The sequence below is a fragment of the Cheilinus undulatus genome, linkage group 9 (genome assembly GCF_018320785.1).
Source record: "Cheilinus undulatus linkage group 9, ASM1832078v1, whole genome shotgun sequence".
Lineage (NCBI taxonomy): Eukaryota > Metazoa > Chordata > Actinopteri > Labriformes > Labridae > Cheilinus > Cheilinus undulatus.
The window spans coordinates 12,650,668-12,939,025 of NC_054873.1; the positions used below are offsets into that span (position 1 = coordinate 12,650,668).

General features: G+C 39.6%; 2 protein-coding genes and 3 non-coding genes across 5 annotated transcripts; 1 reads left to right on the top strand and 4 right to left on the bottom strand.

Annotated features, from left to right (window-relative positions):
• Positions 1-97,157: 97,157 nt before the first annotated feature.
• si:dkey-106n21.1 (solute carrier family 23 member 2) lies at positions 97,158-216,867 on the top strand. Its single transcript, XM_041796050.1, has 12 exons — positions 97,158-97,272; positions 114,393-114,545; positions 140,846-141,003; positions 147,000-147,183; positions 149,439-149,620; positions 156,689-156,806; positions 175,767-175,923; positions 186,945-187,198; positions 198,803-198,967; positions 205,950-206,058; positions 216,120-216,215; positions 216,297-216,867. Exons 1-12 carry the CDS (start codon positions 97,201-97,203, stop codon positions 216,476-216,478), a joined length of 1,830 nt encoding a protein of 609 aa, XP_041651984.1. The 5' UTR covers positions 97,158-97,200; the 3' UTR covers positions 216,479-216,867.
• On the bottom strand, positions 173,549-173,620 carry trnag-ucc. Its single transcript has one exon. It is a non-coding gene; the product is annotated as a tRNA-Gly (tRNA).
• Positions 173,961-174,461, bottom strand: LOC121514949 (nicotinamide riboside kinase 2-like). The gene has a single exon (XM_041795411.1). It carries the CDS (start codon positions 174,444-174,446, stop codon positions 173,961-173,963), a length of 486 nt encoding a protein of 161 aa, XP_041651345.1. The 5' UTR covers positions 174,447-174,461.
• trnas-aga lies at positions 174,686-174,767 on the bottom strand. The gene has a single exon. It is a non-coding gene; the product is annotated as a tRNA-Ser (tRNA).
• Positions 175,001-175,072, bottom strand: trnaa-ugc. Its single transcript has one exon. It is a non-coding gene; the product is annotated as a tRNA-Ala (tRNA).
• Positions 216,868-288,358: the final 71,491 nt, after the last annotated feature.

Sequence of the window (288,358 nt, forward strand, 5' to 3'; positions counted from 1 at the left end):
CCACCTTGAATCACATTTGTCCCTTCTTACCTTCTTTTTCCACTTTAAACCAGTTTTGGCACATTTCACCCCTTTCTGCCATTTTTAATCTGCTTTTAGCCCGTTTGTTGTTTTTACCCTGTGTTTTGCCATCGATACTGTTTTTACTGCTTTTTCCCCATTTTTGCAAATTTTATCCCAATGCTGCTCTGTTTTGTCCATTTTTTAACTATATTTGCCACTTTTCACTTGTCTTTCTGCTTTTCTACTCTGTTTTTCATTGCTTTTGTTCTAATTTTTGTCACTTTCTATCACTTTTGTTGCTTTTTACCCTATTTTGCCACCTATAGTCCAATTCTGCCCCACTTTTCTTGTTTGTACCCTACTTTTGCCACTTATAACCTTTTAATGTTTTTTCAGCCAAATTTTTGCCATTTCTAACCCATCTCTGATGGCCCTGGATGTGGGTGTTGCACCTGCACTATCACAGAAAAAGAGATGCATCCCCCTTACTTTCTTACCAGAGTTGTAGGCTTTTAGGCACCTGGGAAGGGGAGCACCGTGGGCAGCATGAGCCTGAACATTTTCAGTGAAGGCCCAAAATATGAACATATTACCAGATTGTCAACTTCCCCACTCCTCTCTCTGCTCTGCTTGGCTCAGACTCAATCTCTCTCTCTCTCTCTCTCTCTCTCTCTCTCTCTCTCTCTCTCTCTCTCTCTCTCTCGCCCGTGCACCTTGGTTCACTATGATGGTAAAAGAGCAGGAGAGAGATGACAGAATGGAAGAAAACTTAGCCACATCTGTAAGAAAGACAGAGCAGAGAAACTCGGAAAGAGTCCATTAACGATATTATGCAGGCAGTATTTCTTAATCATGATCATAGACGCTAATATTATTAGGTCTAAGTTCACACATTAAAGAGATGTTTTAAGTACTCTTTTTCTCTTTTGATTTATAAAATCAGTAAAATGGGTCAAACACCCAAGGGGGTGAATACGTTTTATAGTCAGACTCATGTTAGACATATCCAGTCCAAGTAGCCTGCATTCTAACTGGTTACATGCACAGCAGCATCATGTAAGAGCTGCATATTGTGTCTATTTTGGGAAATGTCAACAGTCCCATGAAGTATGCTGTTTGCCAGCCAATAGTTGGTGAAGTATGCTGGGATGCTGGAGTGATGATTTCCTCCCACTGCCTCCATTATTAGCTCTCTTTCCCCTGTTCTGCTGCTGAAGTGGCACAGTTGTGTCAGCAGGATTACTCATACCTGGGCTGGATACACTGGGCTTGGCTCTGCCTTAATCACCCACTTCCACTTCCTGCATCTCGACGTGCCAAAAACCTGCCGTGGGCGACGCTGATGACGGGAAACAATGCAGACGTACCAATGAGGAACAGGAGGAAGCGCTCGAGGAGGATATTATTATAGTTTCTCGAAATCAGGGTCAGGGAAGGAAAGTGCGGATGTCGTAGATCTGCATAAGGAAGAACGCACACATTAGGAGGAGTGAGGATGTATTGATTTACCTGAGCTCTTCTTCTGCATGCTGCTATCAACAATTAAGGTGCAAAGGGCAAACATTTCAAGGCATCTGGTACCTCAAGAATGTTAGATCACTGAGGTGGGTTAAGATAAAAAGTGATGTGAAAATTCATGCATGTCAAACTTTTAAAAGCGAAGTATGAACACGAGATGATGCTTTGATCAACCAGTGCAGTGCAATGCTGATGCAAACAGCTGTTCTTGTGACTGTAGTGAAGGAAGGAACATGCTGAACTCTACAACGCATACTGGTTCTGTTGCTGCATCCACCCATTGCACAATATGTCCTTATCAAGCTGAATTATTGACTCTTTTAACCGTCTAGAAAGGTGCAATGAAAATGAAAATTACAAGAAATCATACTCAAGCTACAACTTCTGTTATGAAAAATTGCAGTTCCTAAATTGTCCACTTGAGGCTGGGTGCAAAAAGCAAGGATTCCCCACAGCAGAAATAAACATGTTTACAGTCTAGTACAAAAAATTAATTTGGAATCAACTGCAGATTTCCTGATTGGAAGAAACTGTACAAAACTGTTTTAACTTTGACAATAAAGAGGTTTCAGTCAGCACCAGTTTGTATCAGCAGTTTTTAACTGGCATTTATTGCTGTTATTTATATTTGAAACAGTAAAAACCCTGGAGCAGAGCAGACATCAATGACAACAGAATGCCATTGATTAAGTCAGAAGCAGAGTGAAGGAGGAGCTGGGGTGGAGGAGAGTTGCAAGAGCAGCTTGCAGAGATCGGTAGGCAACACGAGAACCAATAGCATGCTTAGAGCAAATTAGCTGGCTGTCAGCCAATGAGGGCTTGCATGAGAACAGCTGATCTCAATTATGGCTGTGATCAATTTTTTGTAATTTTTTATGTCAAAAAGCCAAATTGTACTGACCATGATTGATGAATAAATCCAATAAGAGGATAACCACCCAAAAGGTTGAACACTTTTTTATAGGCTCTGTACCTGCAAGATGGCGGTTTTATGCCATTTCAACTTATTTTTTTGTTGTTGTAATTTAATGCAGCTATTATGCAAATGGTGTTCTAGCTAAGAAACTACAAATCCTTTCAGTGGGAAGAGTTGCCAGACTCACTTTTTCTTTCCAAGAAATCCATGTTAAGTCGGTGTTTTGCCTCTAAGAATGAGAATCTTTAGACAAGAGAAAACAAATAACACTATACTTTATATGGTAATATCATCCAGTGACAGTCTAATAGTCCGGTAGTCAACCCAAAGTCACGCTGCCCATGAGCCGCCATTGGAAGAAGTGAGGGGGTAGAAGTTAAACACATATACAAATGTATGAATGTAGTCCATGTGTTAGGTCATCAATATGGACACCGTTTTCCAGACATAAATAAAATTTAGTGTCTGTCCTACAGTAACAGAAATCCTCCTTTGACAAAGCTCAAACACTGAAGACAACCTACAAACATCATCTCAGTCTTTAGTTCTTTTGCTACCATTCACTCAAACACCTGTAGCCTGTTTTCCTTCCCATCCCGTCTCCCTTTAAAAGGCCCTGAGCATATAAAAGCAGCAGCCATCCCTCTGTTAGAGCAGAGGAGGAAGTCCATTAACAAACAGCGGGGGCCACACCGGATGGCAGAGCGCTGGCACATGATGAAGGCTGCTGGCTCAGGAGCCAACAGAGCCTTGTAAATATTTTAGTGTGTCTAATGCGATGTTTTCCCTGGCTGCTGCCCCCCCTCTGAGGCATTCAATGTTACTCTTAACCTCATTTCATCATGTCTGATTATTGATTCCTGACAAAGGCAGGTCAAAGGTCAGGGTCAGATACACAATAGGACCTCTGGAGCTGCTCAGAGGTTCAGTGTCAGCAGGGTGGATGTTAATCAACACAGGAGACTTTAAAGGAAAATTCCACCCTTTAAAAGATGTTCTTTTCTTGCCTTAGTTTCATCATTCTTCAACCTTTCTGATACAAATAAAGGCCAAATGAACGTGTCTCTGGACTTACTGTGATTTATGTGGCTGAGTTGCTGTTGTTCGTAAATGCTTCCACTTTCTAATAATATCATGTACAGGTGTGGCCAAACACTTTTGTCCATATAGTGTAACTCTATAGAAAGCTTAAAAGATTGTTTATGTTTGTGTCACAGCACAGATAGAGGGCTTTTAAAATCTAATATGAAATTATTTTTTCTAGAATGACTTCAAAATGTCCAAATAACTCCATGTTGTTTCGAAGCAAACTCCACAGAGCCCCTTTAAAGAACTCTTGTGCTGACTCTCCATCAACCAGACTTACTGGCTCCTGAGTTTCAGCAGAAAACAACCTCTGACCTGCAGTTTCTCTTCATAACTGCTGTGATGTCTTATGCAGAGCTGTGACACTGAGCCTGCGAGGCTACGTCTGTTTAACTGACACTTAGGTGTAAGGTAAGAAAAGGAAACGTCCTGAAATCAATATCCTCTTTGTGTTGACGGTTCGCCTCTTCCGCCGGAATCCAGCCATGTAAAACCTCGGAGCAAAGAGGGATTTAAGCAGATTTAGCAAACCGCTGCCACATTACGCTGACGGAAAGAAGCTTCCAGTAACACGAGTCTCGGAAAACAGCAAAAAATACTACGAGGGAAGACAGGACAGGAAATGAATGCACTGAATTTGGCTTCCCTGTGTCACAAGATAGCTCAGTTTGTATTGATGGTTCAGAGATAGTTCAACTTCATGAAGGGTTGCAGACAGAGAAGGAAGGAAAGAAGACTGCTGATTCTACACTTGTCTTATCTCAAATGGCTCTCTATAGTGGCTTGTTTCACTGAATAAGACATACTCACATACAGTCCCTAAAAGCCAAAATCACTCCTTCTGATGTTTAATCCTTTTATTGATTTTAGAAATTAACCATAATCAACATAATGTGGCGTTTTTACAAAAAGCCCTCTTTAATGTCTATGTGAAAACAGACAAAGTATGTTAATTAAATAAATATGTGAAATGAAATGGGGATCACCTGAGTGTAGTAAATGTGTCCCAAGTAGTATAAAGACACCTGTGTCTGAAAGGTCCAGTCACTGGTTATTAGTGTTCCTGGCTACCATTGCACCATGAAGACAAAAGGACACTCCAAGAAACTCAGAGAAACAGTTATTGAAAAGTTTAAGTCAGGGGATGGATACAAAAAAACCCCCAAGGCATTGAACATTCCATGGAGTTCAACGTAACACATCATCAAGAAATAGATGGAATATGGCAAGTGTGGAAATCTGCCTCGTTCAGGCCGTCCTTACGACCTGAGTGACCGTGCAAGAAGGATACAAGTGAGAGAGGGAGTTGCAAGCTTCGGCAGCTGAGATGGGAGAGACTGTAAACAACAACTGTTGCCTAGGTTCGTCACCAGTCAGAGCTTTATGGGAGAGTGGCAAAGAGAAGGCTTTTGTTCAAGGAAACTCAGATTGAATCTTAAACTAGAGTTCACCAAAAGTCATGTGGGAGACTCCATGGTCAATTAAAGGAAAATTCTTTGGTTTGATGAGACCAAAATGGTGCTTTTTGGCCATCAGACAAGGCGCTATGTTTGGCGGACACCAGACCCACACCATCCCCACTGTGAAGCACGGTGGTGGCAGCATCATGCTGTGGGGATGCTTCTTGGCAGTCGGCCCTGGAAGGCTTGCCAAGGTAGATGGTGAAATTATTGTGTTAAAATAATCTGGGAGGACAATCTTATTCAGTCTGCAAGAGAACTATGGCTTGGGAAAATATTTATTTTCCAGCAAGACAGTGACCTGAAGCATCCAGAAAATGCTACACAGCCTGATCACCGTGCAACCTGACAAAGCTAGAGCAGTTCTGCAAAGAAGAATGGGGTAAAATTGCAGTGTACAGATGTACAAGCCTGATTGAGACCTATCTACACAGATTCTGTGCTGTGATTGAAGGCAAAGGTGCATATTCTAAATACTGACTTTTATTGAATTGACAATATTTTCACCATGATTGATTTATAAAATCAATAAAAGGGTAAAACATCCGAGAGTTTAAATATTTTTATAGTCACTATAACACAGTATAAAGTGACAATATTCACTTTTCAGCACAGGAAGGTATGTGGACATTAACCTGTGGAGGGGATCAAAGACTTACAGTGCTAGCACTGCATTGATTTTCCAACTTTAAACCAATTTCCAACTGTTGCTGTCATCCTGTCTTAAATAAACTGTGGGATTTTGACTGTTTTCTTGGTATTTTCTTAACTTTAGACTAAGTTGAGTAAACAAATCAAAATTTGAGTTTAATTGGATGGGAAATGATTCACCTAGGAACATTGCTAGTCTGAGCCAATGCCATTTTTGCGTATGCGAAAGACAAAAATGCACAGCAAATCTCTTTTTCAAAATATTCTTGGTCTTAGTTTTTTTTTTTTTTTTAGGAACATTAATTTGCTCGGCATATCCTGACTTAAATGGGCCTGGTTTTAATCCCTTTGACACACAAAAAGTAAGGTATATCAAAGTGTCTTGGTCATCTTTACATTGTTTTTAGCCCTCACTGAAAAGTTCAGACACCCCAGTCCTACAGTATGAAAGCTCACATGCCAATGTTGTTATGGAAGAGATTTTAAACCATTGATAAAGTTCTAATCTAACATTTCCATGTCATCTGCAGTTTTTTGTATTTTAAATGGCCCTATCTATGCATCCATGTTTCTTATCAGTACATCTGTGTGACAAACATGTAGTTAATCAGTGATTGAGGATCCTGAGTCGGATGCAGTCTCAGGCACGTAGCAGCCATATGACAACATAATAAATATCCAGTAAAAGGGAAGTAAGTGGGCTGAGCCATCTGTTACAATCAGGAAGCGGCGCCAGCTCAGACATCATGTGATTGTCTGCAGCATTCACAGCCGCTGATCAAGTCTTGAACCCCCGCCCACGCCAACAGGTACATTTAGTCTGCAGTTTTCTCCACCAAGCACATCATCTGGTGACATCGTGGGAGGAAAATTGCAAACACAGGAGGTGAGCCAGCCAGCAATGAAATAAAACATAACCAAGTTTTCAAACCCTCCAAGGCTGGTGGTTGCATTACTTCCTCCCCTCTCTGCTGTTGAAGGCCAACACTAATGACTGACATTACTGGTTAAATTACAGACGCACTCTTAAACACACATGCAAACTGTGGATGTAACCAGATGCATGCACACACTGAAGCCCAGTGCACTTTTAAAACCTGCTGAGAGGATATGCAAAGAAAAGGAAAACATTACAACCTCTACCACAAATGTTACATGTTTTTGTTTGATGAAAAGGAAGTATATTTCATGTCAGTGGTCTCTCTCCCCGATCCCATTTAAAACCAAGCACCAAAGTTTAAAGCAAACATTGATGAATCTGAAAGCTTTATGGGCACTACATTAGACCAGTGGTTATCAAATGGCTTGCCTTGAGCCTAGTCTTGGTGTGCTGTGGGAATATGTACAACCAATAGTCATTACCACGATGATACAATAACTGAAGTTCAGTCAGGATCACTTTGTCAAGAAACACACATGATGCGCAGTTATGAATAGTTTTTCTTTATTAGCAGTTATGACACTGATAACATCAGAGGCAGAATAAAGGAGGAGCTGGGGTGGAGGAGGGCTGTAAAAAGAGGCTTGCAGAGGGAGCAGCAAAGCCTAGCTAGGCAAGAGATGTTTAACTTTGACAGCAGGAGTGGGATTTGCCAATAGCATGCTTAGAATGAATTAGTTCTCTATCAGCTGATGAGTGCTTGTGTGAGATCAGCTGATCTCAGTTATGTGGCAGTTATCTTGACTCTGTGGCCTGCCTGAACTAATGCTATACTCTTAATTTACTGTAACATGTAAGAGGCTATTTTGTACGGATATGGTTTTGGTGTGCCTTGATCCGAGGTGTGTCTCGGGCAAAAAATAATTTGAAAACCACTGCATTAGACTATAGAAAAATAAACTTTAAGGTCCATGTGCAGGGGGAAGATGTATGTTGGGGTTGTAAAATATTTTGGACAGAAATGGACCACTATGGCATCAGTAAAACATCCTTGTACCAAAATCATAGACATAACAGTAAACCATTGATCGTACTATGGCTCAGTAGGTAGAGTTGGTTGTCTTGCAGTCAAAAGATCATGGGTTCAGTCCCAAGCAGCCACAGTCACATGTCGTTGTGTCCTTGGGTGAGACACTTAACCCTCACTTCCTCGCACTGCTTCGTCTGTGGTGTGTATAGTTTGGATTTGCATGAATGGAATTAACTCATACTGATGAACAATTCTCCAAAAGCAATCTCTGCCATCAGTGTATGAATGTTGAATGAATGGGTCGGTGATCTGCAGTATGAAAATGCATTCAGATACCAAGTATGAATGTTCATACATTGTCAAGAGGAACCATGAGGCTTACTTAAGATGATTTTACATCTGACAGCTCAGGCCACATATGGTGGTGGTCTGGTCAAGATTGGACTGGTTGTGTTGATGCAAAATGTTCCGTCACACTTTAAAGACACCACCGTTAACTGACATGAGTATAGGAGGAACAGGGACTGCAAGCCAGGCCTTTGCCTTTCAGCACCAGTGCCTAACCTTATAAATGTTCCTCAGAATGAAACACTCTGAAATCTTGTGGAAAGTCTTCCAAGAAAAGTGGAGACTGTTATATTTGGAAAAGGGAGGCCAACTCCATGTTAAAGTACATGTATTTAAATACATTGTCATTACAGTCCCTCTTGGTGTAATGATTAGGTGACTGAACACCTTTGTGACCTGACATCCCTGATGGATTTGTTTCACACATCCATCTAGAAAACCTTCAATACTAAGCATTTGGGAAAGGACAGAGGATTTGAAAGAAACTAGTGTGATTGGACGAACGTTCTGTCTGTCACATCTTTACAGGCCAATCAGAGCGACAAAACACATGAAGCAGCCGCTATCGAGATGCGTGTGCGCAGCTACCGAGGAATAACACGAACCATGGCGACTGTAGACATGTCAGTACACGACTTTAGTGGTTTTTGAACAGAAAACAACACACTGCTGTCCTTTGTTCTTCTTTTATTGAAGAAATGTTGTCACGTTCTGATAAAACTGGTGCTTTAGCAGCATCCACGCTAAGCTCTTCCACCATGATTGCACCGGCTCTTGCTGCTGCTTGTTTACATCATGACTCTGCCACGCCTGAAAGTACTGCCCCTCGTCCTGTCACTTTCTAACCAGGCTAAACAGTTGAGATGGGAGCTTTGCAAGATGGATTTGCCAGTGAAAAACAAGGAAAAGGGCATATCCATCTGCTTTGCAAGGTTAATACTTTTGTCCATATGGTGTACATGTAGTGTCAGTACTGTGACCCACTGGTTTCTGAAGACATGTTATGAAGCCCATTTTGAAACTGCTGAATGAACCAAAAGACAAAGTGGTACAACTGGGGCAGGCATCAAGCCTGCGGGCAAAAAACAAAAATAAATAAACAAAATAGAAAATAGATAACCCATATAAAGTGTTTTTTTTTAACAATAAAGAGATCAATTTTAAAAATAATGTCCACAAACAAAGCTAGACATTCTAACATGGGACCTAATGGGGATTCCTTGGCTTTATAGCCAGCCCCAAGTGGACACTCAAGGAACTGCAGTTTTTTGCACTTCTTCATTCGCTTTATTTTTTTACACGAGAGATTGCCACTTGACTTAAATGAAGAAAAAAATCATTTAAAAATGACCCCATAGCCCTTGCCTAAGTTATTTAACTTAGTCATGTTGTTCATCACTGAGATGGTAAGTTGGCACAGAAACCTGCAGCTTTAATCATAATGGACTGATGAGTATTATGTTTATCATGCATCTTATTTACTATTTATAGCTGACAGGTGGATCTTTGTAAAAATGATCAAACATTAAGCCAATGCAGGAAAAAAAGTTTTAATTTCCCTTATTTTGGGGGTCTTTAACAGCTGTAGGGCTTTTTAAAAATGTAAAGATGCTTTGGAGCATTTGATTCGTATCATAACTGTAATAACAAGTGCCATAATAAAACATATTGCTCTATTGTGATTATTTGTCTTTTACAAGTCTTGTACTCAAACCAGCCTGTTGAACTGCAACCATGAAATCCCAACTGAACAATCCATCAGATGATACTCTTCATCCGTGGCAGAGTTTTGCTTCCTGTCAACCCTCCCTCCTCCAAAGCCCAACACAAACACTCACATACAAACACAAGCCTGCAAACAGCCATCACAAAGTTGACCACCACCTGCCTGGCCCTGACCCTTCCTCTCCTCTTTTACGATGCAGAGTGAGTGTTAAATTGCCTTGACCTCTCATTCAACTCCACCAAACTGATCCTGAGGAGTGAGATGGATAGGATGGCGGGCAAGCCAGCAGACTGACGGGCAAACAGAGATCAGTTAACATACTGGTTTCCTCCTGGTCAAGGTAAAATAGCTGGTTAGTGGAGTGTGTATCAGCCACGCTGACCTTCTGCCACTGACTTTCATTTTGGAACAAATTAAGAGGCGGAAGAATGAACTGCTTGTCAAGGTCACGCATTTCTTTCTGCCCAAAATTTAAATATTCAGTTTAAAATAAAACAACAACTGCCTGGAGAAAAGTTGGTGGTTTCTTTGTGCATGGCATAACCATATGCAGAGTGTCTGAGCTCTATGTAGTTCTACAAATGTGGACTCATCAACTCACAGCACACTTTCCCACTCGAGGTCAGTCCATCTGAGATGAGCTTGGGCCCAGAGGAGTTGGTGGTGCCTCTGGATGTTGTTTCTAATGCAGCACTGCCTTACGGGTCAGAGGTCACTGGTATCAAAAACTTTTAAAATGGATTTTGGAATGGGTCTTGTCTCAGTCTCGATCTTGACTCAGTGTCGACCCCCAAAAGTCTTGGCCTTGTCTTGGTCTCGGTGCACTCTGGTATTGGGCAAGTCTTGGTCTCGGATAGTGTGGTCTTGAGTACAACACTAGTTATCTGATTAGAGGCTGGATTTTGTTTGCACATATTTTACTGTGTCAAACAGGCAGAGGACCTAAATTGCTCATTAAATAAATCAAAAATAGTGGCTTTATCACTTATGTTTCAAATTTTCCTTAACAATGGAAACAGGAGCTCACAACCCTTTTTATTACAAGGACTGAACTGTCTTCCATATCAGCAATGGATCATCAAGGTTATCTGAAGTTTCATTCAGAAAATGCTCACCCTTAGTTTTTTTTTTTAAACATTGCAATTGTGCAGGAATTATTAAAAAAAAAAAAAAAACTAATGAAAAATGTTTGGGAAATTTTTAATGTATATTGTTTAGAGAGTATTGTATGTATGCAGCCATTTTTGGTTGCAAACACCATGGGTGTAAGAATTTAATTTTACACCATGTGAGGGTTGAACTACTTTTCTTGCCCTGGTTTTGGGTGTGCTGCAGGCATCAAATTCACAATGTTTGTGCATTTTCAAATAAACAAATAAAGATAATTAATTTCAACATTTAATATAAAGACTTTATGCTGTATTAAATTGAATAAAGGTTGAAAAAAGATCTGCAAATTTCTGTTTTTATACACTTGTTACACAATGTCCAATCTTATATGGAACTGAGATTGCATATAATTACACTGAATTGAAATTAAATGAAATTGCATCATCAGGTCTGCATTTGTTGCTCAAAATAAGCTAGGATACATAGCAGTGCCACTTTTTAACAGATTTTCTCCCTCATGAGGTCATAGTCATGCATTTTAGGAAAACAGTGGTGCTTTGATTGAAAAGACCCTTCAATTCAAAGGCTATTCTGATATAAAGTAATCACATGGCTTATTATAAACCATATAAAGTGTGTTTATAACACCAGGGTAAACTGTAAGGTCATCTGACACAACTGTATTCAACTCTGACGTTTGTTTTGTATCCGGCTGAATGGTGAGTTAACAAAGTATATTGAAAGTGCACAAACTGATACGTTATATGAGCTTACACAGGTCCTTGTCTCTTGTTTCTCCCACTGATTGCTTATAGGACTCAATTCTGGAATAATTATTATTGTTTTAAAGGAAGCGGAGGAGAGCAAGGAAGAAAGGAGGCTGGGATAACACCTGTTCAAGTAATCCTGGGCTGCACCCACGACTTCCCAGAAATGTTAAAATATCATCCCATACTTTACTTTCTTTTTTTTCCACTCCTGTCCTCCTCTGCGCCTCAGCCCCCAGGGTCAGATAATAGAGCCGAGAGCGACAGCTGCACTTTAACTGCCCCAGGAGGGGGCATCGAGGGGGCGGGACCGTTGGAAAGAGGGGGCAATGAAAAGGAAATAAGGAACTGAGAATAAATTCTTTCCAAATGAGAGGGAAGAGAGCGCCTGTGAGTCAAAAGGTCGCTGAGTTCACACTTCACCTGCGAAGTGGACCCCCACCCTGTGAGGAAGACGTGAGAAAAGCAGGATGACGTTAATTACATGGTGTGAGGATTGGCAGACACCTCAGTCCGCTCTGCCAAAATACTCTGCATTCATCTAAGCCAACAAAAATGCCTTAAAGATCTGTAAAAGAAGTTTTATGTGTGAAATAATGCAGATCCTTGCTTTGTATTTGTGTCAGCCAAGCCTTCTAGTTACATGCTCTTTTACTAAAACTGACATATTTTGTAAGATGAAACACCGAGCCTCTGTTTGCCTGTCAGTCTGTCATCAAATCTCATAAACCCGAAATATTATTAAGAAAGTAATACAATAATGTAAAGCCCCCAGTGAGGAGATTTACAACTGGTTATAAAACAGACTAAAAAACATGATTGTGTCAGACAAGACCATTTACAACAAACTTTTATTTTCCTTATTGATATTTGCAGCCATACATTTGGCTGTAAAAACACAAAAGAATGAGATTATTTTCTGAGAAACCACAACAAACAATGCAGGACAAAACCTTTACGTGAAAAGAAGTCCCACTTTGTCCTTGGGGGCCTTCAAACTATGGAAAAAATGCTCTGCTACTCTGATTGTCTAACTGTTGGCAATATGTCTACATTAATTTCAAGTGGGAGTGGTAGTCTAACAGGAGCGCTTACAGCCTGTGTGACATTACCAGTCTGCATTACGCTGTTCTCTTGGTAAGTGAAGCTTGATATAATGAGCTGAACTAAAATTCTGTAAAATAAGTTGTTTTTATGTTGGTCAAACTACAGTTTACCCATGAGGGCAGTAAAGGGTACTTTGTCAGCAGAAGAGATCCAATGAGTGCATGTTGTCATGAGTAAGGCACCCTAAAGAACACTTTGTCTTTAAAAGGGCAAGAAAAAATTCAAGATGGCGCTTTTTCAATGACAGTGCACTTTGTCAATGGAAGAGCACTCATGATGGCACGTGTGAGGTCACTTTGACACTGGAAGGGCACCCTGAAAGGCACAAAGGGCCCTCATGAGGACACTTTTTCACAGGAATGGCATTTTGTTACCAGAAGGGCAACCTGTAGGGTATTTTGCAGCTAGAATGGCATCCTTAGGGGCACTTTATCAAAGGAAGGGCACTCTCAAGGGCACAATGTCACTAGAGGGGCACCTGTGAGGGCACATTGTCTCTGGAAGGCCACTATGGATGGCATTTTGTCACAGGTAGGACAGCCTTAACTGCACGTTGTCACCAGAAGGCCACTGCAGATGGCATGTCATCACTGGAATGGCACCTTAAGGGGCACTTTATCACTAGAGGGGCACCCTTTAGGGCACAATGTCACTGGAAAGCCACTATAGTTGTCACATTGTCACCAGAAGGCCACCGAAGATGGCATGTCATCATTGGAAGGGCACCTCTGGGGGCACTTTATCACTAGAGGGGCACCCTTAAGGGCACATTGTCATTGGAGGTCTACTGTAGAGGGCATGTTTTCACTAGAAGGGGACCCTAAAAGGGATTTTTTTTTTCTGGAAGGTCCCTATAGATGGCATGTTGTCACAGGAAGGGCACCCATTTGGGAACTTGGAATGACCCAAAGAAGGGCAATTTTTTAAGTATTGCCCACTCCATGGCACCCTGGAGAGCACCTTACTAAATTTTGTCCGATAGAGGGACAGCCTCGACAACACTTTGTCACTAGAAGGCCACCCTTGGGGGCATTATGTACCATCCACTAGGAGGGCATCCTGGCACTTTATCATCAGATATTACAATCAATAGTACATATCTAATCATGTCTTATACTTCAAATTCTATTTATTCCTTATTTTAAAATCAGGATGTGTTATTCACGTGTGAATTGCTTTCTTTTTTGCATGGTTTAGTTTTGATTTCCCATTTTTTTGTACCAACTGTTAATTTACTAGTTCAAAATGGAAACCTAAAAAATATACCTAGTATTAATGCTTTTTCTGTTGAACCAAACCCATTACAAACTTACGAGACATGCACATTGAAGAAAACTGGTTCATCTTTATATTTCATTCTGTCTAGTTTTTAAATCAATGCTGGTTTTAGACATTCATGGTTGTGTGGGCTACTCTCTGCCAGAAGACTTGAAAATCCCCTTCATATAACCCTTGAAAATCCTGCATCAGTAAGTATGGTGCACTCTGTATAACCCTTCTTCCAGGCTAGCCACAGGCCATCGATCTCCACAAAGGCCTTCTGGGGCCCCTGAAGGAGGGTGGAGCCATGGAGAAAGGATGAAAGCGAGGAGGAAGGAGAAGCGGGGGAGCAAAAGACGAATAAACCTCCAATGAAGAGCAGATTTCATGCTGTCTGCCAAAAAGAGTGGACCAAATCTGCAAGCATGCGTGCCTCCATGTTGTGCGAGTTTGTGTAACCCCAAGTACGTGGGAGTGCCTGGAAGTGTTGGGCTGAGCCACTGAAAGGTGTCAAATGTTTTTGTGTGAGGTATAGAGGGGATTAGCAGCAGGACAATGCAGGGCAGTAATCCCTGTTTTTCCATTCCTTCCTCCTTCTCCGTCCATCTTCCCCTCCCTGCTCCTTTTACTCACGGCCGTTGTTTTTGCATTTACAACTGTGAGAGAAAGTTCAATCACAATGAAGGGGATCCTGATTCATAATGAGGGACGTTAGCAGAGAGTACAGGGAGCACGTTAGGTGGGGAGTTAACACAGGAGTGCTGATGAGAGGTCAAATGGTGTGGAAAGTGTAAAAAAAAACTTAAAGGGAGGTGTCGGGGTCTAAGGTCAGGGGCTTCCTCCAGGCTTTTAGGTGGCATTTTTCCTATCCTTCATTCAGCTGGCCACTGGTGGGGCGTCGGTGTGGGGTCAAGAGGTCGGCATTTGAAAAGAAAGAATGAGATATGGAGATGAGCAGATAAAGGTGGTGGCTGATCTGTTGAGGCTGAGAGCAGCTGAATAGAGTCTGGATGGTGACAGGACTATAAATGGCCTTGTTTCAGGAGGATTTTAGTAAATACTTTCTAATTGGCTCATGTGTGTGATGAAATATCAAAGGTCATTAGCTTATTCATTCAGAAATACCAATAAATAAACACAGAACACTTTTTTAAATTGTGGATGAGACAGTATGTCTTTATATTCAAAAGGTTATTTTTGTTCAGTGAGTGTTAAATTTACTCATTTCACCTTAAAACAAGCTGATAAATGTTACATCATTGGACTGTCTTTGCTTTTCAATTTTTTTGTGTGAATTGTGTGCAAACTTGTGTGTGTGATGAAGGAGGAATAAACTTTCACTTTTGGCACCAGCAAGCTGCTTATTCCAATAATCTGGTCTGTCAAAGTCTAGTCTGGGTAGAAAGGCATAGATTGTTAGGGCTGATGGCAGCAGCACCATCTCACCTCCTGAAGCTGGAAGTGCTCAGGGTGTCCTGGCTAATAAGCAGAAGCAGTCTGGGAGGAGTCATCGATTAGAGGACTGTACTAAACTATCCAGAGTGGATGCTTTTTTTTTTCTTTCTTTGGGGCTACGCCATAGAAACCAAGATGGTTCAATTTCACTATTTCAGCTGAGGTTACATTTGAGATCATCAGTTTATCAGGACTAATATGGGACAAATTTCAGTAAGACTCATTTTTATTTGTAATGAGGGGTTTTATTGTGGTGTAATTAACAGAGCACTGAAAAGTTATTTGTTAGACAATTTGTTGGTGTTGCCAGAGGAGCTTGTTATGTGGCTGTTGTAATCAGCTAAGTTATGGCAGCAGCTAATGTGCTAACAGGCTGCCTAATAGCTAATGATGCTAATGTGAAGCTAGGCGCTGCTGTATTCATTATATTTGTTTATATATCTTACACAAAAACAAAAAAATGTGGTTATTTCCAATGTCCAGTCATGTTTAATGTGTAAACAAGCAGAGTGTAATAACAGGGTAATGAATACGCTTGTTTACGACCAGTTCGGTTTCTATTGTCTTAGTCTCGGGTCAGGTTCAGAAAGGAAATGTGTCCCTCATTCTACTTGTCATCAAGCTGTATCACAGTGTTTCTGTTTTAAGATTTCTTATTGCTGTAAATACAGTTTATAAGTCACATATGGCTATCCAAAACAAATCTCTGCTAGTTGATCTAAATGGCCGGATTTATTGAGGACTGACCGGGACAAAAAAGTCTATCAGAAACTCTGGCCCAAATGGCTCCATTTTCATTTGAAACACTTGGTTATGATTGGAGATTTTCACAGATTTTGAACACTTTTGGCCAACAAAATGGTGGTGGGTCATGAGTTCTCATTAAGGAGAATGTGGTGGGCCCTGAGGCCAGACCAGCTGAATACCACCAGCCGATTCAGTCTGGTTCCCTCATTGGCAACAGAATTACTTCATGGAGGAAATAACTTGAATGATAACTTCTATCATGCACATTTTGTAGAGTAATAAAGAATTTAACTGTAACAGCAGCTAGCATGAAACAAGGTTAGATGTGCCCATACTTAGTAAATTAAATAAGAAGCTGTAAGTCAAGGCTGATGTTTGTTTTGTTCTGGAAAATGGTTACATGATTGGAGCGTCACAAATCAGTGAAGGACAAATAGAAGACCAAACTGAGTCAACATTTCCATGAACATGAGGAGTGGCAGATTTGTATTTATTCAGACATAGAACTGTTGTAAGCCTTCTTAAATGTTTAAAAGTGTAGATTCTAGGTGTAAAGCTTGAAAAAGTTCTTCAGTGCCAAACACAAAACTATAAGACTGGCTGTAGGCTTGCTGGTCTCTACATCTGAGGTTATTGAGTGAGTTCAGGGTGGCTTTTTCACTTATAACACAGTCTTTCAGGTTGAAAACACTGCAGAATTCTTAATCTGTTTGTCTGAACAGCATGTTCAACATGTGGATGGATCACCTATATGTACTCTCACTCAGTCCATTAGTCCTTAGATCCTTAGTTTCACTGATTCAGTTCAAGCACTAAAGCTGCAGGGAGTGAATGAACTCAGCAGAACCTCTGCTCATGTTGGTATATCATGACAGCCGGTACATTTTCTCCTGCTGTTAATACATCTGTCTGCATTCTTACACAGATTAGCCACAGGTCAGAGCCATTCCATTGTGTAACACATGGAGGAGGAAGATTAATGTTGTGAAAGTGTGCCAAAACAAAGTGAGGGCAGGTTGTACTCAATGTATGCATCATTATAAAACCAGGTTACGTTGGTTTTATTCACATAGAAAAAAATTAGAGGAGTGTAGATAAACCCACAGTGTCTATAAAAGTATTCAGCCACTTGGATGTTTTCACTTGTATCAACTTTATAAATCATTCATGGTCAATATGATTTCTCTTTTTGACAAAAAAAAAAAAAAAAAAAAAAAAAAAAAAAAATATATATATATATAAAAAGAAAAAAAAATACAAAATGCCTCTTTAATGTCAAGGTGAAAACAGATTTCTACAAAGAAAAGTCAATAGAATAAAAATCATTAAACTAGCTGACTTAATTCAACAAAAGTCCAGCCAGTTGGTGCTAGTAGTCTCACAATAAGTGAAATGGGGAAAGAGCCAAATTATGTTGACCATGATTGATGATTGAAAATCTATGAAAGGGTAAGGTTGAAAACTCCTTTATAGGCATTGTAATTGTGGAAACTATGAGCCCACATCCATAACAGATGCTGTCATGAGTGGGACTTAGTTAAAGCACTTTTTCATTTCTGATTGAGGATCGCAGCTGGTACATGCCTGCAGCCTGCATCACTCCCCGTACAGAGTTCCCTCCATTATGAATACCAGTGTTTTACCTGACCATCTACAACTTTCTGACCCGTGCTAAAAGAAATAAGTAGAAGTCTGTCATTCAAATAAGTTCATCACTGTAGCTTTATTCTTCTAATGGCTGATAATTAGAGAAGTTACAGCCAGAACGATATGTTCACCTGCTGAAGTGGAAAACTGAGTCGTCAAGACCCGAACGGCTGTTCAGATATGCTGAGGCGCAAGTGCATATAGCCAGTGGCTGAAGCTCACATTGCAAAGTAGTGCCAAAAACAGAGGCATTTTTTGGTGCATTTTTACCTTCAACTCTCTAAATGATGTGGATCAGGTGTATCTGTCTGCTTCACTGTATAGCCTAGCTTCCTCCTGTGCATCCTGTTTGCAGGGGCAATGCTTACTGGAATCATTAGTGGATAATGCCACTATTGCCAAGTACCTTATACCAGTGATTCTCAAACTTGGGGTCGGGACCCCCTTGAGACACTGAGAGGGGGTCACCAGTTGCCCTGAACAAAATTAAGAATATTTTTTTAAATTACACTGTTGCCACTTTACACCAATTTTGACACATTTTTTCCATTTAACACTTATTTGTGTCTGTTTTAAACTCTTTCCACTACTTTTTTTCTACCTGTTTTTGCCACATCTAAACCAATTCTTGCCACTTACCCTTAATGTTGCCTCTGTTGACCCATTATTAACCCATTTTAACCACTTTTCACAATCAAATTTTCCCATTTTAATGCCATTTCACCATTCATTATGCCCATTTTTTAACCTTGCAAAGCAGATGGATACACCCGTTTCCTTGTTTTTTACTGGCGAATACATCTTGCAAAGCTCCCATCTGAATTGTTTGGGCCGGTTAGAAAATGACAGGACCAATCAGCAATGAGGCGCAGTACTTTCAGGCGCGGCAGAGTCGTGACCTAAACAAGCAGCAGCAAAAGGCCGGTGCAATTATGGCAGAAGAGCTTAGTGTGGATGTTGCTAAAGCGCCAATTTTATCAGAACTTAACAACATTTCTTTTTATAAAAGAAGAACAAAGAACAGCAGTGAGTTGTTTTCTTTTCTAAAATGACAAAGTCGAGTACTGACATGTCTGTAGTCGCCATGTTTCGTGTTATTCCTCGGTAGCAGCGCATGCGCAGCTCGACAGCAGCTAGGTCATGTGTTTTTTTGCTCTGATTGGCCCATAGAGATGTGACAGACAGAACGTTCATCCAATTACACTCCGAGTTTTTTTTAAAGCCTCTGCCCTTTCTCAAACGTGTCAGGTTACCCATTTTCGCTAGTTCAACCAATTTCTTCCAATATCTGCCTGTTTTTTCTTTCTCAGTTAACCCTTTCTTGCCAGTTTATATCAATTTTTCATCCCATTTCACTAAATTTCTACCCATTTTTGCCAATTTAAAGCAATATCAGCCACATTTTTATGCCTTTTTACCACTATTAATGCCCATTTATGCCACTTTAACCAATTTTTGCCTTTTTTTGCCATTTTCATCTCATTTTTGCCACTTCAAACCCATTTCTGTTACTTTTGAAATCCAATTTTACCACCTTTTCCATCATTTTTTTGCCATTATTAACTCATTGTACCCATTTTTAAACTGTTTTAATTCTTTTTTTGTTTTTAACAGAGAGGTTTTAAATTTTAAGAAGATTATTTACTACACTAATGATTAAAAAAAGATATTTGTTTCTTTGATAGGAGTTGTTATTTTTTCAGGTTAAATATGAAATATGGGTATCACAGCTTAAATTTACAATGGACCATGGTTTTGCTGACCTTATTGGGCCCCCACTTGGGCTTGGTGCCAAAAAGCTCTCCCATTTATCCGCCTATATGAGCAGCCTTATCTGCACATGACTATTCCAAATTGTGCATGGCTGTGTTCAACCACCTTCAGGTACAGTGGGGGTCCCCGGCGTCTGCCACCTATTTTGGGGGGTCACGGGCTGAAAAGGTTGAGAACTTCTGCCTTATACAATCCAACTTGAAAAATACAGAAATATCCCTTTAAGTGTTTCAACTGGTAACTTTTTACAGCGCCAATAAATTGTCATAAGAATACTGCTGCTGGAAGCTGGTTTGCCACCAGCCCTGACAAAGTTCCCCTGTATAACACAGCAAAGCCTGCTGAAATATGATTGGTCAATACAGCTGGGACTGCAAATTTCATACAAACAGAAACCAGAAGACTTAAAAGGGCCCTAGTAGAATCTGTGGATTATAGGTGCACAAGCACTGAAATGTAACATGGACATGAGATTGCAAATTAATGCGTAGCTTGCCTAGAAATGTCCACAAATTCAGTAGTCCTGTTCTCTGTCCAAGCTTGGGCCTGGTTGGGACAGGAGCAATGTGACAGCAAGGCAGCAGGGTCCTGAGGTGGGAGGAAAATTGTGCTTCAGCATAGAAGGGAGTACCTGGTCTTGTGTGAGGTAGTCCAGGTGATAGCTGGGAAAGCTGGTGATGTTTACAGTCCATGATGAAGATCTTCAGTATGACTTCATTGTTCTTATACTTGAACAAACTTGTAGAGTGTAGACAAGGATGTTCTGGGTGAAGGAATGTGTGGAGTGCAGGTGGACAGGTGGGTGATGTGTTGTAGCCAGCTGCGGTATCTCAGCGATCAGGGGTTCACGGCTCGGGCAGAGAGGAGTGGTGGTAATGAGTGGATTCGCCTCTGCTGCTACTTCACATCCTCACTAAACCAGAAAGATCTGAACATTTTAGACCTCTTAAAAAAATGTGTAACATGGAACAAAGTGGATTCAGATTTTTCAACTTGTACATGTGGTGTAAGCCCTTCTAAGCGTTACTCCTCTCTCTCTCCCACACACAGATGTGAACACACAGGAGGCATGCTTTGTGCTCTATCACACCTCCTCTTCCTCTTCACAAACATGCGCATCCATTTTTCTTTTTGCAGAAATATCTACTTTTGCAAAAAAGAAAGAAAGAACGCCCACACTCTTCAAGGTGAAAGTTAAGTGGGCCTGTGCCGCAGCTCTTCACTGTGGCTCCGTCCACTCCAGCATGGCTCCCCACAGCCCACACGGTGAAACAAAGTGAAAACAATGCATGAATGCAGCACGCTCAGCTCCGAATCATAAAGACCGTTGCTTCTTTCTGGGCACACAGAAATAAAGGATACACACTCTGAAGGTCTCTGGATCTCTGCCACCGTCTGCACAGTTCCTGGCACTAAAGAGCACTTTTTCTGTGCACGTGTGAGTCGTCTCTTTATGCCTCCTCTGGTCTTTTCATGCATTATTCTGAACACTTTCGTCGCAAGGTCAAAATGAGAATTCATCTCTGGTGTCACTGAGTGTTTATATAGGGAAATTAGCTGACACTACAAAGAGAATATCTCCTTTATACAAAAGGCAAAATGAAGTTTTATTTAAAAAGACACCAGTGCACAGAGCAAAGCCCATTGGAACCAAACTCAACAAAAGCCTGGTACTTATCATTTTAGAATTATGTTTTTAATAGCAGAAATACAAGGTTTTAATCTTCAACGTTTCAGTCGTCAACTTAAATACAGTCCTTCAAATTTCTAACTTGACTAAATTTGGTCTGAATCGGGGTGGAGCTAGGTGTTGCCAACATTAAGAGTTTACCCCAAGACTAGGGGGGTCTGGGGGCATTCTCCCTGAGAGATTTTTCCTGCTTTACAGATGCTATTTTCATTGATTTCAAGCCGTTTGTATTCATGGAATGCACATATTTTATTTGGGAGAACTTAATGTGCCCGGTAAAAAAAATGTGTATGATTTAAAATTGTTGCGTATACACCTGTAAGTTCAAGACAGGGCTCTAGCTGGGCCCCTCTAGGACATTCACAGAGTTGTCCTTACGCCACTCCTGTGTTGTCTTGGCCGTGTGCTTAAGGTCACTGTCGTGCTGGAAAGTTAACCTTGGGCCCAGTGTGAGGCCTAGAATGCTGCAGAACAGGTTTTCATTGGGGATATAAAAGCATATGGTCAGCTTTCCTTGAACCCTGACCAGTCTCCCAGTCTCTGCTGCTGAAAAACACCCCCACAGCATGATGCTGCCACCACCATGCTTCACTGTTGGGATGATATTCGGCAGGCGATGAGCAGTGCTAGCCTTCAGTTATAACAGTTAGAATGATTGTTGTCCCTCTGGAACTTTGTCCCATCTCCACACAGGATCCAGCACCACATGACCCCAATGTGATTGAGATTTTATTCAGACAGAAGTAAAATTGATGCAAAATCTGATGTTATGGAAAGACGTCAGAGTTGACAGCAGGTGGCTGTTTTTGCTGTGTTTATGTACAGGAGAGCTGGCGATATAAGCTGGACTCTGCATTCCTGTTAGCTGATGTCAAACATGTTTGCCTGTGATTTAATCAAATTATGTAAGAGTGCGGTTATTATTCATACTCAGACTGATTAGAGTGAGAAAAATGCAACAGAGGACACTTGAATGTGTCTAAATGTGGATGTATGAAGAGTGCTTGACAAAGTTGAGTAGTTGAGCTCTGTGGTGATGATTCAGAGAGGTGGAGAGAGGTGTAAGGCAGCAGTGTCGTCTTTTCACGGTGACGACCAATGGGACAGTAAACTTTTGCCCTCCGTCTTTAGTGTTTCGTAAAATACCAAATAATCGCCGGGTCCCATTTATCCGCCGGGTGTGGCAGTACATTTTGACAAATAAACGCCTGTTCCAAATAAATGCCGGGTGTAATTTTTTTAAAGCTCCGATATGTGACTGAGATGAGATGAGAATCAAATAGAATCATCTCCCCCTCCCCTCCTGTTCTTCTCCCTGTTCGAGCTCCGTAGCTCCGCTCCTCTCTTTACGTACCTCCTCGTAGATGAGAATGTCCGCTGACGGTGGCAAAGTGCTCATGGGGTGATTTTGCTCTGCTTTTCCACTGAAATCAACGGCCGAATCACAGGCAAGAAAACACTTCATCTCATCATGAACAAATTCTACACAGAACAGAGCACCGCCGTAATTCCGCCATTGAATCAACTTCTCACTGAGCTGAGATACGGAAGCTACAGCAGCCAATAGGAACGGTCCCTCTGACCTGAGCCTGATTGGCTGCAAGTACTAGCCTCCTCATTGGCTGGGGCACCCCCGTCCCTTGCTGGTTTTCTCAAGTGAGATAGCAGCGCTATGCCCCGGTGCAGCCAAAAAATAAAAAGTACGAAATTAACTTTAAACTGTCTGTCATCAACTTTGTGTTTGTTTAGTTCCTTACCAGTATTTAAAGTGTTTAGAGAGTGTTGAGTTGACAGAAGAAGACAAAAGTATAACTATGGTACTGTAATCTTGTCTTAAAAATGTAAACATGATATTCATACTGATGTGAATAAATAGTTAGATCAAATTTACCATATTTTTCCAATTTTTGCTAAGCAATATTTTTGCGAGAAAGGAATTAAACACCTATTCCAAATAGCCGCCTGGTCCCAGATAAACACCTGGTCTGCTTAGGGATTGAGACAAATAAACGCCCCGGCTGTTATTTGGTATTTTATGGTACATCTGTGATGGGTCGACCCCTCCGTGACCCCAATGGAGAGGAAGTGGAGAGCGATGAACAGCATCATAAAAACACCCAACAAGCTCAGCAGTGAGGTGTGACGTGGCACACTTTGTTGACAGGTGAACGGCGTCCATCTGGTAGAAGAATGTCAGTGTGTTGAACACTTTTTACCTCCATTTTTAAAAAACAATATTTTTCTTTTTTATTCTACCCATTTAAAGTCATTAATTCCTGATTTAACCTCTTTTCAGATGATTTTGATTTCTTTTTGTTGTATATTTTTTAACCAACTGAGCCAGATAGACTGTTTCATACAATCACTGGATATATTTCACATCCTTCTGGAAAACGTCCCTGACAAAGTTTTTGGAAAGGTCAGGACTTTTCAGACAATTCTAGAATCTCTGCCAATGAAAGCTTTCAGTGTGATCCTTTAATCTTGTTTGAATAAAGAAACGGGGCCTAGTTTTGATAAAACTAATGCTATACTTTAGAAACATCCGAAGCTATTGCTTCTGCAGCGGCAGCCGCTACTACTCCTAATACAACTAAATCCCACCTTTTTTTCTTCAAATAATGCTGATTGGTCCACTCTGTTCTCAGAACTGGCACAATGGTTTTAGATTGGAGCTTTGCGAGGTGGTGCTGCCTGATTACAGACATGGAATCTGGACAGTCCACTTCCTTTTCAGGGTTAAAATTCTAGTAGGACAGCTGTGATTCTAATTATTTGTCAGAATTCTTTTAAAATATCCACCTACACATCGACTCAGGCCTCAGTGCCAAGCGGATTTGTGACTCAAGTTTAAATGTTTGATCAGTATTGGATCATTAGCTGTGATCTGATACAAGATCTTCTGTAAACTTTAACAGTAAAATTTTGGCCTAGCTGTCTCAGGCCTACCCACAGAATTGTCTGGGCCCCTGAAAAACCCAGAGAATGGGCCCTCCCTAGTTGTGATTTATTGATGATATCACTGTATGTGTATTGGATAAGATGTATAATGCTAGCGTGCACCCTAGTTAACACTAACCTTATTTTGGAGCTGAAAGGTGGCATGTTGGTTCTCTGAATCAGAATCAGCTTTATTGTCATTCTGATGTTCAAATTACTTATTTGTAACACTTTTAACCCACTTTTATCACTGTTTCCACCCATTTTGCAACTTTTACCTGATTTTTCCTACACTTAACCCAATTTTGATCCTTCAGTCACCTGGGATTTTTTTTTTTTTTTTTACCATTTTTGGCACCTCTAACCAATTTTCCCAACTTTTTAACAGCTTTTCACCATTTAAACCTTCTACTGCCTTCCTCTGTAACCATTTTTCATCACGTTATGTGCCAATTTTTGCCACTTTTAACCCATTATTGCTCCCTTTTTGCCTCTTTTTGCAACTATTCAACTATTTTTCCCTTGAGGTTATTTCAGTTTCTTCTACTTTATTCACTGGCATCCCGTTGTTTGTGCGAATCATGGCTTAGCTCTAAAGTCTGGCGATACTCTCCAAATGGTTTAGTCAGTGTGCACATCCACATTGTTAGCATTACAATAAAACAATATTAATTATGTTTTAAGAAAAGGGGCTTACATTTGAAAAAACTCAGTTTTACTAGTGCATAAATAAACACAATTTAGTATTTGTTTCTTTTATTAGCCTGGTTATTATTCAGCTTAAATATAGGCCTAAATATGATTATCATAGATGTACTTTAAACACTATAATTTTTTCTCACCTCCATGGGCCGCCCATTTGGCTGGGCCCCAGAAAGCTCTCCCCTTTACCCCCTCTATGGGCCTTCTTGGTTGTGCCCACCTCTACAGGTGAGGAGCTGAATTTCTCCTATTAAAGCTACTTTATATAGAAAACACATTATTGTTTATTTTATTGTGTTGCACTTTCATAAAGTTTCAAAAGCCACTGACTGATACAGATTTACTTTTTAGCCCTAATTCCCCTCTGCACAGCTCTGACCTCTCTGACATAAACTCTATCTGACGTCTCATTTTATAGCTTCATTAAGCTAAGTCTCAGCCCAGGCACTCCCATTGTTTCATGGTGTAAAACTTCTATACTTCTCAACCTTTGAAACCGACATCAAAGCGGCCCAGCATGCGATCTCCTTAATCAGCCGATATCTGTGTAAAATCTACATGAAGAGGTCTGCAGCAGCAGCACAGAGGGCACAAACTAACTCCACTCACGCTCAAACAACAACCTGGCTGACCTCAACTTGATCCTGCTGTCTGGAGCTACAACAAACCGGAGGAATAATGAGGAATAAAGCTCTTTTTACTGCCACGCTGAGAGGAAGTCACTAAATGAGGGAGAAGGGAGGGGAGCTGTAGAGCCAGAGGCAATCAGTGTGTTTACAGCCCCTCATATAAAAACAAGAAAGACAGGAAGAGTGGACTGGATGCTGCATAGCTGAGAGGTGGATTAATGCTGTTTGATTTAGAAACAGATGTACCTCCTGTGAAGAGAGCGCATTCCTGTTCTCTGCGCTTTAATGATGACTCCAGCTTCACTTTCTTTGGTCACATAAACACCTTTAAAAGTCAATACATTAATTTGACCAGAAAGGAAACAGAGATGTTAATGGAGGGCGGTTAAAATCACAATTTGTGTTGCATTGTATTTACACGATGACTGACAATGCGAAGTTCTGAAATCAGTTTCCAGAGCGCAAACTTTGCAGGAAAACTTGTTATATGAAGAGAAAACCATACTGGTGTTTGGCAGCATTGTCTTTAAACTGTATGACTTGGGTCAAACGTTTTGGGTATCCTTCCACCAGCTTCACAAGAGTTTGCTGGAACTTTGGCCCATTCCTCCTGACAGAACCGGTGTAACTGAGTCAGGTTTGCTCACACACGCCTCTTCAGCTCTGCCCACAAATTTTCCACAGGATGGCCATCAGGACTTTGTCATGACCATCCAAAACTTTGACTTTGTTTGACTGAGCCACTTTGTAACTAATTTGGCGGTATGCTTAGGGTCGTTGTTCATTTGGAAGACCCATTTGCACCCAAGCTTTTACTTCCTTGAGATGTTGCTTCAATATTTCTACTTAATCTTCCCTCATAATGCATCTACTATTTGAAGTGCACCAGTCCCTCCTGCAGCAAAACACCCTCACAACATGATGCTGCCCCCCCCGTACCTCAGAGTTGAGGTGGTGTTCTCAGCCTTGCTAGCTTCTCCCTTTTCCCTCCAAATTTTACAATGGTCCTTATGGCCTAACAGTTCAATTTGTTTCATCAGACTACAGAACATGTCTCCAGAAATTAAACTCTTTGTCCCTGTGTGCATTTACAAACTGTAATCTGGCTTTTTTTATGTTTCTTTTGGAGTAATGGCTTCTTCCTCTCTGTGTGGCCTTTCAGCCCATGTTAAAGGTCGTTTCACTGTGGATAATGACACTCTCTCACCAGCTTCAGCAGAATCTTCATAAGGTCTTTTGTTCAAGGGTTCATACGCACATTTCAGACCAAAGCAGGTTTATCTCTGGGACACAGAACCCGCCTCCTTCCTGAGTGCTGTTTATACTTATGATAGTTTAAACAGATGGATGTGGCACCTCTGGAAATGTACCCAAATATGAACCAGACCTGTGGGAGTCCACAGTTCTCTTCCTGATATCTTGGCTGATTTCTTTGGATTTTCCAATCACGTCAAGAAGGAAGCAGTTTATTTGAGGTGTGCCTTATCCTCCTAAGACCCGGCATGCACATATGGGGACATTACATTTTTGCTTTCAAACAATAATTTCTGCTATTAGAATTTTTGAGATTTTTTTTTTGTCTGGAATGTCCAATAAAGTTTAAGTAACTATCTTAAAGTGTTGGGAAACATTACTTTTTGGATATTTGGGGGAATTTTCTTGGAAATTAGCAAGTACTTTAATGGAAATTTAGGGGATGCTGGTAGATTTTGGAGAGTTTCATTTGAAGATTTGGAGAAAATTGCTTAAACTATGGCATTTTTGGGGGAGTTTGATTGGGAACTTTAGGCTTGAGGTTTTCATGGAAATGTCAGGGAATTTATTTGAATATTTCCATCATTTCATAGAATTTTGGAGTATGTAATTGTAATTTGTGTTTAGAATTTGCTAGGAAATTTACGGGGAATTTTCTTTGACATTTGGAGAATTTGCTTGACAATGTTTGGGAATTTGCTTGGAATTTGGGTGGGATTTTTTTTATTGGAATGCTTAAGCTCTATGACAAAACTTCACTGAAAGATTTGAGGATTATTTGAAACATTTTCTACCTACTTTTTATGGGATTTTTTTTTTTTTGGAAAGGATTTTTTTCTCTCAAATCCCTGCCTAAAGTTTTAACTTATCAGACCCTACTCATCCCAAATAATATGGAAAAAACAAAAATGCTCACCACACATGAGGTCAGGTCTTAGGAGGTTAAAATACATCCACAGGTGTGCCTCCTATTAACTCAGACATTGACCTATCAGAGTCTTCCAAAGCTGTGACATCATTATCTGGACTTTCCCAAATTGTTTAAAGGCATAGTAATCTTAGTAAACTTCTGTTTTCAACTATATGTATTTATAGATATTTTCCCCTGCTTTTACATTTACTTCCACACATAGAGTATAGATGTATTCTTTAAGGACTCTGTGCTTTGACTGTTCCTTTTCCAGTGCTTAATGAGCGAGCTGGGGGTGTGCAGGACTAAGGTATGGGGATGTTTGAGGTCAATAAAAGCCAACAGCTAATTAAAGAAGCAGGAATCGGAGAGGGGCTCGGTTCAGGAAGCACCACGGCCACGTTAGCCTGCTGTTCTCTTTCCGATTATGGCGGTGGCAGCGGCGGTCTGGTAATGAAGTAGCTCTGGCACAGCAGATGGGAGGCCGGTTAATGGTGGAGAGCTGCGGGGGACGACTTCAAAAGAGCTGCTGAGGAGTGAAGAGTAGTGCAGCGTGGAGGCTGAGCGGAGAGGAGGGGAAAGGCTCCGCTTTGGGCTTTTATGGCCAAACAAGAATGTTTGTGTAGTCTGGCTTGTTTAGTCTGGTCAGATAACAAGGAGCGTTTACAATGGGCCTGGTGGGACACGGTCTGTTTGATCAGTGCTCTGCTGTGAACACAGGTCATATTTTCAGAGTTATACAGCCATGTTGTTGGTTCAAGTGGTTCAGAAGTCAGTTCACTACAAAACTAGCTTCTCTGTAGCTCATATGACTACCAACAGCTTCTTTTACAAAAGCCCTTTGTTTTTTCAGGGATGAAAGGCGACATCAAGATCCCTCTTTTTCTTGTCTTGCATTTTTACAAAATTCAGGCTGTTAAAACTCAGCCTTTCACACAGAGCAGATGATGTGTCTCCTTGAAAAGAAGAGGCAGCTGAGAGAAAACCCCTAAAAAAAAGCCCTGTTCAGTCAGGGAAACTCTTCTCACATACTGAACCATTTTGTTGCTAAATAGATGAATACTTTTACATGGCAGAGAGGGCTCTGCTCAAAAGATGCTCCCTGGGTTTGTCAAGCAGCATGCTTTGACCTTCCAGCAAGCTAGAAACCCCATATAGATAAGATACATTTATGGTAATGAATATTGAATACAGTTATATTGAATCTGAATATTAGGGTGCAACAAACCTTATGCTATAAAGGAGGAGGCTGGGGTGGAGGACGTTAAGCTTTGCCAGCAGCATCAGCATGTTGCATCAGCATTAATCAAGCAGGGATCAGTGAGAAGTATGTCATATTTAAATACACCGCTGTGTTGAGAGAAAGAGCTGTGATTGGCTGTTGGAGCTGGGAGGTGATAATTATGCATTCATTTCAATGCATGCCAAATACAAAGAAATTTGGTTTGGTGAATCATGGGTGGGATTCTCTCTTTCTCAGTTACAATATGATCCATTAAATACAAAACAAAACCATCCGATCTATTTGATTTGGTTTGATTCAGTCTGATGAAAACTGATTATGGAATGCCAATAACTTTTTGCTTTATATAGATGGGGAAAAATAGGAAAACAATATAACTTTAAAATAGGAAAAAACCCCAAAGTGTCTTTGAGTTTGTCTATAAGAAACAAATCACAGACCCTCTGTGAGAACATTCTTCCATTATGTTTATTACTGAAGTCTTCATCACACACATAGTTAGTTGAGGGGACAAATATTCTTTTTTAGTGGTGCATAAATCTTTCCCCTTCTGTACCTGTAACCTCAATGGCTTTATTAATCCAGCTAACAGCAAGAAAAAAAATATTAAATTTGCCCAAGAAGCACAAATTAAAGCCAGTTCAACAATTAACGAAAGTTTGGCTAAACACAATAACATAGCTCTGTGAGCCTGAGGAGAGTAATAAGTCAAAATAATAGCCTATAGCTTATAGTAAAACAAAATCAGCTTTCTATAAATTACATTTTCTTTCCTACTACCTCCCTTTACAAGCCTTCCAGGGCTATCTGCCGAGAAGCATTCCCACAGCATGATGCTGCCACCACCATGCTTCACAGTGGTGGTGATGTTTAGCATCACATAGTATCTTGTAGAAGAACCTTCTTCTAGTTGACCATGGAGGCTCCCACATGCATTTTGGTGAACTCTAGTCAAAATTAAATGAGTTTTCTCCAACAGTGGATTTCTCTTTGCTACTCTACCATAAAGCTTTGACTGGTAAAGAACCAGGGCAACAGTTGTACGCAGAATCTCTCCCATCTCAGCTGCTGAAGGTTGTAACTCCTTCAGAGTAGTCATAGTCGTCTTGGTGGCCTCGCTCGCTAGTCTTCTTCTTGCACGGTCACTCAGTTTGTGAGCAATGCCTGATTAAAGCAGATTTACACATGTGATAAATTCCTTTCTTTTCTTGATTTTTTTTTTTTTGTGTCCATCTCCTGATTTATACTTCTCAGTAACTTCTTCTCTGAGTTGCTTGGAGTGTTCTTTTATCTTCATGGTGTAATGGTAGCCAGGGATATTGATTAACCAGTGACTGGACCTTCCAGACACAGATGTTTCTAAACTACAAGCACTTGAGACTCATTCAAAGTTGTTTACTATAAATGTTTTCACTGTGACTTTAAAAAGGTTTCTCTGTCTGATTCTTTGTCAAAAAAGCCTAATTATTTTGACCATGATTGATTTATAAAACCAGTAAGGGTTAAACATCCAAGGAAATGTAAGTTTGTTGTTTTATGTGGACAGAGATGTTTGTAAGAATTTAGAGTGTCTGGATGAGATTACTGTTGAAAGCTCTGTTTTCAATACTTGCCTACATTTGGACTAGGTGTCAACATGTTACTTATCTTAGCATGTAATGCAGTTACATAACATGTTATTTTTAAATGCCAGTAAACTTATAACTTACCCAGTTACTTTTAAAGTAGCACTGGCCTCCTAAAAAAATCTATTTATTCAGCTAAAACCTTCACTTAATACTGAACTGATCAGACCATAGGTTGATGCTATTTCCTTGGATAAACAGTGGACTTTGTTTAAATTCTTTCCTTTAGGCGTAATGTAGTCCACACTAGCCTGACTATGAGTGAACACACTTACAAAAACACACAAGCACACGCACTCTAATGCACCCACTTAACACAAAACAAATACTCGCCTTCCTCCTCTTCCTTCTCTCTCTTCCTGACACACTCACAAACCCACACTCGGCCCCCGGGCCAGCCTAAGCAGGACAGTTGCTGAGGTAATGGTCCTTGGGGAGAGGCAGCCGTCCTCCCCTGAGCTCCTCCTGCATTATTGAAAGGCCAGTTCATTCATGTCAACAGGAACTTCCTGCCTGCCTGAGCAAGTGTAAGGGATACACACAAGGACCTGTCCGCTTGCACACTCAGTAACACGAGAATGCCAAGGCCCGGCCAAGAGGAGCCGCCACATCCGCCGCAGCAGGGCCGACCAAGTCGGCTGTGTGTGGGGTTGCGTAACCCGTGGGGACCTGACACAGACGGCGGCAACAAAGGAGGGTTTGAAATTGTCTCTGCTGTGATTAGCGATCAGAAAGCTGAGAAAACTAGAAGGAGGGTTTAGTTCCCGGGTCTTTTCAGGCAGTTTGTGAATGGGTAGTCTGTGGTTCACCACTTAGTGAACAAAACTGTGAGGAGGGATTACATGCTTTCAGAAGCGGACAAAAGCTGGTGCCATCCAATCCTGGACCCTAAAACTAGGCTCAAAGCCCGCAACACCAATTAAAATTTAGAAAACTTTTTAATGACTGTTAAATCAAGTCCTGGTCTAAAATATGGATTGCTTTGCTCAGTTGTTCCATGCATTACAACATTCAGAAAACTTCTGTGAAGGACATCTGTGTGTCATGCTTTAAAACCATCCTAAGTCATGTTAATGTAAGAAACAGCCAGAAATTAAAACTTTCTCTTGAATAAGTATTCAAATGCTTTAATCGATGAGGAGTTTCTTTTTTAAGGCCAGGTCAGACTACACAGATTTACCCAGGATTTGATTTGATTTTGTTGTCGCCACCTATCACCATCTTCTGGTCCAAATATGATCAGCAGGAACTACGAACAATCATGTAGCATGACATCAACAGTGCATTCAGGACGCCACACAAATGGAGGGTGCAGCGTCAGTTCAGGCCGTCCACTGAGTCAAGCGCTGCCGTATAATTGAGATCAGCTGAACTCATGCATGCTCTTGGCTAACCACACTCATGCTGACTTATTTCAACTGCTCTTGCCTGGCTATACTTTGCCGCTCTCTTTGCAAGATGCTCTTGCAACCCTCCTCCACCCCAGCTCCTCATTCATTCTGCTTCTGACTTAATCAAAGTCATTCTGCTGTCATTGAGGCCTGCTCTGCTCAGTGATTTTATCAGCATAGGAAGAGCAGGAACATGTGCTGGACCTGCTCAATGTTTTATATGTAAAAATTAATAACTAATAATAAAGAAAAATATTTATAACTGCAAATCAAACATGTTTCTTGACCCACATCCCCAATGACCTATGAACTCACACAGTTAAGACAACAGATAATGTCTAAACTGACAAGCCATAGACAGTTTCCCATAACCACGGGACTATGTTTAACATCTATCTGGTAACAGCCCATACACAGTGTTTGGGAAGGACACAACCCTTCAATAAAAACTTGGAGGGTGACTTTCCAAATGCTCTGGCTGTCACGTTCAATACAGACCAAGCAAAGCAACAAAGCACATGACCTAGCAGGCATGAACTCAGCAGGCAATTGTTGTCATTGGTCAGTATCAGTGGATCCAGTTAGTAAATTCAGCTTTTGCCAAAGCCAATCAGGAGAGGAGCAAAGGCATATTTTCCACTGCCCACTTGTTTGGCGACTCTGGTTCAGGAGTGAATTTGCCATTCAAATCCCCAATAGACATTTTGCAAAATCATAATTACTCCCACTGCACCTGTCCTGTCTAGTACAAATGGTTACAAACATCCATCCTCTTCTTTTTGTTCATGTTTATGTTGGTCTGAAAAAGACCTTGAAATCCAGCTTACTGGATTAGTCTAGTCTTGCTCTTACAAACTGACCTGAAACAGCAGTGCCCCTAAGTCCTATTCTTCAGTTATAATCTAAGTTTGCATGTGCTACTCATCTTATGGACTTTCCTCTTCCTGCATCAGTCATGTGAGCAGCGTTCAGTAGCTGAGCGTTCATGTTGACTGAGCTCTTTGCATGTTGACTCAGATGTTAGTGAGCAGGCAGCCGTCACATCCTGACACCACGAGTGTCAGTATATGGATCCGGAGCCCCTCTCCGGATATTTGAGCCCTTCCTTTGCCAAGCACATATGAAGTGTTGCCGTGTCAGTTTGTCCTCGATGAGTATCATCTTTATATTTATCACTGAACTTGTTACTGCCATAGTTTCCTCCTCAGCCCCCTCCCAGCCTGGCTCCCTGCTCTCAGAGGATGTCATGAGACGCAGGGAGGAGGCCAAATTTAACCACTACAGTTCACATGACCGCTCAACAAACGCTGCATTCAGGGATGAGTATCTCTAAAGAAGAGTAAGTTTCACTGTTTGTACAGGCCTGCCTCTGTGCTGCTTTCTCAGAAACATAACAAGAATAACTCCACCAAGACGGGGATATTTCTAACCCAGTGGGAACCTGGAGTTCTCTGCTTCAAACCCCATTTCACCTGGAACAACGGGACCAAATTTGGTTGGATGCTACTGTTAAAAAAATGGCAGAAACTAGTACACAGGTAGAGAAACTCCTAACAATGAAATGCAAATCATCTAGAATTCAAACCCATATTAAACCCTGCATTAACATCCATTTTGGGCATTCGATGCCAAGTTGACTGCACTTGGCTCTTGGCTTACTTCTTCTGGTCACTTGTGTTGAACTGAGGTGTCATTTTCTTTCTAATCTGCGACCAGAAAGGTTTATTTGACCAGAACATACAATTTTATTGACTGTTTTCTTTAAAATAAAGTGAGCAAAATGGAAAACTGTTCTGTGGTTAAACATAAAGATAAACGGAAACACTAACATTGCATCAGGTCTTGAAGGTAAAGACATGCAAACTTTACATCAAGTCTTAAAGGGATTAAAAGCATGTTTATGACAAATGGAAGGAAAAGCTATTGAAGAGGCACCACAATCCTCCCACCATGATCCAGATTGCAGTATAAATGAAGGGGAGTGAATTAGGCCTGGTGCACAATAAGCCATTTTTAAAATCTTCACTAATCTTGAAATTGTTAGAGACCCCACAGATGAAAACAAGCAACTACTTAATGAACAGTTTTGTTCTTGCAGTGATGTTACAAAATATTCAAAGCATAAGCTGGGCTGTCCTCATTTCCTAATGATGATTGGCTACTAGCCACTCAGTGTTTCCACTAGCCACAGTTCTGTTGTTGGGAATGTATTTGCTATATATCATGTGTACCTCTGTTATAAGATGAAACACATGCTCTCTCTCTTTTTTTGTCAACATGATAAGTTTAAGCCCTCCTCTTAAAGCTCCTCTCTGTGTACATACAAAAATACTACAGAGACATGAGTCACACTTGACTGATAGAGATGAACACTGAGACACTGGAGATTAAATGTTCTTGTTATTTGTCAGATATATTTCTTCAATGTAGTAATTTTATACTAACACAAAAACACCAACTGTTAATGACATTTTTATTCTGAAATAAAATTAAAACTCAATGAGCATTTCTAATAGTCACTCAGATAGATCTTCAACAGAGTATGCTGAGTATTTCTCTATTCTCCTTAAGAAACTTCTGTCATCATTTATGGTGTAAATTTCTTTATATGGGTAAAATCAAGCTAAATTTGACTTTACTCAGCTGAAATATCCTGGACTCCTTAGTTGCTAATTTTTCTGTTACAGCCTCTCAACCATCTGTCTCTGAACCATATTTATAGTTTCAATGTTCCTAGCGTCTTTTATGTCCGTTCATTATCAGTAAGCGGCAATGAGAAGATTCTAACATTAATTTGTTCCCCTTAAACATATGATATTAAGGGATAATTAACCAAATAATATTTTAATATTGCGCGCAGCCATGGCTCATGTGGGTGACACAGAGACACACAGCTAGAGCGCACACACACACACCCAGCGCTGACGCTGATCCTCCATGGTCAGAGAGGAGCTTTAATGCAGGAGAAAAGAGTTGAGGTATTCTGAAACTTTTGCCATCAACAGACTGAAGTCTGAAGTCTGCAGTCTGCACTACCAACATTTTAGTGTGCGTTTCAGAGTAGGTGTGTGTGTGAGCATCGCGTTTGTGTGTTAGTGTTATGCAGCATGAATGAAGATGAGGAAGAGAGGAGATCGGCCGTTGGTGCTGCATAAAAGATGCACGAACCGTCAAACGAAAGCTGATGGAAAAATTAAAAACTGAAGATTGTGCACGAGTCCCAAATCACGAGTCTTTTGCGCACAAGTTCAAGTCTCAAGTCACTGATGTGTGCGACTTAAGTGCGAATCGAGTCCAAGCCGCAGACTTGAGTCCCCATCTTTTCCATAGGGTAAAAGTCTTTAAGAAAAATACTGAAGAGATGAATATTGACAATTTGACATGAAAATCACAATAAGTCCTCTTTACCTCAAGTTCAGCTGTGTACAACTCAAATCAAGGCACTGTGTCGCACATGTAGCATTAAAGCAATCCTAATAATAATTTGCTAATAGTTAAAGAAAGTCACAATAAATAGAAGAAAATTCTGAAGACAAATGATAGCTTTTCTTTAAATAAAGGAGTGTCTTTGCTTAGGTCCCTGGCAGTTTTCAAAAGCAATAACACCATCCAAAAAACAGTGCAAAGAAAATAATAAGAATATACTCTCTGATTTGCTCCTCGGATATTATCAATAAAAGCCCAAAAGATAAACTGCAGAGTAATCATTGCCTTTGCAGAAGTCTGCAGCCAAAGAGCAAAACAAACAAAACATAATAAGATGAAAGTCTATAAAGCCTGTCTGCACAACTATGAAGCACAAAGTGCTTTAAAAGCTGACATTCTTGTCTCTCACAGGCAGCCATAAAGCTTTATTTACTTGACCTCTGAGCTCAGGGTCTCGGACACATTAAGGCAGAGCAGCATTCATTTGAAGTGGACCACTTGTGGAATTCCCAGAGGACCTTGCATGTTGTAAAAATTCCTGTGTATCCTGGTAAACACCTCGTCTTAACAGGAAGTTCAAAAGGTCAGCGTGGATTTGGGGTTTGTGGGTGGTGGTGGTTTCCCTTGCACACACAAAGACACACACAAAAACACACACTTGATAAGGAGCAGGCTCATCCTCAAGCAGCAACCTCTGAAGCCACTGCTGAACTGGAAAAGGTGCAAAAAGCTGCAGTTCCTCAAGTGTCCACTTGTGGCTTGATGCAAAAGCGAGTCGATGTCTGTGAAGTTTCTGTACTGAAATGCCATGTTTTTTTTTTTGTTTTTTTTTCTTTAAGCATAAATAAGAATGTCTCCTGTCTAGGCCAGTTTTACATGGAAGACACTGAAGGGGTCGGACTTCCCAAATTGAAATAAAATTGTTTCTTTCTCTTTTTCCTTCAACAGTGTAAATATTTTTTTTTGCCTTTGGCAGTGAGATCAGTGCCAATGGCCTAAACTGTAGCTGCCACTAGGAGCTGATTTTAATATTTTGGCTCTTTATTCCTGGGCCTGGCATGTTGTTATTACTGGGTTGATGCTAAAATGCTGTGTCGTGATTGGTGGGGAAAATGGTAGAGAAACCAGTCTATTGTGTGGAAAACAGTCACATTAATCAAGAACAAATTCAAAAGTGTGCCTCTATCATTTATCATATTCACCACTTGTGACTGACAGGTGGATTTCTGTAAAATGGATCAAACATTGAGCCAACATTTAAAGCTTATTGGGATTTAAATATATATATATATCATACCCTTAATACCACAACATATTTTCCCTCTGCACATTTACTGATTAAAACACACATTAACCAAAATACATTAAGGTGTAGGGCAGGAGTGTCAAACTCAATCACAGCAGGGGCCGGATTCTTAACTTGGGTCTAACCTGAGGGCCTAACAGGGTCGATATTTAACCTTAAAAGGTCAACCTTATTTTCACCAGAAATGATATGGGGTAAAAAAAAAACTTGGCACTGATGATAAATGATTTTGCAATTCAAAGGTGAGCATGACAAGTTAAAAACTCAAAATCTGAGAAAAAAGTCAAAGGTATAAGTTTAAATGGTAAAAACATGACATTTAAAGTCAAAATAATGTTTTTAAAAGGCCAAATATGAGATAGAATACTGAATCCATGAATTTTAAAGGACAAAAACTGAGATCAAATTCAAAATCATGATTTTTATCAGTCAAAATATGAGATAAACATCAAAATCATGAGATTAAAATGTCAAAATAGGACTCAAATTAAAAATCACGAGTTTTAAAGGTAAAAAAAATGGAGATAAAAGTTTAAGTTAAATGAGAAATAAAAGTCAAAATCATGATTTAAAAAGGTAAAACAACTGAGATTATATTTAAAATCATGAGTTTTAAAGGTAAGAAAGATAAGATAAAAGTCAAAATTAGGAGTTGAAAAGGTCAAAACATGAGATAAAAGTCAAAATCATGACTTTAAAATAATGAATCTAAAAGGTAAAACATGAGATAAAAAGTCAAAGTTATAAGATATAAAGGTTAAGATATGAAATAAAAAGTCAAACCATAGCTTTTAGCCATAACTGTGAGATGCAAAATTGAAAATATTGAGGAAACACTAATTTCTTTCCCACATTCCTGACTTTTTATCGAGTTTTTTATTCTTTACTTTTTCTAATTTTTATGACTCAACAAAGACATTATAAATCATCAAGGTTAAGTTTACATTTTATACTGGAGGATATCTGCAGACCTCATACTGGTGAGCCAGTTCTAATAAAAATATCATGATCTGGTGGGCCGGGTATAACTGCACCAAAGGCCTGATTTGGCCCCCGGGCCTCGAGTTTGACACCCCTGGTCTAGGGCTTAGAATGAAATAACATTTCTAATGTGGCAACTAGCACTGTTGAGCTTCAAATTGATGCTTAAGAATCCACAGCGTTACATCACTGAACCTATGTCCATGTTTTATACACCCATGCTCATGCTCTAGGTTCATCTTGGTGACATTAAAAAAGTGCTACTTTGTGTTTTGAAGGCGTTTTTTGGCTCACAAGTCCATAATGAAATTCTGTCCTTGCATGTAAAACCATTTTCTATTCTGCCCTGCAGCTGACCAGTGACCATACAGCAACTGAAGAACGATAGTATGATGAAAATGCAAAATTATTCATGCGCACAAAGCAGTAATTTGTTCCCTGGCATTAATAATTGAAGTGATTCAATTACTCATATTAAGTAATTTGAGCACGTTTTATTAATTCATGCATACAGATGATCGAGACTTTCACCCTACCTGCTGGAGTATCACGTACCAGCAGAGAAAAAGCTCGGTCACCATCTGTGTCATATAAGTGTCTCACTTTTAACACCACAGGGATGAATCCTCACTTGACTGTAGAAAACTGCCCTTAAAAGCCATGATGGCAAACTTGCAGCCTTTAAATAGGCCTGTCATAAATCACAAGAGGCCTTTCTTTCACCCTGGTGTATGCGAAAAGGCTCTCTATTTCAACCCTCCATCCAAAAACCTTCTTAGTCACAACAACAAAGTGAGGACAAGAGCATAGAAGTGTGTTATTTTTCTCTGCTTCCTTCACCCACCTATTTTAACCCCTCTCTCAGCGCTGGCAAAATGATCTAAGACTGCAGAAGTCGAACATCTGACTCAACATGGCATCACTGCACGACGGAAGCAGAGGCTTGTGAGGGACTAAAATATTGATGCTGTGAAAAGAGGCGTGAGTTCCCAGATTTTCATGAGCTCAGATATAGACAGGGGAATGATGCACTTTCTACACTCCAGCTACGTAAAAGGCCCTGGTAAAAATATGTCGAACGTAATGTTAACGTAAGGTATTCTGTTGATGGAAGAAGTTCGTCAGTCACTTGGAGGGTTTCAGCGGTATTCATTCATTTCATTTAAAGAGTGCATTTTCTATAAATGTCTATAAATTTGACTAATCTCTCTTAATCATAAAGAAAACCCCTCAAATCTTATCACAGTATAACCAGTTTAATGCTTTCTTGTGTATTTATTCATTCAGTTTTATTTCCATATGCAAGGAAGAACTGCATGACCTGTAGTAATTTGCTGAATCTCTCAGAGCACTTGGGGTTGTAAACATTACACCAAAAGTTTAGCAACCATTTATTAGACCACCTGACCATTAAACCAACAGGGACTGTACTGACACTGCATTAAAACACATGTACTTTAATATGGAATCGGTGCCCCGTTTGCATCTGTAACAGCCTCGACTCTTCTTGGAAGGCTTTCCACAAGATTTGTGAAAGGTCTTGTTGGAATTTGTCCCCATTCATTCTGTAGGGCATTTATAATGCCAGGCACTGATATTTGACAAGAAGGCCTGGCTTGCATCTTCCTTCCAGTTCACCCCCAAGGTACTCGACAGGGTTGAGGTCAGGACTCTGTGTGGGCCGGGTCAAGTTCTTCCACACTCATCAAACCATGTCTTAAAGTCGTTGCTTTGTGCAGTGGGTGCAGTCATGCTGGAGCCTTCCCCAAACTGTTGCCAAAAATTTGGAAGCATAGCATTGTCCAAAATGTCTTGGCGTGCTGAATCATGAAGATCAGCCTTAACTGGAGTTAAGGGGGCAAACTCAAATCCTGAAAAACAGCCCCATACCATTATCCCTCCTCCACCAAACTTCACATGTGGCACAGTGCAGTCAGGCAGGTAATGTTCATCGCTCCACAGAACGTGTTTTCACTGCTCCACAGTCCAGTGTTGGTGTGCTTTACACCACTCCCTCCGACGCTTGGACACTGTGATTTTAAACGGTCTTCTTCTTCATGGCTGGGTTGCTTTTGTTCCTAAATGCTTCTGCTTTTATAGGCCTGATTCAAACATCTGAATTCAGTATAAACAGGTGTGCCTAAATATTTTTGTCCATATAGTGTACATGAGCTACAGATCATGAAGTAGTGGTTAGTTGCCTCACAGCAGGAATGTTCCTTGTTCAAACCCTGATCTAGGAGGGGTTTTTCTATAGGGAGGTTGCGTGTTCTCCCTTGGGCTCTCTGGCTTTCTATTAAAGACCAAAAAGATCCTTTTTAGGTTGATCAGTGACTCTAAAATGCCCATAGGTGTGAGTGTGGTGTGAAAGGGAATGTTTGTTTGGTTCGTCATGTCAGCCCATAGTGTACCCAACCTAAGAGTTGGTGCTGGTAAGTAGAGTCACTCATCTCAAGACCAGAAGGTACTGGGTTCGATCCCCAGCTCTTGTAATCATATATTTATGAGTTCCTTCCACTGATTTCTCTGACTGCTGCAAGTGTCTATGGATGTTTTTGATAGATTAGCTAATAATGATGGCCGCTCTTTCCACCATCAGTGAATGAGTGTGTAATAAATGGGTAGGTGTGACCTCAAGTCCATTTACTATTTAAACCTCAAACACCACAGATGGGATAAGCAGTGTGGATAATGGATGGATTTATAAACTATAGAGGGTCATAAAATAATACATTTAATGTACTAATTAAAAATACTCTCTGATTGAAGGGAATTTTTGCCTTTTTTTTTTCTTTGCAAATTCTTATGCTGTCAGAAAACAGCCAGGACTGGAGACACGTTTTTAGGGACGTCCATCTGTCCAAACATCTTGGCCATAATTGGGAACATGATATCTGATGTATACTATTAGGAATTATTCAGACTTTGCAAAAATATCCACTCTGACCTAAGCATGAACTACTTAGATTCTGAAGGTCACAGGTAGCAGATCAAGGTCAATAGGCCTTGTGTTCATCCTTTACTTATGAACACAAAATCTCAAGAATGCTTTGAAGGATTTTCTTCAAATTTTGCACAAACATCCACTCTGAGTCTTGGATGACCTGATTAGAATTTAGAGGTCAAATGTCTAGGTTATTGGGCATCATGTCCATTCCTCACTTATGACTGCAATACCTCAAAAATGTTTTGAGGGATTTTCTTCAAACTTTCAAAAAAACGTCCACTCTCAGTCAGGGATTAAGTCATTAGATTATGAAGCCACAAAGTCAAGGTGACCTAATTTTGTGAACACAGTATTTCACCAATGCATTGAGTGATTTTAGTTTTTTGCTACAGATCTGGGCTTGGTTTTGAGGGTGAAATGATCCAGTTTTGGAGGTCAAAGGTCACTATACAAATATGAGTTATAGCTTCTTCATCAATCACTTTTAACAATTACATACTCCATGGAGACATCTACTCACCAGGTAGTAGTTTTTGTATTGTTCTGTTCTTATGAAGCTCAGTGTTAGTGCATGAAGGACACAGTATCATACGCCCAGTCATGATGAGATGACGGCTAGCTGATCCAAACGATCACCTCCCAGCTCCCACAGCCAATCACAGCTGTTTCTCTCAACACAGCAGCCCATTTGAATATAATGGACTTCTCACTAATCCCTGCTTGCATTACTGCTGATGAACATGCTGCTGCTGCTGCTGGCAAAGCTTAACCTCCTCCACCCCAGCCTCCTCCTTTATAGCATAAAGCTTGTTGCACCCTCATACTGAGATTCATGCTACAATGGATCAATTGCTTTTGGACTAATTTATTGTATTCAATATGCATTGTCATTAATGTATCTTATCTATACGGGGAGTTTTAGCTCCCTGGAAAGTCAAAGCATGTTGCTTGATTTACCCAAGGAGCACCTTTTAAGCAGAACCTTCTCCACCAAGTTTAACTGTATATCTATTTTGCAATAAAATGGTAAAATACATTATGGAAGTGTTCCTGACTAAAATATAATTTTTTCTGTGAATTCAGGGTTCAATCCCAGTAGAGCTTAAAGCAGAGCCAACTGAATCTTTTCATTATAATGCATATCTAAAACCAGATGGTGGATTATTGCTTGCAAATCTTATTAAACACCAGCAACAAGGAAAACTTTTCTGACCGGCTGCTCACTGAAAATTACGAGTTATTAAGAGACAGACAGAGGTTGATGGAGTGAAAAACATTATTTGTATCCAAACCTGTAAAACAAAGGCCCTCTCACCTTATGTCTGACTTTAAAAGGCTGAGATGCCTGACTGAACAGTAGGTTGAGGCTGCAGAAACCAGAAACTCATCTCATGACACCATGTGGCTGCAGGATGCAACTGTTTCACAGGTGATTCTTATTCCGCTGAGCGTCCACAGCCACGCAGAGCGAGCCCATCGGCTCTGAAGTTTTCACTGAAGACTTTTTTGTGCTACAAATGATTTTTTTTAGTCTTTCTAGCAAGTACTCCATCAAAACAAATAGGTCCATTCACACAGGATTGGAATAAGATTATACTTAAGGCTTTCAAGGAGATCATGTGCTTATAGGAAGTTGCATAATACTCTGAATGAGTCAGAGTGGCTTCAGAGGAAGAGTTAATCAAAACAGTGCATGTTGGTTTTGTGTGTGCATGTGCAGAGTTATGTGGTGTCGAGAGAACGTGTTCATCTGTTTACTATAATTTCTGAAATCCTAATGCAGTTATGTTTTGTGTTAGTGCAGTGCGATAGAAACAGTTAGACCTGCATGGTTCATGAAAGTGTGTGGTTCTCATGTCTAGAGTCCCTGAAGAGCCTCACATGTCCCCCTCAAACAGTTACATCACGACTCATAAGTAATGCAAACGCCCCAGCGCCTTCAGCTGTCATACATGTTACTCCTGCCTATACGTGTTCCCCTGCACTGCAGCTACCTCTACACATTATGCAACAGGTAGCACGAAATGAAGAATCTGATTGGTCAGAGGGGTACACATGTGGGTTGCTTTTGAGTGCATGCAATCAGGCTTAAATTACATGCTAACTAAAAAAAAAGCCCAATGCATGGAGGAACACAACTGAATGTAAAGTTTACATTTAACATAGCTTAGTGCAATGCATTCAATCTAACTGTATGTAACAGTCAGTGAGCAGTTGCAGCTAATTTCCATTATCCAAGAGGCCATGCAGCTTAAGTTGGTTGGAGAAAGGTTAATCTCCACTCTTTAGAACTTACACGCCTGTTTGTGTCTGCCATAAAAGTTGAAAATAGTTCAATTTTTTAAAATAGGAATTGCATCCTTTGTGACTTGATGTTTCTGGATTGAAAGGATTATGATCCATTTTGATATAAAACCCTCATACAGTATTTTTACAGCCAAATTCAAAAAAGGAGATGGGAATGCAACAAAAAATTTGAATTTGTTTGCTGCAATGCATCTCAAAAAAGGAGGGACGGGGCAACAAAAGGCATTAAAAGTAAATGGCACAAATCAAAATCAGCTCTAGGAGTGCGTTGCAATTATTCAGTTATTTGGCAACAAATCAGAAACAAGACCGGGTATAAAAGAAGCATTTTAGAGAAAACAAGAACTGTGTATAAAAATAGGAGAGGGACCTTAATGCAGCCGAGGACCTCAACATCATCTGGGAATGATTCATTAAAGACTCTGTAGAGTGCCCAGCCCCTCTAACACTACAATATAAAATCACAGAGCAGTTCATCTCAGTACAGTCTGTTGTTAGCTGATGTCACTGCCTTTATTGAAAGTTAACAGTCAGTTAAATGCTGTTTTTCTGATCATTGTGAGGTAAATTTGCCACAGTCGTCTATGGATCATAACAAAGATTTGAGCCAGAAAATATGACTTTGTCTCTTCTCTGTCACAGAGCCAGGCAGCTTCACTCTGACCATAAGATCAACATTCAGACTGTAACATTTTTTTTTTTTTAAATCTAAGAGAATCATTTTTCTCCTGAGTGGGCATGGCTTCAGCTCATTCAGCAGACACGCCCACACAATCCTGGAGCAGATTTTACTGCCTCATTGTTCATGATTTTGAAGCTAAATGTTTTATTTGACTGAAATTTGATTTAGGGGTTCATAACAGTGACTTGTCATACAAAAAAACTAAATACAGATTCCTTTCCACTTTACAGGGTCTTTAAAATAAATTAATGTGATCATTTGAGCTTTTTACTCTAAAAACTTGCATATTTAGTGTCTTCTTGTATTGCATAATGCAGCAACCTGCCTCTGGTAACATGGTGGCGACGTCGATGTCCAGCCAGCCAGCCTTATTATGACTGTGCTTAGTGATACGTGAATTTGGATCATTAATTGATTAATTAAAATGAATGTAACGTTATTGCTGTGCTTGTTAGTCTGAAAACTCACATTTTTCAGCTAACTCCCCTTATGTGGTGGACCTGCCTCTATTAATATGGTGTGACGCACAAAGAAAACAAAGAAGAAGACGTTCAGTGTAAGTGACTTCTGTTATTAGAAGATATCCAACTTTTGGTATGAAGCTGAGGTCCTTGGCTACATCCAGATACTCTTGAAAAATTGTGGAACAATTTCAGAAAAATGTAAAATTGTGAAGGCTTTGAATATTGCTGAAACCGGGCCAAAACATTTTACCCAACCCATCACTTTGTAAGGAATGAAAAAAACAGCTGTATTCTTTAATTAAGTTTAACAGTGAATGGTCATAGTCAGCATTTCTTTGACACTTTGTGTTGGTTTAAAATCAGTAAAACCCACTTACAGATATAGAGTGACAAATAGCACTGATTTATGAACAAGAAAAAATAGTCCATAATATAATGAAAGATTCAGATAATTTGGAACATCTGTGCACAAGGGACAAGGCTGGAGGTCAGTGTTAGATGCTCATGATCTCCGGGCCCTCAGATGACACTGCATCAAAAACAGGCATGATACTTACTGGAAATCACTGCATGGGATCAGGAAAACTTCCAGTAGTCAGTTAACACAGTTACTGTCCACAAAAGGCAAGTTAAAGCTGTATTATGAAAAGAGGAAACCATATGTGAACATGATCGAGAAACACAAGCATCTTCTCTGGGCCAAAGCTCATTTAAATGGACTGAGGCAAAATGGAAAACTGCTCAATGGTCAAATGATTCAGAATTTGAAATTCTCTTTTGGAAATTACAGATGCTGTTTCCTGCAGACTAGAGATGAGAGGGACCACCCAGCTTGTTATCAGTGCACAGTTTAAAAGCCTGCATCTCTGATGGTATGGAGCTGGATTAGCACCATGGGGTGGGCAGATTACACATCTGAAAAGGCTCTATCAATTTCAGAGAAGGCCTTACATAAACCACATACCACATCCATCACAACAGCATGGCTTCACAGTAAAAGACACCAGGTCCTGAACTGGCCTACCTGCAGTCCAGACCTTCATCAATAGAAAACAATCGGGGTATTTTAAAATAAAAAAACAGCAAAGAATAGCCAGGACTGTTGAGCAGCTTGAATCCTACATCAGACAAGAATGGGACAACATTCCTCTACCAAAACTCCAGATAAATCGCTAATGACTGTTTCCTTTAAAAGCATTTCTATGACAAAATGAGGGAGAAAAGCTGCTAAAGATGTACTGCTACTTTATTAAGTACTTCAATGAGATTAGAATAATTAGTATGCAGATTGATGGTGAGCAAAACTCAAAATAAAAAACTCTAACCATGTTAGTGCAGAAGATTTGCAGGATCCATTTGGTGGTCCATCTTGTTTAGTTTGCGAGAATGGAATATGTTTTCAATAAAAAGAAATCATGCATCTGAAAGCTTCCATTTAAGTGTCTTCTGAAGAAATCCAGAATGTATTGTCTGGATGACAACCTGATCAAACACCTTGTTTAGCAGAAACAGAAGTGTCACAGAGCCACAAAAAACCCACCATCAGTCAGGCTGGTGTTGGTGTGAAGGCTTCATAACGGAGTCCACCCACTGTACCCAGCAGTCTTTGCACCCATCTAATTATAGTGCATATAAACGAGGATTTGGCCGTGATCTCAGCGGGCTTTGGAACAATGAATCACGTCGGATTTTGAAGGAGAAGCATAAAGAAAACAACAATTTAAAGATGGAAAGACTGAATCACTGCTCACACTGCTGCAAACATGTCAGGTGAGTCATTTCCTCTCCTAATCTGCCTCCAATCACCATCATTATAAAGTTATGTTGAGCAAACACCTTCAGCGACCTGCAGGTCCAAACATCGTCCAGTGAGGATGAGTCACAGTGGAGAAGTCACATCCTTCAACACCTTGAGAAAAAACTTTGTATTGTTAACTGTGCAATGTTATTATTACAATTTGTTCTCCTTTTAAAACACCAGCTCCTAACAGCAAGGAAAAATAAACAGACACACACTCATGTCAAGATGCTGACGCAGAAAACTAATCTTGTTTTATTTTTGAGTATGTTTGGCTGTTTTTCATACATTTATTAAGTTTTGTTACCTCTTAAATGTCGTCCATGGTTAAACACACAAGAGTAATCTGATCTCAAACCACATTATCTAGGTGTGACGTTAAGCCCTTAGATTAAGGCTTAGCGTGTTTTCAAATATATTAATGATTAAAACATGCCAGATTGCGATTGCTCCCCAGTACTGTTTTCCCATGCTGGTTTACTTTCACATCAGGGATATCACTCACTCACCAGGCACACTTGCATATATTCACAGTCAGTGGCAATATGAGTGTATGGTTTGCAAACCTGCCAATAAGAAATAAGAAATGGCAACCATGGCAACCTTTGGGCCCACATATATTCACACTCTGTACAGACAATGGAGTTCATCCTGCAATCTACTATGGATGTTTCTATCATTAAGATGCCAAAAACGACCTTCTTCCTAATTCCAGATCTACTGTGTGGCTCACAGAATGAAATGGGACCATGCTCCACTGATACTGTTGAAGTGAATCTACTGGGAGAAGTCCCAGGCTCAAATCCCGGACAAGCCCCCAATTAATGTTATACCCCCTTGTAGGGGTGGCCAGGAGGACACAACATAAAAAAGATCCATAACACTCAACTCTCAAGCAGCCACAGGATTAAGTTCAATGCTTTAACAAAAACAATTATTTATTTATCCATTCTTTTTTTAAATCTACAGGGAAAATGAGGTAGATACCTCGAGATGAATTTCAAGTCAGCAAACAAAAGTAGAAAAAGGGAAAGATAACCAATTTTAAATAGGCTTTATCTCCTCAGTTAACAGCTAAGCTGCAAGATGATAATAAACTAAGGATTCTCACCTACATTCCCAGAATACACAGTTAAACAAAGGTAAGGTCTACACAAAAGAACTGTGGCGTGGCCTGTTGGGATATGAATGTGATGGGATTTCCCCTGCTGCTCCCTCTGCGCTTAAAGTGCTGCACACCTCTGCTGCAACCTATTACCTTTTGACACAGGGAAAGGAGTAGCCAATCAGTAACAGGCGGTGACACACCAAATCAAGCACTAAAACAGAGTCACACTCACACAACAGCACACCCAACTTGGAACAAACAATAAAACAAAGCAAATAACAAAACACAAAGAGCTTCTCAACTTCTCTAGCTAAAATAGAGCTCAACAGTGCCGGCTCACTTTTTTCGGTTGCTCTGGTTCTGAAAGTAAAATCCACCATTCAAATCCCCAATACGCATTTTGTAAAATCCACTTTTAACACATGAACCAAATTAACCAGCTACCTGATACTCATGCCTATTTAACATTTGATTCGGCAACAAAAACGGCATACCAAAATGGAGAAATGTATCCCACAATACATTGCAATTCATTGAATTGTTAAAGATAGCTCCCCAAACCATATACACTACTTTTCAGAACTTTTAGGCATGCTTGTGCAAAAATTGAGGCTGAAATAAGGCGAGTAAGCCTGCCTGAGGGCACCATTGGAGGATTGACACGACTCTGGTCTTGCTCTGAATGTCTTTGCATATTACCAGGGTCATGGGAAAATAACCAGTAAAAAAATAAAAATGAACACAACTTAAGGGCAGTGTAAGGGGTGGATGTGTTGAGTAAGCACGGCCTAGGGCAGAGGTTCTCGACCTTTTTAGCCCGCGACCCCTAAAATAAAGGTGCCAGAAACCGGGGACCCCTACTGTACCTGAAGCTGGTTGAACAGAGCCATGAACGTTCTAGAATAGTCATGTGGAGATGCATGACTAGAAGGGGGGGATAAAGGGGAGAGCTTGCTTGGGCCCAGCCAAACTGGGGGCCAACTAGGTCAGCAAAATCATGGTTCATTCTACAGTTAAGTTGCAATAATCATATTTTATAGTAAACCTGAATAAAAACAATTCTTAACAAAGCAACGAATATATTTCAGTAGATAGTCTTCTTTGCGGCACATTGGGCCCTGTGGTGAATCCTTATCGCCCCACATACCAAAGAGTTATGCACACAACTGTGTGTAGCGTTTTTCTACTCTTATCTTTACTGTAGTATTTTCATTTGAAATTATAATGCTGTAGTTTGTATGTACATTGCTTCATATACAGAGGCATGTATTGTTGTAATCAACAGTCAGTAGCAATGTGACACTCTAGGATTGTGGGAAGTGAGGCACTTTTGGCAGAGATCACAATTTAGCCAAGTTTTTTTTAAAGGGAAATTGGTATCTAATAAAGTTTTGTCTTCTACAGGCACACACACCATCGTTTACACACAGGTAACTCGTGGTCAGTATGTTATGGATGTCATTGACTTAAAGTTATCCACTCTCCTTAATTGTGTAAGGTTGAAGAAATGAGCTATTCAGACGCAAACTGTATTTTGCAGTGAACATAAATATATTTGCTATAAAGACTGTTATTTTCTTAATGGGTGTTTATGTGACTTCGAGGACTTTGGCAGCCAGCCTCAGGTGGACACTCATGGAACTGCAGTTTTTCCACATTGGCTCCATTTCTCCCTTTGGAAGTTGCAGCTTGGTTTGAAATTGCTAAAACAACACATGCAGTAGTTAGAAAATTTAAGAAGAAATCTGAAGCAAGTAAATTAAAAGTAACCTGTCTGAGTTATTGGGTTGTAGCAACATTATTCCTACATGTACATGTTGGTGCTGTTTTGCCCTCCATTGTGTCATGAAAACACATCATTGTATTTAGCTGCTAACATGCATGATGTCATCTCAGTGTGCCCATCCATAATTCAGCTTCCTGTCTCAGTGAGATCATGGCTGCTGTGTCCTATTCTGACAATCATAGAAAGAAAAAATAAATAATAAACTCACTTATGGGTTTTTAATGATCTACTGTGGTGTTCAGATTCGGCATACTGTTACACTGCTGTCCTGCAGAGTGTGTGGGTGCGTGTTTATCTTTGGGTGTGTGTGAATGTTGTAAGAATTGCTGATAACCATGAAGCTGTTTTGACGGACCCAAAGTCAACAGTACGACTGAAAAATGAGCATGTTTCAGCCTCGGTGCAGTCTTACTAATCTCAGGTCAGACTTGTTAATCTTCTCGCTGTGTGTGCGTGTCTGAGTCAAACATTGGGTGTTTCCTGCTGTCATCTTGTGGTCTTTGAGGAGTCATTTAAGGGCAATTAGTGGCCTCAGACTTCCTGCTGTCTTCAGTCGTGAGATAATATGAGCACACACTACAGAGGAAGATATAATTATCTAAATGTGTCGCCTTTCACGTGTTTCCTTTGGTTTGTTTTATTCATAAAGTATGGAAACAAGACCTGCATCTGTGGTCTGTGTGTCTTAAGCCTGCATAAAGATCTTAAAATTGAAGGATGTGTATTAATGACTTTTATCATTCTGACTCTTTCTTGATCACTTAAATCCCCCAATGCTAACTCTGACTTTTAAGTTGTATAATACAAGACAAGGAGCACTGGGACTGCAAGCAGCACCGAGTGCATGTCAGGGTGTGTTTCAACTGCAGAAGTGAAGCCAACTGGGTTCTGCAGCACAGCAGGAAGGCCAGTAGGTGGTAGGTCAACAGTAGGTGGCAGTATGGCAAGGGGAGATGCTGATATTTAAAAGTGATCAGACTAGGACTGATATTTATCATGTAAAATTTAAAAAGATGAGACATTTTATGTTGGAAGAATTACAGGAGTGCAGTAGTTGGCACTACAGCAAACCCATGGAATTTACATTTAAATGTGTCGAAGAGTAGACCCTGATCTTACATAGGAGATGTGAAGAAAATCAGATACTTAGTATGAGAGTTACACCAACTTCCTGTGAAATGGCGAGGTTGGACCCCTCACCATCACCACAGAGATGTCTTTCACTGAACCCCGTCAGTGTAATGGACAGATACTACACTACTGAGGCCTTTCTCTCCAAATAAATTAGGGGTGGACCCTCATCAGGCATAACATGTGAGGTAAATCATGCTTAATATGAGTTACACCAACTTCTTGTGCAAAAGGCGAGGTATGGAAATATTGTCAGTGTTAAAGACAGATATTGCACTACTGAGGCCTTACTCTACAAATAGTTTAAAATGTTCAACAGAGTGAAAGAAGTGAAGAAACAACTCAATTATGTGACTTCCTGTTGTAGAGGGGCCTCCAGAAAAGGATGCATTTTGCCCCTGTGGGGCCGTTTTTTGATGCATGTACAGGAAACCACCAAAATACCTAATTTTTCACGAGGCATGATAGGTCTGCAAAGTTTGGTGAGATTTTGTGCATGCTAAGACCTCGCAATTAGCAATTTGTTTGAGAGAAAATAAGAATCCCTACAGTTTGATTAGCGATCGGGCCTACATATTAGCGGTTTTCCTCTTACTTTCACTTTTATTGAAACTTTTAAAATAGGTCAAAACATAGATCATGTAAGCAAAAGCTTGGCCTTTTCAAATTGAAAATTTGAATTCTTCAGTTGAGGTGAACAAAAAGATGACCTGTGAAGAGTAACTAAATCTCATAATGACTTTTTTCTGAATATTGGTATGTACCAAAGAAAAAACAGAGCCTCCCCAGGACCCAAGAGAGAAGAAAAAGTGATGCACTGTGATCAAAAATCAACATAGATTTTAACTGTTTCACTGATAAACCCCTTTAAGAGGCCTATCCATGCTTTTCTCATCAAAATACCTTTGTATAAACTACCTAATAACTGTGTTATCATGGTTTTAGTCAATATTTGCAAATCTAATTTTGGTAGCCTCAGAGTAGGCTGATCTGGTGGCAGGTCAAAATCACCAAATTCACTGGTACCAGCATTGTCAGGACTGTAGTTCTTCTAGTTCTTTCACCAGAGATTGCATGTAAGCCAACACTTGAAAATTACTAATCTGAATGTTTCAAAAAACTTGATGAAGCGCAGCTGTATGTGGCAATAAGAATGTCTTTTGGATTCATACATGGAATTTTTAGTTGGAATTTTTCTTTCCAACTAAACCCCCATGCAGACCAACAATGCTGGGCCTGGTGCAGTCCTTTATAGATGAATAAACTAAGAGTGACAAACAGTCTGATGCATCTGCAACTAAAGATGGCTCATGGACGGGAAACTCAAAGTAAAAGGGTGGTGGGAAAAGGAGGACAGGGGGACATGTGGGGATATTACAGCACATGAGAAAGAGCTGACTCAGCAGTGTGAGGGGGCTGTGAGTAATTCTTAAAAGATGAGATGAGTTTTTAGCACATGACAAAGTCTGGACAGACTGTCCAGTCCAAGAATAATGTGACTGCTTTGATCAAGGTAAGGAAAGACCTTCAGGAATAAAGTTAGTACCCTTTATCAGCTTTTTTCCCCAGCCCCAGGCCTTTAATATGGTTATATCATCATTTTTAAAAAGAAGCAGCCACTCTTTGAAACAGTTACTTAAACTTAGAGAGAATGGGGAAAATGTTCAGTCAGCAAAACGCAGACGCTCTGTTTCAGTTTCAAGCAAAGAAAAAAGAAGTATGAGATTAAAGATGCTCTCTTTGAAAGTTACAACTGTAACACGTAGAATGAGACTGTCACTGTTTAATGCTCCTACAAGTTAGAACAAAGTGCCAGAGGGCCTAAAGTCTTGTTTCAGTTAGCTCCATTTAGTTAGGACTATTATTTTAATGATTGTAAGTTCAAAAATCCCTTGCCTGTTTGAATGACATTTTAATTGAACTTTCAAATTTATGTTGTGATTGCAGGAGAATCCAAATGACAGCTGTTTTTACAGAGAAAAAAAGATTTAAATGTGTACAGTCTCTTGTTAGGTATTTCTTCTGGTTTATACAGTCTGTGTGTATTGCTTGCTATGGTTGCAAGATGTGCAGAGGTAGGATGCAAGAATGCCAACATGATCAGAAGTATGAAGGATGTAGGCAGATTTACACGGGGTAGATAAGATCATTTAAGATAGCTGATTAGTGCAAGTGTGCATATCAGTGAGTTTTTTTTAATCACTGAGAGCATTTCTTACAGTATTTGAGATACAGTCAAACAGTACTGAATATTTTACATGAAGCAGGGCTCAGGTGTTTGTTGAAAGAAGTTTTCTGGCTCTCTGTGACTGTTGAGTGGTCATCAGAGTAACTCTGTATCTCCCTGTTAGGTAAATCAACCAAAATAAGATATTTCATAAGTCATATTTCTTTTTTTTTACCTTTATTATTCAATTTTGTTCATTTAATATTATGGCTTGTTGTCACTATTATGCCTCTCTTATCCTAACCTCCCGAGACCAGAGATCTTCTTTGGAAAGGATTTTTAATTACTACCACTTTTGGAGAAGTAAGAGTAAAAACATCAGCCTAGTCTTTGAATGGGAATAACGGAGACATTTTCATGTTGAAAATTCAAATAAATTCCTAATCTTTCAAAGACAGTGGCTAAAATTTCTGTTGAAATCCTTGAACATTTTTCTAAAGCACCCTGTAAAAAGTACCTCAAAATATTTAAAGAGTCTCTCAGGAAATCTGTCTCATTAAACCTAAATATTCAAACAAAAATTTCCCCAAAAGTCCTTGCAAATCCCCCAAATATCAAAGCAACCCCTGCTAAAAAGTCTTTGTAAATTTCAAAATATTTACAGATAAATTCTCAAAAAATCCATAAAAATGAAGGAAGCGCCCAAACAAAGTTTTGAAATTTCAATAAAAATTCCTTAACATTTTAAATTCCCCAAAAATGACAAATTAATTTCTGAAATATTCATGGAAATGCAAAATATAATAAACTAAGCAATTTCCCCCCAATCATCCTCTTCATTTCTATGAAAATACTTGATATTGTCAAAGCAAATCCCCCAAAATATCCAAACAGCACATTCTCCCAACATTTCAAGAAAATCACGTCAATTGACATTATCGCAAAAACTCGACAAGCAGAAATGATTACTTTGTTGTAGGAAAGCCAAAATGTAACGTCCTCATATGTACATGCTGGGTCTCAGGAGGATAAATTTTATTATTTACTTTTGTTGCCTGTCGTATATATATATATATATATATATACATATAATTTTTGTTGAGTTTAGACATTACCTCAAATATTTCCAAAGGTTTCCAATGCCAGACAGATCCTTTACTCTTCTTATTGTGACTGGATGAGTCTTTCATGATAGCTATCCACCATGACAGACATGTGTTTATAAATGCAAAGATTAATTTGAGTGTTTTTGCTATTTTAAACATTAGAAATAAAAAACTAGAATGGCCGTCTGAGGCGGCAGACCCATGCCTAAGCAGCGCCACAGAAGAACTCATGCTCCCATTGTGATAACTATGGTGTTCAAAATTCAAAGTCAGAGAAAAACTGAACCGGTGCACGGATCATCACCAAAATGTAATGGATTTTTCCTTGTCACTATCCTAATATTCCCCGAAAGTTTGGTGAAGATCCAACTTTCCGTTCTCGAGTTATCTTTTACACATACAAACAAACAAACAAACAAAGATATGGAACCCTTTACATAACCCCCTGCTGATTTCAAAAACTGCCATTCTTGGTCGGATCTCACTTGAAAAATGATCTCACTGGAACTACCCTGGTCGAATAAAGGTTGAATAAAGATTTCCATGAAAACATCTGGTGTTACATCAAAGACTGATGTGTAAAGAAAGTGAACATTGACTGGAAGCTGCAGTTTTGAGGCTTGGTGGATTGCCATCTGCCCTCAATGCCATATTTTACCATTGTATGAATTAACAATCCCCTGGTGGTGCTTAAATCCAGTAATGTCTTTTCTTTGCCTGATGCCAAATTTATTTCTGTATAAAATCTCATATTTTAAAACATGACATAATTCAATGTCCCAGTTTTGCTTCTTTTTATATTCCTTCTGATGCCTTATTTAATCGTAATGTTTTGATTGGGTACATAACTTTGAGTCGCTCTATGACTGTTGCTTTAAAAATAAACTTGCTTTCTGATAAAGAAATTGCTCTAAAAAGTAATTTCAAAATGTAAAGTATTCAGAGAGAAGAAGTGCAAGTCGTTTGGATTTGTGGTTAAATAGATGGAACATTGGGGTTTGGACATTTGCGACTGTTTTGGGCTTTGTCTTGCAAACAGACATTGTATCTTCTCTTCTATCTGTGACTTGTGTTAATTTTGGTGACATGATGGGAAATTCCTAATAAAACCATAATAGATTTATGACCACAGGCAAACACAAAATAATCCTTTAAACAAACACTGAGTGCAAGGTGATAGTAGAGGTCAAACACTATGAATGTTAGAAATCTCCACAGATTCTGTGTATCTCTTCTTCTGTCTTGGCTTTGAGCTCCACCATGACATCACATCACACATTGTAGACAGTGTTTGCTGATGGGAAGCTGCTGCTCTTTGAGCCCCTCATTACACAGACACCAGATGTCCTCAGCCTTTGCTGTGGTTTTGGGACTTTATGTAGATGTGGGTGGAGGTGGGTTTTTTTTTGTGAAACGCCTTCTCTCCACCACATCAGAGTTTAAAGGCAAAGATGCTGCAGCCCGTGAGAAGACGCAGTCAAAGACGAACCCCTGCATAGGTCATCATTTTTTTAATACAGTGATGGAGGCTCAAAGCTTGTGTGGTTATGGTCGTGCAAACATTGTGGTTCAAGGTCTCATGGGAAAATATGACAAGCTTAATGCAGGGTAAATGTCTTCAAATAGAATATTACCCTTATAAATAACTTATTAGGGGGGTTAAGCTTATGTTTCTAGTTAACTAGAAGTACTGCCTGGTGGTTAGATGCATTTAAAAGTAAAGTGTTAACAGAGAAATGTAAAACCACATAAAGCTTTCATAGAACATGTTACCCCTAAGAAACTACAGTATAGTACAAGGTCACTGTGATCTCATACTAAGGGAGCTTGCAGTGACTTTTGACCTTCAAAATCTAATCAGTTTACCCTGATTTGTGCTAAATTTGACAAAAATTCCTTAAAGTGTTCTAGAGAAATCCCATTTACAAGAAAGGTGAAATTATGAAGCCCAGTGACCTTGATATCTGACTAATGAACTCCTAAATGTCATCCGTCAGTCAAAGTGGACATTCAGGTTTCCTGAAAACCCCCCAAAGGGTTCTTAAGATTTCACATTTACAATTAAAATGATGATTAGGAGGCCTTGAATTTCAAACCTTGAGAAAAAAAATTCATCCCTGGGTCAGAGAGAACATTTATGTAAAGTTTGAAGAAAATCATGGGACAGTGTTGATGGGGCTGAGGTCAGGGCTCTGCATGGGCCAGTCAAGTTCTTCCACACTGAACTCATGACTTTCTAGTTGTTGCTTTGTGCACTGGGGCACAGTCATGTTTGAATAGAAAAGGGCCTTCCCCAAAATGTTGTCACAAAGTTGGAATCATACTATTATCCCTCCTCTACCAAACTTCACATTTGGCACAATGCAGTGAGACAGGATACATTCTCCCGGGATCCACCTAACCCAAACTGGTCCATCTGACTGCCATACCACTCGGCCATGGAAACCCATTCCATTAAGCTCCTGCTGCACAGTTTTTGTGCTTAGTGGAAGTTCAGAACTTCAACTATGGGATCAGCAGAGCGTTCGCGACCTTTATGCGCCTTAGCTGTCTTATTGCAAAGGTTGCATCCATGCAGAACGACCCATTTTGTACCACAAATGTTTGCAAATAGAGACTGCATGACTAGGTGCTGGTGGCCGGTCTGACTGAAACATCATGAATGCAATAATCAACAGGTGCGGACAAATACTTTTCTCCATATACTGTCTCACATTCACAAACAACAGCCCTGCAGTAATCTTCAACTTTGACCTTACGGCCACCAAAATCTCAACCATGCATCCTAGAGTCAGGGTGGACTTTCTTGCAGATTTTGAAGAAAATCTCTCTAAATGCTATCCAGACACTGAGGTCACAGGAAGTGCCCATACAAACATAAGGATCGATAACCCCAGAACGTATGCCTCCGGCCCTGACTATTATTTATTAATATAATTCTGAAAGACTAGAGTTTTGGAGTTGCCAAGTCATACTTTTTCCCACTCTGGGCACCATAATCTGCATTAGATGTTCTGGCAATTCAACCAGTAACTCATCAAACATCAGATAACAGTAATGGTGATTTACTACAGCTGGATAGGCTGACTTTGACTTTTTCAGTTTTAAATGATGGTTGAACAAGTCTTGTTTACATTTTGTAGAGAAAATTTTGAAAATTGGTGGTTATTTCTCTTAAATGTGCACAAGAATTAATTTCAATGGATGCTAAACCCAACAAGATTCTATGATTACCATGCTAAAGACATTATTTTTTATCATGGTGACCCCATCTAAGAGATATTTCAGTGGTTGACATTTCTGAAGAACTTTTAAAGTAAAAATAAAGTCTGAGTTTCCTTAAACATGTGCTAAGGAGACAGAGATCCTTCTTTGTACTTTTAAAATGTTAAGCAGAAAGCATCACGTCACATTTGTTCCAAGACCGCTCATGAAGAATTCATACTTTTGTCGACTTTACGCCCCAAGCTGTGACTTGAGGATGCAGAAGCGTGTAATGACTCTAAATATGTATTCATGACTTCATAAAAATAGATGTAAGATTTCGGAATGAGCAAAAAGTACAGAATTATAGATGAGCTTGTGTTTGGCTGTGCTGAATTTTTTATGTCATTTCCTCGTAAATACTTAAAATGCTTCAGTTAGTTTGTGTGATGTGTTTGTATGAGGTAGTGTTTCCTCTCCCATGCTTGTTTTCACCATCCAGATTTCAAGCTAGCTCAGGATAAGATATGACAGAAGAACCTGAATTAAAAGTAATGGCTTTTAGACTAACAGGCCTGGACTCTTGCAGGCTTTATTTATGCTTGCATTGAAAGAGCCCTACCTTGAAGCATGAAATATGATAGTAGGCCTCTCTTGAATGAATGAATTGAATGGTTGTGCTTGTGCATGACGAGGCTTCTTATCTAAAGGACCCTGATCAACATGGTCTACCAGCTCATTTTAAAAGGGTCCTGCAGCACACATGTAGCCATAACAATAGAGGAAGGCTGAAAGGTTAAATGTTAAATGTAAAGGAATGAGTTGTCGGCTGCTATCTTTATCAGCACACAGAAAAAAGTAGCTTTGTCTGTCTGCATTTTAGCAAAGTATGTGTAAAAAAGTCAGTGGGGAGCAGAACATGAGCGTACATGCTCATCAGTGACCATTATTCCATGACAAAGATTAGAAAATGATGAGACAAAGATGTGAAAATCTGGAGAACCAGGAGAATTCCCGATGGGCCAAGATGGTTCTAGGGCCACAAGGGCCAGTGTAAAGTGACGGTATATAGATCATATAAGCTGCATTTGCAAGGTATAGGCATGAATGCTTATAATTATGACCTGGGTACCGACCAAGGGTCAGGTGAGAGCCCTGTTGTATCTGCTCATTTCAGCCATTCGTGGCGTGTTTTGGGGGCCTTAACATGCCCCAAAAATCACCAAACTTTCCCAAAAAATGGTCCCCCTTGAGAAATAGCCATCTTATGGTGGAATGGTGTAAGTTCATTGCCTCTAGGGGGGACCAAAAGTGAGATAGGGCACTTGGTAAGACCAATGTGCATGAAAATCAGTAAACATATGTATCACGATTAGACGAAAAAAAAATTACATCATGACCAACCTCTAGAACGTACAGAAACTGAACTACAAACAGCAGAAGGCCAAAATTTGGCGTTTTTTGGCCTTTTCTGCTGATGGACACTTTGCACATTTGAACAAACTTGTCCAAGGGATTTAATCTGATTGACGCCAGCGATTTTTTTTTTACTTAAACTAGACAGCCTTGAGACCCAAAGTTGTGCAAACAATGAGTTTTCACCATAGGGCAGTGCTGTTATCAGAGCCCAAACTTCACTTCATTTTTGTCTATTTTGTGCTGTGAAATTACACCAATATTGTCAGAAGATGTAGTCCTCGAAGCAGGATCGATCTCTGTAGCGCATAATGTAATAATGCAATACATTTTCCATCCATTATGTAATAACACCGCATTTTCTAAGCCACTAAGCAGTTAGGGTTAGGGCAAGGTAGTAGGGTAGGTGTTTAGTCTAGAGCCCTGAAGGGGAGTTAGGTTTGGGCATAAGTCACTAAGCGGTTAGAGTTAGGGCAAAGTAGTTGGGTAGGGCATACCTTGGAGCCCACACTAAGGCCTATGGTTAGGGTTATTACGTAATGCGGCGTTATTACATAATGTAGGTTTACAATCCCCAGTCTTGACGCTGTTTAATGCATGTCCTTCCCAGTCTCCCTCCCCATATTTCCTGTCTCTCTTCTTCTCCTGCTATCATATCCAAATAAAGCTGATGGATTGGAAACATTTTTGCAAATTCAACCAGTCATCTAACCAAGGCACTGTAAGCCACTGCTTCATTCCAGTCATGGCCAGACATGAGAGTTTTTTTTTGTTTTTTTTTTTTCATCTCGGGTGCTGTAGTAGCAGCTTTGTTGAGAGCACAGAATAAGAAATTTAGCACCATCTTTTTGTGTAAGTTGTAGAGTAAGTTGGAGGCCTCAGCTGCTGGTGAAATACCACAGGTCTTATCATCTTTTCACTTACCTGAGGAGGAGAGCCCTGAGTAGTCTTTTGGCTCTAGTACTCAGTCTGATACAGCAGGTGGCTGATTTACAAACCCAGCAAGAAGGTAAAAGAAGAAAAAGTTACCACAGCAACCACTTGGGTCATGGCATAAGTGAAGATCGCTTTTTTTTTTTTTTATTGACCTGGTAAAAAGTCCACCCTGCCACCATGGATGTTTTTAAAACCATTTTTAAGACGCCAGAAATGTGCCACCTCATATCTACACATCTATGTCCATGCAGCTCAGTAGGCTAAGGCTGCACAGATTTGATGGTTTTTGGGGTGACAGGAGACCATTTGTTGACTTGATTCTGATGATTTCCTTTTACCGAGATAGATTGTGAATAACCTACTGCACAGGTTAACAAGTTTAGGTTTTACGATGATCAAATGCATCTTTTTGTCCCATATTTGGGTGCGATTGCATTCCCATCTTGATCAAACTGTGCCAAAGTCCACTTGGGCACAGTTTGTTTGTATTCACACAGACCAAAACATACAAGACTTTGGGCTCAGGTGTATTCAGATCCAGAACCTGCCCCTAGTGCAAAAGCTACCTTAGACCACTGGTTCTCAGCTGGTCCGGCCTCAGGACCCACCAGTCTGTCTTACGACCAATCATGACTCAAGTTTCCAAAAATATTCAACAACGCATGTTTAGTTAATTGAGTATGTTGCCGTTTGGAGCACGATTGGACCAAAACACCTGGTATAAAAAATAAACGGGACAAAACTGACACAGTTTATACCCTATTTCAAGAAGAGGAGGCAACCTAGTTGAAATATTGACCAAACATTTAAATCTACCCAGTTTCACAGTAAAACAGGATAAAATAAAAGGTATCTATGCATGTCCAATAAGGACTTGTGGACTTCTGCCACCTTTTTATTCCATGAACCTAGTCGCGACCCACTGAAAACTGCTCCGCAACCCACTTTTGGGTCCTGGCCCACCAGTTGAGAACCACTGCCTTAGACTATAGACCAATGACTTGTTCTTGCCATCTTTGAAGTCTATAAACACTGCAACTTCCACTGCAACTTTTTTCTACAAGGCTGCAGAAACTTCTAGCATTTTAGGCTGCAACCAGTTCAACAAAACACCTGAAAACCCTGGAGGGTCTGAAGAAGAAGAGGATGACACTCAAAGGAGCCGATGGTGCTTCATATTGGTGCAACATAAAATTCCTCAGCCTTGTCATGCATTCAGCTGCAAAACAATTAGACAGGCAGCTTTTTTGAGCCTCTATCTGACTGCGATTTCACATTAGATCATACAAGATCACATCATGTACTACACTGCTCCTTCTGACGCACACAATAATCTTAATAATATCTTGTGGTGAATGACGCAGTTGTTTCATGTCTTGTTCAGTTCGCATGTTTGAGATTAGCGAAGCTATTATCTTTGACATTCGTTATATGTGAGTGATGCAACCAGATTTCAAACCTACTGAAGTATCAGCCTGACCAAAATGTAAATCAAAGTGATTCCATATTTATGGAGACAGTTTAAATGACGCGAGGGCCTGAGTGTCAGTTAGGGAGAGAGGTGATAAATGGTTCAGCTGTCCTCAGATGTGGCTTTAGCTGTCCCAGGAGGAGATCAAGCATTAGGATCATCCTGTCAGTTTGTGGTTACTCAAGATAATATCTACTTCTGGAACAGGGTCACATGTTAGATTTTAACAACAGGAATTAAAGTCAAAATGTGCCATGCAGCACATTAAAATCCAAACAACATGCTGGCCAAACATGCTGAGTGTACTGAGGAGAATTCCTCCCCCCGGCTGTCACTTCACTCTTATATGTGATTTCTCGTGAGAGGTCTTGAAATCGAGTAGGTAGATAATGTGTAAGCGCTGCACATTTTCTGTGTATGAATGTGTGCTACTGATGAGAACTGTAACATAAATGAGACGCTCGCTGAGTTCAGGACTTTACAATATGAAAAATGCTCAGGTGCTTTATGGGGCAACACATATTTAAGAAACATAAAACCATCTTTAATACTGCAGAAAAGATTAAAAAATATTCATAAAATTGTCTTTTTATTAGGGCAGGATTTTTAAAACTTGTAGTAGATTTGGTTGAGTTGTAGACATAGATATAGTTATTGTAAGTTGGGAGGACGTCTATTATTTTTTAAAGATTTATTTTTTTGGTCTTTTCATGTCTTTATTGACAGAGGAGAGATGGACAATTGACAGAATCGGAAACAGGGGTGAGAGAGCTGGGGAGAGACAGGCGGGAAAGTGCCACAGGGTGACCATTTATTAGCGTTTTCAGGAAGAGGCAAGTAAAACATCTTAATCTCCCTGCTCTTTTCTGGGTATGAAATGTGATGACATTGTGAATCATTCATTTTGTGAGAAAATGTGAACTTGACAAATAACAATGAATTTCTAAAATGGAATTTTGTCGCAAAAACATGCAAAAAAGTTCAAAAATAGAAGCTGTTTGAGAGCCAGAAGACAGGCTCTGTTTACTGAGCTGAGCTGAATAATCATCTGCAGTTTTGATCAATCCAAACCAGGCTGGATGGACATAAATAAAGTTTGTATTTACAACCAGAAGAAGGCATCCAAGTCCACCCCTGTATGCAATGAAACTGATTTAATTATTAAACAGTGTTGCTTACTGTTGGTGTGTTCTATTTGATCCTGTTGGAAATTCTGAAATGCCAGTCAGATGTGCTATCCAGAGAGCCCCTGAAGTCAGAATTCTCACTCAGAAACTAGGAAGAATTTGTAATCTTGAGTTAAAAATCGTTGCTGGAATGAGGTCAACTCTCATGCAATGTTGGCGCCAGTTTAGCTCAGTAGGTACCCGTGTATGGAGGCTGTGGTCCTCAATGAACTTGTCACAGGATTGATTCCTGGTATTGGTGCATGTTTGTTGCACGTCTTCCCCCACTCTCTCCCCATATTTCCTTTCTCTCTTCAGCTGTCTTATTCAAATAAAGGCAAAAAAAGCCCCTAAAATGATCTTAAAAAACTAAAAGAACTTATGCAAAGTCATTTCTCTGACCTTAGAGGTAAACGGAGTTCACCTTGAAGACTGAGATGTTGCAGCACATGAAATATGTTGAATCTCACTGAAAGAATTGCATTTTTAATGCTTTTTATACTCTTTGGTTTTATGTGATCTTCTTTGGGGAAACCCGGGAAATATTTCTTAAAATTTTCAGGAAAGCCTTCCTTGTGTGCCAGCAGAGAATGAAGGCTACAGGCACAAAGTTCATACTGTCATAGCAGTTGAGAGAGAGCAGCGGAGACCACATCAGAAGCCCATACTCCTGATTCTGGTAAACAGAACCAACTTGAGCCAGATCCTGCATCATATGTGTACCCACACCTGGCTGCCATGTTTACCTGGTGGTCTACATGACCCTGACAGGATCTATTTCCCAAAATCAGAAAGCTTTCTCATGAGAGCTGAATAAAGGTACCACATTCTTTGAAAGTTTGATTCTAAAGGATTTGCCTCTCATAAGAGGGTTTAAAGCATATGTTTGCACCATTAAACCTTTATATGAAACCAAGGGAATCCTCAACGACACAGTGGGTTTTATTTTTAAAATAAACCATGATGAGTAAGGAGATGCCTTTAAGAAATTGACGTGGGGGAGAGAGAAAGAAAAGAGAGAAAAGGAGAGAGTTTAACAGTGGGAGGTGTCTGATTCATCCACTTTCATAGTGTTTTTATTTTTTTATGTTTGGTGGGATGGAATAGAAAAATGCATGAGGGGAGTTGGGATGGCTCTGCAGGTTGACGTAATAGGGATGTCTGTTTGGGAGGATAGAGGAGGGGGAGTCACAAACACAAGTAGGCCATCGTCATAGGGAAACCAGCAGATGCAGACCTGCACCGGAAACTTTGGGAGTGCAGTACATGTTTGGTATTTAGTGGAAGAGAGGCTGATTATGATTAAATCATTAGCTTTTCTCTGTGCCGCAGTGTTTGTTACATAAAATGTTCACGGTTTATCATTTCATACCCCTGCACCAGTAACAGCTAGGGCCTGGGACATTAGCAAGCACCTAACCCTGCAGTCTCCATTTCCAAACATTCGTGATACTAAAAGGGCCATTCTGAAGAGCTCAGAGACTTCAAGCGTGGTACTGTGATGGATGCCACCTATGCAATGAGACTGTACATAGAATTTCATCCCTGCTTGATATTCTCAAGTCAACTTAAGTGAAAATATCAGAAAGTGAAAGAATTTAGGAACAACAGTAACTCAGCAACGAAATGGAAGACCTGCAGGGTCAAGGACTGCTGAGGGGCATGGTGCGGCAGGGGCTTCATGGAATAGGTTTCCATGGCCGAGCAGCTGCAAGCAAGCCTCACATCAACAAATCTAATGGCAAGCATCGGATTGAGTGGTGTAAAGCATATCAACACTGGAATGTGGAGCAGTAAAAATGTGTTCTGTGGACAAGTCTGGGTTGGGCAGATGCCAGGAGAACGTTACCTGCCTGCGTTGTGCCAACTGTAGGAGGGATAATGGTATGGGGGTGTTTCTAAGGGTTTGGGCTGAGCCCCATCAGGGAAAGCCAAGACATTTTGGACAATGCTATGCTTCCAACTGTATGGCAACAGTTGGAAGCATAGCATTGCAAAGCCAGGACTATAAGACTGATGAGTCTGGTGTGGAAGATCTTGACAAAAGCACATACTCACAGGACATTTTCTGGGCCTTTCATGGTTAAAATAAGAAAAGAGTCCAGAAACTCAGGATTTAAAGGGATAAGAGCCTGCGAGAATTAGCAAAGATCCCATTCTACATTTAATTAATGAAATCCTAATCCATACCAAAACCTGCAACAGACTTTCTTCAGTCCGAAGCAAAAGCATAACCGACCAAGGCCAGCAGGCGAACGTTAGCCATGAGGCTAATGCCAATGCTATTTTTCCAGTGTGCAGAAATGGCCAGAATTGAATTCTAAAAACAGCCCATTTAAGAGGGGTTTCAGGAGCTTAACCATGTCTTTTGTTCCTGTCCTGTAGTTCTCTGGCCTGATGCCTCAGAATATTTTTGCCGACTTGCTATGATTGCTTTGAGCTAAACGGTGACGCGTCACATATCGGTCTTTGCCTTGGGCCTCTGAATTTCTAGAACTAGTCCTGATCCCAACGAGCCGATGTATACAGGGTTAAATTATCTGTGTTGGGAGGAATGATGTTGGCAATTAACCAAATGCTGACTTGCAGGATTAGCAAGGGATTTTATTCTAAACACTCATTTTCAATGATTATGTTCATAAAAAGCCAAACTTTTATCAAATGCAGGGCTGAAGACCATCCAATAAACTTCTGACTGGGTAGAAACTATCGCTATTAAAGTTTATTTATAAAGCTGATGTAATCAGCATTTGTTCTTAGATAGGTGTCAAGGACCATAGTCATATGATTTGTTGTTGGTTTAAACCACCCCCATGGCCCTCATTCACGTAATCACTGGCTCTGACCTCGCACCAAACATGTCAATAGCCTTTGGTGTCACAGAGCCCAGAATGAGACCTCCGTCACCTACATCCAGCTGAATGAAACACAGTGTGCCAGATGGGCTCCAGACCTGCCAGCGTAAACCTCAGAGGTAGCTAATGGTGTTAGTGTGTTTGCAGTACTGGTTGGTGAGGAGGGCGCAGTGGGAGGCTTACAAAACTGGGGTTTTGTGGGCGCTCGCTGACAAGCAATAGGAAGGATTCTCAGACTGGGTTATGCAAGATGTTAGTCATCATGGCATGATTCATCTTTGGTTCACTCTTTCTGTCTCTTGGATGTCTCTTTTATTCTCTTGTTTCTCTCCCCACTATTAAACTCTCTCTGTGTTATATTTCCCTCTTCAGCGGGGGACAGGAGCTGACATGAATGAGACACTGGGCTCTTTTTCACTTTTTACTGTAGGTGGAAACATAAAGTCAGGGTCAAAAAAGACGCATTAGGACTTTATAAGACAAGAGTGCATTTTGAACAAACTTTTATTGATGTCATTAGCTCATTAAAGAGATCCATACACCATAGACTGAAGATATACCTGCGTGTAATGACATATGATGGCTTTCTGACATCACAGAGAGGTCATTCCCAGACTGGCTGTGCACATTTGAAAAAAAAAGTATGATGCTGCATGCTCCTGCTGTTGTGAACGTAGTATGAATCTACAAGGATTTGAGCCTTGTTACAACATTAAAAGATTTATTGACGACATACAGCTTTCTCAAAGTCAAGTGCAGCGGTGCAAATTTTACCTTTCTTAAATGGCAGCTTGAAATAAAATCTTGCAAATCTTGCAGGTCTTTAATCTGCAGGAAAAAATGCCACTTATACTCATTTAATGAGCAGGCTCAAACAAGCAGAAAGGTGAGTTAATGATGAAATATAAAGGCCAAGATAAGGATGAAGCCGAGTGGCTGATAGAGGCCACTGCAGGTCATTCATTACTTACTGCTGATTGGCTGGAAAATTCATGGTGTCTGGCTTATTCTGAGACACTTATTTTTACATTTTGTTATGTTGCAGCCTGACGCTACAGTCGAAAAAAATACATTTAAATTCCCATTAATCCAGACTCATTATCCCATTGTGATGAAGTGAAAACAGAATTTTAGAATTTTTACAAATTAAAAAAAATATATAAACCTGAAACGTTACATTGACACCATTTTAAGACACTTTGCAAAAACACTTAATATTTAGCTCGGGCTCCTCCCATTTCTCTTGAGATGTTTTTGTACCTAGGCTGCATGGCGGCATCTCACAGCAAGATGGTCCCTGGTTTGCTTCCTGGTCAAGGCTTTACTGTGTGGAATTGCATGTTCTCCCCCGTGCATGCTTGAATTCTCTCCAGGTACTCCGGCTTCCCCCACTACCAAAGACATGCTCATTATCTTAATTGGTGACTCTAAATTGACCGTAAGTGTGAGTATGAGCATGCCTGGTTGTTTGTCTCTATATGTCAGCCCTGTGATTGACTGGCAACCAGTCCAGGGTCTACTCAGCCTCTCACCCAATGACAGGTGGGATAGGCTCCAGCCACCCCAATGGGATAAGCGATATAGAAAATGGATGGATGGATGTTTTTGCACCTTGATTGCAGTCTACCTATCATAAATTAAATTAATTGGGCATGAATTGGAAAGGCACACAACCTCTGTAGAAGGCAGAGCAAAAACCAAGTCATGAGGTCAAACTGAAGGCTCCCAAAGTCGCCTCTGTAATTCTCAAATGGGAGAAGTTTGGCACAATCGGGAGAGTTTACAAAAACCCATGTGAAAGCTAAGCAGGCTGTTTTCAGTGAGGAGAGTCTTCCGTCTAGCCACTCTGCCATAAAGCCCAGATCGGTTGTGATGGATTTCGTCTGTCACAACCGAACCTCGTTCCAACTCCACACAGGATCTCTGTAGCTCAGTCCTTTCAGACCAGCAGGGTTCTGTGCCTGTTCAGGTTCCTAAACCTAATTTTAAACCGCCAATACAATCAAACTGAAAATAATCGGCTCAGAACCTGAAAAGTTGGTTCCTCACTGGAACCAAAAAAAAAGTTTGTTCTTTTCTTGCAAACCGTGACATAATCAGTGGGTGTGTCATATTCTAGCGTGTGGAGACGAACAAAAAATGGTTGAAAAAATTGCCTGCTGAGGGGACAAAATGTTTGGTTGCAATCTTGGCATCGACAGAATTCCAGGCGAAGCCTAAGTTATTATTTGCCGAATTTGCGGAAGAGATAGCGAAGGCTGGGTTCAACCTGAACACCAGACCAGATACTTCATAAACTCAAGGAACCACCTAAGTAACATCCTCCCACTTTGGTTCAGCTTAAACTGGTGTGAATGTGGGCTGGTTCGCCAGAAAGCACCAAGGTTCTGAGACTCTAGAATGGAGCCAGAGCCAAAGTACTATCAGACACCTCTCTTTCAAAGACCTAACTATGCTGATGGCTGAGTTTTGCCAGATGACCAGGTCTTGGGAGAGTCGGGCAAACTTATTCCATTCAAAGAGGCCACTGTGCTCTTGGGAACCCTCTCTATGGCAGATTTTTTGTACCCTTCTCCAGATCTGTGCCTTCCAACAGTCTTGTCTCTGAGCTCTGCAGTCAGTGCCTCTGACCTCATGGCTTGGCTTTTGCTCTGATAGCATTGAGGGCTGTGAGGCCCCCTGTCTAGAGGTGTGTGCCTTTCCAAATCATGTCCAATCAATTTAATTGGCCAGAGGTGGATCAATCTATGTGCAAAAACATCTCAGCAAAGATCCAGAGAATTGGGAGGAACCTGAGCAAAGTGTCTGAACACTTATGTCAATGTCATATTTAAGTTCTTAAATTCTTAATAAATTTGCAAAATTTTGCATTTGCATTATTTTTATATAAGCCAAGATGAAAAAAGGAATTAAAAGTAAGATCTAAAAGTGATTTTTTTTGCTATTTCAAACAGATTTTATTAAGTGATCATATGGTCTGTAATTGTCCTTGTGAAAAGTGGTGGGGAGGCTCTTTATTAAATGGCCATTGTGGTGGAGCAGCCTTCTCTGAGACCCACTGTGTCCCTGCATGGTTTGGCTGCTTTCTGCCTGCCATTATGCATATTCCCACATCATTATCTAAAACTATTTTACGCATGCTGTTCTTTAAAACTCATAAAGATGTACAACAACAGAACTATGGTGCTCTTCCTCCCTTTCCTGCAGCTACACCTCTACACTGCAGCTTTGTGCTCTGTTTCCCTCATGATCACAGAGTCTCCTCAAATCTCCCCCAGTGTCAGTCATTCTGTTTGGCATCACATGCGAACGCACATGATCCTGCGCTTCCTGCTCTGTTTCCTCCCCCATGCACAAACATTCATCAATGATCCAGGCTCCTTTCCTTTATTCTTTGATGCACATTGCAGATTCACACAGGGCACATTTTAATGCATTTGTTTCAGTCTTCATTCTTGCAGTTACAGCTTTCTTTTCATGTTTTTGGATGAAGCGCAGTGCAGCACTGTTTCCTCCACATTATCTCTGCTGTATGCACCACCCCCTGCAGCTCTGTAACCATTGTGACATCACCGATCATCATCGCCATCATAATCATCATCTATAAACCACATGCTGACAGGGATTATAAGGTGATTGGAGCAGCAGTAAGAAGATGGGGATGAGATTACTGCAGCTAGCTCCCCTCTCTTTTTCTTCCTCGGTTTTTTCCTCTCGATCTGCACCCTCCTTCACCTGACCTCACCTCCTGTCACCCATTCCCCTCCAACCCCCCCTTTTTTTATCTCCTCTCACCCTCTTACATAACAGGGTGATCACGGCCATCCACGAGGCCGACGGGCAATCTGAATGAAGAGGAAATTATGAATGAATAAGCAGCCATTCTTAATCTCATCTCCTTTTCCTCGCTGCCTTCACAGATTCACGTTCAGCCCCATGTGCTTCCTCCTTTAGCGTCTCTAGATTTACCATCTCACTCTCTCTTCTGACATTTCCTCATCTTCTTCCTGTTTCATTCATTACTTCCTCTGTCCTCTTCATCACTCTTCCCTCTGTCAGCTCAGCCTTACATCAGCATGGGGGCTGTTGCTGTGCAGATTAAGTGCTGTAATCCTGGAGCGTGTGCGTGGAATGGAGTGCATGCATGTGAGCACTGATGTATGTGTGCGTGCACGACTGTCTGCAGAGGACCGGATGTTTCTGGTAGCTTTAAAACATGGCAGCAGAAGTGGTTTATGGACATCCCACACCCCCCTTTCCTTCATCATCAGCATCAGCAGCAGCAGCAGCAGCAGCAGCAGCGCTGCCATCGTTATCACCACCGCTCCATCTTTTCAGTTTGGAGGGGGAGGGGGCACAGCTGAGCCAACGGTGAGGTCATGGGATAGATTCAGCACTCATTCAGGAAAACAGCAGCTGGAAGAGAGAGAGAGGGGGGAGGGAGGGAGAGAGACTGAGCAGCAGGGGGGAAAGCATGCCGTCATCAGAGGAAAAATCATTCAGAAAAAACTGGATCTGACGGAGAGAGGGAGCGAGTGAATGAAAAACAGAGGAGGAGGGAGGGGTATAAAGCTGGGTTTATAGCAGCAGCTAGCATTTAGTCAGCGTAATAGCATAGTAAACTCAGAGTTTCATGAATGAAGAGGACATAGATGGAGGAGAGGTCACATGGAAAGGGGAGTAAGGAAGGTTTTTCAACTGAAATGATCCCAACAGAAGGAGAACAGACAATGAAAGGAGACAAAATGTGCAAAAGATTAAACACAAGATTGAGCAACAAATAAGGTACTATGAAATCATACAATGTGGGTAATCAAGGATGCTTTGATGCAAAAAAATGGAGGAGTGGGGCAAAACTGTAAAAAGGAAAGTGGTAAATGCAGCTGCGATTAAAATGAAGGAAGGTAATGAAAATGCACCTCTTTGCCGTGTTCTTTGCAGTGAGTTCACAAGTGGTGAGTAAGTGCACTCCTGGAACATATCTGTTGATAGCTTGCCTCCCCATTGTTGACTTCCACTTACTTTCCCCTTATCTTTTGTTAATTAGGGTCCAAGCACTGACTTAGGGTCAGTCAGGACCCTATGGGCATGATTTCCTGGCAGAAGAATCACCAATTTGAGAGCTTTGGCAAGTCAAAAATTTACCAAACTTTATAGAAAATTGTCTCCCAGTGGAAATTCGTGTATTTTGGTTGGATTGTGCAAGTCCATCAAGCAGGGGCTTGATGGGGACAGGGTAAGAGCTGCATGCATGGAAATTGGTACACACATATATCATGATTAGATGGAACTTGTCAGGTGTCTTAATGAAAAAGGGATCATGAGATCGGCAGACGGATTTGTGCAGTGTCTTGCAGACATTGTACTGCACTGTCTGGTGAGGAGGGAGCTGAGCCAGACGTCGAAATTCTCAACTTACCAGTTGATCTTTGTCCCAACCCTCACCTATGGTCATGAACTCTGGGTAACGACCAAAAGAACAAGATCACAGGGTCAGGTGATAGAAATGAGATTCCTCAGGAGGGTGGCTGGGCTCGGCATTAGCGATAGGGGAAGCTCGGACATCTGGAAGGATCTCGATGTAGAGCCAGTTCTCTTGATTATGGCTGAGCTGTTTCTACACAGATCTGAGGAAGGCTACAAAAAAAAGCTGCAGCACTGAAGGTTCCCGAGAGCACAGTGGCCTCCATAATTCTCAAATGGAAGAAGTTTGGCACAACCAGGACTATGGTCGCCCAGCCAAAATGAACCCAACAGTCTCTCTGACTGAGCTCCAGAGATGCTGTGTGGAGACGGGAAGAAGTTCAAGGAGGACTACCATCACTGCAGCCCTCTGCTGATCTGGGCTTTATGGTAGAGTGGCTAGACAGAAGCGTCTACTTGGTATAAAACAGGTGAAAGGCCACTGGGAGTTTGCAAAAATCTCCATGTAGGAGATTTTTTTTTAAAATGTTCTGCCCTTCCCAAATACTTTGTATGCGAACTTTCCCAGATTAATGTAAAATATATCCACGTAGTGGATATTTGAAACAGCAGGTTTTGGATCTGGACACCCCTATGTGAAATTAGGCCTCAAATGGAGCTCAGCGGAAGTTCAAGCAGAAAGACTGTTTCTGCTCATTCTTCAGTCACCACTCATTCACATCTCTCCCTTTTCCATTCTTTCTCTCTTCCCACTCTGGTGTTCAGCTGATTATGACTGTTCACTCTCCTAAGCACTCAGCTAATCAGATTCTGCCACATCCTCTTTTGACCAATCATCATGCACCTGTCAGATTATAAATCTGTCATTCTCTCTTTCACAGTCAGCCAGTTGTTCAGTGCAACCCTCCTCCACCCCAGCCACCTCCATTCAGTTAATCAGCATCTAGTCCAGATCATCACAGGTCTCCTGCATCCTTCAGTCTCCTCCTCCATGCCACCTCATTGATTCCTGGGACAACATCACCACCAGTGTCTAGACTCTGTGGGGGGTACCCTAATCCTGCTGTTTGCCTCAATGCAACTTCAAATACGTGAAGTCATCATGATGGAGTCTAATCGCCAAAGACTGTGCATTTCTCTTGCATTAAATTTGTAAAATAAATTATTGTTAAACTCGTGTCAAGCCTCTCCTGATTGAAATGAGGCTGAAAAGTACTCTGTTTAAACGTGGTTTCCCCAAAATGATAATAAATAATAATTATTAATAAAAAAGAAATAAACTTATTACTTTCATACCATCATATACTGTATCTCCCTTATCCTCCTAAGACCCAGCATGCACATATGAGGACATTAGATTTTGGCTTTCCTACAACAAAGTAATAATTTTCGAGATTTTTTTCCGGAACGTCCAATAAAGCTTAAGAAATTAACTTAAAATGTTAGAAAACATTACTTTTTGGATATTTTGGGGAATTTTCCTGGAAATTTGCAAGTATTTTAATGGAAATTTAAGGGATGAGTTTCATTGTAAGACTTGAAGTAAATTGCATGAATTATGGCATTTTCATAGGAATTTGGGATTTTTTTTTTTACATTTTTGTGAATTAGATTGGAAACTTTGGGATAGAGGTTGTCCTTTTAAATTTTCAGGAATTTTCATGGACATTTAAGAAAATTTATCTGGACATTTGGATGTTTCCATCATTTCATAAAATTAAGGAGAATCTCAGGAGGTTAATAACTATGGTTATATTCAAGTTGAGCTTGTTTTTTCAATAATGGGTAAATCATTTTTTTCATTAATTCTGTTTTGTAGAGAGCTTCACTGGCTCGGTGTCTTGCAACGCCCTGGGGGTCCCAGACCCCAACTTTGGGAGCCACTGATGTAGAGTGTGGCCAGACTTAATGGACCAAAGTGGCCCTGATGTGGTCTTCTGCCGCTGTAGTCCATCTGCTTTAAGGTTTGATGTCTTTTTCAATCAGGCATGCTTGTCTACCTCTGTTGTAATGAGCATTTATTTGAGTCATTGTTACCTTTTAATCAGTTTAAACCAGTCCGGCCATTCTCCTTTGGCTCAGAGAACTACAGGACACTTGATATTTTCTCTGTTTCAGACTGGTCGCTGTGTTTTTTAAGTCCCAGTGTCTTTAAATTTATGCTGATTAGATTTTACACCCCCTAATTCATAAAAGCAATGATCATTTATCAAGATAACCTCACTGAACAAGACTGAAGATTCTGAGCTTTGCTTTCAATAAATCTTGTTTCTGTCTATGTTCAGATGAAACATAAAGCGTCTGTTGTAAATGTGTGTCTTGCCAACAACTGTGGAATTAAATTAAGAAATGATTGTGTGGGTTGTGTGACTTTGTGGAGGCCTTATTTTCTCCTGCTGTATTCAGCCTCATTCATTAATGTCAGAGCAGGCCAAACTTCTCTAAAGATCAAAAACGTCAGCGCAAACTGGGTCAGAAAAACTCACTGAAGCCTGAGGTCATTAGTGTTGACCAGTGCTCAAACACAGCGCCGTTATGTGTCACAGTGGTCTTCACTGTACAGCCATAGTAGGTCAGAGCAGGAGTCATGTGGGTGCATGTTTGTGTCAGTGTCGGGGGTTAAATTGATTGTTCTTCATGGTCCATTTGTTTGTTTGCGTCAGAATCGAGTCCCAAAGAGATGCAAGAGGGATAATGTGCTTAAACGTTAAACATCTGAAATCTGCTTTACTGAGAAAAGGACAGTAAGAGTGATCTGATTAGTAGATGGAGGTAACATCAGACTGTTTTTCTTTGTGATTTTATGAGGTTTTTTTTTTTTTTTGCATCTCTGCAGGCTCTTGGACTTCTGCACTGAGATTTTGTGTGACGTGTGGCTGAATAATGAGTGGATGAATGGAGAGCCAGCAGACCCAGTAGAGAGCACACATCTACACCCAGTGGTCACACACACAACGTGAGTGCTAGCACACAACAGTAGGGTCACTATCACCTGATGCACTTCCTGTGCCAGTCAAAAACAAAAGCTCTTATCAGTGACACAGTCACACATACGTAAGCATGCCCTAAATCTTCATGCACGCAAACAGTAAATCCTGTCAATACATAAACACAAATTGGTATCTGTATATAAAAATAGACAATGCACATACAATTGAATGGTTCAAATCCATCTATTATTCTTTGTCTGATATTTTTAGTCATTAAGTAATACAATTTAAAAACTAGCTTGCAGTGAAACAGTGAAAATGCAATCAAATGAAGTCCAATCAACCCACCATTTATGTGGCTAAGCAGAGATAAGCCAAAGATACAGTACATACAGGATGGTCACTGTGACTGAGCCTTAGAGATTCTGTGTTGGGATGGGACAAAGTTCCAGAAGGACAACAATCACTGCTGCCCTCCATTGGTCTGGGCGTATGACAGAGTGGCGGGAGCCTCTTCTCAGTAAAAGCCCACCTGACCTATACATGGAGGGGTTTGCAAACTCCAAGTGGGTTTCAGAAAATTTTTAAAAAGTCTAAGAAGGTTACATTCTGTCTGTCACATCCATGACGGGCCAATCAGAGTGACAAGACAAAATCAGTTAGTCAAGCATGTACTCTTATCAGAGGTGTCAAGAAACTAAGTACAAATACTTTGATACCTTACTTAAGTAGAAATTTGGGGTATCTGTACTTGACTGGAGTAATTATTTTTCAGCCTACTTTTTACTTCTACTCCTTACATTTTCAAGCAATTATCTGTACTTTCTACTCCTTACATTTTAAAAGTAGCCTTGTAACTCTTATTTCATTTTAGCATGTTTTCATTCCGGCTTGTCATCGTTCAAAAAACCCAAAAACCCTATCTAGATAAATCGTGCCATCCAGGTAGAGTGAATTTGATTGTGGTTGGATGAGAAGTATAAACATAATACCATTCCAACACCCTAATGGTTTGTACACGATCCATCACCCCTGAGCACGACGCAAATCACGAAATAGCAGACGTATGTAGCCTTGTACGAAGATGTCCGTGGCTGAGACTCAAGAGAACTGGAGTGAAACGTCCCAACAAGCACCAGCGAGGAGGTTGGTAGTACACGTATATGGTTCTTAAATGTATTTGCATTGTACTAAAATACGTTCATTTTCAGTGGGCATAAATGTGGCTGAAACAGGTGCATCCCAAATTTTTCAACATTAACATTTTAATATAACATTATAGTCATTATGGCCATTAGAAAACTGTTTTTTGGGGAGGTGGGGTAGTGCTCTATAGGCCCCTGTGGCATGGCCTTAGCGTTTGTCCTTAACGGCATTTTTTTCCCCCTGACATTACTTTTATACTTTAAGTAGTTTTCAAACCAGTACTGTTACACTTTTACTTGAGTGAAAAGCTTGAGTTGATACTTCAACTTCTACAGAAGTCTTTTTAAACCCTAGTATCTATACTTCTACCTCAGTAATGAATGTGAATACTTGTGACACCTCTTGTAAGCTGAACTCAACAGACAGGCCTTGCTGTAGTTACAGCGGGGATTGTTGGTGGATAAAACTCATGCCAAGGCCAGTCGGGAGAAGTGCAAACACATCTTCTCTGCCAAGAGAAGCCATCAGTGTGTCTCTGCTCTTGGTTTAATAAAGAAATGTGGCCCATATCTGATTGCCTTGTTAGAAGATAAATCTCCACCCAATCCAAATTTCTCTTGCAAACTGAAATAATATTGTCCTCAAGGATTTTCCTAGATTTATCTACATCTGTTTTATCCTCAACCTTTACAAGGCTTTCAGGGCTGGCTGCTGAGAAATATCCCCACAGCATGATGCTGCCACCATAGTGTTTCTCATAGGGGATGGTGTATTTGTGGTGATGTGCAGTGGTTGGTGTCAGGGTCACTCAGTTTATGAGGACGGCTTGATCTAGGCAGATTTACACATTTGCAATATTCCTCTCATGTCTTGATGATGGATTTAACTGCACTCCAGTGGATGTTCAGTGCCCTGGATTTTTTTTGTATCCATCCCCTGACTTATACCTTTTGATCACCTTTTCTCTGAGTTGCTTGGAGTGTTCTTTTGTCTTCATGGTGTAATGGTAGCCAGGAAAACTGATTAACCAGTGACTGGTCCCTCCAGACACAGTTGTATTTATACTACAATTACTTGAGACACATTCACTGCACTTAGGTGATTTGAGACTACTAGAACCAATTAGATGGACCTCTTTAAAGGCGGGGTGTTCTTGTGAAGTCAGTTACATCTTTTTGTTTAGTTGACAATCTGTTGAAATCTCCTTTGACATTAAAGATTTTTTTGTGTTTTTTGACCATAAAGCCAAATTACATTGGCTGCGATTGATATCTAAAATCAATAAAAGGGGTAATTACCTTTTATAAGCACTGTATTTTTACCAAGCCCCCACGCTCTGAAGTCATTCAGGTCATTGCTACAGTCATTGCAGATAAGGACACACTGACAGCCCACTTTTATGAATGGCTCAGTTCTCTCACTATAGACAGAGTCTAAATCCAAAGGTCTCACTGTTGGATTACCTCAGATTATCTTGCACTCTAGTGAGATGTAATGACCACAAGTGGATATTCACAGCACATTAGCTTTTTCCATGTTTGTATTGTGAATGTACCTTTGTAAACTCTGACCCATGCATGAATGAATGGGCTGCTAGGGCTCAATGAAAGGGATCACAAAGCTGGCATTCAGCGTACAATGCACATCATTCATCTGGGAGAAGCGGAGAAATTATTTTTGCTGACATAAGTATAGAGAACATGTTCCCCCAGTCTTTATTTAGCATTTTTATCAGTGAAGTCATGAGAGTTCAATGCCACCTGAATAGAGATCTAGTCAGACAACATGACCATAAACTCCAGAGTATGTGCACTTAAAGTACCCTGGAAACTTGTTTTGGCACATTTTTGTTCCTTGGTTATTTATTTCCTCAACCCAAGAGACATGGTTGGAAATTATTTAAATGTGGCTCTGAATTCTTTCCTCTTTTCAGCAGAGTTTGCATATGTGTGTGTCAGCAGTACAGGCAGTTCCAGCAGCGGAGGGTATTAACCAATCTTAGGATACGCCGCCATCTTGTGGACAAAAGAGCTCAGTTTTTACATTAATGACTTCATCTGAATAGCACTGGGGTTTACAAAGTGCTTTGACAAATGTGCATAGGCATACATGAGAACAAAGCATATAAACACAACAGCAAAAGACACCAAAAGAAATTCATCCAGCACAGTTAACCCAAAGATCACAAAAACCCAAGAACACATCACGGAATCCAAGAAACATGCCATGTAAATCTAAGAAACACATCATGAATGTAGACAACAGGTTAGGTCAGAGTTGAACACCATTCCTAAGTTTCTAGCTGTGGGGCTGATATTTTCTGATGAGGTGGGTGGAGTTTTGTGTATGAAAAAGTAGAGCTCAGCAGTGCCCGCCCACTTTTTCACCAGTGCTGCTTCCATAAACGAATTTCGCCCATTCAATTCCCTGTTAGACATTTCTATAAAATCCTTATTACAATGCCGTGAATACCTCAGTAATCATGACTATAAAACATTTGATTCAGTGCAAGAACGGCAGTCCAAAATCAGGTCAGAGGGAGCGTTCCTATTGGCTGCTGTAGTAGGTGTGCTTCCGCCTCTCAGCTCAGTGAAAAGTTAATACAATTTCGGAGTTACCAGCGGTGTTTGGTCCTATGTAGAATTTGTTCATGCTGAGATGAAGTGTTTTCTAACCTGCAATTCGGCCATTGATGTCAGTGGAAAAGTGAAGCAAAATCACTCCACGAGAGCTTTGCCACCCTCAGTATTTAATTCAGCAGACATGCACATTCACAAGGAGGTATGTGAGAAGAGGGGTGGAGCTACGGAGCCCAAATAGGGAGAAGAACAGGAAGGAGGGAGAGTTGAGTTGATTCTACACTGCTCTCATTGAATGTTACATACTGGAGCTTTAATCAGTGTTGATGTTGGCAGCTATTTTTAATTTTAGTGTTAGTTTTAGTCTTTAAATGAAATGTATTTTAGTTTTAGTCACATTTTAGTCATTTTTATCCTTTTTAGTTTAAGTTGACAAAAGCTCAAAACCATTTTAGTCTAGTTTTAGTCCATAAAAAGTCCTCACATTATAGTCTTTACTTCTAGTCCAAGCATTTATTTTCTTGCCTTAATCTGGTACCAAGTCCTGGTAGCACCCTGCCAATCCTGGGGTCCCTGCTTTCTACAGCTGAGAGGCATAATAGCTACAGATACATTGTTTTTTCACACATTTACCCACAGTAGAGAAATATCACGGACTTTGAATGTCCGACTAAAACTAAATTACATTTTAGTGTAGTTTTAGTGCAAACTAAACTTAGTTTTTGTCAGTTTTAGTCATCACAGATCTATTTTTATTAGTCATAGTCTAGTTTTTGTCATGGAAAGAAAGGCTGATAACGAACATTTTTAGTCATAGTCTTAGTCGACGAAATTAACACTGATCTTAATTACAGTGATTAGATGTGAAATGATAACGAAACATACATACATGATTGCTTCATACTGTTGTATGTATTGTGGTCGTTTCCACGGTAACCGAAGACCCTCTGAACCAGAGATGTTGCTGTGACGCTCAACCATTGCGGGCCTGGGTGAAGTTTTGGCTGAGATCAGGAATAAACTATGTTTTTTTTTTTCTCAAAACAAAGTTGACATCTTGCAAAATTTAGTCTTCTTCAGCAGCATATACCATTGTTCCTTCTCCAGTAGCTTTCTCGGATTCTTCTGATGATATGGCCAATCATCAGATCTATTATGGAGAAAGTGAATGCTTATTCAGTTTCTTCATAATTAAAGCTTCCAGAACCACACTGTTGAGCCCTTCTACTATATATCAGTCTATCAAAGCCTGACATATTGAGTACACAGGAAAATCTAGGGAGTAATGTAAAATATATTACTAAAAAACAGTCAAATGTACTCTTTTTGAGTGTATTTATTACCAGCCACCACCAGAATTAGTGTAAAACACAGATGTGACGCTGCGGGAATAAAACTTTAACCACACCCATTCAAGTTTGACCTCAGCTGCCAGCTATTATGGACAGTCACAGCTGCAGCTCGTTAGGTGTCCCAGCTGCAGACAATCACTGGCAATCAACATCTCCTCACCTGGTGATGAACTTTCAGACACCTGTGTACTACAGCTACTAGTCTGGTAACCTGGCTCCTCTTCAACCTTTGAATCTTATGATTTTTCAGGGAGTTTTTGTCCTGTCTAAGTCCATTTTGTTCCCTTTTTTGCAGTGCGTCTCTCTGCCAGTGATTCTGCCAACCAGCCAGTACCTTCACCTTTGTTTGCACTAATGCTGTCGTCAAATAAACTCCTTTAACCTTGCTGTCTAGTCTAGTGTTCTACTCCTGGGTTCTTGTCAAATTTTCATCCCAACTTTTTCATCTGTATTTTAATATTAAGTACCTAAAGGCAAAACCCCCTCATTTATCAGTCCTCCATTTAAAGGTGGAAACTTAGCAGAATTATCTATTTAGATAAAATGTAGCTCTATATAAAGACAACAGTGTATTTAGAGTAAAACACACCTCTACATGAAGTAATCATTTCTATGATTCTATACTGAGTAAGACACATTTATGTATGAAATGAAAACCGCTCTGAAATGATTAAATAAAACACTGTAATAAGTCAAAAACCATCTCTGTAATGAGTGAACTTCAGTATAACTGTGTTGGATACATCTGCTGTAGAGTTGTGTTTATTTTGTTCATCATGGAGTACATAATTATCATTTAGAGTTCAATAAAAAAAAAAAAAACTTTTTAGAGTGAAAACATTCTGAAAGCAATGTGAATTTTACTCCAAATAGACTGGGACCAAATGTCCTATTTTTCAGAGTAAAATTTTATTCAATTTGAGTAAAATTTACTCAGGTAACTGTGGAGCTGAAAATGTTGTGTCATCCTGCAGTTAATATCATTTCATCTATGGCAGCTAGACTTCTGGGGCTGCACATAAATATAGAATAAAACCGGACCTAAAACTTTGCCTTGCAGTATAGTAAAGGTAATAGTAAAAGGAAGAGGAGTGATTACCTATGGTTTCCACAAAATTTCATCTAAATAATAAAGAAATAAAAGCGGCTATGTGCAATATGATCATGGATTTAGTAATGTGAATTTGTTGTATCTCTTCACTGACTCAACATTTAGTTTTGCAGCTGGATTAAAAATGTTCTGGAGGGGATATAAATGCCAGGAGCCCTTTGTAGATTGACAAAAAGGTAAGCTTCACGTTATAATTCACTCCAGTGAGATCCGTCTTACGGCTCCTGAGACATTTTAAACAATGCATGTCAGTGATCCAACATGGTTTGGAAGGTTGAAGTTGCTTGTGTTTGATATTGCAAGTAAAAAATGAAAACTAGTGCATTAGCTTAAATGTTCGGATTTGGCAAAATGACAATTAAAATGTGATGCACTATTTGTTTGAGTAGAAAAGACTGAAAGGAAAAAGCAAATCAGTATGATAATGTGTTGTATAACCATTTAACAATCTGGCTTAAACTAAGAGAGAGAATCAATATATAACTAGTTTGGTTCTGACTGTTTTTTAATTGAATCCCATCACTTACTGACATTTTAAAATCAATTTAATCCATTCAAGTTGTGAAATTTAACAAAAAAAGCCATAGAATAGTGTCTGACTGCAAAAGCAACCAAAAGTACAACTAACATTTGCTACACCCACATGAAACTCGGGGCATTTGGGATGGAAATGTGACCAAGATCTGACTGTCTTTGTTTCAGGAGAAGCTCATGAGATGAATACAGCCTCAGGAGAAGCCAAATCTGTGCACGAGTGGTGGGAACTTTGTGCCTGCTGATTTGGTGGATTTTGCAAGTGGGAAAATAGGCAGACAGCTGACATTGCTGGCCAATTATGGGAGCACACGCAACAGGGGACCCGAAAACATATAGACGGCTCACCATTAAAGATTAACAAATGACAGATTCATGCATTCAGAGCTAAAGAAAGGAAGATTCAAGATTATGTGATCAAAAATGGCAAAAATCATTCAACAAGCCAGAGTTTAAGCAAATAGGTTCAAAAACAAAGAAATAAAGGCTATGGTCTAGTTTCTATGTGCAGTGGGGCTGATGGGAGAACAGGAGACAGGTGTGCTAGGAAGGATTAGAAGTGAAAACAGGTGCACAGATTCAAAAAGGAGGGAAACTCTATTTTGGGTTTATATCGGCTCATTCAGTGGTCACTTTTACAAAAGGCTGGACCTTGTTGCTTAGAAATTAGTGTATGCTCAGTGGAATAATGAGGATGACTAAAACAAGTCTTCCTATGTGCATCCATGACAAACTCCTCAGATAAGACTGTATACATTTGGTTATCACAATAATAATATTTGAGTCAGAAATCACAAACTCTTTCACTAAAGCAGACTAGGGAACTTGTTGCCTCAAGGTTTGATGCCACTGGTGTGCAAAATCACCTTCATCTACGAGTTGCTGTCCCACAGTGTTGATGAGCAGAGATGACTGACTGGACCACAGAGGTCACTGCTGCTTCATATAACACACTAATCTGAGACAAGACCTTCTATGGGTTGGTGGGATAACTGAGTGGTCAGATTTTTCAGGAACAGGACCACACTAACTCACCTCACATCTCTTCCTGCGATCCCAAGAATTTAAGCCTGACCATCTCTATTCTGCACTCCACCTCCCCGGTCTTTCTAATGTTCACATTCCCCCAAATGCATAGGGCACTTGTGGGAGTTTGCTATGCCAGCAGCAAACCGGTGTCAGCAAACATTTCACATCACTAACTCAAAAGAGTCGGTCTCATGAATACATAATTGTCAACTAGCATCCTGTTGATGGTGTGGTTCTTGCTTCCCAGCCAGCATGTCCATGTGGGCCCCATATGGGTTTTATAGAGGTTACAATATGGGCCCCATGTGGGTTTGTTCATAGGTTCCACCCCTGATTGCCCATGTGAAATGCAAGCGTGGATCAGCCCATAGGAGGCCCATATTGGCCCCATATAGAGATCCTTGCAATTGCCCGTGTTTACTAGCAGAAGGATCTGTCTTGGAAGTCTACAGATGGGACCTATATGGGTCTCTTATGGGCTGATCCACACTTGCAGTTCACATGGGCAATTACAGGTGGGGCCACCATGGAACCCACAGAGAAACCCACACGGGACTCATGCTGTAGCCCACGTATAACCCATGTGGGGCCCAAAGAGACATGCTAGCTGGGTTGGGAGAAAAAGGCCATTGTAGAGAAACAGTAAGAAATGGTCATGGTCCACAATAGTGCGATTTTTGGATCCATGTGGATGAAGATATTCTTGTGAATGTAGCATGTTGATAACATCATTGAGGAAAACCTCAGTTTTAAAAAACACCCATACATGTGGATTGGGCCTCATATGATGCTGACTGTAATTTTAAAAAATAACTCAATGTAATAGATGTTAATTTAATATTGGTTGTGTTCAAATTTTTACAATGTGCACTGTGATATATTGAGTCCACTATAAAGGATATAACAGTCCTCATTCATAATGTAGACAACACCACATAATGGCAAATTCACTATTGTTAAAATGCCAAAAAGTCTACTTTTTTGGGCTTTGGTATTCTACTGTTAAAATAGTTAACTTTAATTCTGACCTTTACCCAAATGTCTGTTTTGAGGTCAAAAAGAATCATGAGATCACAATGCTAAACATGACATTTGTACAGTAAATGTGTCAAAGAGGGTTCAGAATGAAATATTCTGAATGGTGGAAATTCTGACAATGAACAATTCTGGGGAATAACAAACATGATGGCTGTCTTGTCAGCATCTTCTCATGCAAAAATGATTTTTGCCTTCTCAGCTGTGTTGCAGCCAAACACTGCTCCAGATCTTGAAGTGACTTATTTTCATGGGTTGTTAAACTAAATAAAATCTGAAGTGAATAATGCATGTCATTTCAATAGAGATACACGATTGACCTGTTTTTAGGCTTCACCTTCAAATCCTGTTATTTGAGCACATTCCTAAAAATGGTAAACAGGCCTGCTTTACCTTGTTTGGCTCTGATTTGACCTGACGTGACCACAACCTCTGAACTCTTCAATACTTGGTGATGGCATGTGAATATTGCACGAGGGGAAAAAAAAGAAAGGCATGCTGACATGTGATTCATGTGAAATTATTGCACACAGATTGGTTGGGTTTCAGCTTGTCTTGTGTTTTTGCTTTAAATCAAGGTTAAGTCAACACTGTGGGCCTTCTTTTTGAGGACTTTTTGGATGCTGTGTCGATGCTGCTCTGCAAAAACAACGGCAACATTTTTTTGACCTTTTTTTTTCTTTGCCTTTACAGTTTGGCCACCCATCCTCACTAGTCATTTGCTGCCTTGTGTTACAGTGTCTTTTTAAATCACCAGGAACACAAAACTTAATTACTTAACAGTACAGAGAACTTGAACTGATGACTTTGACACAATGAGGGAGAAAGGCTGGTAAAAAGTGCCATTGCTAGTTTGGTGATTTTATTTTAGTGCAGTAAGAGTCAGTTTCAGTCCACAGTGAAAAGGCATACATTTTTAACTGTGACTCTTCATTTTCATTGGTTATGTGCCTTCAGTCTCACATCAGCCAATCAGGGCTGCAGGACTGACTCAACTGGGCATGCACTTAAGATGCTACTGATTCTTGCCTACTGGCACCAGTCACCCGGATCCACATTCTGTAGCAGCAGGGGTTGATGTGGTCCAAATTGTAAAATTTTCACTTTTTTTCTTGTGTCAATTAGATTCTCGGGCAATAACACAAATAATACAGCTAAAGCCACTGAAGCTCTATGCTGATGACACCACTTCCTACAGATGTATCACTAAAGGGTTTCTGGCACCAAACATTTGTCATTTGTAAGACATATGGAGAAAACTCTCAGTGCTTTACTCTTTTGCTAGCGACCTCATTAGCATGATGCTTATTACTTTATGTACAACCCCACTTCCAAAAAAGTTGGAACACTGTCTAAAATGTTGATAAAAACAGAATGCAACAATTTGAAAATATCCAAAACTCATATTTTATCAACAATAGAACACAAAAAACATATGGCTTATTCTCTGTATGATACAGCTTTAACTTTTTGTGGATGCAACAAAAGTTAGACTTACCATGAGCTACCTGAGTATAAAGTGATGGTATATGCTCCTGTAGAAGATGCAAGTTCAGATGTTATCAACCCAATTTTAAGAAGAAAAAAAAATCACTTATTCACAATTTTGGGGATAAGATCTACAATGCCCACAGTTCTAATTTGTAGGCAATGTCTCTTAGTAGTTTAGCCTGCTGTTACGGGCAAACCTCTGCAGTCAGTTCTACTCTATTTAACAGTTGTGTTATTACTAAAAAGGATTTAAACAGGAGGACATTGGTAGGCTCCACTAGGAGGCAAGTTTTAATGATATCATCTATGTCTCAGTAATAGCTGTGAATAACGTGGGCAAACTTTATTAACTTTGTTGTCAAAGGTTGGGACTTGGATACACACTAATGGTCAGTACTAAATACCCATATACACAGGGCAGCTATAAAGAGTGGTGTATACCTACTTCAAGTAGGTTGACAACAACAGTTTTACTTATTTCAAGATAACAATGAATCTCTTTGTTGGCTGATACCTTTGCTGAAAACAGTATTTCCCAACCCTTACTGACATCATCATCAATTTCAATTCTTTTGATTGTTTAAATCCAAGCAAAAAAGCCCTCAAACAACCACCAAAAGACCGTTGTATGAACTATTCACACATCTTTTAGCATGATTTTTGCTAGTATGTGCACATATTTTTATAACCTGCCTTGTGACCCCCCCTTCAATCTTTGGCACTCTACAAAGGAGGACCCCAGGCTGGAAAACAAGGGGTTGAACAATGGCAAGCCATCTATTATCTCTCATAATAGTCAACAGAATCAGTGTGACTAAAAATGTTTATTGACTACTTCTTTGCATCAGGAAGACCGGACAAAGCTTAGAAAAAACTAGATCTCTGATAATCAAAACTACAATGAAAAGTAAGTCCTGTTCTAGCATTAACCCCCTAAAGCCTGAAAACACAAATTATAGACAGAAAATTCTAATATTTTGGAAATGAAATGTTTATTTCACTTTCTACTGAAATCCAAAAAATCAAAATTTCCATAAAATTTAACATATATATATTTTTTAATCTCATTTGATACATTAGGTGTTTTTGGTAACTGATAATCCACTTGAGGGCATTTTGATCATTTTTCAGATTGTATTCAGGTTTTTTTTTTATTTTTAGTAATTTATGATCATATTGATCAGATACAGGTATCATAAAAGTATGTATCAAATATGATACAACAGGCTTTAAGGGGTTAAGACTAAAACTGGACTAAAATGTTGGGACTATTTTCTCAATCAATTCAACTATTGATAGGGAATTTATACTTTTTTTTAGCATTTATATTAATTAATTTGACTGAAAACTTTACTAAAATGCCTTGACTAAATGTCAAGATGAAAATTTAAGGACTCTAAAACTGGACTAATATGTTTAAGCTCTTGTAGATTAAAACTAGGCTGAAACTATAAAGAATAAAAATGACTAAAATGTGACTAAAACTAAAAAGAAACTGTGAATCCAAACAGTAATACTAAACCAAAAAAGGCTGCCAAAATGAAGACTGAATACAAAAAAATAGTCACACCAATGCAATATGTGTTCAACAACAACAAATCAGCTTCAGGGAATCCTTCTTAAGGGAACCAGACCCACAACCATCCCAGGTGTCAAAGTTAGCTGATTTACACACATCATGCACCTTGACTTGCTTCTTAAGACATTTTCTATGCTTCGTGAACCACACAATGGTCCCAGTATGTCAGTATAGACTGATGTAAACTGGACTACACTTTGTAGGTGGACAGTAACACTCACACTGACCATTTCAGTCACACTTGCTACTGTATGACCTCCTTTTGTTCGCAGAGATACAAAGTCTTGTGTATTTTTTGGTCACAAGAGTTCATGGTTCATTAAAGCCTGGAAACGAAGGTCCGATCAATTCTTTTTCCATGCAGATCTTCTCATTCGTCACTGTCTAACAGTTTTTGTCCATTGCAACACATTTTTTTATTATGACATCAGATTTTACCCATTTTTGTATAGTAATCTACAGATTTTTTGTCCCACATTGATATCCAGTTTTAAAGAATGCATCTGGTTGAGATCTTCTTATCTCTAGCATTAACCACCTCTTGTTTCAGTTAATGGAGAAAGCAAAGCTAACTTTCTCAGGAAGGAAGTATTTCAACCTCCCTGTTTCCATCACGTGAGAGAGTGACCACGACATTGTTGTGAACTGTGTGAGAGTCTGAAGGTACAAAGAGTCCTTTGACTACAAGTCGTACCATGTCCAATCCTTTCAGACACCTGTGGCAAAGAATCTCAGCAGAAACCTCATGGAAAAAAATCTGTGATTTTGCATTTGAACAGAAAAGACCAAGTGTAAAACACTAAATGTTTCAAAGACCTTGAGACAGACAAAACATGAATGAGGAGCTTCTTTGTAGTGAAGACATAGGCAGATGGAGAAAGTCATAAATAAGAAACTCAAAGAATAGATGTAGGGGAAAACATGGAAAGCCTTTGATTTGATCAAAGCTGCCTCAGCGATTCATCCGCACATCAGGTAGCATTGCTAGAGTGAACAATCCAAAACTGTTGTAGCTTCTTTGACAAAGCTCTGCATGATGGGATGACACACAGCCTTAAAAGGACTGAACTGCAGGTAGTCAAGTAGTGCTGTGACAAGAAGCCCGAGGTGGGAGGGTATCCATCTTTCGAAGCATGTCAGGGACGCTGGTCTGAAATCAAGACTTTGGCACACTTGGTATTGGAACCAGGCTATGAAAAAGTGTTTGCCTTCTTCCTGAGACATTTTTAGATGACAATCTGAGTAAATAAAAAAATGCTGATTTCGTTATCAAGGGAAAAAAAGCCATCCAAACCTCCCTGGCCCTATGTGAAAGAGTAATTGCCCTCTGATAACTTGTTATTTGCCCAGTCTCTTTCTTACTAGCTGTGGTTACATGAGCATTTTTTTCTCAAGCCGATTGAATTCATTCTGATCAAAGATTTGCACTTCTCTGTTCACATCGTCTCACTGGTCAAATCTGCCAAAGATATCAAGGATATCTAGTGAGTTTTTTTTAAGTTCAATATACCAGCGATATACAGAGAGATACAAATATATATATCTAACAAGATGAACTTGTCTGATCATGCAGGGTCCCTTTAACTGAGTCAAGTGAGGCCTGCAGGTCTTTAGATGTTGTCCTGAGTCGTCGGTGTGCTCTTGGAGTAATTTTGCTAGGCCGGCAACTCCTAGGAAGGTTCATCACCCTTCCAAGTTTTCTCCATTAGTGGATAATGGCTCTCCTGTGGTTTGCTGGAGTCCCAAAGCTTTGTAACCTTTTCCAGACTGATAGGCATCAGTGATTTTGTTTCTCATCTGCCCTTAAATTTCTTTAGATGGCGGTAGAATATGTTGATTTTTGATATTTTTAGTCTACTGCATTTCGTCAGACTGGTTCTTTTTAAGGGATTTCCTGATTCAACAGGTCTGGCAGTAATCAGGCCTGGGTATGGCTAGTGAAATTTGACTTGGGGAAAATACTCTTTCACATAGGGCCAGAAAGGGTTTGGATTACTTTTTTTCCCTTAATGAATTACATAAACATTTAAAAACTGGAATTTTCATTTACTTGGGTTATCTTTGAGAAATGTGTAAACCTTTTAGATGATCTGAAACATTCCAGTATGACAAATATGGAAAAAAAAAAAAAAAAAAAATCAGGAAGGTGGCAAATACTTTGTCACAGCACTGTAAGTCCTCCAAATTGTGGGGATTTTTTTTTTCAGTGTTAGTTTGAAAATATGCTGCTTGTCTCTTAACCCTCACCCTGCAGAGGTTTTACAAACTGACTTTACAGGGAATCACACAGCCTTGTGCATGAAAGAGGCTCTGTTTTACTTGCAACTGACCAAACAGAAGTAGGAAGTCTGTCTGCAAAAAATAATATTTTAGAATAATTTCAATTGATAAATACATATAAGAATATTTTCCATCCGCTTTGTTCTCTTAACCTTTTCCTACACACCCAGATAAGAGTGAGGAAACAAAGCTTGAAGTTCATGGGCACTGGAAGTTCAACAAATATGGGATACCAAGAAAAAGTCTATCAAATGAGTCCCATGCAAGACTGATGTTTGTATGCCTCCAGAAGAGCAATAGCCTCGGGTTTTTTGTGTTGTCCATTTGTCTCTACATCTGACCCAGTCCAGTCTAAGGGCAATTTGAAGGATTTTCTTCAAATTTTGTACAAACATCCATTTTGACTAAGTATGAAACTGATCAGACAACCTTTCAGAGGTCAAAGGTCAAGAGGCCTTATGTTCAGGGGTGTAGTTGAGTCTGCAGAAGTGGGTTAACCATTAGTATATACCCCAAACAATATCAAGAGATCCATTCTGCAAGGGATAAACAACCTGTGATGCTGACTGCTTTTTCATATATAGTAAGCCTCAACATGGCTTTTCACAACTGTATACAGTCACTGAATTCCTGTTGCTTGTCTTCAGCTAGAAAGAATTGCTATGAAATTATGATGGAAAAGGCAAAATGACAGTGCCTATGAAAAGTTTTCAATCCCTGTTATTGATGTGACAAATCTATCATGGTCAATATGATTAGGCTTTTTTATGAAAACAAATAATGATACAACAAAAATGTCTTTTAAGTCAAAGTCATTTCTACAAAGTATTTTCGATTAAATAAAAAAGTTTATTATATAAACAAGTGAGATCATAAATAGTCGTCCTGTTCAAGTCAGTATTAATAGATGTACCTTTGACTGCAGTGACAACACTAAGTCTGTGTGGATAGGTCTCAATCAGGCTTGCATATCTGGACACTTTAAACCATTTCTGTGTAGTTTTCACTGTATGCTTCGTGTCATTGTCTTGCTGGAAAATATATCTTCTCTCAAGTGGTAGTTCTTGTCTTTTAAGATTTTTCCATATCTTTCCATATTCATTTTATCCTCCACCTTTAACAATTCTTCCAGGGCCGGCTGCTGAGAAGCATCCCCACAGCATGATGCTGCCAACACAGTGCTTCACAGTGGAGAAGGTGTGTTTTTGGGGATGCACAATGTTCGGTGTCCACCAAACATAGTGTCATGTCTGGTAGCCAAAAAGCACAATTTTTGTCTCATCAGACCAAAGATCATTCTTCCACTTGATAATGGAGTCTCCATTCCCTGACATATACTTTTCTATGACATTTAAGTTGAATACAGTGTTCTTTTGTCTTCAAGGTGTAATAGTAGCCAGGAATACTGATTAACCAATGATTGGACCTTCCAGACACAGGTGCCATTATACTACAATCACTTGAGAAACATTCACCGCACTCAGGTGATCCCCATTTCACTAATTGTGAGACTACTAGCTCCCATCTGGGCCTGTGTTGAGTCCGGTCAGTCACTTTAAAGGGGGTAACTGTTTATGCAGTCACTTAATTTACATATTTTATTCAACTGAGATTACTTTGTAGAAATCTGTTTTCACTTTGACATTTTCTTGCAATATCTTTCTGTTAAGAAAGCAGAATTATGTTGACCATGATTGATTTCTAAAATCAATAAAAGACTAAAACATCCAAGGGGATGATTGATTTCACAAGCAAAGGATGAATGTGAAGCCTGATGTTGAAACATTCAGAGTGGACATTTGTGCAAGTCTCAAAGAAAATCTTTCTAAGTGTTCCTGAGATTTTGGATTCATAAGATTGTTTAAGATGGATCAACAGCATACATCATGGAAACATACAGTTGTACCACTGGCCAGAGAAGCATAGAACAAGAGTGTGTTTTATTGTCTTTATTACATATACTCTAGAAACTTAAATATATATTTTTTCAACATTTTGAAAACTGTCATGTGATTTGGATTGTGTGTAGTTATTTTAAACTGCGCTAGCATGTGAATTCATTATCACCTCCATTGATTCAAATGTTTCCGTCTACTTGGCTTAAACATGTCTGCTCACAGCTGCTCCAAGCCCAGCAGAACCTTCCAGCATGAATGCATCTCTCATGACAACTCTCCAAACAGACCATGACGTAAGAAATAACTGATTTTTCATTCTGTTAGCAAGGAAACTAGTTCACATTTTACACAGCAATTATCAACCTTACTATTAGCAGTTGTATTCATTTGTCCAGTGTGTCTGATTCTCGAGCATGCATGGTGAAACTGTAAGATTGTGCTTTTAGGTCAGATGAGGTTTCAATTGCTTTTCAGAGCATATGAAGACTAAATTGAATGGCTCCTTGTTTCATTTAGCACAAGGGTTAAGGAGGAACACGGTTACTATTTTGCAAAAAGACAAATAATGTTGATGACTCATTGGAGCCTTGCAAACTATACTTCAGATCTGACTCCTTCTAGCTGATTGATGAGTTTTGACTAAAATCTCATCTCATTGGTTGATCTGGGAGGTAGTAGCCCATGTAGTGAGGGGGTAAGCAAACAAAGCAGTGATGCAGAATATTAATTTTCTGTTTCATTCACAGAGGTTACACTCCAAAGAACAAAGAATCCGAAATCCGATGCAAAGACATATACCTGATGATCCTGAATTCTAGATTACAGATGTATACTGTAAATTTGATTAATCATTTAAATGAGGGCTGCACTAATATACTACTGTTGTCTGAAACCCTTTTTTTTTTTTTTTTTTGTTTAACACTGTAAAATATTAAGACATTTGCAGGAGTGCATGTACAAAATAACTCACAGAAGCTCAATGATACCTGTTCAAGTGATTTTCTTTGCACTCTTGTGTCAGTTGTACTCTACTTCCTGTCTGGGTAAAAACTTGCTTTTACTCTGAAAGAAAGTACAGAACTTCTGGTTGGAACATCATCAGCTGACTCACAAAAAAACAGAAAGCACTATGAATAGAAACGTAAATGAAAACAGCTAAAGGGAATGGTTAAAAAAGCTAAAGATGCAGATGATGTTAACTTGTCCAGTGAGTTGTGAGAGTTTTTTTTTTTTAAACTGAAGTGAGACGTATTGAATGAGCAGTGATGTCCTTGTTTCTATTCACTTTAAAAGCAGGAAGAGGCCAATGCAATTTAAGATGCAATGCATTTATTTTGGACCTTTATCTTATCCTGATTAAAGTGTCAATGCTGACATCTCTATTTAATTAATTTATTGATACTCAAAAAAGCAAGATTTCAAAAGCCAAGATGACAAACAGGAAGAAAGTGTAGTGCATGAACAATGTGACTTTCCTTTAATTTTTGTCTTGCTATTTGCTATTTGCTATTTTGTCTTTGTCTATTGAGTCTTTTGTTGAGCAGATCACACATCCAAAAATTGCTGCATGAATAAGAACTACAGTGCCTTTAAATCCTGCTCAAGCTCTGTCAGGTTGCATGGGATTGGATGTAAACAGACCTTTTCAAGTCCAGCCACAAATTCCCTATGGACTGAAGTCTTGGCTTTGACCCAGCAACTCCATAACATTCACCTATCCTCTACGTTTACAAGCCTTCCAGGTCTGACTGCTGAGGAGCATCCCCACAGCATGATGCTGCCACCATTGTCACAGTGGGGGGTTTGTGGTGATGTTCAGTGTTTAGTGTTCACCAAACATCGTGTCTTGTCTGATGGCCTTAAAGCACCATTTTGGTCTCATCGGGTTATACTTTAGATAACCTTTTCTCTGAGTTGCTTGGAGTGTTCTTTTGCCTTTGTGGTGTAATGGTAGCCAGGGATACTGATTTAGCAGTGACCGGAGACACATTCACTGCAATCCGCTGATATCCATTTCACTGACTGTGAGACTACTAGCACCAGTTGGCTGGACCTTTTGAGTTAAGGTAGGCCGTTGAGTTAGGTCGGTCACTTTAAGGGGGTAAATATTTTATTTCTAATATATATTTTTAAATTGATATTACTTTGTAGAAACTTGTTCTTACTTTGAGTTATTTTTTTCCAATGTTAAAAAAGCCAAATTATGTGGACCACGATTGATTTATAAAATCAATAAAAGGGTAAAATATCCATTTTACAGGCACTGTATGTTTCCCAACCTCCCACACTCTAAATTCAACTACCCTCTGTGGCCAGTTCTAAATATTACACTTATGCAGCACACTTTTCATCTCATGTACTGCCTCTCCAGACCTCCAGTCTAACAGGGAAAATCTCCCTCTGTGAGGTTCATGTGAGAAAGGGTAACTCAGGACGCTGTGAGAGGCAAGCCATGCCGAAATTTCCTACAAATGGTCAGGAACGCAGATGTAAACAGGCTAATGTGAGATGACACACATTTGGGACTGTTTTTAATAATATGAAATGATCAGCAACGGAATAAAAAAGGGGAAGTGAAATTTTACATTTGAGCAGAAAATTGTGATAATATATTGTGATAATCTATTCATTCAGCAGTTCAGTTTTAAACACTGGGTCAATTTTTCAGTGATGTCTGCTGCTATGGTGTGATATTTCTGTGTCATCAAATTCTCTGCTTCAAGCCTCAGTTGGCCTCCAGAGTCTTTTAGATTTGTGAACACATAAAACTGACAATATCTAAAGTATACAGTTTTCATTACAGAGAGATACTGAGCTTTAGACTCCTTAGAATAACACACATATAGTAAAGGCATTGAGGTCGCCCAAACATTGCATTAAAACATGAGTTTCTCACAGTGATGGAGCAAAATTGAAGTATCATTTTGAACACCAGCTTGCATGCTGCTTTGAATCATTTCTTTACACAGTTTAAAAGTGCAACAGTAGCACTGGTGCCTCAGGGGAGAAGCATCTACATTCAAAGTCTGTATACCCCAAGTAGATTTATACTGTTAGTCCCCTACTGGACTACAGTTTATTGACTCCAGTTTGCACTGGAGTTAATAAACTGCACTGATTAAACATAACTTTGACTAGGCTTAACATTCAGATCATTTCTGTTAATATTCACCCACTCTGTCTTCATCTTGATGTCCTTTAAGGTTATGCAGTCAGGTGTCTGCCACAGTGTGCAGTTTCAATGCAGCTCTGTTGGTACCAACTTCTGTCTCCATTTGGAGCTCTCATTCATACTAGCTACCAGTATGGTGGGTAGCTCACAGCCCCAGTGATAGTTGTGTAGTAGAGACCCACAGCCTTACAGTTGTGCTGCCTGTTAGAGTCTTGTGCGGGGACTCTTTTCTTAATCCAGCTCCCACTTGATTTCTGACCATTACTGCCCACTCCAACAGCTCCATCCACTCCAGTCCGCACCTGCAACAGGTGTGTCCAATCCCACACAGATTTTGATAATCCATGTTCAATTTTCAGAATAACAGACATGGCAATATTAATGTGTTCACTTAAGTGCCACCTTTACAAAGTTTCACATCCTCATCATGAGTGGATAAACACATGGATAACACACAGTCTTCCATGCTCATCCCCAGGGAGTCCAAACACCAAAGACCTCATGTCAAAATCACATTTCTGTAATATCTGCTTTAAAAAAACAATTCTTTACTTATTTGTCTATCCTGGCTGAAATGATTAATGTAGAGCAAGCTGTTAAAAAGTGGCATCAGCCTGGTCCGTGTCGCTGCAGGACTGATTTGAATCATGACAGAGTACCACAGGAAGTCCCTCCTTCCACTGGCCAGGGTCAGCAACTTAGTCTAACCCTGTCCTTTTTTCACCCTTGACAGCTTTGAACTTATCTATTGTATAATATTTAATTCAACTGTAGAATGTGATTATAAATAGACAATTTGTCTAATACCCATGCACGCTAAACTGATACCACACTGGATAACAGTGTTCAGTGGGCCTAATGTCCAATATGCTGTGCTATAACAGCATATTTTGTGTGTTAATATTTGATTATATCTATAAATCAGTGTGCTTTTGTGCTCAAGGATTAATTTACATGTCTTATATAATTCCATATATTTATTGGCTGTAGAAAAGTCTAAAACTCTGTTAGAATGCCACAGATGGTGTTGTAAAACAACGGAGCCAGGATGTATCATTCCAGAACCTTTTCCACCTTTTCTGAACCTAGCACCAAAAGTAAGGAAATTTGTGTTTGGTAGATTATTTCTTTGTTGTAACAGTGCTTCTTGGCAATAAATCTTATACCATTAGAAAGCCTGTTCAGAACCCTTTTAATTTGTCCATCTCCAAACTCTCCATATAACGCGGGATGTCAAAGACAGGCCGCAAAGCGGAGAAGACGACACCCCAGGAAGACCGTTTCCTCACCCCATCAGCACTTAGGTACCGTAGGCTGTCTTCTACAGATTTGCAGTCAAGGTTTGCAGGACGATATGGCCGACGGCTCTCTGCCCAGACAATCTGGAACAGACTGCACCCAGCCAATCTCCAGTCTCACAGGGCTGCCAGGAGGTCTGCCATGACTGCCCTTCACTGTCAGGCCCATTTGCGCTGGTTTCTGCAACACGTGCACTGGAACCTGAACATGTGGAGGAACGTTATGTTCAGCGATGAGTCCAGATTCTGCCTACGGCAGTTGGATTGTAGGATCAAAGTGTGGAGAAGACTCAGAGAATGCCATGCTGATTGCTGCATTGATAGAGTAACAGCTTTTGGTGGAGGAGTGTGATGGTGAGGGGCGGCATCTCCCTCAATGGTAAAACGAGGTTTGTCATCATTTGAGGCAATCTCAATGCAGAGAGATATCGAGATGAGATTCTGCAACCGGGGCAATCCCACATCTCCACAGTCTGGGACCGAACTCTATCCTCCAAGATGGCAACGCTCGTCCCCACAGAGCGGGGTTTATCAGAGACTACCTCCAGAATCTGGGAGTGGAGAGGATGGAATGGCCTCCCAGCAGTCCTGACCTTAACCCCATTGAACACTTGTGGGATCTGCTTGGGTGTGCTGTTCGTGCCAGAGTGACCGACACAACCACGTTGGCTGACTTGCGACAAATGCTGGTTGAAGAATGGGATGCCATCCCACAGCAGTGTGTGACCAGGCTGGTGACCAGTATGAAGAGGAGTTGCCAGGCTGTTGTGGCTGTGTGTGGTTCTTCCCCACGCTATTGAGGCCCCTGTTTGTTAAATGAATAAATTGTTAAATTGCCAATATGTCTTGTTTCTTCAAACTTCAATCATCCAATCCACCAAACACCAAACAAGACTCAATGGCAGAATCAGCTGTTTGGCATTGGCAGAGAAGATTTGGCAAATTTTTCATAGGTGTAACCAACATACCCAGCTCTGCTGCTTATCCCACAAATGCATATTCATTTCAAATGTGGCACAATTTAAAAGGGTACCAAACAGGCTTTCCAACGGTATAAGATTTATTACCAAAAAGCATTGTTACAACAAAGAAATAATCTACAAAACACAAATTTCCTTACCTTTTGTGCTAAGTTCATTTGTACAGATGCAAATAAGGCACCGTTAATTATTTTCCTAAAAGCTGTTTGCTTTTATAGTGCAGTGATTTATCTAGTAACTCAGTTACTCTTTGTTAGTCGACTGTAAACTGTAATTAGTGACTCATTTTCAGTAACTGGCCAATTACTGGCGGCTGTTACATGTGGACCTGCCCTCTCTGGGATTCCTCTTCTGCAGCATGCCTGATGAAGTCTACAGTCAGAGCGAAGGAGGGGTGAGAGGAGCATGGGACACACACACACACACACACACACATATATATATACACTGGGAAGTTTTTGCTTTTACAGCTTCTGTTTCTTGCTCTTAACTTTTATTTGCATCTTGTGTGAATGTCATTGCATCTCCATACATGTTTACACTGACAGGTTTGGTTATTTTAGTTTGGGCCTGAAACTGCTGGTATAGTCTCATTTGCAGTCTTTTTATTTCTCCTAGGTTAATTTACTTTTGGAAAGTTCATTTTAGAGGAAGATGCTGACTGCTGTTATATTTGTCTGGTATCTTCAGCCCCTTTAGTGTCTTTGAGGCCATTCTTCATTTATTACAGTGTCTATAAAAAGTATGAACCCTTTCATTGATTTAATTAATTAATCATGGTCAAAATGATTCGCCTTTTTGACAAAATCATTCAAAAAAGTCTCTGTAATGTCAAAGTGTAAACAGATTTCTACTTGGTAATGTCAATTTAACAAAAATGTGATAAATAAGGGACTGAGTAAATATTCACTCCCTTTATAGTGACTGGCCTAATTCAACAGAGGTCCAGCCAATCTGTGCTAGCAGTCTCACACTTAGTGAAACTGCGATCACCTGAGTGCAGTGAATGTGTCTCAAGTGATCATAATACAAAGACACCTGTGTCTGTAAGGTCCAGTCACTGGTTAATCAGTAATCCTGGCAACCATTACACCATGAAGACAAAAGAACACTCAAACCAACTGAGAAATCAAAAAGTATAAGTGAGGGGATGGATACAAAAAGAGTCCCAAGACACTGAATGTTCCTCAGAGTTCAGTTAAATCCATCATCAAGAAATGAAAGGAATATGGCACATGTGTAAATCTGCCCAGAGCAGGCTGTCCTTATACCTGAGTGACAGTGCAAGAAGGATAATAGTGAGAGAGGCCACCAAGATGCCTCTGACTACTCTGAGACTCTGCATACAACAACTGTTGCCTGGGTTCTTTGCCAGTCAAAAGCTTTATGGGAAAGTGGCAAAGAGAAAGCCACTGTTCAAGGAAACTCATTAAATCTCAACTAGAATTCACCAAGAAACAAGAGGGAGACTCTACAGCTCTGGTTCAGTCTGATGTGATAAAAATGGGGATTTTGGCTAACAAACAAGTTTCTGTGTTTGGCAGACACCAAACACGAAACATCACCACAAACACACCATCACCACTGTGAAGCAAAGTGGTGGCAGCATCATGCTGTGGGGATGCTTCTTGGCAGTTGGCCCTGGATAGCTTGTGAAGGTAGATGGTAAAATGAATGCAGCAAAAAAAAAAAAAGGAAAATCCTGACGGATAATCTTATTCAGTCTGCAAGACATCTACGGCTTGGGAGAAGATTTATTTTTCAAAAGTAATTCATGACTGGACTTGAAAAGGGTTGTTCATGCCCAATCCCCATGCAACATGACAGAGCTTTTGCAGATTTGTAAAGAAGAATGAAGTAAAATAGCAGTGTCCTGATATGCAAGCCTGATTGAGATGTATCCGCACAGTCTCAGTGCTGTGATTACAGCCAAAGGTGCATCTGACTCAACTGCAAATAGTTATGTTCTTTCAAATGGATATACCTCGTGGGTGACCGGGTAAAGATGTGTCCTTCATGAATGAGCCACTTCTACAGAGCTGCTCTTTGAGCCACAGCTGCTGTTTCAGAGCCAGTTTTCTTCCCTCTTATCCAGATTTAAAAAGCCAAACTGTTACTAAATGAAGAAGTTTGGGAGCCAAGGTGGGGAGGGAAATGGCTGAGATCTCCTCAAAGACTAACCATCAAAGAGATGGATTTCCAGTCACAACAAGCGAGGCTGGATGAACACCAGCTGAGGAAATAAAGGCAAGATCAGAGTTTAATGTGCTAAACCGTTGATAAAAATGTAATGAACCCAGCTGGTAAGCTACTTTCAAGACACAAAAGCAGCATAAGATTTAAGAATGTGTCATTTTTGCAACTTTGAACGCTTGGCATAGTTGTAAACCGCTCAAGATGTGGCCTTTTTGGCAGCATTTCTCTACGCAGAAATCAATTCCTGGACCCCATCGGGAGTTCTCCACTGCTGCGTGTCATCATCTGCACAGAATCTGTGCAACCCAACTTCAAAATAGTCAAATATTCCTTTGAAACGTGTGGTGAAGGTTAAGGATGGATAAAAAATATAGAACAAAGAATAAAACACACAGAAGTCTAATGACCTGATCACTATGGGCTTTCATTCACACATGAGGAATGGTTCAGGTGAAGGAGAGTCAGTAAATCAGAAAGATTTTCTCGTTACATAAACTGACACAAATCACAATGTCATCCTTCTAAAAGTATCATAAGGTGATGTGCGATAACACGGTGCCCTTTGTTGAGCAGGTGAACATCCGTACGTTAAAAATGTCCTCAAGAGCCGAAGATAACAGGACCCATTGTTCCACTTAAACCGCACACAGAGACCCCTCTCCACAAAACCCTTTAATTCCAAAGTTTTGACAAGGAAAGAGTATTTAAATGAGTGTGACAAATCAAAGATGCATGTGACAAACGTGCTTATCTCCTCTCATAGGATCCACCGTCACACAACAGCAGGCACATGACCTCAACTCTGAGTGACTAAAGCTTACACCACATTTGCTTAGCTGCTAATGTTTCACAAGCGGACGGGAGATTATAAAATGACTGAGTCCCTTTAATTTGGACTCAGTTTCCCCGGTGTGAGGTGGTCGCTCACATTGCCCTCTGAGGTCTGCTGCTAGTCAGAGGTTTTCTCCCATTGTGAGCATTTGTGTTTCTGTGTGGCGTCCCGGGAAGCAACTGTACAACACTGCACGCCTTGTCCAGAGAATGCATCTTACTACGGAGGAGAAAATGGAGCTGGGACTCAAGGAGCAAGGGACGGTCAATCCTGCATTTGCAGTAAGTTTTACTCCCACTTTTTATATTTTTTTAATCTTTAATTTTGCTTTAGGCTCAATTATAATAGAATGAGAACACTGAATGGGAGAAAACAACCACAACCCACTGAAAAAAAAAAAATTCAATTGAAAAAATATCATTTTTCTGTGAAATTATGTTGCTTTAAGACCACAAAGAGAAGTAAAGTGCTTTTTCTGTTCATTAGAGTGCTAAGAGCTAAATTTAAGCCTTGGAGGAATGTGAAATGACCCTAGCGTGCATGCACTCCACAAACGACAGATATTTCAGAGGAATCGATTGTATGCTTTCAGAATATGTCATAAAACCAGGGCCTGACCGCGATGGGGACACATAAAAGAGCTTCAAGCTAAAACAAGAGCCACTCAGTAAAATAAAAAAGGTCGGCCAGATAAAACAGAAACTGAATTAATGGTATTACAGCTGGTATGTGTGGTTCGTGCGTGAGCTGGGAAACATCCGGCTACATGGGGTGTGCAAGTGTACACAGCTGAGCTCCGAGGTCGATGTTTCCCATCACAATTATGTGAAGAATTTAGAAAAAAATGGGATTGCCAAACAAACAAGGGCAGCTTTGGACCGCGGATGGGCAAACAGATCAGTCTGTCAACACCTGCGAAATAATACAGGCAAAGGCATCTGGCCTCATTAATTATAATGATCCTTGTATTGTATATGACCTGACACTCTCGTTTAAAAGCCCCAGCAGAGATTTCCACCAAACAATGAATTCAAAGATGTGGATTAGTGGTTGTATATCTAATAAATCGTTGGAGCTTCCTGATATTGGCATCCGTAATAGAGTTTAATATGTGTTCTAAAAGCTTTGATCATGCAAATATATTTCACAATAACCTTTTTCTTTAAATCTGTTTAACCCTTCAGATCATCAGCCATCCACTGATTGAATTAACAAGCTTTTTCTTTTGCTTTATTGGCTTTAAATGACACTTTTGGACTAAAGCAAAGGAATTTATGAAGGTTTACAGTCTATTGACATTCGTGGTCTAGTTTTTTTTTATAATAAAGTTGGCAGTTAACATTTTAAACTCAAGTTACACTGCCAAAAAGAAATCGCTGGACCTACTTTTAAAACTAGGTCAATTGTTAACAAGCAGTTTAAATCTTGCGAAGTTGGGGAACTGGTCAGAGTTAGTTGAGAAGACATTATGGGTGTGGTTTCGCTGTACTGGATGCTGGTATAAAAGGTGATGCTGCTTCATTAATAAAAGGGCAGCGAGTGACACTGAAAGCTTTTCTTGCTGGAAAAAATATGTTTTTGGTCTTTCTTTGGCAGGCTAAGGCAAGAGTTTGATTTCCTAACTGGCATCAGCTAGCTGCCTGTTGAGCTGGTGTTGTGTAGTTTATGGAGTTATGTGCGGTGCATGTCTTCTACGTCATATGTTATGGTGCTCTGATTGGCCTGTAATAAATTTGACGGACATAATATTTGGTCAAACCCCATAGATGGCCTGGACCAGTGGTTCCAAAAGTGGGTTGTGACCCCTGTGGAGGTCGCGAGACACTAAAGGGGCGGAGGGGGGGACAGTATGCTTACCAAATGCACAGAGAAAATTTCAAATTAATTATATTGGGACACTTTATTCATTATTGTAAAAATAATCTTAAATTAATTCAATTTTAAGTGAAAACAGTAGATACAGCGCCTATGAAACTTACAGTGCTTAACAAATTTATTAGACCACCTGTCATAGAAAATGAGAAAACATAAATATTTTAGAAATCTTTCAAAAACTTGTTTAAAACTAAAAATGTTATTTTTTATTTATTTGGCAAATAACAAACTGAAACAACTAAATAGTCCTTTTTCACATAAAATAACCAAAAAACTTCATATTTTGTATGGCCTCCTTTGGCCTTGATAACAGCCTGCATTCTTACTGGCATTGTTTTTATGTACTTTTCCACAGTCTCTTGTGTTATTGAGTTTCAAATAGTTTCTAGCTGTTCCCACAGACTTGCTTTAGATGAAACTTTTGTGCCATCAATCTTTGAATCTACTAAATCCCAAATTTGTTCAATAGGATTCAAATCCAGACTTTGACTTGGCCAGTCCTTCAGTTCCAGTACTCTAGATTCCTTTTTCTTGGTCAAATAGTCTCTGCACAGCTTTGAAGTACACTTGGGGTCATTGTCTTGTTGGTATATGAACCCACAACAAATCAGATTCAGTCCAGAAGGGATTCCATGGATGCACTAAGATGTTGTGGTAGACGTTTTTGTTCATGATACTGTCGATTTTCACTAATTTGCCCACGCCGTATCCGCAAATGGAACCCCATACCATAATGGAATCTCCACTGTGTTTCACTGTGGGTGCATCTGGCATCAAAACGTTCTCCAGCTTTTCTGCGGACATAAACACGAACATGCTGACCAAAGAGTTCAAACTTGGACTGGTCCGTCCAGAGTACCTTCTTCCAGTCATCAACAGTCCAGTGTTTGTGCTCCCTGGCAAATCTGAGGCGTTTCTGGATGTTCGCAGGCCTCAATAATGGCTTTTTAGCAGCTATTCTTCCCTTTAAGCCTTGTTCTGTCAGTCGTCTGCTTATGGTCATTCTGGAGACTTTCTCAGAAACATTCATCTCTGCCTGAAATCAGCAGTGGTCTTTCTTCTGTCTCTAGTACTTAAAATCGTGAGGTGTCTGACATCTGCTTCAGTTATCTTTGGTTTTCTGCCTCTTCCTTGGCGCATTTTGTAAGTATCAGTCTCGGCAATTGACTCCAAAGCATACTTGACCACACTGTGGGAACACTTTATGTCTTTCCATATTTGTCTCAGAGACCATCCAGCATTATGAAGTCCTGTAATGCAGACTCTTTCATTTTCAGTGAGCTCTCCACATTTCACCATTTTGAACAGGAATGAGGGATTTCAAAGTGAATTCCCCCAAATTTGAGCCGGCTCACTGGGCTTCTCTGAGAAGTCAGAAATTAATCAAGCATAACATTCAACCACTAAAACTCATTTTTCAGTTCAGGAATGCAAGTAAATAACTATAATTTTACATATTAATCAAGAAATAATAATGTGCTTTACTATTTTTTTAGTTTTTTTTTGTAAATCAGTAAATTTGACAATTCATGGATGACAATAATAATTACATTTTAGCATTAAAAGTATCATTTTGGTTAAAGAGCTTCTACATATTGGTGTATTAACCATTGCAGAAACATAAAAAATGATTTTGGTAATTACCAATGCTGTTAATTTAGGGCAGCTGTGGCATAAACCTTACTTTGGTTAGGGTTAGGGTGGTCTAATAAATTTGTTAAGCACTGTACATTAATTTCATAAGTCAATAATGGTCAATATAATTTGGCTTTTAGACAAAAACACAAAAACAACAACAAAAAAAAACTCCTTAACCCTTTCATCGCTAGCCCCTTTTTCAGTGTTCAAGTTTGAAAATGACACCAAAATACAAGAGTATCTCTCTGCAACCACAAAGTCTACATGAATAAGCTTGGCATCAATGTAAAGATAACTCTTTACAGATTTCAGCAGATTTCCCTGTACGAGTTAGTGTGACTGATGGAAAATAGTACAAGTGCTATTAGTGCCTAGAAATGTTTACACTTTTAGAGTAAATATCTTGAAATATATAGTATTGAGGGTGCCATGTTTGTAGTTAAGTACTGTGTTTAGAGGAACTGTAGTTTTTGACATCTCTTCATTCTATTGGTTGTTGTCTGAGTTGTGTTTTGTTTAGGTGCAAAATGTTGCACTTGTTAGTTTGTCATGATCTGTGGGCTTCAAACAGTGTGTGACAGGACTCTGTTGATGGACTTTGAGACTGCCTTCTAAAGGTTTTCCTCAGAGGTGGTGAAGCTAGCCTCAGGGTTAATGTCAAAGTGAAAACAGATTCACAAAAAGTAATGTCAATTCAATAAAAATAATTTGTAGATGCAACTCTGGCTGCAATCACAGCAATGAGACTGTGTGGGCAGGTCTCAATCAGACTTGCACATCTGGACGCTGCGATTTTACTTCATTCTTCCTCGCAGAACTTCCCAAGCTCTGTCATGTTGCATGAACAGACCTTTTCAAGTCCAGCCACAGATTTTCTATTACATTGAGGTCTAGGCTTTGACTAAGCCGCTCCAGAACATTCTCATTACTGTCCTCAAAGCAAAAAATAAATCTTTTTCCAAGCTGTAGTTCCCTTGCAGACTGAATAAGATTGTCCTCAGAATTGTCTTATATTTTGTCGCATTCATTTAACCTTCTACATTTACAAGCCTTCCAGGGCCTCATGCTGAGAAGCATCCTCACAGCATGATGCTGCCACCACCGTGCTTCACAGTGGGGATAGTGGTGCAGTGTGTAGCGTCTTGTGTGATGACCAAAAAACACCTTTTTGTTCTACTTGGCCACGGAGTCTCCCGCATGCTGTTTGGTGAACTCTAATGGAGATTTATTCTGAGTTTGAAAGTGGCTTTCTATGTGGCACTCTCCCATAAAGCTTTGACTGAGGAGGGATGTGTGTTGCTTAGCAACTGTGGTCAAGCTTGATGGTATCTCTTTTTCCTGGGTTGTTTCACTCCTGGAAATACAGCCTGGGCCTGCTGGCGCTTGGGACACCCACAGCAAGACCAGGGGCTCTTGGCAACTCTACTACCCACCTGGATGGTACCATAGGCCACGCTAACTCGCAACTTCCACCCTTACTCCACCCTGAAGGCGTTATTTTTTCATCAGATTATTTTCCCATATGCCTAATAAAATGCAAGGACATCCAGAGCTTGACCAGGGTTGTGTCAATCCTCCTTCACGCCTGCTACTCACCACATCTACACCCTACTTCAGCCTCAACATTTGGCTTAAACATGCATTAAAGTTCTGCACAGTACTGTGTAAAAACTTACTTCACTGGCAAAGAACTAGAAGTAAAGAGCTTCAAGTACGTAGGTCCAGGAACATTTCACAATAAAAGCATCCAATAAGAGCACGGTTTGGATCCCCTCAGTTTGTAGGTTTTCTTTTTCTTTTCTTTTCTTTTTTTTTTTTTTAATAAAGATTCTACTTTTGGATGTGTAGGCATTTAAGGACTTATCCCGATCAAATAGAATTCCCAGATTTTCCCATTATTGCTGGATGCCATGCTAATTCTATCTAGAGCAGTCATTTCACTAGAAAAGTCTCTCTGAGGTGTTTGAAGGCCAGCACAATAACTTCAGTCTTGTCCAAGTAAAGTAGCAGAACATTTCTGCTCATCCAGGTCCTAATGCCCTTAAAGCATGCTTCTAGTCGACATAATTGATTGATGTCATCTGGCTCCATTCATGCGTACAGTTGAGTATCATGTGCGTAACAATGAAAATGTATGGAGGGATATTTCATAATTTTACCTAGAGGAAGCAAAGTGAAAAGAATCAGTCCCAGCACAGAACCGTGTGGAACTCCACAGCTGCCATTAGTGTGCATAGAAGACTTAATTATTCTAAAAATAGTGTTTCTGACAAACTTAATGTTAACACATACAAACATTACACATACATATAGCATGGGAGAAATCCCAGCAGTCACTTCTTCAGGTTAAAAATAGCAGATAATTGATTCGCAGCATAGAAAATGGAAGCAGAAAACCTCACATGATCTCGAGAGTGAGACCAAACAATTCCAGCAAGTTCACTAGTCATGTTTAGATGGTACATGCCTGTGTGCTGATGAGGCTAAAGGGATGCCTTCTACCTTTGCTGTGAATATAGAGGCCTTTGTTGTGTTTTTAATGTTCATAACTCTAGCGCCTGATACACACAGTGTGATCTCTACCAGGGTTACATTAGGAACTACCAGTGCTGAAGGAATTCAAAGAAAACACTTTTATCTTTGGCATTTAACTTGGAGATTTAACAAGTGAGCTTTTGTTTGTGAGTCCAGTGGAAGTCCATTTAAGGTTTCAGGTATCGGCACAGGATGAGGACGGAGGCTAAACTCCACAAAGACTCACTTCACATGAAACCAGGCCTCTTATGACAACCTCACAGACTCTTACTAGGGAAATTTTCTCACCACTGGTCATTGTTGAATTCCATGTTGATTTTAAAGTTTTGTAGGTTATTAGAGTTTTTATTGCAAAAGACCACAGATATTAGTGAGCTGCAGAAATAGCTAAAGTAGTAATTGTCCTGTGCTTTATGCCATTCAGATTAAACTGATTAAGGGCAAGTGATTCTTTCAGGAAAGAGTCAAAGTAGAAAGTCAATTTATTTTAAACAAGACAAGTCACAGAATTTTGGCTTAGCAAAGTAAACAATGAAACCAATTTAAATATTTAATACTACACATTAAATTTACCTGAGTAAATTTTACTCTAATTGAGTAAAATTTTACTCTGAAAAATATAACATTTGGCCCCAGTCTATTTGGAGTAAAATTCCCTCTGCTTGCAGAGTAATGTTTTCAGAGTTGTTTTTTACTCTAAAATGTGTTTTTATTTAACTCTTAATGCTGATTATGTGCTCCATAATGAACAAAATAAAAACAACTCTACAGCAATTGTACTCACTACAGCATAATTCAGACCTTAGTTTATCCATTATAGAGCTGTTTTTCTCAATACGGTGTTGTATTTAGTCCTTTCACTGTTTTTCATTCCTTATAGAAATGTTTCTACTCATCATGGAACATCTTCTACTACATATAGAATTGAGTGATGGTTATATAGAGCTCTATCTTCCTCTAAATAGACTGATCTTCCTCTTAATAGATAGTTCTGCTTTTCCACCTATAAATGGCATGATAACAAAAGAGGTGTTTTTGCCTATACATATTAGACAGTGTTCTAATATTACAGAAACAATTGTGGTGAACATATGACAAGAACTCAGGAGCAGAGAACAAGATAAGGTGGTGAAGTTGAAGAAGTTTATTTGACAACATTAGTGCAAATGGGCTCTATGCAGGCCAGTCAAGTTCTTCCACATCAAACTCATCAAACCATGTTTTTATAGTCCTTGCTTTGTGCACTGGGGCAGAGTTAATGTTGAAACTTTGCTCTACATTATCTGCATTAACTACGTCTGGCACCGCAAAATAGAAAAATTGTACCAAGCATAGCTGCAAAAATATGGTGTCCTCTACTTTTTTGAGTGTGTTGGAATAGAAAAGGGCCTTTACTGAAGTGTTGCCAGAAGTTGGAAGCGTAGCATTGTCCAGAATGTCTTGGTAAACATTAAGACTGTCCTTCACTGGAGATAAGGGGCCAAACCCAGAACCTGAAAAACAGCCTCGTACAACACCTGGGATTTTATGTGGACTTCTGCTTCATGACTGAGTCGATGTTGTTCCTAAACACTTCCACTTTCTGATATGACTTACAGTTGACTGTGGAATATCCAGCAGGGATGAAAGTTCATAACCATCTTACTGCAAAGTTGGCATCCATCACAGTCATGCTTGAAGTCACTGAGCCCTTCAGAACAACTGCATTGCTGGGTGCTTGATTTTATACACCTGTGGTAATGGAGCTGATTAAACCACCTGGATTCAGTAATAAACAAATACTTTTCCCCATATAGTATACATTAAAATCAAGCATAATTATGGTGCTGAAGTCTATTTTAAGCAAACCTCATAAGAGGTCAGAGGTCTTTTGTTACTCAGTTAAGAACAGAAACCCTTTCACTGGATCTTGACTCTGGTATGTAGTTCCTCATAATTTGCAACTTCAACACACACAAGTAAAAAATCATTCTTCAAAGGGCTGAGTGATTTTGAAAAAAAAATGCCATATGAACTGATGTTCATATTCTATGTCATTCTCATTGCTAACCCTCTTAGGTCTAAGCACTCTTGCTGGTGCATTCTTCACTATGTTTTTATTCATATCTTTGTCATTTCATGTTGTAGAAGTGTGTTTCTAACACTTCTATGAATGAAAGAATCTCATCTTTCACTTCCGCCCTCACTTGCCATCCCATGTGATTCACAGCCAGAGTTACAGGACCAATAGGAGAGCACTGGTAACAAGGTGTCACCTCTTACTTTGCGCCATTGGTTGAATCCTTTGTCTGTCAACCTTTCCCAACCAACTGACACTCTGGAATCCTTTAGACCCTCCCATCACAGTTTTTGGAAAGGCAAGAGACCGGAGTGAGAGGAGACAGTTGGGGTGAATCCAATTTCTATTCCTCAGCCCTTTAACCTGACAAGCAAAACCTCTGATAAAGAGCGTTTGGGAAAGGGCAGAGCATTTGAAAAAAAAAAACCTCAGAGGATGATTGGATGAACATTCTGTCACATCGTTACTGGCCAATCAGAGCAACAAAACACGTGATGTTGTAGCCCCTACTAAAGTACGTGTGCGCTGCTACCAAAGGACTAAACTCCACCAGCATAACACCAACCATGGTGACTACAGACATGTCAGTACACGACTTTTGTCATTTTTGAAAAGAAAACGACTCACTGCTTTTCTTTGATCTTCTTTTAATGAAGAAATGTCATCAAGTTCTGATAAAACCCTGCGCTATAGCAGCATCCACCCTAATCTCGTCCGCCATAATTGCACCGGCCTCTTTTTGCTGCTTGCTTACATCACGACTCCGCCACACCCAAAAGTACTGCCCCTCTACACTCCCATCAGATGGGAGCTTTGCAAGATGTGAGAAACAGAAATGGGAGTATCCATCTGCTTTGCAAGGTTATTAGCCTTTATCTTAGCCCTTCCCCTTGGTTCTGCGTGTTTACGTCAGGTGATGGGGATCCCAATTCTCTTTAGAAGCAAGGGCTAGGGCTAAGGGCCGAGGGCTACATAGCTCTTGAGACAAAGATTTTCCAGAGCCACACTTGAAACCAAGGGGTATGATGAATTTCCCACCATGCACACTTTCAATTGCAAAATGGCACAATGGACCACGAAGGAGGCACATAAATGTTGAAATATTTTCAGCATAATGAACACTTGTGTTTTCTCATATATTCAGTCTTTAGCCACTGGGGATGGGGGTTTAATGTATGTTCGATATGTACCGTTGTAAACGAGAGCTATTATAAATAAATGAAGAAGATCAACACAGAGAGCCATGGTATGAACAAGATAGTCGAAGCTTTGTCACTTTGATGATGTGCTGTTTATCGGCAATGTGTGATGATGAACAGCAATCAAGTGGCATCTCATTTCTTAAGGGAAGGTTTTTACCCTTACCCCTCTGTTTCAAGGGAAGGGGAAGAAATAAGATTGGCACTTAGACCTGTTGATCTCCAGTGATGGTGCAACATAATTCTAAAGCTCAGTGACTCCTTATCTGAAGTTCTTGGAGTTAAAAGTCCCTCTTGATTCAGTACCAGCTGCATCCCTATAAGTTTGGCTTCCCTATCTAACAATAATAGGAAACAGCTTGCACCCAAGGGGTCATTTTTGATTACAGGCTAAGCTTTGATACCCTTGTGACTCAAGTTATGTGGTCCTGCATTGCTCAGCGGAAACAACTAACCAAATCCAGGTCTTTCCAGTCTGCTATTGGGAAAAGTCATCCATGCATTCCTCTTTTTTTCCAGACTACTGTTAGGGGCTTTATTTCTTCATCATTGGTTATAGTTATTTTTTGTTACATTATTAGCCATTTTGCCTTGTTTTGTGCTTTGTAACATATCTTGTTAAAGTGCTTTCTAGATGAAGTTATGAAAATGTGGCTTTTATAAAGTATAATGGCCTCCTCTCTGGTTACTGGAGTTGTAGAAAACCACTAGATGGAAGCAGATATCCATGTAATCAGTGAAGTAAATGCCTGTGTGTACAGTCACTGCCTACTGAGAAGTGTCTGACACTAGTGTAGCTCAAAGACAGAGAGGCAGATGTGTGTAGAGTCAGCCCTGTGTCATGTGTCTCTGAAGTGGAAAAGGCACCAGATTGTTTGCTGACAATATTCCAGTGTCAGCGTGAGTGCTGGATATTTTGACTGTGAAGTCTGGATCACAGCCTTTGATTGGCCTCTGGTGTGTGATATTTAATGGATCAAGAGAAAAAAAAATGCAAAAGTCCAGATGTTATTTCATGCCATGAAGAGATTTCACCCGAAGACATGTTTAGTATTTCTTTCAAACTACCAAAACATGTCAGCTAAGTATTAATTTCTCCTCGTTATTATCAGATGACTAAAACAATCTTAATCATTGCATAGTTCCCTTTCTTTCAGAAGAACTTTTAATTCATGTTCTTGCCATGTTATCTAATATGTCACTATCTTATCTGCCATCTCTTTCTCCCATTAAACCACCAGCTGTGAAAGCCTCATTTCAAACACTGGTGTCAACTTCTGTCTTTCTAACACATCAAACAGAAACATCCACCAGAGAGTCTGCACAGTCACCAGCACTCTGGAAACTGATCAGTCTCACAGGGTTTGTGTAAAGAGGGAGCTGACCTCTTAAGGATTTAAAGACAGCTTCAGACCCCCTTTACTTTCATGTCTCTTATGTTGCAGACCCATTCCAAAAACACTTAAAATATATAGCCCTGGTGCCTCCTATTTCTCCTGATCTTTGCTGAGATGTTTCTACACCTTGATTGGAGTCCACCTGTGGTAAATTATACTGATTGGAGATGATTTGGAAAGGCACACAACTTTCTAAAAGGCCTCACATCTCACAATGCATATCAGAGCAAAAACCAGGCCATGAGGTCAAAGGAACTGCCTGCAGAGCTCAGAGACAGGATTGCCACAAAACCCAAATCTGGCAAAGGCTACAAAAAAATTCTGCTACACTGACAGTTACCAACAGCACACTCTCCCATAGGCCACGGGGGGTCATGAAGGTCATGCAGTGATTTTCAGCCTTCCCTAGTTCCAGAGATTTATTCAGATTCTCTGAATCTTTTGATGATTTGATGTACGGTTGATGGTGAAATCTCTTAATTCCTTTAACTGCACATTGAGGAATGATGTTCATAAACTGTTGTGCAGTCTTTCACAAATCTCACACCAGCATTGATTGTGAACAACAGAGCGTTTCAGAAATGCTCTTTATATACCCAGTCCTGGGACCTACAGTTGTATGAACAAGTTTGGGCACCCCTGACAATTTCCATTATTTTCATTTATAAATCATTGGGTGTTTGGATCAGCACTTTCATTTTGATCTATCAAATAACTGATGGACACAGTAATATGTCAGTAGTGAAAGGAGGTTTATTGGATTAACAGAAAATGTGCAATATGCATCAAAACAAAATTAGACGGGCGCATAAATTTGGGCGCCCCAACAGAAAAGCAATCCACTACTTTTCCAACCTTTCTACTCCTGTCCCAGCAGTCGTAGAACACATTGCAGTCATTAAATTCATGTTGAGTTTTTTTTAACAACAAGAGTAAAGATAATTGGTTTAAACATAATTGGGCTGTATTCAATAAAAGTTAAAAGGATTTGTAAATCCCTGTGTTGTATTTACATGTTTCACAATGTCCAAGCCCAGATTTGGCTAGGCCCCTGACAAGCCCTGAGAATGGGCCCTACAGAGTTGATGAGATCAATGTGTGTGGGATCATCGGCTTAACGTTAAGAGTTTGGTAACAATTTGGAGTGAAAAGTGTGTCAAGCCTGGATCTGATGTTGAAGTTATTAATTTGTGCCACTTTCAAACCTTTTTAAACTGCTTTTCAGCCCATTTTTGCCACCTTTGACTCATTTTTTCCCTGTGAACCCATATTTGCCACTTTCTACCTATTGTTTTGCCTCTGTTATTCTTTTTCCCTAAATTTTAACCAATTGTTGCCTCCCTTAACAAATTTTTGCCACTTTTTATCCCATTTTCCCCACTTTTTCTGCCAATATTCTTTCCCCCAATTTAAACCATTTCGATTTGTTGCCAATTTAAAACATTTTTCCCCTATTAATCATATTTCACCATCTTTTGTGCTCATTTAAACCATTTTGGCCACTTTCCCACTCGTTATTTTTGCCAATTTTGCCTCTGGTAACACATTTTGGCCACTTTTAACCTATTTTTATTCTGTTTTAAGAAAATGGATAAGTGAAGAAGGCTTTATACTGTGACATAAATAAATGAATAAATCAATTAGTAGTTGGATTGATAAGAGTGGTTGTTATTCAGGTTAAGCAAACAAAATATTTCAGTTATCACCAGTGTTGGGCAAGTGAGTGAAAAATAGTAACTAGTTACAGCTACTAGTAACTGCTAGCAGAAGTAACTGAATTAGATACTGAGTTAAAGTAACAAGTTACTTTGAAAAGTAATTCCAGGGTTAGTTTTTTTTTTTTTTGCTTCAATCCTCATTATTGTACACATCACATTAATTTCTGTTGTTGTGGCAGTGTGAGAGGAAATAACTCCTACATAGAACATTGTATGATTTTGCTGACCTCCAAGTCCTAGCCAAGAGCTTTAAAACAAATGTATTCAAATGTGTTAGAAAGGCTCAGTCAGGATGGCTCTCCAATTTGCATCTCCTCACATATGGCTCATATGTTTCTATCAGCCCCTCTTGTTTTTAACTTTTCACTGATAAATCTGTCAAAGACAAATGACTTTCTTTGTATTTTAAGTGAAAAGCACATCAGTCACTGAGAAACTTCTGGGAAGGTAAACACACTTTGCAGTCTGCTGTTTTAAACTGCTTTGTCTGAATCTGGCATGATTGGGGGTCAGGAGGAGTCAGTCCCTCCTTTCTGTGTTAACCTCGATATTTCACGGCTGGTGAACGTGAGGAGTTTGATAAATGTGGATAAACCTGCATCTATGGTTATATTTAAACGAATACTAACCCTTGTCCCTTCTTCTACATAAGGTCAAAATGTTGCTAAGATTGTGAGCTTCAGAGAATAAAAAAAACCTTTTTTTAAGGCCCAAGTCTAAGTCTGGATGAATGAAAGAACCTGAACCATACCACATATCCATTTGTCACAGATTTCCCATTTAACTTGTTCTTGATCCTTGAAGGTGATAAATTAAGTGGAAAAGAAAAATGTGTCTTTCTAGGAATATTACTTTTCTAAGAAGAGAAAGTAGAGGAAAACACAGATCATGAAGTTCAAAGCTCTTATTTATTCTATGATCTAGATCTAGAAAAGAGAAATGATTATATGTGGCAGAAGGGTGAAATATATCATAGTGCACGTGAATAACATCTAGGATAATTCAGTGGTTTTAGTTCAACTGAGGTGAAAAGAGTTCATGTTAAATGTATGCCAATTTATTTTTCAAGGCTGTGGTTCTCAGTCTTCGGATGCCTTTAAAAAAAATAAGTACATGTTTTCCCCTTTGCACCAATTTTGCCAAATTTAAACACATTTTGCCACTTAAAACCTATTTCGGACAATAATTTCAGTTTGTTAAAGTTTGTTAAAGCATTTATTACGGCAACATAACTTTAGTTTTGGAAAAGTTTTTACTGCTGGTTTGTTAGTTTAGTTTTTATTTTGCAAAAATGCTTTGTTTTAGTTTAGTTATTAGTTTCAGTGTTAGTTTTGGTTTTGATGGCAATGTGGGATAATTGTCAGGGGCGTGACCCAAAAGGGCTCTTCACTTTTTACTATAATTATTCAATTTCAATGTTTGTATATAACTCAAGACCTTAAATTCAAGTTGTCCTCAATCAAATCAGGTGATTTTACTCTCACCAGGCTTAGATATCAGTATGCTAGTGTTAAAGACTGAAACTAAGCAGATTTTGCAGAAGCTATTGATCTTATAATGGCTTTTACAGCAAACTCTGATGCTCCTTTACCACCACTGAGAACAGCAGACACCAGATGTTCTTTAACTCACTGAGTGTCATTGACATATACGTCATTTAAAAGCTAACGCTTGAGTGCCATTGACGTATACATCAAAGTGTTTTTTTCTGCAGCTGGCACAAGGGGGAGCTCTCACACCCCCTGTGAGTAATTTTGGGGCTTCTGGGATATGTAGTCTGAACACGGAAGAGACGGTAAGGCAAAGCCGCTGAGATCAGAGCAGGAAGTGGAGACGCCAGGATGGAGGTAATCTAAGCTAAAAATTTGATCGGCACAAAAGGCCCCCCAAAAAACTGAGGGAGTCAAGTGGCCAGTTTCGCCAGCGAACGCTGGAGGAAATTTTAAACTTTTGCGTGAGAAATCAGTTACTCACTGAAACTATCAGTGAATCCAGGGATCAGGGCGTTCATTCATCTGCCTCGGCCGGCCGAGAGGCTAAAGAATGCCGCGAGGTTTCCCCCGTGCGTCGGAGAGAAAAGGCATCTGCTTGCCAGCTTGATGCATACAGCAACGACACTTCAGAGACGGACTTTCTGGCCCAGGCTCTGAGGAATGGCTGCCGTGTGAGCGGAGCGGATCTTGTTCTCCGTCCCAGAGCGATGGAGGTAAGTTAACGTTAGGAACCCACTGATTATTCAGCCAAATTTATCGAATGGAACCATCACTCATGCGTTCACTCGTGATTTCAGAAGCAGACTTGAGAGAAGAGCAAGCCCTGTGCAGTTCTGTAACACTGTCTGTTGGCAGAAAAGAGGTAAGAACAGAAAAAAAACTATATTATAGATTATATAAATAATATATATAACACATTATATATACTATATTACTTCTATAATTTACAGGCAGTGCCAGGGGACACGCAAGCAGGAGAGGACGTGGGCGTATCTGGGGTCCTGTGGTAGCCGTCCAGTTGTATTGTGCTGTATTTTGTATTTATTTTATTTTATTTATTTTACAATAAAATAACATTTGTAATACAATTTTCAGATGTCTTTTATGTCACTGAAGGCAAAATTATAACATTCAAATCACTGTTTTGCTCGACAGACTCCCTTTCACAAAAATGCATTTTTCTCAGCTTTCTATAAAACAAGTGGTCTTTTTGGTGAAACTAGCCTCTATTCAACTTCAAATAAATCAAGAACAGAACAAGCTGCAAACAAACGGATTTTTGCTTGATGAAATAGAGAGTTTCTTCTTTCATTTGAGCTATTCAGTGTTTTCAGAGTTATAGTACAAAATATTCTGTGGGTCTTGAAAGATGACTCAAAATGGCCAAAAATGCTGGTACAAGCCACTTTCCATTTTATAAAAGGGCTGGCACTCAATGAGTTAATCCACTGCAGAGAACAACCAGAAGGGCAACTGGGAGAAAGTCTGTGGCAGTTTTCGATAATCTTCTTCTCTCTTTTGGTGCATTTCTGTAGCAGCAATACAGCGCTACGTACAGCCTTGGGATATATACTACAGCGTTTACAGTCGTTTTCAGTGGTTCTGTGCTTACGCAGACATGTTCTGAAACAAGCCCATCTTTCAGGAAAATTTTTTCAAAACAAAATGGAAATATATCGTTTTCGTCTCCGTGTGGAAAGGCCTTGAAGCCCTGAATCTTTCAGGTTGGTTTAAAGTATGTTGCTTATAGCCTTGCTGATCACAGCCTGGAAATGTAATTTTTAAAGTAATTCAAAAATCAGATCTTCTTTTTCTTTTAAGAACGTATGTACAGAGGAGGATTAGGGACATTTAACAAAATTGGACTGACCTCTTTCTGAAAAATAAATCTTCTCCTAAGCTGTAGCTCTCTTGCTGAATGACTAAGATTGTCCTCGGGGATTTTTGCATCATTCATTTTACCCTCTACCTTTACGAGCCCTCCAGAGCTGGCTGCCAAGAAGCATCCCCACAGCATGATGCTGTCACCACCGTGCTTCATAGCGTGATGTGCAAAAAGCACCATTTTGGTCTCATCAGACCAAAGAACTTTCTTCCACTTGACCATGGAGTCTCCCTCATGCCTTTTTGTGAACTCTAATAGAGATTTAATGAGTTTTCTTCAACACTGGTCTTTTCTTTCCCTCTCTCCCATAAAGCTTTGACTGGTGAAGATCCTGGGCAACAGTTGTTGTATGCAACTGGATACAACTTTTATGAAAAAACTCTCACTAGTCTCCTTCTTGCACGGTCACTCAGTCAGTTTGTGAGGACGGCCTGATCTAGGCAGATTTAGATGTCTTCATGGTGTAATAGTTGCCAGGAATACTGATTTACCAGTGACTTGACCTTCCATTCACTTTAAATGGGCGCATATATTTTTTATGCAATTTCTTTTTTTTACTGTACATCTATTTATGTAATTGACATTATTTTGTAGAGATCTGTTTCCACTTTGACATTGAAGAGTAAATAAAGGGTAAAACATCGAAGAAGGTGACAACTTTTCATGGGCACCTTAACTAAAATTGTCACAGGAATTTTAAAACTTGGACTCTGCTGTATTTTAAAGATTATGTTGGGACATGTGACAGAGCCTGAAAACAGGATGTCCCAGAAAAATTGGGACTTGACGCCATGCTACACTGTCTGCAAATATCTCCATAGTCCTCATTCAAAATAAGCAGATACATACCATTCATTTTGTATCCCTAACCTTATGCCTCCTTATTTATTGCTTTTTCTTCAAATTTCATCCCAGTTCACACAAATATTGACCCAAATATCTAAAATGTATAATGTGCTAATTGGTCTTTGAAAACCCTGATATCATTGGCTTCAGAATATAGTTCTCCATACTGCTTATCTTCTCCTATGCTGGACTTTAACCTCAGAGCATTGGTTTTAAAGTCTGACATCTTTTTGACACAAAGAAAACAGAAAAGTGATCTTTGAAGAGCACCATACCAGGACGTTTAATAGTGTTACACACATTTATCATGGCAGTGAAAGGTGAGTGTGTAAACTAAAGACTGGGGCAGTTCAGGTTTTAAAATCGTCAACAACATGTTGGTAGGATTTTGGAGTGGGTACACGGTTTGCCCTATCTGTCCTCCACTATCGTGGATGTTTAACAGGCCATAACGCTTTAATTCCATTGCATGTGCTCAGTATTCATGTCTTTCATCTGAGCTAATCCAGATAACTGAAGATAGAGGGATTTCTCTGAATCATTCCTCCTGCAGACAAAACAAAATATACCTTAGGCTATGTGAGGATCCGCAGCATGTTGAAAGTGGAGGCTCGAGATAAACGAGTTGCTGTCTGGGTATGTGTCTAGATGGTCAAATGGAAGTAACCAGAATTCATATGAAAACAGTGTGCTTTGTTTGATGTCTTTTGGAGACCTGCTTGATTTACTGTTAGCCTCTGCTGTCCTTCCTCCTAGGTCAAAGACAGTGATGAACAGCCTCAGCTGACGGTCAACATTGGGGAGCCACACACAGAGGCCCTGGAGGAGAGTGTCGACAACGGCGTAGATTTGGTTTACTCCCTAAATGACAGACCGCCGTGGTACCTCTGTATTCTGCTGGGCTTCCAGGTAACCTAATCTCACTCCTTGAAACATTCAGTGTCAAGTATACTGCCTGGCTGGGCAGTTCATATCAGCTGTGTAGTGTAAATCAACGCTATTTTCTTAACACCAAAGAGCATTTTTAACACCATTTAGGCTGTATAAATGATCTACGGGCAGACATGTTGACACCGGGTCTAATGGTGGATGGTGCATTATTGAATGGTCTGAGGTGGAAGGGAGGGTCAGATTCTCACAGAAAGAGCAGCATGCATCATAGGTCGAGGGGAGTTAGGACACAGTTGTGGATTAAAGGGAATTCACAAACAAGACAGTCATAACAAATCAATCACTGTGCCATTGATGCCCTTGTTTTGTCATGTGGTGTACACAGATTCCAAGCATCCTCCCTTTAAAGCATTGGTTCTCAGCCTGGGGTCCTGGACCCCTTTGGGGGAGCGCCGAAGATTTCAGAGGGCGTGTAGGTGTTCTGTGCCTCTGATTTTTTTGCATCCATCACCTGACTCATACTTTTTAATAATCTTTGATCTGGAGTTATGTCTTCATGGTGTAATGGTTTGCAGGGATACTGGCAACTATTGTGGGGGGGTATGAGGTTGAATACTTTTTATAGGCAAAGCTAATTCGTAAAGTATCTCTTCCACTTAGAGGAGGTGTGTGTATTAAGAGATGGGGTAGAAGTGTGTGAGAAGATGAAAAGTTTCAAGTGAACCTGAAAGATATTGGTTGTATATTTGGTTCATTACGGTAATATTGCAACTCAGTGTTCTGTGACCTTCTGCCATCTAAAATGTGAGCTTGCATGCTTCAGGGGGTGCTCAGGTTAAGGCATGTGTCACAAAGGCGTCAGTTACCACCCTAGAGAGTAATGTCACAGTTGAATAATATTAACGGTCCAGAGTACTTCCAAGTGTGTAACCCAGCATCACATCCTTGTTCCATGCTGTTTCGGACTTTGACCTGAGATTTTTATCATAGCAAACCAAGTAGTTTAGGTGCTTTAAAATCACTAAGATGTCATCTTTTTGCAAGCTCTAAGCAGGCTTGAGGGGAAAAAGTCAATGCTTCAACAAAACAACATGTTGATTTCTGCTTTCACACTGAGAACAAACACTTACACCATCAGAATGCCCTGCCTCACACATAATTCATGCTACCACCATGTAATACGATTGTGCTGCCTTGCTTGAAAGTCTGTCATGTTAAGGCAGTGATCATTCAAATGCATGAGATTGACATTTGTACTCAGACCAGAAAACGTGTTTGTGTTTACAGTCCACTGTCATACATGTGTGACTTTTTCAATCAGAGTAACTCATAAACTTAATACTTTCATGATCCTTGTAGAAATCCTCCGGCTATCCTCTACAAACGGAATAATCAGACAGAAATTCAGTCATACTTTAAAGCTTATTGCACTGTTGAGTTATAACAGAAGAATGTTTACACAAACAGGCAGACACAGATCCCTGACAAATAATGGACTTGGTGAACCGTGATGGATAAACTCCAACAATGGCTTAGGAATGAAGTCATGTTTCTACATATCTGATGAGTGATCTCATTTGATCTGTTTTAATCACCCAGCATTCCAAAGAAAACACCTTACTCTTCATTTCAGTTTCTAGATGTTTCAACTAGGGATGGGTATCTCACTGTTCTTGCCATTATTTGAATAATTTTCCATCATTACTGTTTTGGGCTAAAATATTCCAGCTGACTTAGCGTTATAATCAAAGTCAGACTTTCTGTGTTTGTCTAGCCAAATACAAATCTGAGGTTTAACTTCTACCAGCCGCAGCTCTGGTGTTGTTGGCAGCAGCTGAATTATAGGGATGCTTACTTCACGACAGCTATGGTAACTTAAAGGACATTTTTTCATTGTCCATTGGTTCATCCATGTTGCTTGTGATGTAAGTAGGCAGGAGAAGATTGATAACAAAATAGAAAAATTCTGTCTACTTTCCCAGCTAGTTTACTTGATGATACACAACAGGACCTGTATGTATGATAAGCTGGGCTAGCAAAGCTACAGCTGCACTCAGCAACAGCCTTGGCATCAACAGACAAAGTCAGTGTTCGGCATGGTGCATTATTTTGCTATTTTAGTCAGTTAAAAGCAGAACATTTAAGTGCTGATACATATTTGGTAGGACTTGGGAAATGAGCTTGAAAATGGGATAGTCCTGGTCAGTGTGGAATGCACAGTCACCTTGGTAAACCTACGGGCAACAACATAGAGCTAAAACAGACTTTTAGCCTCCTGAATGACAGTCAACACTGTGGAGCCCATGTCCACCATGTGAAAGTTAGCCAATTAAAAGAAATCCTAAGTCATAATTGTAAGATGAAAAATTCACAATTATGAGATAAAAAATCATGATGACTATTATCTCATAATTAATTTTTATCTCATAATTTTGACTTTTTAATCTCATAAGTATGATTTTTGATCTCACAGTTATGACTTTTTATCTCATAAATAATTTTATCTCATAATTTTGACTTTTTAATCTCATAAGTATGATTTTTGATCTCACAGTTATGACTTTTTATCTCATAAATAATTTTATCTCATAATTTTGACTTTTTATCTCGTAATTTATACTTTTGATCTCGTAATTTTGACTTCTATCTCATAATTTTGACTTATCTTACAATTATGACTTATCTCATAATTATGATATTTTATCTTACCATTAGGACTTTTATCTCAAAATCTTGATTTTTTTAATCTCAATTTTTTTATTTTTTTATCTTATCTTTAATCTTTATCTCAATTTTGACTTTTTTTCTTGTAATTTCAACTTTTTATCTCATTATTTTGTCTTTTTATCTCAAAATTATGACTTTTTATCTCAAATTTTGACTTTTTGTCTCATAATTATATTATTTCTCACAATTATTACTTTTTATCTTGAAATTTTGACTTTTTTATCTCATAATTATGACTTTTTATCTCAAAATCTAGATTTTTTTATCTCAATTTTTTAAACTTTTTTTTAATCACATCTTTAATTTTTATCTCAAGTTCTCAATTTTTTTTTATTATTAACCTCCACCAATGATGTTATGTGATCAGCAGAGTTTGTTAGTTAGTTTGTTAGTTAGTTTGTTAGTTTGTTAGTTAGTTTGTTAGTTTGTTAGTTTGTTAGTTAGTTTGTTAGTTTGTTAGTTTGTTAGTTAGTTTGTTAGCAACATAACTCAAAAAGTTATGGATGGATTTGGATTTAGCTTCGGATCACCATCTGGATCCAGGAACTTTCTGAAGGATTCTTTACTACTGGGAGGTAGGGCTTATGGCGGAGGTCTGCGTTCTTTGAGTACTTTTCTAGTTATCTCTTAATTCTGACTTTTTATCTCATAATTTTGACTTTTTCTCTCAGAATTATGACTTTTATTTCAACTTTTTGACTTTTTATCTCGTTATTATGACTTTATCTCTCAATCATGACTTTCTATCTCAAAATTTTGAATTTTTATCTCATAATTATTACTTTTTATCTCGCAGCTACGACTTTTTATCTCAAAATCTTGACTTTTTGTGTCACGGTTTTGACTTTTTTGACTCATAATTATGACTGTCTATCTCAAAATTTTAATCTGAATGATGTTGTTGCTGATTAGGGTCAGTCGGAAGGAGGTGGTGGGTCTGTCTTATTTCTCTCCCTCCCAGACCTTTTTTAATGCTATTCTAAAAGAACTTTTTCCTGGGTAGTTGGACCTCAGCTGTGGGTCATAAATACAATCATGAAGAAAATGTTATCATCTTTGAATTTAAGAGGTTGTAAAAGTTTTATCTTTGTTTGTTTTAGAGAGGAGGGACTCTCATTTAAAACATCCTCCTGCTGTTTAGTAGTAATAGAAAATCAGCCAGATTTCTGACATCTAATCTAATCAGGGCTCGATGTTTATATTTTCTTTCCTCAGTGAACTTCCTCACACTATCAGCCCCACGTGACTTTGATAATGTACTGTCAAGTTATGGAGTCATTCGTGTCAAAATGTAAGCGTATTTAATGCCTGTTATACAGTACTTAAGACGATTTACTGTCCTTAAAATGTTTGTGATTTAAAGCTGATGTTGAAAGTGGCACATGAGTGAAGAATCAGCCATCCAATCCAGAGGAATTTAGTTCTGAAGTTAAGGTTAACATTCCAAGTTTACTTCACATTTCACAATAGAGTCAACTTTGAATCTTATGTGGGAGTTTCATTTCATCTTCAGACAGACTGAAGAAGAAGAGAAAACACTTCTCATGCTCAAGAAAACGACAGAATACAAAGTCCTACACGCTGGTGCTCGAGCTTATCTAAGAAAATTAGATGTCAGAAGGTCATGAATTTCAATTTAGTGAAGAGCGGCCATGACGGTTGAATCATGCAAGTCTTAAAGCAGCTGAAAAATTCAGCTTTTTTCATCTTCAGAAACCAAAATGGAGCAAAATGGAGACACAAAGTTGTTTATAGTCATACTGCATTTGTGGTGAAATTGTGGATTAGTCCTTTCAGTGGGGGGTTCAAAAACAGGCACATTAGCCAGCAGACACGTGTGATCTTTAGAGTTGCTTGGTTTCCTGTTTTCTCCATGCTCCAGATGATTTATGTACTTTTCTTTCAAGAACAGTCACAAAAAGAACATTTTGGAACTAGTAAATGAGCAACTGCCCATTTTATAGTTGGAGGAGGTTGTTTGAGGCTACACCAAACACTCTGTATGAAATGTTTCTCATTATTTCATTATTTGTGTAGGTATCTGCCCCTTAATTTGATGTCAGTATTTCAAAGTAAGAATAAAACAGTAGTGGGTAAATGTAATGCAGAGGTCAGATTGTTATGATTATCACAGAGTGCACTAACATGATCATATGAATCTGAGGTTTGAGGTTTGAACTAGGTTTGATCTTGTTCAATCTGGTTTGGTGAAATATGTAAGTACAGGTTGACATGTCTGTTTTTTTCTTGTCAACATTTCTCTTTTTTAGTCGGACTTGTCCTGTGACACATCATGCAGGCAGGGATGTCGTTGCTACACTTGCCAATTCCACATCTGTTATCAAGTGGATACATCTTGCAAAGCTTCAATCAGAAACATTTGTTCCTAATCAGCAATAACTGAGGATGACAAGGCAGTATCTGCTGGTGTGGTTTAGTTTTACTGAGTGCCTGTAAACAGTGGCGACAGGTGAAGTATGTGTAAGTTATGGTTTTACCAAAACTGGGCGACATTTCCACAATAAGAGTGATGAAGTGCCCTGAAAGCTTTCCCTGGTAGAAAAGATACATTTGCTCTTCTTCGGACCTGCTCCTGAAAGGGTTGAACTTCCTGACTGGCTCCACTGATAGTGAACAGTGATTTCTGCTGTCAGTGGAGCTCACATTATGTAGTTTTATCCTGGGACTCTGCTCGCCTACTATGTCATGTTTTGTTGCTCTAATAGGCCCATGATGAATGAGATTGATAGAACATTTATCCAATCACCGTCATGATTTTTTGAGAGGTCCTGACCTCCAAAACATTGTCTCCAAAACACCAGCTGTTGCCCAGATGGATGTGATATTGACTTAGCACAGTATATATTACAACCGGCAAAATATTACCTAAAACTAGAGCTGAACAATTCTGAAAAATATCTAAGCGTGATGATTTTGACTCGTATTGCAAATTGGATTGGAATTAATGTATTGAAGGGAGTGATAATTATTATGTCATTCTTATATTCAATAAGAAAAACATACAAAAAAGTAAGATTTTTGTAGACTATTCTAAGAATTCTTGTGGATGATTGCATGATTTGTAATGCATAACACCTCTGCTGCAAAAAACTGTTTTAAACTTCTATTTTGACACAAATTTCAGGTTAAAAAAATATTGCATCTTCTATGATTTGAAAACTGCAGCAGGCCATATTGTGATTTTATCTAATTTTCAATTAATTGCCCAGCCCTAGTGAAAAACTTTCTAATGGTCTCAATCCAAAATTCAGTCACATGCAGCTCTCAGTGTTTTCACGTTTACAGCAGCCATATTCCAACTTATCTAGTGTGTTAAGACACAAATTTTGGATTTAACACATGTGCATGATTTATTCAGAATATTGCATCAATCCCGATGTGCATAGAAGGCGCGACTGAAATCGCCTCAGGATTATTTGCGTATTCAAGCTGTTTATTGTGCAAAGGACTTCATTCAGGCCAAGCAGGTCTGACAACCCTATGACTGCTGAATCAGACTATCATTGCCCTATAGTGTTACCTTGGCTCACTGTAAAATAATAGTAGTTGAGCTTACTTAAAAAAATATGGAAACTTGTTGCCCTAAAAAATAAAAAGTAAACTGCACTTGACTTTTGTGAGTTAAAAAAAGTGTTTATTTTTAGTGTGCAGTACTTATTCTAAATGACCAATTTAAGTATTCACAACTAGTTTAAAATTAGTTAAGTGCTCAAAACTGAGATTCAAATGTTAATTTAAGTTTGCAGGACTTAGGCTAAAACATCTTCTTTGATTGTGCAATACTTACTTTTAGTGCACTATAAACAATGATAGGTTCATAGAACTCAAGATATCGTAGGTAACTGCTTACTTTAAAATGTCAAATAGTACTCATTGAAAAAGTTATTTTAAAGTCATTATTTCAGCTAAGGTGGACTAACTGTGCAACCATGTGTAATAATGGCTATTAGTGACCCACTGAACCAGTATTGACAATGTACTAATGTCAATGTGCCATTAAACATTCATTGACATTAACCTCATTAAGTTTGCCCCCCGGGGCCTCTGTTATTGAGACAGCAACCTCACTCATGGTGCATTTTATTTATTTATTTTATCTTACCTTTATTTAACCAGGAGAAAACCGCTGAGATTAAAAAAAAAAAATGTCTTTTTCAAGAGTGTCCTAGCCAAGACAGCAGCAGCAAACAGTGCATTCTGGGAAAACTTTGCGGATTTGTCATAACTCAAATCATTTGAGTTATAACAAAAACGCTTAAATTGTTTGAGTGCTGTTGATTTAAAACTGAATTGAGTTCTATCAACTCATAAAAATAGAGTTGAAATAGCTGTTTTGGATTTTTAAGTAAACACAACTTAATTTGTTTAAACCAAATAAAATAAAGTAAATTGAGCCCTTTAGCTGTTATGGCAGAGAAGTACTTTGTTTATTATAAATATTTAGAACAGGTAATAAAAACTGAGTCAATTCAACACAGTGTTTCTGAGTAAAACTGATGTTGCTGTGTCAGTCTAAAGAATGCCTAGATGAGTTAAGGCCTGTGTCTACAGCCATGATGCTTTTCACAAGCATTTATTGTTGCTAGGTTACAAAAGTTGACTTCTGCTTCTCTCTGCAGTTTCTGAATGGAATGTTTTAAATTGCTCACTCCGTTATTAGAGAAGTATTATCAAGAGACATGAAAATATTGAAAAGGAATACCAGCCTGGCACTAGATGCAGATGTAGCCTTGGAAATGGCGGATATGATCAGTGCCCCTCCACCATTGACGTTCACAAAGCTGGCTTCATAAGTCCCGCCTCTTCTTGATTTTTAATTACCAGTGAGAGAGAAGTGGCATTGTGAAGTGTAGCAGTCCTCCAAAAGTTGAACTTTTTTAAAATGAAAGAGCAGTGATTTTGGATTACACTGCCAGCACACATAGACATACGCATATAGGCCCTAAATGTTGTGAAGCACAGATCAGCATGCTCACTTCTTAGATTTAAAGCATGAAGGCTTCAGAATAAGAGACCAAATAGTTGCTCATTTTCAACCCACGGGAAATCTTCCATCTTTCCTCCCATAAAGAGTTATTACTTAAACAGCCATAAGAGCGCATTATTCCACTGGGATTTCAAACCTATCAATTTTTGCAGCCCTTGGCACCTTCTGTTGTCACCTCACTGTTTTTGCATGAGCAAAAGCTACATCTGTTTCCCACTAAACAGGAAACAGACTGTTTAGCATGCATCCTCCAGAGATGGCGTCCCTTCCAGTAATCCCATAGTTGGTGTTTTACTGTCTAGAAAAGCGAGGGCACAAATTGGTAATTGATGACTAAAATAAGAATGCCACTTCCCTTCTCCTGTTACTTCTGTGTGGGAGCATCATCCAACTCACCCTGCTGTACTGCTCCTCCTGTTTCTATAACATTCCCACCACCTCCTACAAAAACACACTCACTAAGGTAACACACACTGCCTCCAAAATCATTCACTCCCCTACAGCAAAACCTTTTAGACTACAGTCATCATACGCCCTTGGACAAACAACAGTCAATGACTCCCATCACCCTCTCGGCCCACACTTCACACTGCTGTCATCAGGCTGCAGATACAGCACTCTCAAATGGAGAAGGGCTCATTTCAGAAAGAGCTCCATCCTTTCTGCTAAAGCAGCACTCAAAAAGCTCCTGTGTGTTCATGTACGCGACTTTGGGATGGGATTTATGGGTGTTAATGCAAAATGTTTACATCATCTTCAACCATTTTAGTTGTTCTCCTCTGACCTCTGCCATCACCAAGGCCTTTTGGCCTCAAGAACTCTAGAGATGTTTGTATGTGTAAATCCCAGTATATCAGATGTTTGTAAAATACTACTGCAGTCATGGACCTTTTACAGTATTTTAAATCACGTTTCCTCCCTTTCCTGAAGCTTGGTTTGAACTACAGGACACTGTTCTGACCATGTCTATATGCCTGTCTATGCTTTGGTTTCTGCCATGTAATTGGCTGATGAGATATTAGTGTTAATGAGCAGTTGATGAGGTAGACCTGATGAAGTGACCAGTGCCTATATAAAGTCTTCTTACATTTGTCACAGTTGTTTTACCCTCTACCTTTACAAGCCTGACAGAGCCAAGAAGCATCCCCACAGCACGATGCTGCCACAACCATGCTTCACAGTGGGGATGGTGTGTTTGTAGTGATGTGTTGTGTTTGGTGTTTGTCTGATGGCCAAAGAGAACCATTCTAGTCTCATCAGACCAAAGAACTTGCTCACACTCTACCATAGAGTCTCTAACATGCCTTTGCCTGAACTCTAGTCAAGATTAGATATCAGTTTTCTTTAATAGCAGCTTTCTCCCATAAAGCTTTGACTGGTGAAGAACCTGGGCAACATTTGTTGTTTGCAGATTCTCTCCAATCTCAGCTACTGAAGCTTGTACCTCCTTCAGAGTAGTCATAGGTCTCTTAGTGGACTCCCTATTTTCAGTAACTTTTTCTCTCAGTTGTTATCTTTTGTCTTCATGGTGTAATGGTAGCCAGGAATACTGATTAACCACATTCACTGCACTCAGGTGATCCCCATTTCATTAATTGTGAGCCTACTAGCACAAATTGACTGGATCTCTGTAGAATTAGGTCAGTCATTTTAAAAGGTGTGAATATTTATGCAATCACTCATTTAACTGTACATATTTTTGTTCAATTGGCATTAATTTGTAGAAATCTGTTTTAACTTTGATATTTAAAATGATATTTTTGAACAAAAAAAGCCACATTATATTGATTGTTATTTACGTATAAAATTATAAGAGGGTAAAACATTGAAGGGCAGGACTACGTTTTATAAGCACTGTAAAGTTAGCATCATGTAGGATCAGATTTGACAGTATTTTGTACTAGAAAACTAGAAATAAAGCTGTATGGTGACTGAGGGGTTCTACTCTTGTACTTCCACTCGACAAAAGCGATGAGTAACCACATTAAGTATGATATTATTCTGCAAAGAGGAGCAAAGGCTGGTGGAGCTAGCTGCTAACTTTAGCCACGCTCCACTCGTCAAACAACCCTTACAACAAATACACACAGATACCATGACCCTGTGATGAATTTGATTGCTTTTCTGAATATTTTCTTCACTTTAAAAGTGCCTGTTAAGGGTAATTTAAATGCACATTTAGCCAGGTAAGAAAAAAGTTGCCTGGGAAGATCACTTGACCTTCCTGCAGGCTGAACACATGCTGCTTTACGACAAAATATGGAATGCAGCATTTGTCATGAAAGCTCTTCCACAAGTCAGACATGGCTGTAAGGGCACCCTGATGACATGAACATATGTGCTCTTCAGACTTACTTAGAGTTGGCCCCCTGGGAGTTTACAGCTTCTTGGCTCTTTCATTTATGTACTTCCTGATTGAATAGACTATCTTTACTGTTTCCAGTGAAATATGCATCCTTTTGTGATTATGGGTGCAATCCTTTGTTTAGGGACCAATAAATGTTTGATTTATTGACCCTTTTTACATCCAACAATAATCCTCTCTTTATTTGGAAAGAATGCCATTCCAATTCACAACCTCAGAGTAAATGCAAATAAAAACTGAATACAGGGATTAGAAAATCCTTCAGCCTATATTCAATGGCACAAAGACAAGAATTCAAATGTTCATATTGATAAACTTTTGTCTTTTGTAAATATTTGCCCATTCTGAACTTGATGCACCTACTATAATCCAAAAAAGTTGAGACAGGGGCACTGTGTTACATCACCTTTTCTTCTAACAACACTCTTTAAGCACCTGGGGCTGAAGATAGTAGTTGTTGAAAGTGGAATCCTCTCATTTATGATTGATGTAAATCTTAAACTCAACAGTGGTGGGTTTCTGTTGGCATATTTACCCACGCTGATGAAATCGGCAGGTGGTTATGTAAAAGGTTCGGTATCTTTCTTTCTTCGTCTGTTCGTTTGTATGTGTGCAAGATAACTCCAGAACGGAAAGTTGGATCTTCACCAAACTTTCAGGGAATATTGGGATAGTGACAGGGAAGAATCCATCCAGATTTTGGTGATGATCCGCGCACCCGTTCGGTTTTTCTCAGACTTCGAATTTTTAACACCATAGTAATCAATGGGAGCGTGAGTTCCTCGGTGGCGCTGCTTTGGCGTGGGTCTGCCGCCTCAGACGGCCATTCTAGTTTATTTTGAGCTTGGGCAACAAACATTTTTTACAAGAGACAGTTCTGGACTACAAGCCAGTCTAGTATGCATACTCTTTTATAGTGAAGCCATGCTGTTGTAATATGTGCAGAATGTGGCTTGGCATTGTCTTTCTGAAATAAGCAGGGGTGTCCTTAAAAAGTCATCAGGATGCTCCAGTACAGAGTTCATTTTGGCAGCCGTTTTTATATTTATCTTATTTTTAGTCTTTAGACAAATATAGTTTTAGTTTTAGTCGCATTTTAGTCCTTTTCACCCCTCATAGTTTTAGTCAATAAAAAAGTCCTTACATTTTATTCTTTACTTTTAGTCACATTGTATTTTCTCTTTTAAAATAGCAAAATTTTGAAAATAAGTAAACACACATTTTATACAATCAAAAGCTTACATGTAGTAATCTGAAATAAACTGATATAAATACTAACAGATATAGGATAAAGGACTTTTGTGATGAGAATCATTGATTTTTATTCATAATGGTACTCTTACTAATGCGCCTTAATGATCAAACTCTTTATTGATAATATTAGTAATGTTAATAGGAATATTGGTGCAGTTAGGGTGGAAAAATGAGACACTATGTTTATAACTGAACTCATGCTTTCTATCTATTTTATATAAGGACCACATTTATTCAGATTTCTGGCTAAAACATAAATTCACTAACTAGATTTGTGTTTTTCTGCATCAGTTAAGAAAGTTAAAAAAAATAAAAATCTCTTTTCTCCATGTGCTTTACAGGGTTGCACAAAAAGGTAAAATGGTAAAAAGGTTTAGAGACGAATGCACATAAAAAGTAATTCACTAAAATAATTCAAAAGATGGTGGGGTGCAGGTTCCAATCCGGCCTGAGGCCCTTTACCACGTCTTTCCCCACTCTTGTCCCTATTTCAGACTCTATCCACTGTTTTCCTCTATTAAATAAAGGCACAAAAAATGCCTTAAAATAAATCTAAACAATAATAATAATAACAATTAATAATTTAAAAGATGGATGATTGGAAAGAGTCACAGATAAAAGACAAAGCAGTGATGGAAAGAATTTATAAAATAAGAAACATTAAAATTAGCATAGAAAATAATAATACACATAATAATATAACACTGATAAAAGATTTACATTCTAAATAATTCAAAGCCTATAAAACTTGACATCAAAACATACATGATCATAACTAGAGTTAAAAGCCTAAAAAGACCCCTAAATTAAGACTTAAAATGCGAAAAAGATAAGAAATAGAATAGAATAGGAAAATGATTGTGATAGCTCCTATAGTCATAAAATGATAAAGTAGCCTACTACATAAAATCCAGACTGGGTAAATGAGTGTCAGCCTCATTCACCAGTTTTTTTTAGTTCTACTCTGTGGAAGCCAAAAGAGAAGTACCAGAGGATCTGAGGGTCCGTCCAGGTTTATAGACTAAAACCATCTCTGATGGAGGTGCGAGTTATGTTTACCATCGGCACTAAAAAAAAGTTAGAAACATTGATGCAGCCATGTCTAAAAAAAAAGAAAAAAAAATCAAATCACACTAAAACGATGATTGAATCCACTCTCCCTTTACCCTTTTGACTGATGTGTAATTTTCTCATTAATTAGATTTTATTTAAGCTGAAATCAACATCCTAAACTGAGGTGGTATTTTTCCAAATGAAGCTCTGGTAAGATTGACAGTTGGATCTGTTATCAGAATGCCAGTGCCCATGCACTAAGAGTACCAACAGCTCCTCTTTCAGCTTATCTTTCCCATTGGCCTAGTCAATGTCAAAGTTTAAAGCCAACACCCTGAGCAGATGCTATAAACGGAGGTTTTAGGTTTAACACCTTGTGTGGGTGTGAAATGGTGATAAAACGGAGTCAGGAAAGGGAAAAACAAACTATTAAATCTTCTTTAGGAATCATGTTGAATGTCAAACTAGATGTTCACTAGCTTGTTACTAGGTCAACAACATTATTCCCCTTAAAAAAGGCCAATAGAGCAAACCACTGTTGTGCGACGATGCGCTTCAGCTTTGTTGCTTGTAAAATCAGGTTAAAACTAAAGGTGGTCCGCCAAATTACACACATCTAAAAACTGTCACTGGAGAAGCATCATGGCAAAGACAAAAAACAGTTTAGACTTGTTATTTTATACCAGGGGTGTCAATCTCAATCCCAGAAGGGGCCGGATTCTGAATTAAGGTCTAACCCGAGGGCCTAACAGGGTCCACATTTAACCAAACCGTCAACCTCATGTTTCACCAGTAATAGATTATGGGAGGAAAAATGAGCAATGATGATAAAAGATTTTGAGATTTAAATGTCAAAATGATGAGTTAAAAGGCTCAAAATCTGAGATAAAAAGTCAAACTTACTTGTTCAAAACATAAAATTAGATGTTAAATTAGTGCTTTTAAAAGGCAAATGTATAAAAAGAAAGTCACAATCATTTTTAAGGCAAAAATATAACTTAAAATTTAAAACTGTCGACTTCCAAGGTCAAACATGAGCTATAAAAGTCACACTTATTCGTTCAAAAGGTCAAAACACGAAATTAGACGTTAATTCAGGGCTTTTAAAAGGCAAATGTATAAAAAAAACCTCACAATCATGTTTTAAGGCAAAAATATGGCTTTAAATTGAAAATGGTGCACCTGAAGGTAACAGTATGATATAAAGGTCGAAATAATAAACTGAAAAGGTCAAAATATTAGATAAAAAGTCAAAATAATCGATTGAAAAGGTCAAAATTTGAGATAAAAAGTTAAAATTATTAATTGAAAAAGCCATATTGTTAGATAAAGTCAAAATAATCACTTGAAAATGGTCAAAATATGAAATAAAAGTCCAAATAATGTATTAAAGTCATAATTGTACAATGCAAAATTGAAATTATGAAATGAAATTTGTTTTCCCACATTTTTCCTTTATCTTATTTTTACTGTTTTTCTGTTTTTGTTTTTTTTTTTCAAATTTTTATGACTTAAGGATATTTCATATCATCAAGGTTAAGTTTACATTTTCAAACTGGAGGAAATCTGCAGACCTCATATTTTAGGGCCAGTTATGATAAGAATATGATCTTGTGGGCGTTTATAACTGTACCACAGGCCGGATTTGGCCCCTCTGGCCTTGAGTTTGACACCCCTGCTTTATACCCTTCATTGTAAGAAATCACATCAAACCAATTTTATTTAAGGGCTTTCAGATGAGGATAAAACTATCAGCCCCCCTATGGAAGTTTCAGTTTTCCCAAATATTTATTTAGTGCTGAGCAAAGCATTTCTAACACAGCTTTTTCCCAACATCCTAGTTTTATTTTGGATGTTTACAGCTTTTATTACTTTGCAAAGAGAAAATCATGTCATGAAACTCCAAAAAAACTACCAGGATCTAAATTATTAGTCACCCAGATGTTAACAGTCAGTTGTGCCTTCTTTCAACAAATCTCAGACACATCTCCCGAGGAACTTATTCTTCTTCTGTCAATCTCTCAGGCACCTCCAGATTTGATGGTCTTCTGGCATGGACTTGAAAAGTGATTGCTAGACTAGTTCTGATCTGTTTTCATGGTCAAGGAGAGAATATGTAATGGAAAATTGCCTACCTTCTACAAATGTCGGAGACTCCGGAAAATGACCTTAGTCACCTTGGCGGGACTCACAAGTAGAGCAGACCAGATGTTTCTCAATACACGGGCAGTGATCATAGAGCATACACAAACCTTCTGGACAACACAGCCGACTGCATGAATCCCTCTCTGTTTAGTTTTAATTCAAATAAAGTCATCGGACTACACAGGGAGACATTTGCAAGCGTGTTTTTAGTTTCGAAATTTATTTGGCTGAACATCACCCATAAACAGTGTCAGCTTAACAATAACACTAATGTTTGCGATTGTAAGCATGTTGCTGTGTTTAAAGCCTAATGAAATGATGAGCAAGCATTTATTACTGATATTTCAAGCATTCAAAGCTTTCTGTGTACACAGTGTGCTCTGCAAGGATTCAGTCAGTGCTGACATCCAACGAGTAACAGGTGGAGGTGGGACTGAGCAGGGCAGATCGTCTGGCATCACATGCAAAATGTCTGCTGATAGCAAAATAGAAGGAGGACGAAATAATAATCAGCCTATATGACCGGCAAAAAAAATGTGCCTCAGATTTTGATTGCACATCTCCTCTCAAGACACTCAACAAGTATGCTTGGCCAGTTTTCATTTTAATATATATTATGAGGCAATTTGACCCTGTGAAGGTGTCTAACATGAACAGCATGTCAAGGTTTAAACTCATCGTGATTCTTTGAGAAGTTTTAATAGTGTTTTTTTCCTCATCTCACCCCATTTTAACACTCTCACACCCTCTCTAGTTTGGAAACTTGACCCAGTTTCCAGCATCTGGTCAGTCTGTTCTCCTTAAACTTTGACATTAACAAGCCAGTGAGGCGGCACATTTAAGCTGGTGTTACCACTTAGTGCACAAACACTGACTTGATATTCCCCAGAACTGATCAAACAATAAATCTTACAACTAAAGTCTCATTTCAACAAAAAAGTGATTCTAATTTGGTTGGTAGATTTGTGTTTAGAAAATTCTCTTTAAACAAAAATGTAGTTGGTGCAATTTTCAATACATTTGCCCTCAACACACAGGTCGTGGGATAGATTTCCAGTCTCTGCATTGTTTGATGCATGTCTTCCGCCACTCTCTAATCCCATATCTGTCTCTCTTCAACTATCCTACAGTGCCTATAAAGAGTATTCACCCTCTTGGATGTTTTACCTTTGTAATGATTGTATAAATCAATCAGGATTAAAATAATTTGTATTTTTTAGCAATTTCTTTTACAAGAAAACTATTTTTTAATGTCAAAGCAAAAAGACAGTAATGTCAATTTAAAAATATGTGGTGCAAATTAAGTGACTGCATAAAAATTCACCCCCTTCAAGTCGATATTTAGTAGATGTACCTTTAGCTGCAATCACAGCACTGAGTCTGTGTGGATAGTTCTCTATCAGGCTTGCATATCTGGAAAATGCAATTTTAACCCCTCCTTCTTTGCAAAACTGCTCAAGCTCCATCATGAACGTCCCTTTTCAAGTTCAGCCACAAATTCTCTATTGGACTTAGGTCTGGGCTTTGACTGAACTCCTGAACATTCACCTTGTTGTCTTTAAACCATTTTTGTGTATCTTTCCCTGTATGCTCCGGGTCATTGTCTTGCTGGAAAATCCCAAGCTCTCTCGCAGACTGAATAAGACTGTTCTCCAGGATTTGCTTTATTTTGCTGCATTAATTTTACCCTCTACGCATCTCCACGGCATGATGCTACCACAGCTGTGCTTCACAGTGGGGCTGATGTGTTTGTGGTGATGTGCAGTGCTTGGTGCCTGCCAAACATAACGTCTTGTCTGGCGGCAAAAAAAGCACCATTGTGGTCTCATCCGACCAAAGAACTTTCTTCCACTTGACCACGGAGTCTCCCACATGTCTTTTGGTGAACTCTAGTCAAGAAGGTCTTCTTTTGCCCCCCACTCCCACAAGCTTTGACTTTTTTGATCTGCAACAATTGTGTGCAAAGGCTCTCCCATCTCTCCTGCTGAAGCTTGTAACTCCTTCAGAGTAGTCATAGGTGTCTTGGTGGCCTCTCTCACTGGTCTCCTTCTTGCACGGTCACTCAGGTACAAGGACGGCCTGATCTAGGCAGATTTACACATGTGCCATATTCCTTTCATTTCTTGATGGTGGATTTAATTGAACTCCAGAGGATGTTCAGTGCCCTGGATTTTTTTTGCATCCATGCCCTGACTTTAGGTCTCCACACACTGGGTCCGTTATTTTCAGATGTGTTTTTTTTTTTCGGATCTGTAACCCGAAAAAACGTCACGCACTTTGGACCTTGCACACTGGATCCGATGCGTTTTTATTTGCCTTCACTATGAACATTCATAGAATGTGCCATATAGTTTCGTACTGCGACCCTGTATCTCCAACACTCCTTTAAAATCCCGCTGGATTCATCCTGGCAGAGAGCTTCATTCAGCACCCATTCATGCATCATAACGCTGAGCCATGTTGGAGAGATGGAGAGCAAATTTTTAATTCTGTCTCTGTTATGAGCCTTGAGTAGGTTACAAACATATGCCTCTATATGTTATATTTCTATATCTGATATCCACATTACACACCTGCAAACTATGGTGTTTTAAGCGAGGTTTCGGAAGTGGGAGAGAGGGAGGAGTTGGACAGGGGTGAATGAGCGAGAGAGAATAAAGTAACCAGCGCTGATCTGAATCATCAATCACCCATCTATCTGGTATATTTCCATGGTTTATATCCACACAATAAATGAGCAAACTTCGGTGTTTAAAGTGAGGTTTCAGGGCGAGAGAGAGGAAGAGAGAGAGAGGAAGGAATTAATCCTTTCCTTGAGCTGCTTGGACTGTTCTTTTATCTTCATGGTGTAATGGTAGCCAGGAATACTGATTAACCAGTGACTGGACCTTCCAGACACTGGTGTTTTTATACTACAGTCACTTCAGACACATTCACTGCACTAAGGTGATCCTCTTTTCGCTAATCGTGAGACTACTCGTACTAATTTCCTGGACTTCTGTTGAAAAAAAACAGTCCCTTTAACGGGGCTTACTGTGATGTCACTAGTGATTTCTGATGTTCCTATAAAGTGAGTTCTAATCTGAGAATAAGCATCACAGTAACAGAGACACCAGGTAGGTGTACACAGCCTCAGCTCTCTGGTGTGCCCTCTTGAGGTAACATGGAGTAACATGCTTCATGTGAAGTATATTTACAAGAACGCTCATGACAGGGCCGGATGCAAACACCTACACAAGGTGAAACAACACATACGTATATCTCCATTCTTAAAACAGTGTGAAGGCCAGTCCATAAAATGTGACACAAGCTTTTAGTGCCACTCTTAGAAGTCTCTGTGCTTAATTACCTTTCTGTGATGTTAGTCTGTGAGTGTGTTTACACATTTTAAACACATCAGGGTTAGTGTAGCTATAAAGATGAGTAAATCTTCTCCGCATGAAGCCATACAGGCGTCAGGAATCCTCCTCCTCCTCCTTTCCTCTGGCATGGCATCGACCCTCCGCATCTTCATCTGACCTGTGGGAGTTACAGGTTCCAAAATACCTCCATAAATCTAGAGGGGCCTATCAACATCTGTCCTCAATTTTTTTCATGGGAATCCCTACCAACAACTCCCACCTTTCCCTCAACACACGTGCATATGCAGGAATGAGCGCACAGGAGAGCAAAGTCACAGGTTTACGCTGCTGGAGAACATTATGATCTGTTTGAAACAGACTGAAAACAGGAAGATGGTGTTTCTGGGTGCTTTGAAGCCTCTTATAAAATTTCACCATGGAGTCAGAATGTGAGAGCGCAGCAGGAAATACTCAGGAAAATTCACCATGAGCGATTGGGAGGGGGTGATGATGTTCATATCCTGCCACCAGCGTGTAACCTCTGTGCAGCCGGTGCTAGGTCTGAAGCATTTCATTACAAATGGGGAACGTGTCAAGGAGCAGAGATTGTGAGTGGATTTCACCACAGCACACCAGATGGAACGAACTGTTTGAATTAGAATCCAGAATTCAATTCCTTGTCTACAAGGAAGGACTCCACAGAGCTACAGCTTACACTATGGTGCACAGAGTACATAATTGAATAACCCCTGAGAAAATCCCAACTCATAAAACAACTCTGTGACATTAGTATGTTTACATGTGCAGCATTTCTGCAGTCTGCGATCATTCTGATTGGCCGTTCCAAATGCTCTGTTTACTTGGATACTAAATAAAACAATCTGATTATGAGTGTGTGTATGCTATCAGCATTTAATCAGAATAAAATAATTTCAACATGAGCTGTCCCACTGGTCTGATGTGTCAGATACAGCTGCAGAAGAGGCTGTTCTTTTCAATTAAAATTAATGAAAAATGGGCTTTTACTAGTCAGAATTGATCACTGCTACACTCTGGCATCAAAGTGTCGAGTGTTTTCTGTCAGTGTTGGCATGTCAATAAAGTTTTCTCAAGTGAGATCATATTAAACCAGGACTGATTTCCTGCTGAGCTTTTATTCCTCCCTTTTTTCAGTCTAGTTAAAGGGATTTTATGACTCGAGGACTTCTTATTATCCAAAATAGATAAATAAGTAAATAAAAGTTGTGCATGGACCTCCTGATTTTCTGTGTATTTCCATTTCTGTGCAAAATTACAAGATATTATATTGGAACAGTTATTTGTGTTGCCTGAACTGTTATAAATGGAGCATCAACACAAAGCTCTGCATCTTCTTCAAGTCTGAAGAAGAGCATGCTGCCTCGAAACCTCCCTTGATTGTGAACACATTGGGAGCTCCTTGGTGTGCAAACCTTTTCTCTTACTCTGTTTTTGACCCAGCACACTATCCACTGACACGCGTGTTCTACCTTTGTTTTTTTCTGCTTGCAATCTATGGGCTTTTCTGTGTATCCCTATTGGCCAGCGAGTTTTTGAGTGACAGCTCAGTCACTCCAGATGCTCCAGAAGCAGCGGACTATCATTTTTGTATCGGTTTGACTGAATCATTTATGTTTCAAAATGATAGTAGCATCTGGAGTGTCTGAGCTGTCACTCTAAAACTCTTTGACCAAGAGGGATACACCCCAGGAAAGCCCGCCCACAAGTGACATTTGTTTCAGATCTGCAAGCAGAAACTCAAGAATGCAGAATAAATGCAAAAATGCAAAATTGAGGAGCGAGAGCAAAAGTCTGATCACTGTGAGAGAAAACACAGGAACTGTAAACAAAAAGATAGACGTTCAAAATTTGAAGACTAATAATTTGTTTGCTATTTCAAATTTGTACTCATGATGGGACGTTTTTTTTTTTTTTTGCTTGGATCACATGTTTTTGTTCTCAAAGTCTTTTTCATACCGAATAAGTTTTGTTTTAATCTCTCTGACACAAATTTTATTCCTTACTAGTCCTGCAGTCTCCATTTGCAAACATTTGTGATGCTAAATGGTTCGTTCTGAAGAGTTCAGTGACTGTAAGCGTGGTACTGTCATGGATGCCACCTTTGCAATAAGACTGTTCTGGAAATTTTATCTCTGCTGGATACTCCACCATCAACTGTAAGTGATGTTATTGGAAAGTGGAAGCAATTCGGAACAACATCAGCCCAGCCACAAAGAAAAAACTACAAATACTTTGTTAATGTACTTAGTAGATTTTTTGGTATCTTGACCTGCATGTTTATTTTCTGATAACTTTTTATTTTTACTCCCTACAGTTAGAAATAAATATCTGTACTTTGTACTCCTTACATTGTCAAAACAGGATCTTGACTTGTTTCAACCTAAACGTAAGGGACAAAAGCGTAAACGTAGCTCAGTTTGATGCCAATGAACGTCCGTTCATAACTGAAACAGATGAAGAAACTTCAGTCAGAGTTCAGTTGGGTCTCTGTACTGCTGTGAGTGTATCCTGAGTGTAGTGCTCGCTGAAGCTTCCACTGTTTTAATGTCCCCAGTTTGATTTGCAGACTTTTCTTAGTCACTCTGCTGCTACTTAAATGGCAAATTAAATGCCAGCAGGGCTAACTGTTCATTTGCCTTGTGTAATGTGTCCCTTGAGTGCTACCACAGCTGTCATAAAGCAGTTGTTGTTTCTGCAGTCTGGTTTTCTGTGCTATGATGGCAGAGCTGTGGCTGTTGAAGTTACACTCTCTTTCTTAATTCTTGTTCCCAAATGAAAAAGTGAAAGCTCAGCAGTGCAGACTTCTGCAGAAGTGGATGAACACAGGGATGGTGCAGGTCTGCAGGATGACCTTCAGTCATGCACTGTTGAGAGACAGAGGCAGGCATGCACAGCAAGAGCACTTTAACTCACACCTGGAAGACAGGACATGGATTAGAATAGAAATCAACATAAACCACCCCTCAACACATACAAGAGGTGTGGAAAGTGGATGAACGGATGTTTAATATTAACCTGACAAGCTAGATGGACTGTTTCATATCTCCATTGCATGGATGTATTTCACATTCATCTGGAAAAGCTCCCACAGAAAGTGTTTAAGAAGGGCTTTAACATTCATGACGGGTCAATCAGAGCAACAAGACCAAATGAGGTAGTAGACAAGTGCAGCTCCAGTACTAACCTGAGCTGCACAGGCTAGCACTGCTGAAGTTTATCAAAAGTGGAGCTTGTCAGTGGCTAAAGTTCACGCCGAAGCCTAGTAGGAGACATGTATATATTCCCTGCCAAGAGAAGCTTTCAGTGTGGCTCTTTGCTCTTTTTTCAATAAAGAAATGTGGTCCAGTTCTGATTTAACTTCCACTGTGGCTACATCCCAGCTGATCACTCCTCCAGCAGCCTTTTTTATAAACCAGCTGACACTATAACAACCACCGCTCTCCAGCTCTCACAAACTCACATCAAAGCAGGTCAGGAGAAGAGCAGGAAAATCTGTTCTGTCATAAAAATCTTTCAGTGCTGTTCTCTGCTCTTGTTTTGATAAAGAAATGTAGTCCAGTTCTGATAAAACTATAGATACAGCCAAGATAATCACCTCACAGCTTCAAGTACAGGAGTTGATTCTCCTCAAACAATGCTGATTGGTCAGAACATCTGTCGGTTCTGACAGAAATGTAAGAGTTTTTCAAGGTGGTTTTGCCTGATGATAGACATGGCGTCTAAGTCTTCAATGTTTGATGGAACATACTGCATGTATTTAATTCTCTCAGTTGTATAAATGTTGTGTTTATAACTGTGGAGTTTCATTAAGTTTGTCTATGTTTGACGCCCTACAAGTCAACGTACTTCGCCTTCTCAAACTTTTTAACCTTAGAAACTTCCACTCTAAATCCCATGTGTACACACTGTTCTTTTTAATGAGAACTCGTGTTTAAAGTTCAGGGAATATAAAATGAAATCCACAGAATTATTAAATTTTGGTTCAGTAAACCACTGAGTTGGTCCTGGAAACATGTCTGTCTGATTTATCCTTAAACCAGATATACAGATGTGATAACTAATTGATATTCATGGATTATGGCTTCACGGTCAGTGGTCTCTTAACAAGACAATAAAAGTCAATCTTTTTAAATGGACCAGAAAATGTATGAAGCTTTGTAATCACTGCATAAATGATATCAGACTTCTAAGCTATTGAGTTATGCACAGGCTGCTCTGGTTGTCAGAAACATTTAAAGTGTACAGCAATTGTTCCCTCATTTAGTGTAATGTTTTACAGATGATTTAAAGATGTTTTATTTGTTGCTGGGCTCCCTTTTATTACATTTATTTCTCTTATGATCATGTGATCATGCTTGTCTGACAACAAGTGGTCAAACAGTGGTTTTCTTATTCATTTCCTTCTGATATTATGTTGAGATTAAAGGCTGAGTTGATCCAGGTAAGAAAGCATTTTGTTCTAATTCTGGTAACAGAGATGTTCACTTCCATGGAAGCCTGTCAGTTAATCCAAACTTCAAGTGGTATTACTAACAAAAACCTGCTGTTGTTGCAATGTAAGAAAGGGCTTCTTAATCCCTTACAGTCTAATGTATTACTGATACTTATATGAGACCTCTATCTAATCAATATTTTATTGGAAAACTTTTGAATATAATTTGATAAATGATTAAAGTGTCCTCCACTGGATTATCAGTTGCCAAAAACACCTAGTGTTTCAGCGGTGATACAGAAAATATTGATGTGAAATTTGCATTAAGGGTGGAAAGCAGAGGCTTCATGAAGACCTTGTTTTAAAGTACAAAAATTGCCGTAAACAAAAACATTTCCTCAGTGGATATCGTTATTATAACAAGACTGATCTAGCAAAGCATTTTTGTATTCATATGTGCCATGAAATTGCACAGCTGCGATGTTGATGACAAGGAGGAGTAATCACTCTCGTGCACCCGCATGTGATATAAAGGCGTGATCAAAAACACAAAAACAGTGAATGAGAGGTTTGTTGTGCACTAACTTAAGTAAATCTCTTTAAAGTGAGTGACTGTGAGAGTCGTTGCCATGAAAACGATGCATCGTCTCATTCAGTCTCAGCAGTGTGAACTGGGGGGTGTTAAGAGCGTTGCATTGTGGAACGTAACAAGCAGTTGCAAGTTTCAAGCCGTCTCATCGCGAATCTTTGGTCTTAACTGGGCTCAAATGTTGTGGTGCTGGAGCACAGAGCAAGTCCTGTTCAGAGGTCAGTGGGAGAAAAGAACTAGGGGAACTAGGGCCTGACTGATTATTGAGGCTGATATTTGACATTTGGCCTGTTATCTGCATTTTATTTTACAAATAACTGATAAAGTTGAATTTATCAAAAGCTGCTCTACTTTGGTTCTTCTGCAAACTCAAACACTGACTTTATATTTACTCTCAACAAATGTCTTTTGGTACAACGCAGTTTGATTGTCTAGATGTCACATGAGCACTAGCCAATCAACAATTTAGCCCAGTTATCACTGATACAGTGAGCATTCGACATCACTTCCTGTTTCCTGCTTCTACTGTGTTGCTTAGTACCATTTCTCACACTAGTAGAGCTAAGGCTTTCACTTCCTTTTTTGATCATGCAGGTTTACTCTTGTCACATTAAGTCCATCTTGTATGTCATAATAAATGCATATCTACCCTGAAAAACTAATATTGGTTCTCAGAATGCATGAAAAATGTCCCGACAAAAATAAACACAGAAAATGAGCTGGAGAGAAGCACGTGAATCACTCTTTCCAAGTGACAGCTGTCAATCTGCCAGTCTAGTCTGTTTCAGCACCATGGACAGCGCCACGTCAATCTATGCTCATTTAAGCACAAGCATCAATATTTTTACCAAAATAAAAGCTCACTTGTTACACCTGGGGGATTGAAATGATTATACAGCAATTTACTTAGACTTCTTTGCAGTCATTGGTTGCTCATACTTACTGCTCTTCTAAAGCGTTATCATCACTGCACAGCAGCACAGCAGAAAATAATAAAGAACACATTCTTACCTTTGTATTCAGCCAAAACAGTCAACAGCACAGCCATGGATCCCTGTGCCCCCGTTTTCCTCTTTCTTTCTGTACCCTTGGGGTCATGAAATGACAAACTTTGCACCTCTTTGGCTCAAACTCACTTATCAGTTACTAAGAAAAGCCTCCTGACTCCTGAATTCAACTCTTCTAAACTCTTCTAACTCTTCTAAATCAGAGTAACATGCATTTTGCTCTCCTGTGATGTGCTCAAACTCTCACTGACCTGACCTAATCTGACCTTTCACACACTCTCTCTTTCTGTCTCTTTTTTGAATAAATTTTGCATGTATCTTAAAATTTTGAAATTTAAGACACATACAAGTAAGAAACAAGAGATTTCCTAGTTATTTAGAAGTAAAATTCTTTAAATAAAGACAGTTGACAGGTTATTTAAGAGACATGAGATGCCTGTCATCGACATTACTGTCTGAGTCCAGCTGGCCCAGCACCATGTTCGTATTACAACCCCAATTCCTAAAAAGTTGAAGCACTGTTCATAATGTGAACTAATACAGAATGTAATGATTTGAAAATCTTAAAAACGAGGATGAAAAACATTTTCTCATTTTGGATTTTATGGCAACAACACATCTTTAAAAGTAAGGGCATCAAAAGGCTGGAAAAGTAAAAGGCACTAATTACAATCAGTAGGAGGAGAATTTAGCTACTAATTAGGTTCAGTGTCAACGTGTCAGTGGCATGACTGGGTATAAAAGGAGCATTTCAAAGAGGCAGAGCCTCTCAAAAGTAAAGACAGACAATGGTTCACCAATCTGTGAAAAAAGTGTCTTTAATAGTTTAATAGTTCCTAAATGTTCCTCAATTTAAAATTGTATTTTTTGATTATCCTACCATTTACAATACATAATATCATCATAGATTCAAATAATCTGTAGAAGGGACAAGGCGGGAGGTCAGTATTGGCTGTTTGTGATCTTCAGGCCCTCAGGCAACACTGCATTAAAAACAGGCATGATTCTTGACTGAAAATCACTGCATGGGCTCAGTAACACTTCAAGAAATCATTGCATAACACAGTTCATGGTTCCATTCACAAAGGCAAGTTAAAGCAGCATCAAGGAAGGAGCCGCATGTTGACAGGATCCAGAAACGCTGCCGTCTCTTCTGGGCCAAAGCTTGTTTAAAATGGAATGGGGCAAAATGGAAAACTGTTCTGTGGTCACATGAATCAAAATTTGAAATTCTCTTTTTTGAAACCGCAGATGTCATGTCCTGCAAACTAAAGACCATAAGCACCATCCAGCTTGTTATCAAAAGCCTGCATCTCTGATGGTATGGGGTTGCATTAGTGCCTATGGCATGGGCAGCTTACAAATCTGGAAAGGCACTATCAATGCTGAAAGTATAGAGGTTTTAGAGCAACATAGCATCCATCCAGACAACATCTCAGCAAAAATAGGTCAAGTTTCCCACAGTACCAGAGAATTCAGAGACCTCCAACATTTCCCAAATCCTGCTCTTAGTGGAGTTCATGTCTGTTTGCTAAGCAGTGAGAGCAGAGCAGGATCACATTACACTGATAGTTCTTACCTTTATCCTTTTTATCACCATGTTTAAGTCTGAGATTGAAATCTTTTCGTTGAGTGACCTTAGAGAGATTAGGAATACAGAGTGATGAATAAAGGAGGTATTCTGAGTCTAAAGGTTTTACTACCACAAGGTTCGATCTCTGTTAACCTTTGACTCCTTCACAGATCTTCCTCCTGACAATTCTCTCTCTGAGTGATTTAAAATAGGGAGTATGTTTTATGTAGAAAAAGTTAAACTGTCAAGGTTTGTCAGGTCGAGGCTTAGAGCTGTAACTGTTAGGATCATGTTGCATCCCATAAAAACAAAATCAGTTTGATTCCAGCCTAAGACCTTTGCTGTGGCTCATATTTCCTTTTTACCTATGCTGTCGCTGCCCTGTAAAGCATCTCTAAATCTGAGTCAGTCAGGAGTTACAGCCACTTTGCTGCGCTGCTCTTTCAGAGCACAAGTTCAGTTTTCAGTGATATTTTCAAAGATAAAGTTTGTAGCAGCTTCACTTTTCATCAAAGCTTGAAGTCTTCCTAATCTTGTTGAAACAATAAATCCGCATAAAGAGGAGGTTGAGTGTCTTATGTTGTTTTTTCTTGTATTATATGGGGTTTTACAACACTGATTTTGCATTCAATTTGAACACCCCAGGCTGTGGTGAACACAGAAATCCTTTCAATTTACTGTATATGTGTGAAAAATAAGTTGTAGATCAAATAAAATGAGATTTCAGGAATCCTGCCTCTTCCTCTTTAAAAAAAAAAACCCTCCACTTTCTTCTTCGTCCTCAGCATTACATCCTTGCCTTTGGTGGGATCATTGCCGTCCCGCTGATCTTGGCCGAGCCCCTCTGCATAAAGGACAACAATGCTGCAAAAAGTCAGCTCATCTCCACCATCTTCTTTGTGTCTGGATTGTGTACGCTACTGCAGACAACGTTTGGAACCAGGTAACAACCACAGCACAGCACAGATGGGGTCAAACAGAGACACTGATGGAAATGCAAATGATCTACAGCAGCATCTCAAAAAACTTAGAATGTCATGTGAAGTTCTTCTTTCCCAGTGATTTCCTTCAGAAAATTACATTTCCATTCATTCTAGATTCGTACCGTACAAAGTGAAACATTTCTAGACTTTATTTGGTTTAAATCTTGATGATTTCAGCTTACTGCTCATGAAACAAAATAAGATCAAAAGCTTAAAATATAAGAATATTGTGGAAAAGTCCAATTTGCTCAAGTTTCCTGAGCCTTCATTCTCTCACATTCACACAACCACAATCATGAGGAAGACTGCTGACTTGACAAATGTCTAGAAGACAATATATTTCAAATTGTAATGATGTAATGACTTCAACTGGCCTAAACACTCTCCAAACCTTCCAGAAACCTGTGCCCTGTAAAACTGTACGTATTCTAGTGGTTTCCTTCCCCAAATGTCAGTGGGGGGACCAGGTAAGAGCTGTATGCATGAAAATTAGTGCACATATGTATCAGATCTTGACAAAAAAAAGTCTCTTGGGACCATCCTCTAAAGCAGGGCTATTCAATTACAAATTCAACTGGGCCAAATTTTAAAATAAAGAAATGTAGCCGAGCCAGACATGTTTGACACCCAATAAGCAGCTGGTAATGTCAAATTTGAACCAATACAGATCAATCTGATGAAAAATATGCACTTTTTATTCATAGGCTCCCTTTTAAATGTGGCAAAATGAGAAAAACACATTAAAAGTAGATAAAACAAAACAACAGAGCTGTATTTGAACATAACCTGAGGTAGTAGAAATATTTTTTTTCAGTTAAATAAAAATAAAATAGAATGAAAAAATGAAGTGAAATTCTGTAAATAATAATTTTGGTTACATCTTCCCTTGGGGCAACTTCTGTCAGCATTGCTAGCCACTCTTCAAAACAACGTGGTGCATTGTAGGTAGACTGTTGCAAGGCTACATGTTGCATTCATGGTCTAAAATACTGTGGGAATTTAAGAAAACTTGTGCAACAGGTTTCCCTCTGCATTTCTGCCATGACCACAGGCTGGGCCACATGGGAGTTAGTTCTGGGCCACTAATTGAATGGGCCTGCTCTAACCAGGCCCACTGATGGACAGGTTACACGTTTTAGTGACCTAGTCCATGGGACTTTATCCTATTATATCCAAACTGTTTATGCTCATTTTAGACAAGATGGTGATCAAAGTCTTGTTATTACCTTACATATTTTTATTTAATCAACATTACTTTGTAGAAATCTGTTTTCACCCTGACATTAAGAAGTTGCTTTTTTTATATATTTATTTTTGGGCTTTTTCATGCCTTTATTAGAGATAGGAGGACAGTGGATAGATTCAGAAACAGGGAAGAGAGCGGGGAGAGACATGCAGGAAATGGTGCCACAGGCCGGATTTGAACCCGGGCCACCTGCGTACATGGTGCACACCCTAACCACTCGACTACCAGCGCACCCATTAAGACGTTTTTTAATTTTAATTTAATTTTTTTTTTTTTTGTCAAAACAGCCAAGTTGTATTGACCATGATTGATTTATAAAATCAATCAAGAGGGTGAATACTTTTATTGATACAGTATATGCACCATCAAACTGCACTGCCATGTACGATGGTGATGAAAAACAGCAATTCAACATCTTATTTGAAGAGAATTATTCATGAAAGACCTTCATGCAGGAATTGACCTTTTGTGCATTATTATGACGCTAAAGGTGCAGGAAAAATATAAATAATTGCAAAAAGAGTAAACTGTCAAATTGTAAGAAGAGTTAGACTGTGCAGTACGGTCAATGTGCAGGACTCTCCTACTTGGAGAGACAGATTGATTGCTTAGTGACTTGAAAATTAATCACTTTGAAATAAGTGAATGTGGAAATGATACATCATCTCACCCAGTTGCAGCGGAGTGAACTGACAGGCTTTCAGAATGTTGCAGAGCAGCCATCTGCAGCAAGTTCCATCTCATCTCTTTTGTCCAAAACCGGCTTTAGGTGTTAAGTTGTTTTGTGCATCCTCATGATAAGATGATTTGTGCTGGTTGAGCAATGGGGCACAAAGATTCACAAAAAAAGTATAAAGGAGAAAGGAGGGTCTGAGAAAGTGTGGGGTATATAACTCTGCTCTGAAAGTCTCATATTAAGGTTCAACTGCAGTGATAGAGTATATATACTCACCATAGTTACCTCACCCTCTGTTTAGCAAACAGCCTGAAGTTACAGCTTGCAGACATCCCTGTGGTTGATCATACGGGGTTAAATTGAGGGTCAGCCTATGCTGTGCTCTACGAGACACTAACGTTAGACCTAAGATTTACCTTTCAGAGTAAGAAACTGAAAAGGTTTCCTTCAAAGCCTCTATTCTACTCTGTTTTCTTTGTTGCTTCCCTTTTATAAAGGAGATGTGAAGTCCTGGGAGCAGTTTGAAGCTTTGATAGAAAAACCTTCTGAAAGTGATGCATCAATCTCTGTGCTTCACCTCAGTGCAGCTGCCACCCACCCACACGCACAGTACAGCACAAAGCCGCTCACATACTTTCTGCCCCCTCAGCACTGCCGTAACATTAAGCCTGAGCAAATAGCTAATGCTTTTGTTTCAGTTCCCCTCCTACACAGTTTGGCAACGGCTTAAAAGGACAAAAATGTGATCCCAGAAAACCCTCTGACATTGAATAATAAGTAAGTTAATCTTTATTTTCATTGCACTTTTCAACACTGCGGCTGGTTTTCAACACCGGCTTTGTGGAACAACAGAAAGGACGGATCAAAACACAGACACGCAGACAAAGGTGCATGGAGATGTGTTTACTGCAACACAACAGAAGCTAAGAGGGAATACATTCATGCACAGTTCACATTAGCCTCTGGTATAAAGGACGATTTCCTTTTTGGTTGTCAAACACTGGATTTTAAAGGAGTTCAAAATAAACAACCTCTTCGTTTCAGTTTGGTTGCTATCAGACTGTTTATGAAGTCTGTACTGACAAAGTGTGCACAAATGAGTTTAATGCACCAGAGCTGCAAGCACAAATCAGCCATGAACACATAACATAGCTGCAAGTGCTTTCCCAGTACCAGTGTGCAACATTTCTCTTCATGAGTGTGCATCTTTGCAGCCCTCACCCTGCACGTGGCGTTATGGTCGGCCTTTTGGGCATGGTCCAACTCACTGTCCCACTCTAAATGATTGAGTGGTAATAGACTGTCCTTGCTTACACTTCAATTGATTGAAATTTGATATTTGAATACTACTTACTACTCTAAAGAAATGATAATTACCCAGCTGTAATGTGTGAAGTCACAGCCAATCATGTCTGGCAATTTTAAGACACCCAGGCTTGTAAAAAAAAGCAAAGGTGAGCTCTTGCTCGCACGCACGTCATGCTTCTCAGCCCAGCAGCAGATGATCCATGAGGGATGGGAAAATAGCTCCACGTGATTCAGACAACTTCTCAACGTTTTATCACCACTGTCCCTTCATTGAGCTCATCCACAGTGGCTTACTCTGCATCTGATAAGAGACTGGCATCTGATGTCATCACTGGACTGACATCTCTTAAAGACAAGACAAAACCCACTTAACTAAAAAGGACAGGCAATATTGAAACAAGAGTTTCATTAGTTTGTTTTTTGAATGATTCTGTTGAACCACAATTCAAAAGCAACGTCTGATTTTCATGAGTTAATTTTTCAGTAAAATTATTTGAGTGTCCACTGTGGGCAGGAGCATAGCACAGGTGGGAAAAGGGTACTGATTACCCGGGCCCACAGTAGAAATTTGTGTCAAATAGACTAAAATACAGTACCGGGGGGCCCCTGCTCCTCCCTTAAAAATGTCCATATGGTGTAGGCCAGCGCTGAAAAATAATGCAAGTACAACAAATTTAACCACAGTAAAAATTATGCTCATAAATGGGGAATTTATTGTTCAAAAATACATTAATATGCATAGATGTTTTTCAAAAGGATGCAACATTTGTTGCGTGGCTAGCTGGCTAAGGGGGGCTCTGTGTAATATTCTTTCCAGGGGCCCAAAATCTCTAGCTACTGCACTGACTGTGGGCTTTTCTTTCTCTAAAAAAGGGTACCAACAATTTTGTCCATGTATATTTTTTCTACTTTAATATGATTGGCTCCAAGGATACCATCCTCCTCTTGATTAGATGTTATGAGTGGGGTTGATAATGGAGCTGGGAGGATGTCTGGAAGAAGGGTCATGGGCCTGGCACAGGCCCGCACAAAAGACCAAGTGGATAAAATGCAGAAGCAGTCTATGCTCCCATACCTGGCCTGAGTATCAGTATTGACTTATCTGTAACCTCTAAGCATAAAAACTTTTGGTTTTTGGTGCTATTTTTGAATTGAATTCTTTTTTTTCTTACCTCTACTCACATTTTTTAAGGCCCAAAATAAAACACACATACAAACAGGTGGATAGAAACAAAATGATAATCTGTTAGAAGGCTAATGGCTGGAAGTAGAAGTATAAACTCATTAAACCACACCCCTTCTGATACAATTCATTTATTAATACTTTTTATTTGGGCTTCCTTTCCATATAAACTCATGCATTCATCAGTTTCTAATCATTATTGTTTATCTTTGACTCAGGGGCGTAGCTAGGGATTTTGGGCCCCCAGAAACAATATTACACAGGGTGCCCTTAACCTGCTAGCCAACCAACAAATGTTGTCATTTCTACAAATATCTACGTAAATTTATTTCTGAACCATAATTTCTCAGAGTATGAGAATTATTTTTACTATGGTTAAATTAAAATTACTTGCACTTTTTTGTGGTGCTGGACTATACCATCTGGACAATTTTAAGGGAAGAGCAGGGGGCCCCCCAGTAACTTATTCCACTCTATTTGATACAAATTTCAGTCTGCTGACATTTAATTGCTTTTGGTATAATAATGACACTAATTACGAAGAAAAAATGCATAAATCACACTTTTCATTGCATGCTTCCCAAGGGCCTCTCTCTACTGTTGAAAAAAAACCTTCTCATGAGAGTGTAAAAACTTATAAGTATTATTTGAGAGGTTTTTCGAAATGGAGATGTTTCCATTACCAGTTTTTTATTGCGCTATTTAGAAGTTTCACATTTCTAAGGGTAATGGAAATGCAGCTATTGATAAACTTCCATAACTGGGGAGGCTCTATTTGTTGTAGATGAAGGGGAATGTTTGCATAGAAGTCAAAGAGGAGGAGTTTCCACTAATTATGTCTGTTTCTGCTCACACCAGGGCTGCCCTGGCCAGACTATTAGCAGCCACATTCACATTCGCCCCCCGCCCCCCTCCTGCCCTGACCTCATGTTGACTTCTTAAAGGGCTGGCTGATAAAAATTCCCCATAAAGGTGAGGTGAGTAGGTTGGACCTTTCCAACCCCTCCCGGACGATGTCAGGACATTTTTAAGAGCACAAGATTCTTGGGGGCTTATGTTGATTGCACTCCCTTGCAGGAAATGCAGTGTAAGTTCAATATATGTCCTTTGGGTGAAGGTTCCCAAACAGAGGTCAGGGACCTCCCTGTGGGGACTTGATCTAAATCTGAGGAGACTGCCTTGCTTGTAAAAGTGGGGAAAATACATTTTACAGTTTAACAAAAATTTCCAGAGTTGAAGTGAAACAGGAAAGGAGCCACAGGTCGGATTTGAGCCCAGGCTGCCTTCCTCAAGAAGAACAGTCTCTGTGCATAGGGGACATAACCACTAGACCACCACTAGTGCCCATGCAATACTTCACTGTGGTATATTTTAGCTAACCTAAAACAAATGGACAAGTGTATTATTTCACCTCCCTAGAGGACTTATTGAACTCTTGAGTCAGGCCTAAAATAAGGGACAGATTTTAATGAGGAGGCTTTTTTCTGTCTCATTATATCCACTGACATCTTACCTCTGACCTCTTGACCTTACTGACTTGCAGGTTACCAGTCCTCCAGGGTGGGACCTTCAGTTTCATCACTCCAACCCTGGCCATTCTTGCTCTGCCCAAATGGCAGTGTCCGGCTCCAAAAGCATCCATGATGCTGTCCATGCAGCTGCAGAACGGCAGCAGCCCACTGCACATGGACGACTCTGATGAGGTGTGGATGTCACGAATGCGTGAGGTAAATCACATTTCCACGAGTCAAGCATTCATGTTCACTTACACATCATATGAAACCAAGAAGCACATGATCATAGAGTTCATTCAAAGAAGGAACTTAGTGCTCATGTCAGCCTTGAAGTGTCTCTACATTTATCATCCCTGTCTGAGTGCTTGAATCTTCTCTCCAAAGCTCCTATGACAGGTAGAGGCCCCTTGTGTGGGGGAGGCCTGTGAGTCTGAGGCCTGACAGGCTTGGCTGTCAGGTGCTGTAGTTGTCAGGTTCCTTGTTGCAGATGATGAGTCCCTTTATGTTGTTGTTGCTCACACCACTGGAAAGTCAAAGTCCAAGTTCTTTCCAACAGAGGGAAGAACAAGAACAGAAATTGGATACTAGACTTATAAATGCCGACATAAATGCATGAAAACAGTCTGAAAATGTGGTAAAAATGCAGACATGTCAGATGAAATCTGGAAGTTGAAATCCTAGGATTTCTTTCATTGCACTCAAGATTTTAGATTGTTGCATTGGGGTCAGCCTGTGAGTTCCTTGAATGATTGAATCAAAATTCATTCAGCAATTCACTGGAATTTGACTTAACTTCTGTGTATCAAGTGTTTTCCACCCTCATATTTCCTTGTCAGCAGAGTTTTGCGCAACAGACTTCTCCCCTCTGGCAATGTTAACATCAAACGTGAATGTGAATTTGAAGAGTGACTTTTGGAGATGAGCTATCATTGTGTTACTACACTTTTACACAACTCCCAGTTAGAGAGATTTATGAAGTGTTTCAGCGCTTCAGCCTTGGTGTAGAGTATTTTTTTTACCACTTACACAAACACATTAACTCAAACGTGAGAGAGTTTGACAAATTTATGACTCAAAACTAAATTTAAGGTTTAAAATGACTGAACAGGTTTCTGTCACAGTTTCTGAAAACAAGTTATGTCACCCAAGTGCTTCTTCTTCTTGTTTGCTTTAATACACCTTAAAATGTTTGACCCTTGGCATCAGTAAACTGTTTTTTCTGACCAACGATTAACCTGACACACCAGATGGAAAACCTTCAACACAAAGCATTTGGGAAAGGGTAGATCCTTTGGAAAAAGAATTTAGAGGGTGATTGAGTGAACATTCTGCCTGTCACATCTTTACAGGCCAATCAGAGAAACAAAACCGTTGACGTAGCCGCTAACTAGCTGCACCTGCGCCCCTACTGACTAGGCTAAATTCCATAAATAACTATATAACACAAACCATGGTGATTGTAGACATGTCAGTACACGACGCCCATGTTACACAAAGTACCTGTCCAAGTGGAAACTCATGTAAACAAATTATGAGCAGTATTTTCACAATAGCATTAGTAAGTTAATGCAAGTGATGGTATGTGAAATCATTACACTGATGAATCGACTTGACTTAACCCTCTGAGACCAACGTTGTCGTACATGACAAGAAGAGACACAGGTTAAAAAACGGTGAAATAACCTTTAAATCATAAGTCTCCCCAGAGAGCTGTAGACTCTCTGGGGACTTTAAAGATTAAATCTGCACCAGTACCTCTGACATGAATGTCTTTTTTATCCGTTTTTAGTCCACTTTGATTCTTCTGCCTCTAGCTTAGCATTAGCCGCCATATTGTTTTCCCACAATGGCTGTCACAGTAGGCAGACTGTTTGTCATTGCGTCATGCTTCACCACACTTTGCACGTCCTTTAACTGAGATCCTGGAGGGGACGGCCTCATTATCTCAAAATGGAGAGAAAGAAAGACAGAGAGCCTGTGATGTGGCCCTCCGTGTCACTGCAGACAGGAACTGCTTTGAATAATGGCTCATAAATAACCAATATAAAAAAAAAAAAAACACAAGGACTTCTTTTGTTGTGTTAACTTAAATTCATTTTAATGCAAACTCAAGTGCTTCCAAATAATTGAGATCAGCTGATCTCACACAAGCTGACGGCCAGCTGATTAGCTGTAACCACACTATTGGCTAATGCTGCCATATTCAAACTACTCTGGCCTGGCTATGCTTTGCTGTTCCCTCTGCAAGCTGCTTTTTTAGAGCCCTCCTCCACCCCAGCTCCTCTTTTTATCCATAGGCCACGGTGGTATTTCTTCAGTAAAACACTGAAGCATAACCAGGCTGTAATCACTATTACTGCAATAATGACAGGGCATAAAATACTTGATAATCTAGATGTGTCATTAAAATGTTTAATTACCCAATCCTGACCTGTGTGACTTCAAACCTCTCACCTTGTCATCCACAGATCCAGGGGGCCATCATGGTCTCCTCTCTGCTCCAGATTGTCCTAGGCTTCTCTGGGCTGGTGGGGTTCGTACTGCAATACATCGGCCCTTTGGCTATCGCTCCCACCATCAACCTCATTGGCTTGTCGTTGTTTATTGAAGCAGGAAAGAAGTCTGGAGGTCACTGGGGAATAGCTGCTCTGTGAGTATGATGCAATGTAAACAAAAAGAAAGTCTGTACATTTTAACCAATGATTTTAGAGGTGATTAAAAGAAGCAGACTGTGGTTGTCTCTCCAAGTAGCCACAGTTCCATCCCTCATGTCCAGTAGCGTTGCAGTGCTAAAGTTTAGAAAAGTATCCAATTATAGACGCGTTCTCTTCCTGCCAAGTCCGTCACATTAAAAGCCTCTAATGTTTATCATCACTGAGACTTTTGTATTGAAGAGCAACACCAGGAAATGGAGTGTTTTCAGCAGAAACTTAACAAACATGTCTCATAAACAGGAGAGAGACTTAACCTCACATAACTCAGAAAATGAGACATAAGGAATACCTGAAGAGTTAAATACAGGATGAGGACATGAAACTGAGAATTTTAGCTCTAAACTGGCTGTCATGGCATACATGGGATTGTTATTGTGTGATTGGTGGCTTAAAAAAGAGGGTTGTAACATAGCAGCATGAGAGAAAGATGATTCCCCCAATCAGGTTGTAGCATTTCTTTAAATTTGAGAAGAGTGAGTGGGCGTGGCTTCAGCTCATCCAACTGACACTCCCACACCATCCTAGAGCAGATATTTTTGCTTAAATTTTCCTGATTTTGAAGCTGAATTTGATCTTCTTAGAGTTGTTTCTCATGTCTAAAAATTTGGCCTGGTGGTTCACAACATAATGGCAATCACAGTGAGAATCAATGAGTCATTTTGTACATGCACTCCTGCATACCCCTTATTGTTTAACAGTGTTAACCATTATATTTTATAGGACAAGAACTTTGAAGCTGTTTTTTACCTACAAGCCAAGGCTTCGGACCACACTGGTGTAACAGTGCAGTACTAATTTAAATAATGAATCCAGAAGTCAACATCACAAAATACATCTTTTTGTATTAGATTTCCAAATCAAGACACTCGTCATAATTGCTTCAGAATAATATACTTAAAAATCTGTGCTTACATTTTACATGCAATTCTTTCAGTAGGCCTTTATTATTTGTTTATGACAACTTTTTTTTCTGCCTCTCTGAACTCTGAAGCCAGACTATATCTACACATTCTTATTTCATCATTTATCATAATGGAACTGGACCACATTCGTTCACAGATGTTACCTTGGTTTAAGACCAGAGGATTGTGAGGAATTCAGCAGATGCTGAACTTCAGGTCTTTTCTGAGACAGACACTTCTGCCTTTTAAGATAGAACTCGTGGACATTCCTGTTCAAATTTGTCCTTTACATTTGATTCACGCCTTTGACTCATGTAATCCTCAAGTAAAGATAAATGCACAACCTTAACTCCAAAAAAGTTAGGACATTGTGTAAAATGTGGATATGCAGACTATAATGTTGGAAAAACACACACATTCTGAAACTGATGACTGCAACATGTTCCCAAAAAAGTTAGGAGCATGTTACATCATTAACAACACTCTATATGGTTCTTGGGACTTTAGACACTTACATCAGCTTTGAAAGTGTCATTATTTGCAAGATCTCCAGAAGAAATGGCTCAACATTGGGAGGTATCCACAGTTGTATTATGCACTTATCAATACACCATACTATTTCAACTGGCCTGTACTGCATACAGGCCAGTCTAGAACCCACACTCTTTTACTGTGAAGCCAGGCCGTCGTAATAGGTGCAGAATGATATAACAAATATTGCTTTAATAGTTGTATGTAGCTGTCAGTATTAATGGTGCATTTACAGATGTGCAGGTTACCCACCCCTACATCATCCCAGATGCTGGATTTTCAACTTTGCATTGTTAACAATCCTGACAGCCATTATGCCCAACAACAATTTGAAATGTGAACTTGAAAAACTTACTTTTGTAGATGCCTGCTCAGGCTGACAGCAGACAATGGTTGTTGAGGATTCTGCAACCTTCCCAGTCTTTCTTTCCTCTGTCCTGGAACATGTTGAAGGCATCAAATTCAGAATGTGTGTATATCTCAAAATTAAGTCCATCACTTTGAACATGGAATATCTTATCCTTGTCTTCTATTTTATTGACTTATTTGTCTGATTTGATGGATTTGTTCATTATGGCAGTCATGCCCTTTTTCCCAAGCCACCTAATCCTTCTACTGCCATGGCTTTTTACTGTTGCTCTTTACTTCTTTATCTAAAACCATAAAATCTATCTTCATTTACTGCTGACATCTCCAGATAATGCAGACTAAAGCATTACATAGAGTGATTCTTGTGGGTTTTAAAAGGTCCTGAACATCCAGTTCTTGGTGCCACATTTGGATGATAATCAGTTGCATCCCTCTCAGCTCAAAGCCCCTCCCTCAGCCCTCTTCTCAGCATCAGTCACAGCAGACAATATCCAGCTGCTTACAGGAGCGCAGACACACATCTTGTGGTTGTAATTCAACCCGTCAGGTCTGCTGTGCTTCCAGTCTGCAAGTGAAAATGAAGAGGTCTGTTTATAAAAATCTAATCTGTATAATCAGCACAAGAACTATTGGTGTGTGTGTTTATAGTGCCATCGTTTCAACTTGAATAAACAATCAGCACAAGATTTGCAAGGACGAACATGATTTCAATTTAAAAGCATACGTTAGCGAGTCAAACCTGTACAGAATGCATATATGTATAGTTAGCATCCAAAACGTAGGCTATATGATACTGAAAACTTTGATTCAGCCATAATTGTATCTACAGTTGAGGCCTCAGGAATGAGATGAATGGGCCTTTATGTCTGTAACATTACAGAGAAGACATCCTGATTAAAGTATTAAGCATTTTTCTGGAAGCTAGAAGGTTGTAACTTATGAGTTTACAGCTGTTTTATATCTCAAAAAACAAAACAAAACAAAACAAAACAACAAAAAAAAAAAAAACACTTTCCAAGGTACTGAAAAGTCTGAAGTTTCTCTCATGTTTATAGGCATTATATAATATCTCCAAAGGACTAGTGTGTTTAATAATATCTATAAATGTTTCACTTACTTCTGCTTTTTAAAACATCTGTACAGCTGTTCCAGTGAGGCATACAGCATTAAACACAGCCTTTGCTGATACCGTATGCCTCTATCCAATTTATTGTCAAATTGTGAGCATATTAAAGTGCTGTCAAGATTTTTGACAATGTTATAAAGCTGCAGAGTGACAGATTATAGGCCATAAACTAGGCTATAGAATGACTGAGAGTCCAGACATGCAAAGGTAGGCATACTGCAAGCTACATGACATTTTAATAATCAATAAGAGGACCCAGCAGTCCAACAGGTTTCATTTCTGTGTTACTTTTCTAAGTGTGTAACCCAGTAACCTAACAAACTATATTTTTAATGTAATGCTACCCAACAGTGACAGAAAAGATAAGTGAACTGTGATACTAAAAGAGAATTTACCAAAGAGATCTTGCAAAACAGTGTCGTCTTTTGTAAGCTTATAGATCCTTCAGATCCTCTGGAATCCCTATCACCAGGGTTGCCAGGTCTGTGGTTTTCCCTTTGGATTGGGCTACTTTTTACGCACTGGCACAAGCTGAATTTTTTTGTCTGTTGGTTGAGCTGACCCACTTTAAATCTCTTGTGTATGACTATTCAATATCCATAGCAGAATAAACTACATTATTTACACTCAAAACTGAACCAGGGGGTTAAGATGCATGAGTGGTATATGAATTTAAATGTTGTAATTGTTTACTGTGTGTTTTTTTGTGTTGGGGTATAAATGTATAAATGTTTCATGTCATTCCAACGCCACTATGGAAGAGTGTAGATTATGTTATATTGTTATGATATGTTATGTTATGTTATGCTATTGTACTGTTCAGAAAAAGGCTATGTACCCTGTGGTGGGAAGCATGAAAATTAATACAAAATAATAAAAAAATAAAAATACAACTGAACCAACCAGCAGAGAAGCAGGAAAACATGGCACACAACCAAAGATCCACTGTGCATCACAGACATACATGCCACATGCACAGAAGCAGGACACCTGCGCACGTGCAAGGAATATATGTGGTGTGGCAGAGGTTTCACTGGCTTATGTTGAATTTAAGCATTTGGCTGGTTTTGGAGTAGCTTTTATCAGCTATTGGGCTGTTTTTTTTCACACAGACCTGGCAACCCTGACCATCACAAATACGCTGACCAATCTATCAGTTCAAGTTATGTAAGGGTTAATGCCAGACGAAGTGTCCAATTATCAGGGATTAATGGACGACGCGGAGGTGTGAACTGTCTGACGTGCCTCGCGAAGTCCATTAATCCCTGATAACTGGACACCTGGAAGGGCATTAACCCGCTTATACCATGGTAACTTGCCAACAAAAATAATTAATAAAACTACTAATTTATAATTTTATACTTTTTGTGATCAAAATAGAAAGTTTTACAAAAACAACAATTTTTTTCCCCAAGCATCACCTGAGGGCTTGACTAATAACTGGAATAGCCATTCCAATCCCATAACATTCTTAGGGAATGTAAACGTTATTCACTACTCCAGTAAACAGGCAGGGCATAGATACCAAGTCACAACCGAACAAAAAATATTCTGCTCAGCGCATTTTCTGAACGGATTTATCAGTGAAATGACATGAAGACGAGTGAGATGGAGAGTCATGTGATCAGAGTATAAACCTGTAAGTTAACATGAACAATCATCTGATAAAAAGCTTAGTTTTAGCAGACCAGCTGTTTGAATACACAGAATAATACCTCCTTCAGCACTACGAGGTCACAGATGTGGAACAGAGCTATCCACACCCTGCAGATGCTGATTCTATGTCAGACATGTCAATATTTATCAGATATTATCATGCCGGTTTATCAGAAGTGTTTCCTTTGGCTCTGCAAAGAAATAATGGCTTCTTTTCTTTTATTTGTGTTATTTAAATCTTCTGACAACAGTTTACAGCATTTAGAACACAAGGGAAGTGAGTTTTTTGTGACACTCACCTCTCAGTGTTAAGGTGAGCCTGGAGAGGAGACGTACGTCTGTTTGCTCAGCCTTTTTTAACGTGCATATCCAGTACTAGACCGAATTATCAACAGAAGAATAATCACACAGTAGGGCATCAGCTCTGGTCTAACTGGATCTCACACCCTCTCTCTGAGAGGCAGAAAACTTTATTAACACACATCAGTAGACACACAGCACATGTGCATTTTGTCACATATATCCAGTGCACATCACTGGTTACCGTCGCTGCTCATTTACATAAGTAAACACAGAACAGAACCTCTCATTACAGTTGAGAGCACATACAGTTGAAACCAGAAGTTTACATACATTATATAAAAAGGCACATTAACTTTTTTTTCTCACCGTCTAACATTAAATCAGATTAAACTTTAATGAAATGTATGTAAACTTCTGACTCTCAAGAAAATATAAAAAAAAATGTCTAAAAAATTATCTCTCTCATTATTCTGGCATTTAGCAAATAGAAATAATTTTGGTAATCCTAATTGACCAAAAACAGGAAAAGTCTAATCTGATTTAATGTTAGACGGTGAGAAAAAAAAAAAGTTTATGTGCCTTTTTATATAGTGTATGTAAACTTCTGGTTTCAACTGTATATTCCTGTTTATGTCAACAACGTCGGATATAAAAGATAAGACCGTCTTAGGTTACAGGTCTTAAACCTAGAGTCTGTCATTTTATTTATGTCAGTAAAGTGACGGTTGATGACGGTCTATAGGCTTCTTAGGCTGGCAGCCTGTACTCCCTGCTCAGAAAATGTGAATGTCTCAGGTTGCTACAGTTACTCCTAACGGAGTAACGACTAATGGCTGCTGCGCATTAATTTGGAACAGTGAAAAGTTTTTTGACCGGGACTACTTGAGAAGTTCGAAAGGTGTCCGTATATCAGAAGTTAATTGACACCAATGGAATTTCCAGAGCCAGTCAGAATCGAGTATTCACCAATGGTATAATTGGCAAAATACAGTAATGCCAGAGAACTTTTTTTTAGGAATTATACATTTTGTAAAGTTTGATTGTAGACAGTCAAAGAACAAAGGTCCCAGTCTTCAAGGAGAGCTTTCAAAATTGGACTTGGACTGGGATGCAGATGACCTAATGGCCTAGGGTTAAAGTCCAGTCTCTCCTCAACCCTCTAGACCTGTTTCTGAGTTGATCCACTGTCCTCATCTTTGAATGAGAGCATAAAAAGTAGAAAAATATCTTTTAAAAAGAATGATTTGTTCTTATCAGAAAACAGTGCCATCTGCATACCGTGATATTTTCTTAAAATGCAGAATTTTAAGCCCCTCCACATTATTATTTGATCTTACTTGAATTGCAAGCTTTATGAGTGCCATTATGAATGGATTTCAGGTAATTGATCTTTTTTACCCCTCTTTGTCAGGAAACTGAGCCAGACACATGTCCATTATAAATAAATTTGCAGCTAGTGAGGGGATATACGCTCCAGCACAGCTAATCAACAATTCACCAAATAAAAAAGAATCTCAAGCACTCAAAGCTGTTTTTTAAAATCTACCTCTGCTCTTTTACTGTCCATCAATCTTATACCTCACTGAGGCATTTAACTGTCTGGTGGTAGTTTTCTAGCTGAGAACTTTATTTTCATCTAGACTTTTTAAGAGGCTGAGACTCTTCCAGAGGCAATAAATTAGAGAACCGATGATGGAACTAGTTCTTTTCTCCAAAGGCTGCAGACTTTCCCTCTTAAATAACATGCATTATGTCTGTCACCTTGCTCCTGAACTATATCTCATGCACAGCATGCAGAGTCTGCATGCACAGCATGGACTGTTTCCTGCACAGCCAGAGATGCCATTCAAAGGAGTAGACAGGGTAGTTTACGTTCCTCTTTCGCCACACTTTCACTGTTACTCACCCATTATCCTTCTCATGATGACTAGTATCATGTGGGCATGTCGGCTGTGTAAAATGACATGTTTTAACTTGCTCTGGCTTACCGCTTACTGTGATGTATGGACATGCCATGCTTAAGCACAATTACACGAGTAGCTGAGAGCGAAGGCCAGGCCTCCGGGAAACAAGTGTGAGTGACACATTTCGCTCTGTCTTCTGTTTTTTTCCCACAGCACGGTCTGTCTGATCCTCCTGTTCTCTCAGTATCTCAGCAAAGTCAATGTTCCAATGATTGCTTACAAGGATAAGAAGTGGAAGGTTTTCCAGTATCCGCTCTTCAAGCTCTTCTCAGTAAGTTTTCAACATTATGCAACTCAAACATCTCACATCATACATGTTCTATTTTGCACACTGTGACCCATCATGCCTTCTTTCTTTGCATCAAAACTAACAAAACATGCAGATGCAAACTGGAGAGCTTCTGCTGAAGGAAAGAAGGATGTTTCGAGCCAACATGCTCTCCTCAGACTACTACTGTGGGCTAAAAAATATCACTTTATAACAGGAGATACAGTGTGGATCTTGATGTTTATCTATGCCTCTTTGTTTTGTATCAAAAACTGTCAGTGCATATTGCAGCTGATGTGTACAGAAGAGGATAAGGGCCACTGGCAAAAAAATTGAGACGCAAATGTTTTTTTTTTTTTTTTTTTGACATGTGAATTACATGTTAGAATTCTGAGAAAAAGCCAGAATTCTGAGATAAAGTCAGAATTCTAAATTTAAAGTCAGGAATTCTGAGATTAAAGTCAGAATTCTAAGATTAAAGTGAGAATTTTAAGATTAAAGTCAAATTTTGAGATTAAAGTCAGAATTCTGAGATTAAAGTCAGAATTCTGAGTTTAAAGTCTGGAATTCCTAGATTAAAGTCAGAATTCTGAGATTAAAGTCAGAATTCTGAGTTTAAAGTCTGGAATTCCTAGATTAAAGTTAGAATTCTGAGTTTAAAGTCTGGAATTCTTAGATTAAAGTCAGAATTCTGAGATTAAAGTCAGAATTCTGAGTTTAAAGTCTGGAATTCCTAGATTAAAGTCAGAATTCTGAGTTTAAAGTCTGGAATTCTTAGATTAAAGTCAGAATTCTTAGATTAAAGTCAGAATGCTGCGTTTAAAGTCAGGAATTCTGAGATTAAAGTCAGAATTCTGAGATTATGGTCAGACAGATATCTGTCTTTAAACTCAGATTTCTGACTTTTTTCTGACAAGCAGAAACAAAACATTTGTATCTCAAAAAGTTTTTTTTGTCAGTGTCCCTTATCCTCTTTCGTAGATGTGAGCGTTTTCAGTAAGATACAAATATGACATTGTGCATGCATCTTTCAGGTGTTTTCTCATGCCTGTGCAGATTCATCTGCTTTCATTTTACATAATGGTAAAAAAAAATGTGCACAGGAACTCTGTAGTCACACTTGATTTGTGATATCAGAGTGTATGGGAAACAGTTTTGTTAGAGATAAAGGGTTTTCACAGTGGGTAACATCCTTCAGTCAGGGTGGGCCTGGAAGAGGAAATCCTACTCACGCAGACAGGTACGACTGAGGAGCCGAAAAACAAGTCTTTGGTGTTCGTACAATACAGAGCATATCTATGAAATCATAGTGCTCGCCCTTTTATTAACATCCAAATACCAGCTAATGTGACTGCATTATAAATGCAAAAACAATGCTCCTGCACTGACAAGTTGCCAATACATTTGTGACATTTCGACATTTTTCACTCTCATGCAGTTAAAACCAAAACTGAACATCTGTGTTTCAGTTTAATGCTTTGGTTCTATTGATAATCCAAATAACAGATACTGAACTGATTCAAACCAACCTTTCATAAACTTTGGAAAATGGGTTACAGGCTGCTTTTATGTCACCAAATGGCAGAGCGAATTGCTTCTAAGAACAGACAATTTTCCTAATCAAACCACTCTCAGAAACCACATGCTAAGGACAGAACTGACTGAAACAAAAATGTCCATGTTGATAAAATGACAATAAAGAAGTGCTTGTAAATGTTGGTGCATTTGGAAATGTAGAGGGATGGGCCTGTGCAATTTTGGCTGGGCTTTTTGTGTTCATTGTGAGGTAAACTTGCCAAATCTATCAGCCACAGTGGTCTATGGATCATTTAAAGCATCTTCTAAGGTCAACAAAAGGTCAAGAGGCAGGCTAATAGTGCGAGTGCTTTCCTCAATTCAGATTGTAGCATTTTTTAAATCTAAGGGAATCATGTTTCTCCTGAGTGGGCGTGGCTTCAGTTCATTCAACAGACACACCCACACCGTCCTGGAGCAGATTTTACTGCCTCATTTTTCATGACTTTGAAGCTCAATTTTATAATGTTTTATGAGATGTTTTATTGACTGAAATTTGACCTGGGGGTTCATAACACAGTGATCTTTTTTTCAACAAACTTAAAAACAGATTTATTTTTACTTTATAGGGTCTTCTAGACAGATTTGTCTAGAAGAAGGGTAAACTGTTCAAACCAGACTTTTGGAGACCTAAAAATCTTTTAAGGGCCACTAAATCCTTCTCATGTAGCTCTCTCTGTCCTTCATGGATCATCTGCTGCTCAGCTGAGAAACATGTGTGGACCAGCGCACCTGCACTACTTTTACAAGACACTTAAATAAAACACACAGTGCTTGAAGTGGAAAACAATCACGGAACTAATTTGGAAGAAAAACCACAACTCAGTGATTTCTGGGATTTTTTTTTTTTTTATGCTGAACCGCAATACGCACTTTATATCTGGGTATTTTTTCTACCAAAAAAGAACATAAACAGAGTCACTACTTAGTCAAATCTACAGATATCGAATGTCACACTGGCACGCTTATTAACAGCATAATAATAACAACAAGAAGAAATAATGGTCAAAATAATTTGGCTTTTTTTATTTTGAAAGAAACTCTTTAATGTCAAAGAGAAAACAGATTTTACCCAGTAAGGCCAAGTAAATAAAAATTCCCCCCCTTTTAATAAAGTGACTGACCTAATCAAACTGAGGTCCAGCCAATTGGTGCTAGTAGTCTCACAATTACTGAAATGGGGATCACCTGAGTGCAGTGAGTTTGTCTTAAGTGATTGTAGTATAAAGACACCTGCCACTAGTTAATCAGTATCCCTGGCTACCATTACACCATGAAGCAGAAGAACACTCCAAGCAACGCAGAAAAAAGTTTATAAGAGAATAAGTCAGGGGATGGAAAATTCTTAGGTCTGATGAGACCTAAATAAAGTTGTATAGTAGACACTATACATCACCACAAATACACCATCCCCACTGTGAAGCACAGTAGTGGCAGCATCATGCTGTGGGGATGCTTCTCAGCAGCTGGCACTGAAAGTCTTGAAAATTTAGAGGATAAAATGAATGCGGCAACACATAAGAAAATCCTGTAGCACAATCATTCTCTACTCTACTGTGGAACTACAGCTTTGGAGAAGTATTATTTTACAGCAAGACAATGGCCCGAAGCATGCTGGGAAAGCTACATAGAAAGACAACAAGGTGAATGTTCTGGAGAGGCTGAGTTGAAACCCAGACATCAATCCAATAGGGAATTTGTGGCAGACTCAGTGCTGTGATTGCAGTCAAATGTGACTCTACTAAATTCTGACTTGAAGGGTGGGAATATTTATGCATACTTTCACTTCTGCCCTCTGTATGTTGTTGCTGATGTCACTAACAGTTGTTTAAGGGTCTTGCTTTACAGCTATCACAATGTTTCTGTCATGAACTGCTGCTGTTTTCCTTGGTCTACCCATTCAGTGTCTGTCACTGAGTACAGCAGTGGTTTCTTTCTTCTTCAGTACTTTTTGGCACTAAGAAGTAGCACTCTTAACACTGGAATCTTATTCTTCTATATTTTTGGTGGGAATTCTACTATAAAGTAAGATGGTTCTAGGGGTTATTCTATATCTAAAAATTTTTAATTTCTTTTCCAAAATCTTGTATTTTAGGACAATCCCAGAAGATATGGGTGTGGTATCCTATCAGGCCACAGACCCTCCAGCATAGACTGGAGGAGTTACCAAATTTAGAATTGACCAGAGGAGTCTTAAAACACTCATCTTAACTTTCTATTCAACTTCATTTCAAGTAGGGCTGTTTCTTATTTTGTGTCCTTCTATATATGAACTAATCCAATCTTCATCCACAATTATAGTGTTCCTCTCTTGTTCCCATTTCTCCTTATTGTCTCCTTAATTCCTCCTTAATAACAGTTTGTCTGTAAATAGTGTTTAAGTTGTAAGTAAGGAAGATTTTATTTGTTTTTAAGTTGTTCAAAGGACATAAGCTCTCCTTCAAATACCTGACCAAAGACAATCACACACTTTTCTTCCCACTTTTTAAATCCTGTTTCTAGATGAGGTGGGAGGAATTCATTATTGTATTCAATCTTAATTACTCTTGATATGTAGGTGGGGACTCTTAACTCCTTTCTAACTTTAGATGTTTTCTTAAGTTTTAAGTGTGTTTTTTATCCATACATTATTGATTTGATTAATTCTCCATTTCTCTTGATTCAGAAATGGGACTGTCTGAGGCATACCTGGGCACTCACTCTGTTCCATCCCAACCCATAATCTTGATCTTGAGTTAACCATACACTGTGTTTGAAGTCAAGTGTCTCAAGTCTAAAACTTTCTTTGCAGTAGTCGCCATATTTCAGCACCGTATATTCCTGGTTGCCAAATCTTTGTGCACTAAAAGATTATGCTTTACCAACTGAGCCTGCCAACATTATATCTGACTCTGCTTTGTGTTTCTAAATAGACTTGGACATAAATGGCTTTCTATGTAGAAAAAGACAATAAAGTCAACTCTGATAAATTTAGTTTATCCTTGTTTTAAAAAGTAAACCAATTGCTGCACATATCGTCTGGTCCTTTGAGACAAACACAAAGACACAGAGGGCAGAGCAGTTATCATAAATATGACTGTATGTTTGAGAGAGTTATGATAGAAATAAAAGATTACAGGTCATTTCAGGGTAAAGTAATATTCAACGTCTGTGGCAATTAGTCTAAAAAAAATTGATTTATTGCAAGTGGCTTGTTTTCTCACAAATGGTCCCAGATCTTTAATCAATCAATCAAACTTTATTGATATAGCACTTTTAAGACAAATCTAATTATTCAAAGTGCTTTGCAAAAGAACAAAAAATGATTGGCAGATGAAATGTTAAAGATTGATAAATTAATGCACATAATTAGAATTTAATAAACAAAACAAAAAAACAAAAAAACAAAGAAGCAGATTATTAAAGACAAGAATTAAAGGGCAAAGCCATAAAATTAGGGATGAGTGAAAGGTAAGAAACATTAAAAAGTTAATAAAATATAATTTCAAAAATATTGTTGAGTAATTTAAATAAAACAAACAAACAAACAAAAAGAAATCTTAATAAAATAATAATATTAAAAATCATAAATTATATAATTCTTTTGCAATATTCAAATTCTCTCTCCAGTCAGTCCAAACAGTTGTTAAAGATGATGAGCAGAGACCCACTGTTCAGTGCCGCCCACCTTGCTCTTTCCTGTTTTGAATTGTGGACTCTGTTCATTAATCTGTTCAAAACAACAAAACAATAAACTGATGCTTTGGTTTCATGGATGAATTTCACATAGCAAGGGAGAAAATCTGTTTATAGTGACCTTCACGGTTCATGCTGCAAGCATCTCTCTAAGCATTCAGGGACCGCTTGCAATGGAAACCAGGTGGATCACTTTTAACAGGTTTTCTCACTTGTGTGGAATCTAACCAGACGTGCCCGGGAGACTGTTTCAATTTCACATTTATCTGGGAAACCTCCCATTCAAAGTGTTTGGAAGGGATGGGATTCTTCAAAAAATTCTCAGAAGGTGATTGGACGAATGTTCTGTCTGTCACATACATGGCATGCCAATCAGAGTTAAAATAGCTCCAGTGCTAACCTGAGCTATACAGGCTAGTACTACCATAGTGTTTGAACTGCGGTGCTTGTCAGTGGCTAAAACCCATGCCGAAGCAGAATTCTCTGCTAAGAGAAGCTTTTGATGTGGCTCTGTTCTTGTGTGGTCAAGATCTGATTAAACTGTCGCTTTTCTACAGGTACATCCAAGCTAATTACTACCGTGGCAGCAGCCATTGTTACAGTACAGCTAAACTCCACCTGTAACAATTGCAAACTCATGCTGAAGCTGGTTAGAAGAGTGAAAAACATCTTTTCCGTCATGAAACACATGCAGTGATAATCTATGCTCTTGTTTTGATATAGAAATATGGCCCATTTTTGATATAACTGCCGCTATAGCTACATCCCAGTTAACTGCTTCACTGCTGGCATCCATCGGCTCACAGTACAACCTAACCTTCTGAGCCTGGCGTTAAATGATTAAACAACTTTTAAATAACTTCAGAGCCATAAATTGTAGCCAATTATTGTTTTTTTCCCCATGAAAGCCCTCCACTGTGTTATTCTAATGACGCTATCCATGTCCTCAGACCTCTTACAGAACGTGTGTAGACCACTGGTTCTTAACTGGTGGTCGGGACCCAAAAATGGGTTGCAGGGCTGTTTTCAGTGGGTTGCGAACAGGTTTCACAGAAGAAAAAAAAATAGGCAAAATATTGCTAATATTGAAGACCTAGGCAGACATCGATCCTTATACTTTATTTTGCAGGAAAACTAGTACATTTTGATTGTTTCTTTGATATTTTCACTTATTTATCCTGTTATCTTGGATGAAAATATTTTCAAAAAAGTTTTAATGTCATTTGTGAATGTCTTGTCACCTTTTAAAAACATAAAAAACAACCAAAATTTATTATTATGGTAAAACATAGTGAAATGAAATGTTTGGATGCATGTCCTCCCAAAGTGTTAGCCATTCTCTTTGTTCAGCCTTTTGTTGTGTTCTTTCCAAGGTCCAAATGTCCAAACTTTCTATTAAATTAATTTCATAAATATAAAAAAAATTGGGTCCCTACTTCACATTACAGCAGGTGGGGGGATCCTATGGCTGGATCAGTTAAGAACCACTGTTCTAGAGAGCCTGGAACATAGGTCTTTAAAGATTAAATCCATGCCAGTCTTTTTGTCGTTTTATCCATTTCATAATTAATTTTTCACTCGTCCCTGATGCTAGCAGCTAATACTGTCACCATATTGTCTGTTCATTTCCCACAATGCATTGTGACTTAGCTGTGACAACCAATGGCAGGCTGTTCTGTTGTCAAGTTGGTTTTATAGAGCAGCACCTGTGCAAACACTTTGAAACTGGAGTAGCGAGCCTGAATGACTGATAATGGAGAGAAAGAGACACAGAGAGGCTAGGATGTGTCCCTCTGTGTCCCTCTGTGTCACTGCAGACAAGGACTGCTTTAAATAATGACTCACATTCCCAAAAGCACAAGGACTTTTTTTTTTTGTAAAAATTTGAACTGAAATGAAAGATGTTTTCTTAACTTATAGAGAGATGATAAAACATGTTTTTGTTAAAAAAGACAAAACAATAATAATAATTATTAATATTTAGTGATTACTGTTCACTATGTTTAACGCATAAAAATCTTTTTAGATTTTTTCCTTTGTCTTTAAAGTCCCATAACCTTTTTAAAATTCAAGTGACATTGCTGCAGCACACATATTCTTAAAGCCCTGGTTGTCCTAAAAAACAGATGTTTAGAGCTTGACTGTGCACCACAGGGTTGATGTTTTACAAGCTTTTAAAGGCAAAAAGTCCAGGTGAGACAAAAAGGTAAAGAAATAGCATAGGGCCTAGAGGGTTAACTCCCTAGTAGCTACTGCCTCATTCTCCTCTAGTGATGCTGATTTGTCCCAACCATTTTTGCGCCGGCACAAACATTGTAGGATGGAGCTTGGCTAGGTGGATATGTCTGACAGTCTGGCCAATCCATCTGCTATGCAGGGTTAGTGAAATTCATTCATGAAACCAAAATGTTGGTTTACTTTACACCATGCAGAGTGGCGGAGAGAATCATTGTGGTCAGTTACAAGTAAGCAGAAGAAAACATGGCATATAGCAGCACAGCCTCCAGCACTACATCACAGTCTTTCATGTAACATCCAGCATTTCCATGGCAATAATACAAAAGCCCTTGTAAATGAATCCAGAAAGCAGCCTTGATGTAAACTTTAAGCAAGCTTTTGACTTGGGTGTCCTACATCATGCAGAAGCTGTCACAAAGTCAAAGACAACAAAGCCCACCCACAAAGAGGAGTGATGTGTTCGGTCAATTTGGCTGTCATTAGAAAACATCCTCTTGTTGAATGACATTACCCAGACCCTGAGAAAATTTAGCTTTGTTGGAAAGTATGATCCTTCCCAACATCAAAAAAGCAGTTAGTCTTTATTTAAAGGGTTTAGATGTTGGTTGTTAAATCATACTGAATACATCAATACTGATTTGAAATACTTGAATACAGGCTCCTGACAGTCCTCCACTGGTAAAATGATGGGTTTAGATGAGACAAAGTTGCATGAACACAGATTTTAAAAAATAAAGTAATGACAATTTGATTATTGGAATATTTGAAAATCATGATTCATCCCTAACCTGCAGTCACCATGTTGCTTTTGACATCTTAGTATGAAAAAAGCCTGACATGATGGTACAGATTCCTAGTAGTACATGATACATGACATGTTTGAAGAGATGAAACGACCGGGTCGTCTTTTGTTCATCTCTATGTTGAGGGGTTTCCGCTGGCCTCATGGCCAACTTGAATAAACATAACCCCAGTCAGAGTCCTTAGTGGGATTTTTGGAGCCCCATTTTTAAGCCCCTAACTTATGAGTGCCTTATGATTACAGTAATTATCTGTCAAACAGAGATAGCCTCTGGTGATGGACACACACACAGAATTGTTTTTATGTTTTTGAAGCTCTGTGTACCCAAGGACGGGTTTTTAGTCAAGCACATATGCTCTTTTTAACATCCGCCCATCAACATCACATTCACTCAGGAACAAACCGTGACAGGCCGACATGCTCAGTCCTTTACTGCTCTGTCAATCACCATTAAATGGGTGCATATGCTGCTTTACGTGCTAAAGTTGTTTACTCTGTCTATACATTTTGCATTGAGAGGTTGTGCTAGGTCATTGATATCAAGCTTGTTTTTTAAGTTAAACTATCTAACTGTGTTGTAAGGAGTGATTTAAATCATGCATGTCTGATCTTCTTGGGAAGAACTGGGGGCTTAACACCGCATTTTCATTTACCTGTTTTTTCGTCATTTCTGCAAAATAAACCATGAAGTTTTGTGAGTTTTAAAGATAGAAAATACTCAGCTTTAGCATTCTTGACTGTGAAGGATTGCCAGTTTTCTAAACTGTAACCATTCAGGCCAGGGCCCCTGGCTTTAGCCCAGGCTAATTTAGCCTAGACAAATCAACAATAAGCCAAGGGGGTCTTGTCCCCCTTTACCTTGTTTTTTTTTTTTTTTTTTTTTTTTTTTAAAGGAGCGCGCTTATCAACAATCCCAATTAAACCATTATAGAAGTCCTTCCAAGCATACTCAACACCATCAATAAGGCCAAAATTCTCCCAATCAAAAGCAAGGAGATAAAGCTTGTTCTAGGAGGTGTTTCATGTTTACCTTTCTAATGATTCAGGGCAGGATTGCCAGGTCTGTGTGACAAAACTAGCCCAGTGGCCGATAAAAACTAGCCCAAAACTAGCCCAAAACCAGGCCCAATGCTGAAAGTCAAAATAATACAGTAAAACCTCTGACACACTGCATATATTACTTGATTAGCCACAGACATTCTGCTGTTTTCCTGCCTCTCTACTGGTTGTTGTAGTTGTACTTGAGTGTAAATAGAGTAGTTTGTTATGCTACAGAAATTAAATACTCATACACAAGACATAAAGAAAAAATGGGTCTGCTCAACCAGCGGTCTCCAATCTTGAAAAGATTTCTGGAATTACACTGCTCTGTGAACTCATCAGACACTAGATTTAACCAGTTCCAATTAGGCTGCCTTCACACTGCTGGCCTTCATGCTCAATTCTGATCTTTTCTCAGATTTGATCTTTTTGTTCGCCTGTTCTCACTGGAGTAGACTTCCAAAAGATCAGATATGTATCTGATTTAGAAGCACAAATAAAAGTGGCCTGAATCTGATTCCAAACGGTCAGATTCATTGTGACTTGTGCTATTCATACATTATCCTGTCATTTCATGCTTTATATTGTTGTAGCCTTTTATCTTTTTGTATTGTATCATATCCTATTGCATCATATAATATCATACTGAATCATATCATTCTGAATCATGTTGTATCATACCATATTATGCTTGCATTGCATTGCATCCCATCATATTGTATCAAACCAAACAACACTGTATCATGTTGTATTTAACCTCCTAAGACCCAGCATGCACATATGAGGACATTACATTCTGCCTTCCCACAACAAAGTCATAACTTCTGCTCGTAGAATTTTTGAGATTTTTTTCTGAAATTTTCATTAAAGTTTATGTGATTAACTTGAAATGTTGGGATGCATTGCCTTTTTGGTCATTTTGGGGAATTTTCAAGTATTTTCATGGAAATGTAGTGGATGTTGATGTATTTCGGAGAGTATCATTGTAAGATTTGGAGGGAAAAAAATGATTAAATTATGGAATTTTCAGGGGAATTTGGGATATTCATTTATACATTTTTGGGAAGTGGATTGGGAATTTCAGGGTAGAGGTCGTCCATCAAAATTTTCAGGAATTTTCAGGGAATTTATTTGGAAATTTGGATGTACGTATTTGCAATTCTTTTTAGAAATTGCTCTGAAATTTTAGGGGAATTTTCTTTGACATTTGGGGAATTTACTTGGAAATGTTCAGGAATTTATGTGCATTTTTGGGGGGTGGGGGGGTATTGGAATGTTTTAGCTGTATTGTGAAGCTTCACTAAATGATTTTAGGATTAATTTAAAAGAAAAATTAAGCTACTTTAAATGGGAACTTGTTTGGATTTTTTAAAGGAATTTTTTCAAAGAAATCCCAGCGTGATGTTTGAACTTATCAGACCACACTCATCCCAACTCATTGGTAAAAATGAAAAATGCTCTCCAAACAAAAGCTCAGGTCTCAGGTGGTTAAATAATTTATTTTTTTGTACTTATTGCTTTGAACTAATGATAAATTTTTATCTCAGGGTAGGAAACCATTTATCCTTGCCTCTACTCAGACTGACTGCTTCCTACTCTGGTGGTCTAATCTCAGCATTCACTGTGCGGTTGAACCATTTATCACACACAACCAAAACTCAAGTTTTAAATTGTCATTCTGCAGTCCGATCGTAGGGCACAGCTGACTTCTCACACTGATGAGTGAAATCAGGACGGATTAAGTGCAGCACAAGGATTACAACTTTTGACTGGGCTTATTAATACCAGAAGTTAGTTTGCATGCTTTAGTCGCTACTAAAACATGCAGTTTTTATTGCCCAATCTGGGCTGTTCTTTAACTTTTATGTAGGAAAGTTCCCTCTTTTTGATGATAAGCATGAATTGTTGTTTGTTTATTGATCGCAGACACAATTTGATTTTTGCTTTAAGACAAATCAAGACAATCAGACAGGAATGTTCAGCTCTAACTCTCCCTTTTTATTTTGCCAATTTTTCGTCATGACAAAAAGTTAATCAAGTCAAGAAATCACATATGACTCTCAGCAGATGCAGGTTAGTGTCCGTGGATGATAAAATCTTGAGGGTTTTCTGACTTCATCCTGTTGCGAATTTTTCTCCTCTACATGTCACTCTCTCTCTGTCTCTCATGGATGGTCTGCTGCTCAGCTGAGAAAAGTTTACACAGAAAAAATGCCCTGCTGTTTTTTTTTTGGATCTGCTCTTAGCTCTTTTCTCATGAGTGTTTACATCAGAAATTCATCCATGTCGAGAGCTAATTAGGCCATGGTCAGCCATTTCAAATGATGCACTGCAAACTAATTGTGCAACTGAAAATTCAGGTGCATAGTCCTAAAAGTGCACAGTGTCCCAGCTATAGTTTAAAGGACAGTTGCAAGATGCAACAATTTGCACCCTGATCTTCTCATATTGCATCGTATTGTGTGGTGCATCGCATCATACTGATTTGTATATCCTTTCGTACTTATCCTTTTGTGTTGTCCATCCATCCAGTTTCTATACCCCTTATTCTGTTCTGGGTCGGGGGTGGGCTGGAGCCTATCCCAGCTGTCACTGGGTGAGAGGCGGGGTACACCCTGGACTGGTCGCCAGTCAATTGCAGGGCTGACACATAGAGACAGACAACCAGACGCGCTCACATTCACACCTACGGCCAATTTAGAGTGATCAATTAACCTAATGAGCATGTTTTTGGTGATGGGAGGAAGCCGGAGTACCTGGAGAGAACCCACGCGTGCACAGGGAGAACATGCAAACTCTGCAAAGAAAGGCCCTTCCCTGTTCGGGAGGTGAACCAGCAACCTTCTTGCTGTGAGGCAACAGCACTAACCACTGCGCCGCTGTGCCGTCCCCTTTTGTGTTGTATTATTTAATATTGTATCAAATTGAAATTATAAAGTATCGTACCTTATTGTATTATATCTTATCATTCAGTATCGGGTTGTTTTGTATGGTACCCAATCACACCAAATCGTGCTTGCATCACATTGGCTCCTATCTGTTAAAACAATGTAATCTGATATAGAGCTGGAGCGACATAATCTACATCATAGATGACATTAATAAGTCGATTCACACCTCTGTGCGTCATCGCAAGGAGAAAGATGGCTGCCTGCCAGAGAGTTAGCTCTGCTGAAGACAAGCTTGTTGAGGAGAGGATCCTGTCTTCGGCTCATCTAAAGTTTGGAAATACTTGAAATGCAATCCTGCAAACATGGCGCTGAGAGGATTTATTATAGTGGGAGACCAAAACCTTACACACCTCATAAGTCTGCTCAGATGTCCACACATTCAAGTTTTTGCATACATATCATGAGTATTTGTGTTAAGAGAAGAATAAAAAATATAAATATGAATGAGGCGCTTTTGAAATGTATTGGCAAAATTTTTAGCCCCATTAATGACATAAAAAACAGATTATTCACTTCCAAATAATCAATAAAGGAATTGACTAATAAGCAAACAATTGATAGATTCATTGATAAAATAATCCAAAGGGACAGCCTGAATATGGTACAATAGGATTAGATGTGGTAGGGTATGGCATGCTACAGCTCTGAATCGTACCCTATCATATAGTATCGTATTAAATTTTTTTGTATGGTGTTGCATTGTGCTGTCACTTGGAGGCAACATAGAAAGCAAAAACTATTTCACACTTTTTTTTTCAACAAAGAGGACACCGTGTATTTGTTTTCCTTCAGCACAAGCTGGGAAATCACGGCAGCAGCCAGCAGAGACGTCAGTTTGACATGTTTGGATGCTCCCAGGCATTTTATTTAATTATTATTTCCTAAATGTTAAAAGGGAGAGAGAGAGGAATGTGACACATGCTAAAGAAATGCTGACGCACGTTAAAAGTTTGAAAGACATAAAACTGAATGCAGAAGCTCCTCCAGTGAGTCAGTTTGACTTCAGGGTTTAATCTTTGGAATGTATTATGGATGGCAGAGTGACTCACAGCTTGTGCATCCAGCAAAATCTAAGAAGACAAACAACCTGCCATACCCCCCAAATAATAGGCCTCTTTATCTCAGAATCAATACAGTTAAGTTTTGACTTTCCATTAGGATTAATAGTCTATCATCAAATGAAACCACAGAATAATGAAATATTGTAGTTTTAGCATAAAGGAATGTAACTTAAATACAAGATTAGAAGGAGCCCATGTACTAAAGAGAAACACACAATCTGCTGCCAAATCCCATTTATCATTGATTAATTTATAATTCATGACATGTCGGCACATAAAATCACACTGGATGTACATCTGTGGTTGTGGCAATTATGGATCTAGATGGATTTATCTTCCTCTTAGATCCTCTGTAGATAAGATCAAAACAATAATCAGGTAGATACAAGAACATTTTCTTGGCATGTTTTTCTGCCCTAGAGCTACTGTTTGGCTTTCCTCAAACCGTCCCACGTATGAAAATAAAGAAACTTTTTGCTCCCATGTAACCTCTCCACAACAGAGCACATGTGCCAGAGCTGTGTCATAAAACGGCGCTAACATGTGAAGAGAATGATAACCAGTGCACTACAAATAAATCATGCTAAATAAGCTTATACTCTGAAGGCTGTTTCTCTTCAGACACCTTTGCTGTAGAAGACTTACCCAACAACTTACATGTATGGCTTTGTGAATAATGCAGAGAGGAATATAAAAATGATCAAGTTTTCAGTCTTCAAAACAAGCATTGAAATGTATCTCAAGGCCTTTAAAGTCCCATAAATCAGTGCTTTTTTATAGTTGTGTACAAACCAGTAAATGTAGTTAGGCCTCTTATTACAGTCAAGCCCATCCAAGGACATGGATGCATTTGTGTTTTAAATACACGGGCCAGACGTGGCCATCCAACAGGCTGGGTGGATCTGGCACCGGTTCCTAGAGCACCTCCTCTTTTTTGCATTCTTCTTATGGGATGGAAATAAAGTAACGTTGGTACAGCACGTCTATCAAAGGTTTTTAACGCAGAAAACCGTCTACAATAAGGATGTGAGTCTCCTCCTCCTTAGCGCCCATCTGTGGGATGATCTCGGTGTCCAGGGTGTTATCAACACCTTCATTATTAATTAAACCAATGCCCATCACATCAGCAGTACTGGTTCTAGCCTTTTGGTTAACCTGCTCTGTTTCTGAGCTCCTGGCTTGGGTTGAATTTTTGAGTTGAGTGGAAAAAATAGTTTGTTGCCAAGTGATACCAAATATATGAACCCACTCCCTCTTCTTCTTTCTTTACTGACATCAATTCTCATATTCTACCAAAGCGCATCGTGTTGTATTGTATTGTAACATATTGTAATGTATCGTATCATATCTTGTATTGTATGGCGCTGTACCCTGTTGTTTCCTATAGAATTATGTTATATTTTCTCATCACATCATCATTCAATCAATCAGTCAATCTTTGTATGTATAGGGCCAATTCATGACCGAAGTTATGTCAAGACGCTACTCTAGAAGGGTAGGAGGCCCTCCGTTTTGGCCGATTATAGACCAGCGTTAATGAATATATTATAAAAAAGACCAGTGTCAGTTTATCAATGATAAATATAGCAGTGAAGTAGTATTAGTCTAGAATAAATGAAACTGTTCTAGTAATGATTATAAAAGTAAGAGTGATGTAGAGTGATGAAGATGAAGCATTGATCATTGTTATACTAGCATTAGCAAAAGTCATGACAGTGAAGAGAGCTTTTAGTTCAGGCAGGCTACAGGGTCAAGCTCTGCCCCGATCAGCTGATCTAGTGCAAGCTCTAATCAGCTGACAGCCAGCTGATTTGCCCTAAGCATGCTATTGGCCCCCTCATGCTGCCTTATTCAAACTGCTCTTGCCTGGCCAGGCTCTGCTGCTCTCTCTCTGCAAGCTGCTCTTGCAACCCTCCTCCACCCCACCTCCTCCTTTATTCTGCTTCTGACTTAAACAATGTCATATACTCAAATACCTAAAATGGCCCCTACATCCCTTCATATTTCTGTATGTGGCCCTCAGTGGCATAAAACCATGATGCCATTTTTGCTAAAAAAAAAAAAGAAAAAAAAAAAAACGTAATAATCGACATAAATGCATTGTAGCCTTGTGTCAGAGCTGCTACTTTCTCAGTCCGCTGTGGTGAGTGATGGCATAATAGTCACATGACTGCATACAGCCATATTACGTAACTTTATCTTAGCCAATCAAATCAACAAGACCAACAACAGTCATTTTACTCAGCCTGTTTGTTCTGCTAAGGGGAACGTTGCACCTGCATGCAGAATGAACAGTATGATGGGCCAAGGCTTTACACCTTCAAACTTAAAAAAGGAATAAAAACTAGAGCTGTCAATTGGTTAGAAATATTAATCAAGTTAATCACATCCCTAGGCTGTGATTAATCATGATTAATCACAGCATTTCTTTAGTTTTAGTAATTTCTTTTAGTAAGTTCTTGTTATCAAGTGTTTATTTTTATTATTTTAACCTTATGTCTAGCCCTTTGAAAGTGCTTTTTACTAAAGAATGTATTATTAATATTATTATCTATAAATTAACATTTAAAATACTACCATTTACTTGCATTTTTGTTTGAGATAAATTAGTCCAACTATGGTGTTTAAATGGTTTATGGTGTTTGTGGTTTGTAAATCAGATTGTTTTTATTCACTGAGCAATAATATTTATGAACTGCAATATAAACTGCCAGCAGACAAACACATCAGGTACAAAATGACAGTAGTTGTGACAGTAGTTCTCACAGGTGTTCTGTGGTACGGGTCATCCGAGACATTATAGCTTGATCCCATGTTGTTGTGAGTGTCTTTGCTACCATTAGCAAAAATGCGTTTTGCCCGGAGGTGGTACTTTAGACTCATTGTGCTTCAGACAGTTAGTTCATCACTGCAGTATGTACACACAACTTTTGTTTTATCCAGACTTCCATTAGGCAGCTTTTTAAACCATTTGGCCAGGACAACACCAACCCTGGCCTGGAGCTCTACCCCGTCTTGGGTACTTTGCACCTAATGTCTGCAAGCTGCAAAGTAGGTGATACTGACACACCTTGGAATTGAAAACAAGTTTAGGGTCTGTGGAAATGGGACAGATTGGCAGAGAGAAAGCCAGCAAAGCAGAACGACGGGGCAAGAGTCCAGAGGTATGCAATTTGACCCATACAAAGTTTTCATCTGCCAGTACTCTCGGGGGGGAGCCCATGCAGTGGTGAATTCTTTCTCTTCCAAAGTCATTGAGCAAGCAAGGGAAAATGAGTGCTAGGTGCCAGACAATAAATTGCAATTCTACTTAACAATTCCAGTATAGCACAAGCCACGGTTGCACTGACATGAAAGGGTGAAAATCTCTCAAGCTTGCTAGATACTCTGCTCACCACCATCTGCGATGGCCGGGAATCGAACCCGGGTCAACTGCTTGGAAGGCAGCTATGCTCACCACTATACCACCATCGCCCGGTGAGAGCACTAAACACACTGGAAACAAACCATTGAAGACTGTACCTTGGGGGAAGAATGACAGATGAAGACACTTGGTAACTGCTGCTACTGCTCCCATGGCCAGTGCCTAAATTTCCATGATTAGCACCATGGCAACGAGCATCATACACAAACTACTGTGCGAGGCAGCCATCTTAACACATCCATGACAATGACACACTGCAAAGGAGAACACAAATCAATTATACGCTCAGGCTGAGAAAAACTGGCTTCAGTAGCTGGGAATGAAACCCAGGTCAACTGCTTCCAAGGCAACTATGATCAACACTCTACCACTGCATAAACAAAACTTTTGTTATTTCTGCAACAAACTACGAATTTGGATTGGACTGACAAAACTGCTCTTGATGAAGTTACCAATAACCGATACTTTATGAGACAGTGCTAGAATAAGCACATGGTTAGACACAAATGGAAAAGCAATCTTTGGCATGAGGAATTGAAGCGACGAGGAACTGATGTTCTTGTGTTTCAAATACATGGGCCAGACGTGGCCATCCAACAGGCTGGGTGGATCTGGCACCGTGTAGTTCCTAGAGCCCCTCCTCTTTTTGCATTCGTCATACGGGATGGAAATAAAGTAACGTTGGTTCAGCACGTCGATCAAAGGTTCGTAGATGTAAAGCAGAAAGCCTTCCACAATAAGGATGTGTGTCTCCTCCTCCTTAGTGTCAGACTTTGGGACAATCTCAATGTCCAGGGTGTTATTAACGCCATGAGTTTTCTTAAACTTCACTGGGTTATCCAACCATGCGTAGATCGTACTCATCATGGCGTCCATGTCCAGAGCATTGATGAGCCATCTTCACCAACTTCAATCTGATCGTGGGGCTTGAAGAAGTCATCCTGATGGACCACATCAGTCTGTTTACCAGACATTCATGATGTCTTCAACACATTTCAATACATGTTCATTCAAGTCTCTACTTCCTGCATCTGATGCAGAAACCGAAATGTATTGCAACTGCAAAGTGTCTGTAGTTTGAGACCTTGTTTTTGGGAGAATTCAAAAGACTTCTACGTTGTTGGCAGGACTCGAACCTGCGCAGGGAGACCCCAATGGATTTCTAGTCCATCACCTTAGCCTCTCAGCCACAACAACCACTGCAGACATGTTTTCTGGACTCATTGTAGAAAGCAACTCATTGTTGCCAAATATAAGAAAATATGTGGTATCAGGGAAGAAAAGCAGCAATTCCCGAGAGACAGGCAAAGGTACCTCTGCAAGAGCACCTGTGTTGCTGAAGGATGTTACTGAGACTTGCCCTCAATTCAGTAGGATATGCGGCTGCCCACTCATGTCAGGGGCTGGAGACACACCAGCAGGGTCATTGGTGGAGATGCCGGGGATTGAACCCGGGGCCTCATACATGCAAAGCATGCGCTCTACCACTGAGCTACATCCCCTCTGCATGTGAGCCCCATACAGAACAGATGGAGCAATAGAACTGGCAACCTTTGGGCATGACTACTTGGAAGGGCTGTTGCTGTTGCTAACCATAAAAGATTTGGAAAAGATTACCAAGGCCTATGTGTGAGTCTTTGCCCATCTGAGTGAGTGATGTATTTCTGTCCAACAGGTCAGAGGCTAGCTGTATGTGGGCATGACTTTGTTGCTGTGTGGGCATTTTTTCTGAATTCCTTGGTGAGCCACTCGTCTGCTTCTCAGGAAAAAAAACCTCCACCGTCAGGTGCACACAAACTTCCAAATCACTGTTGTTGGCGTAACTCGAACCTGCGCGGAGAAATCCCAAAGGATTCCAACCTTCTCAAACGAAATTTGCTATGAAGCCAACCTGGGTCTGTCTCCTCACTCATCAGTGCCGGCTGTGTTTGACCCGCCTTTAACCTTTTCACCCTAAGGACGTAAACATCTGCGCAGGAGAACTACGGGAGAAAGTTGTGATCAAAGTTAGTGTTATTATTATTTTTTAACAGGTTCATATTAACAGGCCTAATAAAAACACAGATACACACTACTTAAAACACCACTGAGACTTTCTCTGAGAATTTCAGCCGTGTTTTGATTTATATTTGCTATTTCAAATGTGTTTAAATTACAGCTGGGATGTAACACTGTGTCTCTCATGTCTAACTCTAGGCTTTGTTCGGGATGTGTGGAGCCTGGCTGGTCTGCTTCCTGCTCACCATCTTTGACGTCCTTCCTTCAAAGTCCAACGAATACGGCTTCTCAGCCAGGACTGACATCAGTCTGGATGCTGTGACAAATTCCCCCTGGTTCCACGTTCCTTACCCTGGTAAGAGCAAAAATCTACATGAACAAATGAATAAGCAGGAGAATGGATGATTTTCAGAAACTGTGATTTAGGCATGCATAATGCAACATGCAGGGGGAATGTGGTACCTGGATTAATTTTTATTTATTTATTTAGTTTTTTAATGTTATAGCGTATCCTAACAACATGCTGCAAAACCCATTCAATATTATAGGTTCCTATTTCTGCCTGGCCTCACAAAATCCATTGTGCACTGATGACTTGATTGGAACGACTTAACCCAAGTCGAGATATCACATTGGATGAGACTTGGGGTGTTCATGTAGCTTAGTCCTTTTATTCATGAACTATGAAACCTCCAGTTAGTATTTTTTCCTATATTTTTAACATACCAATCACTGGATATTTTACCTTTTTCGGCCCATTCTCTGTAAACCCTAGAGTAGGTTGTGTGTGAAAATCCCAGTAGATCAGCAGTGTCTGAAATTCTCAGACCAGCCCGTCTGGCACCAACAACCATGCCACATTCAAAATCACTCACTTAAATGCCCTTTTCTTCCCCATTCTGATGCTCAGTTTGAACTTCAGTTAGTCATCTTGATCTCATCTACATGCCTAAATGTATTAAGTTTAAGTTGCTGCCATGTGATTGGCTGATCAGCTATTTGTGTTAACAAGCAATCGAACAGGTGTACCAAATAAAGTGGCAGGTAGTTAGCTAGTGATGCATGATGTCCGATTGAGCAGACAGATGAATAATTGGAATTTTCTCCCAATCTTAAACTAATACTTGGAAAATATAATATTGACAGGACTCTTGATGTAACTTTATAATATATTTTTATTATCTTAGAATACAAGGCTTTTGTGGATATTCCAGAGGAACTTGGCATACCTGATTGGCTGTTGGCCATCTTGGTTTGAGGAGAAAATAAATGTACATGGCTTGCGACTAGTAGTCAGTGTATAGGATGATGCACTAGCATCTACCAATGAGGCTGATATGCAACAAGGCCCTCAAAACCCATGCATATGCAAGAAACTGGCATTTTACTAGCTCTCCACAACAGTGACCTCTAGGCATGCAAGGGCTGTGGTGAGTGGCATTGATGTACAGTTAATCATTACTGCACACAGTTTTTCCCTCTAATTAAAAAAGAAAAGAAAACAGCTCATCACAAAAAAGTATGCTGATTAGCACAGATTAAGTGTACAAAAACAGCACAAATGACCAGAAAATGTGATTAAATGTGGTTTTGTAATCCTGTATGTGCTTCTGTTGCTGTGTAAGTTTATCAGTTTATCAGTTTATATTTAATAGTTTTTCAGCAAAATTGAATTAGATATTTTAAATTCAATTTGATAAAAGTATGCCTTTTTGTTCACAACACAACACAGAAAGTGAGCCATATTTCCCATGTTTCCAACTAGCTTTGTCTCATGCTTATACGTCACTGAAAGTCAAACTATCCAAAAAGGAATGACAGGTATTTCGATTATGCAGAGATAGCTGCATGTTTATTTGCAGTATGCATTTCAGCAATGATTGCACATTTATGCAGTTATTATACTGATCATATATTTTAAGCCTTTTTGCAGCAATAATTAGCAAATTTTTCCCCAGTTTAAAATTTTAATCTTTGTTTTCTGAACTCATCTGCTTCCCACAATCACATTCATTATTAATCATTCAAATATGCAAATAGAGGACACTCTGTAGTGTATCACAAAGTTTCACAACTGCCCTTAAATGAACTGCCAAAAGCTAGAGCAAGCGAAATCCTTCCTCTGTTTTAAAGATGTCTTTTAGTAGGGTAAATGGTGTGATCATAATGTTTTTGTTATCTAATATTTTTCATAATCACATTGGATACAGAGACTAGTCATTGACCTAAAATCCCCCATTGAGCTTAATTTGCCTTTTGTGCAAGTTATCTGGTCTTGTGACTGTGATGTGGTCATGTGAATTTATTTTGGCACCAGTTGGATGCATACTCCTGAAAATAACTTGAGGATATTTACAACATGAAGGCCATCAAAACATATTAACCAGCAGCTTTCACTTATCCTCATATGAACCCAATGGTGACCACGTGTGACAGAGTCTGTGGGGCTGAAATTGTCAGATGATTTGACATGATTATGGAGGCATTAGCATCAGAACTCATGTCACATAAGGCTTTTACCCATAACCCCTTTGGTGTTTTAACATTTCAAACAGCCAACTAATGGGGAAACTATACAACTGGTTAAGGAGGCTAAGTGTGTGGCACAGTTTAATAAATTATTTAAAAGATACATACAAGGCCAAACTGAAAAATTATATCGGCAGGTTAGAGGTGATTAAATAGCTTCACAAGGTACGCAACTGCCAGACCATGAAAGAGCAGTGGTGGGCTAAAGAGAACGGCTAAATTGCTTTGTAGACCTTGGTTTTGTGTCTCCATGATATTCTATTTTCTCTTGAATCAGAGTGGGCATTTATGCAGTGTCCATATTTGTCCCCCCAAAATCTAATCAATAGCATTTGTGCTAAGTTTGAGGAAAATCGCTCATAGCATTATTGAGATGTTATGCCAACAATCAAGGCATGAACACCGGGGTTTCCCATCCATTACCTGGACCATGGTGCTGCACCAAAGCCTTATCTTTAAGGCCATAGTCAGGAGACGAAGCCTTGAGGCATGTCAGGTGAAGCACTTGCTCCTTTTCACAGTATATCCAGGTAGGATCTGTTTATTATAGATTCACACACCTCAGCTATATGGGGCACTGCCTTAATGCTAACTTAATATTCCACTGAGCTTTTGATCAAGAAGACTCACTGATGTATCACTAAACAGGAAGTGATTCAAGTATTTATCGTGGTTATAAATCGTGTTAAACCCTTTTTGCACCCACTAATAAGGCAGAGAAAGGGAACATGCAGTCATGTAAAAGATTTTCAGTCCTAGCTGAGTGAAACAGTCTCTGATTTTAGTTAACTGTTAGATAATTCATTATTCTTTCAGCAGATAGAGAGACTATAGCTGTAAACATCCCTGTTTCTATGACTTAATTGATTCCTGAGTTACATGGACAAGGAAGGAGAAACAGAGTGTTAATAATGACTATTATTTCTCTCTAGAATGTAAAAATAACAGAAATTAAATTCACACAGCATTTAACCCTTAGGGCACAAGCAGCTCGGAGTCGTGCCACAGACAGCCTTTGTAAACTACCTCGTAACTTTTTAACCATAAATCAAAGGCATTTACTTGTTTTTTCCTCCAAAAGCTCTCGGTTGTGCCTTTCTAATGACATTCTCCATGTGTTTGTAGCTGTTACAGAACATTTTCTCGTGAGCCTGGTACTTGGCTGACTTTCTGGGGTCTTGAAAGATCAAACCCACACCGGTAGCTACGATATTGGGATATTGGACACTTTTTCATCCATAAATAATCAATTTTTCAATCATTCCTGCACTTAGCCAGCTACACTGCTGAACAGTGCATGTGCACAGACTTAGAAAACTGAAAAAAAGAGTCTGAAAGACTCAGACAAGAGAGAAATAAACACAGGGAGGCTGTAGTTTGTACCTCAGAGTCACTGCAATTTAAATAAGGACTCCAATTCAAAAGTCAAATTTGAATGTTTTGAAGACTTTTTGTCACAGAATAATACATTTTTAAAATTCTTTAGTCCCCAAGAGATGGGGGAACAAGTTTGCGCAAAAAATGTAGTCATTAATACTTACTGCATGATTTGTAATTTCTGATTAGTTTTCCTTTGTCTCATAACCTTTTAAATTAAAGTGACATTGCTGTAGCACACATATTCTTAAAGTCAAAGTTACACTGAAGAAAAGGATGTTTAGAGCTGGACTGTGAACCACAGGGTTGATGTTCTTACAAGGCATTTAAGACAAAAAGTCCAGGTGAGACACAATGGTTAAAAAGTAGCTGGGTTTGTCTTACTGAGGCAAACAAACATAAAATCTAATCTCTATCTGACATTGTTAAATTAAAGTAAACAAGATAAAGGAAAATAAGGCTGTGAAACAGTTTTCTGGAGGAGATTATTTTTAGAAAAAAATCTGAGATGGTCATGTGACCTGCTGCATTTCATTACACTATTTTTAAACAAACATTTATAGACAGTGGATGTTTTATTATGAATATTAAATTAAAAAATGTATCAAAGACAAGGTAAAAAGTTATCTTTAGATGTAAATAACCATTTTTTTTGAGAAAAGAACATTTCTAAAATATTTATCGTCAAGTCAGACCAGGAACAAAATTAAAATTGTAATTGGCCAAACAAATTACAGTCATAACACCTCTGATTTTACGACTACAAATATTTTTTTAAGAGAACAAAATTTCCATAGATAAATCCTCTTCATTTTTCTCTGAAACACACATAAATGGTGATTTATCTTCAAAATGTCAAAATTTCCCTCCTGGGGGAGCATGACCCTGGACCCCCCTAGAAGGTTCCAGATCCTCCACCATAGTCTCCTAAAATCCTGGTGGAAACACTGAACATATGACCTCAACACTTGACCCTGAACTATCTGGACCTAAACAGGAAATCCTTCAGTCAAAGTGGACATTTGTGCAAAGTTTGATGGCAATCCCTCAAAACGTTCTACAAGAAATAAATATGAGCCACATTTACCCCGACCTCTGACCTCTACCGTCTAATCAGCTCATCCTGAAGTCAGAATGGACAGTTGGGCAAAGTTTAAAAGAAATTGCTCCAAGTGTTTTTGAGATGGATGGACCGATGGGCAGACGGCAAACACAAAAACAAGAACATCTAAATGTGAAACATATCAACACATGTCAGCCTTTTCTTCACTCTCTTTAGGAACATTTGATACCTGTCGATACCTGTCAAGTCACATATACCGTAGGTCTTGTGTTGAAATATGTCATGTACTCAAGGTAAGCTTAGGATACCTACACACTACACTGCTTTCCAAGGAAGAAATACGCCCTGCTTAAAAAATAACAGCGAAGAAAAAGATTCAACATGTCAGACTTACTCAACACACATCCTTTAACACACAATTTACGGAACAGTGCCTGAGGATAGATAAGACACATGCCAGCTGGGTTTATTCAAGTACCCTTCAATCTGACGTGTAGAAGTGATGATGTTCCTGTACGTATGAATGTATGAGCATTAACATGTTCGCATGGGTGGGATCAGGTTTACAGTTGAGCTTTTAAGACTAATTACCCTGAAAATATAAATTGTTATCTGAAGTGTAAACAGGCAGTCTTGATGAAATAACCAGACTTGATGAATATGAAAGGACTATCTCAGAACACCATGCTGCAATCTCAGGAAAGGCATTGACATCTTTCGGTCTGGGAAAGGTTACAAAGCAACTAATGCTTTGGGACTTCAGGGAACCACAGTGGGAGCCATTATCCACAAATCGAGAAAACTCAGAACAGTAATGAACCTTCCCAGGAGTGGCCAGCCTACCTAAACTACTCCAAAAGCGCACTGACTGATCCAGGAGATCAGAGAAGAACCCAGAACAACATCTAAAGACCTGTAGGCTTTGCTTGATTTAGATCAGGTCATTGTTTATGATTCAACAATAAGAAAGAGACTGGGAAAACGTTAACCTGATACCTCTCATACACAGCGTTTGGAAAAGGGCAGAGGCTTTGAAAAAAATCCCGGAGGGTGATTGGATAAACGTTCTGTCACATTTTTACGGGCCAATCAGAGCAACAAAACTTCTGACGTAGCCGCTACCGAGGCTACCGACAAGCCTCTTGTCGCTGTTTGTTTACGTCACGACTCTGCGGCACCCGAAAGTACTGCCCCTCATCGCTGATTGGTCCTGCTACTTTCTAACCAGGCCCAAACAGTTCAGACAGGAGTTTTGCAAGATGGATTTGCCGGTGAGAAACACGGAAACGGGCATATCCATCTGCTTTGCAAGGTTAGGCCAATGTGGCATCCATGGGAGAGTTCTGAGACCAAAACCATGCCAACCAAAAGGAACAGAAAGGCTCTTCTCACATGTGCCAAAAAAAAGCATCTTGATATTCCCCAAGGCTTGTGGACTGACAAGACAAAAGTTGAACTCTCTCTGAAGGTATGCCATCAGATTCTTGACTTCAAGCTAAAGCACACTCAGGTTATGAAGTTGGGCAATGATCCAAAATGCACAAGCAAGTTCACCTCTGAAGGGCTTAGAAAAGAAGGTTTTGGAGTGGCCTAGTCAAAGTCTGGACTTAAATCCAACTTAGAAGCTGTGGCGTGACCTTACATGCAAAGTTTATGCTCAAAAAACCTCCAATTTAGCTGAATTGAAACCATTCTGCAAAAAAGAGTAGGCCAAAATTCCTCCACAGTGATTTGAAAGAATTATTGTGAGATATCTTAAATGCTTGCTTGCAGTTGTTGTTATCAGGCAAATCCATGTTGCAAAGCTAATGGAACGTTGGTTTCAAATGCCTGGTTTGAAAAATTAGAAGACCAATCAGATATTTGAGGAGAGCAGGACAATAGAAATGGGTGTGGTTTAGTTGTACTCCAAGCTTTTAAAAAATGGCAACCAGTGTAGCAACTGGCTTGGATAAAGATCCAGAAGCTACATTACCATGACTGGAAAGACACTTCTCTCGGCGGAAAAGATATTGTTGTCCTTCTCTGATCGGCTTCAGCATTGGCTGGATTCATCAACTGGCCCCACCATTAGAAAGTAATGACTGCACCTGCCTGTCTAACTCACATTAGGTGGTGTACTCACCGGAGCTGTGTCCACTAAGTCATCAAGTTAGCCCATAAAGAATGTCACAAACAAAATGTTTGTCCAGTCACACCCTGGAACTTTTTTCAAAGGTTCTTACCTCTTCAAACCAAGGGACTCATCTTCCCTATAGCTTTAACATCACTTCACACCAAGGTGTGAAAAGGACACATCTGAGTTTCTAATTGGAGGATACCTGAGGAGAAACAGCAGGGGGTCCAAGACTTCAAAAGCTCCTCCATGGCCTTTCCATCACCCTGCACAGCAGCAGACCTCCACACAGCAGGAGCCTTCCACTGTGTTGCTGGGCTCCCAGTTTCTCATAAAAGTTTTGCACAGTCAGCAACCGGCTGTCCAACTAAGAGTTTTCTTTTCTTCCTTGGAAGTCAGAAACGCATCCGGACAGGAGCGCAGCAGGAAGCCAGTATCCAAAAGACTAGTCCCCTTCCCTTATTCATAACTGTATTATTATTTAAATCTTAATTATGAGATTGATTTTTCCCTGTTTTCAGTGCGGTGACCTGTTATTTATTAATTTACATAAATAACCTTGTTAATTTATATGAATATTCATAGTCATGGCTATCAACACTTAAACAACTAGAAAAGCACTCAGAGAGCGCAGACCTCCACCATTAGCCCTATCTCCCAATAGTAAAGAACACTTTAAAAAAAAAAAATCCTGGATCCAAATGGTGATCCGGATCACTCCCAAAATCTAATCAGTTCTTTCTTTTACCATTTCTGACATTTCCTGAAAATTTCATCAAAATCTGTCCATAACTTTTTGAGTTATGCTGCTAACAAACTAACAAACAAACTAACAAACCCTGCCGATCACATAATCTCCTTGGCGGAGGTAATAATCAACATTTTTATTACAAATACCAACAATTACCTTATACTTGTAAGAATAATAATAATAATAATAATAATAATAATAATAATAATAATAATAATACATTTTATTTATAAAGCGCTTTTCAAAAACTCAAAGACACTGTGCAATAATAATAAAATACATTACACAAAAAGAAAAGCCAAAAACAGGACAATATCACAATCAAACAGAGAAAACAAGCAAGCAAGCAATCAATGTGAGAGGACAACAACAGAATCAAACATTAAAAGCCAGTTTAAAAAGGTGAGTTTTGAGCAGTGATTTGAATGTGGATGAGTCCGTACAGTCTTGGATGTGTTTGGGGAGTGAGTTCAAGAGGGAGGGGGCAGCTATAGAGAAGGCTCTGTCCCCCCAGGTTCGGTGCTTGGTTCTTATTGGTGGGGAGAGGAGATTGAGGTTTGAAGGGCGAAGATTACGGGAGCGGGTGTGATGGTGCAGGAGATCTGTTAGGTAGGGTGGGGCCTGTTGGTTCAGGGCTTTATGGGTGAGGAGGAGGATTTTGAATTGGATGCGGTAGGGGACAGGGAGCCAGTGGAGATCTTGGAGGACAGGGGTGATGTGGTCCTGGGAGCATGTGTGGGTCAGGAGACGTGCTGCTGAGTTCTGGATGTATTGATGTTTATTGAGGACTGTTGAGGATGTGCCATAAAGGATGCTATTGCAGCAGTCTAGTCGGGATGTGATGAAAGCGTGGATGAGAGTTTCAGCTGCAGGGAAGGAGAGTAGCGGACGGATGCGGGCTATGTTTTTTTAGGTGGAAGAAGGCAGTTTTAGTGAGCTGGGTGACGTGCTGATCAAAGGAGAGGTGACTGTCAAAAATGATACCAAGATTGCGGGGACAGGGTGAAGGTGTCGATTTGGAGGCTGAAGTTATGGATGGGTTTGGTGAGGGATTTGGGGTCAATGAGCATAAGTTCGGATTTATTGTAATTTAGAGAAAGGAAGCTGTTGTTCATTCAGGTCTTTATGTCAGAGAGGCAGTTGGTTAGTGTGTAGTGTGTCTATGGTGATGGAGGTGGTGGAGATGTCGTCAGCATAACAGTGGAAATTGAGTCCATGGTGGCGAATGATTTGACCAAGGGGGATTAAGGTAGATTATGAATAGGAGAGGACCAAGCACCGAACCTTGGGGGACGCCATGTCAGAGGAGCAGTGGAGGACGAGCAGTTGTTGATGTGGATGAATTGTTGTCTGTCCGTGAGGTTTGAAAGGAAAGTGCCATACCAGTGATGTGCAGTGAATGTTCCAGACGGGAGAGCAGGATGGAGTGGTTGATGGTGTCGAATGCAGCTGAGAGGTCCAGGAGGATGAGGATGTTGATGTGGCCGAAGTCTGATGAGAGGAGGGGGTCGTTGGTGACTTTTAGTAGTGCTGTTTCGGTGCTATGTTAGGGTCGGAAGCCGGATTGGAAAGGTTCGTAAAGGTTGTTATGGGAGAGTTGGGACTTGAGTTGTGTGGCGATGACACTTTCTAGAATTTTTGACAGAACAGGGAGGTTGGAGATGGGCCAGAAGTTAGACATGTGATAAGGGATGAGTCCAGGCTTTTTGAGAATGGGGGTAACAGCTGTAAGTTTTAGGGATTGGAGAACAGAACCAGTGCGAAGGGAGGAGTTTATGATGGAGATGATGAGGGGAGAGATGGCTGGAAGGCAGTTTTTGAGGAGGTTTGATGGGATGGGGTCAAGGGTGCTGGTGGAGCTCTTCATGCCAGTAGTAATGGTGGCCAGGTCGGAGGAGGATACAGAAATGAACTGAGAGAGTGGTTGAAAGATGATGCAGGGGGTTGTAGGTAGGGAGGCAGAGGTGAGAATTGGAAGGGAATGGGAAGTGGGGATGGTGAAGCTGCTGTAAATATTGTCAATTTTGGTCTGGAAATATGAGAGGAGTGAGTTGCATTTGTCAGTCGTGAAGGTTGAGGAAGTATTGTCATAGGGTTTGAGGAGTTTACTGATGGTGGAGAAAAGAGCTTTGGGGTTGGAGGAGCCGGATTGGATGATTTGGGAGTAGTAGGTGGACCAGGCTGGGTTGAGGGCTTGCTTGTATTCTTGAATATGGTCAGTGTAAGCTTGGAGGTGAACAGTTAAAACAGTCTTTCTACGGAGTCTTTCCACTTGGCGTTTGCGAGATTTCACTGAATGGAGGGTGGGGGTATACCAGGGGGCGGAGCGAGTGAAGGGGACAATTTTGGTTTTGAGAGGGGCCAGTTGATTAAGACAGGAGGTGAGTGTGTTGTTGTAATAAGAAACTAGTTCAGAGGGGTCGTCAGACAGGGGGGAGGGGACACAGAGATATGACTAGACATGTAGGGAGACAGGGCGGGGGGGGGACTGTATTGATGTTTCTGGAGGATATGGTATGCTTTTGTCTTGGGGTGGGGATGGGAAGATCAATGTCCATTATTATTGCTAGGTGTTCAGAGATGTGGAGATTGAGACCTGAGAGATTATGGATAGTGAGGCCAGTAGTGCAAATTAAGTCCAGTATATGTCCGTGACTGTGGGTGGGGAAGTTGATGTGTTGTGTGAAATTAAAGCAGTGTAGTAGGTCAAGAAAGTCATTGGCGGATTTGCATTGTGAGACAGAGGAAGTCCAGGTTGAATAAGGAAAGTTTCAGATTATAACAAAGGCTGTTATTGTGTGCTGAGTGAGGAGTGGGGGGCTTAGGCAGACAGGGAATAAGTAATAGGTTAGATAGATTGACTGGATTTCTTTTGATTTTCCTGCTCCTGACAGATCTGTATGAACAGACAGTCTTTATTGAAAATGTAAGCTGTGAGTTCAAGAGTGTAAAATAGGAATTTTAATCTTTGACAGTTGTTCAGCTGTTAGTAACAAGCACCAGAAACACAAAGGACTCATGTGGAGAGCTGTCCTAAGTTGAAACAGGAAGAGAGAACCAGAATCCAACATTCACTTTCTTGGTTATTTGAGGGAGTAATTCTGTTTGGAAGAAAACCTGGTTCCCACCGAGTCTGCTGGGAGTTCACAGTTAGAATCTTGCAAAATATCAAGAAAAAAAATCGAGTTTGATATTTTGATTGGTCCAGATGTCTGTATAACAGAGAGAGCCGATGTGGCGTCATATTAAACTTTGGTCAGGCAGATGTTGTCCATAAATCTTTCCATTGGTTTAGGGGAACAAAAATGCTTGCTATTGTAACATGCACACCCCCTTGGCTTTTTGGGTGGTATGGCGGCAGCCCGGGAGCCATTCTTTCAGTCTCGACAAAGTTGAGAGTATGTCAATCAAGCTGGAGGGAAAACATCAACATGACTCAAATTTTGAGGGATTTTGCAAAAAATCAGAAACTGTCTTTAAGTGTATAAAATCTTCTGTTTGCAGCGTTTTGAATGGCATGTCCCTTCTCTGTTTCCATAGGTCAGTGGGGTGTGCCCACAGTAAGCGTTTCATCAGTGTTGGGCATGATGGCAGGTGTCCTAGCATCAACTATGGAATCGATCGGTGATTACTACGCTTGTGCTCGCTTATCAGGCGCCCCTCCCCCGCCCACTCATGCCATAAACCGAGGTATCGCTGTGGAGGGCATCGGCTGCATCCTGGCTGCAGTGTGGGGAACAGGAAACGGAACCACCTCCTACAGCCAAAACATCGCTGCACTTGGAATTACCAAGGTAACCAGTACAACTGTCTTATTTTGTATTTTAGGGCCACTGAATGTTACATTCACTGTTGAACTGTTCGGCCCCTTGATGACACAAGTGAAAGCTGACACACATGTCAGTTTATAGAGACTAGCTAACAGTTTTAGCAAATTAGTTTTTCTTTATCATGTACTCACAAGCTACATAAGAAGGCTTGGTGTCATGTTTGGCCCTATCAGTACAAGCCTGATTATAGCCATCTTTTTTGCTCTGTTTTTCTCTCCACCAACTCATCTGAAAATTATCTGAATATGTGGCTGCCAAATATCACACTTGATATTCACTGGCAAATTGAATCTTTGTCTTGCATGTTAGTTTTGACAGGTTAAGAAAGGTGTATTTTATTGCCTTGACTTCTGCTGATGTTGATGGTAGCAGGGGTGTGGCTAGGGATTTTGGGACCCAAGAAATAAAATTACACAGGGCCCCCCTCAGCCTTCCAGCTGAACTAGTGTTGCATTTTTCAAATATCTATGCATCTTAATGATCTATTGCATTAGTATACATTTCATTTAGTACATTTAGTATACATTTCAATTTCCAATAAGAAATCCTTACAGTGATTGCTTTTCTCATGTTCTGGTTGTTCTCTGTACAATGTTTGCCATTTGCTACTTTCGATCCATCCTTGCTGTTCAGTGTACCTTTGATGGCTTTGTCACCTCATGAGTAAACAGAAAGTATGGAATGAAGTACAGCCCCTGCAATTATCCCTTCTCCATCAAATATTACAATTGGCACTGTGCAGTCAGGCAGGTAACTTTCTCTTGGCATCTGCCAAACCCATACTTGCCCATCTGACCACCAAACAGAGAAGCATGATTTGCCACTCCACAGAACATGCCTGCGCCTTAGTATTGCTGTGCTTTACACCACTTCACCTTGACACTGGACTTGGTGAGGTGAGGCTTGCATGCAGGTGCTCAGACAAGGAAACCTATTCCATGAAGCTTCTGCTGTACAATCTTCCACTCCATGGCTGAGTTGCTGTTGTTCCTAAACACTTCCACTTTCTTATAACACTTATACTGTTCATGTCACAGTTGACATGATCTTAATGAAACATTTTACTTTGAACAAGTACTTGTTGGTTATTATAGCCTTTCAAAACATTTATCTGCTTGCAACGTCCTGCCACCAGCTGTCTGCAACTTACCAAGCTGAATCACAGTCAGCATTATCAGACGGCTTGATTTGAGCTGTGACAGTTACCTGAACTGCCCTTAAGGCCGACCACACACAGGCAGTTTAAAAAGTTTCAGATGGATTTTTAAAATCCACACACAACAAAATAATCATGATCATACCGACAATCAAACTGACCAGGGTCCCGGACCAGATGTCCACTCAAATGATGTTAGGCTGGAGCTGAAAAACAGTCCTGTGGTTTAAACATGGAATGATCTTCATAGAGTTTTGTAGTAATCATGTTTTTGATTTACAGAAAAAAAACATTTATTAGTAAATAATCAACTTAATCATATGGTACAACTTTAAATACAGAAGCTGAAAACAATACAAACAAAATAAAATGTTATTCTGTAAATATGATACTAATGCTTTTATGATTACTTTTGACAGTGAAACTGAGGGTACAATTTACTATGAGCAAATTGTGACTGCATAGCTTCAAAACCTGTGTGTCGTTTTCTCATGCAATCTGCTCCATCTCACCATCTGATTCACAAATTATAATGCACATATAATTCTCTGACACAAACACACACATAGAGTTGTCCTTGTCCATGGAAAGAAGCTATCTGCACCTAAATTCACCCTTATTCAGCACAGAATAAACAATCTTTTATGCTTTTATATCAGAGGATAGTGGCTAGAGTTGGAAATTGGGTGAGTGGAAGACATGCAGGAAAGGAACCATAAATCAGATTCATACTTCAGCTTCAAAGACAGCAGCTTATGTTCATGGAGCACGTGATCTAATCACTAGGTCACCACTGTCCTTAAAACAAAGCTTTATCCCAGAGTACTGAAGCAGAATTGTTTTCTTGATCATCAGTGGCAACAATCAGACAATAATTTCAAATTAAGCACAACTTTTAAAGCCTCTGTGAAGTGATAAAAAATCTTTATTTAAGGTTTGTTGTAGGACAGGCCACTGTGTTATGATTCTTCATGATTTGAGTCAAGAGGAACATCTCTAAGTTTATTAAATTAAACTTCAAAATCATGAAAAATGAGGCAGTAAAATCTGCTCCAGGATGGTGTGGGCGTGTCCGTTGAATGAGCTGAAGCCCCATGGCATTATTTCTCAAAAATAGAAAAAAAAAGTAAATCATTAATTTTTATGTTTGATTTTTTTTTTTTATTATTTTGATTGAATCCACAACTCTGAAACCAGTTCAAATTCATGTTTGCCTTTTACAACAAAAAATATGATTAGATACGTTTTAAATATATTCTATCTGTAAATTTAAACAAAATCTAAAATGTTTTTTTAAGATAATCTATTCCCACATGAAACTTTGACAGAAGGTATTAGGAAATTGTGAAACTACAAAACAGTTTTTAAAGGCCCTTTAAAATGAAATCTAAAATGTGTGTCCTAACACAAGATCAGTGATGTGGCTCCAGTTGTGGCTTTTTTAAGACTGACTTGGAAAAAAACAAACCCAAATAAAACCCTTTTTGAGAGTAAACTCTCATTAGTAGAGATTCATTGTTAGTCACATCAATAAATCTGTTACCCACAAAAAGGAGACAGGCTTTTACTATCAAATGTTTGATGTTTTTTTCTTTTTAAATCTGTATATTATTACCATCGGGTGTGCTTGATGGAGGAGCATGTGTAAGAGAAGAGAGAAGTTGGAGTTTGCCGGTGTTGCATCTCTTCAGTAAGTTCATTCATTGAGGTGTGCTGTCTTGTGTACAAACTGAAACTGCCTATGCCCTTGTTTTAACTATTTTCTTCTGTCACTTCCTGCCGATGCTTTCTCACACTCGTATTTTATGATGATTATGCCAATATGCATTATCATCACGAGCCCAACACAGACGGATCACATGTTTAAAAAACATAGGTGTTTTCTTTGATCTTTAATGCATTGGTGGCTGGTGCATTTTTCTTCAGGGGTGGGCTACAACAATTTGATATGTTATGTATGTAAGGTATATCAAAAGATGTTACTACACCGACAGTTAAGTTATATTAAAACGCTTTTTTTACATCTGCATTTCTTTGGTTGGTGAACAAATATTAAAATAAGATGGCTATAATAAGGGTCATCGGCAGCCACAAGTAGCTAACTCCTATCAAAGTCAACTTAAATTTTTAACTTATCACACATTATAAACTCAATACAAGACAAAATTATGTCAAAGAGCTGATTGAATGTTTTTTAAATAGAAACATTTACAAAAGACATCAGATTCAAGTATTCGCAGCTTAAATAGTGACTGCTTAAGTAAAAAATATATATACCAGACCTGAATGTTGCAAAATGCTTAAACCCACAAAACTATTATTGATTGATTGATTTAATCACCCTAGCAACCCCTATTGACCAGCTGCCACTGCTTTAATGTATTAATGATCATAAATACTGTCAAAACAGCAGAAATATAAAACCAATACTAAAAAAAAATGAGGCAGGGCAGTCTGAGAGAGCTGCAGGTGTGAGGCAGGGCCAGTTTAAGGCATTTGGAGGCCCAGGGCAAAGACCAACATAAGGCCCCTCCCCTGTTAGCTAAACAACTAATAATGAGGGGGAAAAAATAGGAAGCATCTATATCATGTTAATAAGCCACAGAACTACAATAAATGCCCCAATGTGAGATATTAATGTGAGATATAAATACCCTTTTTTTATACCTGAAGACAATTTTTTTAGTTCCAGCTCTTTCTTTTATTAAAAATGGTCATCACTGTGGTTTAATGACTTTTATCATAGCGCTGATTCTTTTTTATTAGCTATCTGTTTTACTGGTGTCTTTTTCCCTAAAATAAAACTACCCTAAATAAGCTTATCTTGCCCCCCTCACACACCCCTGCACCACTCGTCTGTCCTCATAGAAGCTTATCCATTTTGCTTCCTTCTCTCCCTCACTGGGTTTTTACTTCACTGTTACATCTTCATCATTTGTTTTTACACGCAATCTGATTCTAAAACAGCTGATGAGCACGGGTTAGTTTGATATTCACTAATTCAGAGTCAGAACCATGCAGCGCAGGAACTTTATCATAAATGAACAAACTAAACAATGGCAGACGTTGAAGTTTGACAGGAGAGGATGCAGAAGGAACAAACTGAAAGGCTGTCAGGAAGTAATTTTTGTAGTGAGCAAGAATGTCAGGCTTTTCGGTGCTTTAGCGCTGTTATATTCGGACCAGTTTACTATCTTTGTCCCGACAGGCTTGTCACCTCCTGTCACAGCATCATGATGAAGCACTGCCCAGTGGCTCCTCTCTTTGAACATCCAGCTGTCTCTCCTTGGACACAGTGGAAACTTAACTGGACTTAAATGAGATTGGCCTTCCAAGGGCCTATTGAGCAGAGAACTTGTCATGTTAAGATCCGGAGTTCAAACACTCAGATTTTAGGGTGCAGTGTGTAACAGGTTACCAGGTGGTATTGATTTGTCTAAATTCTTAGGCTTGTTCGATGGAAACTGTGATTGTCATGCTAATTCCAGACTTTACCCACAGTCACACTGTGTGAGCATGTGACACTTTAGTACTTCTGCACATGTGATGCATGCAGTTATGCACTAAGAGCTCTGAAGAGGTGAAGGAGGGCAGACTCAGCGACTCATGGAATGCATAAAATAAAGTTGATTTATGTGGAATTAATGCTGTCTGGCTGACGGCTTTGGCAGCTAGGTGGCGCTTTTCCTGTACCAACAATGATTCCCTGTAGATGGTGTAAAATGCATGCATAATAAAACCACTCTGGCCATCATTTGGAGTTTGTTAAAAGATCAGCCAAAATTCCAAGCCAAAATCTGATTGAACATAATGAGTTCAGCCAACAGCATGTGTTTCTTTGCATTATGATAATCTAAAATAATAAATGTGTTCATTATAGCTTAATTCCTGTTTATAGTGGAATCTGTTTTTATTCAGAAAGAAGGAAGAAAAAAATAAACTAAGGTCATTACTGTGATTGAGGATTACAGTTGAAATTAGTACAATAGATAGTTTATAAATAGTTTTATTACCCACATTCCTTTGCAAAAATAGCAGGCAGTTAAAATAACTTTTTAACCAATGAAAGAAACAGAACCTCTTGTAAAACTTTGAGTGAACTCTGTGGGCTTCACAACCTGTCAAACTACCTCTCAATATGGCCTATTGCAGAAATAAATATTTTCATTATTTTGGGTTGTAGTTGTGCATGAATAAGAATCTGTCTTGCTGAAAATAATTTCATCTGAACACACGCGGTTTGAATCCTATTAGAGGCAAAAATCCCCTAAGTGAGTAACATTGCAGGATGGTTCAGATGTTTTGAGGTTTCACCAATGATGGGAACAAAAAAACACAAGCCCTCTTGTATCATCCTGTATCTGTAAAGTATGAATGACACAAAACTTGGTCTGGGGGATCTCAGAAAGCTCTGCATTAATGCTGGATGTGAGCAGGTAAGCTCAAATCGCCACATCTTAACTCACGAACAAATGTTTTCAAGTTAGCGTGCACTTGGGGTTCAGCTTATTAGTCACCAGTGTGTCTGTTTAGACCTGTTTAGACTTTTAGCTGCATTTTAGTTACTTTTACTTGCTGAGGCATAATTTCTGTCATCAAAAACTCAAAAATATTCTTTTCCAATTTTTGTCAAAACATTTCATTTTTTTACTTTAAGTCAAAATAATAATTTTTGTTTAACTACTTTAATTAGCCGCATTGTAAAACTAATATACAGTGTCTGGGGCGCAGGTGGCCGAGTGGTTAAGGCACGCCCCATGCACGCGGATGGCCCGGGCTCGAATCCGGCCTGAGGCCCTTTACCGCATGTCTCTCCCCCGCTCTTGTCCATGTTTCCGATTTTATCCACTATCCTTCTAGATCAAATAAAGGCACAAAAATGCCAAAAACAAACCTTTAAAAATAATAATAATAATAATAATAATAATAATATAGTGTCAAAAAAGTATCTTCCACCTTGGATTTTTTTGTATCCTTTTATTGTTTTCATAAATCATTCATAGTCAGTATAATTTGGCTTTTTTGACCAAAAAAAAAAAAAAAACAGAAACTCTTAACTGTCAAACTGAAAACAGAGTTCTACAGAGTAATGTCAATTTAACAAAAAATATGTAGTCTAAATAAGTGACTGCATAAATATTTACCCCCTTCAAGTTAGTATTTCATAGATGCAGCTCTGGCTAAAATCACAGCACTGAGTCTGTATGGATAGGTCTCAATCAGGCGTGCACATCTGGACACTGCAGATTTACTCCCGTCTTCTTGGCATAGCTGTTCAAGCTCTGTCAGGCCACCCTTTTCAAGTCCAGCCACAAATTCTCTACTGGAGTGAGGTCCGGGCTTTGACTCAGCCACTCCAGATCACCTTGTTGCAGGGGTGGACTGGGACAAAAATTCAGCCCTGGCATTTTCTGTCCAGACCAGCCTACTACATTATCAGCGGACACCACGTAGAAGTCCACAATCTCACGGCGTCTTCTCTCATGCAAACTACAAAGGAGAGTCATATTTCTAGGTAAATTCAAATACAATAGCCAGTGTTCAAACTGTAGAGGGCAGCTGCTCTGCATTTTTTCACCACAAAACATAGAATTAAAATACTTTAGACTAAATTGTCAATGTTGGGACCTGGATCAATCAAAAACACTCCTTCATGTCCAAATACAGCAGTGTTCAGCAGAAAAGAGTGGTCTGGGGGCTTAGTTACGCTTTAAAACCTACGTCCTCATCCGCAGCCAGCCAGCTCCACTCCTTTCCAAATTCTTGACCTGCAAGAAACAGCAAACAGAACTTGTACTCAGTATGTGTGTATTGGCAAGTATATGTAGCCAAGTAGCCTTTTTGTGATGTAGCGACATCTAGTGAACAAATTTAACTGTCATGAAGGATGACTTAAAAGTCTCAAAAGAGCCCTAAGACCTAGCTGCATAATGACTAACTGTACTAGATATGCAGATGTTTGAAATAAAATCATCAATATGAAAACCTTCAATCAGGAAATAATCAAGATGAAACCTTTTGTTTCAATCTGAGACTAAAACAAGTTGCATAATAAACTCACAAAGTCAAGGCAAAGGTCTCAGATATGATGGATGATTTAAGCACCATAGAAGAACTTCTAGCAGGTCAGGAAACCTGTTTGACAGGTGATGATGGTAGTAGAGAATATAAAGAGATGTTTATGAATTACCAATTGTCATTTTATCACACATATAGCATGTTTCTTCACATAAACCTTTACACATACACATATTGCATTCCTCTGACGATATGAAATAAGCTCAGGAACCAAAAAGTGGCCCAGTGAATGATGGAGGAGAGAAAGCAGGTCCTCAAAAGGGGACAGAGGGAAAACAACTCCTTAGGCTCTCATATATAGGGTGGTCAGCCTTAAAGAGACATGGATACATTATTAAGTCTCTCATCATCACAAATCAAGTATGAGTTCATATAACATTATAAGATACATGACACACTCATCAAATCAGAGATGTCTCAGTGGCCAAAAAGTGGTGGAGGCAGAGAGAGAGCAAGTCCTCGAACATGGACGAAGGGGGAACAACTCCTCAGTCTCTCATATGTCAAGTGGTCAACCAGAGAGGGACATGGATACATTATTAAGTCTGAAAAATAAAGAAAATGTTTTCCTCTGTTCTACACCTAGAGTTGAAAACTTTTTGGATGTGTGTTTCTTTTAAAACTTTTTTAAACCATTAATTATTATAATTATGGTATGAATTTATACAACATTAAATAATACATGATAAACTTACCAAATTCTAACAGTGGTCCCAAATGAGAGAGCAAGTCCACATATAGAACAGTGGGAGAACGACTCCTCAAATATGTCAAAGTAACCTGTAATGGAGATTAATTGATAATTTAGTGTACATGATCACACCATTACTGATCAACACATAAGCACAATAAAACTTCTGAAAAGAACCATTAAATTGACAAATAATTAATTACTACATCCACAATGATTATTAATGATTAACAATGACAATGTGTGATAATAAAAATAATATTAAGTATTTCTTGCCTCATCAGTGCCTCATCACTCTTCTCTGCAAGTCTGTCTATCAACGAGTCAGAGTCCAAGGCCATGAGATCTTTCTCTGGGGCCATCAACATAAAAGCCTCCAATTTGTCAGATATGAGGGTGCTTAGGAGGGTTTATGCACATTCACCTCAAAGGCTTTTTCTGCATCATCCAGGATCTCATCCTGAGCCATCTCTCCATGCAAGACTTCCTTCATCCTCCTCCTCTTTTGTGGCAGTGTGGCCTCCACTTCAACGTCTGTGTCGTCTCTCTCTTGGATTTCTGTGTTTGTCCAGTTGACGAATGTGTCTGCAGCTTTTTTTACAGATTCAAAATCTCTTCCTAAGCTTTTCAGTGTATCCTGTGTTGATGCAACCATTCTGTGAGCAGTGAGGATGTCCAATCCTGCCATCTGGAGGTATTTAGACAATGGAGAGGTACGTTCAAATATGTGGAGGAAGACTTGAGCCGTCAAGATCGTCTCATACTTGAGCAATGCCTCTGCATATCCTCTGGCCATGACATGGACAGATGGTTTCACTGTTGCCTGTTTCTGTATAGCTGATAATGTCAACAGCACATCAACATACAGCCCATCTTCCGGCTTTCCAAAAAAGCCAAACACCTTCTTCAGGGCGTCATGCTTGGCCTGCCAGCGTATCTCACCAATAGGAGCAAGGCATCTTCGTCTTTTGTTTCGGCCTGACTCTTCCTACACATTCATCCTTTGATATGACTCTTTGATGAATACCGCAATGCTACTGAGGAGCGCAAACAGGGACCCACTCTCAACAACAGTCTGGGTTGTGTTTGCAAGCACCAGATTTAGTACATGTGCGTAGCACCAAATGGTTTGGGGATTGTGCAGACAACAGTGAGGAGAATCCTTTGTATTGGCCTTGCATGTTTGATGCCCCATCAGTCACATTTCCAATGCACATAGTCTTGCTGAGGCCCGTTTTGTCCAGAACTTCTGACAGCATGTCGACAAAGGCCTGTCCAGGGGATGAACTGCACTTCAGCACTGCAACAAGCCTTTCATGAACAACATCAGTAACATACCTCACAATTATAGAGCATTGATCCTGAGAGGTGATGTCCTGCGTTGTGTCCAGTTGAACTGAAAACATTCTTGCTTTCTTGATTTCACTGGAGATGTTTTCTTGAATCAGATGGTGAATTACATCTATCACTGAGTTGACTGTGATTTGGAGAGTAAAGTTACAAGTGAGCCTCTGCCTCTTGTGCCACCAGACAAATGCAACTTTTTGCTGTTTTCAATGCGGCTGTCCAGCTGTCGAGCGCCTCCTCACTTGTCTCCCGGTGCAGCAGCACCTGCTGCTGGGGTGGTGACGGCACCAAATAGGTCCGTCAATTTTTTTTTGTTTTTTCTTCCTGTCCATTTTATCCTTGCTAGTTAGCAAAGTTAGCCAACAGTTTGCCCGTCCCGCCCATGAGGTTCTGCCCCAGCCTGGCTCGTGTAGTGATTGACAGCACTGTCAGGGCTTTCTGATGCCAATGATGAGTGGCTGGCAGGCCCAGTTGGAGGGAATTTAGAAAATGAAGAAACTTGCACCGCTGCACATAGGCCATCTGATAGGCCATATCAAAATGATAATTAAAAAAAAAAAACGTAGCGGACCGGCCCACGGCCCACCAGGACGATGCCTGGTATGCCAGATTGCCAGTCCACCCTTGCCTTGTTGTCTTTAAACCATTTCTGTGTAGCTTTGCCTGTATGCTTCAGGTTATTGTCTTGCTCCCAAGCTGTAGTTCTACTACAGACTGAATAATATTGTCCTCCAGGATTTTCCTATATTTTGCAGCATACATTTTACCCTTTACCTTTACAAGCCTTTGAGTGCCGAGAAGCACCCCCACATCATGATGCTGCCACCACCCTGCTTCACAGTAGGGATGATATGTCTGTGGTGATGTGAAGTGTTTGGTGTCTGCCAAACAACATCTTGTCTGATGGCCACAAAGCACCATTTTGGTCTCATTAGAGCAGAAAACTTTCGTCCACTTGACCATGGAGTCTCCCACATTACCTGACATGCCACATAGACTTTTCATGCATCCATTGCATGGATATATCACATTCATCTGGGAAGGCTTGCTATCAAGGCATTTGGGAAGGGCAGAACTTTTTAGAAAATTCTCTGAAGCTAATTGGATGGGTGTTCAGTCCATCACATTCATCACAAGCCAATCAGAGCAATTAAACATGGGATTAGTAAGGTACAAACTGAACTGTGACCTCTGTGAATTTCTACACCCCTAGTCAAAATGCACACAAAACCCTCCAGCCTAAGTGTGGACAAGGCCCTAGTTAGATTATTTATGGCATTTAAAATGTATTTTCCAGTTCCTGCTGACTTTATATTGTTTTATCTACACTGCTTATCCTGTTCGGAATCATGGGGGGCTAGAGCCAGTCTCAGCTGACATATAGACATGCAGTACAGAGACATGCTCACACTCACATCTACGGTCAATTTAGAGTCAGCAGTAAACGTCTTTTGACTGTGGAAGGAAACTGAAGGACCCACAGACATGCGCAGCTGCTCTCCACACAGAAAGGCCAATCAAATTTCTCCTCACTCTTTCGGACCACTCATCTTTATTTCAACCTCAGAGATTTGTTGATGGCCATGGCAATAGAATGTAATTCAATTTGAAGCATTCTGTAATAAATAAACCACCTCACAAGGATCGAACCCTCTTCATGAAAAACCTTTTTATTGGCACAATTTCACGCCATTTGACTTTATAATGACTTCCTGAAACAGAAAATGACAACATTGTTTGGTGAACACTCGAAGTCAAACCATCTGGTTATCATTCTCTCTTCAGAAGACAAACTTCCCCTCTCTCTTACCTCTTTCAAGGCCCATAGGTATCCTTTCTACTCCTCTTCCTGTATTGCAACACCAATAGCCTTCCCTGTTAGACCTTACACATTCATTTGCATCTTCAACAGAGTATTTCCCTCCAATGGTATGTGAAAAGTATATAGCAGTCAGCCGAGAGGCGTCAGTTTGATGTACTGAAGGCTGTTTAAAATAACAGCCTGTCTTTGTAGAGCACAGTGTCTCCTGCAGATTAAAGCCAATGCTCCCTGCTGTGCATTTTATGGTCTCAGCAGGGCTCCTTTTTCCATTGCCTCTCTTCTCTGTTGTCTAAAATGGGCCTCCAACTCCAAATAATCACAAATTACATCAACAATGTCGTTTTTAAAATCCTCAGCATGCTTTTCAGTGCTTATGTTTTTCTAGTTTACAAGCAACACTGGCATAGCTAGAGCGAGGGATTAACCAATTCCCTGTGCGCTTCCTGATTGAGCCCTGTGCTTGTTTTGTCCCAGGTTGGCAGCAGGCTGGTCCTTCAAACCACTGGCATTCTGATGATCGTCCTGGGAATCTTTGGGAAGTTTGGAGCTGTTTTTATCACCATCCCAGACCCGGTCATTGGAGGCATGTTCCTTGTTATGTTTGGAATGATCGCAGCAGTGGGGATATCCAATCTCCAGGTAAATATGTATACATATGGCTTCCTTTTGAAATCATGACCCTTAGACATGAAATAACTGTTCTTCTCAAGTTTCCCCTCATCTAAACACCCACAGCAAGCTTAAAGGAGTTACTTTAGCCATTACATAATCTAAAAAACATGTTAAACTCTATGGACAAAAGTATTTGGCTGCCTGACCATTACAACAGGCATTGTAATGAAATCATATCACAATACATGTACTTTGATACAGAGGGTGTTGGGTACATTGGGCGTTCCAGTTCATCCCAAAGGTGCTTGATGGGATTGAGGTCAGGGCTAGTCAAGTTCTTCCACAATGAACTCATCAAACTGTCTTTATAGCCCTTGCTTTGTGCACTGGGGCACAGTCATGTTGGAATAGAAAAGGGCCTTCCCCTAAACTGTTGCCATAAACTTAGAAGCATAGCATTGACCGAAATGTCTCGGTTTGCCGAAGCATTAAGATTGCCCTTCACTGGAGATAACGGGCCAAGCTCAAACCCTGAAGAAAACAGCCTCATACCATTAACCCTCCTCAACCGAACTTCACAGGTGGCACAGTGCAGTCAGGCAGGTAACATTCTCCCAGCATCCACCAAACCCAGACTCGTTAATCTGACTGCCTGATAGAGAAGCATGATTTGTTACTTGGGGATGTGAGGCTCACTCACAACTGTTTGGTCGTGGAAACCCATCCCATGAAGCTCCCACCGCACAGTTTTTGTGCCTAGCAGTGTTTTACCCCACTCTGTGATTTAATGTGGTCTTCTGCTTCACGGCCGAGTTGCTGTTGTTCCTTAATGCTTCCACTTTCCACAATATCACTTACAGTTAACTTTGGAATATACAGCAGGGGTGAAATTCCTGACATCTTATTGGAAAGGTGGCACCCATCACAGTACCACACTTGAAGTCACTGAGTGACATACTTTGTATCACAGATGTTTGCAAATGTAGACTGCATGGCTAGGTGCTTGATTTTATTCACCTGTGGCAACGGTTCTGATTAAAACACCTAAGTTCAGTAATTACCAGGTGAGGCCAAATACTTTTGTCCATATTGTGTACCTTCTGGCAATTGTATTAAATTACAAGAAGGCGCTGGTTTAAAGAAAATCTAAGAACCCATTAAGGCTATAGGGGAAATTGCTCCCCCTAGTACCTTAATGTTAAAAATGTGCCTATGGTGGATGTAAAAAGACTAAGAGTTCTTAGGATACTGGTTCCCAACATGAGGTCTGAGCAGTCCTAACCTAAGGTGGGTGCCAAAGAAAGGTTTGCATATTAACTAAAATCAATGTAATATCAATGTAACACATTGACTGGGCAGTTCATAAAACGTTTTTCTGGCCTTGACAATTTTATTGGTATTTTGTCACTGAAAAGAATTAGACTCTCATCTTTAACAGCAATGCATAATTTTTCCATGTTTCTCCTTGGGGACAGGGGCCTCACCATGTTTTAAGAAATAAGTAGAGGGTGCTCCAAGAAAAATGGATGGGAACCACTGCTCTCGGATGCTAACCTGACACGCCGGATGGATTTTTTTCACACATACATCTGGAAAACCACTCATAGACAGCAATTGGGAAAGGATAGAGGCTTTGAAAAAAAAACTCGTAGGGTGTTCGGATTTAGGGTGTACTCACAATAGGCCATCTGTACTGTGCTTGGGCCCATTTTAGCCTAAAGTCTGGTACGTTTGGCCAGTGTGAGTGCAATCAGTCTGTACTTTGGCATGGCACGTTTCACGGCCCCAGCAAGGATGGACGAGGTGGGCCTAGGCATGGCACGGATGCAAATGAAGGAGCACAAGTGCGGGAATGTGATGTAGCGTGAAGTAACAACAAAAGGACCTGCCTCAGAGAGCCCACCAGGCAGCAGCTGCATGCTAGAGACAGCAGAATCCCAGTCCAGTCCACATTTCTGACCAGTTTCTGGCAAAGTCAGGCTTCAATGACTGTGAGAGGATTTTTGGTTTGTAAAATAAAGCTTTCTCCTTTGTTTTAGTCACAAACAGCATCTCACAGGATAGCAAACACCTTTCATCCTCCGTGCACAAAGGAGAGTGCCAAATACGCGGACAAGTGTATGCCAGGGTTAATCACACGTCTGATTTAACCTCTCTTAAAAAAATATAATGCTAAACTATCATCCACTGAAATAACTTACCTCTAATTCTATTTCATGTCACCAAGAAGTGAAAGTGGGATCTTGATTGCTGACATTTGAACGGAGCATCGTTTTTTAATACTGAGGCGTTTTCACCTCCAGCTCTCATCAGGTGGTTAAAATTGCTCTCTTCGTGGTAAATAATACTTTTAACTGAACATTTAATCCTGCTCTGGACACATGAGAGCTTGTTTGGTGCATCAGGCATCCAGGATTACGCTGAGAAAAGGCACCATTCATTGCGCATAAAGGTAAACTTTCTGCTATGAACCGCTTTTTCTCTCTCTCTCCTCACTGGGCTCTGTATAGTTAATGTAGCTTATTCCAAGTCAGGGGAAATAACTCTGATGTCAGATCAGATATCGTATAAAATCTGTAACTATTTTACAGCCTAAAAACACTTATGCATACTGAGTCATCAGTGGTGGATGCTTTGTGTCATGACGTCGGCGCGTGCCGTATCCGTGCCCAGGCCTGGATGTGTTGAGCAGTGTGAGTGTTGGCCACAGGGGGGACAGGGGAGGGGGTCAAATGGGCTTCAGCACGGTTAGAATACAGCACGGTACGGATGGCCAAGTGTGAGTACACCCTAATGTTCTGTCTGTCACATCTTTACAGGCCAATCAGAAACAAGTGACAAAGCACTAACGAGATGCAAACTCCATAAAGAACTGCATAACGCGAACCTGTAGACATATCAGTACATGACTTTGTGGTTTTTGAAAAGAAAACAACACACTGCTGTTCTTTGTTCTTCTTTTAACAAAGAAATGTTGTCAAGTTCTGATAAAACTTATGCTTTAGCAGCATCCACGCTAATGTCTTCCACCATAATTGCACCGGGCTCTTCTCACTGCTTGCATACATCACAACTCCACCACGCCTGAAAGTACTACCCCTCTTTGCTGATTGGTCCTGCTACTTTCTAATCGGGCCCAAACGATTCAGATGGGAGCTTTGTAAGATGGATTCACCAGTGAGAAACACAGAAACAGTCGAATCCATCTGCTTTGCAAGGTTACTCGGATGCCATGTCAGAGTACAAAATTTAGCAGTGCCCTGGCAGGCCTAGTAGATGAATTTAGATAAGTCCCCATGTGAGTGCCACTCCACAGGATAAAAACAGTGAAATGCCCGCTAGGATGCCATTCCAGTGAACAAAATGGGACAGAGTGCCACCATGGATAGTGTTCCAGATGGCAATCAATGGACATAAGGTGATGCAGTGCCCTCCAGGATGCCCCCCTTACAGTGGACAAAACTAAGCTGCCTTTGCAGTGGAAAATGACAAAGTGCCCTCTAGGGTGCCCTACCAGTAGACTAAACAGGATAAAATGCCTCTTAAGCCAGGCGTATGCTGAACAGTTTTCAGATTTCAGACATGAACTTTGAGTTGCATGACTCATTTGAAAGTTGCACTGACTTTCATCTTGATCAAACAGCTGCTCCCATATTTATCATGTGAACATCGCAGTCATGGTTGAAAAACCATTGTATGTCATTCAGGCCAGGGGGCAATGTAAAATAGTCCATTGACATGCAACACAATATCTAACACCGACATGGTGGGGAGCTATTTGGAGATGCATTCCAGCTCTTCTATTCAATTATCTTTGATTCATGAACATTGTCTTTGATGAAAAACGTTAAAACTTCAAAACAACTGTCAGGTTGTTATGTCCTTACAGCAGAAGGTTTAAAAGGCAAGCTCAAAATACATCTGACTTCTCTTTGCAACTGGAAAAAAACATTAAATCAGTAGAATACAGAGTTCCTCTAATTGCCAGACAGGGTACAAACAACTTATCTCTATAAAGTCTTGGAAAAGTTATAAACATGCTTTGAGGGCATTTGTCCATAGTCAAGTGTCTGCTTAACCCTTTATAGTTAGGTTGTTACACAAGTTTTGTCACGTTTGACTGCACCACAGAGATGTTACGTTTATTTTCTTTACACTTTGGGCACAGATGGCAAAAGTAAGTCTTGTGGCTAAGTCACAGAGTGAAGACTCTACATCTCTGTAATAATGGGGCATTGATGTGGCAGAAACAAAGCTTTTTTTTTTTTTTGGCAGTAAAAGAAAAAGCTAGACATATTGCTTAAATGACATCCCAGCAACAGCTTTTACTTCTTTACAAGTTACTCATTATGAAGTTTAAAAGACAGTGATGACCCAGGGTTTTTAATCAGATAATACTAATTCAATCAGGTCACTCTGAGAGGTGGTAATAAAGCAAATGTTCATGTCCTTCTTCTACGAGTTTGAAAACATCATGAGTTTGGTTTTATCAGGAATTAAGGTCAATTTTAAGTCACATACAATATCAAAGGCTTCTTGTAAGTAACAGATAGCCTGATGCCCTGTAGGATTAAAGCAATAAATGACTGTGTTGTCAGCATATCGATGAAAATTTGCATTGGGAACATTATTAGATGCATGATATTAAATTCTTCAAAATATCTGGTATGCCAATATCTATTAAGCCAATGATGATATCAATACCCATATTAAAATGTAGTTCAGACCTAAAATTAAAAAGACATCATTTAAAGTTTTTGGATGAAAAAAATTTACAGATTTTAATCCTTTAAAGACACTTTAACGTGTAAGGCATGATGATAGCAAAAGAATGAGACTTCAGCTGACGTAGGTCTATTGGTCCCGTCAAAAACTCTACCAATGTATTTGTATGTACCTCCAAAATTTACAACTAATAAAGGCAGATTTTTATAGCCAAAATATTGGTTGTAAAAATATCTGCCTATGCCAATATCATGCAGATAATATTGTGCATCCCTAAACATTATGTTGTTAAAATAAAGTGTAAATAACAGCAGCCCAAAGACTGAGCCTTGGTGCAGTCTATTTTTAACTTCAAGATATTCAGAAGTAAAGCCTTCAGCCTGCAAACTGCATTGTTTGATGAGTATTTTCAGACCTACAGATTGTTCTGACAACCAAATGCAGCACAGGCTGTCTTTTAAAATGCCACGGTCCACAGTAAAGAAGGCTTTTAACTAGAGGTGCACTGATTGCAATTTTCTGGGCGATCACCGATCTTTAAAAAGCCTGACCTGCCGATTCCGATTTTGGCCGATACCAATTTTTTTATAACTGACAGCATACACCTTCAATGTTCCAACCTTATTTTATTGAATAACATTGAACAATACCTGATACACAATACAACAATACAAACTTGTTGTTTTAACTGCACATGGGGTAGTTCTCTCAAATATAAATGAAAAGTTTAAAGCATTGCTGTCCAAACTACTAAATTGTATCAGTTCCTTTAGTCTTTCATTTTTCACATTTTAGTAGGTAGAGGCATATGAAACTGATCTTATCCACTGATCTTATTTACAATGATCGGCCGATCGCAGATCTCCTAAAATTAAGGAAATCAGCACCGATACCGATTTTGGCCAATCGATCGGTGCATCCCTACTTTCAACAAATCAATAAGAGCACTACAGTCTTCCCTATTGTCCAAAGACTCAATAAAATCACTGACTACTTTTAAAGGAGCAGGGGTCGTTCTGCATTTTTGGCTAAAACCAGACCAATTATTACATTAAATATTATCCTCTGCTTCTCTAACTGAGGATAACATCCAAACATACCAAAACATTGTTCTAGATATGTATGACATTTCCTCATTTGACCAATCAGTGAAAGCATTTATTGGCAAAAATTGAATAACTGAACAAAACTATATTAAGGAGAAATAGGTGACTGTATTAATATTCACAACCTTTAAAGTGACTGGCCTATTTCAACAGAGGTCCAGCTAATTGGTCCTAGTAGTCTCACAATTCTTAAAACAGGGATCACCTGAGTGTAGCAAATGTGCCATAAGTGGTTGTAGTATGAAGACACCTGGGTCTGGAAGGTCCAGTCACTGGGTAATCAGTGTTCCTGGCTACCGTTACACCATGGAGACAAAATAACACTCCAAGCAACTCAGAGAAAAAGTTATTGAGAAAGTTTAAGTCAGGGGAAGGATACAAAAACATTTGCAAGGCACCAAACATCCCCTTAAGTTCAGTTAAATCCATCATCAAGAAATGAAAGGAATATGGCACATGTGTAAATCTGCCTAGATCAGGTCATCCTCATGAACGTGCAAGAAGGAGACTAGTGAGAGACGCCATCAAGACACCTATGACTACTCTGAGAGAGTTACAAGCTTCAGCAGCTGAGATAAGAGAGACTCTTCATGCAAGAACCCTTGCCTGGATGCTTCACCAGTCAAAGCTTTGTGGGAAAGTTGCAAAGAGAAAGCCACTGCCAAACACTGGTGGACCTCAGGATGGTTCGAACTATAAGAATTCGAAACCCTAAGTATAGCTCAATTATCATCTCCAAGCATCAACACTGCAGAGCTTTGTGCAGTTTGCTCTTGTTTTGTGTCTGAATGTGGGGATGAGCCATCAGCGTCGCCCCTCTCTGCTTCACAGAGCATCTGAAATCTGATTGATTAATGGAAAGCTGTGTTGTAGTCTGTTTTTGTCTTTAAGAATGTTAAAATACTACTAATATCTTTCACTACACTGGATTAATTTTACTACCAAAGTGGCCTGATTATCATCATGTTTCTGTTTGTGGTCCACAGTGAAAGAAGTGGAACAAACCTGCTGAGGACAAAGTGGTTCCTAAACTAAAATATCTTTCTGATTTGGTTGCTGTTAACTGGCCCATTCAGTACTAGTACAGTTGTTGAACCATTATAATTAAACAGATATGAATTCTGGTTTTACTGGATGAGTAGTCATGTTTCAGTCTCTGCTCTTTCCTCTATCTGCAGCATGTGGACCTCAATTCATCCCGTAACCTCCTCATCCTTGGTTTCTCCACCTTTAGCGGTCTTGTTCTACCATCCTGGTTTCACTCAAATCCTGGCATCATAGACACAGGTATGTTTAACTCACATACTCTCATATGAACACACAGTGTGCTGCTTGATCATACTAGTAAAAATCCAAACAATGCAGGGATGGTTTTGCAGTTAGGTCCTGCCCTATGTATGTGGGCTGCCTGGGTTCAAGCCCCACCAATGAACATTGTTCATATACTTTTGGACTATTTGTCCATGTGGTCCTCATGCCAGTGATTTTGAATAAATAAGCCTTTCAGTGGTGCTCCCATAAAGCCAATCATGGTACTTTCATGTGTTACCAGTTATCCTACTTACCTGTGGAATGTTCCAGATGTTTTTGAGCACTCCATAACTTTACGATTCTTTTTTTTTCTATCCCGGCTTTTTTTGGAATGTGCTGCAGACATCAAGTCTAGAATGTAAATGTATTGTTATCTGTTTTGAGGTTAATCGGTTTGAAATTAAATATCTGGTCCCAGGTTTATCACTGGGGTATTCAGCATGTGAAGTATTTCTACGTGAACATCTATGAAAGTGTAGCCATGATGTCAATAATCCATGGCTTCAAAGAGACAGTCATATATTTCATGCTAGTTATGACATTTACTGTACTTGGAGTTCAACAAGGCAGTGATGAAATTACTAAACAGCTGTCCAGCAGCAGCATATCCAGCTCAACATTAGATAGATTTTCAAAGCTCTTGCCAACGTGTCAAAGCCTAATTAATAAATATATACTTTAGTCTTCCATTTGCCATTCACATTCTCTTTTTCTCCGAGTTTCATTGTCACTGATTGCTGTCATCCCTTCGTCTCAGCCAGTGTATCGACCAGAACCAAATGACTAGTCAGTGAACTTGTGTCATAGAGTCATACGCACTTTTCACAAGAGACCCACAGCCTGAATGCTTAAATAGTAATGCTGTAGTAACAGGAATGATGCCATTCTCCCTGTTAAAAGTAATGGGACTATTAGATCACCTTAAGAAGTGATATTTTAAGGTAAAAAAAAAAAAAAAAAAATTTAAAATTCAGATTTTGTCAGAACACACTGTTAGTAAACTTGTCTCTTACAGGTTGTACATGAGCTCATCCATCCATCCATCCATTTTCTGTACCGCTTTTCCCATTTGAGGTCGTGGGGGGGGCGGAGCCTATCCCAGCTGTCTTTGGGTGAGAGGCGGGGTACACCCTGGACTGGTCGCCAGTCAATCGCAGGGCTGAGTTACCAATTAAACTAATGAGCATGTTTTTGGAAGCGGGAGTACCCGCCAAGCACGGGGAGAACATGCAAACTCCACATAGAAAGGCCCTGACCAGCAAGCAAACCAGGGACCTTCTTGCTGTGAGGCAACAGCACTGTGCGGCCGTGCAGCCCCACGAGGTCATGTATACAAAAATAAAGGTTTAGTTTGGTGCTAAAATGAACAAAAAAAACAACATTTGTAAGACAATCCAAAACGGCCAGTCAAACTGGATTTACGTATTCTGATGTTTATCAGAATATCTGTGTGTCACTTTTCATCTTTAAGGTATTAAATAAGATCAGACATGCCAATATTTTTGACTAGTTTAGTTTGGCTCTTGAATTTCCCTCTGGATTAATAAAGTACCTACCTACCCACCCACCTACCCATACATACATACATACATACATACATACATACATACATACATACATCTGTCCGTCCATCTGTCCGTCCATCTAGGTAAAGGTTGAAATGTTTTAATAGTGAAAATCCAGAACTACCCTATTGGTGAATAGTCCTCAGTGGAAACAGGCCTTTATTTTTTGACCATCTAAACTGTTCACATAAAGTATAGTGATAAAAAGTGCTCTGTATGTTGAAGGACCATCCTTGAGCTGTTAAGATTATACACAGTACAACTAGAAACGTAATATTGAAAAATAAAGTTTCAAATACAAATATATATTTGCAATGTGTGTAAAAGATATTAGCTTACCTCGTTCCTGATTCATATAGATACTCACTAAAGTTCTGTCACAATTTTGAAAAAACAATTACCTTGTGTTAGAATACTTTCACAGGTGTATTTTTAACCCCTGGTGTACAACACAGAAGAGAATCAGATTTAACCAAACAGCTTCTTCTTAGAATGTTATAATTTCATTTAGCATACTTTGATCCAATGCGACGCACATCTGACAGGTAGACAGGTATTCCAGGAGTTAAGGACCTTGCCTAAGGACCCAAGCTGGATATTGATCATGCACTGATTTGGGATTTGAACCATCAGTCTCCCATGCCAAAGTGAGCAATTTTACCCACTAAGCTATTAATTTCTTGAGGAAAAATCCTATTAAATTTGATCATAAGCCATAATGTCAGTGCATGGTGGTGGTGGCGTGGTTACTCTGCACTGAAGTTGTGGAATTTCATATTTTTTCAACAGATTATTTTCCCATGCCCCTGGAAATATGCAAAGACATCCAGAGCCTAGCCTGGGTTGTGTCAATCCTCCTCCCAGTCCATGATGCTCTCAAGCAGCTTACCAGCCACATCCACGCCCTACTTTAGCCTCAAAGTACTGCACATGCAAACAAAAACAACACTATCTGTCATAATTTAAACTCTACTACACCCCATTATAGGTAAAAATGATCTGTGTGAATGTATTGTTGGTAGTTGGAAACCACCAAGAGAAGAAACACAGTTTACAGTGTTCCCTGTTCTGAAAGAAGAGCTCTGTGGCTTTGAGACAGTAAAGGGATGAAGGTGGGACCAGTGTGGTGTTCCTACTGACATTTAGTTCGTATTTAAAAATCGCTTTTTGCTCTTTCTGTCCCCAAAACATTGCCGCAGACAACATGGCGTTTCGTTATGTCAGCCTCTGTGAGCGCGACCCACGGTAATGTAAATTTAAAAAGCTTTTTTCTAATTTTGTGAAAAGAAAACAAAAGTTTTAAGGGGATGATTGCACACTTATTTTAACATACTTCACATAAATATATAAACATTATATCCCATTTACACCGTTTCTGTTTGGCGAAATGCTGCCAACTTCTACACACTGCACCTTTAAATCTTTAAATACCCGAAGAATTGCTCTTAACAGTACAAGACTCCACTGCACTGTCAGCATGTGACATAAAACACTCTTCTCTACAATAAGGAATGTAATAATCCCCAACAAGTCAGTAATAAAACATTGCTAACATGCAGTGCGTGATTTTTCATTACACAAGGATTTGTTTTTGCAACCCTGTTACATAAAAGACTAGAATGCTGCAATGATGTTATCTATGGTGCTGATTCAATAAGAAGTTGTAAATATGGCACACTCCATGCTGAAAAGCCAATTCTTAAAAGCCAACTTTCATGTTTTGAGTTAACATCAAAATGCAGAAGAAAGTCTCTTAGAGGAAAAAAGGGTGTTTCACTTCCAATATGGAGCTGGTAAAGAAAGCTGTTCCCAAATCCCGCTGACCCAGGTGCCAACATTAGGCAACTTTTAGTCTTTCAACTGGATCTTAAAGATTAAAAAGGATCCTTTTTAGTCTTCTTATCTCCCCTGGAACCTTAATTAGTTTGTATTCATTTGTTTCTCCCCAAATTACAGAAATGCCAGCACTTCTTTAGATAAAGCAGTCCCACCATGTGATGAGTTGGGTGTAGAAAGCCCTTTAACCTGTAGGGGGCACTGGTGGCGCTTTTCCACTGTTGGGTTTGATGCCTTGCACATTGACACAGCTTTTTGCTGGTCATAACTTTGGGTTTTGGTGTAAGGGTGTCATATTTACTTAAGTGAAACAGTGTGGGGGTGTTAGTCCCTGTGTGAGTGTGACTCCGAGGGTCTTGATTACATATGATCGTAAGAAAACTACAGTTCCAGCTCCAGATGTGCAGACTGTTTCAGGTAAAAAGCACCATGTACATGTGAGAATACAGATGCTTAGAGACGTGACTCATTGTTTGAGGAGGCTAACAGCTAACTGGCTTTAATGTTTTAAACCCATTAGCATGAGTTGTTATAAGTTCTGTTGACCGTTTGTGAACCTAATGTGTTACAAAGCAGCTCTCTGAGAAATCAAGGGTAAACATGGGTCAGAGAGGGCAAAATTCTCACACATCGCTGCAGGGTTTAATCCTGGTTTAATCCGGGTTTAGTGGCAACCCTGGGTTGGTGGTTGTGTGTTCTGTAGTTCACACAAATGGCAGTAGTTGTGCTAGAAAAGCTGGTGGATTATGTGTTTGTCGCCTCATTAGCAACACAACTGGTTGGTCGGGTAAGCAGAGGAAACTTGGAACACATACTGTCAAGATTAAACTATTGGACCTGCCTATTTAACTGCTGTAATTATTATTTTTCTTATATGTTGCACTTTCTCATTGGCACATTGGCACTTAATGCTATTTATAGGTATATTTTAATGATAGTGTTTGGCATGATACTATAAGTATTCTTTTTTAATCTTTATGCAACCCTGGGGGGAAATTTGGACATCCCAGCTGCTTTTATTTAGAAGAATGAAGGCATAAAGAAAAAAGAAAACAAATAGAGTTAAGAAAAATGTAGAATATGCAAGTTAAAAACATCATACAGATGCACAAAAACAATGCAAATAGGGTTGGGAAATGCAAAGAAATTAGCACGCGATTCATGAACATAATATCAAAATACAAAAATTCTCCAACAATTTATCATATTAAAGCAATTATACAATGGTACATCTTCCATCTGATTACATGACAAAGGATAAGTGTAAAGATGAATTAATTAATGTATTTCCATTGGGTTTTTCCCCTCATATCATGCCTCATCTTTAACTAGTTCTTACTACTGTCCAACATTACGTTGTTGTCTACTTCTTCATTACCCTGTTGTCAACATCTTTGACCATCTACCATACTATTTGATGTATTTTAGCAGTGGGCGCCATATACAGAGGTTATGGTCTTTAAACCACAGGTGTCAAACTCAAGGCCCATGCACCAAACCTGGCCCGCCAGTAGGCTCTATAAACTGTGTATGAGGTATGGCTATTAAATAATGAGACTGCACTTATAAGGGTAAAACCACATGGTTCACAGTCACAGTGAGTGTTATATATTAAAGGCTGGGTATTCACGCACAACTGCTTTAAGTTTCCAATAAGTGACATCTTTAGTTCACTGCTTGCCATAACCAATCCAGCTGGTACAATCCAATCCAATCCACAATACACTGAATATTGTTGGGACCAATCGGCGTTGTTTAAGGAGAATGAGGTGGTAGCTATAGCCAGGTTAAGTTGTACTGTAAGCTGTTTGCAATGGCTACTGCTATTGCGGAGATTAGCTTGGATGTAGCTACTGTATAGCGGTAGTTTTTTCAGAACTGGACCACGTTTCTGTATGAAAGCTTATCACTGCTTTGGCGTGAGTTTGTGATAGTCGGAGGGGATGAGGTTTGTTGTGCTGTAAATGGTTGTATACAAGGGCTGCTAGGGGAGTGATTATCTCGAACTTAGCCACAGCAACAGTTTTGTCAGATCTGGACAACGTATAAAACCAGAGCAAAGAAACCTGAAAATTTTTCATGACAGAAAAGATGTTTTTGCTCTCCTCCCAGTCTACTTAAGCATCAGTTTGCAATCACTACAGGTGGGGTTTGCCTGTGTATCCAATGGCTGCTGCCGCCGTAGCTATTAACTCGGATGTAGCTGTAGGAAAGCAGTGGTTTAATCAGAACTAGACCACATTTCTTTTTTAAAACACACTGAAAGCTTATCTTGGCATTGATAGCCTGTCAGCTCGGGAGAAGTGTGTGTGTACTACCTCATTTTGTCTTGTCTGATTGGCCCATCAACGTTCATCCAATCATCTTTCAAGACTTTTTTGGAAAGTCCTGCCCTTCTCAAACACTTTCTATGGGAGCTTTTCCAGATAAATGTGAAATATATCCATGCAATGGAGATATGAAACAATCTATCCTGCAGGTCAGGTTTTATGCATTCATAAACCTCAAAATAATTCCAACCAATTAGAGCAATGGTTCTCAACCTTTTCCCTTGGAGCTTCTCGCTACTTCTAAGACCCACAAAAAAGGCACATTGCTGTCAAAAATTCAACAATTTTCATTTTTTAATAGAAATCCCTGAGAAAAATAGTTCTACACATGCTTTTCTTACAAAAATACTTTTGTATACATTTTGTGTAAATGTTTTATCATGATTTTAGTCAATATTAAGGCTGAATAATTTTGAAAAGAAAATATCTAATTGTAATATTTTTTTATTTCATTGTTACTATTTTTTAAACATTTTGCAAATTTGATTTTAATTGTTTTAAAGAGAATTTTTATGTTTCTTCAATATGATTCAGAAAAACACATAAAAAGGGGAACATATCCTTTTTTATAAACTATGTGATGAATGTTTGCATGATGTGTAGAGCAAAGCATCTCTGCTGCAGAGAAACTGTATTAAATTGGTATTTTGACACATTTCAGGTTATAGAGATATTACACCTTCTGCAGTTTGAAAATATAACATTAACTGTTCAACTTTAGTTATGAGTGCAAACTTAATTTTGACAGCCTTAGAGCAGACAAAGCCTTGAAAGCCCCGTGAGACCCCCCCGCCCCGGGTTCCTGCACCCCGGGTTGTGAACCAGAGAATAAGAGTATTTTCATTGCAAATCACACATTTAGGACTGCTTGCAAGAGCTCCATGTAAACACACACCAAACTTAACTGGCTCCAGTTTTTTGACAGTTTTATTGCATTAGTCAGGACGATTTATTGCTGCTTACATTTCCCCTGTTCCTTTTAACACAGTACTTAAAAAGAAATTAAGGATGAAATAAGTGGTTATGCAACACTGCATACTGGATACAGAATGGTACTAAACACCTAAAATAATGGGGAAAACTACTAATGTCAGGCAATCCATCATTTTGGCAAACATAAAAACACAGAAGGATCAATCAAATTTGACAAACTGAGCCATAAAACATTGATCCAACAAATTGAATTAGACTATTTGAAGCTTTTACAAGTAAAAGTCTGATCAATTCAAGATCTTACAACCAGTGAGCGATAAATCACAGCCAATCAGCTGATGATTCTCTCCGTTTGAAGACACATTGATTGACTGCGAAGCGCTGCCATCTTCTGCAAAGCGCTATCAAAAGAGCAATCTCCAAGATTAAACAGCTCTTCTCTGCAGACATAAGACCTTGATCCCATGAGTCATGTGATGCAAGTGTCTCCCAGGAAAGTGCTAATCAAGTGCAACACTGGGCATGAGGGCTTGTCTGGTTCTCGCAGGTCTAGGCTGCTTACCTCCCAATCCTCTTGGCTAGCCCCCATGTCACTGGCTGTAATCTGATAAAGCACACTTGCCCCTGAGTTTTTCTCCACTGATAGCTCAACACAAGAGGAGGCCTGTCAGAGCAGAGTGTAAACAAACTGCTGCTCATCCAGACTTCTTAGATGTACGGGCTGTGGGATTTAAAATCCACTCGGCGGGTGCCTTGAACTTTTGACTGCTGGCTCACTGGGCAGGAAATGTGTCTAAGTTTGTGTGTAAGTGTGTGCATGTTGGATTGACTCTTTGAACAAGATTGTGTTCTGAGTCAAACTACGTCAGCGCTGTTTGCAGTTCTTGGTTCAATTGCATTACAATTACTTTAGGAAATTTGCTGCCGGAGGGCCATTATAAAAGCAAGGGCATGCAGGCATCCACAAATTGAATGGAGCTCTGTGTTCGCCCATGTGCTGGTGCTAGCACATGCCACATAAAAGGCCAGATCTTACTCAGGAAATCACTGTGCCATGGTGGTCAAGTGATTACAGCTCGTCAGCCGCTGAGCAACTTTCATCAGCCCAAATATCCCTCTGCCCGTCTGGCTCTTCGAGAACCTGCAGACTTCACAGGACTCTACTGAGACTGATTCTACTGGCTTAATGCTCCACATTTTACGACTGCTGAACTCTGCTTGGCCTGCCATGTGGCCTTTATGGGAGCTTAAAGGAAGAATGTGCAATGAGGATGATAGACTTGTCTAAAACTGGACAGTCTGTGTATGCTATGTTGCTCTTAGCCAGATAGAGGAATTCAACACTAAAGAGGTGGATCAGCACTTTTGGAGTAAGATTAAAGATACACAGCTGGTTTCCATGTCTTCACTTGACACAGAACAGAACAGTGATTGGACAGTGATTGATCAAATTGCTGCAGCAGTTCAACTCCAGTTTTTCTTGTTGCACAATCAATGGAGAAGCACCACCAGATATCTTCAGCTCTTCACATCTCTTCTCACTAGTTTTAGGATTTGAAAATCTAGTCATGCTTCTGTGTCTGACAGGATGATCAGATATATTTGACTGATGTTATTGACCTCATCTAACCGCTGGTCCAGACTGAGTAAACCTACACTTTAAAGGATGGAGATGATATCTCAAAGTAACAGTTTTAGAATCAATGTGGTTGAGTTTAGAAAACATATTTTAGTGAATCCAGCTAAACGATTGTGTAACTTCTGACATTTTCAAAAATGTGTATATCAGCTTAATAGTTTCTTCATGAATATGTCATCTTAACAAGTATTTGGATACGTGCGTTTATGCACCTGTTTATGGACATTTGGAGGGAAATAAAACCAAGTGTAAGGCTCAGAGGCATTTAACACTCGATAAGACTAAAGCTAGACAGCTTGCATGACTTCCATCAAACAGATGGGTGGGAACAGGACTGGTTGTTATGCTGTCCCACAAGATTTACTGACAGGCAGTTCTTGTTTTTAGTTATCCTTTGAGGGAACTTTGTCCTCCTTTTATGATTGCATTTCTTATAAACCCATATTTTATTCACAATTGAACGTATACAACATTTCAGATGTTGAAACTGAGACATTTCACCATTTGATTGCAGCAACACATCTTTAAAATGTAGGGGTGGAAAAACACAAGGCTGGAAAAGTAAGAGGTACTTATAAAAAAACAGCAGGAGGAACATTTTGCAACTAAGTAGGTCAACTTGCAACAGGTCAACATGACTGGGTATAGAAGAAGCATTTTAGAGATGCAGAGTCTCTCAGAAGTAAAGATGGTCAGAGGTTCACCAGTCTGCCAAAACCGGGTCTTAAAATGGTGGAACAATTTCAGAAAAATGTACCTTGATGTAAAAAGTGAATAAATTCAGTGATTTTGAATATTCCACCATCTACAGGACATAATAACATCAAAAGATTCAGAGAATCTAGGGAAATCTCTGTGCATGAGGGATAAGTCCGTCCAAGACCGTCTTGTCTGGGCCGGTGCTCAAAGGACTGAGGTGAAATGGAAAACTGTTCTGTGGTCAGATGAATCGAAATTAGAAATGCTTTTGGAAACCACCATCTGGAAAGACACTATCAATGCTGAAAATTATATAGAGGTTTTAGGGCAACACCTGCTCCCACCTAAACAATGTTTCTTTCAAGGAAGCCCTTGCATTTTGCGGCAAGACAGTGCTAAACCACATACCACACCCGTCACAACAGCATGGCTTCACAGAAGAAGAGTCTGGGTGATGAACTGACCTGCCTGGAGTCCAGGCCTTTAAACAATGGAAAACATATGGTGCATCATTAAATGGAAGACCCAGCGAAGAAGACCCAGGACTACTGAGCAGATAGAGTCCTACATCAGAAAAGAATGGGACAACATTCTTCTCCAAAAGCTCCAGATGCTGATAAAAGAAGAGGGGATGCTCCACACTGATAAACATGGCCCTGTCCCCACCTTTCAAATTCAAAATGAGCTACTATTTTCATAATAGGGTGAAATGTCTCAATATCAACATCTTATATGTTGTTTATGTGCTATTATGAAAAAAAATAACTTTAGGAGATTTGACAGTCATTGCATTTGGTTTTATCCACATTTACAGCACTGTGGCTTTTGAGAATCGGGGTTGTACTTAGCTTTGTAGTGCACTATGTCACCTTACAGGTGGCAGCATAACCTAATAATTTTTCTATTGCCTGTGCTATCTATTTCAATTAAAATGTTAGATACTGATTGGCTGCTTATCAATCTGGACATCCAAAATATTTGTTTCAAAGACTGTAAAGAAAAAATAATGAACATTTCCTCATTCTTTCTCTGAAGGAATCAAAGAGCTGGACCAAGTGATCGTAGTGCTCTTTACCACCCACATGTTCATCGGAGGATTCTTTGGCTTTATCTTGGACAACACCATCCCCGGTTCGTCAAAACGCTCTTATTCAATAAAACAAACATGCCATACTTTTACTATCAGCTAACTTTGTCTTATTTCTCATCCAGGAACTGAAAAAGAAAGAGGAATAAAGAGCTGGCAGGAAAAGGTGCAAGGCGGAAGCAAAAACATGTGTGACAGGTCCTGCTATGATATCCCTTTCTGCAGCGGCCTTTTGAAGCGGTTTAGATGTTTCCAGTACTTGCCCTTCCTTCCTTCTTATAAATCAGACCAGGGGATACCCAAGTAATAATATGCCGATTTGGTGAAAGAGTTGATGCCAGACTGTGGTTGATGAGCACTGAAATACAGAAAGCAAAGAGGAAAATGAATCACAAACTTTTTTCAGTGCTTATTTATGACTTGTTAACACAAGGGTGGATGGGTCAAGTCCGCTGTGAGCCAATATGTGACACTTTCCTCCCATAGCCAAAATAAAAAGCTTTATTGATTGGGTTATACTAAAACTTTAGCCTTAAACATAAAATTTCCCTTAATCTTCTAATCCTCATACAAATATTACCAGTACTGTTGGAATAGCCTGTATTTCGGGGTAAACCAGCTGCATTGTTAACCTTCCAGTCTGTACTTAAAACCACAAACAAGAGTGTAGTTTATCTGCAGACATGAGGGCACTGATGTCGCACCAGCTGGCATGAGTAACACACTAATCTGTGGGATTAAGGAATTTAATAATCCATGGTGAATGAGGTTCTCTTAAAATGCAGTAAATAAAATTAACTTTGTATCTTCTTGTTCTATTTTAAGTAGAGCGACATACTTGTATAAAATGAAAGTCTGATTTTTGTAACATTTTTGAAACAATGCTGAGCAGCTATGTATTTTTAAAGTTGGTGTTAATAAAACGCTCAATCTTAATAATTTCCTGGTTAATAAACAAACTGTATGTGGTGACTGCCTGATCATTCAAGAGCAGCAAGATACTCAAGATTCAGTCTTCTCCAATAGGGATGCTTTCACACCTGGATCATTTGGAGCTCCAAAACCAGGGGAAACCCCCTCTTTGGTCTGGTTCATTTGGATATATTTCAATACAATTGCTCTCCAATGTAAAACAAAGCAAGCAGGCAAAGCAGCAGAGCAGAGGAGGTGCTATGGGTGTGCTTCACAGCAAACCCTGGAGCAGTGAGAACATGTTTGACCAAGCAAGCAGAACAAATAAATGATTGACAGCATCAAAATAGACGGTAATGTTTCTTGTCTTCTCCATCGAATTCAAGATTAACAGAGCAACAAAGGACTGGTTCAACAGATGGTTTAGTTTTGAGCGTTTTGCCCAAGAGCGTGTGCCCCCCCCCCCCCCCAGTCAGACAACCTCTATTTTAGACAGTCTAACATCTTTTCATGGTGCTGTTTGGGGTTTCTCTGCCAACACTGCTAAGGTGTTGTAGTTAAAAGAGTAACCATGTTAATTGGTAACCTTGCAAAGCAGATGGATACACCCATTTCCATGTTTCTCACAAGCAAACCATCTTGCAAAAATCCTGTTTGAACTGTTTGGGCTCAGTCAGAAAGTCATAGGACCGATCAGCGGTGAGGGGCAGTACTTTCAGGCACGGTAGAGTCGTGACGTAAGCAAGCAGCAAGAAGAGGTCTGTGAAATTATGGCGGAAGACATTAGTGGGGATCAGTCAGTTTTATCAGAACTTGATGATATTTCTTCGGTAAAAATAAGAACAAAGAAAAGCAAAAACGACAAAAGTCGTGTACTGACATGTCTACAGTCGCCATGGTTTGCGTTATACAGTTCTCTATGGAGTTTACTCCTCACTAAGGGCGCAGCTCCGTAGCGGTAGCATGTTTTGTTGCTCTGATTGGCCCATAAAGATCTGACAGACAGAACATTCATCCAATCACCCTCCGAGCTTTTTTCAAAGGCTCTGCCCTTTCCCAAACGCTGTCTATGAGTGGTTTTCCAGATGGATGTGTGAAACAAATCCATCTTGCATGTCAGGTTAGTTAATTGGCGACTTTGGATCACATGTCTGTAATCACAATAACAGATTCTAAAACAGCAAATACTCACAAATTCTCCTGAGTTTTTGTGTTCATTATAAAATTAAAATTAAGGGTGTTTCATAGCAAGCCTGTTTAATTAGGTTATAGTGAACTTGAGTCCATTTGTAAATTATTGTGGTCTGTTTGCCTTCATGTGAAAGCTAGTTTGGACCAAACATTGTCAATGGTAATGCTTCAAAATGTGGTTCTTAGTCTGCTTTAAGTCAAAAATTGCTCTCTGATTGGTCAGAACCTTGTGGTTCATGATACACCTATACTAGCATACATTATTTGAGTCATAAATAAATTTTGAATAAGTATATAAATGTAATGCACTCCCCTCCAAATATTGGAACAGTGAGGCCAATTCCTTTGTTTTTGCTGTAGACTGAAAACACAAACAAGAGATCAACATTTCAGCTTTTATTTCCAGGTATTTACATCTGGATCTGATCCACAATTTAGAAGAGAGCACCTTTTGTTTGAACCCACCCATTTTTCATGTGAGCCAGAATTTTGGAACATGTGACTGACAGGTTTGTCTTGTTTCCCAGGTGTGTCCCATGACACTAATTATTCAAACGATAAATAATTCTGAATACTGAGTTTTAGATTTGGGTTTTGTCTTTGGAGACTGTGTTTATAGTCGGAGGTGTAACCAACATGAATACTAGAGTTCTGTCTATTGGATAATCAGAGCCACTGGAAAATCCTGAAGAAGAAAGGAACCACTGGTGCACTCAGTAGCAGACGTGGAACTGGTAGACCAAAGAAAATAGCAGCAGTAAATAAAGACCCTGAAACACTTGTTAGTGACATCAGCAACAACCTACAGAGGGCAGGAGACGTCATGAACAAAAGAGCAGGCTAAAACCAGAAGACACAAACCACTCATTAGCAAGAAGAACATGAAGGCCAGGCTGGAATTTGCCAAAATTAGAGTGACAATCCTCAAGCATTCTGAGAACAAAGTTTTATGGACTAATGAGACAAAAATGAACCTTTACCAAAGTGATGTAAAGGGTAAAGTTTGGAGAAAGAAAAGATCTGTTCATGATCCCAAACATACAAGCTCATCTGTGAAACACAGTGGAGGTAATGTCATGGCTTGGGCCTGCATGGCTTCTTCCGGGATGGGCTCATTAATCTTCATTGATGACAAACACATGATGGTAGCAGAAATAAACTCAGAAGTCTACAGAAACATTTTGTCTGCCAATTTCAAGAAAGATGCAACCAAACTGATTGGAAGATCCTTCATCATGCAGCAAGATAATGACCCAAAACACACTGGCAAAACAACAAAGGAGTTCAGCAAAGGCAAGAAGTGGAAGAGGAGACTGAAGGGAGTGACCCCCTACAACGAACACCAACTGAAAGAGGCTGCGGTGAAAGCCTGGAAAAGCATACAAACGAAGAATGCAAAAGTTTGGTGATGTCAGAGGATCACAGACTTGATGCGGTTATTATACGTTTTATTCACTTTTAAGTCTAACTGTTCCAATACTTAAGCTCACCTAAAAATTTGTTGTTTCATTACAAATTATGCCATCGTTTAAGTTGTGGATCAGATCCAGATGTGAATACCTGGAAATAAAAGCTGAAATGTTGATCTCCTGTCTCATATATTGTTTGATGTCAAACCCCAATGTTTTCAATCTACAGCAAAAACAAAGGAATTGTCCTCACTGTCCCAATATTTGGAGGGGACTGTAAATGTGTGAGGAGCTATATAAATACAATATAAATCCAGGTTAAGTCTGTGCGTTCGACACGATTGATGCCCATTACATTTGTAATATTTTTCAGTTTGGTGGTCAGCTTCACACCAGCGCAAACAAACCAGATTAACTCGAGTTTGATTCAATCAAACCAGTCATGTCAGGTGTAAAAGCCCGCTAAGTTTCATTTTTCCCCTGCTAAAGATCGTAAAGCTGCTACTGACAATATCATATCCCTGATGGCAAGGATCACAATAAAAGCACTTGAATAAATTCAAAATTATGGACTTTTATTTTGAAGGACTTGTAAGAAATAGTGTGTTTATCATTAATTTAACTTGGCTTTAGCAAAGATACCATCAAGTCCATGTGCAGAGCCACGGTGTTTATAGTAGGGATGTGCGTGGTTAAACAGTCAAATTCGTTTATCAGATTGGCTGGCACAAGATTTACAAGTCAGTTAGACCGATTACCTATATTTTATATGAACACAGGCTTGAAATTCTGGTTTCAAATGTGCTCTAAAACTGTAATGAACCTCCCACCACTAGAAGCCACTGTAGCTCCAGTGAAGGGCCGCTGTCTTCCTGTCTGAGCTCTCCCCGGCACTTCATCAGATGTAAATATGAGTAGCTTAGCAGTTAGCGTTCAGTAGGAACAGCGTGGTATGACCGTTTTTTAAGTAATAAATGGAAATAGAGTGGTGTTTAGGCTGTCGAGGGTTGAACTCGCGTACGTACGAAGCCAAAGTGAAAAGGCCACATATCAAAGCACGATATTAATCTGCAAAGAGGGACGACAGCTGGTGGAGCTAGCTGCTAATGTCAGCATGGCTAACACAGTGACCTTGTGATGAATTTGACTGTTTTCTAAGCACTCTTTAGTCAGTTAAACACAATTTTAATGATGCTTAGGAACATCCGTAGTTCATTGCCTCTTCTCTGACCTCGTCAAATGCCACAGCTTGCTTTTTTCACTCATGGCAGATTTGTGTCAATCATGTTTTAAGCCACCTGTCTGGGGCTTTAACACATAATGGCTAGTGTAACAAGTTCACTTGGTGCTTGATATTTACAATTTTGCAGTGTGAACACCAAAGATCCACTCATCTCAGCTGGAGCAAATTAAACGAGCTATAGGTGTGAAAGCAACCCAAGATACTACCTTTTTTTGTTTTTTTTTTTTACTCTGTGTAAACATTTAACTCATGTTCCCCTCTCCTCACATATACAGTAGAAGTCATTTGATGTAATGAACTGATGCACTTTTCCATTAAAAAATGTCATGGAGCTGTACTGTAGGTGCTGATCATGTGGTATGTATGTGTTGAAACACCCGCGATTTCAGTAGGATCATTACTAACCCACCAATAAAAGTACCTCACAGAAACACATCATTAATGGAAAGCTTCTTTTTATTATAATTAACTATATATGGAGTTATTAAGGTCATCGCTCTACATGTTTATATGTTGTGTTTTGTAAATGTAAAGAAGCACATTTTGATGAAACATGACACTGTTGTTGGTATATATGTATGTAATTTTACTAATTTTGTAACATGATATTTAAGTGTATCTTAACTGTGATAATAAAAGGCTATTGTTAAAGACATTTTGAATTTAATAAATACTTTTAATATCATGCCTTTTTTTGGATATTCCATCCTGGCGTTATAGATTTGATTTGCCGAGGAAAAGTCTCTAATGAAGGATGTTCTTATGGTCATTTTGAATGACACCATGATTTTGCTGCCAGAAGTCTTGAAGGTGCAGTAACTGAATTTTTATCGTGCAAGTGCTAAAATGACGCTATAAAAGCCTTGACAGTAAAGTTAGAGGTCTGACTTCTTTAGCTCCATAAACTTTACTTCCAACTCAGCGCCCAGTCAAAACTAATGGTGTCCATTAGTGCAAGTACCCCTTTACCATTAAACGTTATCATAAAGACTGCTGTTCTTTGCTGTAAATGGTATCCGGCTTTTATATTATCATTATTTGTGAACTTACACTTTATGATAGTAAATAAGGTTTTATGTGGAAATCAGTTTTATAAAAGGAAGCACTTTATAGCCTGCAACAGCTGTCTGGAACGATGGGAGGGTCGGGTTTCTTTCAACAACCCTCTTGCTTGTCCTGGTTTACCTGAACTCATTCATCCTTTAAAAGCCAAGCACACCTGCTGCCTGACACCTAGCACGCCCAGCTGGATCACTTATGGACCTTTCTGTGGGCTACACAGACAAATTGTGGTAATTATAATATTATCACTCTAAGATCATGATTACACTCCATTAAACATGATGACAGATTCAATGTTGAACCATCATGAACATAAGTGCTTGGGGATATAAGTGAATGGAGGAAAAATAGGACTACTTATACATTTACTGGGACAAATCTGGGAAAGTGTGAGCACGGTGGGCCCTAAAGGCAAACTCCCAAATGCAATATAACAGGGGTGAAAAAGTGTCATAAAGAATAACCTACAGGATGTGGTCCTCTTAATGTGGAAGTTGGGGACACAAAATTGCAAAATAGTCAATACAGTTCAAGTTTAATTCTATTTGATCTATGATACATAAATACAGAGGAACAAAACACCCTAACACCACATTTTTCCAGACCAAGTATGTACAAGTATGAGTTCTTACATTTGGGTACTCAACAATACTGAGTACAAATATGAGTACTCAATGATAACATAACTGTTCTTAAAGTTTTTTTGTCTATACTTTTGTCATCCTCAAACATGTAAAATATCAACAAACTGCAGACATGGTTCCAACTTTGATTACATACTCACATAACAAGAGGCTAACATCACGTTTTAAGCCATTAAGCCCAGCTGTTTTTTTTTTTTTTTTAACTATTTTGTCTTAAAAAGCTTGCAAAACATTAACCCGGTGGAGAACAGTTAAGCTCTAAAGGTCTGAATACTTAAATAACTGTGATATTTCAGTTTTGTATTTTTGAGAAACCTGCTATGATGTCTAAATTTCAGTTTTTGCTTTGTCATGATGGGGCACTGAGTGTAGATTATTGAGAATAACAGAATGGCCTGTAGCAGTAGTTCTAAGTTATAACACATTTCATTGCAAATCCTCGATCTTAACCGGGCTTAAAAGGCCTAGTTAAATGAGCACTCTCCAGATGCCATCAACAAATACAACCCCAGCACAGTGAAACAGTGAAGATGTGAACTCTACCAAATTCACGGTTTAAATCAAGCCATTTTTGTTGTAAAAAACTGATTTTAATATAGGTGCCAATGCGAAACCTTTGGCTTTTCAGACAGCACAAAGTGGACACTCAGGGCACTGCAGTTTTTGCACTACTTGCTTACCTTGCATTTTGCTTGTGGTTGAGGTCTATGCTTTGTGATATCATGTTGAGACGACATTTGCAAAGCATTTTCTTTTAAAACATTGATTTTAGAGGATTCTTCTGTGATTATAATTTTTGTCTACTGATTATAAGAATTATTGTGTGTGTTAGTCTCTTGGTTCTCTGGCAAAGAAAAGCATAAATTCAGTTATTAGGATATGTAAATGTAAGGTTTATTGTGAAAATGCAGTCAAGAGAGCCTAAAACTGGCCACACATGCATGCAGATGGATGTAGAAGTATTGCCAAGCATTTAAAAAATTCTTTATTTTCACAAACAAGCTTTGAAGTTTATGTTTGACTGGTACTTTTGTCTCGCTCTTCATCTTCACTCATACTGAAATCTGGTAAATCTCTTCCTATCTGGGGATTAGAGTCTATAGTATATCCGACAGTCGAGATTAGTCTGCAGTCTAGCCTTTGGGCCCCTGATCAGGTAGAGCATCATGCAACAAAGGTCACAAGTTTAATCCCCTGTGGTATTTACTATCTGTAAAAGCAGTAAGGCTTTGTATGAAAACATCCATGCTCACCACAGATTTGTCAGACCTCTGGGCTTCTGATGAAACTGGCGCCACAAAGAACACAGAGAATAAGATGAAGCTTTTATGATAAAAGGAAAAAAGTACCATCAAGCATTTTCGTACATTAGCAAAAGCACGAATTTTCAAATGTTCAAAGTTTCTACCAAGCAATTCATCTTTTTAATGTCACATTTGTTGCAACCACAGGGCTCGAACACAATCAGACGATTCATGGTAAGGCAGCACTCTAATTTGACACACTTCAAAATAAAACTTAACAAATGCCAACAGTTACATCCCAGTATTCCCATGATCTTACAATAGGATGGTTCTTCTCCGAGCTTTTGGCACAGACATGAAAATTCATGTCCTCTAATAAGTTGAGTAAATGTTTTCCCTTAATGTCTGTTAAATGTTTCTTCACTGACTTCCAGCTGTCAAGTAAATTCATCCTTCTTCTAATCTTTAAGATTTTCTGTGAAATATTTTGTCAAGTAATAATGGATAAATGTTCAAATTTACAGCGTAGCTAACTTTCATCAGTCTGTTAAAGCCAACACCAGCCAGACTTTTTTAAATGGCTTAACTGTTGCTGTGAATTATGCAGGGATTGCCTGAAAAAAACTACATGGAAAAAAGTGTTTGGCTGCATGACCATCAAACCAACAGGGACTGTGATGGCACTGCATTCATATTGTATGCTTTAACAGCTGCTAGTTTCCTTAAGGGGCTTCACAAAATTTTGGAGTGTTTCTCTGGGAATTTATGCCCATTCATCCTGTGGAGTATTTATGAAGTCAGGCACTGATGTTGGAGGAGAAGGCCTGGCTTGCAATATATACCAATCTCCATTCCAGTTCAACCTAAAGGTGCCTGATGGGGTTGAGTTCAGGGTTCTGTGTGGGCCAGTCAAGTTCTTCCACACTGAACTCATCAAACCACAAATTTATAGTCTTTGGCACAGTTGGCACAATGCAGCCAGGCAGGGAGAGTTCTCCTGGCATCCGCCAAACCCAGACTCACCCATCTGACTGCCAAATGGAGTAGCTTGATTCATCATTCCCCAAACCTATTATCACTACTCCAGTGTCGGTATGCTTTACAACACTCCATCTGAAGCTTGGCACTGGGCCTGGTGATGTGCATGCAGCTGCTCAGCCATGGAAGCCCATTCCATGAATCTCCCGTCCCACAGTTTATCAACTTACATTAATGCCAGTGGGAGACCAGAACTCTTCAGCTATGGAAGCAGCAGAGTCCTATCAGTCAGTGACCCCTGCGCTGTGATTTTACATGGTGTTCCACTTTGTGGCTGAGTTGCTGTTGTTCCTAAATACTTCCACTTTCAAATATTATCACTTATGGTTAACTGTGGAGTATCCAGCAGGGATGAAATTTCACAAATTGTGGATGCAAAGGTGGCATCCATAACACCACCACACTCGAAGCCACTGGGCTCTTCAGAATGACTGAATGTATTTTGTGCCACAAATGTTTGCAGTACAAAACACTTCTGTCCATGTGGTGTATGTGTGCTCACATGTCAGTACACGACTTTTGTCCTTTTTGAAAAGAAAACAACTCAGTGCTGTTCTTTGTTATTCTTATCATGAAGAAATGTCATCAAGTTCTGATAAAACTGGTGCTTAAGCAGCATCCACACTAATGTCTCCCGACATATCTGCACCGGCCTCTTGTTGCTGCTTGCATACGTCACGACTCTGCTGCACCCGAAAGTACTGCCCCTTTTCGCTGATTTGTCCTGTCACTTTCTAACAGGGCCCAAACAGTTCAGACGGGAGCTTCGCAAGATGAAATCGCCAGTTAGAAACACGCAAACGGGCGTATCTATCTGCTTTGCAAGGTTATTAAATCCCCATTTTACATACAAACTTGTGCATGCCTCTCTTTATGTTGCAGGGTATGTAGTGCAATGTAACTTTGTTTCCTATCAACACTGAGGTTTGTCCTCTACTGAGCTGTGTTTGTCCATCTTGAAACAAAGCATTCAATAAATAAGCAAAACAGGGCGTTGGTATAGCATTGTTGGTGGAACAGGCACCCATGTACAGAGGCCAGAGTCCTGCACGCACTGGTTTCAGGATCAATTCCTGATCCCAGTGCTGTTTGGTGCATGACCCCAACCCAAAAAAAAAAAAGAAAAATTGAAATAAACAAAGACAAGTTTGCTGTTTGATCTTCTTTATTTTCAGATTTATACCACACAGGCTATGCAACTCAACAGCGATAACCCTCTCCCTAGTCCTGGAGTCTGAAGGAGTCCCAGGCAAGATGAGATACTGCAAGCTTTAGGTCTGATCTGGTGTCTCCTCCCAAGTTGGAGAACCTAGAAAACCTCCAAAGGAAGATGGCCTAGAGGCATCCTGATTAGATGCCACAAATGTGGCTACATATGATGGAGTCTCCAAAGGAGTGGCGACTACGCCCAGCTTCTTCTGATGTCTGAGTTGCTCACATTATCTCCAAGGATGAGTCACCTTCTTTAGGAAACATTTCCGGCTCCCTGTATCCAAGATCACATTTATTTGGTCTCTACTGAAAGCTCTGCGCGTTTGTGACAGTTGAAATGAAGATCAACTGAAAAGCCATATCTCTGCCAATGCTTCTCTTCAATCTAATGATACACCTTATCCTCACTAGCTAACACTGTGCCCATTTTTTTCCCAATTGTGGCTTAACAAGTTCATAGTGTGGCCGGTCTTGACAGTTAAACACAACATTTTATTTATATATATATATATATATATATATATATATATATATATATATATATATATATAAGCTCCTTAACTCATAAAGTAGGGTTCAACTTGGTTCACTACCCTACAAAAAGTTGTCCCCTCCCTTTTATTGTCACTGTGAAATTTCCTCTCCATATAACGGTTTCCTTTTCCCACAGTTAAAGGTTTTGTTCCCAAAGTGAAAGCTATCATAAAACTCAGGGTTCTGAGTAAAAACACACAAATTAAAGATGTTGGGAGGTTTAATATATCACTCTATGTTGATGATGGGATTCATTTTGTATCAGAAAATTCGTACTTTTTATCTGCCAATTATTTCAAAAGCCACTGGTCAAGGTTTGTATTAGTAGACAAGACTTGGCAACATTGTTGGGTGCCCCTTTGTTGTAATATTCATTACTTATAATCGTGTCTTGGGCTTTTCATGTGTAACAGCAGGTTGTTTTACTGATTATATGGCAGGATATGTGCATTGAAGCATTATTAACCAAGAGTTGTGCGACACAGGGGTTTGAAATAGGGCCACACACTATGTGAACCATATGTAAAAGCCATGTGGTTTGGCCAAGTGCCAAGTTTGACACTTAGCCCTCCAGCAGGTCAAGGACCGGGCCAATTGGATGCATTCTCATTTAGGATGGCCGTCTAGTCTTGCAACTCGGTCGGCATAAATCTAACAGGATTACTGAATCCTAATCAGATTGAGTCGTATTGACAGCTGTAAGTGTTAATTTGGTGAAGAGGCACCTTTAGCCCCAATGTCCTGAACGTGAGGTATTAGAGAAAGTCTGTCGAGGAATTACCTGCCCGGGTTCTTTGGAAACGTGACTCATCTTGGAGATGTGCCAACTTTGAGCTGGTCTTTCATTTTCTGGATGAAGGTGCACAACAAAGCCTGTCAACTCCAAACACAACTTAATCAATATCAGAAAAAAAAACAAGTAAATCCTTTCTTGTTCGATTTATTCAGTGGACCAAGACAAGAACCAATTCAAACTCAATGACCCACTACCTGTTATTTAAAAAAAGAGGGAAACCAGAAATGCACCTATATTAATGTTTCTTATTAGATCTTCTTCCTTTTATTTATTTTTTTTGGAATGAAGAAGTTTATTAATAAACGTAAATTGACAGAATGTTCTCCATGCTTTCTGAATGCAGGCATTTTGTTTCCATATGCATATTACTCATCTTGTTCTGCTTAGAGCGGCAAATTCACTTCTCAGTGTGATACCGACAGTTCCATGCATAGCTAATGCTCAATGGTAAATTACATGAACTGTTTTAAACTCTGACATATCAGCACAATTACACCTGTCTCAGCAGTGCTGGCAAATGAATTTTTTTTTTTTTATTATTTATTTAGTGGTGCAAGACAACACAGACTATAACAGAACGGAATAGTGAGAAACAAGATACAAAATATAATGAAATAAATTAATTGAAAAGAGATAAGGAGAGGGGGTAAAAAAAAGAACAAAAAAATAAATAAATAAAAAATAAAGCAAAATATGGTGTTTGTTTCCTCTTACTTTAGCTCCTTTATGCAGCTTAACACTCAGGTACAATGTATTTAATTGTCAGACTAGATACGAAGCTGTTAATCTATTCATCTCATATGGGTCATGATAGTAATGGAAGGTCTTCAAGTTAGAATCACTAAGGCATTGGGTAACTTGTTGACTCCCTGATTCAGAGGTCCATGTTTGATAACTCTTTGCATCTTCACAAATTCATTTTTTTCAGAGTTGTCCCCTACAAAGTGAAAGAACCAAACTAGCCCGAAAACAAATCAACCCTGATTTTAAGACGACTACCCCAAGACTTATTTGTAAAACAACCAAAAAAAACTTTCATACAGCAGATCTAGATTTTAATGAAGATTTTCTTCAATAATGAATGCATTAAAGAACTGTAATAAAGGGCAGAAAGCAGGTGCATATCGTCCACTAGTTTATCAAACTGAGATGGTGATCTAATATACATGAAAGGCTGTGATCATTATCTCAAAATAATCTTAAAACTGGCATCATAATTCCATCTTGACTGTTCTTTGTTTGTTGGCTTGGACCATTCTTCTGTCCAGCCACAAAAAGAGGCTCCCCACTTGCTTCCTGATCCCTTCAGGGTCAAATTCCATAATTTGTTATCTTTTAAAGCTCTTGGTGGATTTGCACCCCCTTATTTGTGTGAACTGTTTCATGCTCCAGCCAGAGCACTGAGGTCTGCCAACCAGCTGCTCCTGGGTATGCCCGACAAGGCTCAAAACAAGCAGGAATCAAACTTTTGCAGTAGCTGCCCCAAAACTGTGGAACTGCTTGACCCTTCATATGATATCAGTCCCCACTTCTGAACATTTTAAAGCAATGCTGAAAACTCATCTTTACTCTGTGGTGTTTATTTCAATATGAGGTTGCTTCAATAATGACAACTGGTGCAAGTAATCTCATAATTAATGAAATGGGGATCACCTGAGAGCAGTGTATGTGTCTCATGTGATTGTAGTGTTAAGACACCTGTGTCTTGAAGGTCCATTCACTAGTTAATTAGTATTCCTAGCTACCGTTACACCATGAAGACAAAAGAACACTCCAAGCAACTCAGAGAAAATTTCACTGAAATCTCTCAGGGGATGGAGATGCCACCGAGACACCTTTGGCTACTCTAAAGGAAGTAAAAACTTTAGCAGAGGAGATGGGAGAGACTCTGCATACAGCTGTTGCATGGGTTCTTCATCAGTCAAATCTTTATATGGGAGAGTGGCAAAGAGAAAGCCATTGTTGAAAAAAACTTTGATTAAATCTCAAGAGTTCACAAAAATACATGTGGGAGACTCCATGGTCAAGTGGAAGAAAGCTCTTTGGTCTGATGAGATCAAAATGGTGCTTTTTGGTCATCAGACAAGACGCTACGTTTGGTGGACACCAAACACTGCAAATTATCACAAACACACCATCACCACTGTGAAGCACAGTGGTGGCAGCATCATGCTGTGGGGATGCTTTTGGCAGATGGCCCTGGATGGCTTGTAAAGGTAAGGTGAAAAGGGATTGTGGCAAAATATGGGGAAATCCTGGAGGACAATCTTATTTAGTCTGCAAGAGAATTACGGCTTGGGAAAAGATTTATTTTCCAGCATGACAATATCCCAAAGCACACAGGGAACGCTTCACAGAAATGGTTTGAAGAAAACAAGGTGAATGTTCTGGAGTGGTTGAGTCAAATCTGAATTTTGTGGTTGAAATCTGTTTTCACTTTGACATTCAAGAGGTTTTGTTCTTTTTTTATTTCAAAAAGCAAAATTATACAGGCCCTGATCAATTTAGAAAACAAATAAAAGGTCACAAAGTCCAAGGGGGTAGGTACTATACATAAGAAATTCTATTTCAAATTAAATGTGCTGATTTTAAAATGCACATAAATCTGTCTAAATGTCATCCAGCCTCTAAAACATCTCATTACACAGTTTACAATACATGTTATTGTTTTACAGCACCATGTAACTAACCTTGACCATCACAAATTTCATTCATATGGCAATAATTTACTAGCTAAACATTTAAGGAGGAACTGTAGGCCAGCTTTGATTATGTTTACTTCGTTTTCTTACAGCACAGATCCCCCTCAGAGGTCACAGTCAACCGTCTCAGGCTTCAAGTCAGTGCTGACTTTGTTAAGACTTACCTAACGGCAGTTAGACAGTCCGTTGAAAAGACAGAACCTGGCTCCATGTCAACATAACATCCTTTGGAGCTGTGTACTTGTCTTTTTTTGTGTGTCTTGATGGATCACAACCAAGTAGTAGCACAGCAACCCAGAAAGATGGATGAGGGAACTAAGGCATTGTTACCACGCTGTTATTGACACTAATGAAAATGTGTTTTGAAAACCAAGAAACTAGAGGATTTCAAAATGTTAAAGGGACATTTTGGCGTATTTGAAGTTTGGGTGTATAGGGCATTTGGCAATAGTGGTGGCATTAGCTTCCAGAGTGTGCAGTGTGCATTGCCTTTTTAAAGAGAGGGGCATCAGAAAAGAAGACATACTATAAAGAGCTACAGATAGGAACAGTTGCTGTGCATAATTTAGCATATTAGGAAAAATGGGCCAAAACCAATGATTGCTTAAATGTATCCTATATCGTTTCATGAAAGCATTTTTTCTCCCCACAGAAATGTTTGGCACCATTTTACAATGAACTTTCAACCATGTGTTCTTCCATCTATTGTTATCTTCTGTTAGATGTGTGGGTCTGCAGGCTTTCAAATCAGCCTAAAATCAGAGAGAGCTACCTCTGCTTTGCTTTATTTTTCGAGACTAGAGGTTACCATTTGTTTTTCCAACATCTAGTTAATGCAACCATCACAGTGATACAATGTCATTTAGCATTTGTTCAAAGCTACTTACATCTGAGACATAGGCAGGTGTTTTATGGCATACAAGGACCTTGTCCAAGGGCCCACACTGGATACTGACTGGGGTTCAAACCCCTGATATCCTCCACCCGTGTGATCCACTGGGCCACCCAGCCCCTCCTTCCGAACATCCAACATTCGCTACAGAGCAGCTCGTGTGTTGTGATTGTTAACTGTGGTTTTGATAATTAAGTGAACACTTAAGTTAACTGAAAGTTAAAACGTAAAAGCAGTCCTGGTAGGTAGGGGAGAAAAGCTTTTTGAACCCGTTTTCTCCTGTTTTTCATTCAGGAAGTCAGTTTAGGTTTGTATATTGTCTTTGTTTAAGACTAGGTAAGTGTTTTGATTTATAAGAGTGTTTTGATAATTATTTCGCTATATCTCCCTGAGGTAACTTGTTGAATCTAAGAAAAGAAATAATTAAATTTTGTTTGATGGACTGCAAGCTCGTTTCCTGTCCCTTTTGAGTTGAATCATCTTGGGAGTGAGGAAGGAGTGGTCAACTTTATGTTACACCCAGTATCCCCTAGGCTGGGCGTAACAATGGCGAAAAACAGCAATCACTAATGGAGGTGGCAGTAATGCTCTGAAGTGATAGCCAACATAGCCTTTAAACAACCAACGAAGAAGAGGGAGAAGTAGGCAAAACCAAACACATGAAGAAGAAAAGTCAGCTATGGGTGCAATACCTGAGGAGCGGCGGTGTGCAACTTTCCCCTTTCTTTTGTCAGCTTCCCTAAGCTGTTTTTTTTTTTTTTTTTTTTTTTTTTTTAATAAGATTTAAAAGCAGAGGGGGTCAAGGACTTTGGCAATGCAAAAAAATGTTAAAAGCCATATACAAGTATGCAAAAGTAGTGAAAGTGTGTATTTAGGCACTCTGCTTAGACTCCGTTACTACATCCCAGCCTGTGTTTACATGAGCTATTCTTCGTGTTCACATGATTTTTGCACAAGTAATACACACTATATCCAGTGTTCTCTACTTCTAATCAGTGTATAGCCTTTAATCTGCTGTTTAGTAACAGCTATGTGACAGTGTGACAGCCCACTACATAAATCATAAATGATACCTTACAAAGGCTCTAAAATACACCTATTTTATTTTCATTGTTGCCTCTTATAAACTGTATTATTCTAAGGAGAAACTGGACTATTCACCTTTGTGTTGTTTTCAATATAGCATCCTTTTTAAACTGTGTTCTCTCCTTTTTCATGTTTAGTACTCCCCAACCAGAACCAACAGGCAGTTCTCCCATCTCATCTCAATCTCATAGTAAAAGGAATAAACTTTAAAGACCCTGTAAAGTGAAATCCAAAGTTGTTGTGGTAACACTCTGGAAATGTTGGAATATGGTTGCTGTAAACATGTGAAAACTCTGAGATCTATATGAGACTGAATTCTGGATTTAGGCCATTTCATCTCTTTCCTGGCTTGGTTTCATGTGGGCGGGGCCAGTAGAGAATGACCCCGCCCCTCTAATGCTACAATATTGTGGAAGGAAGCAGTCACCTGGAGCAGGGATTTCTGGTTCATTTTGTGCAAAGGAACTCAGTCTTGTACTCATGTACCGTTCTATAATGTTCATGTTTCATTGCAAAGTTATAGTTCTGCATGTTTTGTTTATTGGTTCATGTTTTTAGGGGAAAATATTTTTCCAAGTATGACACCATGAGTGAGGGGGTTAATGCTGCAGACTACACGTGTCCTGAGTGGGCGTGGTTTCAGCTCATTCAACAGACATGCCCACACCATCCTGGAGATTTTACTGCCTCATTTTTCATCATTTGAAGCTTAATTTTATAAACTTGGAGATGCTTTATGTGACTGAAATTTGATCAGGGGGTTCATAACACAGTGATCTATCACACAACAAACCTAAATACAGATTTAGTTTTACTTTACAGAGTCTTTAAGATACACTACTATCAACTTTAAAAGTAATAAATGAGAGAAACCTAGAAAAAAGTCCTACTCAATTCAGGCCTATATGATTCTTTTTAGTCGATGACCCAAAAACCAAGGTACAAACCAGGCCATGACCTCTGTGAGCTGTTACATATATTATATTATTATATTTATACATAATATTTGATTTACATCTTGTTTCTTGGCCTCCACAGAACACTGGTGTTCTATCTCAGAGGCCACAAACAATCACCATAATGTGGCAGTCACCAAACAGCCTGTCATCTTAGATTACATTCATGGTTTTCAAAGCAGGCAGTGCTTTGTCTTATTTCTACAGACCCTTGGGAATCATCCATGAATTGCAAACTCAGCGCTCAAGCCAAATTTTAAATAAGTGTTCAGGCAAAACGATTTGCTTATCTATTCTTGAGAAAACGCTACACTTGAGTGTAAATTATAACATCTTGTGAAAGTTGCTATGTTCACTATCTCAAACAAACCATCACACTGTTGGACACAGCAGTGAAAACACATCTTCATTCCAGAAATCTTGGTTTCTGCTTTTATCATATCACGTTTAATCTCACAAGCAGATTTCTAAAACTTTTTCCACGATTTTATCCAGCAGAGATGGGGGGCTGAAGGTCATATGTCCACATATTACTCAATATACTTTTTAAATGGTGCAATAATGCTGACTGAATTCACACTCTCCTAACATGATAAGAAAATGTGGTTGCCAGAATTACTTAACTTTTGATGACAACATTCTGAGACAAATGTCAGTGGATTTTCTCTTGAAAGGGTCTCACATACTGAGGTTGAAGTCATCATATCCTCTCTCACTCTCATAGCAGAAAGTGCATCTAGTGGCTAAATAATAAATATCAGCAGGAGGTCTACTGGTAGGCCAATTTCCAGCTCATCTAATTTCTTTTTTTTATAAGGAAGACATCAGTGAGGCATTCCAGCTGTTTTTATGATGATTTAAGATGCTGTCCAACAGTTTAAGTTAAAAAATGCCCCAAAGTTGGAGAATCTGCTTGTGGCTAAGCACTCACTGCGCAAATGTGTGCACTCATATGACCAAAGCATCAAACATGACAGAAATCCATCTAGCCAGTCAGGAGAAGCTGGTTCGGCTGTGGATGGACCGTGGTTGGCCATAGAGTCCCTCTGTACACGGCATGACAAACTACGTATGATCAGACTGAAAGTCTTGCAACTCAAAATTCATGTCAGCATCCACTGATAATTGAACACCTGGCTTTTAATTAAATTTTAACATATCCATGTATGACCTTTGAGCATGTTCATTTGTCTGCAAAGGCAGATTTTAGACTGGGCTACAAGAGTATTTAACATTGATGAGTTTAAAAAAGGAGAGAAAAAGTCTTTGCTGCCACAAAGCTAAATAACTGGCAAAGGAAATGCAGAGTCAAGTTCACACTGACAGGATTTCTGTCAGTGGACGCTTCAGTGATGACCAAAATGGGGCTTAACATTAACACTCAAAAATCGATTATATCCTCATATATTGAAATAGCAATCAGAAAAGTCTTGTCTAAATCATACAACTGTGTGTGATGGCCTGGATGTGAAACGTCATGTGGGAGGTGAAAGCCAGACATTTTTGCTGCTATTTACTGTAAATGAACAGCAAGGACCCAGAACGCCCTCCCAAAAAAGTGTTTCCCCACTGAAACTGAAGACTGAATCTAAACCTACAGTAGTGCCACTCAAAACATTAGCTTCTGGCATTGAGGCACTTCTCTAAGTATGCCTACACTACCCCTAACCTTCTGTATTTTAAACCTAAATGTTGGCAGGTATGAAAAGCTCCCACTTTGTATAAACCTAAAACGGTTTGAAAATGGTTTGTGGGACAGAATGGTGTCCCACAAGGGTCCACATCAGGCCTGATTAAATTTATTATTTATAGAAATTATTCATTAAGGAAAGTTAAAGACAAAAAGTTTCATTTTTATGCTGATGACATGGTAATTAAAGCATCATTAGAAAGTGCAACTAGTAAACTAGTAAACAGCATTTATTGTTGTCCACAGATACCTGTGTCAATAAAGACTTGTACTTAACACCAACAAGACCAAAATGATGAACTTCTTAAGGTCTAAGATATGTCCAATATGGTGCTTATATTTTTACCCCAAACAAAGATGTGACTAAGTGTGTTTAGTGTGTTTATATAAATTACCTTGGCTTTTAGCTAGAAAATAGTTGGTCTTTTAGTCAACATATTGTTTGTCTTACAAAGAAACTGAGGGTGAAATTGGGTTTCTTCTACAGAAACAAACCTTGTTCTTCAATGCAAGGAAGAAAGCAACATTTTTGTCTGCAATTCATTATATGGTGATAGTCTAGTCTAGACTTCTTTCATTCTGTAAAAAATTGTCTGCAGTTTCCCAGAATTTTGCCCATTTCACATATACCCTAGATAGCCATGTGTGACTGATAACCTGCATTTAACAAAAAAAAAAAAAAAAAAAAAAAAAAAAACTGAAACACTGTGATACGTCTTCATGTCTGCACTAAAGCTAAAGTAAAAAACTGGCAGTAAAAAACAAGCCCCACAGTAAACCAGAGTTGTCATTACCCTGGTTTTACAGGTTGGTTGGCACACAAAACAAATGACCGAGCCTTGGAAATGATTGCAAAAAGACATTACTTTATCTGTCTTTATGTAAATTGTTAAAACACAATGGAAGCTGTGAGCTGTCTGTTACACACATCCAGCCAGTTGCAAAATATGTGCCAGCAGTTACAAATGTAAACAACAGCTGCAAGTAGCTTCACATTAGCACCATTAGCTCTTAATTATCCCATTAGCAGATTAGCTGCTACCATACCTTACACCAACAAATCGTCCAAATTAACAACTGACCAGTGCTCCATCAACTAGACACATTAAAACTCCACATTTCAAATGAAGATTGAGTCTTATCATCAATTGTCCCATATTAGTTCTCATAAACTGATGATCTCAACTGTAACCACTGCTAAAACATTAAAATCCAATCATCTAACCAAAGCTGAAGTCACGTTAGCTTCTCCTTGTGATTAGCTAGAAAGCCTGGAGCTAATACTACCAGGCATGTGTAAGTTGCCATCGCCCTACAAAATGCACAACATGGTGCTGTGTTAAATACAGTTCCTCTTCATCTGAGAATTGATCATAGATAGATTTACCCATTTTTCGAAGTCCACTACACCTCTGCCTCAATGTGTATGCCACTCAGCTATCTACAGTTCCCATCCTTATTACTGGCGTCGATGACTACCAAAAAATCCTCCTATATGGTCAATTTCAATATGAAGTTTTTGGTAGCCCTAAACTGCCCTGGAGAAGAGCTTTGTTTGACGTCATCCACGTTATCACTTGAATATTCACCATCTAACCTAGCCATGTCCTGTGTTACGTACGTACATGAACACCAGCCGCAGCACCAAACAGGAAGTAGGTTATAGAAAATTGCTTTGAGTTTATATTTAAGAATTCTTGCAACAGATATTTTAGGTACCACAGTATATTTATTCCCTATTAACTTATTTGCTACTTGGTATTTTTTTTCTGCCAGACATTTTGGCTGATAATATCTTTATCTGCAGGACATCCACCCGTGAAACTGGCCAAGGCAGAAAATACCAGCTAACATAAACTCTTATGTTATGGCATCCTCTCCAGGGTTTTGCAACCACCATTCACTCAAAAAAGAACATTATTATTTGCAAAAGTAATTTTGCTCAAATGTTTTTTTAATTTTTAAGCAGCTGTAGTTTTTCTTATCCAGCCTACTTGCTAGCAAACAAAAGGTACCATGTGCTCTAATACTGACTATATTTTGCTGTTAATAAACACTTACACCATCAATATTAATCTCTAACATCTCAATGACTTTCCAACATCACAGGCTACAGTAAAAAAAGTATACTAACCTAGAGAAAGAAGTGGATGTCACTGGAGAAAAAAGTGCGCTGTGGCGTGTGTAAATCCAGGCCAGTTTAACTTCCTTGATTTTGTGCATTGAATATCTGAGCATGTGCAGCTTTTCACTGTATGGGATCCCATCTAGGACAATTTTCATGTTAAGGTTCTGTTTCCATTTTGTTGAGTGTGTTTTTACTCAACAAAGTTAAGTTTGTCCAAATCAAAACTTTTTTTTTCCATTTTTAAGTCTTCAAATCAAGTTGAATGTACTTAAATTGGTTAGGTTTATATTAATTAATTTGAGCATAGGTATTTAAGTGCTTTTTATTATTTTTTGAGCGTTGTGTTATGCAATAAAAGGATGGAACATAAGTGTATTTTTCCTTTTAAGTCCATATTACACGACTTACCTTCTCATCCATGTTCTCTACTGACTCCTTAAAATGTCAGTAGGATATGGGAACATTTGTTTTTTAAGCTGGATGCTGCTGCTTTGTTGACTGATGTAACCCTTGTTTTTACATTCTGTTCTCTGTCATGTGTGGAACTTACCGTGCTGCTGTCTTGGCCTCACGTTACAACCAGTCCAAGACAATTACATCTGCTAAACAAGGGAATCTTGTAAAATACTTTAAACTCAAATAGAATTTAACATTTATCAAATCATGATCAAAACTGAACAAAGCACAGTGTTGCACAATATCGCAAACTATTTAAAAGAAAAAAATAGCCATAAATAAGAGCTGTAAGAATCCTTGTTTTCTGCAGATTATGTTCTTTTTTATTTAGAAATGAAATGCCACCATCTGTTTAATAATTTATCTCCGATCAGGGATCATCACAAGCACCGTGGGAGCAGACAGGAATCAGATAATGTTTTGCCCATGTGACTTTGGAGCATCTGAACAACTATCCAAGCGTAATCAGATTAACTGTACAAATCATTTACTGAAGCTATTTTGGTCCAAATATATCAGTTTAACTTAGTTTAGTGTACTTTTTAACTATTGGTCCAGACGAAACATTTCCATCTAGGCTACAATGATGTGCAAGTGATCATGTCTAATCCACCTTGGAGTTTCTTGATAATAATGTAGATCATTTTATACACTTTGTGCACCTGCAGAAAATAAGTAATTATATGGTTGGTGCAAAAGTGGGTCACTTAAAGTCTCCATTGTCTCAGACAGTGATTAGTTTTGCTGAGTTGTCTCTGGGAAATTTAAGCATCCACATGACAGCTGATTCAGACTCATCTGGTTATTGAGGCCCTTAGAGTTCAACCCACTGTAGTATATAAGAAAGCACGTGGAGCACAAAGCTATTGTGCTGTTTCTTTGCATTTATTTGTGTTGCTGATTGGATTAGACTAATCTTATTCTGTTGTGTTGTGATTGAAGCTCTTTTCCTAAATGCTGCTCATGTGAGCATAAGCAACATAGTATCACTCTAGGCCAGTGTATTACAGACATTTTGGAGCCTTTCCCTTTGAGAGACTCCAAAGCACAGACTCTGGGGACAGGCTATAAACATTAATTTTATTAATAAATAGTGCCGTGAAAAAATATTTGCCCCCTTTCTGATTCCTGAGTTTTTTGCATATTTATCGCACTTAAATGTTTCAGATCATCAAACCATTTTTTATATTTAACAAAGACAACCCAAGTAAATAAAAACTATAGTGTCTGAATGATTATTTAATTTTTAAGTTGTGGGGGGCGGGGTCCAAACCTATCTGGCCCTGTGTGAAAAAGTAATTGCCCCCCTTGTTAAATTATTACTTAACTGTGATTAACCACAGTTGTTGGAAAGATGAGTTCAATTCCACACCCAGGCCTGATTCCTTGATTTGTTGAATCAAGAAATCTCTTAAATAGAAACTGTCAGACAAAGTGAAGTAGGCTAAAAGATCTCAAAAAGAAATGCATCATGCCACGATCCAAAGAAATTTAAGAACAATGAGAAAAAGTGATTGAAATCTATTAGTCTGGAAAAGGTTACAAAGTCGTTTCCAAGGTTTTGGGAGTTCAGCAAACCACAGTCAGAGCCGTTATCCACAAATGGAGAAAACTGGGAACAGTGGTGAACCATCCCAGGAATGGTCGGCCAACCAAAATGACTCCAAGAGTGCAACAACGACTCATCCGGGAGGTCACAAGAGAACCTAGAACAACATCCAAAGAACTGCAGGCCACACTGGCCTCAGTTAAGGTCACAGTTCATGACTCAACCATAAGAAAGACACTGGGCAAAAATGGCATTAATAGAGAATTTAAGGGCCAAAACCACTGCTGACAAAACAGAGCACAAAGGCTAGTCTCATATTTGCCAAAAAACATCTTGATGATCCCCAAGACTTTTGGAGAAATATTCTGTGGACTGACGAGACAAAAGTTGAACTTTTTGGAAGGAGTGTGGCCTGTTACATCTGGAGTAAAAATAACACAGCATTTGGTAAAAAGATCATGCCAACAGTCAAACGTGGTGTTGGCAGTGTGACCGTCTGGGGCTGCTTTGCTGCTTCAGGACCTGGACCACTTGCTGTGATTGATGGAACAATGAATTCTGCTGTCTACCAGAAAATCCTGAAGGTGAACATGCGGCCATCAGTTCATGCCCTCAAGCTCAAGCGCTCTTGGGTTATGCAGCAGGACAATGACCCCAAATACACCAGCAAGTCCACCTCTAAGTGGTTCGAGAAAAACAAAATTAAGGTTTTGGAGTGGCCCAGTCAAAGTCTGGACTTAAATCCAATTGAGATGTTATGGTGTGACCCTGAACAGGTAGTTCATGCTGGAAAACCCTCCAATATGGCTGAGTTAAAACAATTCTGTGAAGAAAAGCAGGCCAAAATTCCTCCACAGCGATGTGAAAGACTCATTACCAGTTACAGCAAACGCTTGATTTCAGTAATTGCTGCCAAGGTTGGCAATAACTTTTTCACATAGGGCCAGATAGGTTTAGATTTTTTTTTCCCCTTAAAATTAAATAATCATTCAGATACTGCATTTTCTATTTAGTTGGGTTGTCTCTGTCAAATACAAAAGTTGGTTTGATGATCCGAAACATTTAGGTGTGATAAATAGGCAAAAAACTAAGGTCTTTTACATTTTACAATCCCTCTTAACTGCCTGGAACTGGATCATTTTTACATTTGTTTTCTGGTGTTAAGTTTCAGCTTATATTTAGACCGCCGTGTACTGCTTCACCTTGCCTAAACAGGCTTTACTAACATGTTCATGGTGAGGAATCGCCCCCTCTCGTTCAGATTGCCTGGTGCATTCACGGCATAAAAGCTCTACATCAGTGTAGCTCTCTCTCTCTCTCTCTCTCTCTCTCTATTTATTGCTCTTTGTGTCCTTCCCCAATTTGTCATAGCCTATTAGCAGGTTTATGATGATAAACAGGCTTGACCTTTTTTACAGATTTTGCTCGAGTGTAGATTTTTTCAAAGGAGATGATTCCAAACCCACTTGGAAAAAAAATGGACCTCACATGGCACTGAAAATGCGTCAGTAGCTCAAGAGCTTATCATTTTATTTCTTTCCATTTTTGGTTTTTCTGAGAAAGAACCATGAAAAAAAACAAATCAGTTAAATCATCAAAAATCAGTTTGATAGGGGCTGGAGAGCAGAAAAACTTATATTTCAACTCCTAAAACAAAAAAGCTTGCATGTTTGTTTTCAGCCATAAAAAGCAGTGGTTGCATTTAGCTCATTAGACCTGTTAAACATATATATAATAATGTAATAACTTTATTGCTTTAACAGACATAGCAAAAGCAAGAACTCAGGGATTCACAAGATAAACAATTAGCAATTCACCAAATGGAGACAGTCTTGATAGTCAAACAGAAAGTCAAAACAAACTGAGACACAGATGTCTATGAAATTAGCATAATTGAAAGGAAAAGGAAAGACTTAGATGATCTTGAAGGCAGTTAAAATAGTAAAAGATAAAAATATCTAGGGAAAGAGTATGATATGATATGAAAGTAAAATCATGACCACACACGTAAGAAGACGACATCACATCATTAGCAACAAAACAAAAATGAGAAGACTGATAGCAGATTAAAAGAGAAGGAACAGGTTAGACAAAAAAGCATTGAGAGCAACAAAACAAATAAAAGAGTGATTATAAAATAAGTTAAAGGAAGTGTCACATTAAAGCAATTCTGTAAAAGTGAGTTTTAAGGAATGATTTAAAAGATGTCACTGAATCTGTAAGCCTTATCTCCTCGGGCAGGTCGTTCCAAAGCCCTGTCTCCTTTAGATTTGAGTCTCGACTTTGGAACGACCAGGAAACCCCCCCGGCCGAGGATCTAAGGCTGCGTGAAGGCTCATAAAGGGTCAGCATCTCAGTGATATAACCTGGGGCTAAACCCATAAGAGCCTTAAAAATGATCAGTAAAATCTTAAAATCAATTCTAAAAGTGACAGGAAGCCAGTGGAGGGAAGCGAGGATAGGTCTGACATGATGTCATCTGTTAAACCAGTTCAAAGCCTAGCTGCTGTGTTTTGGACCAGTTGGAGGAGGGGGGAAAAATGTTTTAGTGATGCCAGAGAGAAGGGAGTTACAGTAGTCCAATCGAGAGAACATTTTTTTTTTTTTCCAGATCAGCAGGGGGCAGGAAGGATTTGACATTTGTGATTGTTCTGATGTGGGTGAAGCAGGACTGTACGACTGTTTTGATGTGTTTTTCAAAGGTGAGGTTTGTTTCAAAGATTTCTCCTAAATTTCTGGCTCTGTTATTTGTCAAAGGCAGTGCTTAAGTGAACATCATATTATAATTTCTTAAGCTGAATGCAGCTTCTGTCATTCTGTGCTTTACGTGGATGGTCAGACTTTAGGAGGAATTGGACACGCATGTTGCAGGTGCAGGTGTGAGAGAGGGATGACACACACAGCACAAGCAGGAGTTAATGGTCAAGAAATCAGGGGGAACAGGCAGGTAGGGTGTTAGCTGTCTGACGCAGGACTCGATCTCTACATCCTGTCCGTTCAGCGCTTTGTGAACAAGGAAAAAGAAAAGATTTTTCTCTAAACGTCTTGCTGGGCTCCCAGTGTGCGTTTGCGGGGTGCGCGCATGGAGAGGAGAGAGTGTGGCGAGGTGAGGCTAGACTGTTTCACAAACGAGGGGCGTAGAGGTTAGAGGAGTGCAAGGGTTGATGATCTGTTATATTGGTGGACCTATTCAAAATGTTCAGGGCTCATGACGGCGCCCCCCTCACCGTGGTGCCCAAGGCAACCGCCTATATAGCCTATGCCCAGAACTGGGCATGCCCAGAAGACCTCCAAAGGAAGATGGGCAAGAGGCATCCTGATCCCAAACAACCCAAACTGGCTTCTTCTGATACAGAAGAGCATTTGCTTTCCTCTTAGCCCCCTCGGGATTTCTGATCTCCATACCCTCTTTCAAAGGTTGCTTTCATATTAGAAATAGTTATTTCATACTGTGCCTTGGCTCAGTTTTTCTATTGCAAACCCATACCAAAGCAGGTTGGGCGATGAGCAAAAACCTTTCTGCCATGAAAAGCTTTCTGTGTAATTCTTTGCACTTGTTTTTATAAAGAAATGTGGTCCAGTTCTGATAGAACTCTTGCTATGCTACAGCTACATTCAAGCTAACCGCTATACTGGCAGTAGCCATTGCTGCCAGCTTCCAGTTTAACACAGTCAGACCCATAGCCCCTGCCTCATTCTGGTCAATCCATCTGCTGTGCAGGGTTATGGAACCAGTGCCTGAGACCGTTACATTTGCTTTTCACACTGACTGAATGGACCTGGATTTGGGGCTGAAGTGTTAGGGGCCCTGGTCCCTAATGTGAAGGCACTGTGAGGCTGAGACCAGACATTTCTGGAGGAAACTCATTTCAGGCAGTTGTATTTTTGATCTCGTTCTGTCAGTCATTACCCAGAGCTCTTGACCATCGGTAAGAGTTTGGGGAAAGACTGACCAGGAAATCAAAAGCTTTACCTTTTGGCTCAGCTCCCTCTTTGCCACAACAGTCAAGCATAATGTCTAAAATACCACTGAAAGCATACTAGTCTGCCTGCCAATCTTGTGCTCCATGCCACTGAACAAGCTCATGTACAAGATCCCAGAGATACTTGAATTCCTTCACTTGAGGCAGAGACTCACTCCCCATCAAGAGGGAGCAATCCCCCAGCAGTAAATGGGGTCAGTTTCAATGAGTATTAACGGTCATGTCAGTATTAGCTGTCATTTGTCCTACTTTATTTTGACTGTGTTTATGTTGTACCAGTGTCAGTCCATCATGGTAAAACACAGGATAAGGTTGGAAATGATTGGTTGAAATTCAGGAGTTTACCATCAGAGATGTATTAAATAAATCATTGTGATACTAACAATGACATATAGAAGGCTTAATAAATGGTTATTACCTAAAAAATTCTGGAAAGCCTCTCTATCTCATCCATTCTGGCTCCAGAGATCTTTGCATCTGAAATGCCTTAGTTAACAGTTTAATGGTGTACCTGCCTGTTTGTTCTGAATCACATGCTAATGGGTCTGGCAGACTGCATCGGATATGGATCCTGCTCCATAAAACTTTGCTGAGGTGCTGAGTTATACCATTATGAAATCACAGATTATAACTGAGCTTTCAAAATAATGCATTCATGTTGTATCAAAATATACAATGCAAATTAATTGCATGTGTCAACTGTTCATATTAGCTTTGTAAACTTGATGATAACCTGGTTTTTATTATTCTATCAATGCGGATCAATGCTATCCAGGATTAAACAATGAGACAGTATGCCTTGATCTCATTCAAACAAACATACCGACACAGCTTTGCTAGGCTAAGCTAGCTACATCTACTATTGTGCTCTTTTCCCATTTAATTAAAATGTACACCTGTTGCTCTTTCAAAGACCTGTAAAAAGTTCTCATGCAGTTCAAAGGCTTTGCTTTCCAATAGTTTTGTTAGGCCATTGAAACGAAGCTTCTTCACACAGTGCTTTCGTGCTGAGAAGACGGATTAGTTTGGGGAAAATGTAACTCTTTAGACCAATAAAACATTAATGAGAAGGGAGGAACGGTGACTGAACGAGGGGTTAGGGAAGCAATCATTCGCAGAAATACAGTACAGTCAGTGTGCAAAGGTGAGAACCACGACAAAGTGAATTCAGTCTTAATAACATGAAGAAAACGGTAAAATTGAACATTATTTGGAAAGGCACACACCTATCTACAGAAAGCCTCACAGCTGACAATGCATATCAGAGCAAAAATCAAGCCAAAATGCCAAACGAACTGCCTGCAGAGCTCAGATCAGACAGATCTGTAGAAGGTTACCGAAATATTGCTGTTGCACTTGTTGAAGAAATATTTCATAAATACTCCAAAAACTGAGGTGAGAGAAAGACACGAGAGACGAGATGACTTAGATTGAGCTGATTACTAGTCTTGGCCAAGGAGAAACAGTGACATCAACACAGTGAAAGGTTGAAGCCAGATTTCTAACAAAGCCCCAAGTAGTTCACACCCTTGTGCTTCTTGGTAAACCTTGATCTTGATCATAACTCAAAATATGATCCACAGACTCTGCCGTACTGGAGCCAGACTGTCTCTGTCTAAGGTTCACAGGCACACAAGCTGTGAGGAAACAATCCTTGACTATAGGAACAAACATCATGTTATCTAACCTGAGAATGTGAGTTTAGACTATCAACCCAGGAGAAGAGTAGATGCCTAAAGTCTCCACTCCTGACCGTACAGTGTGACCTTGGCCTTGGATTAGCTTAACAGAACATCTATGAAGCATTAGAAATATAAGGAATATAGGAAATTTCCTTAACAGCACCGAAGGCTCCTGACAACACAGTGGCCTCCATAATTGTCAAACGGAGGTCTGGCACAACCAGGACTCTTCCAAGAGCTGGTCATCTGGCTAAACTGAGCAACTCGGGTAGAAGGGCCTAAGACTGGTGACCAAGAATTGGTCACTTCAATTGCCATCTTCAACACACACTGACAGCAGCGTATCAACTCCCCACCAGCCACTGCTTGGTCAGGCGCTTGATACCAGAGCTCAAAGTCCCCTCAGGGATCGCCTCACTGGGTAAGTAAAAAATGAATAGACCTCAAAATGGACAAAACAGCCGTTCTCTCAAGGAAACACTGCCAGCTGTGGTCGGCGATGTCTGGAAAAGTGCAGTGGCTTTAAGTACCGCAGGCACAGCGCTGCCACCAGTGTGGGTTTGTCCAAAAAAAAAAACTATTGGGGTGACCATTTCAATGCACGTTAGACAGTGGCAGTGTGTTTTGGGCTTGTCTGAGCTCCAGAGATCCTGTGTGGAGATGGGTCAAAAATTCCAGAAGGACAACCATCACTGCAGCCCTCTACAAACTGGGCTTATGGCAGTGGCTTGGCAGAAGTCTCTCCTCAGTGCAAAACACTGAGGAGAGACTTCTGCCAAAGCCTAGTGGGCTTTCATGTGTTAACGAACTCTGTTCATTAAAGATGGCACTCCATACTTAATAAAAGCTAAACCAAAGCTTCTTTTCGTCAATAAATTTCCCATAATGAGGGAGGAAAGCCATAAATAGTGCCCTTCAGGGTTTGTGATGCTAATCACTAAGCATACTTGGATCACTCACAGTGCAAACTTAAAAGGCCCATTTTAACAGCTTTCCTCCCTCATTATATGAAATTTAACAATAAAAACACAATGCTGGTTTTATGTTTGTAAAAACACCTTTTGGAGGCAGTTTTTAATGAACAGAGCCCTCAATTCAAAATATGAAGTAAGTTGTGGAGGTTTGATCTTTGATCACCAGGCCTGAGCAATACTAAGACCTCGGGTTTGGGTTACAGGGATGAGCTTGGGTGACTAAACTCACAATCATTGGCAGCCATTGGTGTTGTACTCAAGACCAAACTATCCGAGACCAAGACTTGTATGAGACCAGAGTGCACCAAGACCAAGACAAAACCAAGACTTTTGGGGGCCGAGATAATACCAAGACCATAAAAATCAGTTTTTAAAAAACCCTGATAAGGTTGGACAATTAAACAGCATTCTCTCTTTAATTTTAGTTTTCTTTTTAATGTATCTGACAGATATAAACAAAGTTTCTGCAACTCTTTCAAAGCACAACAAGCAAAATTCTCAAACTCTGAACTCTGTTGAACATCTGTTCAACTAACTTCTTGTAAAAAATAAACCCTTGTATGTATTTAAAAGCTGGTGACAAGTCCAGAATTATTTTAAATATCTGAAAATGAGATGTTTATCTAGATTTGTCAGGTGAATGAGGCCTAAAGTAAGTAAGTGTTCAGAGGTGTTTCTGACTAGAAATAAGATGGACTGATGTCTGAGTTTTTGCAGGTGTAACTATTTGTTGTTTTAGCAGGTGCTTCTCCTTATTATCATACTAATGACGTTGAAGAAAAGCAAATCAGTGCTGGTCTCGAATTACCTTGCAAAGCAGATAGATACGCCTGTTTCCGTGTTTCTCACTGGCGAATCCATCTTGCAAAGCTCCAATCTGAACTGTTTGGGCCAGGTTAGAAAGTAACAGGACCGATCAGCGCCGAGGGGCAGTACTTTCAGGCATGGCGGAGTCGTGACGTAAGCAAGCAGTGACTAGAGGCTGGTGCAGTTATGGCGGAAGACACAGCGTGGATGCTGCTATAGCACCAGTTTTATCAGAACTTACACCTCGGCAGCGGCGACGCCACGGGTTTTGTTGCTGGTTGGCCCGTAACCATGTGACAGAGAGAACGTTCATCCAATCACCCTCCAAGTGTTTTTTCAAAGGCTCCGCCCTTTCCCAAACACTTTGAATGAGAGGTTTACCAGATGGGTGTGTGAAACACATCCATCTTTAAATTAGTAGCAATTCTGTATAAGTAAAAATGATTTAACAGTAACAGTTTAAAATTTGTAAACCGACTGGAATAATGTAAATTTAAACTATTTGGGACAGTTTCTGCTTGAAGATGTTCTGAAATGGATGACAGAACTCCTGCTATTCACATCTGGCTTATTTGTCAAGGAAAGAACAAGTCATAGAAAGGTTACGCTTCAGACGTGGTCATACTAGTGTGTCATGTGATGGTTTTAAACCATTTCTGAGTGAGAGAGACACAGGCAACCTTATTTGTCAGTGAAGTGTGTGAACAACACTGCAATTATAAATCCCTTCCAGTGCCTTTATATTAAACACTAAGAATCCTTAATATTTTTTGACACTGCAGAGACCCTGCGCAATGGCAAGTGCTTAATCAGACCCACATGTTGAATAATGTTATTTTTAATCACGTAGTGATTCCCACTACTGAGTCCCCAGATGTTCCCACTGTGTACAGGCTCTATTTTCGTGGCAGAGTGTGTCACACCCCGCGCAGTGGTAATTTCGTCAGGCACACCACCGTGCGCAGCCAATTTGGCAATTTAGTAGACCGGGCTGCGCCGAGATGAGTGTGGCAGCGCACCAGGGGGAGGTGTCGACAGATTCAGCTTGGCGCAGTGACAATTTCGTGCCAAAACACTGCATGGAAGGTGTGCTGAAAGCCCACCAGCTCCAACCTGGTCTATTCTCGGCGCAGGCGAAGAATAGTGGTAATTTGGCTGACAGGCGCGCAGTGCGCACACGTCACCAAAACCTCATAGGCAGGTTTCCAAAGTGTCAGGCACATTTCAATGCAATAAACAATCACAGCAACCACTGTTTAATGTAACCGTCTGAACCAGCATATACATTTGTATCTATATAAATTGTCCCGTCACATCTGATGTCAGATCAAAGATGTTTGTCACGCGTAATTGAAACTCAACCTGATGGCAGCTGGGAGTGATAAAAACTAACGAGTTCACATCTCTCAGCCAATCACAACAGCCACTGCATCCGATACGGAGTAAATATATTCGGCTTCTCTCATCTCATGAAATTCAAAAGAAAAGAAAAAAGAGAGAGGCTCGCTGAATAAATGTAAGTCAGTCAGTGTCTTAAGGATTTACCAGTGATTGCCCATATTTCTCTGTTTTAATCTTTATTCTTAACGTGATCTAAAGAGATGGAGCACATTATTGCAAGGAGGATGAGGAGGAGATACCGGGAGAGAATATACCACCAAAGGTTCTCCTATTTGGCGATGACAGAGCAGGAATGCAGGTGGATCACAAGCATGATGCCTGGATTAGCCTGCTGCTGTGTTTAATGTAATTGTCACTTAATTTTGTACTCCTATTCATGACACAGGAACAGATTACATCTGTCTCGCGAGGTGGTCCACACGGTGATGCGCATCGTGGCCTCTGATGCACAGCCCGGTGGCCACTGTGGACCTTCTTTGCTTTGACGGCTTTTTTTGGCCCTTCTCCTTACATCATTGAACTGTTTTTTACATTGGGCAGTGGTTCTCAGAATATCTGGGCAAATTTGATTGATAATATTAGAAACTTCCTCCCAGGCAGTTTTTGCATCATCAGCCCGTGGAGGTCTGTTAGCATTACCATATATTCTGGTACTGCGAGCTTGGACCTCCCGGACCAGCACATCAGTTTCCTCCTGGGAGAAGTTTGGCCGCCTGGAGCTGCTGCTGCTGTCTTCGTCCATGGTGGTGGCGAGGTGAAATTGGCACTGCGCCTTGCCCGCAGTGCATTTAGAGGCAAGGAGAGGCGTTCATTTGATTGGTGATGATTACACTCAGCTGTGTTAAACCCACTCACGCCTTCTCTCCTCCCTCTTTGCCACTTGCGCCGGTGGAAGGGATGGAGGCATGGGTGCGCCGCGCTGCGCGGGACTGCGCCATGCATGAAAATTGCAAAATGCCCTGGACACACCCCATTGGCGCGGCGCAGGCGCAGCGCAGGGCAGATGCGCCGCGCCTGGTCTACAAAAATAGTGCTCTCAGTGTCCAGCAAGCAGCTTGTCATAACAACTAAGTGTCAAAGCTGCATAAACATCAAACAGAGACTTGTTTCAGGGTGGTGGGAAGTGGGAGCCAATAGCAGACCAGGGGTGCATTTAAGCTGTTTAAGAGAAAGAACTAAGAAAACCACAAGTGATTACATGGGAGAGGGAAAAGATCAGAACAAGCCAAAGGAAATAAAGCCCCCTTTATTAATACCAAAATGAGAGAAAATTCAACCATTGCTGCTTATTTTTGGAGGACACAAAACTCTCCTGTGCTAAAAGCTGGGCAAGTCTATTCAAAGAGCAGCTTTACACAACAGTACTCAATTGTAAAAGCTTTACAGAGTTAAAAACAGAACTTCAAGATATCAAGATTTTGTTATTGCCAAGAAAGAACCATGAACTGAAACCTCAGTTACACCATTAAAAACTGACAAGGGGTCCGGAAGAGAAAAGCATGAAGAAAAGCTTTGATAGTTCTTTTTAAGCAATGTTTATGGGGAGTTTTTCTGACTTACTACTTAACCTTGGTTAAAAGTGTTGTACACCATTATATCATTATCTTATTCAGGTCTTGAGGTTTTGTCTTATCTCAAATGTGAACCCCCTACTTTTTCCCAGCCCTCACAGTGACTCTGACACACATGCAGAGAAGGAGGGGGAAATGCAGAGAGAGAACAAGTGGAGCTATCCGTTTCATTGTGAACTTATAAAATAAATTTGTTAGTTGTTAGTCGGTATTATTCTACTTTAATGTCTTTACATAATGCAGGCTCAGCATAATTCTTTACTATCAGTGAATCCAATTGGTAAACCAAAGTCTTAAAAGGCCAGTCAGTGGAAGAGTGAAACATGTGCTCCACCATAAAAACTGTGCTCTTCTTTTAAAATAGAAATGTTGTCCAGTTCTAATGAAAGTGCCACATTAGCTTATCTCTCTTCACTGGCAGTCATTGCATGTAGTTTAACTAAACAACACCCATCGCTACAGCCTCATTCTCCTCAGATGATGCTGATTGGTCCGGTCATTCTCTGACCAGTAATAAGCAAATCCACTTAAAGCTTTCTAAACTGGATGAGAGAAATGGATTCCCACCAATCCACTGGCTTTGCAGGTTGAAGTTTGTTGAGCTCTGTGGCCTTATCGACGTATGTGGGTTTTTCAAAAAGCAAAGGTGTTTTTCCTTCCCTAAAAATCCCACTAAAAATCCCCCTATTTGAAAACTCCTTCCAAGATTTTGAAGAGCACGCAGATGGGAAAAACCGAGATTTTGGCTTATAGCACCTCACTGTGCACCAGTTTCTCCTCTGTTTGATGACACCGGTATGGGATGTTATCACTCTGTTAACAGCCGAACTTTTCCTTGAGGACTTTGGACATACTCATACACTTGCTTTCCCACAAAATTGATGAGCAGACCTCTGAAATGACTACAAAGCTCAAGGCTGACTCCAAGGACGCAACAGGGTATCCACAAAGTCTTGAAACATATTAAAAGTTTATAGTAAGAGGCTTGTTTAAATGTCAAATGAATTTTAAGTCATATCTCATCTAACACAGACAGATTTATGCTGCACAGTGACTCCACACAGAGTTGAAAATTCTGCATATGTGTTCAGACCTGATGTGGGATTTTAGCGTTTCGTACGCTCATGTGCAAAATGATCAATGCTAATTTTTGCATGGAAACGGACAGTGAGTTGTAAGTATAACTGCTCTCAGACTTTCTGGATTAATAATTTGGACAGGACTGTTTCTCATGAGCTGCCACTGTGGCTGGTGGTAACCAAACAGCTTGTTTACTGCCTTTTGGCATTTTGCTGACCATATCAGTGGAGAAAAGTCTATTCATCAATAGCCTGCAACGTGATTAAGTTATTGGATAATGTCATTAAGTGTGCTCTCCGGGGAAAATAAAAAAGAGCTGACCAAAAATCAACCATGGAAAACTTATTTTGCATTAAGCATGAAGACACTGAAGAAGAAGCAGAGGATTTTTCCTTAAATGTAATTGTGATTCTTCTAAAAGATGACCATGACAAGTCAAAACAGCTAAATTCACTTAATACATAAAGACAGCATCATGCAATTACTTTCTTACACAACCAGTTACAGTTTAAAAATAGGAAAAATACAAAGCTAATTATTTGGATTTATCAGTCTTAAATCAGAAAGTCTTTTTTTTTTTTTTTTAAGATTTATTTTTGGGCCTTTCGTGCCTTTATTACAGATAGGAGGAGGGGATAGATTCGGAAACAGGGAAGAGAGCGGGGAGAGACATGCAGGAAATGGTGCCACAGGCTGGATTTGAACCTGGGCCACCTGCGTACATGGTGTGTGCCCTAACCACTCGAATACCGGCGCACCCCTTAAATCAGAAAGTCTTGATACTTGCAAAAAGTCAGCAAGTCAGTAATGTGTCGAAGGCCATGTCTGTCTTTACATTATAATGTCCCCATGCCTACAATAACCAGGGCTATGAGGGACTTTCTTAAAACTCTGCACTAATGTGCACTCTTAGAATGAACTGAATAGATTTTGGGGGTCAAAGATCAAGGCTATTTTGCCTCATGTTTATCCCTTGTTGTGAATGAAGTAATTCAAGAATTGTTTTGAGACTTCCTTCAAAATCTTAACAAAGGTCCTCTCTTACCCAGTGATGATCTTGATGGATTTTGAAGGTTAAAGACTAAGGCAGTCAAGCCTTAATTTATCCCTCACTTATTTTTTTCAGCTCTAAGCTGAGCCCTAAGGTCAAAACCAGTGTGGCCTAAAATCTAGTGGACATGATGTTTCATGAATGCATTCAGGGATTTTGTCAAATTTGGCACAAATCTGCACAAGACTTAAGGGTGAATTAATTATATTTTAGAGGTCAAAGGTCAGTGCAGCCTTAACTATTGTGAGATTGTGGCAAAATTGGCTGACAAGTACATCTCCCTTTCCTGCAGTCAATAAAGCATCCACCCAGTGCATCATTTGGGATTTATCCTATGCCAGTGTGAACAAGCTGGTGGACATTCAGGCAGATGAGTTGTACAATTTTAAGTCTAACTCTGCTCAATCCAGTGTCTATCTGGTAGAAAGGATGCCACAGAACTCCAACTGTTTAATAGAAGAAGTTAAGCTACAGTTAAGTTAAAGCCTGTTATCTGGTTTCAGTGCAACTGCTGTGGTTGCTAGACCACAAGGATGGCACTGGAACAGCTGAAAACCTAAAACAGGAAATCGGTGCTTGACCGGACCATCTCACTTAGGTTCAGTCTGAGCAAAACAGCATAGGCTTACAAATCTTTGTACTTTGCAGGATACAACCTTTGAATTCAACATTGTTTTGTGATTGTACACACTCAAGGAATCACCCACCTGGATCACCCAAAATTGCTTGCAATTGATGCATGCAACAAAGAAGCTACTGGTTTCAGTTATGATCATGACAGATGGTTGTTGTTCAACTGGATGCACAAAGTGACAAGCAGGCAAGTCTGGGTTGTGCCTCCACAAAGTCCCGTTTGAGGAGATTGTACATTAACACTGTCAAATGCTCCACTGTCCCTTAAGCCATTAGTGCAAGCCATTACGAAGTGGGGGAGAGGGGACTGGATGCTTGTCCCGATTGGTTATGTGTCCAAATAATTCTTATGTATGTCAATAAGATTATTTTCCCCCTCCCCATGCAGCTAGAGTAACCTTCAAAGCTGATTGATAGGCTAAACTCCATGTCTGTCTTCAGGCTAATCCATCTTAAAAAAAACTCTTGTCTGCAGCATGTCTGTGTATGTTCTCATTCATCCAGGTCATGGTCATCCTATTCTTCATTAAAAGGGGCAACTGGACTTTCTAGAAGTCCTTGAAGATGTTTCACCTCTCTTTTAAAAGGCCTCTTCAGTTCTAATGTGACTGGGGCCAAAGTTGGAAATTTCTTGTCTGCAGCGTTTGTGGCAAACCAGATGCTGTTCAGACCAATCAGCGTCATTTGATGAGAACAAGGCGGTGGCTATGGGTGGGGCTTGGTTGTACTGACAGCAACTTCCATGCTACTTGGTCAAGTATAGCAGCAGTTTTATCACAACTGGACCTCATTTCTTTCTGCAATGAAGAGCAAGAAACAGCACTGAAGCTTTTCATGCCATAAAAACATGCTCCAAGAGTTACAAAGTGAGTGAGGCGGGAAGATAGTGTAGGTCTGTATATACAAAAGAAACTGGTGGAGCGGTTAGCTCGGCCATATCCAACATCCCTAAACTACAGTAATGTTTACAGGTAGTTCTGTTGTAGTACTGCACATACATGCTGCTACATCATGTTTTGTCGCTCTGATTGGATCATACTAATGAATGTGATAGACTGTTCATCCAATCACCTTACAAGATTTTTTTTTAAGTCCTTCCCTCCCCAAACATCTTCATAGCAAGCTTTCCCAGATGACTGTGAAATAACCATGCGATGGATATACAACACAGTCTATCCGGCGTGCCAGGTTACAGTTAGAGACCCAAAATCTCGAATTGAAAATATATTCCGTTTGATACTAACAATTCCAGTTCAGGCTGCCTTCCATGGAATACCCACATAGCCAGTGAGATTGTGCAGGCCAGGAAGCATCACCATCCAGATGCTACATACTCATAAAGCTCACAAACAGTTGACATAAACAACTCTTAAACAGTCAAGTGGAAAATTGAAAGAGAAGAGCAGCTTATGAAATTTACGGCGCGAGAGTCAGCTTGTAATGTTGATTGTCACACATATTTGTTTTTTTTCTGGAGTCACGTTTGATCATGCAAGTTTTTGTGAGATCTCATGTCCATGGAATCCCCACTGTGAAATCATTATTACAAATAGCAGGTGCGATTCGGTCAAGTTTGGAGGGGCATGCCGTAAAATATTGTAGTAACCTCAGCAAAATATAACTGCTTTTTGACCAACATTACTGCCCCAGGACGCTGACTCAAAGTGGCAACTTACAGTCATCTTGATGCTATTGTTAGCTAATGTTAGCTCAGTCGTAGCTGATTTGCATTAAGCTATGCTTTGATGATGGAGAAGTTCTTGCCCTTCAGTTCCCAGAAAGCATATTTATAGAACCATACATATTAAAAAAAACTAAAGCTGGCTTTTACCTGGTTGTGGCATATAGGGAAGGAGTCTCCAATCGTGTTACCATTACTGAAGATCTGTTGGGATATTTGCTGTTTTTAGAGATTGCAATCAAGTCCTAGTGCTGTGTAATCATCGCAAGTGCTCTTGGAGTTTAACTTTATACCTCAATTTTTCTGTGGTTACCAAGTGGTGCAGGTGTGTCAATGGTGGCTGCCACTTTGTCTCTTTGTGAGGCAATTCCAGGGCTCTGCACCTGTGATGTGACTGAAAACTATAAATAAGGATACATCTCCTGTCTAGTGTTAGCTGCTATGTTTGTTTCTTGTCCTTCATTGTGACCTGTATTTGAATTTGATCCATATTTTGAACTTCATAGCTGGCAGAAATTAAAGGAACCTAGTACAAAGCAGGACATGGGCAAAGCACTTTGAAAGTTACTTTGATAGGCGCTGGATAAAGCAACTTAAGCCTGGTTGACAAGCTAAGAATTTACAACATATCAAAAGCCAAAATAGTTAATAGTTAGCAGCGACTTTCTTTTTAAGTCGTCCTGTGTTTCAGCCATTTTTGTGCCATTTGGTGGTAGTTTAAGCTTGAATTGATCACCACTTAAGCAGAACAATTGTGCTCAGCAGTTTGTGTGTGCACTGCCCGTCACTCTCACCTCCATAAATGACATGGTTAAAATCTCGCCTAAGGACACGACATCTGGCAAAGTATGTGTGAAAGAACAATTGCTACTAGGCTGGCAACTTAAGTAGTCTTCACTCTTCAGCTGCTCTGTATGAGCCGGGGAAGCACTGAAAGATGTGGGAATATTGCACCCTTGTAGTCTTTTAAATATGTAGAAGTTCCTGTTACTGCTTCTGTAAAAGTTTCAAGCTCTTAAAGCCTTACTCATCAATGCAAACTTACCCTAAGGGTAGAAAGGAGGACACAAAATTATGAGTCACGATCTGGGATAAAAGTCACAAACTGACGTTTATCCTAGATTCCCAACAAATGGAAGATACCGATACAACAACAAATCCAAGATCATTTCTGAAATTCAGCTTCAGCTAGACAGTGCATATACTGTATGGACAAAAGTATTTAGCCACACCTGTGAATTACTGAGCTCAGGTGTAGAAGGTGTATAAAATAAAGCACCTAGCCATGTGGTCTCCATTTGTAAACAGTTGTGATGCAGAATTGGTCATTCTGGAGAGCTGAATGACTTGAAGCATGGTACTCTGATGGGCGCCGCCTTTGCATTAAGAAAGTTTGTGAATTAGTCCCTGCTAATATAATATAATAATCCAGAGTCAACTGTAAGTTACATTATTTGAAAGTGTAAGCGTTTAGGAACAACAGTAACTCATCCACATAGGAGAAGACCAAGTAAAATCACGAAATGGGGTTGCTAGGGCTCATGGTGCATTAAAGTCACCAACGCTCAGCTGATTCCACAGCTGATGAGTTCCAAACTTTCACTGGCATTAATGTAAGAACGGAATCTGTGTGGCAGGAGCTTCATGGAGTTCGTTTCCATGGCTGTGCAGCTCCATGCAAGCCTCACATTACCAAGTCCAATGTCAAGAGTCTGATGGAGTGGTGTAAAATGCACCAACACTGGACTGTGGAGCAGTGGAAACATGTTTGTGTGACGACTCACACTTCCCTGTAAGAATGTTATCTGCTTGGCTGCATTGTGCCAACTGTGAAATTTGGTGGAGGAGAGTTAATGGTATAGAGCTGTTTTTCAGGGTTTGGCCAAGGCCTCTTTTCTCCAATGAAGGGCAGTCTTAATGCCTCAGCATACAAATTTATTTCCAAATTTGTAGCGACAGCTTGGGGAAGGCCCTTTTATTTTTACATGACTGTGCCCCAGTGCACAAGGCAAGAACTGGAAAGACATGGTTTGTTTAGTTCAGTGTGGCAGAACTTGACTGGCCTGCACGTGGCCCTGACCTCAACCCCATCAAGCACCTTCAGAATGAACAAGAACTGAGGTTGGGAACCAGGCCATCTTGTCCAACATCAGTCCCTGATCTCATATGTAAATGCTCCACAGAATGAATGGGCACAAATTCCCACAGAAACACCCTAAAGTCTTGTGGAAAGCCTACCAAGAAGAGTGGAAGCTATTATAACTGCAAAAGAGCTTTCAGGCTCATTTTTGCTCTTCAGTTGTTGTGCACACTAATTTGAATGGAGGGCAGTGTTGAGTAGTGAAGCAAAGCCAAACCAGTAAAACACAACACATAAGAATACTTTGAAAGATAGCAGAACTTTTTGAATGAAGATCTTGCAAGTTGGATAGAAACTAAAAACATATAAAGCATATGATGTCAACTTGTCCAGGGGAAATGGACAGGCAACCAATCAATGATTCTTTTTTTGTATAGCTCTAATTCATAAATAATCTTTGGTCCCCTATTATAAAGAGCCAACACTAATCACCATGAGCCTAGCACCAACAGTATTTAGCCCCGTAATAGTGGTGAAGAAAACCTTCCCTCTAATTGGCACGAACTTCAGCAGAACCACACTCATGCTGCCATCCTCCGAAGGGGGGGTGCAAAAGTGCAGGGGCTGGGGGAGAAGCAGGATGGAAAAACTACAAGAGGATGTCTGGCTAGAGAATGAAAAAGAAATAATTGGCAGTTGGACACCTGCAAACAAGAAGCAGAGGTCCATATGAGATTGCCCCCAGGAGGAATGTTTCAGTGCCCACCCCAGGGTGCAGGACATGCATGAGTATGGGTGATAGTTGTAATGTTTAACATGTGTTTATCCAAAAGGGGGCATAAAAAAGCCCTAAGATGATATCACATTTATCCACTCACAGAATACTTCATACAACGATGGCATACAATACTACATAAGCCTACCTGACCAACAGTGATGAACCATTTAAAATGCCTTTGCACACCTTTTGTTTTTATTCTTTTGAGCATTGGGAGTAGCAAAAACCATCCTATACCAATGGCATCCTTGGAGAACAAAAATCTGATTAAATTTATTAATGCATCACGCTCGATCTGCCAAGCTCGCTCTAATCAGTCTTATGTAGTTTGAATTAAAGTTTCAATGAAACAACAGTGATGAGAAAAAAAAAAACAATAATGAGTCTCTCAAGGGCTAGAAAGGCTGTTAAAATGCCCACGTGAGAGCTGAAAGAGCTAAAATGAGTAGATGGCAGCAAGAAGGATGTACTTTTGAGTTTTAAATTGGACTTGTGCTTTTTCACAATTAAGTTGACAACATATACTGAAACCTATGATAACAAAGAAGACTGAGAGTCCAGGACACCTCTGAGAGAAAGAACGTGAAATTTCCATCAAGAAAAACCCAAAAAATGTGAAAAAGAAGACCTTAGTTTCAACTACAACTCCTGGCTAGCTTAAAAGCTAACAACAACTGACAGTAACAGCCACTGAACACTGCCTGAACAACAGGAGACTACTGAATGCTACCTAATGAGATAGCATGGGGTGGTGCATACGAACGCAGTGGCCCAGCACTCCATCACTAGCTGAAGATTGAAAGGCTCAAAGGAGGAGGACGCGGAGCAGCACGACACCTACAGCCAGTGGGGAGGAGGCAGAGACTGCATTGTGCGAGAAGGCGGAAGCAGGGAAAACAAGCCGGGCTGCAGGCTAGGCTAAGAGCGGCCCCACACAAACCTGCCGTACTGAGCGTCTTTCTCCAGGTTGCCTGCTCCCTCGCCCGCAGGATGGATGATGAGAGGCTGTGGATTTCTAACCACCGCCTGGACGACTGTTTGATGCTACAGAGGAGACTGCCGAAAGACATTTCATTGTGTTTTTACAAAGCAATAACAATAAACGACCATCTATCTATCTATCTATCTATCTATCTATCTATCTATCTATCTATCTATCTATCTATCTATCACAAATGAAACCAAGTGCAGGTTAAGAATGGAGCCAGGTCATCACTGTTAGGATCCTTAGAGTACAGGTGTCAGGTCTAGATTGTCTGAACATGTTAAGATCATTAGTGTATAAGTCCAGATGGTCAATTAACAGGTCCAGATTATCCGTTTATGGGATTGAATTTTCACTGTTGGGTCCGGATCATCTGTTTACAAGTCCAAATAATGAATTTTGGTCTAGACTGTCAGTGTGCAGGTCAAGATTGTCTAACACAGTACCCAGATTTCAGTGTGCAGGCTCACATTTTCAATATCAGGTCTAGATCAACAGTGTTGGGTACAGCTCATCAACATTGTGTCCAACTCTTCACTGTAAGGGTCCAAATCATCACTATCAAGTCCAGATCATCAGTGTACAGGTCCAAACCATCAGTTTCTGGTCCAGATCACCAGTGTTAGAGTTCAGATTTTCATCGTTGGGCACAGATCATTCTTGTAGAAATCCAGATCATCTGCGAACAGGTCAAGATCATAAATGACTGGTCTAGATTGTTAGTGTGCAGGTTCAGATCATCAGTCTTTAGCATATGATCATCAATATCAAGTCTAGATTGTCAATATATGGTTCTACTTTAAAAGTGTTCTGTCATACTTATTAGCATTGAGTCCAACTCATCAGTGGTACCCCCAAATTTATCAGTGGCTTGGATGAAAATGAAAGTCAAACAGTGTATCCTTTTCTTTGAAAAGCTGCAAAGGTTGTGATTTTTCTGAATTCTTCATTAGGACCACATCCATGTTGCTTTACATGCAGTTGAAGTAATGCTGTAACATGCCAGCCAAATGCTATGTTTCACCAGCCAATCAAAGCAACACTATGGCTACCAATCTTCTGGTCGGTGCCTTCAGCTTTGATGCACTTGTATGCTGTAGGATAATGGAGGTCAGGTTAACTTTTTCATGACATCCCATAATGTGCATGTGTGCTAAGAATTAGAAAACATCTGTGCACTATTACAGCCGTGGAAGGCATGGGAATAGGATTTGCGTTGCCTGTGGAGTAAAGGAAACAGATGTGGACAGTCATATAAAGACAGGTTACACTTTATAGGAGTACCTAACATTAAGTGTCTCACTAAAGTATTGGACACCGTTAACACCAAAACAGTTTCACTAGTCCTTTCTACATATCCGTTCAAAATGCATACATTTACAGATTGAACCTTCTGTCTGCACTCTGCAATTGCTTAACCTTTACATTTCTTAAAGCTTACAAATTTGGATCCAACCACCTGAAATCATGGGGTAGTGTTAAGCAGTGTACCCTACAGGTCTAGCCAGAGCAGCAAATCACAAGGAAGAAGAATAATTTGAAAGTGGCAGAACTTTACTCAAACTTTTGGAGGAAATATTGCCAAAAATTTTGCGACTTTTTGGAAGCTACGAGTAAAAATGAAGCCATGATGTCAAAGGAACTGCCTGCAGATCTCAAAGACAGGATCGTGCAAGATACAGATCTGGGGAAGGCTACAAAAAAAAACAAACAAACAAACAAACAAAAATCCACTGCACTGAAGGTTCACCCATCCAAATCATTGAAATCTGGTGTTCTAATCACTTCCATGGCCACAGGTGTATAATATCAAGCACCTAGGCATGCAGACTGTTTCTACAAACATTTTTGAAAGAATGGGTCGCTCTCTAACCTTACACATCAGATGGATGTGTTTCACACATCCATCTGGGAAAGCTTAAATAGAAAACGTTTGAGAAAAGGCAGAGGCTTTGAAAAATTCTCAGACTATGATTGGGTGAACATTCTGTCTGTCAAATCTCTACGGGCCAATCAGAGCACCAAAGCACGTAGCCACTAGCAAGCTGCGCGTGCATGGCTACTGAGGAATAACGTAAAACATGGCAACTATAGACATGTAAGTACTCAACTTTTGTCATTTTTGTAAAGAAAACAACTCACTGCTTGTTCTTCTTTTAACGAAGAAATGTCGTCAAGTTCAGATAAAACTGGCGCTGTAGCAACAGCCACGCTAATCTCTTCCTCCATAACTTCACAAGCTCTTGCTGCTGCTTGTTTACGTCATGACTCTGCCCCTTGTAGCTGATTGGTCCTGTCACTTTCTAACCGGGCCCAAATGGTTCAGATGGGAGCTTTGCAGGATGGATTCGCTAGTGAAAAACAAGGAAACAGGCGGATCCATCTGCTTTGCAAGGTTAGTTGCTCTCAGGAGCTCAGTGAATTCCCCCGTGGTACTGTGATAGGATGCCACCTGTGCAACAAGTCCAGTAGGGAAATTTCCTTGCTCCTAAATTCTCCACAATCAACTGTCAGTGGTATTATAACAAAGTGAAAGTGACGGGGAACGACAGCATCTTATCCACGAAGTGGTAGGCCACATAAAATGACGGAGCGGGGTCAGCGGATGCTGAGGCACATAGTGCACAACTTTCTGCGGAATCAATTGTTACAGACCAGTGGAGATCCGTTCTCTGGAGTGATGAATCGCTCTTCTCCATCTGGCAATCTAATGGACGAGTCTAGGTTTGGCGGTTACTTGTCTGACTACATTGTGCCAGCTAAAAAGTTTGGTGGAGGGGGGTTTATGGTGTGGGGTTGTTTTTCAGGAGCTGGGCTTGGCTCCTTAGTTCCAGTGAAAGGAACTCTGAATGCTTCAGCATACCAAGAGATTTTGCACAATTCCATGCTCCCAACTTTGTGGGAACAGTTTGAAGATGGCCCCTTCCATCTTCCAGATAAAGCTTGTCAGCAGAAGGAAGCATGAATTGCCCTAAAATGTCCTGGTGCCTCTCCACTCTTCAAGGTCCCAGAGTCTGGAGGAAGAGTGGAGAGGCACAGAATCCACATTGCTTGTAGTCAAGTGTGAAGTTTCCACAGTCACTGATGATTTGGGCTGCCATGGCATCTGCTGGTGTTGGTCCACTGTGTTTTCTGAAGTCCACAGTCAACACAGCCATCTACCAGGACATTTTAGAGCACATGCTTCCTTCTGCTGACAAGCTTTATGGAGATGCTGATTTCATTTTCCAGCAGGACTTGGCACCTGCCCACAGTGCCAAAGGTACCAAAAGCTGGTTCAGTGACCATGGTGTTACTGTGCTTGATTGTTTAAAACATCCTTTTTTATTGATCTTATGTAATATTCTAATTTTTTGAGACACTGAATTTTGGGTTTTCTTATTTGTAAGTTATAATCATCAACATTTCAAGAAATAAAGGCTTGAAATATTTCACTCTATGTGTAACAAGTCTATATAAGGTTTTCACTTTCAGAAAAGAGTGACAAAATATTGAACTTTTTCATGATATTCTCATTTTTTGAGATGCACCTGTATTCCATGCAGTTGATATACGAGACAGTCTGTCTGGCATGTCAGCTTACATGGAGAGTGAACTGTGAGATATGAGAACATTCACACCCCTAATAGAAAGCATGATTGCATCTATCGTTTTGGGTTTACAGATGAGTTCCAAGAGGACAGACTGACCTTGCACTTACATAAAGCTTTAAGAGAAGAGCAAACAGTGTCTGAGCTTCTGTCACAACCTGATCTGTTTAACAACTACAGATTTGATTTCCTTTTGTCTTTAACCATTTTTCGGCTATCGCTGTCCATATGCAGCAAGACACTTAGTCTGTACTTGGCTTGGATGTCTTCCTGCGTTGTCTCTGTGACAGTCCAGAATTGTTCTGATGACTCCTAATCTCTTTATATGACAAGGAAACGATGTTATCCACTTTGGCTTTTGCTTTAGTCTCTCAAATGTTCCAGACTGGATTCTTACAGTACAGTTTAAATTAATTTAGACTTATCTGTGGTAAAAGAGCACTGGGTATTGGCATTTGACCTCAAAAGCATCCTACATCAAGGATTCTGATCTGGGATCGGTTTACTTCAGTTCAGTTTGATACTGTTTAATGAATGGATATCTGCCTAATTCAACTGTATGGATTGGATTTCTGCTGTTTTTCTGTTTTAATACACAGTATGTGTCACGGATGGAGACTCAAGTCTGTGACGTGTACATTACTAAACATTTGACATGTCTATATTTACAGGGAATACAATAAACTTGTTGTTTATTGATATTTTTAAAGGATATTAAAGATGCTAGGACCACAGAAACTTTAAATATCATTCACAGAGGCAGTGAGAAACAGAGACAGATGGGTAAAAGTCTGTAACTGACAAATAAGTCACTTAAGAGTCCAAAAGATTTCAGCTGAATAAAGAAGAAATTTCTGTTTCTTGATTTACTTCAGTGATATAAAACTACAAGAGAGTGTTGAAAAGAAATGTTTAGGTCTAATGAAAACTTAATGCAGCAAATCTAGGACGTCTGTTATTTTAACAGATACATTTATTGCATTTTCAAGCTTGATTTTACACATATAAGGACACTTGCACCATCAATGATGTTTTAAGCAGAAGTAGAGAGGGGGTACTGAATATTCTGTGGTGAATTTTCTGCATTCCTATGCAAACAGGTATGTGGTAAAGGATGTGTATGTGTGTGTTTTCTTTTTGTTGTGTTCTCATTACCCCATACAGTAAAGTATATTTTCTTTCTTGCTTTTTTCTCCTCTTCCAATTATTTCATAAAGGTTAACTCTTCCTCCTGTTATAATTGCAGCTGATATTATTAGTATTATCACTTTTATTGTGTCATTATTAATATTGCTGACATTATCATTATTATTTTGTTGGGTGGTTTAATCATCTCTTCATGTAAGGTATTTGCACTTTGTCTATTTCTTTATTTTGTCAAATTTCGTCCAATTTTTTTAAAAGCTTTTTTCTTATCTATTATTATATTTTGTCTGTTTATTATTATTATTATTATTATTATTATTATTATTATTATTGTTATTCCCTGCATAAAACTCCTAATACTAATGACTATAACACTCGACTGTCAAAATAGTTATCCTTCCATAAATCTTTGCTATAGGCCTCCAGTAGTCTGTACTGTTGTCTTAACTGTGTTTTTAACTTTTTTATTTTTTATTTGGATTATCATTCCTTTTTATTATTATATATTTCAATATTATGAATATATATTAATAGATATACTTTAAACCATTTTTATTTTTTTTCTTTTCATTAAACCTGCTGCAGTTTTTATTTTATCTTATTTTGAACAAACCGTTTATCAACAATCAGTGTTTTATTGTTAATATGTTAATATGAAGGTTTTTTGTGAGTTATAGTCGAGGGTAGAAAGTAGCTAATTATATTTTCTCAAATTACTGTAATTGAGTACCTTTTTTGTGTACTTGAACATTTTTGAGGAGCCTTTAAATTGACTACTTTTTATTCTATTTAAGTATATTCTAAATGAAGTATTGTACTTAAATACATTAGAAAAAGCACTGAGTACTGAGTAAAAGCACTAACCAGAAAGTATACTTTAACAGCTTTTCTGCCCCAATACGTGAAATCAAGCAATGAATGGAAAACATTGGTACCGTTTATTATACATCCTATGTATAAGGACACAGAAGTCAATCAGCTGACAGCCATGTGTCCAGTTATTGTCTACCAGCACTCACAGCCAGTTATAGCTCATTCTCTCAACAAGGGGTCCATTTGAATATGATTCCTTTCTTGTTAATCTCTGCTTGATCAATTGCACTGCATTGCTGCTGCATCGTCGGCCATGTTTTGAACTAACCTCCAGATTCTGCGGGGTCTGTGTGCCCAGTACTCCATCTCAGCTGTGGTTTTGCCCTGTCCAACCGTGTGAACCCTGTTGGTGTGATGAAATGCAGTCCTGAGAAGCTTGACTCAGAGGTTCACTGGATCGCAGAAGAGCTCTGAGATCACACAGGAATGAAGAGAATAACATGCTGATGTCTTTGTCTGATATGTTGTGTATTTCGCTCCTGTTTTGCTGATGTGGCAACTAGAGTCTAAACATGATGTTTTATTTTGGCATTGACCAGATGCTCAAGGCCTTTCAGTGTCTGGCTTCTTTTCTTCTCTTTGTCCGTCTACTCCGTTCAGTCTTTGCTGGCAGAAAGCTTAGTAGAGGGGGACGCCAAATGCCTTAAAGAAATGAAGAACATATTATACATTTTTTTTCCTTAGCCAATTTCATTACTATTTGGCACTTTTCATCAATTTTGCACAATTCAGACCCATTTTGCCTCTTTTTTACCCACGTTTGCCACTTCACACCAATTTTTGCCTATTTTATTTTTGTCAATATTAAACCCTTCCCACACTTTTTTCTGCCCATGTCACTTCTAAACAAATTCTTGCCACTTTCCACATATTGTTGCCTCTGTTAACCCATTACTGCCACTATGAACCCCTTTCTGCATCTTCTTACACCCATTTTTGCTGATTTTAACCACATTTAACTATTTGTTATGCCCATTTTTGCCAGTTTAAGCCTATTTTTGCCACTTCTTTATCCCCTTTAATCAATTTCTGGGTCCATTTTTGCCACTTTTTGATTTTTTTGCCACTTCTAACCCATTCCTTCTACTTTTAAATCCTTTCCTGCCACCTTTTTTGTTTACCATTTTTAATCAATTTTATTTCTGTTCGGTGTGTTTTGTATATGTGTGGGTGTGTGTAACAGCAGGCCCTGGGGAGAAAAGGAAAAATCAATAACTTGATTAAAAACAAGTCACTGTGTTTGGTTAATGGGAAGTTGGCCTACCTTACTGGTGCATCTCTATAAATCAGAATCAAATAAAAAGTTCATTTATTTCACTAGTTCAAATCAAACTCATATATAGATTTACTACACAGATCAAAATATTTTAAGTCTTCAATTCTTGTCATTTTGATGATTATGGCTTACAGTTAATGAAAGCCCAAATTCCAGTACTTCAAAAAAGTGAATATTACATTAGACTAATAAAAAAAAAAGATGATCAGAAAGGCACATAATTCAAGGTGCTTAATGTCCAGGGTTTTTAGTTGTGCCACTCAGTGATAGTTGGAGGTGCCATGTCATCTGCTGCTGTTGCTCCACCGTGTTTTATCAAGTCCAGAGTTAACGCTTTCAGCAGTCTACCAGGAGATTTTGCCTGCCCACAGTGAAACCAAAACTACCAGAAACTGGTTTGCTGGCCATGGTGTTACTGTGATTGATTGCCCGGCCAACTGGTCTGACCTGAACCCAAAAGAGAATCTCTGGGGAGTAGCCAAGAGAAAGACGAGACACCAGACTCAACAATACAGACGAGCTGAAGGCTGCTGTCAGAGCGACCTGGGCTTTATAACACCCCAGCAGTGCCACAGACTGATCGCCTCCATGTCATGTGGCATTGATGCTGTAATTGGTGCAAAAGGTGCTCCAAACAAATACAGAGTGCATGAATTAGTATGATTTTCCAGAAGGTTATCATTTCTGTATTCTTAATCCTTTTTGGACTGCGTTTAGTGATATTTCAGTCAGATAAAGGATTATTTTTGTGAGCTATAACTGTAATGATCAAGATTTAAACAAACAAGTCTTGAAATATTTCACTTTGAGATGATGAATCCAGAATATATGAAGTTTCACTTCTTCATTTAAATCACAGGGAAAAAATAACTTTTTCATAATATTCAAATTTTCTGAGATGCGCCTGTATAATAAAGAGTAAGGGAAAAAATGTGATCACAATACTTAAAGACAAGATACAAGAGAGCTGTGCTTTGGCCAAGAGATATGCACAACAAATTGGCAAGTCCTCTATTCTCCAGATTCTCAGCACTTAAGATGTGCCTTATAGGCTCATTAGATACAGTTCTCAAGCTGGTAGTCTTCAAGCCCAGACTTGTTAACATGTATGCATGCCAAAATAGAAATTAAGCCATTATATCAATGTTTCTCTCCACACTTATTCTAATAAAAATGGTGGAGTTTTAAAGAGCTTTATCTGACTAAAATTACTCTTAATAAACCACTAAGTAAGCATACTGACATGTTGTAAACTGCATGTGTCAGATTACTATGGCCCAGCTGGGCTTGCAGTATTGTGAGTGCAGACCAGCGAGGTAATGGGGAGGTGGGACAAGCATATTTCAGCAGCTGGACTAGTGTGAGAGTGCCCTTAATGTTTTTAGACAAATATCTCCAAAACTTTCAGAAGATTTCCAAAATACAAATGCAAAATTAGAAACTTTTCACTGAGCATTTACGGAGGTAAATAAAGCAGCTGAATTATTTCATTAGGGCCAGACTTTTTATGCTTATCCTAAACAAGTTGGAGATCTTTAGTTGTGGAGTTTTCACCACAGGGTGGGGCCATAATAGGGGCCCAAACTTTGAAACAGTTTTTTCTGTATTTTTTGAAGTATGTATATCACCGGGATCACATATTTATCCTTAATACATTCATGAATCAATATCATCACTGTGGCACAGTGCCCCCTACTGCCAGCTGGAAATTTGCTCCCTTTTTTTCCCCTCCAACAATAACTCCAAAAATTCAGCCCCAGTACACCATTCACCCTATGCTTATGATTTTGGGTCTGCATATGGATCATAGTCAGACCTATTAAAAAGCCTCTTGGACCCAACAGGAAGTCCTCCAGCTTCACCAAGACATTTTTTTACATTGCCAAATATTTTTAATCTGATTCTGTAATTTTCCGCTCTGTCTGGCAAGTGGCAAGACAGCAGTATCACACTGAACACGTCAACATGTACACATTTTGTCATAGCGCACTCTACAGCCAACAGGAAGTGACACAAATGGGTCAGTTATTGATTTCTCTTATTGTGCTGAACCTATCGAGCGTCAATTGTTCAACTGAAGTCCTAACAATTTTTTTCAGTTCAGTTCAGACAACTTTATTATTCCCCGAAGGGCAATTCTGTTTACAGTTGACCCTGCCTTATTAAAACAATCTTAACAATTGGGGAACAAAAACAAAGAAATAAACAAACAAATGCCAAACAGTCACAGCAGCATATAGACAACCACATTCACATTCATATATCAGTGCCAACAGATCAGCAGGAAGAAACATAAGCATGATAAATACAATAAACACAATGTCGAAGATGCATTAAAAGTAAGACACACCTGAGACTCAAATTTAGCATGGGCCACAAATCAAATTCAGTTAACTGCATTTAGCAGCCTGAGAGCTGAAGGGATAAATGAGATTGACTATCTGTTTTTTTTCCTTGGAGGTTGCATGATAGAGCCGCCCAGAGGGCATTAGAGAAAAGTCAGAGGAGAGAATGTGGCCAGGCTGATCTGTCATTCCCCTGGCTTTCTGGACAACACGTTTCTTCCAGTGAGTAAGTGAGCTCAAGTCCTTCCGCTGGAGCTCTCTCTGGAAGAAACATACGGTCCAGAAAGCCAGGGGAATAACAGATCAGCCTGGCCACATTCCACAACACTGACACGTTTCATGAATGGGCACTCCTCTGGCAATTGCAGCATTTCAATATCTCCCAGGAAGTTGCCAAAAATCTCATATTAAGCATCTGCTTTCATTCAAATGTCACATGTATGATCAAGGTCTACACATCTTTTATGATTTTGCTGCAGCGCCCCCTATTGACAAAAGAAGGCATCGCAATTGGATCATTTCTTTATTTCTTTTACTGAGTTGAACCTATCAAGCTCAGATTTTGATAGAAAGCCTTATTTGGTCATAACACTGACATGTCTTATGAAAGGATGCTTTACTGCCAAAAGCAATTTGATATCTCGCCATTTGATACAGGACGTTTGCCTGATTGTGATATGAAACATCTGATTTTATTTAGATTTTACATGTGATCAAGGTCTTCTTTGTCTAACTGCCACCTACTGTTGACTCGCAGTACTGACTCATTTACAAAGTGCATACACATATACAAACACTCAAGTGTTCCCATACACCCCAAAATGTGCCAGGGTGCGAGGGCCCCTCATAGTTGCTTGCATTCCTAGTTTGTTACTATGATGTGTCAGTACCTCTACACCTTCTGGCTGCACCTTTAAAGAAACTTTAGTTGCTCTAAGCACTTCATGTTTTCATGCAAGGCCTGCCAGCACCAAGTGCACAAAGGAAACAACATTTCTTACAGGAGCTGCTGTAAAACTTTGAAGTTTTCCAGCACAGAAACAAATGACCAAATAGGGGATTATGGGAAATTCAATATTGATGGTGATTCCTCAAAATCTAATGTGCTTTGTTTTTACGACTGTGAACTTCTGTAAGGTTCCTCAGAGACTTGAAATCGAATCAACAAAATCAGGATTACTTTAAGAGAAAATGATATGAGACAAGGCTGGATTATGTGGACAAACACACAAAATAACCAAATCTTTCAACTCTATATCAAATGTTGGTGTAAAAATGTTGTTATGCAGGCATCTGCTTGCAAGCATTCCCAAATTAATGATGCCCTCTAACAACCTGTGTGATGGCGCACATTTTAAACTGGCAATGTCTCTTATTGAGTAACGACATTTTCTTATTGTTCTCACCCTTAGGTCAGTGGGAGTGTTTGAAGCTTGTGTGTATGGGCTCTTCAGCTGAAGTAGTGGACAAACTTGGGAAACAGGATGGTGAGTAGACAAAAGAAGCAGTTTATTAGATGACAGCATGTGGAAATGGATACTGACAATGAAGTGTTGTGCTTGATTAGTTCTGTATTTTAGAACTGATAAGTTGTTAGGCTGTTGGTGAATTTGCTTCATCTAAGTTCCTGTTACAAAGAAATCCAGAAATTACCCAAGAAAGAAAAAAAATAATGTTGCTGATGCAATTTTTTAGCATTTTTTTTCCCATGTGACATTTCAACTTTGATGAAAATCAGATGAACTATTACAACAGAAGCAGGACAAAGTATTTGGTTTTGTGGTTATGTATCTGGGTTTCATTTTCAAATCTAGTGTGTTTGTTGACAATAAATTCTACATGAGCAGATTTCAAAATAAAATAGCCTGCAGCTTGTTAAAGACAAAGAGCAGTACAGGCTTTCTCTCAATGGAAATGCATATGTAAGCATATTGAAAAATTAAGTCTTTGGTTTTTATGAACAAAAATACATAAGGATTTGTTTTGTTTTTTTTTTTTTTTTTACTTTTATGGGATGAAACTTTCAGATATCACTATCTGATTGATGACACATATTCAAAATGCTTGATTATTCTGACCTGTGCTTGGAAGCTGATGCATTCTTTTCCTAATTAGCCCCATATAAGGGCGTGAGCCTGCAGGGCCGTGTACAATGATGGGAAACACACAGGATTAAGTAGAAGTAATGTAGCATATATTTAGGTTCTTTGCAGGTGATGTCGTCCAGCAGCGTCAGTGCACCCCTTGAAGGCAAGAAGAGATCTTGCATAGAGAAAGGCTACGAAAAGGCCATGTTTTGGGCTGTTTGAACTTTGGCACTTTTTAAAAGTGAAAATATAAAAACATTCTTTATTCTGAAAGGGTACATATTATGCAAAAATCACTTTTTAAGGCTTTTCTAACAAAATATGTACCCCTCAAGTACCAGAAAAATCCATTCTCTCCCCCTCTCTTTTATCAGCCTTTCAGAAAATCTGTGCTAAAACAAGCCGTTCTCAGATTTTCTCTTCATTACCTTATATGTTAGCACCACCCCCAGGTTCAGTTGGCCCTCCCCGTTTGAAAGAACGTTCTGCCTTCCTATCCAGGAAAGCCACATCGATTTCCTGAGAGGGACGGAGTCAGACGTCTCAGTAAAACTTAAAGCCAAATGCACAGAAACAGCTCGTTCTGAGCAAGGCTGAAACAGAGGGGTTTTTAGACGTGCAAAAATCCAATACTGGAGTGTTTTTTTTCAGCAACAAACTTCACAGGCATGTTTTTGGGACCTCTGAGACCAATATAAACTTGTCTTAAAATGGTAAAATATGTCCCCTTTAAGCTACATTTTTGTGAAATAATCAGGCAAAAAGAGTTTCTGTGTTATTACAATATTATCTCAATGTGAATTTCAAAGGCCTCCTTTTGAAGCCTAGCTAGTGGTGTAATGCTATATTGTCTGGTTTGGTTCTGGTATTGGTTTATTCAGTTGATAGTACATCACTGTCTCAATTACAAGCATGCTCTTGACAAATGAGGATTTTTTTTTATTTGTTAACAAGGCCCAGCTAGCCTCCTAGCTCAGTACAAGCCTCCTCAAGACTCTTATCTTTGTTCATCTGTCTCGCCAAGCTGCAGGACTGAGTCATTTGCGATATTGATCATCTCCATGCCAGGTAAATCAGTTAAACTTGGGAAAAAAAAAACACTTTTTTTTTTTTTGTTGAGTGTAGACAATTTTTGATGATAATCACAACGTGCAGGTCCATTTAGAGCTGCAAAGTTCTAACTTTCCTCCATGTTCCTAATGGCTGTGCCTCACTTCCTGACCCCGATGGACATTCTGGATCATGGGATTGCAAACAACCTGTAGAAATACTTGAATAAATCTAAAGGGGATGTAGTGCTCAACCTGAAACAGGAAAAAGCCAATCCAGTTATTCTTGATGGATACCTTTTAATGAAAAAAACCTTCTAAAATGCTAACTTTATATTCCATAAAGTTGACTCTACTTGAGTCATTTATTTGTGTATTTCATTTAATGATAAACAGATAGCAATGCTGTAAAATATATTTTTTAATGACATGTTTTTATGTCTCTCTTAATCGAGGATATTTGGAGCAGATTAATGCAACATTGATCATTTTATCCTGTCATATCAGCACCTCTGTTAAAAATGCTCTGGGGTTTTGTCCTTAGCTGCATACCAATAAGAAAAAAAGTGAATGTCAAAATCTTTAAAAATATGTCAGCCGGTTTGAAAAGTATTTCCTCTGGTGCATATATTTCACTGCACATAGGCTATATCTGCCATTTGCAAGTACTGCAAGCAGAATATTTTATCTGATTTTCTCAAGAACACTGAATTTCAATTTAAATATGCTATGAGCTACAAGAACTAAAGAATGCCTAACTGAATAAGACAGCTCTTTCATGCAACAGTCTACAGTATGTTATCTGCGAACTGCTAGCATGCACATGTTCATCCACTGATTGCCATGATGGTCTTATCAGACCAAAATGGTGTTTTTGGCCATCTGACAAGACGCTATGTTTGGCAGACACCAAACACTGCACATCACCACAAACACACCATCCCCACAGTGAAGCATGGTGGCAGTGTGGTGGGTGTGGATTTTTTGGACCCAGAAGGCAGACCAGACTAAGACGAAGTTTTAAGGGTTTTATTGAACAATGATGAAAATAGTGCAGGGAGGAGGGGGGGAATCCAGGTGTCCAGGTAGATGAGGGAATCCAGTGATAGAGTGTGCTGGGTTTGGGCTGGTGCGAGGCAGGGAGTGAGGCAGTGGAAAAAAGGAGGACACAAAAAGGTTAGTCTCGTGAAGGTACAGGAAAAAATACAAAACTCAATAAATCTCATGGGAACACTTGGAGAATGAGGAGCCAAATACCACTGGCGAGAGGCTTGGGATACTCTGGCACTGAGGTGAGGCTGAGCAGTAGATTTGAAGAAGCGCTGATTACAGAGTCGCATCATGTGCAGCCAATCAATCCCAGTGCCTGCGTGGGGGAAGGGAGCCTTAGAGAAAGCACAGTGAAGTTAGACACCCAAAACCATGACACCGGAACAGGAAGTTGAGAAAATAAAACCAAAATAAAACCCAGGGAAGCCAAAACCATCACAGGCAGCATCATGCTGTGAGGATGCTTCTCAGCAGCTGGCCCTGGAAGGCTTGTAAAGGTAAAGGGTAAAATGAATGCGGCAAAATATAGGAGAACAATCTTATTTTTAGATTTATTTTCCAGCAAGACAATGACCAGCATACAGCAAAAGGTGCGCAGAGATGGTTTAAAGAGAACAAGGTGAATGTTCTGGAGTGACCGAATGGAAAGCTAAGACATCAATCCAATAGAGAATTTGTGGCTGGACTTGTAAAGGGCTTTTCACGCCTGATTCCCTTGCAACCTGACTGAGCTTGAGCAGTTTTGCAAAGAGGAATGGAGTAAAATAGCAGTTTCTACATGTTCAAGCCTGATTCGGGCCAATCCACACAGACTCAGTGCTGTGATTGCCGTTAAAGGTGCATCTACTAAAAACTGACTTGAAGGGGTGAATATTTATGCATTCACTTGTTCTGCTTTCATATTTTTATTTAATTGGGAATGCGTTGTAAAAATCTGATTTCACTTTGACATTTATAGGGTTTATTTGTCAAAAAACCCAAATCACCATAAGTGATTTATAAAATGATAAAAGGCTGAAAAACCAAGGGGATTAATACTTTTCATAGTCACTGTTTGCTTGCTTCCTACCCTATGATGGATAAAGACATTTTGGATGATTTGTGGTTGACTACAATACTCCTCTGTGTGCCTTTTACTATTATGACCATTTTGATCTACAGCTACTTGTTTCTCAATAGCCTGACTTGAAAGGGTCCTTTACAGGATTTTACAAGGGAATAAAACTACTGTAGCAGGATCAATCATGTCTGAAGGTGGATCCTCATAAAATAATATAGGGCAGTAAAAACTGTTTTGTTATCTTACTGGTAAACTCATAAGCCCTTGTGGTGCCACACCAGACTGGACAAGGAAGCTGATAGAATGTGAATGTTCAAGTGCCATGTCAGAACTGAGAGTACTGCAAATTTGAAAAGTATGGAAGTACATTTGGAGTATTTTTCATCACAAAAAGCAGTGGCATTGATGTTTTTTTCATGGTGGTAGTAGTGCTTTTTAAGATTGTTGCAAGATTGTTGACTTCAGTCTACATTTTCAGGCTTAAACTTTACCTCAAGGTCTAAAATGCACTTAGCTTGTTGATCAATATAACATGATCAATATAACATGTTTTCTGAATAATAGCACAGTAACTGCTGATCCATGGGCATTTGGCTAAAATAAGTCCTCATCTCTGTAATCACGCCTATAGTGATGTTGCTCACCCAGAGCAGAGATTTTAAAGGCACACATCAGACAACCATGCACTTGCTTAAATCAACAAAAGCAATGCCACGTATGGACACCAGTCATTTTCAAGGATTTTTGCAAGGATATACTGCTATAAGAGCTTTGGGAAGGAGCTTAACCCTCATTCTGCAAATTCCCATCTGTGCAGCAATCCAGCACAAATCACTCTCTTTCGAGTCAGTCTTTGCTGTCCCACTGCACCCGCTCTGGTCAGTCTGTGGCACAAGCCAGAAGCACCACTCTGCTCTCTGAGACGTCTGCAGAGTTTGTTTTTCCTGCTGCCAAACACGCTGAGCAGATCAACCAAACAGGGAAGACAACGTGCAGAGCATGTGTTCAATTCTAAAATGCAACACAATATTCAGACTCCTGATTGTAAATCACATCATGTATCAAAATTACATCCTTTGACACAAGCCCCAGGTCATCGGTCGGACAGAGAGTCACAGAGGTAATGGATGAAAAAAGTTCATATTTGAGGTGGAAAGACTCTGAATTTTATACGTGTTTTTTGCCTTACTTTAAAAATATTCCAATCCACACGTTACATTCCCCAAAACGTTTTCAACCACATATAAACACATAAATACATGGTTAGATCCATCCTCCACTATGAAACCAAACATCTCAGTTAAGGTTGGCCATGGCCCTGTGATCTCCTTGATGTATTATATGTTCTTGCTTTAACTCTGCAACTAGCAGGTGTGGTCCCACCCAATCATCAGGAGTGCCTTCATAATGCTTCAACCAAGAATTATCATTCATATTCAGATCATTTACAATCATGGCGTAATTCACCAAAATTGTCTTGTATGCTGACACACAGATAGACTGTTTCTTGTATCCATTGTGTGGATATATGTCACATTTATCTGGAACTTCCCATGCAACGTTTTTGGGAAGGGCAGGACTTTTCAACAAAATCTCTAAAGGTGATTGGATGACCGTTTTGTCTGTCACATTTATGATGGGCCAACTATAGCGACAAGACAAAATGAGGTAGTAGGCATGCACAGCTCCTGTACCAACCTGAGCTGTGCAGGCTAGTGCTGAAAAGCATGCAGAGCCAAAAACTATGGGGAGAAGGGCAAATAAATCTTCTCTGCTAAGAGAAGCTTTTAAGGTGGCTCTTTGCTCCTGTTTTAATAAAGTAATGTGGTTGAGGTCAGATTTAAAGGCTGCTTTTTTATAGCTACATCCGAGCTAACAGCTACAGCGGTAGCTAAACCCCACCCCTAACTACAGCCTCATTCTACTCAAGTGATGCTAATTGGTCCAAATATTTTTGGGTCTGGTGCAAATGTAGATTTGAGCTTTGTAAGACGGATTTGCCTGATGGCAGACATGGAGTCTTGCAAATCCATCTGCTTTTCCCTTTTACTGTATTTATGTCAGTCTTCATGGCCATTCTTGACCTTGCAAAGCAGATGGATACGCCCATTTCCTTATTTTTCACTGGCGAATCCATCTTGCAAAGCTCCCGACGGAACTGTTTGGGCCCGGTTAGAAAGTGACAGGACCAATCAGCGGCGAGGGGCAGTACTCTCAGGCACGGCGGAGTAGTGATGTAAGCAAGCAGCAACAAGAGGCCGGTGCAATTATGGCGGAAGAGCAGCTAAAGCGGCAGTTTTATCAGAACTTGACATTTCTTTGTTAAAAGAAGAACAAAGAACAGCAGTGAGTTGTTTTCTTTTCAAAAACGACAAAAGTCGTGTAGTGACATGTCTACAGTCGCCATGGTTCACGTTATTCCTCAAGCTGCTCACACGCACCTCGACAGCAGCTACGTCACGTGTTTTGTTGCTCTGATTGGCCCGTAAAGATGTGACAGAACATTCATCCAATCACACTCCAAGTTTTTTTTTTTTTTCAAAGCCTATTCCCTTTCCCAAACGCTTAGTATTGAAGGTTTTCCAGATGGATGCGTGAAACACATCCATCTGGAGTGTCAGGTTAGGCCATTCTATAAAAAGGTAGGCATTTTGTTATTAGAGTGCTTGTTAATTCTGCTACCGCACAAATCAAATCATATGGATGCAGAATCACTTCATTTCTGACACGACTGAAGACTTTTTTAAGCTTCTTTTAAGGTTGCCTTGATAGAAAAAGGTTGAGAAACACTGGCCAAAAAATGACACTATGGAAGACAAAGGAAGAACGTGGTTAACTTGTGATCTTGGCCAACAGCACTGCATTACCCACAATCCTACAGTGTCAAGAGTTATCCAGTATCTATGATTAGTTTTGCTACCTTAACCTGTGAAACTACTACTACATTTTGCTGCTACAATAGTATTTAACAGCCACCTTTTAAATCAAAGATGATGTAAATGGTCAAGTGCAAGACACAATGTTTTAGCATTGAAATGATCAACATTACTGCCAAACGTTAATAGAAGATGACGGAATTCACATTCAAGTAGTAGCAAAAGCAATGAAGAGAGCTACAAGCAGCCTGTGACACACAGTATAAGTTCTGCTAATGACAAAGCACATAGTAAATCACAGTATTGCAGGCATTGTGATGGCCACACCCCTGAAATGCCCTTAAAAGTGCTTTGTTGGTAACTGATGAGAGTACTGAGGATGCTAGTGAAGGTTCTTTTTGGCAACTAGAGGGCAGCTGAGGTAGAAATTCTGAAAAACACACCAGGGATTGAGGCCGGATGAGAAGCAGAAGCATGAACTTTTGCAATTTCAAAGTGGCAATGATTCTAAATTTGGTGTTCATAGATGGAAATATTCATTGTGAATATATCTGAAACTTAAAATACACAAGAATTTAGGCCCTTTGATATCAAGATAACAGCTTGCAGTCAGTAAATGCAGGTGTAAATATGCATTCATGACAAATAATAGAATCTGAAAAAACATTAGCTTGTTTCCTCGAGCAGATATTGGCTTAGCTGTTTCCTTGTAATCCGGTTGCCCTTGTTTCCAAACCGACAGCAGCTGCAGCAGTAGAAGGCGTCAGTCCTTCACCTGTCTCAGCCAAATTTTTCAAAACTATTCCAGGAATTCACATAACCAACAGTTACAATCACATTTGTCTCTTTAACCTGCCTCAGGGCAGGGAGGTTAGAGGTAGGAGAGTTTTTAATTGCAGCCAGCGCTCTTAAACAGCCACTTTTGCTTCACCCTAAATTGCCAATTGATCTTCGGTTTGGTTTGGGGGTTGCAGCTAATCCAAACCCTCTGGGGGTCAATTAAAGCGTTACAAGCCAATGCTGAGCTGGAATCTCAGGACCCGCGTCTGCTGCCCGGGAGGTGCTCTGGGGTATTTTTGTGCTGATAATCCTGCTGCTCGACTACTATTGGCCACACTTTCTGTTCTATTTCCTGTTAACAAGTGAAAGTAGGTTAAAATCTGGCATAATTGTGGACTGTTATTGTACGGCATGGAGTCATCTTTCCTTTTTTGTTTCGAATTCCTTAATGAGAATGGTAGTAATGGCTGCAGTTACATCTACAACCCTTTAAAGTGGAGTGAATGAATTCATTAAAGGGTGATTACTTGGCTTGCTGGAAATCACACACCTTGCAAGACTTGAGTAATAGCCTTAACTTACTTATGCAAATAACCGGTTGGAGGGCCTTCAATGTTAAGTCTTTGTGGGCTCAGATTAGGACTTCAGTGTACCAACAGAGTGAGAAAACCAAGCATTACATTAAAGCTTTTGCCTATATAATCACACAGTAAGCATTCCCATGCATATTATTTCATAGCCATTAACAAGTGAAAGTCATTGTATGAGATTGCAGTCTAATTCAAATTTGGCTGCTGTGTCCACCTGATTGTTTTGCATCCTATATGTAGCCTGGGTTATATAAAGCCTCATCTGACCTGTGCATCCCCACTTTGCATGGATCCTGAGGCTACACTAGGGCCTGGGATGAACTTTAAAAAGGCCCAAGTGAAGACACAAAGCTCTTTTGGTGTTAAAGATGTAGACTTTCAAAGGTAAACTCTGCTTCTGCTATAAGGGGCTCTTATCTGCAGTATTTTGTATTTAATGTACACTACATGGACAAAAGCATTTGGTCACACCTGTTTATTATTAAATTCAGATGTATCAATCAGTCTTGTTGCCATAGGTGTATAAAATGAAGCACCTAGCCATGCAGTCTCCAACTGCAAATACTAGAAAGTGAAAGCATTTAGAAGCAACAGCAACTCAGCCACGAGTTGGAAGACCACATAAAATTGCAGAGTTGGGTCCATGACTGCTCAGGTGCATGGTTCGTCAAAGTCACCAACACTACGATGAGTCCATAGCTGAAGAATTCCAAACTTCCACTGGCATTAATGTAAGCACAAAAGATGTGTGATTGGAGCTTTATGGAATGGGTTTCCATGGCCGAGCAGCTGCGTGCAAGCCTCACATCACCAAGTCTATTCCCAACCATCAGATGAAGTGGTTTAAAGCACACTGACTGTGGAGCTGTGGAAACATGTTCAAATTATGTATCTCTGTTTGGCAATCAGATGGGCGACTCTGGGTTTGGTGGATGCCTGGGAAAAGTTGCATGCCTGACTGCATTGTGTGAACAATGAAGTTTGATGGAGGAGGGATAATGGTATGAGGCTGTTTTTTCAGGGTTTGAGCTTGGCCTCTTCTCTCCAGCGAAGAGCAATCTTAATGCTTCAGGATGCCAAGACATTTTGGACGATGCTATGCTTCTAACTTTGTGGAAACAGTTTGGGGAAGACCCTCTTCTGTTCCAACTCGACTGTGCCCCAGTGCACAAAGCAAGGACTATGGTTTGATGAGTTTAGTGTGGAAGAACTTGACTGGCCTACACAGAGCCCTGACTTCAAACCCATTAAGCACCTCTGGGATGTACTGGAACAGAGATCGCAAGCCAGGCCTTCTTATCCAACACCAGTTAGAAGCTTTTCTGGAGTCACTGTTTGACCCTAATGCTCCTGCCATAGTTTAAAGGTGTGCTTTGGCTATCTGCAAGAGCAACTTAGGAGTTTTTCTTCAACCTGTTTCCTCAAGCAAAGGATAATTATGATAAATATCTGCTTTAGATTAAACTCTGAGGATGACCACAATGATAATTCAACCAATTATCACAAAGAATACTTACATATGTTTGAAGATAACGCGTGTACAACTTCACGTGCACGCTTGTCAAAAACAGATTTTTTTACTTATAAGCACTTTCCACATTTTATTCAGAAGACAGAACCTAAAGCATCTTCTGGGGACTGTTAATAAATCATGGCTGTTGCTCCTCTGTGGAATTGAGATTGGCTACAAACGTAAGCCCAAAAACTCAAAGCAAGAGGGACCATCTGCTTCACTGGACTGATGGCGCTGATAGATACATTCTTTGCCAAACTCACCCCGAGCGACACTGAAATCAAATCCAAGGTTCAGACTGTTCTTTGCAGAAGAATTTTCTGAATTTAAAAAGTGTTTACACCATTAAATAACCCTTATGAAGTGTATGCTGATAATATAGAGCTACCAGTAAGATATACTGCAAGCCAGTGAAGCTGCCATGGCAAACAGGATGACCATCCTTACTGACCCATAGTCCGTCCATCTAATATCAGTGGTTGTACCTTTTTTCCCTGCATCATTCATCAGTATGCTCTGCCTTTTAACATTTCCATCTTTGAAAAAGAAGCTCAAACAGTCTAAAGACTGGACTCAGATCAGCATCAGGAAACTTTCACTGATAATTTAAGAATTTCAATATTAATATTGAGGACTAAAGGACTACATCAGACCACACAAATTCAGCAAGATGTCTGAAAGCATCACTGCAGCCCACACAAAGGACACAAAGACTAAGCTTACAAGACAATGAAGCCTGAGTTGGAGTAGTCCTGGAGCAAGATGGGACAAAATGCCAGAAAAAACAAAAGCACTGCAAAGTGCTGCAAGTAGCCTTTGCAGCACTTCACACCAAGGTATGAAAAGGACACATTTTCCTCTCTTATTGTAGGACACAGAGAGAAAACCACATGTTATGATGTGGCACAGGCATCAAAGGTCCTGTAACCCTTCCTTCATTGCCTTTCCAACACTCCTCACAGCAACAGACCAACTGTCCTCCACCGTGTGCCTCATGCTCCCAGCTTCACCTTAAAGTTTGTCAGCACAGTCAGGTACAAGCTGGTCAGGTACAAAGAGTTTTGATTCCTTCCCTCAACATTGTCCAGACGGGAGTGCTGCAGAAAGCCCACCAGTGTCCAAAGAGGGGCACACATCTCTTTTACCACCACCAGATTTGAGCTTGTCCTAGAGTTAATTCATGTCACCACTGACTTTTCACTTGCTGTAGACGTACCATGAAAGAAACATTAATGGACTAACCTCTGCTCACTTCCGAATCTAACTGGATTCATGAAAGCTGCATTTGTTTTCTAATAGTTATTTGATTGATTGTCACTGATAAAAACTGATGCTGCTTTGTTAAATAAATTCTATGTGCTTATTATGTGTACACATTGCAACAACTGCTGGTTGCAAGGTGATCTTCTTTTAATGTAAATACCAACATTTATTGAACATTAATAATAATAATAATAATAGACTTTTGACTTGGCAGCTGATGTTTACTCCTTTATGCTTGTTGTTTCCAGGGTGGTGCTCCATTATTATCTTGATAAATAACTGTAGGTGCCTGCAGTGCACAAAAATCCCCTGTAGCTTTTGCATAGCAGCAGATATTTTTCCTGATGTCTACTCAATCCCCATGTGACAACTCAATCATACACTATATTGCCGAAAGTATTCGCTCACCTGCCTTTACCCGCATATGAACTTAAGTGACATCCCATTCTTAATCCATAGGGGTTTAATATGACATCTGGGAAGGCTTTCCACAAGGTTTAGGAGTGTGTTTACGGGAATCTTTGACCATTCTTCTAGAAGTGCATTTGTGAGGACACACACTGATGTTGGACGAGAAGGCCTGGCTCTCAGTCTCTGCTCTAATTCATCCCAAAGGTGTTCTATTGGGTTGAGGACTCTGCGCAGGCCAGTCAAGTTCATCCACACCAAACTCTCTCATCCATGTCTTTATGGACCTTGCTTTGTGCACTGGTGCACAGTCATGTTGGAACAGGAAGGGGCCATCCTCAAACTGTTCCCACAAATTTGGGAGTGTGGAATTGTCCAAAATCTCTTGGTATGCTGAAGCATTCAGAGTTCCTTTCACTGGAACTAAGAGGCCAAGCCCAGCTCCTCAAAAAACAACCTCACACCATAATCCCCCCCTCCACCAAACTTTACACTTGGCACAATGCAGTCAGACAAGTACCGTTCTCCTGGCAACCGCCAAACCAAGACTCGTCCATCAGCTTGCCAGATGGAGAAACGCAATTCATCACTCCAGATAACTCGCCTCCACTTCTCTAGAGTCCAGTGGTGGCATGCTTTACACCACTGAATCTGGCACTTTGCATCGCACCTGTTGATATATGGCTTGGATGCAGCTGCTCGGCCATAGAAACCCATTCTTGTGAAGCTCTCTGCGCACTGTTCTTGAGCTAATCTGAAGGCCACATGAAGTTTGGAGGTCTGTAGCGATTGACTGCAGAAAGTTGGCAACCTCTGCTCACTATGCACCTCAGCATCCACTGGCCCCGCTCTGTCATTTTACGTGGCCTACCACTTGAAAAAAAAGTAAAGGTCAAAATATCGCCTACCTATTCTGGTATTGTAACCTATCCACACACTGATTCTGAGTGCCCCTGAGTGCCTGAGAGCCCTTTTTTTGACTGAATCATGTCAAATGGAATGGAAAATAACACATTCTAGGTTATTGCAAACTGCAGTAGCAATAGTGGTAGGGTTGTAAACACCAGCACTCAATTCTGTCTTGTCACTTAGCTTATCATCTTTATTCACAAGTGTAATATTTTACCTATGGGCTCATGCATTCAGTGCAGTATTCCCATTCTGCTCCCATTTAAAAGGGATTTGAACCACTTTGTTGGTGTTGGGCACTGACAAAGTCTGGTAGGTTGTGATACATCTTGTATTTATATAATTTAATGGAGATCAAATTCCAGTTCGACCACACCTTTGGCAACCTTCTCTCTGCCTGCTCTGTTGTAAAAAGTCAGTCTCTTGGCTGCAACCAAAGGCTGCTTAACTGAAACCACAATCCACAATTATCTTTTATTATTTTTTCTCAAGCACAAAGATACACAACTCTTGCTTCAGGAAATCATTCTGTATTTACTCAAGCAGGGATGGAAAAAGCAGGGTGGTATTATTTTCAAAAATCATTGGCTGGCTTTGTATGCAGGTGAAATTATGATTTGAACTATTGTAAAATCTAGTTTATAAAATATTTAGGGCTTAGCTGAATGAAAAACATAATGCAAGTGAGACAGTTAAACCTTTATACTGCCTAGGCAAACTTCCAAAAACGATTGTGTCTTAAATACCTGTTCAAATCATGAGCACCTTTATCAGTGAGATCACAGTCCATGACATGAAATGACTGTTTTCATTATTCAGTTTTAACTGCAGTGGGTCTTTAACCGCTTTTCCCCTGGGAGGGCTGGAGCCTATCCCAGTGGGCGAAAGGCGGGGTACACCCTGTACTGGTTTGCCAGTCAATGGCAAAGCTAACATATAGAGACAGACAACAACCTACTGAGCATGGTTTTGGTGGCCAGAGGAAGCTGGAGTACCTGGAGAGAACCCATGCATGCATGGGAAGAACATGCACACGCAGAAAGACCCTGACCAGGAAGTGAATCAGGAACCTTCTCGCTGTGAGGCAACAGCGCCAACCCCTGTGCCGCTGTGCAGCCCTGCCTTGTGCTTCCAGTGTGAAAATATTTTCCAGGAGGGGTTGAATGCTTCAACTCAGTGTTGTATCAGTTTGGATAAATACTGGATTATTCCTGACAGAATTTAAAAATTGCACTATCCATATGCAGCTGGTCAAAGAAGTTGTCCAATAGCTGTCCATCCCACACTATGCTCAAGGAGAACGACAAAACTCAGTTGTCTGAATAAAGAAAAAGTAAACTTGGAAGGATTTGATGCAGAGTTCATGGCAATGGAGTTGTTTCAGTTTGCACTTCAAGGTCACATTCTTGTCCTTTTACGTAACAAATCCAAAATAGTGTTCATATCCCCACATATGAAAATGGTCTTATTGAACCATTTCTCTCTCCCTCTGTGGACTCCACCTGAGTGTGCATTATAAGGGATGCTTGATTTGTTTTGTGTAACATAAGTAACAAGATTTATTTCATATTTTCTATTTCATAGTAACTGTAATGTCATTACTAACACGCAAGTAATGCGCAAGTGAACTTAGACAGCCCATCCGTGAGAAACTGCAACCTCCCTGGAGAATCATACACCAGCCACCACTGCATCAAACTCTGTCTTGCATTCTTATAAGCAGCATCAGGAACAGAAGGTAAATGCTGGGCACTGTCAGTCTGACTTTAAATGCTGTAAGGTCTAAGAAACAGAGACCCCTCAGAGACTGGGAGTGGTCTTTCACTGCAGTGATCTATACGGATGTCCTTGTTCATTAGTTGCAAATTTATTCATTCAACATTAAAACAAATAGTGAAAATTGTGTTTTTTTAAAGGGATATTTCAGAAATTTTGTGGTTATTAAGAGCTCAGAAAGATCCACGGCATAGTGGCTGTAGATGGGAACTTTTGAATTTGCGTAGTTGAATAATTTTTACATAAAAATGGGCCAAGAAAATATGTTGGCCCACCTGTACACTCTGCCGAAACTGTACAAAGCACTTAATTTCTCCCCCAAAAAAACCCTCTGTGTCAGGATAATAACACCACACCATGCTAAAACTAAGATAATATCAGTGATTTTGACTCGAGTGATGATGGTGTGCTGTTTCCTGTGGATATGAGAAAATATTATTATGAACTGCTGTACACCAAAGAGGACCTTATACAGATGGAGAGTCAGCAGGTTGAAAGAGAGAGCAGAGAAACTTTATTTGAAAGTTTTGAGGAGGAGAGATCCCGAGTTACCTGGTGGTTTAAGTGGGTAAATGTGAACCCATGCTCGGGATCTCTCCTGCTCAAAACTTACAAATGAAGTTTCTCTGCCCTCTGTTTTTGAATGCTGTGTCTGTGCTGAATCAATCATTGTGAGTGTTCGGGTTAGCTTGGTTCATGTATTAAAAGTGTTGTTGTAAGGATTTTACAGAATGTCTGAGGGGATTTCAATCCATCGGTCCTCGATAGGGGCCAGGTTGTGGTGGTAGCATGCTGAGTAAGTCAACACACATATCCTTCTTCCCAACGACACTTTCCAACTCCTTCTTGGGAATTCTGAGGCCTCTTCAGACCAGACAGGATATATATAATCCCTCCAGCACGTACTGGGTCTTGCCCGAGGTCTCCTCCCTGCAGGAAGTGCCTGGAGGATCTCCAAAAGAAGGCCTCCAGGAGCCATCCTGATCAGATGCCAAACCACCTCAATTGACTCTGGATTGTCGGTTAGCTGATTGTATCCGTGATCTTATTCCACGAGACCTTGTGACCATAGGTGAAAGTTATGAGGCAGATAAACCAGTAAATCGACAGCTTTCTCTTTCAGCTCAGCTCTCTCTCCACCACAACGGTCTGGCAAAATGTCCTCAGTACTGCTGATGCTGCACCAATCCGCCTGTCAATCCCACACTCCCTTTTACCCTCTCTCGTGAACAAGACCCCGACACATTTGAACTCCTTCACCTGAGACAGAGACTTACTCCCCACCTGTAGGGAGGACCCCTACGTGGGGGGTTTGAATAGTGAATTTTTACCTTCAGAACCAGAGCTGCTGAAAAGGCTCTATAGCCGCATGAGTGAATGAATCAGTGACTTTTGGAGTTTAGTGTGTAAATGGTCACTGGAAAGTAACTCTCTGAATCTGGAGTAGCGTGTTTTTGCAGACCTGTAACTGCAAGAGGGCAAAAGTTTAAAAATGTGGTGGCAGGGGGGCGTCGAATCTGTACTAATGTTCTCCTGAGGTACAGTAAATTATCAGACTCTTTGGTTTGGTTTGAAGACCATCATCAAGCTTCCTCTCTGTTTCAATCCTCCTGAGCACTCTAAGGAAGTTGCAAGTTAGCAGTTTACCTATTTAAGTGTCCAGAATGACAGTTTAAAATGCTGAACTGAAGCCAGTGAAGAGCATTCTCATACTGACGTTCAGTGGCTCAGCGCAGTGTCAGTTGCAGTGGTGACGGCATCCTCTGTAGACCTGTTGGCTCTGCAAGACTGCATTTATGACTCTTTGGCTTCCCAGAGAAATTTCTGATCTTACAGTGGAATGCAAATGGAGTCAAATAGATATGAAAACACTTCTGATACCAATTACTTGTCCACCACCTGCAGATTTTGTGCCCACATGGAGAAATCCATCAATATTTTGGGGAACATTAAGGTAATGAATTATGGAACTTCATTACTTGACTGACATAACCAATATATAGACAGGGAGTTTAAAGAGGTGAAGATCCTTGAAGGAACATGGTTGTCTGTCCCTGGCTCAGTCTCTCAATAAATCAAATCATACAAGTCAGTCCTTTTTTTTTTTTTTTTTCTTTTCCCAAAATCTGCACAAATTTTGTGACATCAGCAGCAATTTAGAGTCTGGTTCTTCTTTTCCCAGAAATCCTTTCAGTTATTTTCTCGCTGATGATATGCACTTTGGTCAGCATTTTGTTGTTTTTAAATGTAAATAAATTTGGATTGGATTTGCAAACTGATTGATTTAGTTCAGATTCAACAAAATTAAGAACTAAAGTCAGATTTTCCCCCCCTTGAAAACCCTGCCTCTTGACTAACATGCAATTAACTCCAGCCTTCACCTATCCTCCAGAGAACAGCATTTCTAAAACACCATAGTGTGCTTAGATATCATCAATACTCTGTGAGGCAGATGGGATAGGAGTTGTCCAAAAACATGTCAGAATCTTAGTTGTCTTTTTGATTGATGATCTGTGATTTACATTTTTCATGCTCTTAAACCACACAATCTAAAAAAAAAAAAAAAAAAAAAGAAAAAAAAAGGGCACAAAATCTTACTTGAGATGCTCCAACTTGTCACGGAATCGTCTGTGGTCTCAGATGCCATACCCTCGGTCCATTTGATGTTAATTAAAAGAATTAGCATTAAAAGATTGATCACTCCAGTACAGGATGCAGTCTTTTTGGGGGGACCTTCCAGAGAAAAAAAGAGGTTGAAACCTTCTTGTTTGGTGATTTCTATTGCATTTAGCAAAGTTTACTACACATGGTTTATGTTTAGCTGCGTAGCTCTTTCACCATCTGTTTCCACCATGTGGAGTTCGTAATCCTTCTTACGAGTGGTACAGCAGTTGAGTTCTCAGCCCATGGTTATAGTTGTGTAGTATGAACCTACAGCCAAGCTTCTTGTAGCAGCTCTTAGCACCAGTAATCACAGTGTGGAGTTTCAGAGGTGCAACAAAATTGTAGTCAACCAAATAAACTTGCAGTGTTTTCCAAACCACATACATACACTGTACTTCAGTTTTCCTATTTCATTTATATTTTGGTTAAGTTTTCTTAAGTTTGGTTTGATTTTTAAGTGTATGGCCCACTTAGAAGCTTACAACAAGTCACAGCAAAACATGAACATTTTTAACCATAACATTTTAAACATTTTTTTTTGTCTACGAACTACATTAACAATCTACATGGACCAAAAAGAGACAATCAAAAAAAAAAAACTGTCAAAGCAGCTTTGCATCATCAAGGCAGCACCCATTGCTTGTTGTGACAAGCAAGAACAATACGGGCTTTCACAACTGAATCTCCAAAAGTCTCTAAAAACACCAGAAAAAGAGTCACTAAAGGGGTCTAAAAACTTGCTAAATATTGCAACAAAGTAGCTACGTTGGCAACACTGGCGCACTATAGAGCAATGCAGTCATGATTTTTTAGGACCCAGAAGTTGGCATGGCTTGGGTTCCCTCGGCAGCGAGCCTATGGGATTTTTCTGTGGGTTTTGGATTTTCGCTGAAAATAAGGTCTGTGTCCAATAAAAGTTTATGAAATTTGCATGTTTTGTTAATAAAGATAATCTTCAAGACTGATAATATAAGCTTCATATGTGGTTCTTAAATATAACTGCTGAAAGTAAAAAGCCAACTACAACACAGTCGACTGAATTTAACGTCATCATCCCAGGATACGAGTGAGAGACAGGCTCAGTAGCCACTCTCCGGGTGATGACGTATATGGTCCTGATAGATGCCGTAGTCCTACTTAGCTTTAGCAACCACCTTTATTAAGACATGAAAAGATATACAATTCAAAAGTGGGGCACTTTTCAGATGGTACAAAAGAATGTTAAAATCTCTCGAGCTTGTGTTCACCACAGACTTTATCTCAGGCAAGGAAACTGGAAGTGCTGAAATGCTAGCTCACTTCCTCATTGTAGGAATCATTCCTGCACCACTCTATACTAAAAGATGTATGCAATTTGAGACACACTATTGGTCCACTGAAACTACGCCCACGCGATGACCAATCAATTAGTTGCTGAAGGAGGGGGTATAGCTGCATGTTGTCTCCAGATCAACCCAATCAGTGATAGTAGTTCCAGTGTTTTCAGACAAATAACTGTAGAAGAAGGACAACAGACAAGGACACATCAGAGCGGTCAGGTGACGCTTCTGAGGATGACCGAAAAGATCAGGGTAAAAACACATCTCCTACAGTTACTTGTCTGAATAAGGGAAACAAGATAAAAAAAATTAATGATGGTGTTCTCATTACACCCTCTGGGAGGACAAATAAAAAGATCCTTTATGGGATTTTCCTGTTCATGAGTTGCAACCTGATTAATTTTGTTCAAGTTTACAAAAATCATGAACTGCAGTCAGATTTTTCTCATCCGAACAACTCTGCCTCTTGACCAATATGTAATCAAATCCAGCCTTCACCTATATGACAGAGAACAGCATTTAAAAAACACCATAACATGCTTAGACCTCATCAATGCTCACATGGGATAAGAGTTGTCCAAAAAAACATTTCAAAGTCTTGGTTGTGTTTTCGGTTAATGGTCTGTGATTAACTTCTCTCACGTTCTTAAACCATACAATCTGTTCAATGTTCTTTTGTTAAGTATTTTAAGACTTTAAACCACACATTTAAGCTAGGTCGATTTATTTTCAGTGAGAAATAACGCTGGCGAAATGTTTTTGAGAAGACCAAGGTAAAAAAAAAAAAAAAAGTGACAGTCCTACTTGAGATGCTCCTATGTTTCACTGAATCTAAAAATACACTGTGGAGTTAGAAAGGAGCAACAAAATAGGATTGTAGTCAACCAAAGAAAAACTTGTAGTGTGTTCCAAATAGCATACTTCTGTACAAAATACTCTTCTTTGGTTAGTAGAGATGATCCTCTCCCATACTACCACAGGCACGCCATGCATTAAGGAATCATGTTTGATGGTGTAACATTATTGTTTAATGTCAGGATTGTCCTACAGCAAATAAGCAGATTTCATCTAAACTGCAAGGTGATTTGGAGAAAGCATATTTTGAAAAATGATATGACGGCATTATATTTTTATCAATTTAAAAATGGAGTGTAATTGGAGTAAAACACCTCCCAAATATCAATCTCATGTCATGATATTCCTAAATTTGCAGGTCAAATTAAGCCAAACTCAATTGAAGAGCCAAAAGAGTCAGCTCTTTTTGCTGAGCTGTGCAAAATAATCTGGATCACTGACCAAGAACCTGTGTGGAGATGGGATAAAGTTCCAGAAGGACAACCATCACTGTACCTCCACTGATCTGGGCTTATGGCAGAGTGGCTCGCCTCAGTGCAAATCACATGAAAGCCTCTTTGGCTTTCATGAAGAGGTTAGGAGACTCCAAGGGTCTGAATACTTATGTAAATGTGATATTTTAGTTCTTTCTTTTAATACATTTGCAAAAGAATCTAAGATTCTGTTTTCCCTTTCTCATTCTGATGTACTGAGTGTAGAATAATGGGAATAATAATGTTTTTGTTTTTAACTGTTTTATCAGGCTGCAACATAACAAAATTGAAAAAAGTGAAAGATTCTGACTGCAGTAGAGAAGAAGAACTGATTGTGAAAAAGTGCATCTTATTCGGAGCTGATAAAATCAGACTGCTGTACTTATGGTGTACTCGCCAATATTGGTGATACTGAAGACAAGTTTAGATTCTTGTTTTATTGTCAGCACTACAAGAAGTCTATACTGTACATTTTGAAGGCTACAGCAGCTGTTATAAAGTGGGATGACTGTGTGTCCTCTCAGATTAAAGCATGCCAGAGCTTTTCATCACCGACTGAAAGGACATCTTAGTGATGTTTCTTATTTTTCATGCTGGGAAGCCGGAAAGCTTACATTGAACATCGTTAAAGAGCGGGGACGCTCACCAAGCTTCCTCATTAAATTTGCAGATGTGTCATCTGGAGGAGCAGCTTTGATCTTACACATGTAACATACATGTGTGTCTGCTCTTTTATGTCGGGATGGGGAAATGGGAAGGGTGAGGAGGTCAGGTGCAGGATGCTAAAGTACAGAAAGACACGAAGAGATGAGATATAGATCTTTATGTAAAGAAG

Bases quoted from the DNA above. Each gene is read 5' to 3' on its own strand.
- si:dkey-106n21.1 (XM_041796050.1), top strand. From the start codon at position 97,201: ATGCATCTTACTACGGAGGAGAAAATGGAGCTGGGACTCAAGGAGCAA. The intron at 147,184-149,438 runs GTAAATCACATT...TGTCATCCACAG, and splicing joins GGATGTCACGAATGCGTGAG to ATCCAGGGGGCCATCATGGT. The intron at 175,924-186,944 runs GTAAGAGCAAAA...CTGTTTCCATAG, and splicing joins GTTCCACGTTCCTTACCCTG to GTCAGTGGGGTGTGCCCACA.
- LOC121514949 (XM_041795411.1), bottom strand. From the start codon at position 174,446: ATGGACGCCATGATGAGTACGATCTACGCATGGTTGGATAACCCAGTG.